The 212,500-nt window shown below is 46.8% G+C and overlaps 2 protein-coding genes across 2 annotated transcripts; one reads left to right on the plus strand and one right to left on the minus strand.

Moving 5' to 3' along the window:
- The first annotated feature begins 15,951 nt into the window (after positions 1-15,951).
- On the plus strand, positions 15,952-43,372 carry LOC144481994 (transmembrane protein 106C-like). The gene is made up of 7 exons (XM_078201234.1): positions 15,952-16,279; positions 30,821-30,884; positions 31,639-31,798; positions 34,742-34,882; positions 35,731-35,780; positions 38,487-38,540; positions 41,250-43,372. The coding sequence occupies exons 1-7, from the start codon at positions 16,075-16,077 to the stop codon at positions 41,365-41,367; spliced, it is 792 nt and encodes a 263-aa protein (XP_078057360.1). The 5' UTR covers positions 15,952-16,074; the 3' UTR covers positions 41,368-43,372.
- An 8,373-nt stretch (positions 43,373-51,745) lies between these two features.
- On the minus strand, positions 51,746-154,155 carry LOC144481984 (uncharacterized). Its single transcript, XM_078201212.1, has 54 exons — positions 154,017-154,155; positions 148,769-148,981; positions 146,354-146,370; positions 144,710-144,742; positions 143,881-143,913; positions 143,718-143,771; positions 143,355-143,456; positions 140,232-140,309; positions 132,065-132,109; positions 131,831-131,884; positions 130,847-130,900; positions 130,686-130,739; positions 129,444-129,497; positions 129,262-129,315; positions 127,323-127,367; positions 127,052-127,105; positions 126,481-126,525; positions 124,739-124,792; positions 118,524-118,622; positions 117,874-117,918; positions 114,674-114,772; positions 113,188-113,241; positions 111,872-111,979; positions 110,557-110,610; positions 108,015-108,113; positions 105,918-105,971; positions 104,627-104,725; positions 102,086-102,139; positions 99,975-100,028; positions 98,484-98,537; positions 97,190-97,243; positions 96,145-96,189; positions 93,458-93,556; positions 93,250-93,357; positions 92,429-92,482; positions 88,829-88,882; positions 88,388-88,441; positions 87,065-87,118; positions 85,992-86,099; positions 85,826-85,879; positions 80,089-80,142; positions 78,984-79,145; positions 78,127-78,234; positions 70,515-70,622; positions 69,496-69,549; positions 65,214-65,321; positions 64,913-64,966; positions 62,968-63,075; positions 60,500-60,553; positions 56,967-57,074; positions 56,361-56,649; positions 55,705-55,892; positions 54,202-54,444; positions 51,746-53,296 (listed from the first exon to the last, which is right to left on the minus strand). Exons 1-54 carry the CDS (start codon positions 154,108-154,110, stop codon positions 53,150-53,152), a joined length of 4,479 nt encoding a protein of 1,492 aa, XP_078057338.1. The 5' UTR covers positions 154,111-154,155; the 3' UTR covers positions 51,746-53,149.
- Between the last annotated feature and the right edge of the window lie 58,345 nt (positions 154,156-212,500).

Below are 212,500 nucleotides of genomic sequence, written 5' to 3' on the forward strand. Positions count from 1 at the left end.
ATTGGGATTGGTTTGGCAGGAGCGGCAAGGGAGTGGAGTAGAGACTGATACCCCTGGATATCAAAGAGTGGGGAAGAATTTCACTGTCTCAGTTTGAGAGAAACCTACCTTTAATCTGCTGGATATTGAACTTGCGGGACACTGCTGTCAGGCGAACCTTCGAATAAACCTACAAAGAAATCAAGCTCAGCAAATCACCTTCCAACACACACCCCTCAATCCCAAAATCATCCCCCTCCCCACGGGCACACACCCTCTCTCTCTAACCCAGGGATCACAGGACAGGGATCAGGAGCAGGAACCCTGGCTGATTTCCCCGCTCTCTCTCTAACCCAGGGATCACTGGACAGGGATCAGGAGCAGGAACCCTGGCTGATTTCCCCTCTCTCTCTCTAACCCAGGGATCACTGGACAGGGATCAGGAGCAGGAACCCTGGCTGATTTCCCCTCTCTCTCTCTAACCCAGGGATCACTGGACAGGGATCAGGAGCAGGAACCCTGGCTGATTTCCCCTCTCTCTCTCTAACCCAGGGATCACTGGACAGGGATCAGGAGCAGGAACCCTGGCTGATTTCCCCTCTCTCTCTCTAACCCAGGGATCACTGGACAGGGATCAGGAGCAGGAACCCTGGCTGATTTCCCCTCTCTCTCTCTAACCCAGGGATCACTGGACAGTGATCAGAAGCTGGAAGCTGACTTGTGACACACATACATACACACACGCATGTCTCTCTCTCATGCACTCTCCCTCTCACACTCTCTCTCAAAGTGAGGTGTGTGTGAGAGAGAGAGAGAGAGAGAGAGAGAGACCGAGAGAGAGACAGAGAAAGAGAGAGACAGAGAGAGAGAGAGAGAGAGAGATGGAGACAGAGAGCGAGGGAAAGGGCTAATGTTCTGGGGACCCGGGTTCGAATCCCGCCACGGCAGATGGTGGAATTTGAATTCAGTAAGAAATATCTGGAATTAAGAATCTACTGATGACCATGAAACCATTGTCGGAAAAACCCATCTGGTTCACGAATGCCCTTTAGGGAAGGAAATCTGCCATCCTTACCCGGTCTGGTCTACATGTGACTCCAGAGCGACAGCAATGTGCTTGACTCTTAGATACCCTCATGGTAAATACCCCTCTCACCAAATCAGCACCTGATACTGCACCCCCCAAGTGAGTAAATACCTCTCATCAAATTAACATCAGACCCTCCCTCCCCCCACCGCTTCATGGTAAATATCCCCCCCTCCCCCGCCGAGAGGCTGATCTTACCAGAAACAAGATGTTGGCCATGATGATGAGTGCAATGACAGTTCCAAAGGAATACAGCAGTATCTCGCCCATGTATTCGCAGTATTCGCAGCAATCACCCCCTGAGGCTTTGGAACAAAGAGGTTCCGGGTCCCCGACATTGAGATCCCTCCAGGGCAGGAAATAAGCCATTTGGCCGTGAGGTTGAATGGGGTTTTTGGGGGGCAGAGGGGGGGTGTGTTGAGCGGGGAGGAGTGGAGGGGGAGAGAGTGAAGGAAGGAATGGGACACTCTGCTCTCTTTCTTTCTCCCTCTTTCTCTCTCAATCTGACTCCTTGGCTCAGCTGTGGGCTCTTTCTGTACACTTCCTCTACTCCCCCGCGTTGCTGCTAAGTTGCTTGTCTGAAGCCCGAGTTTATAACAGGCCATCACTCAACCACCAATTATGACCCAATGCCATGACTGAGGCCTGCCCTTTGTGAGGCAACTAGCCATGACTGTAGGGGCAAGGACTGGGCCAAAATGTCCGCTGCCCACCCCTGCTCAACCCTCACCAGCCATCATCAAACCTCAAACAGCCCCAGGAAACTGGATGGAGCACACACTCAGCAGTTAGAATGCGGTTCATTGTTCTGGTGGGGAAAAGGGCCATTTCACTAAACAGAGAAATGTCCAACTCTTGCCTTCTTCATGAGATCAACTGAGGCCATCACTGGGTGAGGCAGCATGGGTCAGAGTGATCTGAAGGCCCCCCCCCACAACCACCCCAACCCACCACATCACACAACCCCACCTTTGCACAATCAAGGGATGTGGGAGAGGCATCAGTACGTTCGACATGGCTGGGTTAGGGCCAAATGGCAACGGGAGAAGGAGAGAATTTGTTTTCCAGATGGAACTTGCTGGCTGTTCTCCCATTTTCTCAAATAAACACCAATGCATTGCAAGGCAAATTACCCCTCGTCACTGTCCCCCATCAAACACTCCCAGGACACATACAGCACGGGGTTAGATACAGAGTAAAGCTCCCTCTACACTGTCCCCATCAAACACTCCCAGGACAGGTACAGCACGGGGTTAGATACAGAGTAAAGCTCCCTCTACACTGTCCCCATCAAACACTCCCAGGACAGGTACAGCACGGGGTTAGATACAGAGTAAAGCTCCCTCCATACTGTCCCCATCAAACACTCCCAGGACAGCTACAGCACGGGGTTAGATACAGAGTGAAGCTCCCTCTACACTATCCCCATCAAACACTCCCAGGACAGGTACAGCATGGGGTTAGATACAGAGTGAAGCTCCCTCTACACTGTCCCCATCAAACACTCCCAGGACAGGTACAACATGGGGTTAGATACAGAGTAAAGCTCTCTCCACACTGTCCCCATCAAACACTCCCATAGAAACATAGAAACATAGAAACTAGAAGCAGGAGTAGGCCATTCGACCCTTCGAGCCTGCTCCGCCATTCATTTTGATCATGGCTGATCCGCCCTTCCTCCCATATCACTTGATCCCTTTAGTCCCAAGACCTATATCTAATTTTTTCTTGAAATCACACAATGTTTTGGCCTCAACTACTTTCTGTGGTAGTGAGTTCCACACATTCACCACCCTTTGAGTGAAGACATTTCTCCTCACCTCAGTTCTAAAAGATTTACCCCTTATCTTCAACTATGGAGTTCTGGGACTCCCCCAACACTGGGGACATTCTTTCTGAATATACCCTGTCTAACCCTGTTAGAATTTTGTACGTTTCTATGAGATCCCCTCTCACTCTTCTAAACGCCAGTGAATATAATTCTAACCGACTTAATCTCTCCTCATGTGACAGACCTGCCTTCCTAGGAATTAACCTGGTAAACCTTCGCTGTACTCCCTCCATAGTAAGGACATCCTTCCTCAGATAAGGAAACCAATACTCCACAATACTCCAGCTGTGGCTCCCAGGACAGTGGCAGCAGTGGCCGTGTCTCCGCAGTGGAGTCCAGCCCTATAACTCAGAGGGCTAAGGAAAAGAGGAGGAAGGCGCTATTAATCGGGGACTCGATGGTGAAGGGGACAGACAGGCGTTTCTGCGGAGGTAGGCGGGATTCTCGCATGGTGGTCTGCCTCCCTGGGGCCGGGATCCAGGATGTCGCTAGTCGCGTCCCGGAAATCCTGAGGTGGGAGGGAGAGGAGCCTGAGGTAGCGGTACATATTGGTACCGCTGATGTGGGTAGGAAGGGAGAAGGGGTCATGAAAAGGGAGTACAGGGAATTAGGGAGACAGCTGAGAAAGAGGAAAGCAAAGGTAGTAATCTCAGGATTACTGCCTGTGCCACGGGAAGGTGAGGGCAGGAATGGAGTGAGGTGGAAGATGAATGTGTGGCTGAGGGACTGGTGCAGGGGGCAGGGATTCAGGTTCCTGGACCATTGGGACCTCTTTAGGGGCAGGGGTGATCTGTATACAAAAAACGGGTGGAACTTGAATCACACGGGGACCAATATCCTGGCCGGTAGGTTGGCTAAGGTTACTGGGGAGAATTTAAACTAGATAGGTTAGGGGGGGGGGAGCTAGAAGAGTTGACTAGGATCAAGGAACTAATTGATGGGGTGGAGGATGCAGGGGTGAGGGGAATTACAAAATTAATGGTAGAGGAGAGGGTGCAAGTGAATGAAGGCGGTAATTTAGATAAGGGAGTAGAGGGAGAGGGTGTTCGCGACTCATCAAAGCGGGTCCAGATAAAAGCTGGAATAAGGACACTTTGCCTGAATGCACGAAGCATTCGGAACAAGGTAAATGAGTTGATGGTGCAAATCAGCACAAGTGGGTACGATCTAGTGGCCATTACAGAAACGTGGCTGAAAGGTGACCAGGACTGGGAGATGAATATCCAGGGGTATCAGGCGTTTAGGAAGAATAGACAGGAAGGAAAAGGTGGTGGGGTCGCGCTATTAATAAGAGATAATATCAGGGTAGTACTGAGGGATGACATAGGCTCTGAGGAACAAAACGTGGAATCATTATGGGTAGAGATGAGGAATAGTAGAGGGAGAAAGACACTAGTAGGTGTGGTATATAGGCCCCCAAATAATAATGTTGAGGTAGGGAGGGCTATAAACAAGCAGATAAGGGATGCGTGTAAAAACGGAACGGCAATAATCATGGGGGACTTCAACATGCACATTGACTGGCAGACTCAAGTCGGTAAGGGTGGAATGGAGGAAGAGTTCTTAGAATGCTGTCGGGATAGTTTCCTTGAACAGCATGTTACGGAACCGACGAGGGAACGAGCTATTTTGGATCTGGTATTGTGTAACGAGGTAGGTAGAATTAAGGATCTTATTGTGAAGGACCCTCTTGGGTCTAGTGACCACAATATGGTCGAATTTCTGATTCAGATGGAAGAGGAGAAAGTTTGGTCCCAAACCAGTGTCCTCTGTTTGAACAGAGGGAAATATGATAGGATGAGGGATGAATTGGCTAAGGTAGACTGGGAGAGCAGGCTGGCAGGTAGGATAGCTGAGGAACAGTGGAGGATTTTTAAGGAGATCCTTTTCAGTTCTCAGCAAAAATATATTCCAGCAAAAAACAAGGATTGTAAGAAAAGGGAGAACCAGCCGTGGATAACGAAGGAAATAAAGGAGAGTATTAAAATAAAAACAGCTGCGTACAGAGTGGCCAAAAATAGTGGAGAAACAAGTGATTGGGAAAAATTTAAGAAACAACAAAGAGAGACTAAGAAAGCGATAAAGAAAGGAAGGATAGACTATGAAGCTAGGCTAGCAATTAATATAAAAAATGATAGTAAAAGTTTTTATAAATATATAAAAAGGAATAGAGTGGCTAGAGTGAATGTTGGACCCTTGGAGGACGAGAGGGGGGAGTTAATAGTGGGAAATGAGGATATGGCTGAGTCTTTAAATAAGTTTTTTGTGTCGGTCTTCACGGTGGAGGACACAAATAGTTTGCCAAATATTAACGATAGAGGGTTGGCAGCAGGAGAAATACTTAATACAATTAATGTTACCAGAGAGGCAGTGCTGGGTAGACTAATGGGACTGAAGGTGGATAAGTCCCCGGGTCCGGATGGAATGCATCCCAGGGTATTGAAAGAAATGTCAGAGGTAATAGTGGATGCGTTAGTGATTATTTATCAAAACTCGTTGCATTCTGGGGTAGTGCCGGTTGATTGGAAAACGGCTAATGTTACGCCGCTGTTTAAAAAAGGAAGGAGACAAAAGGCGGGTAACTATAGGCCGGTCAGCTTAACGTCTGTAGTAGGGAAAATGCTGGAATCCATTATTAAAGAGGAGATAGCAGGGCATCTGGATAGAAATGGTTCGATCAATCAGACGCAGCATGGATTCATGAGGGGAAAGTCGTGCTTGACGAACATGTTGGATTTTTATGAAGATGTGACTAGGGCGGTTGATGGAGGAGAACCGGTGGATGCGGTGTTTTTGGATTTCCAAAAGGCGTTTGATAAGGTGCCCCATAAAAGGCTACTGAAGAAGATTAGGGCACACGGAGTTGGGGGTAGTGTGTTAAAGTGGATTGGGGACTGGCTATCCGACAGGAAGCAAAGAGTCGGAATAAATGGGTGTTTTTCCGGTTGGAGGAAGGTAACTAGTGGCGTGCCGCAGGGATCGGTACTCGGGCCGCAACTATTTACCATTTATATAGATGATCTGGAGGAGGGGACGGAGTGTAGGGTAACGAAGTTTGCAGACGACACAAAGATAAGTGGAAAAGTGAATCGTGTGGAGGACGGAGAAGATCTGCAGAGAGATTTGGACAGGCTGAGTGAGTGGGCGAGGATATGGCAAATGGAGTATAACGTTGAGAAATGCGAGGTTATACACTTTGGAGGAAATAATAACAAATGGGATTACTATCTCAATGGAAACAAATTAAAACATGCTACCGTGCAAAGGGACCTGGGGGTCCTTGTGCATGAGACGCAAAAGCCCAGTCTGCAGGTACAACAGGTGATCAAGAAGGCAAATGGGATGTTGGCCTATATTGCGAAGGGGATAGAATATAAAAGCAGGGATGTCTTGATGCACCTGTACAGGGCATTGGTGAGGCCGCAGCTGGAATACTGTGTGCAGTATTGGTCCCCTTATATGAGGAAGGATATATTGGCATTGGAGGGAGTGCAGAGAAGGTTCACCAGGTTGATACCGGAGATGAGGGGTTTGGATTATGAGGAGAGGCTGAGGAGATTGGGTTTGTACTCGTTGGAGTTTAGAAGGATGAGGGGGGATCTTATGGAGACTTATAAGATAATGCGGGGGCTGGATAGGGTGGAGGCGGAGAGATTCTTTCCACTTAGTAAGGAAGTTAAAACTAGAGGACACAGCCTCAAAATAAAGGGGGGTCGGTTTAAGACAGAGTTGAGGAGGAACTTCTTCTCCCAGAGGGTGGTGAATCTCTGGAATTCTCTGCCCACTGAGGTGGTGGAGGCTACCTCGCTGAATATGTTTAAAGCGCGGATGGATGGATTCCTGATCGGTAAGGGAATTAAGGGTTATGGGGATCAGGCGGGTAAGTGGTACTGATCCACGTCAGATCAGCCATGATCTTATTGAATGGCGGGGCAGGCTCGAGGGGCTAGATGGCCTACTCCTGCTCCTATTTCTTATGTTCTTATGACAGGTACAGCACGGGGTTAGATACAGAGTAAAGCTCCCTCTACACTGTCCCCATCAAACACTCCCAGGACAGGGACAGCACGGGGTTAGATACAGAGTGAAGCTCCCTCGACACTGCCCCCATCAAACACTCCCAGGACAGGTACAGCACGGGGTTAGATACAGAGTAAAGCTCCCTCTACACTGTCCCCCATCAAACACTCCCAGGACAGGTACAGCACGGGGTTAGATACAGAGTGAAGCTCCCTCTACACTGTCCCCATCAAACACTCCCAGGACAGGTACAACATGGGGTTAGATACAGAGTAAAGCTCTCTCCACACTGTCCCCATCAAACACTCCCAGGACAGGTACAGCACGGGGTTAGATACAGAGTAAAGCTCCCTCTACACTGTCCCCATCAAACACTCCCAGGACAGGTACAGCACGGGGTTAGATACAGAGTAAAGCTCCCTCTACACTGTCCCCATCAAACACTCCCAGGACAGGGACAGCACGGGGTTAGATACAGAGTGAAGCTCCCTCTACACTGTCCCCATCAAACACTCCCAGGACAGGTACAGCACGGGGTTAGATACAGAGTAAAGCTCCCTCTACACTGTCCCCCATCAAACACTCCCAGGACAGGTACAGCACGGGGTTAGATACAGAGTAAAGCTCCCTCTACACTGTCCCGATCAAACACTCCCAGGACAGGTACAGCTCAGGGTTAGATACAGAGTAAAGCTCCCTTCACACTGTCCCCATCAAACACTCCCAGGACAGGTACAGCACAGGGTTAGATACAGAGTAAAGCTCCCTCTACACTGTCCCCATCAAACACTCCCAGGACAGGTACAGCACGGGGTTAGATACAGAGTAAAGCTCCCTCTACACTGTCCCCATCAAACACTCCCAGGACAGGTACAGCACGGGGTTAGATACAGAGTAAAGCTCCCTCTACACTGTCCCCATCAAACACTCCCAGGACAGGTACAGCACGGGGTTAGATACAGAGTAAAGCTCCCTCTACGCTGTCCCCATCAAACACTCCCAGGACAGGTACAGCACGGGGTGGGGGGGGGGGGGGGGGGGAATGCAGTGTGTATTTACTCGGGGGGGGGGGGAATGCAGTGTGTATTTACTCGGGGGGGGGGAAATGCAGTGTGTATTTACTCGGGGGGGGAGGGAATGCATTGTGTATTTACTCGGCGGGGGGGGGAATGCAGTGTGTATTTACTCGGGGGGGGAATGCAGTGTGTATTTACTCGGGGGGGGGAATGCAGTGTGTATTTACTCGGCGGGGGGGGGGGGGGAATGCAGTGTGTATTTACTCGGGGGGGGGGAATGCAGTGTGTATTTACTCGGGGGGGGGGGAATGCAGTGTGTATTTACTCGGCGGGGGGGGGGGGGAATGCAGTGTGTATTTACTCGGCGGGGGGGGGGGAATGCATTGTGTATTTACTCGGTGGGGGAGGGAATGCAGTGTGTATTTACTCGGCGGGGGGGGGGGGGGGGGAATGCACCCACCCTCGACCTTCCTGGCAGGCCATGGGTACGTGTCCATGTGGACTTTTGCACTTTCCTTTCATGGGTTCCATGTTCTTAGTCACGGTGGACACACACCCCAAGTGGTTGAAGGTGCAGTGTACGGGCTCCATGACTTCTCAAGCTACGATCAAGAAATTACGACAAAATTTTGGTACACATGGAATACCGGAAGTCTTGCTTTCCGATAACGGCACGGTCTTTGCTCACGGTGATTTCCAGAACTTTGTGCTCTCCAATGCTATCCTACATGAAAAACCCATCTGGTTCACAAAAGTCCTTTTGGGAAGGAAATCGTACCCAGTCTGGCCTACATGTGACTCCAGAGCCACAGCAATGTGGTTGACTCTCAACTGCTCTCGGGCAACTCGGGATGGGAACAAAATGCTGGCCCAGCCAGCGACACCCATGTCTCACGCATGAACAAAGAAAAATGTCTCGACTGCACCTCATCAACCCTCATCAAATGGACTGGCAGAACGGGTGGTTCAATCCTTCAGAAATGGCATGAGGAAACAACCCCTGGCATCCATGGTAACTAAACTGGCATGGTCTTTGTTCAAGTACAGGACCACACCGCACACCTCAACAGGTGTTGCTCCAGCAGATGGGACGATGGCTTCGTACCAGATTATAGAACATAGAACATAGAACAGTACAGCACAGAACAGGCCCTTCAGCCCACGATGTTGTGCCGAGCTTTATCTGAAACCAAGATCAAGCTATCCCACTCCCTATCATCCTGGTGTGCTCCATGTGACTATCCAATAACCGCTTAAATGTTCCTAATGTGTCTGACTCCACTATCACTGCTGGCAGTCCATTCCACACCCCAACCACTCTCTGCGTAAAGAACCTACCTCTGATATCCTTCCTATATCTCCCACCACGAACCCTATAGTTATGCTCCCTTGTAATAGCTCCATCCACCCGAGGAAATAGTCTTTGAACGTTCACTCTATCTATCCCCTTCATCATTTTATAAACCTCTATTAAGTCTCCCCTCAGCCTCCTCCGCTCCAGAGAGAACAGCCCTAGCTCCTTCAACCTTTCCTCATAAGACCTACCCTCCAAACCAGGCAGCATCCTGGTAAATCTCCTCTGCACTCTTTCCAGCGCTTCCACATCCTTCTTATAGTGAGGTGACCAGAACTGCACACAATATTCCAAATGTGGTCTCACCAAGGTCCTGTACAGTTGCAGCATAACCCCACGGCTCTTAAACTCCAACCCCCTGTTAATAAAAGCTAACACGCTATAGGCCTTCTTCACAGCTCTATCCACTTGAGTGGCAACCTTTAGAGATCTGTGGATATGGACCCCAAGATCTCTCTGTTCCTCATGATTGAGCCGATTATTCCCAAACTTGGCGAGGAGGGTAAAGTCCCAACAGGGAAAACCAAAAAAGAAACTTTGATTCTGCAGAAAGAACTTTTGCAACAGGTGATCTGGGGCGGCACGGTAGCACAGTGGTTAGCACTGCTGCTTCACAGCTCCAGGGTCCCGGGTTCGATTCCCGGTTCGGGTCACTGTCTGTGTGGAGTTTGCACATTCTCCTCGTGTCTGCGTGGGTTTCCTCCGGGTGCTCCGGTTTCCTCCCACAGTCCAAAGATGTGCGGGTTAAGTTGATTGGCCAGGTTAAAAATTGTCCCTGAGATGTGTAGTTAGAGGGATTAGCGGGTAAATATGTGGAGGTAGGGCCTGGGTGGGATTGTGGTCGGTGCAGACTCGATGGGCCTAATGGCCTCCTTCTGCACTGTAGGGTTTCTATGATTTCTATGATTCATGTAAGGAATTCGGGGATGGTCCCAGATGGGTCCCTGGGATCATTATGGAGAAAACAGGACCAGTATCTTACAAGGTCAAAGTTCAGGGTAAAGCCCTAAAGAAGCACTTGGACCACCTCAGGACCAGGGAGTCATTACCCGAGTCAACCCCCCGCCACCAGCCATGGAGATTGCCAGTGCTAGCCCTCAGCTTGAAGCTGACTCTGTGTTGGTCCCCCTGGATAGCGAAGGTACGGACTCGGAGATGGAGGTTGAAGGGGTGGGCCTCTGCGCTGAAGTGGAACCTGAGGAGGAACCCACATCGGTAACCCTGTGACTCTTCCTCTGGAAGAGAATGCCCCCTGTTCGGTTTACATCATGTGATCCAGCCCTGTTTTCAACGGACCTCTGACCAAGCGCCAAGTGATGGAAAGGATCTCCTTGCAGTGGGAGTGCAGGGTGAGACACGGGCCTAAGGGGGAGAGGGATGTTATGATGGTCACAAACTCCATGGGGGAATCATTAATACATCTCCCTGCGGGGTCCGTGGAGTATGAGCTCCCTGATTGAGTGAGTGGAGGCCTGCCCAATGGGAAGCAGCCAGCGGGGGTGTTTAAACCTGTTACTCTACCTGAACCATTGTTGTAAGTCCCGAGGTGAAGGCTACCTGACTGCAAGCTGCAGACACGGTCTTTTCCTGTGCTCACAATAAAGGGTGTTGGTGATGGGAAACTGGCGTTTGGCTGAATTACAACAGGTCGTATTAGGATCAAAGAAGAACAGACTTGAGGGGTCAAATGGCCTACTCCTGCTCCTATTTTCTGTGGGTGGAACCTGAAGAGAATTTGGCAGAGTATCAGTTCTGGTGAGAAAACTGGCTTGAAGCTCTCCAGCTCCACTGCCTGGTTTTCTCTCCAGATCTTTAAGTTTAAAGCTTATTTATTAGTGCCACAAGTAGGCTTACATTAACACTGCAATGAAATTACTGTGCAAATCCCCTAGTCGCCACACTCCTGTTTGGGTACACTGAGGGAGAATTTAGCATGGCCAATGCACATAACCAGCACGTCTTTCGGACTGTGGGAGGAAACCGGAGCACCCGGAGGAAACCCACGCAGACACGGGGAGAATGTGCAAACTCCGCACAGACAGTGACCCAAGCTGGGAATCAAACCTGGGTCCCTGGTGCTGTGAGGTAGTAGTGCTAACCACCATGCCACCGTGCTGCCCAAGATCTTGTCCCTTTAACTGCTAAAAAAGAGTGGGCCTTGTTTGAAGACATTCCAATGTTGCTTTTAAATTATTCAAATACATTTGTTCACTGGACCCTGTAATTAGAACATCATCCAGACAACATTATACACCAGAGAGCCCACTTAAAATCTGATCCATTGATCTGTGGAATAGGGCTGGTCTGGATGTTATTCTAAAAAGCAACATTTAATCATGAAAAAGACCTTTATGAGTAACGATGGTAAGCAATGGTTGTGATTCAGAGGGTACATTCATTTGTAAATATGCTTGCGAATGATCAATCTTGCTGAATTTCTGCCCAGCTGATAACCCAGCAATGAAATCTTCAATTAAAGGAAGTGGATGTTGATCAGCACACAACACTGGATTTATGGTGCTTTTAAAATCACCACAAATACAAACTGAACCATCTGATTTCATGACACGTACGATGGGGGTGGCCCAGTCAGCCGTTGTTGCCGGCTCTAACGTACCAGTGTTAACATGTTGTACTAATTCTTCTTCGACCTTGGGACGAATTGCATATGGCACTGCTCTTGCTTTGAAACCTTTTGGTTGACTATTAGACTCTATCTTGAGTTTCACTTGAACTCCCTTCATTGAGCCAAGTGCCTCTTCAATACACTCTTGCATTTATCCAGAAGGTGCTGGAGGTCTGTTTTGACATCAACCAGTCTGTTGACAGCACTTCAGTTCAGCTTTATCTTCTCCAACCATAATCTCCCAAATCGAGCTGGAAAATTACCATGGACCACATGGATAGACAATTCCATTGTCTGCTCACTCACCTGTACATTGACCATGATGAGGACCGGAATTTTCCCGTCCCGCCCGCCACGGGAATCATAGCGGGCGAGGGGCGGACCATGCAACCTCGGGCGGTGTTTTCCGGTTTTGGGGCGAGCGTATCCGGAAAATCCCTCCCCTGATCTTTTAACGGCATGACCTCTTCTGCAGACGGCTGTAAAATCACATCAGCTGGCTGTAAAGGAAGAGGCGTCAGCTTTTGTTGGTGTGTAGTCTCAGAAATTAAAGAATTACAGGAATTACAGCAGCACCAGTAACAACCTCCATCCTAACAGGTTGTCCACTTAACTTTGGAATCACCCAAAACCTCTGTGATTCACCCTGTACAGGTAACATAGTCATGATGTGGACACGGGCATTCAGCCTTGGATCTTCAGGTAAGCGTTCTCCAAGGCGGCCTTCACGACACACGACAGCGCAGAGTCACTGAGCAGAAACTGATAGCCAAGTTCCGCACACATGAGGACGGTCTAAACCGGGATGTTGGATTTATGTCACATTATCAGTAACCCCCACAGCTTGCCTCCTGGACTTGCACAATTTCACAAGCTGTACTGTCTGGAGACAATACACATCTCTTTAACCTGTGTTGAATGCTCCCTCCACCCACATTGTCTGTACATTTAAGACCTGGCTGGCTGTAGAGATTTGCATTCTAATCAGTATTCTGTAATTTGATTTCTGTGTCTGTGCCCTGTTTGAGAACAGAGACCACTCCATCTGACGAAGGAGCATTGCTCCGAAAGCTTATGGTATTTGCTACCAAATAAACCTGTTGGACTTTAACCTGGTGTTGTGAGACTTCTTACAGGTAAGATAGAACATGGAACAGTCCAGCACAGGAACAGGCCCTCCAGCCTACCATGTTGTGTCGAACATGACTCCAAGTTAAACTAATCTCTTCTGCCTGCCCTTGCTCCACATCCCTCTATTCCTCACATATTCATGTGCTTATCTAAAAGCCCCTTAAACACCCCAATCGTATCTGCCTCCACCACCACCCCTGGCAGCGCGTTCCAGACACCCACCACTCTCTGTGTAAAAAACTTGCCCCTCACATCTCCTTTGATCTTTCCCCCGTCACCTTCAGTGCGTGCCCCCGAGTATTAGACATTTCAACTCCGGGGAAAAAGATTCTGACTGTCAAACCCTATCTCTGCCTCTCAGAATTTTATAGACTTCTATCGGGTCTCCCCTAGCCTCTGCTGCTCCAGAGGAAACAACCCTAGTTTATCCAGCCTCTCCTCAGAGCTTATACCCTCTAATCCAGGCAGCACCCTGGTAAACCTCTTCCGCACCCTCTCCAAAGCCTCTACATCCTTCCCGTAATGTGGCGACCAGAATTGAACGCAATACTTTGAAATGCGGCCTAACCAAAGCTTTATAAAGCTGCAACATGACATCCTGACTCTTGTACTCAATGCATGCCGTTTGCCTTCTTTACCACCATAGCTTCTTCTGTGGCCACTTTCAGGGAGCTATGGACTTGAACCCCAAGATCCCTCTGTACATCAATGCTGTTCAGAGTCCTGCTGTTAACTCTATACTCACCCTTAACATTTGATCTCCCAAAATGCAGCAACTCACACTTACCCGGATTAAACTCCATCTGCCATTTCTCCGCCCATATCTTCAGCTGACCTATATCCCGCTGTGTCCTTTGACCTTCTACATTGTCCACAACTCCATCTATCTTTATGTCGTCTGCAAACTTACTAACCCACCCATCCATGTTTTCATCCAAGTAATTGATATATATCACAAACAGCAGTGGTCCCAGCGTGGATCCCTGCGGAACACCACTAGTCACGCACCTCCAGCCAAAAAAACACCCTTCCACCATCTTGCCCACATCCTCTGCCTCCAAGCACAAGTTCCCTCCTTTATCTTTGAGTGGTCCTACCCTCCCCTAAAGCAGGACCCCTGCAAAAATAACCATCTTTTGCAGGGATTTCTAAAACTCTTTCTCTGACTGTGGAGGTCGATCAGCCAGCAGCCGCAAAAAGAATAGAAATCTTGCTACTAAACCATAGGACACCTGAATCGAAGAATTAACTACTCGCCATACTGGAATCAAACTGCAATCAATCCACCAGGGCCGCAACACATCATCTACTCCTCACAACTCAAGGACTGTTCTGTATAACCTTTTATTTATATTTACTTACTATTGGACTCAAATCTCAATTCTAACCTGTATGAATGTAGATGCATGTGTTTTACCATTTTTCCTTACCTCTTTAGCAGTTAATAAACGTTATCATAATTCAAGAACATCCAGCAGAAGTAGCAGAGAGACTTCACCGAGGAGAATTCTGGGAGAAATTGTCGCAGTCACCCTGACTGTATAGTGAGTAGAAGAAGAACCCCTCCGGAGACAAACAGGAGAAGAGGGGCAGCATGGTGGCACAGTGGGTAGTGCTGCTGCCTCACAGCGCCAGGGACCCAGGTTCCATTCTGGCATGGGTCACTATCTGTGTGGAGTTTGCACATGGATTAGCCATGCTAAATTGTTCCTTAGTGTCCAAAGATGTGCAGGTTAGGTGGATTGGCCATGCTAAATTGTCCCTTAGTGTCCAAAGATGTGTAGTTTAGGTGGATTGGCCATGCTAAATTGCCCCTTAGTGTCCAAAGATGTGCAGGTTAGGTGGATTGGCCATGCTAAATTGTCCCTTAGTGTCCAAAGATGTGTAGGTTAGGGTGGATTGGCCATGCTAAATTGTTCCTTAGTGTCCAAAGATGTGCAGGTTAGGTGGATTGGCCATGCTAAATTGTTCCTTAGTGTCCAAAGATGTGCAGGTTAGGTGGATTGGCCATGCTAAATTGTCCCCAGTGGAGGTCCCTCTACGGAGGGATCTCCCCCAATTATCTCAGGGACCTGGGGTGGAGGGTGTTGCACGCAGCAGTGCCGTACAACCGTAGGTTTTTCCGGTACACGGGCTCCCGAGACTGCCCTTTCTGTGGCCTCGTGGAGTCCGTGGACCATGTCTACGTTCTGTGTTTTAGACTGCACACCCTTTTTGGTTTCCTCAAACACCTCTTACTGATGTTTTGTCTGCACTTCAGTCCCACGCTCCTGATCTACGGGCACCTGGTGTGAAGAGGGGTGGGTCGGGATGCCGACCTCCTCGTGAACCTGCTCCTGGGCCTGGCGAGACGCGCCATCAATAGGTCCAGGCAGCGGGCGATCGACGGGGCCGTCCATCCCGACTGTCTTCCCCTCTACCGCGGCTACATTCGCGGCCAGGTGTCTCTGGAGAGGGAGCATGCGGTGTCCACGGGCGCGGTTGACGCCTTCCGCGACCGCTGGGCGCCGCTGGGGTGTATTATCGACCCCGATAATCACCTTTTGGTTAGACGTTTTAAGTTTCCTTTCGACTTTGATTTTGGTTCGGGCTGTTCCCCCTTTCTTTTGGGGAGCTGCCCCTTTTACTTTGTCCCTAAGTTAATTTGAGTTTGTTTACTTGATTGGTGTCGAAAGAAATGCTAAATTGTCCCTTAGTGTTCATTATCCATTCACCTTTGCTGCACACTCTGCTGGCTGTGTATGGTGAGCTGAGGTGAAGCAGATGATGGAGCTGTGAGGAAAAGGGAGAAGCTGAAGATAATGAACTGGAGGACCGGGAACGCGCTCGCCGGGAAAAGTGCGTCATAACGTCACGTGGCGTGGGGGGCGCGCACGCTCGGGGAACCCAATTGGGGACGCGAACGCTGTATAAAGTGCGCGCATGCGCGGCTTAGAGGGCGAACGCGCACGGGGCGCGCCTGTGGGAGGCGCCAGCACATGCGCGGTATAAAGAGCGCGCCCCGGGGCGGTGGGAGGCGCGCGCACAGTGATGGGGTCGCAGTTGTCAGCGCGAGGTGCCCGAGGCCGTCGCAGCCGCGGGAAGGGGCGTACCCCGGACACCGGGAGCAGCGAGGACCTGCTGGTCGACGCCCAGGACCGCCAGGAGGACATCGCCCGCTTCCCGTATGTGGAGTTTACCGGCAAGGACAGTGTCACCTGCCCCACCTGCCAAGGCACCGGCCGCATCCCTAAAGGTAACGCTGGGGAGGGGGATTGCCTTCCGCCGCCGGGCCGAACAGCCTCGCCGGCATTCCTACTGTGTGTTGGCTGAGCGCCGCTGCTGCTGCTGCGGGACAGGTGGAAAGCGTATGGGCTAACGCTGCTTTATATAGCACATCAGACAGTGTTTGCGAATCAAGTGTGAGGGGCTAGCCCAGGGATGGAGGGGCCGAAAGTCCATCTGGATGCCCCCTCTGACAGGGGACTGTCTGAACCCGGGACCTCCCCAGTCAGAAGCGAGCTGGTAACTCGCTCGGACACTGAGCTGCTTTTTAAAGTCAGCGAGAGTAGTTAGCAACACCACTGCCTGTGTGTGTTTTGGGGGTGAGGCCACAGCCAGTCCACTACTCAAAGTTTATTTATCAGTCACGAGTAAGGCTTACATTAACACTGCAGTGAAGTTACTGAGGAAAACCCCTGAGTCACCACACTCTGGTGCCTGTTTGGGTCAATCCACCTAACCTGCACATCTTTGGAGTGTGGGAGGAAACCCATGCAGGCATGGGGAGAAGGTGCAAACTCCACACACTGACCCCAAGCCAGGAATTGAACCTGGTGCTGTGAGGCAGCAGCGCTAGCTACTGTGCTGCCCCTACTCTTGTGTGCACAACACAGCTTCAGCCACCAGCTGTGTTGTGCTTTTTAATCTTCCCCTTATTCAAATCCCACTGACCTCCCAAATGCAATAAAGCTCTCATATCTCAACTGCTCTCCCCACCCTGCTAGCCTGTGAATGCCCTTGACACACCTGGTGATTTCAATCTCTCTCTCCAAACTCTCCAGCTCTAATTCATGGCTACCCCCTAACCTTGTGTGATCTTGCTAGCCTCTCTGGCACAGTTTTTAAGACTCTTTCTGTCTTGTATTGCACTTGGGTTTCTGCAGCAAGTAATTTACTCTACTGCATGTCACCCCTAGCTTTTCCCTAGTCCCAAATAATGCAGTAAGTGTCTCGACACCAGGTTAAAGTCCAACAGGTTTATTTGGCATCATGAGCTTTTGGAGTGCTGCAGTCTTAGTGATGGCATGAACATGTGATTGGAAGCTCGTGATTGAAGGAGCAGTGCTCTGAAAGCTTGTGGTTGGACTTTAACCTGGTGTTGAGACTTACTGTGCCCACCCCAGTCCAATGTTGGTATCTCCACATCAAAATAATACTATTACTTCTCTTACCTTGGCTGTTCATCCTAGTATGTTCCTCACCCCTGAAACTTTGAGGGATGTTGACTCCTCAGATATGACTGATTTTTGATTTGTCTCATATATTGGATACAGTGAAAAGTATTTTCTCCTGTGCTAGACAGGCAAAGCATACCGTTCGTAGAGGGAAAGGGTGCAGAATGTAGTGTTACAGTCACTGCTAGTGTGCAGAGAAAGATCAACTTAATGCAAGGTCTGTTCAAAAGTCTGATACAGTGGGAAGTTTAGCAACACCAGGTTAAAGTCCAACAGGTTTATTTGGTAGCAAAAGCCACACCTGCCAAATAAACCTGTTGGACTTTAACCTGGTGTTGTTAAACTTCTTACTGTGTTTACCCCAGTCCAACGCCGGCATCTCCACATCAAAAGTCTGATGGCAGGGAAGGAGTTGTTCTTGAGTCGGTTGGTATGTGTCCTCAGACTTTTGTAAACACCACCCCCCCCCCCCCCCCCCAAGGTATTGACAGATATGGATAATGGTTGTCGCTGTCGCCAAAGAAAACTCCGTGGCCCTGTTATCCTTGCAAATGTACTGCCCCATTTTAAAAGTCCTTGAATGTGCTATCGCCTGCACATTCCAGCACGTGGAAGCTGGTGGACACCAGCAGCCAGTTTCTAAATTTGCTTTTTTTCACTACTACCGTCATGTTCATTTTCCATTCTGTTCAATGAAGGAAATTATTTAAAAACCCTGTAGCAATGCTGTCCCCTTGTCTGTTCAAAAGAACAAATGGACCCAATAGAAGCATTTTGTTGTGATCTAGTAGATGACTGGTTGAATTGCACTGTTCAATACCATGCATGTGGGATTCTGTTGCTGTTAGAATCGTGTTAAGACAGAAGGCCATTCTGGATGTGTTGCTTGTTTTTGGTGTCTGAAAAGACTATGTAAAAGCAGTTTGACTGTTGCAATTTGTACTATTTCAATGAGTTTTAAGGAAATAATTTCTTGTGCATGGTGGTGGGAGGGGAATCACCTGGCTAAAGTCTGTCAAATTAGGCAGTGAGTGAGTTGAAAAGAGAATGCTGGAAAATCTCAGGAAGTCTGGCAGCATCTGTAAAGAGAGAAAAGAGCTGACGTTTCGAGTCCAGATGACCCTTTGTCAAAGCTGGCAAGCTGAATCCTTACAGATGCTGCCAGACCTGCTGAGATTTTCCCTCTAGGTTTCAGATTCTAGCATCTGCGGGCATTTACTTTTATATAAGTATAAGTTTTCAGACAAACCGTTTCAAGCAGCATGAACAAACATTGCTCTTGTTATGGAGTCAGGTGTTTAGCAATTTGAATTGCTGTCTGATTAAAACATTTTGGGTGCACCCTATTGTTTCCGTGACAGAAGGAAGTGTGACCTTGCCAATAACAACCACAAATGCAAAAAGTGTTTTGCAACAAAACGATTACATTTAAATGAAATTGTCCTTTCAGTGCTGCAAAAACGTTGCTGGTTTGTCACTTTTGAGAACTTTCCATTTTACCAGAAGAAATTGGTGATCTTTCAGGAATCACTGGAGACAGGGAGGGTCCCAGAGGACTGGAAAGTAGCTTATGTAACACTGCTGTTTAAGAAGGGAGGGAGGCAGCAGACAGGAAATTGTAGGCCGGTTAGCCTGACTTTGGTCATTGGCAAGATTTTAGAGTCTGTTATTAAAGATGAGTTCGCAGAGTACTTGGAAGTGCATGATAAAGTGGGACGAGTCAGCACGGCTTCGTCAAGGGGAGGTCACGTCTGACAAATCTGTTGCCTCTTTTGATGAGGTAACAAGGAAGTTGGATAAAAGAGAACCCGTGGATGTGATTTATTTAGATTTCCAGAAGGCCTTTGACAAGGTGCTGCATAGGAGAGTGTTAAATAAGTGTCCATGGTGTTGAGGGTAAAATCCTGGCATGGACAGAGAATTGGCTGACTGGCAGAAGGCAGAGTGGGGATAAAGGGGTCTTTTTCAGGATAGCAGCCGGTGACTAGTGGTGTGACTCCGGTCAGTGCTGGGACCACAACTTTTCACAATATACATTAACGATTTGGAGGAAGGATCTGAAGGCACTGTTGCTAAGTTTGCAGATGATACAAAGATATGTAGAGGGACAGGTAGTATTGAGGAAGCAGGGGGGTTGCAGAAGGACTTGGACAGGTTAGGAGAGTGGGTAAAGAAGTGGCAGATGGAATACAGTGTGGAAAAGTGAGTTATGCACTTTGGAAGGAGGAATGGAGGCATAGACTATTTTCTAAATGGGGCAAAATGCTTAGGAAATCAGAAGCACAAAGGGACTTGGGAGTCCTTGTTCAAGATTCTCTTAAGGTTAACGTGCAGGTTCAGTCGGCAGTTAGGAAGGCAAATGCAATGTTAGCATTCATGTCGCGAGGGCTAGAATACAAGAGCAGGGATGTACTTCTGAGGCTGTATAAGGCTCTGGTCAGACCCCATTTGGAGTATTGTGAACAGTTTTGGGCCCCGTATCTAAGGCCTAGATAGTGTGGGTGTGGAGAGGGTGTTTCCATGAGTAGGGGAAAAACTAGAACTGGAGGGCACAACCTTGGGCTAAAGGGATGATCCTTTAAAACAAATGAGGAGGAATTTATTCCGCCAGAGAGTGGTGAATCTGCAACTCTTTGCTGCAGAAGACTGTGGAGACCAGGTCATTGAGTGTCTTTAAGACAGATAGGTTCTTGATTGATAAGGGGATCAGCGGTTATAGGGCAAAGGCAGGAGAATGGGGATGAGGGAAAAAATCAGCTGTGACTGAATGGTAGAGCAGACTCGATGGGCTGAGTGGCCTAATTCTGCTCCTATGTCTTGTGGTCTATGCAACAAATCCCTAAAATTTAGTACAGTACAGAATGCTCATTGTTCTACATGTTCATACAAATGGTTCAGGATCAAATAATTTTGGGTTGTGCATCAGGTTTTATTTTTTTAATTAAATTGAGTAGCACCAGAGCTCATGAAGGCACCACTGCTCCCACTCTTGTCACGTGAGTCTTGGCATAAATAAAATGTGAAATGAACCTGTTCCTTCAGCCAATACAGTTATGTATGCTGTTGTGGAATCTTGTCCCTTTCCTTTCAACTCGTAGCTTGTTGGATTATTTGAAGGGCTGGGCACTTTACTGAAACATCTACACAATATTTTGAGCCTGATGGGCATATTGTTTCTAGTGTGGTTCAATTTTCACCTCATTAGAAAACTGACAAATTCTTTGCCTCTGCTCTACCTCTTGTCTTCCCTGGGTGGCATGATGGCAGTGGTTAGCACTGCCTCAGTGCCAGGGACCTGGGTTTGATTCCTGGCTTGGGTCACTGTCTGTGTGGAGAACTGCACGTTCTCCCTGTGTCTGCGTGGGTTTCCTCCCACAGTCTGAAAAATGTGCAGGTTAGGTGCATTGGGCCAAACAGGTGCTGGAGTGTGGTGACTAGAGAAATTTCTTAACTACTTTTGCAGTGTAAGTCTTGCTTTTGACTAAAATAAACTTTAACCTAGAAATCTATATAACTTGACTAGCTGCTCAACTGTTGAGCAATGAATTTGTTTCCTTCTGTGCTGTGGTCTGTTTTCCTTGTGCTGTTCGCAGTCTCAAGTCTCAAATCGTGATGTCATTCCTCCTGTTTGTTTTTTGTCCTTTTCATATTTCACACTTTCATATTCCCTCCAGTCTGAAGGCTGTAGAAACTTGTATAGGTGTTGAATGCTCTGCCTGATCATCACAAGCTTGTTTTTAATGCCCCTCTGGCCAGTCAAGTGCTTGCTGTTATTCATAGGTCAGCACTTCAGGGCAAGACCTTTTTGTACAACTAGCCATTGCCCTGACACTTTTTTCCCTTCTGCTGACCCTGCCTTCTCCACGTAAAATGTAGATGAGATTTTATGCTGTGTTTTGTTATGTCTCCTTGCAAGTTTTCCACCCATTTCTAGTCCTTGGTGCTCTGTGTAGGTGGTGGGGGGGGAGGAGGAGAGAAACAGCCTAGATATTTGTAGTAAGCCATCCCAATGCATAGCAGCAGCCAGATAACTGTCTGCACCAAGTATTTTGCATTCTGAAGGGCAACTATATAATGCACCCCCCAATGACTGCAGTTACCTCAGCCTCAAAGCCCCTCCACCTTTCAAATGTGAGGTGTTCATTCTTGGTTACCTTTAACCTCCCAAGATAAAAGACCATTCATGCACTTCTGCTGTAAATCCAGATTGCCGTCTGCAATTCCTTGCTCTACTTTCTCCCCCTTTGTCATCTCAAGCCCATCTTGTGCATGAGAAGTGCCTCCTGCTCTCCTTTCTTTGTACTTCACTCACTTTTGACTGCTGCATCTCCTTTCTACCCTATGCAAGCTGTCATTAATTTTGCCTTTTCTCTACTGGTTACATCTCCTTGACCCAAGCATCCCTCAGATGGTCCCCAAATATTGCAGCTTGCAAACCTGGTTTCCATACCACTGTTTTGGCTTCTGCCTTTATCACTGAACCAAAAAGGTGGCCTAGTCCGTCTCAATGACTAGTTGTTGTTTATTACCTTTGCTCTGGATATTTTGAAGTGACTGCGAAAGGAGGAAGATGATCCAGTTGCTGTGGTCCATACTGGCCAAGCTGTTGAAGTGAACCAGGAAGAGATCCTGCTGGGGTGGTATTGGTAGCTTATTGGAAAAGCAGGAACTCCAGAGTAGACTCTTCACGAGGGGGTCAATTGGGTTAAGGAAATAAACATGGCTGAATATTTGTGGCAGGGAGGGGGTTCCATTTTGTAGGACACTGTCTTGGGAAAGAACTATGCTAGGCTGGGAAAAAGGTCCACCTCATTATGTCAATTGGTCAGAGTTCTATAGATTTATATGTATTTGAAGTACAAATTTAGTTTAAAAGATGTGATTTAGTGACCATTACTGAGACATTAATACGGATGGGCATTTGCAGCATTAGAGAGTGATATTGTAAGAGGCAGTAGACTGCATCCTTTCTGGTTGTATCGCAGCTTGGTGTGGGCTCCTGCTCTGCCCAAGACTGCAAGAAACTACAAAAGGTTGTGAATGTAGCCCAATCCATCACGCAAACCAGCCTCCCATCCATTGACTCTCTACACTTCCTGCTGCCTCAGCAAAGCAGCCAGCATAATTAAGGACCCCACGCACCCTGGACATTCTCTCTTGAAAAAGACACAAAAATCTGAGGTCACGTACCAACCAACTCTAACAGCTTCTTCGCTGCTGCCATCAGACTTTTGAATGGACGTACCTTGCATTAAGTTGATCTTTCTCTACACCCCAGCTATGACTGTAACACTACATTCTGCACTCTCTCCTTTCCTTCTCTATGAACAGTATGCTTTGTACACAAGAAACAATACTTTTCACTGTATACTAAATTGACAATAAATCAAATCAACAGAAAAAGATACAAGACTGAGCATTGTCTACAAATGTCCTGATAGCAGTGGGATGCATAAACATGGAGGTTGCAGAAAAGACTTCCTGATATTGGGTGTATTGGCCAAATCAAAACCCTTGGGATTTTTTTAAAGGTAGCAGCATGAATAAAATTGGCTAAAGAATAGAAAGCTGCTTTGGGAATTGACACTTTTCCCGACTGGAGGGATACAGTGGTGTTCCTCAGGGTTAAGTACAACAAACACTGCTTTTTTTTCTGTTTAATGACATATGGGTGCGAGGCTCAACTGACTAGCTTGAAATTGTAGTGAAAGATGATGGGTTGATATTCAATACGCAAGCATAATGAGGTGATGTGTTTTTGTTAGGAAGAAAGATGGTGCAAACTAAATTTAGAAAGGGGGGTGTAAGAACAGAGTGACTTGGTGTTTGTGTGTGAATCTTTGACCATGGTATGACTGGTTTAGAAAGCATATGGGGAAAGATCATTGACCTGAAGTGTTGGCTGCTTTTCTCTCCACGGGAGGTGCCCAGCATTTTCTGTATACTTATATGGGACCCTCGCTTTGTAAGTAGATGCATAAATGCAAAAGAACCAGGAAGCTCTGCACCACCAATTTATAAAACACTTTGTTTGACATCAGCTGGAGTACTGCATCCAATTGTATAACTCTCACTTGGATCTGGCAAGGGTATAGGTGAGAATTTCTAGCCTGCTTTCAGGGATGTGGGATTACAATTGCATGGTTCGACTAGTAAAGCTGGAATAGGTTTTGCTTTTGTAAGCGAAAGCTAGGAGGTTTAACTTTAAAATCACAAGGTCTAGTTCCAGTAGCTGGGATCAAGAACTCGAGGACATAGGCATTGGCCAAAAGTCCAGCATAATTGTGGGGGATTTAATTCCAGTGAATGGTTAGAATTTGGATTGCATTGCCTTAAGGTGATGAAGGCACATTTAACAGTGCACAAAAAGGCTTGAATGATTGGAGAACATTTTTTTTTGGGGATATAGGAAGAAATGGTGGTGGACTGTGACTAACTAGTGCTTCTTAAAGAGCCAACCAAGCAGTGTGCTGAATGGTCTCCTGTGCTATTTTGTGACTGAATTGAACCAAAAACCAAACAGCAAGTCAGAACTAGCAGTTCTCTTGCTGTTTGGATATGAGTAAGCCAGGTTTAAGTGACGTAATTTGATGTTAGAATGGTTACCGCACAGGAGGAGGCCATCTCTCTGCAGGCAATTCATCCAGTCCCACACTGTTTTCCTCTTAGCTCTGCAATTTCTTTCTCTTTTTTTACATTATTCAATTTTGAAAGCCCCACTGAATCTGTCTCCACACCCAGGCAATGCATTCCAGATTCTAACCACTCACTGGAGTTTTCAAGTTTTTTGCCAACCTCAAAATCTGTATCCTCTGTCTTGATTCCTCCGTAAGAAGTCTCACAACACCAGGTTAAAGTCCAACAGGTTTATTTGGTAGCAAATACCATAAGCTTTCGGAGCAATGCTCCTTCGTCAGATGGAGTGGTCTCTGAGACCACTCCATCTGACAAAGGAGCATTGCTCCGAAAGCTTATGGTATTTGCTACCAAATAAACCTGTTGGACTTTAACCTGGTGTTGTGAGACTTCTTACTGTGCTTACCCCAGTCCAACGCCAGTATCTCCACATCTTGATTCCTCCAGCAGCTGTGATTCTCCAGTCCTGCTGAAATAATTGGGGGGGCATGGGGGGTTGCGAGGAGAGAATCTCTAATTTTGGTGGTGGGATGAGACTGAATTCAAGCCAGTGTCTCCACTATTCAAACTCCCAAATCCTTGTAATATTTTCTCCCAAGGTGGCTTCTCTGATCAATACACATTTCATGAATCATTTTCTGCACACAATTTTCCTAATGTGATGCCCAGAACTAGACACAATACTCAGTTTAGGCCAAACCAGTGTTTTTATACAAGTTTATCACTACTACTTGCTTTTGAACTCTCAGCCTTTAATGGTAACGCTGAGGATGCTGTTCCAGTCTTCCAAACTATCCCACCACCTTCAATGGTTTGTGTATACCCAGGTCCCTCTGCCCCTCCACCCCCTTTAGAATTGTATTCCTTTCTTTCCTGCAAAATGTCACTACATTTTGTCAAATTAGCTTGCTGCCTTTCTGCCCATTCCACCAGTCTGTCTTTTTTTGAAGTCCATCACTATCATCTGTTCACAACACTTCACGTCTTGTCATCTTCAAATTATGAATTTGTGCTGTGTACAGCCCAGTCTGGACCATTTAGTATGTATCAAGAAAAGCAATGGTCCAAATATTGACCCCTGTGGACCTACCTCAAACCCTCCGGTTTGGAAAAACAACTGTTCTGTCATTCCATCAATTTTGTATCCATGTTCCTTTCATTCAGTGAGTCCTAACCTTACTGACGAGCCTGTCATGTGGCACTTTATCCAATGCCTTTTGGAAGTCCATGCTTACCCCACAAACACGAGCCAGTTAGTCAACTATTCACTTAGTCCCACAGTTATTTCTTAAACCCTTTCCATAACCAAGGTTAAACTGGTTATAGTTGCTGGGCTTATTCTTGCACCACAAGGGTAATATTTGCAGTTCTCTCAGTCCTCTGGCACCTGCTGTATATCTAAGGCAGATTGAAACGTCATAGCCAGTGCTTCTGCAATTACCACCCTGTCTCTCCCCCTCTATCCTTGGCTGCATTGTATCTGGTCCTAGTGGATCTAATACCACCACTTTCCCAAATTTTTAGTGCATCCAGTATCTCAACTGCCTCTTTCACTAGCTTGGCCAGCATCATATTCCTTGGTTAAAAATAGCTGCAGAGCATTCATTTAGTAAATTTGCATAAATCCCTTTTACATCCATAACCAGCCCCTTTGCCTTTGCCACCCTGTGCGCTGTCTTTTTCACTTCCCCTCAATCTTGTATATTCAACCTGATTTTCATTTGTATTATCCACATATGCTTCATCTTGTCTTGTCTCATCATCCAGGGAGCCCTGGATTTGTTTACTCCAGCTGAATTGGCTTTTTAAAAGCAGCCTATTGTTTAGTTTTTTTTTGTCTGTCAGTCTTGGATCTGGCCCAGATAGACTGGAATCTGTTCTCACTCCATTGACATTGCCCCCCTCCTAATTCTTTTTACTTGTCCTCTTCCCTGGCCAAACTAAACCTTGTGATACAATGATGACTATCTTCCGAATGCTCCTGCTGACACTTTATCCACAAATTTATTCCCAACCAGATCCAGCAATGCTTCCCTCATTGGACTGGAAGTGGGTTGATTGAGAAAAGACACCTGAGCCTTCAGAAACTTTCTTTCTCTTTCCTTTACATTATTCTTGTGCCAGTTTATATTTGAAGTCTCCCAATATAACTACTTTATACTACTTGTGCCTCTCTGTAAACTCCTTGATATTTGTTCCTCTATCTTTTCCACCAGCTGGGAAAGGTGGACTTGGAGGGATGGGGCTGTAAATTGATGGAAATGAACTGGGCAGAACTATTAACTGATAAAATGATGAGTGTGGGAAGTGCTCCAAGGAGTATTTGGCACCATTCCAAGTCCTGTGCCTACAAGAGCTGTACTATTATCAGAAAGTGAGAGCTAGTGTTAAGGATTTGTCTAAAAGCAGCAAAGTTGTGATTTGAGTACATTAAGTTGGAGTGGCTGAGATTTGATTTGAGTATGAGCTCCACTTTCATCAGCCTAGTTAACCTCTGAACTACCTCCCCAGGTGATCAAAACTCTACATGGTACTAAGTTTGTGTCACTAGTAGGCTTGCATTAACACTGCAATGAAGTTATTGTGAAAATCCCCTCGTCGCCACACTCTGGCGTTTGTTTGGGTACAGTGAGAGAATCCAGCCTGGCCAATGCACCTAACCAGCACACCTTTCAGACTGGGAGGAAACCAGAGCACCTGGAGGAAACCCACACAAACATGGGGAACATACAGACTTGCAGAGACAGGGAATCAAACCTGGGTCCCTGGTGCTGAGGCAGTAGTGCTAACCACTGCCACCATGCTGCCTGCTACAGTCTACACTCTAGGTGTGGTGTTGCTTCCCTTTATATTCCATCCTCCTTGGGGTAAAGGCCGATGTTCTATTTTCCTAATTATTTGCTGACCCTTGTACTTTGAATCATGTACACGTGTACAAGAACATAAGAAATAGGAGCAGGAATAAGCCATCTAGCCCCTCGAGTCTGCCCTGCCATTCAATAAGATCATGGCTGATCTGAAGTGGATCAGTTCCACTTACCCACCTGACAAGGCACTCTGATCCCTTAACTGCAGCACTCTGCAGTCTCTCCATTTTAAATAATATGCTACTTTTCCCCCATCAGTGGACAACCTCCCATTTTCCTGCACTAATACTCTTATTGTCTGTTCACCTAACCTAGGCAACTTGCCAGTCTGAAAATGATTACTTTGTTCGAGTTCATTGTTGGCCAGTCCTATTTTGGGGGAAAAATGTCCCCAATACCACCAGCTCTGTTGGAACTCAATGCGCTGCATCTATTGATTTTCACTTCATGCACTGTCATACCCCTATGGACCAAAATAACAATTAAATCACAAGCACATTTCACCAGAATAGCTTTCTGGGTATCAGTTACTATCTGTTTTCAACTGTCAAAAACAGAATTCCCCGACTAAGTAATCCCCTAACCACAGAGATCTGTGTGCAACTTTTGGGCAGGCACTATAATGAAGTTGTACAGAGGTCATCAGCAGCGTGCCAGGCTGTTGATGGGGCTTTCTGTCACCACCCTGCTCGTTGCATCTCAGAGCTCTACTAAATTTGCCAAACACCATTTACTTTTCATAAAACCATGTTGACCATCTGATTTGTGTTCTGATTTTCTAAATGTCCTGCCCTCACCTGAATGCCATGTATTGGCTTATAGTTTTCTGCTTTCTGTCTCGGCTAGTGGTGTTGTATTGGGATCAAGAGAAAATGCTGGAAAATCTCAGGTCTGGCAGCATCTGTAAGGAGAGAAGAGCTGACATCGTGAGTCCAGATGACCCTTTGCCAAAGCTGTGAAAAAGGGTCATCTGGACTCTCAATGTCAGCTCTTTTCTCCTTACAGATGCTGCCAGACCTGCTAAGATTTTCCAGCATTTTCTCTTGATTTCCGATTCCAGCATCCACAGTAATTTGCTTTTATCCAGTGTTGCATTGGGGTTTTTCAATCCACTGGGCCCTTTCCAGAATCTAGGGAATTTTTTGGATTGCAACCAATTTGTCCACTATCTCTGTAGCAACTTAAGACCCATTGGGTGCATGCCATCAAGTGCAGGGGAGTTGTCCACCACCATGTTGCCAGTTTAAAAAAAAATCCAAAGGCCTGTCAGTAAGTTAATGAAATTTGTTACCTTTTGAATGAGGTGACTGAACACTTTGGATACACAAGCTAATCAATGAGCCAGCATGGATCTGTGAAGGGCATGTCTAACCTAGCTGCATTATTTTAATAGTATGTGGGAGTGGTATGGAAGCTTGCACTTTGCACCTAAAGCACATGGACAAGGCTGTGGAATATTTTTGGATTGGTCTTTCAAAGGACCAGTGCCAATGTGATGGCTCAACTGGTCTCTTTTTCTGTGCTTTAAACTTCTACAGTTCTGATATAAACCCAATTGTTTGCTGTGGCTCAGTTGGTTGCTTGAGGATGCAGGTGCTAAATTCTAAGTTCCACTTCAGGGCTTGAATACAAAAATAACACTGCCATTCCAGTGGTGTACTGTTGGATGGGACATTAAACTGGCTGATCTGCTTGCTTGGTTGGATAGAAAAGATCCCATGGCACAAACAGCAGAAGGGTTCTCCCTGTTGTGCTTCTGGCCAATGTCTATCCCTCAAAGCACTGCAAACCAGATTATCTAGCCATTATCTATGTGCAGATTGGCTGCTGCATCACAGCATTGACTATACTTCAGAAGTACTTCAGTGGCTTTAAACTGCTATGGTTGTGCAAAACACTGTTTAAATGCAAGATTTTTATTTATTGAATTGCATTCATAGTTGTTCCTATTGAAATTCTTGTTTTTTTATTTCAAGTTTTCCAACCTTTCAGACTAATAGAAGGTTGGATACCCCAAGAGTAAGCAATTGTAAATTTTCTTTTCCATATTAATGACTTGGATAAGACTGAATTTTAGAGTTTTTGGCCACATCTAGTTGACTTTCAGATGGAAGTAGAGGCCAGAAAACCTTGGCATCATTTAAGACTGATTCTGGAGGGAAGAGGAGTGGGCAAGGTCTGAGACCAATGCCCACCCTTCTCCATAATGTTCATTTGTTTTTTTTTTGTCTCAGCCAATTTGCTGTTAAAGTGGTCTTGTTACTGCTTTTACTGTTAGTGGTCTTGTTGTTGCTTTAATTTGCTTTGGCATCTCAAAGTATGCATTAAATCACATTTGTTGGCAATTCTAACAGTTGGTGTTAAGGGAATCCTATCCAGAGTTTCTTTGCCAACTTTCCATAACAGCTGGTTTTGAGATGCTCACTGCATGTGCTATCCAAACTCTGGCATAAATTTGGACTGTATCCCTGTCCGCTTTATACCTGAAGTGAAGTTGCAGCCTTGATGTGTTGAGTATAAAGTTGAATAAAGGAAAACAGCAACTCAGTTTGAATCCTGTGTACTGTATTGTTTCCTGCTTTCATCAGGGATATTTCCTAAATGGTGAGGTTATATAAGCTGCAATTTGGTAAACTATTCAATATATTCTAGGTCCATCCCAAGACAAAACCTACTACTGTAAAATCTCTTGTGGTGGAGAGTAAATAGCATTGCAAGAATTCTGGGTTCAAATAGCTGGCCAGCACAGGGTGGGGGGTGGCACAGTGGTTAGCACTGCTGCCTCAGTGCCAGGACCCAAGTTCAGTTCTGACCTTGGGTGACTGGAGTGTGCATGCTCAGTGTCTGCATGGGTTTCCTCCCACAAGCCAATGATGTGTAGGTTAGGTAGATTGACCATGCTAAATTGCCCCCTAGTGCCAGGTGAACTAACAGGGTAAATACATGGAGTTCTGGGGAGGAGCTCTGGGTGGGATTGTCAGTGCTGGCATGATGGGGCTGAAATGCCTCCTTTTTGTACTGTAGGGATTCTATGTAGAAATTGCAAGACAAAAAGTCAAAGGTCCATCAAATTCACCTAGATGGTATAGTTATACCAACATTGAATAATCATAACTGATTTTTATCAATCAAAACATGAGACAAAGGTCCAAAGTCACTAGTTTCTTCCAAGTCTGTAAGGAAGGAGATGTGTAAGGTATGAAGACCAAAATATTTGCCATGGATAATTGAGCTACTTCAAATCAAGAAGCTTTGCTGGGTACAACTGTCTCTTTAACCATTTTCATGGAGTTGTTTTAACATTAATGCAATTGGAAAGGGAAGTCTGTCCTTTCCTACACTCCCCTGACCAGTGAGATGCTCACCAGCAATTTGTCACTACTTCCTAACACCATCTATTTTCAATCATTTGTTACCAAAGTTGCGAGGAACAATGCTGTTTGGTTCCATTTATTCATAAAAGGGGCAAATGGTGCTGCAAGAGGAAAGATTACCAGAAAACGTTTTTAAAATTGCCTTATTCTAATCATGCAACCCAATATTTTTTCTGAATAGTAATCTGTTGTACTGAATTTTGTTCTTTGAAGTGGTGTAGGGAACTAGATGTGTTTTATAAGCAATGGGGAGGTTGGAATATCTGTCTTTCTCCAATCCCAGACATTATTCCAGTATTAATTTTATACCAATGTTTCAACAGTTCTCCAATGAGAGGTTCCTCTGCACACTTAACTATGCATTGCATGTCCATAAGGCACATGGGTAATCTTGGTTTGTGTCCTCCCAATAATGGTCTAAGTTGGACTTATTAAACTCCGCTTTTTTTCCCTTGTTTTGCAGGGCAGATTAATGAATTGGTGGCCTTGATCCCATACAGTGACCAGAGGCTGCAGCCTCAAAGAACGTAAGTCTTTGGAGCTTGAATAATTAGCAACTTGTACCTGTGACTGGACCTGGAAGCTTGAATCTCGTTTCCAACACTAAACAGTCTGGAACAAATTTGGTGCTTTTAATTTATTGGCTCATTCCAGTGGGTGGTGGGGGCACAGGGCTAGAGTTGAGATTCACCTGACCCAATAGGTTTCCTGCCCAAGAGTGGGCAGCAACCCAATTTTAATATGCAAACCCACTAAAGTGGGTTTGATGCTCCATCCAGCAGGAACAGCACTGGGCAGCTTTGGTCATCGCCAATATGTCTTTCCCCCTTCCAAACAAGTGACCTGACCCACCCACTTCAGGTCATGTCTTGGTAATGCCAATGGTGTTCTGCCACCCTAACCGCAATGTTTACATAGACTCTCAGCCTGATGGTAGCTTTGGTTTCTCCAAAGGAAATGGCCTGCAAAAGAGGAAGTTAAACATGAAGTGGGTCTGCAAGATTTAACTTCAGCCAGTATGGGAATTGAACCCATGCTGTTGATGTTGCTCCACATCACAAACCAGCTGTCCAGCCAACTGACTTTCCAGCTTGTTTAAATTGCACTTTCTAGGTTCCACAAATGAAATTTGCCTCTTTAAGCATCTCCTGCCTGTTTTCCCACTGTACCTAAATTGATTATCGCTGACCATGTTGTGAAATGAGTGGGATAATTAGTTTGACTATATGTAAAGGAAATCTTTACTGCTTAAACCAAATGTCCTTTTTTTTTGTATTTCAGGAAGTTGTATGTCTTCTTATCCATATTCCTGTGCCTGTTCATATCTGGATTGGTTGTCTTCTTCTTGTTCCCTCGGTCGGTGGTTGTGAACGATGATGGAATCAGAGTGGTTATAGTCAAGTTTGACCACAATAACTCCAAAGTTGTCATTGACATGACTGTAATTAACTTTTCTTTACAATATATTGAAACACTTTTGTATTTTAAGTGCTTTCAGTTAGTCCATATTCCTCCCCTTTCCATTTTTATCTCTGATCTAAGTCCCTTCTTAAATAAGGTGTATCCATTTTTATTTTGCATGCTGTTCTCATGCAAGTTTGGGCCTCCAAGTCAGGTTGGTTTATGATGTGATTAAGATGGGCCTCAGTCCTAATTTAAATGGTGTACTGTTAGTTTTAGTCTTGCATGTTTTGCTTATGTGAGGAGATGGAGTTTTAAAAATTATATCTGGGACTCTTGTCTTTTGTCCTAGAAAATTCAGGGTAATTTAGTTTCCAGAGAATCTGGAAGGTATGATATTTGGGGGCAGTGGTGCAAAAAATGTTGAATATAAAAGTATCGTTGTAATGTAGAAAGGTTGGTGGAATGGGCAGACTAATTGCAGATCTGTGGGAAGTGATACTTTTAGTGGCAAGGAAGAGGAGATAGCATAAAGGATATGGTTCTAAAGGGGTGCTGGAGAAGGGACCTGGAGTAAATGTGCACAAATCGTCATTCAGTGTGTTTAAAAACCTAGGATTTGGGAGCAGAAGTAGGTCACTTTGGCTCTTCAAGTCTGCTCCACCATTCAATAAGATCATGGCGGATCTGATTGTGGTCTCCACTCCACTTTTCTGTTTGCCCCATAACTGCTAACTCGTTGATTTAAAATCTCTCTAACTCTGCCTTGAATAAATTCAATGACTTGACCCAACTTCACTGCTTACTGCAGTGGAGAATCCTTAGCCTGTACAGTTCTCAATCTCCTCCTCCCATCATAAATGAAGACTGTTTAAATTAATACTGCTTTTCTGTTCTTCCTGCCAAAGTGGGGCAGTTCATGTTTTCCCACCTTGTATTGCATCTGCCAATTTTTTTGACTACACTCAGCTTGTCTGTACCTTTGTGACCTCTTTACCTCCTTGACTGCTTGCTTTCCTGCCTATCTTGGTGTCATCAGCAAATTTAGCTACAATACACATGGTCCCTTCATCCAAGTCAGATATAAATTGTAAGTTGAGACCCCAGTGCTGATAGTTGTGTACCCTGCTTGTTCAGCTTGCCAACTTAAAATGATCCATTTATCCATACAATTGGCTAACCAATCCTTCATCCATACTAATATGTTGCTACCTATACCATGTGCTTCTATTGTGATACCTTGGCAAAAGCCTCTTGGATATCTGAGTACACCAAATGTTTCCCCCTTTATCCATCTTGTTTGTTACTTCCTCAAAAGCCTCATCTTTTCTGTTTGATAAAACCATGTGTACTCCACCTGATGTGCAGGTCAGGTTGATTAGCCATGCTGAATTGACTCGTGTCAGGGGCATTAGCAAGGTAAATATGTAGGGTTATGGGGATAGGGCCTGGGTGGGATTGCAGTCAGTATCGACTCAATGGGCTGAATGGCCTCTTTCTGTACTGTAGGGATTCTATGATTTTGAAATATCCTGATAATGGATTCTAGCATTTTCCCAATGACAGATGTCAGACAAACTGGACTATAGTTTCCTCCCTTGAGGTGTTGCATTTGTTCTAAATCTGGGACTTTTAAGGAACTTTGGAAGGTTATGGTTAGGACCAGTGAGTCTCCTGTCTTTGCAGCTACTTCTTTCCAGATCTAGGATGCAGGCCTAGGGGTTTGTCAGTCTTTGGGTCTAATAGTTAATCCAGTACCTTTTTTTTTGCCTAGGCATATGACTTTATAATTTAAAGTTTTGGTGCAGTGCTTGGTTTTTAATGCAGGAATGCACTACCTGAGGGCTTGGTGAAGATGGAGGCAGATTCCATTATGTACCTGAAGAGAAATTTGCAGGGGAATGGGATGGCTGAATTGCTCTTGTGGAATAGATGCTTCCAGCAGAATGGTGGTTATAAATGCAGCATATTTTTCTTATCTGTTTTTGTCTTGTCCTTTAAAATTTTGCTGTAAGATTGTTCATGTAATACTTGTTAGTAGTCTGAGTAACCAGACCACATAGTTTTTCAATATTCAAATGGTATTGTCCTTTGCCAATACTGTCTGGCTTATTTCTAATCCAGTTGGCCAAACTCGTGTGTTGGATCTGCTTGTAGATGACATAATGTCATTGTTTCAGAGCAAGCTTTTTCCTGATGTGACTTTAACCTAATTTGAGGAAATGCGTTACTGCTTTGCACCCCACCAAATAAAATCTGCAGTTATTTTTCTATAGATCAGCCGACACAGAAATTATAGTTGCATTGCTTTAACTATCCAAGATTTCAGGCTAAGGTTGCCAACTTTTAATTGCACAACTTCATGCCTCCCAAAATGCTGCATAAGTATAATTCTGGTCCAACACTAGCCAGTTGACACATCAGATCCTTATGGCGACAATGAGAGGAATAAAAACATGCTAACTTTATTTTTGTTCAGTAGAGTGCCCACCTGAACAAACAGGCTGGGGGGTTTTTTAATTGGAGGGAGGGCAATATCCCCACTCAAATTGGCATGATGCAGGACTGTTTGAAGCTGACCAGGCTACTGACGTCATGGGCACTAATACTGGAGGCAAGTGTGAGGGGCAAGAGCTTTAACAAAGTGGTGGTGAGGGAGAATCTCTTGCAAATCCTGAGGGAAGAGTTTCTAAAGATTTCAAAAGTAGTTCATGATTTAGTGTGATCCCAGTTTCTATAATCTCCCTGTTGTGGGAAATCCTTTGAGGGTGAAGTTGCACTCCCCATCTCCCCCTTTTTTCCTCTACTTCCTCCCATGGTGTGAGATTCTCATCACTTTGCTTATTGCAACACCAAGTTCTATGCTAGCCCCCGGAGCAGGTTAAGTGGCTCTCCAGCAGCACACTGCAATGTTAGTTTTTAGAATATTTAACCATTAGCAGCATGCTCTTTGATATTTAACCCAGTGCGCTTTGTTTTTCAGAGCACCCTCAACATCAGCAATTCCAATTTTTATACTGTTTCTGTGGACTCGCTGACCTGCCAGGTCCAGTACATGAAAACTGTAATTGGAACAAAGCAGCTGCACAACATTTCTGTTATACCACCACTAAGTGAGAAACAGGTACTTGTACTACATTTTTGCCTTTTTCTTTTGTTTGTGCTCTTCCTTATGTAAATGCTCTGTGCCATGTTGTGACTCCTTAGAATTTAAACAGTCTTTTTTTTTCTTTGCATGAGGACCTAGGGCAAACTAGGGACCATCAACTTTGATTTGATTTATTATTGTCACATGCATTGGGATACAGTATTGTTTCTTGTGTGCTATACAGACAAAGCATACTATTCATCAAGGGCAGAATGTAATGTTACAGTCATAGCTAGGGTGTAGAGAAAAATCCGATTGGTAGGTTCAATCAAAAGCCTAATGGCAGCAGGGAAGAAGCTGAGTCAGATGGTACATGAACTCAGACTTTTACCTTCTATCAGGAAAAAAGATATGTCTGGGATGCATGGGGTCCTTGATTATGCTGGCTGCTTTGAGGCAGTGGGAAATGTAGTCAGTGGATGGGAGGCTGGATTGGGCTACATTCTCAATCTTTTGTTGTTTCCTGCAGTCTCGGGCAGAGCAGGAGCTGTACCAAACTGTGATACAACCAGAAAGAATGCTTTCTATGGTGCATCTGTAAAAGTTGGAGAGTCGTAACTGAGGTGCCAAACTGTGGACAACTAGAGGCGGGTTAAGGAGCCTACCAGGACATCTTTTTGGATTTTAGTTAATGCTGTAGCTTTGTGCCTCTGAATTGGATTCAGTTGGAGCAGCTGAGTTTACACTGCATCCTTGTAGCTAGTAAAGATGATTCTAGCTGGTTGCTCTGGTTTAGATTTCGAGCCTAGCATCCAAAGTGGAAATAATATTTGACTTGCTGCATCAGGGCTGTAGTGTTAATGACTGGTCTCGTTGTTTTTCAGGTGAACTACACTGTTCGAATGGAATTTAGTGGACCTCTAGCATATGTATAGTAAGTAAGCATTTTGTCCTACATGCCAGCATCATTGTGTGCTAATCATTTATTCAGTAAGTCTGTTCTGCAATCAAATTTTGGAAACCCACCATTATCATAGAGATGGACATCTTTCAATAGCTCTGGTTTGAAAATGTTTGCATATTGAAATAAAATGCAACAAGACGCTACACCATGGATGTAGTGTCACACTTGTCTTGATGAGCCTTGGTTTTACCATTATTATGCCATCTTGGCCTATTGTACATTGAGGCTTTGCTTCCTTGGGGCAAACACTGATATTCAAGACACCCACCTCTCTCATCAGACTAGTGTCACAATTGAATCATTTAATGTCATGGTCTCAATTAATGTATCCATTAACCTGTTACTCTGCACCACTGACCATAATTGGACTAGCCTTTTAAATACCATTGCTACAAAAGCTGGGAATACTGGTGAGCAACCCCCTCCTGACTAGAAACCTATCCGAGTCAGTAATTTTTAAAATCACTTTAGTGCCACATTTAGACTTTAACGCTGCAATGAAGTTACTGTGGAAAATCCCCCAGTCGCCACACTCCAGTGCTTGTTTGGGTACACTGGGGGAGAATTTAGCATGGCCAATGCACTTAACCAGCATGTCTTTCAGACTGGGAGGAAACCAGAGTACCTGTAGGGAACACTGGGAGAGCATGCTAAACTGCACAGTAACTCAAGCTGGGAATCAAACCCAGATCCCTGGCACTGAAATAGCAGTGCTAACCACTACCATTTGTGGAACATTGGTGTTGCTGGCTGGCCAGCATTTATTGCCCATCTCAAGTTGCCCCTTGAAGGTGGTGGTGAGCTGCTGCCTTGAATCACTGCAGGCCACATGCTGTTGGTTGACCCACAATGCCATTTAGAGGGGGAATAGTAGGATTTTCCACCAGTAATGTGGTGGAATGCTTTACTCTTGACTGAAATGGGCACCCCCTCCAACTATGAAACGTGACATCATCTAAGACATAATAGCTTGATCAGTACCCCATTTGCTTCCCCAGCTGACAATGGCAGCAGTGAGTGCCATCTACAAAATGCACTACAACTCAAGTCGTCTCTATTTGAAGGAGCCAACACCTTCCAAACCCAGAGCATCTACAGTGACAGTGGTTAGCACTGCTGCCTCAGTGTCAGCGACTTGCATTTGATTCCCAGCTTGGATGACTGTCTGGAGTTTGCATGTTCTCCCCATGTCTGTGGGCTTCCTCCCAGTCTGAAAGACATGTTGGTTAGGTGGATTGGCTGTGCTAAATTCTCCCTCAGTGTACCTGAACAGGTACCAGTGTATGGCGACTAGGAGACTTTCAGTGTGAATGTGGGCCTACTTGTGACAAAAACTTGCACTTCACCACAGATGGACAAGGACAGCAGACACCATGAGAACACCACCGCCTGCAAATTTCCTTCCAAGCCACACTCCATCCTGACTTGAACCATATTGCCATTCTTTCACTGCTAGAGGCAATCCTGGAACTCTCTCCCTAATAGCACTGTGGGTGTACCTACACCACATGGACCTTCAGGGTAATGGGGGATGGGCAACAATTAAGTCTTGTGATGCTCATCCCATGAAGGGGTTGTTGGTTTTTACACTGTTCAGTAGCTCTAACAGATATTACAGCTGTCGCAGCAACTCCACTTGCTGTTGCTGCACATCTCTGGTGTAAAAGTGGAAGGTTGGAGATGGGAATTTGTCTGCCATGGTTGTACAGTCAGCCTTTCTACAAAGAAAATGCAATTTAATCATTTTGCCCTCTTGGCTTGTGTACATGTTAATGTGAAATTCCAGTTTTAATATTTGAAACTTAAGTGCCTACATTTTGAGAATCTTTTAATGCAAGGTTACTGATAATTGGCCAGTGTCTAATGCTGTCAATGTATTGCCAGAATGAATAGAACTGTTTTATTTGGCTCTTTTCATAAATTAACTTTTTGGAGATGGTTGGGATGTACACCTTGCAGAGGGGAAGAAACCTCATTTAAACGTTTTTCTCCCTCGCCTCCCAAGATTCTGATTCATTTGTGGAGAGATAAAATAGTTAACATTGAGTCCATGTGACCCCACCCTTTTTTAAAAAGGGGTGGCAGTGTTTAGCACTGCTGTCTCAAAGGTCCAGGGACCTGGGTTCAATTCCTGGCTTGGGTCACTCTGGAGTTTGCACGTTCTCTCCATGTCTGTGGGTTTTCTCCAGGTGTTCCTGTTTCCTCCCACAGTCAAAAGATGTGCAAGTTAGGTTGATTTTGGCCATGGTAAATTGCCCTTGGTGTCCTGGGATTTGTAGGTTAGAGGGATTAGCAGGGTAAATGTGGGGTTGTGGGGATAGAACCTGGGTGGGATTGTCCGTGCAGACTTGATGGGCCAAATGGCTGCCTCCTGCACTGTAGGTTTTCTATGATCACACATGTAACACAATTTGATGGTTTGCAATGGTACATAGTATGTGAAGTCACTACCAGAGTGGTGCAGGTCCTAATGTAATTCATGGCATCATGCATGTTGTGACTCTTGGCACATGCCCACTAGAATAAAAGTAGGCTTGAGCTGCCCTGATGGTAAGTAGAAACTACTTGGTTTACATGAGGTGTGCTGCTGCTATTCTCTCCATTACTTCCAGTTACTATGCTGTAATGACTTTATTATTCTGACTTTTTGACTAAGGCAGTTTTTTTCCCCCACAGCACCTTTTGCACAATGCCATCAATCAAGGTCCACAATATTGTTGTCTTCTTGCAGTAAGTTATTTTAAAATGTATTTTGCTGGTTGGAACAAAGACTTTTTTCAAAACTGCAGCATGTTTCTGAAGGCAGCTGTGTTGCAAGTATGTTTTAATCTGATATTTCCCAATAAAAGGGGCTCTGTCTACTTTGATCTTGTTGTTTTGTTGCTTTTTGGAGTGGGCTCTAGAATGGTTGATTAAAGATCGCCAAGGTGCATATATTACAGCACACCTGCTCAGGTCAAGTACCTCATACTGGCAATATACAAGTACAAATGCTTTGTTTATGCTTATGGTTGGTTGGATAGTGTGGTGTGTATAGTTTCTGATTTCACTTGAAGTCTAATGCTGCCTGAGCACAGCTTGGAGTTGCTTAACCAGTCCATGCAAATAGCTACCAGTCTGATTAGCACTTGCTTCACAGATCCAGTCCACACTGTTTCAATGCAATAATGAATAAAATTCATGTGGCGACTTGAGATTTTGTGCTGGCTAGCTGAAAAGGTTTCTTCCTCCTTTTTTTTTTTGTTGCTTGCTGATATCTATTGCCCTTGACAAATGAGATTAAAAATTGTGCACCTTTTTATGATGGAAGGTCATTGATGAAATAATTGAAGATAGTTGAACTACTTGTGAAATCCTGAAACTAAAGTAAAACTGTCACTTTCCTTCAACCAGTGGAGAAATATCCCCCTGCTTCCAATTGGCTTTTGCCAGAACTCATTAGTACACAAATCAAATGATGCCTTGCTGTCGAGTACAGTCACACTTCCCTGCCCCCTGCTTGTGTTCAGCTCTTTGTCCATGTTTGGATCAAGGCTGTACCAAGATTGGAGCAGAATGGCCCGAGTAGAACACAAACTGAGCATCGGTGGGTCAGTTGTTAAGTGAGCGTTACTTGATAGCACTATTGATAACCTCTTCTGTCACTGGCTGCTCATCCAGAGTTAACTGGGGTGGTAAGTGGCTAGAATGAATTTGTCCTGCTCTGGACCAGGCAAAACTTGGGTAATTTGCCATGTTGCTGGGTAGATGGCAGTGTTGTAGCTGTGCTGGAAAAGTACAAGTCTTTGTTACAAGGCTGTTGAAGGTGCTTTATTTGTTTTTGAATTCTTTGAAGGTAGTGGTAAGCTGCCTCCCTGAACTGCTGCAAGTGTAGAGGAAGTTCCAGAATTTTGACCTGGTGACAGTGAAGGAACAGTGATATATTTCCGAGTCAGGATGGTGAGTGACTTGGAGGGGAACCTCCAGGTGGTGGTATTCCCAGGTATCTACTGATCTTGTCCTTCTAGATGGTAGCGTTCACAGGTTTGGATGGTGTCAAAGGAACCTTGAGTTGCTGAAGTACGTTTTGTGGATGGTGTGCATAGTTGGTTGTGGAGGAAATCCTTAAGGTGCTGATCAAGTGGGCTGCTTTGGCCTAGATGGTGTTGAGTTTGTGTTGTGGACTCATCCAGGCAAGTGGGGAGTATTCCATCTCACTCCTGACTTGTGTCTTGTAGATGGACAGGCTTTGGGAGTTGGGTGAGTTACTCACTGCAGGATTTTGCCTCTGACCTGCTCTTGTAGCGACAATATTTATAATGGCTGGTCCAGTTCAGTTTCTAGTCAATGATAAACCCCAGGATATTAGTGGGGGGGGGGGGGGGGGGGGGAGAATTGGGTGATTTAGATTCTCTCGTGGGAGATGGTTATTGTCTGCACCTGTTGCAAATGTTACTTGCTACTTGTCAGCCCAAACCTAGATATTGTTCAGGTCTTGCTGCATTTGGACATGGACTGCTTCAGTATCTGAGCAGTCTTTGCTTTATCCAATGTGCTCAATGGTTTGGTAATGATACTTAAGGGCTGAAGACTGGCATCTGTGAGGAATCTCTGGTGGCAAGTGGAGGAGGCAGAGATGGATGGTTGAGAATGCTTCAGCCTAGTCTTTTGGGAAGCCTTACTGGGGTTACATTGTCCTGAAACAGCCACTCTGCCATCTTGTGAATATGGGGGTTTTGTGGAGCATCTCCCTGGTGGTTTAATTATATCTGCTTCCACAGCAAGACTGCAGAGCTGTGGTCTAATTGGTTTGAGATTTGGAACAAAGAACAGTGCAGCACAGGAACAGGCCCTTCAGCCCACCAAGTCCGTGCCGACACAGATGCCCCTCTCATCTAGTATTTTCTTGCCACGACATGGTCCATATTCCTCTATTCCCTGCCTATTTGTGCATCTATCCAGATGCCTCTTGAACATATCTGCTTCCACCTCCAGCAGCACGTTCCAGGCATTCGCCACCCCCAGTGGAGAAACTTGCCCCTTACATCTGTTTTAAACTGTCTGTCAAAAGACCCTGACTATCCACTCTATCCAAGTCTGCCATGATCTTGTGAACCTCTAGCGGGTTTCTCTTTCCCTCCATGCAGTGCTGCTTCTAGCTGAAATGCTTCTCTTCCACAGCTGGTAATGGTAGAGTGAGGGGATATGGCCAGCTATGAGCTTTCCGATTGTGGTTAAATACATTTTGCTGATGGCCCACAGCACTGCATGAATCCCAATTTTGAGCTGCTAGATCTGGTCAAAATCTAACCCATTTCCCTTTTAAAGAGCAATAGTAGTGCCACAACACGATGGAAAATTGTCCTGTGTAGCTGGGACTTCCGTCTTCAAAAAGTGAGACCAAGTTAATTTGTGACTCATCTGCAGTTTTTTTTAAAAAAATTCCCTCATCTTTTTCAGGACCACAGTGAAAAGCTCCTATTTGGGTCATCCATCGCAGAACTCTCTGGAAGCGTACCGCTACCTGGATTGTGGCTCCAATTCCACAGCATACAGGAGACCACCTTTCAACCACTGAGACCATACAGGGATGATGGTTCGGAGCAGCTTGTCATTTTGTCTTCATTAACACTGGACTTGTCTATTTTTTTTTGTAGACATAAACTTTCTGCACCCTTTTAGGCACACGGCCATCTGCAACATCTTGAATGTGTTTATTTAAAATCAAGAACATGGCTTTTCAACCTCTTCCCTTCTCATTCCTCCCTAAAGTAAATGTTCCTTTTAGAAACCTATCTCTCCATGCAGCCCACCCTTCAAGTGTCATTAAAAACAGCCTCAAACATGACAACCAAGCATGCAAATTAAAACACTCCAGAAGCAGCACCTGACCTGGAATATTTTTCCCCCCTCCCTCACTGTCACCCACAGTAACTCTTTGCACCAGTCCCAGTTTGGTTGTTTTTTCTTTCTGGATTTATTGACTCTTTGGATCTCCTATTTGGTGCTTTCCTATATACAGGGTTTTAAATGCGCTTGGTCTTGCATATAGTGAAAACCTCATTTTTAAAACATTGCACAGCAAGTGTGGATTAAGGATGTGTAATAACTTGTGCATAAGCGATTGTAGATGGGTGTGATTTTTCTCTTGCACCACAAACTAGTTTAAAAGTTTTCACATTTGAATTGCAAATAATTAACAAAGGGACTGAGGATTGCAGACCAAGCATTGAAAGAACAGAACCAGGTAGCAGGAGCTGAGCATTTCCACCATAACCAAGTTGTTTCAAATACAAACTATTGTTGCGTAACTATAAAACACTAAATTTGATTGTATGGCCAGTTTTTCCCCTTTAGTTTTGATCATTTCAACTCCTTTCTGGGTTGGATGTTTTCTCCCCAGCTGGTTTGATCAACCCTGTTGCACTCCTTATGGCTATTGACTGTTCAAAAGTTATACTGTATGTTTAAATGGCCCAACACATTTTTTGTATGGATGCAGAAAGTGAACCCCAAGACAGCTGAAGCTATGTTGAAATCTTGGTCTTCAAGCTAGCTTCAGTTGAGACTGGTGACGGGCTGATCTGTTTTATATTTTATAAAGCTTTATTGGTCAGCTTGCTGACCCTAAAGATGACTTGCATGAACGTTGGGCAGACTTAGACTGATACAAAGGGAAGACTGGAGGGATATATGTTTTTATTCTTGACTGAACAAATGTCTGTATAACTGAGAATGGATTTTATTTTAGTGTAATTTATCCCAAGATGTTTTTGTACTTGAGGGGTCTTGTATAGGAAAAGACAGCCAGATTCCAAAAAGCAGCCACTGGCAGCTTACTTTGACTTGCTGCCAAGTTTCAATACTGCAGGGTATGAATGTTGTTGGGTGGTACCTTTTTTAAATTTTTGTGGTATAAATGACTCTTCATCTGAAGAGAATGCAACATAAAACCTAATTTGGCAACTTTCTGAAAAGGTCCCTCTCTGCTTTTTCTCGTAGGTGAGCTGTGCAATGCAGTTTGCAATAGCTGTATGGCAATACCCCCACTGCTGTCTGAAGCCAGTATTGCAACACTAACAGCATAAGATTGAATTGTTTTACTCCCAAGTGCACTTTGAACTGAGCCACCTGTTCTAGTACACTCCCATGATAAAGCTTAGTTTTGCTAGCCATTGGAGGCTGGTAAATAGGTCCCTGTCCTTGGCTATCCTTGGTGTTCTGTACCCATGCATTCTCCTGAAATGTTATGGTTTAGAAACAATTGCCAGTATTCACAAGGACTTTTTGTTTGAGACTCGCTCAGTGAGTGACCCTTAGTTTGTGTCTCTTAATGCCTCCCCATTGGAAAAACGCAAACTTCTGAGGAGCATCACAGTTTCCTGTTTGTGGCTGCTTTTTGATTTTTGGCCCACAGGCCTTGTGCATTGTATTGAACTGCATTGTATTTTTCTTCCAAGGAAAAGAAATGGGGGGGCCTGGCCAGGCTGGAATGTCTTCGCACTGAACTGATGTGCATTGTTTAAATGTAATGCTGTCAGTTAACTAGCACTTTTTCAAATAAATGTTGATAGAGGACTAGTGTACTGGCTTCTAATTTTCAATGATGTGAACAGCTGCTCTGGGCTTTTGTTTCTTGCTACTGTACCGTAGTGCAATTGCTAATCTAGTGCTGCCATGTCCTGGCCATGTAATCGTTTTAATGAGCTATTAAAGTTAACCATCTGGAAATTCTGCGCAAAAGTTTCATTCATAGCTGGCTGCTTAATGGTTGCTGCATGGTTTTCATTTTGTACGCAAACACTCATTTTGCAAATCTCAACAATATGCATCCACCACTTTTATCATGGGGCATTCTACTCTTAAGAAAAACTGGATTCTTCCAGAGAATCAATCGCCAGCAATGGAAATCATTTTTTCATCCTCTAATGATGAACCCATATGCAGGGGAAAAGCCTGTATTTTTGGTCTTGAAAGGGACATCATACAACCAGTTTGGAGTATTCTCATTATGTTCCAAGAAATGCCCATGTGACTGGAGGTTGCTGTAGGCGCAAAGGGTAAGTTGGAAGCAGATCTCTGAGAATGGAGCAGTGATTGTTACACTGCATTATCCAGTTGAGCAGAACAAGAGCTGAAGGGCAACAGATTGCAAATTGGACAAGACCCATTGCTGTTGGCAGAGCCCCAAGTCCATTGAAAGGAATGGGATAAGAGTCTCTGTGGATCTTGTGATGTCAGAACTGTGATGTGGGTGAGAAGGTTCATAAACATGCACCTTGTCAGTGGTAACAATGTCCTGGGACTTTGTAAAGGAATACAACTACTTTCAAATGGAACTCTAAGACTAAATGAGTGGGAAGTGAGACCCTGCATGATGAGCAGAACAAAGAACAGTACAGCACAGGAACAGGCCCTCCAAGCCTGCGCCGATCACATTATCCAATCTAGACCAACCACTTATCTCTCTTTCCCATCTGTTCATGTGTCTATCCCAATGAGTCTTAAATGGCACTAATGTATCTGCCTCAACCATGTTACTTGGCAGTGCATTCCAGGCCCCCTCAACCTGGGGGGGGGAGAATTAAACATCCTGCACATTGCCACTGAATCTTCCTTTTTACCCCTCCCTCAACTTGTGTCCCCTTGTAATTGCCATTTCTGCCCTGGGGGGAAAAAGCTTCCAGCTGTTCATCTTGTCTATACCCCCTCAATTTTATAAACTTCTATCAGGTCATCCCCTCAATTTTATAAACTCAGGTCATCCCTCAGCCTCCATCCTTCCAGGGAGAACAATCCCAGTTTATTCAACCTCCCCTTGGGGCTAATGCCCTCCATACCAGGCAACATCCTGGTGAACCTTTTCTGCACTGTCCAAATCCTCCTGGTCGTGTGGTGACCAGAATGGGATATGCTTCCAAATGTGGCCTAACCAACACTTTGCAAACTTTTAGACTTGTACCTGATGGAGGCTGAGTTGGAAAAACCTGAGAGATTATACATGCAGCTGTATTGTGCAAGATGTAATGCAAATACTTGTAACTGAGGTGCATCTTTGTATTAACTATTTTAAAGTAAAATTTATGTTTGAAATATCCTTTACCTCTTTATCAATGTTGATTTTTCAATTGTTTTAATGGAAATATTAAAGAATTTCTTTTGAAGAGGGGGGTGCGAAGGTACCTTTATTTTTGAGCTGATTAGTCATCACTGAGGGTGCAGGATCCCTACACGGGGCAGCTTAATGTCCCAAGTAGGGGGGGTGGGGCTGGTGGTGCCTCATTCGGTGTCTGGGTGTTGGCCTGTGCTCTTGACTGCCTTCAGGCAGCTGTCTTGCTCCTGGTTACTGAGGAACCCTTGGGGCCCACTGCTAATATTTTGCCTGTGATTTCCACCTCCCCATTGAGGTACAAATCCTGCCCATCTCACTTCCATGTCAGAAGCCTTACGCCCATTTATTCACCTCTCTTGTGCTTTCACATGATTGCAATTCCTTTTTTCTTCCATTCTTCAACCCTCCTGGGGCTTTCTCTTCGCAGAAGTGTTTTTTTTGCTTCCATTCTTCATTGCATGATGGGTTCATTTATCTCAGTTGTACGTCTTAGAGTGGAATTTTCCTGACCCGCCCACCAGGGGAATTGTAGCGGGTGCGACAGGACCATGCAAAGGTCTGTTGACCTTGGGTGGAATTTTCTGGTGTAAGTGTGGCCAGAAAATCCCACCCATGTCTGAAATCTTCCTCTGCGCAAAATACAATTTTCTCTATTGGGCAAGATAGGTACTATTATCTAAATAAAACCTTGCCCTTGCCTCTCTACACAAACCCCTCAGTGCAATTGCATTCATTTAACCAACAAGGCAGCTACAGCCAGTGTCGGGAACCTGCCTTGTAGCTGGCTCTTTCTGTCCCTGGATGCTACTGAGTATCACTTTAAAGGGAGGTTAGTCTGGGACACAGGCAGGCAAGTGTGACACCTCTGCCTCCTATGCCCCAAATCCTAAATGGCTGTGCATAACTGACAATGTGTCAGCCTCCTGCCTTTCATCTAATCATAAAGGCTGGATTCCTTTTCACTCTCTATCACAGCTAGCAAATCTGTCAGGAGCTTGCTGTGATATTTATCATCCAACCATGAGTTGCATGTGAATAGTAGTTGAGGCATATGGGGCACTTTTTAATCAGTTGTGGCATTGAGTATAAGAGCAGGGAGGTAATGTTGGAGTTGTACAGAGCGTTGGCTAGGCCACAGCTGGAATACTGTGTAGTTCTGGTCACCTCACTATAGGAAGGATGTGATTACACCACACGAGAGGGTAAAGAGGAGAGTCACCAGGATGTTGCCTGGGATGGAGCATTTGAGCTATAAGGAGAGACTGGCTAGGCTTGGATTGTTTTCTTTAGAGCAGTGAAGGCTGATTGAGGGGCAGGGACAGTGAATAGGGAGCAGCTGTTCTGATAATGCTGCAGCTTTATAGGACCCTGGTTAGACCCCACTTGGAGTACTGCGCGCAGTTCTGGTCACCTCATTACAGGAAAGATGTTGAAGCCATTGAAAGGGTGCAGAGGAGATTTACAAGGATGTTGCCTGGATTGGGGGGCATGCCTTATGAGGATAGGTTGAGGGAGCTTGGTCTCTTCTCCCTGGAGAGACGAAGGATGAGAGGTGACCTGATAGAGGTTTACAAGATGTTGAGAGGTCTGGATAGGGTAGACTCTCAGAGGCTATTTCCAAGGGCTGAAATGGTTGCTACGAGAGGACACAGGTTTAAGGTGCTGGGGGGTAGGTACAGAGGAGATGTCGGGTAAGTTTTTCACTCAGGGTGGTGGGTGAGTGGAATTGGCTGACATCGGTGGTGGTGGAGGCAAACTCGTTGGGGTCTTTTAAGAGACTTCTGGATGAGTACATGGGATTTAATGGGATTGAGGGCTATAGATAGGCCTAGAGGTGGGGATGTGATCGGCGCAACTTGTGGGCCGAAGGGCCTGTTTGTGCTGTGGCTTTCTATGTTCTATGTTCTATGATTTGGTTGGGGGGCACAGTTTTGAGGGGATTTGGGAAAACATTTTTCACTTGGTGGTGGGAATCTGGAATGCACTGCCTGGGAAAGTAGTGGAGGCCAGAAATCTGACAAACTTTTAAAAAAAAAAAAAACATTTGCACATGAGATATAATATTCAAGGATGTGGTATTAATATGCCTTAAGTGGTAGTTGTCAGTGCAAGCTCCATGGGCCAAAGGGCCTTTTCTGCACTGCATGACTCTAGTTCAAATCCATGGTAAATGTGGGGTTATGGGGATAGGGTGGGAGTGAACCTGGGTAAGATGCTCTTTTAGAGAGTTGATGCAGACTTGCTGGGCCGAATGGCCTCTTCTGCACTGTAGGGATTCTGATGATTAAGTGGGCAAGTCATATAAGCATCTGAAAATTCAAAACACATTCCTGCCAAGCAAGTGGTGACTACAAGGACCATAGAAGCCATGCTGCTGAAAGAGCACCCTTTTCTTCAGACTGGCTTGCTCTTAATGTTCAGAGCTCAATTGTGATTCCATCCAAAGGCTTGGTGCAATTTTAGTCTGCGTTGCTGAGGTGAAGGTTGTCTGACTGTTGCCTTGGATTTCTAGGCTTCTCTTGTTTTTGTCATGTGAACTGCAATTTCAAAGTCATCCACCTTAATTGAAGCCATGTGACAGTGTGATTACTGTTTTCAACCTTGCTTCAGTTGGCACTGAATTTCGAGCTTCTATGCTATGCAATTGTTTCTGCTGATCTCTCAGTATGTCTCTGGCTGTGTTTCTGTATGGTTGAACAGCCTGCCTCGAAGACCAACAATGAACATTTGTTTCCCATTTTCTCTTCAGGTCCTGTATCTGTGAATAAATTATGGCATGCCTTTTGATTTGCGCTACTGTTTCTACTGCTGCATTAATTCAAGATTGAAACAATAGCTGCTTTTTCCAATCAGCTTCAGTCTGGCAGGTTTGGATTTGAGGTGATTTCAGTACAAGCTGCTTATGAAATGTGAAGAATTTGACACCGTGCCAAGCTTGCATGGAGGCTTTTAAAACTTTTAAATATGGAATCAATACATCCTACCAGAGATTGCTGTGCAATAAACTGGAAGGTCTGAAGTAGGCGTTGTGCAATTCTGTGATTGCATGCTTTTGGAATGCATCAGAAATGTAGAACTAAAAGATTTTGGCTGCAAGTCTTTTTTTTTGACCAAATCTGTTTCTTATACACTAACTTTCGCTCTCCGTTTCTGGGGCCTCTGCATTTGCATTTCTCTTTTGTTCACTGTCTTCCATCCCACATTACAACAGTTCACACTACTTTTGGTTCTAAATCTGCAGTCGAGATTGTAAAGGGCAGGTTTTTCAACAAGGAGGCCTAGTATCGGAATCAATCGTACCTTGTGCGAGGGAAGGTGGCTGTGGAAGGGCCCCAGGCTCTTGCGACAGGAGTTTTGTTCAGCTGCTTTGCTGCTGACTATCCCCATCATTTGTGTTCTGTCTGCAACTCTGCACATACTGAAGCAGTCAGTGTTCAGTAACTTCATTGCAGTGTTTAATGTAAGCCTACTTGTGACACCAAATGAGCTTAAACTTAAGTAGCAAGGCTTGGAATTCCTCCTTGGGCTGATTAACATCGCCTGGCACTACTTGGAATGTCATGCAAGAGAATCCAACCATCGCCCCCATGTTGCTCACTGACATTACCGTTAGTGTTCCCCCACTATCAACATCTTGGGGGTTACCATTGGCTGGAAACCCATATAAATACTATGGCTACCGGAGCAAGGATGGAATACCCCAGTTACTTGGATGAGTGCAGCTCCAATAACACCTAAGCTCCACACTATCCAGGCTAAAGCAGAGAAACGCAATTGACACCCTATTCACCACCTTGAAACTTCATCTCCCAATGGCAGCAGTGTGTACCACCTACAAGCTGCACTGGAGACACTCAGCAAGGTTCCTTCAAAAGCACCTTAAACCCATGATCTCTAGCACGGAGAAGAAGGTGGGCAACAGCTGCATGCATCACCCTGACTTCACCCTTGTTGCATCAAAATCCTAGAACTTCCCCTCCAAGTGCTCGGGTACGTGCACCATATGGTGCATGTAAGGGGTCAAGAAAGCAGCTCCTCACCATTTTCAAAGGCTATAAATGCTAGCTATGACAGTGAGGCCATCCCCAATCTGTACTTTCTCAGTGCTTTGGAATTGCTGTTGTGATATCTAGTTCCAACCTGTTTGCCATGCTCATTCATTGACAGTCAAATGGCAGTTAAGATATTTAAAAAGAAGCCTTGGCAGTGTAAAAAGTAGATTTAGAGACCTACCTTGGGTGCTTTTGCAATTTGAAACCAATGCAGTGGTTTCCTTATCCAAGTATCATATCTTTGCCACCTTCCATTATTAATTTTCTGGGCGTTGCAGACAGTATTGACCAATTCAGTTGTCAGGGATTGCGAATGACTCTTCCCTCACTAGGGTGCCCTGAAGTGACAACACTTTGCTTCACTGCATGCATCATAAGCTCAAGAAGGTTAAGCTGGCTGGAGCTCACAATTTTTGGAAATTGAGGTCCTACACTCCTGCTTGTACCAAAAAAAAGGGCCCTCTTAACCGTTCAACTCGCCATGAATCTCCAGCACACTACCTCTGGATTGTTCCCACCTGCAACAGCACAATCTAAAATTTTCACCTGGAAGGTGAATTGTTAATAATTCAGATAGGGTTTTTCCATTTACTTGTTGCCCCTGGCCTGATCCACTTACAACTCTCAAAGCACGGAAACTCTTAACCTCTCAGATCATGAATATTAAAGCAATTGGTAAATCCCATGATGACTCGAAAGTAATTGCAACATTGTCTGCATTCACAGCAGCAAGGAATCATGCTTGTGAACGCCATGGGTGGGGTTTTACAGCCTTGCTTGTCCCAAAACTCTAAAATCCCACCCGAGGTCAACAGACCTTTCCTTTTCCATGGTCCGCCCTGCGCCCATTCCTGTGGCAGGTGGGATGGTAAAATTCCAGACAATGTCTGCCAGGATGTTTGTGGACTGAATAGATAATGGAGGATTGAGTGTACATTAATGACATTGGGAATCAAATGCCAGGGCAGCAGTACCAATTGACAATGCTGTATTATTTTGTAATTTACCTAACCCCTGCTTCAAAACGATTTGCAAACATAACAAAGGATGACCATTATTCATCTGCTATCACTTTTTAGAAGATAATCCAAGAACAAACTCCTTTTTGTTTAAAATCATACCATTGCACTTCTTAGGACCAGGTCAGTAGGGGTGAACTAACTCTCTATTCGAACTTCTGAGGTTTAAACTCTTTGGCTGAAAAAAAAAATCCTCATTAAAGAATGAAAGCCAAACCACTGAACCAGAGTGCAACTCGGGTATTCAGCCCTTGGGCAATCATTCGGATGTGTGCTTAAGGAGGGAAGTGGTGTGAACAAACACCGCTGCTGCTTTTAGTTAACTGGTTTCATGGATTGGTCAAATGTAGAAGATGTTGCAATTGTTACAAGATCTGTTTGCTAGGTGGTTCTGGGTCAAGTTCACTTCTTCCAAAAGAGGGGGAGAAATCGCAACCTTCAGTCTATTTCCTCTGCCCAAGCCTTTCTTGATACCACCTGTGTCACTTGCAATCTCTCCAGTAGTGGGGCAGCATTGCCTTGAAATACTTCACCCATTGCGCATTTCAATGAGGTTTATTTCGCTATCCAGTATCTGTCTTCCTTACACACATGTGAGTTTTGATGGGTGTCTGAGCTATGGGAATGTCTCTCTTCACACGCTGAGGCTGATTGGTTTATTTCCCAACTTTACTGTGGAAGATGACCTTGCATTTTTTTTAAGCAGTTTCCCTCTGTCTGAGTTTTCCAGTCAGTTGAAAGTTACAATAAAGGTGCGTAGCTTCATTCCTATTCTGAGTTTGTGGCAATAAAATAACCTGCCCAATAATTGATAGCATAGGGTTCGGGGACTCCACTTTTCTATACCCTTCCCTGCCTCTGGGGCCTTGCCTGTACTCAAATAGACCATTCAAGATTCGAAGCAAAAATGTGGGCCAAGACACTACACCATGTTACAAGACAGGACCTGAAACATTTTGATAATTACATTTTTATTAAGGGATTCATTACCTAACAAAATTGGATACAGTGTACTAGTAGTTAAAACCGGAGATTTACACCAACATCATTTCAGTTTTCCCTGATAGACTTCCGCTCCTCTGCTGAATTCATGCGCAAGGAGCTGTCAAATCTGCCAATGTTATTATAAACTCATTCATAAACACACTTTACAGTTTGTCGTGGATTCACTTCAGTCACTCTGCAGATGTTGGGACTGAAATTTTGGGTGTAATTTTAACCTAACGTGGCAGGAAATCCACTGGACAGGTTGGAATGCTAGTTTTGCAGCCTCTCCCAATACTGATGTACACCCCAACGATGTTCCACCTGATTTCATCAACATCCCAATTGGTGGGCTAGCTTGCAATTGCTCCCTTTATTTCTATATCAAACTATATGTATTTTGGGGGCAAAAACACAGTTGAATTGTTTTGGTCGCGGATTTTTCCGAGTGGCCAAATGGGCCTAGAATTTGCTCCTAGCCTTTGCTGAGCTAGCTGGTAACAGCCACCATGGCAGCCAGGATGCAACGATTCACGTCAGCGGACTGGGAAGTGGATAAAATCAGTCAAGATTCCAGCTCTGGCCACTGCAGACAAGATCTACCTGATGATATTTGCAGCCTGGCTTGACAAATGGAGAATAATCCCCTTGGGCTTAGCCCAAGGGAAGGAAACAGCGGGAGGGGGCAGGGGAGAAAAAAAAATGGTCGGGCCAATGTTACCCTTGAATGCAAGGCACTGAATAACTTGGATCAAAAAACAGCTGAAACCGTGATGGGTATTTCTTTTTAATTAAGTTTTATTTGTGTCATTTCATTTCTTGGTCATGAAATATCCCAGAATAGATAACATTCAACAAAGATACATCATAGGATGGATTTAATACAAATAAAAAAAAAAATTCAAAACAAATGTGTTTTTTTAATAGAAAAGCTTTCTATCTTTATTGCTGCAGAGGAGGGGTAGTGGGTTGAGAAAAAAATACAAGTGACAGAATCTTTTCACAAGGAAACAAGTTCATTAGGTGTTGTGATGGGAATGTTCTAGTCTACCATGCTTCAAACCAGTATTGCAAAATATTTAAAACATTTGAACTATTTTACATATACAAAATAGTACAGATCCTTGGTTTGTTTTGCCTCCCCCCCTCTCTCAAAAGCCTACCTCTTTTTTTTATTTTTTCCCCCTCTAGTTACAAGAAAAAGGTTGCATGAAAGCAAGGAATTAGGGAGAAAAATAGGAGAAAAAAAAAATAGGATTAATTTTTATCCACATGCCTAACTTTGGAAAACATAGGGGAAAAAATTCTGCGAATGGTTTTCACCAGATTTGATTGGAGATCAGACCACACATCATCCACTTAGAATTTTTTTTTTGCTGCAATACTGATTTTGTTCTTGAAAAAAAAGGGACTGGATGTTAAATTAGCGTTAACAGTTCTGTGACACCATGAATGGCAGCTTCAGAATTGTCTCATTCAGCACCGTCAGATCTTGACTGGATCCCTCTAGTTCACTAAACTGCCACAGAAGAAGAAACCAGAAGCCAAAAAAAAGCACCTTTATTTTTGCTTCGAATTAAATTGGAACGAGGAGTGATCATCAGGACTTTGATTTTTCTCGCTTCTGTCCCTGCTACTGTGTGTTTAGTCCCTTTAAGATCATTAGTGTGAGGTAGCTTAAACTGGGGAAGTTCTAGATTGTTGTTCCAAACTTCCTTCATCTTGATAGAAAAAGAGGGCAGGCAAAAGTTAGATACTGGAGCAGTTGGAATCTCAAAGTCTGCAAAAAAAAAAAATCCACAAAAAAAAGCCCAGATCAACTTGTACTTTCCACATTTTTATATCAATTGTTCTCCATGTTACAGACTGGTTTTACAACATAGCACCATTTTTTTAAATATTTTACACAGTCTCCTGCTAGTAACCTTTTTACAGACTGGTACAGCATGAAGATTAGTAATACCTGTGCTGGTACAATCCAGGGGAGGGACTTCAACAGATATCAGTAACACTTCCACCTGACCTGACGATCTTACAGGAAAACAATAAATAAATTAACCGTTTTCACAGTCTGTCCAGCTAGGCCATGAAGTCCAAAATGTAAGCGTGTGGATGAATGGAGTGATGGATTGAATCAGCCATTCAGTGCAGAAGTCCTAGAAGTGATTGGAAAGTACTGAGGTCCTTATAATTTTACAAGAAGCAGACTGAGCCAATGTCAACACCAAATTCCTGATCTGAGCCACCAATATCCAAAGGTGCAACATCCACAATGGGCAAACGGGTTGTTTTCTGTGATCTGTATTCAATGACTGTCTTGCCCCACTTGCCAGTATGTTTCTGAAAAAAAACGTATAACAAAGAGATTTTCAGTGATCAACTCAATGTAAATTAAGTTAAGTTTAAGTATTAGTGTCACAAGTAGGCTAATATTAACACTGCAATGAAGTTACTGTGAAAATCCCAGAGTCGCCACACTCCTGTTCGGGTACACTGAGGGAGAATTTAGCATAGACAATGCACCCTAACCCATACGCCTTTCAGACTGGGAGGAAACCGGAGCACCCAGAGGAAACCCACGCAGACACGGGGAGAATGTACAAACTCCGCACAGACAGGGACCCAAGCCAGGAATTGAACCTGGGTCCCTGGCGCTGTGAGGCAGCAGTGCTAACCACTGTGCCAACATAGTCTAAACATTCCAGTCAGACTGTTCAGGAGAGATGCTAAGTATTTCTACACATAAAGGGTGGTAGAGGTTTGGAACTCTCCACAGATGGCAGTTGATGCTCAATCTGTTGCTAATTTTAAATCTGAGATAGATAAATTTTGGTTAAGCAAAGGTATTAAGGGATATGGGCCAAACTATGTGGACTTAGGCCACAGATCAGCCATGATTGCATGGAATGGCAGAACAGGCTCGATGAGCTGAATGGCTAACTCCTGCTCCTACGTTCCTGTGTAGGATTCTCTGAATCTTGCTGATCTGTTGGATCAGTAGCTTTGTATTAGCTCACAGCCCTGTCCCCCGCAATGGGTAGCGCACGCAATTACATTTCTCCCACCCTTTAACCCTGGTGGCGATCTCTGTTCTCATGAGGCAGTCCAACCTGCCCAAGGTGTCCCCAGCTTTTCCCAAGATGCTAACAGAAGTTGCATGCCCCACCTTGCAAAGGAAATATACCTGTCTTGAATGCACTGTAATTCTATTTGATATTCAATTTGAAATACATTTGGAAACGTACCGTGCAGCCATCCTCCAAGACAGTGTATGTGAACCGGCTGTTTCCTTCAGCTCTGATTTCAATGTCATTTGAGCCTTGCAATAGAAGGGCCTTCTTCAGATTACCAGAAGCTCTATCCATGTAGGCAATGCTATTTTTGCAGTGATAGGTGATGTTTTGGGAGGCCTCAGTGGACAGCAGACGCAGGAATGTCATCTGGATGGCAGCGGTGTTGGCTGTCAAACTACCATCGCCATAGCTGAACTGTAAGAGAAGGGAAAGAAATAAGTAAATTTATTTATTAGTCATGAGTAGGCTTACATTAACACCGCAATGAAGTTACTGTGAAAATCCCCGAGTCGCCACACTGCGGCACCTGTTCAGGTACTTTGAGGGAGAATTTAGCACGGCCAATGCACCCAACCAGCATGTCTTTCGGACTGTTGGAGGAAACCAGAGACCCTGGAGGAAACCCACGCAGACAATGTGCAAACTCCACACAGACAGTCACCCAAGTCAGGAATCGAACCTGGGTCCATGGCACTGTGAGGCAGCAGTGCTAACCACTATGCCACCATGGATTGGCCATGCTAAATTGCCCCTTATTGTCCAAAGATGTGTAGTTAGGTGGATGGGTCATGCAAAATCACCCCTGAGTGTCCAAAGATGTGCGGGTTAGGTGGATTGGCCATGCTAAATTGCCCCTTAGTGTCCAAAGATGTGTAGGTTAGGTGGATTGACCATGGTAAATTACCCCTTGGTGTCCAAAGATGTGTGGATTAGCCATGCTAAATGTGTGGAGTTATGGGGATAAGCTGGAGTTGGGCCTGGGCAAGATGTTCTTTCAGAGAGCCAAGAGCCAGTAACATTCGACAGACTGAATGGCCTCCTTCTGCACTGTCATTCTATGATTCTAATACTGACTGGGGTTCAAGGTGCGAATATATCATTTCAAATAATTATGAATAAGATGGACACTGAATAAACTTGCCAAAGTCACTTAAAGGGCTTAACTCCCAGGGAAAACAAGTCAAAATTTGGAAATTTAGAGCACAGAGGGAACTACTTTACTCAAAGCACAATTGAATGTAGAATACGTTTCCAGAAGACCAGTATCAACAGATTCAAGAGACAACAAAGTGGCTTGTGTTTTCCCTCCTATTTTTCTCCCTCCTCTCCTGAAGGTTTTGTAGATTCTTCATTGGAATAGGATTCCATGGTCCACATCCAAGGTTCACTGGAAAGCAATGAAGGGTGAGGACCCTGACCACTTTTCCCCTCCCTAACTCGAGTGCCCCAGCTGAGACCAGCTAACTCAACACAGACCTCCTCCGCCGTAACATACGCAATGGGAGAGGGGGTGCAGAAAATCTGGGTCTAATCGGACAAACAAAGGAGGTCAATTGGTAAATAACTTCTTTTAACGTGAGGGAGAGTTATTCGCTAACTCTATGAATGATTGATATTCAGCATCCATCATATTTCTATTGTTAACACCCGTACAAGAATTATTCAGGCACTTACATGGAAACCGCCATTCATAGTCTCGCCAAACCATACGTGTTTCTTGTCTTTACCCTTGCTTGTCCACCAGTTCTTACGTGGAATGCTTGTTGGGTTGGGATAGACGCAAGTCTCACCAGTTTCCATGTTACAGAAGACCTTGATGGCATCGAGTGTGCAGCCCTGGTTAGGATCGATCCAGTAATCACCTGTGAGAGAACATATTTGCATAAATCACAGAGCAGAATTCAAGATGGCGCCAGAACGTGGCGGCTTCTTGCAAGCTGTGCCCAGCATACCCTCTAACTCCATCTTTTACTCTCGTTCTATGCTTCTAAAACTGTACTCTAACTCTTTTATCTTTCTCTACACCCTAGCTATGACTGTAACACTAAATTCTGCACCCTCTCCTTTCCTTCTCCCCATGCATTCTATGAATGGTATGTTTTGCCGGGAATCGAACCCGGGTCCCTGGTGCTGTGAGGCAGCAGTGCTAACCACCGTGCCACCCTGAATGTTGTGGTGCCATTGATTTGTGAAGGTGTGGTGGCTTTCTAGCTGAGTGCAAAAATTAAAGATGAAATTCTAAATGTGGCAGCTACTAAATTTACCCTCCCTTTCCCATGAGTGCTATATTTCAGGCCAATGTGTCACTGGGGGTCCTGACGACCACCTACCGCTCTTCCAGTCTGAGTGACAAAGTTTCAGGTCCCGGCAGGTACGGGCTGGGTTTTTCTTGCTTCCTTCTGGGCTGCGGATATTTTCAATCTGGTTGTTGAGAGACTTAAGAGTGGCATCAACCTCGGCGTCATGCTGACGAAGGAATGGAGCAGCCTGGTCAGCCCGGAAGTATCGGAGTGGATCGGGAGCTTTCTCGGGTTGTGAGAGGCCAGCAAAGGCAGACATATCGATGCCAGGGCCTGGAGGACCAGGAGGACCAGGTGGGCCAGAATTTCCAGGAGGACCCTGTTGGGAAATATCCGGAGGAACATTAAACCTTGGGACACAACGGAAGTGATGAGATCCACAGATATGGGAAAGAGTAAGCTAGAGAAAGAGGCAGCGGAGCAAGAAAGTAAGGAGAAGAAAAGAGTTTTCCATGTGCTGTTGTGCCACTTTATTAATTGAAATATTTTCATATTAAAAGCTGGCTGATTATCCATTATCTAAAGCAGTTTTTGTGTAGGTATGACACTTGTTGGGCATTATGATGTTACAGTGACTCCAATCAAGGGCAGCAAATGCACTGAATACAAAGAGTGGGTAGATGACATGATACTCACAGCTGGGCCAGTTTCACCAGAACGACCACGTGGACCAGGTGGACCAATGGGACCAGTCAGACCATTCGCACCATCCTTACCAGATGGCCCAACAGGACCAGGAGGTCCCTGAAATAAAAAGTAGCAAACACCATTAGAAACTAGCTGTTGTTAACAGTCATGCTTTGACCCTTTGCTAACCAACAGCAATATAATTGCTCATTGCTAATCAATACAAGTACTTACTAAAGGGGGTGAAGACCCGAATAAAAATAAGCCTCACTTTCTAGATTGTGTTGATATTTATTCTCAGCATCTTGCTGCAACTGTACAAGGTACTGGTGACACCACATCTGGAGTACTGTGAATAGTTTTGATTCACTTATCTAAGGAAAGTTATTGTTTCATTGGAAGTTCAGGGAAGGTTCACTGGGATGATCCCCGGTATGGAGGGATTGCCTGATGAAGCAAAGGGCAAACAGGTTGGGACTCATTGGAATTTTGAAGAATGAGAGGTGGCCTCATTGAAACATATCGGATTCTTAAGGGGCTTGGCAGGGTAAATGCTGAGAGGATGTGTCCCCCTCATGGGAGAGTCGAGGGCCACAGGGCATCATCTCAGAATCAAGGGGCACCAATCTAAGACTGAGATGAGGAGGAATTTCTTCTCAGAGGGTTGAGTGTCTTTGGAACTCCTCGCCACAGAGAGCTAAGGAGGCAGAGTCCTAGGGTGGGATTTTCCAGCCGTGCTCACCCCAAAGCTGGAAAATCCTGCCCGAGGTCAATGGACCTTTGTACGGCCCCCCGCCCCCCCCCCCCCCCCCCCAACCCGCCTGCTATGATTCCTGGCGGGCAGGATGGGAAAATTCCCCCCCCTTTGTATCTATTTAAGGCTGCGATGGATAGATTCTTGATCAGTAAGGGGACCAAGGGTTCCGGGGAAAGGGTAGGAATGTAGATGTGAGGAATATCGTCGGATCAGCCATGATCCTATTGAATGGTGGGGCAGGCTCGAGGGGCTGAATGGCCTACTCCTGTTCCTATTTCTGATGGCTAACACTGGCAAGGCTGAATTTATTACCCATCCTTAATTGCCACAGTGGGAGGTTTTTAGAATTGAATAGCTTGCTAGGCTGCTTGAGAGAAAATGGATTGGAGATGCATGTAGATCAGGTCAGATAGGGCTGATATGATCCCTTCCTGAATCGCCCAGAGAGATTTTTAAAAACAATTAGGCAACTTCCACAGTAACTTTTCTCGATATCAAGTCACAGATAACCAGACTTTTTGAACTGAACTTGCTTTTGTAGGATCTGAACTCCTGACCTCCATGCTGCTATTCCAGGGCTATAATACTGGGCTGCAGTGCAAACTCAATCATATAAATCAAATCCAACCTTGCATTTTAATTTGAAACAAGCTGCGTGTTTCAGAGAAGATTTGTTATCATAGAAGGTTTACCACACAGAAGAAGGCCACTTGGCCCATCATATCGATGCTGGCTGAAGAAGGAGCCCCCCCTGTCCCACTTTCCAGCATTTGCTCTGTAACCCTGCAGGTTACAGCACTCGAGGTCCAGATCCAGACACCCTTTGAGGGTTTCTGCCTCTCCTACCCTTTCAGACAGAGTTCCAGACCCCCCACTACCCTCTGGGTGAAAACATTATTCCTAATCTCCCCTCTAATCTTTTTGCCAATCACTTTGTCTCCCCTAGTCACTGACCTCTGTGCTAAAGTAAATAGGCCCCTCCCATCCACTCTATCCTGGCCCCTCACAATTTTATACACCGCAATCAAATCTCCCCTCAGCCTCCTCTGATCCAATGAGAACAACCCCATTCTATCCAATCTTTCCTCATCGCTGCAATTATCCAGTCCTGGGTGACAACATCCTTGTAAATCTCTTCTGTACCCTCTCTAATACAATTACACCTTTCTGTAATGAGGTGACCAGAACCACACACACAGTGCTCAAATTGTGGCTGAACTAATGTTTTGTGTAGTTCCAGCATAACCTCCTTGCTCTTATATTCTAGACCTTGGCTAATAAAGGAAAGGAATCCATGTGCCTTCTTAACCACCTTGTCAATCTGTCCAGCAACCTTCAGAGATTGATGGACATTCACTCCAAGGTCCCTCACTTCCTCTACACCTCTCAGCATCCTCCCATTTATCGTGTATTCCTTTGCCTTGTTCGACCTCCCCAAATGCATCACCTCATTTCTCTGGGTTCAATTCCATTTGCCAATTTTCTGCCCATTGATCAGTCCATTGATATCTTCCTGCAGTCCACAGCTATCCTCCTCACTATCAACCACACAGCCAATTCCTGTGTTGCCTGCAAACTCCTTGGTCAATTCCCCTACCTTGACATCCAGATCATTAATATGTCCCACAAGAAGCAGGGGGGCCTCGTACTGAGCCCTGTGGAACCCCACTGGAACCAGCCTTCCAGTCACAAAAACACCCGTCCACAATTACCCTTTCCTGCCATTGAGACAATTTTGTACCCAGCTTGTTACATTCCCCTGGATCCCAGAGACTTTGTTATAACCAGTCTGCCATGTTGTACCTGTGAAAACCTGTGTTAAAATCCATGTAGACCACATCAACTACACTACCCTCATCAATCCAAAGAACAAAGAAAAGTACGGCACAGGAACAGGCCCTTCGGCCCCTCCAAGCCAGGCTGATCATGATGCCCTAACTAAACTAAAAAAAAATCTTCTGCCCTTACTCAGACTGTATCCCTCTACTCTCTCCCTATTCATGAACCCATCCAGATGCCTCTTAAATGTTGCTAATGTGCCTCTTCCACCACCTCCTCTGGCAGCGCGTTCCAGGCACCCACCACTCTGTGTGAAAAACTTCCCCCGCACATCTCCCTTAAACTTTCCCCCTCTCGCCTTGAACCTGTGCCCCTTGTAATTGACACTTCCACCCTGGGGGGAAAAGCCTCTGACTATCCACCCTGTCTGTGCCTCTCATCATTTTGTAGACCAGGTCTCCCCTCAGCCTCCGTTTTTCCAGTGAAAACAATCCTAGTTTATCCAACCTCTCCTCATAGTCAACACCCTCGAGACCAGGCAACATCCTGGTGAAGCTTCTCTGCGCTCTCTCCAAAGCTTCCACGTCCTTCTGGTAGTGTGGTGACCAGAACTGCACGCAATACTCTAAATGCGGCCTAACCAAGGTTTTATATAACTTCTATATGCTCTTTCATATATAATCCTCCATGTTACTTCCTCAAAAAATTCAATGAAGTTTGTCAGATGTGACTTTCCCTTAAAAAATCCATGCTGACTGTCCTTGATTTGTCTATATCATTCGAAGTAACAGTTTATCCTGTTTCTCAGACTTAGTTCAAATAGTTTGGCCATTGCTGAGGTCAGAAGGTTATTTTGAGGACATCATGAAACTGATGTCAGAATATTCACGGTGTGATACTCCACACGCTTATCAGCCTTTATAGAGAATTCCTGTATTCGAGATGTGTTTTCTCACTTGCGTTTTACCTAAAGAAAACCGAGTGTAAGCTTCTTGGTAATACTTACCCTAGGGCCAGCAGGGCCAGCAGCTCCTACAGCACCTTGATCACCAGCGGGACCCTAAGAAAGAAAGAAAACGGAAATGTTATACCTTCACACGGAATTTGCAACAATGGAATGAGTCGCATAAAAAGTTCCATCCACAGCAAGCCCAGAACCCCGACGTTCCTACATTTTAGGGACGCAAACGCACACAATCTAAACGGGGGAGAGGGGAACAGGAATTTGAGCCTTTGACCCGATTACGCAAGGTCTCCACTCCTTTTCTCGGCGTTGAATTTTAAACTGGGAGTAAGGACAGGCCAAGAACCCCAATAGGGTCAAGGAGCAATTCAACAGGCTGAATTTCGCATTGCCTCATCTTCTGGAACACGCAAGAAGTACGGCACGGTGGCACAGTGGTTAGCACTGCTGCCTCACAGCACCAGGGACCTGGGTTCGATTCCCAGCTTGGTCACTGTTTGTGCAGAGCTTAGCACTTCCTCCCCATGTCTGTGTGGGTTTGCGCCGGTCTCCTCCCGAAAGACATGCTGGTTAGGGTGCATTGGCCGTGCTAAATTCTCCCTCAGTGTACCCGAACAGGAGTGTGGCAACTAGGGGAATTTCACAGTAACTTCATTGAGCCTACTTGTGACACTAATAACTTAAACTTAACACGCATCAGGAATTAAGCCTGGATCCTTCTGGGTTCTGTGGCCTTATTATACACTCGCTTCACCAGCTGCGTGTGTGTCAATTGCTTGCAGCAGTTTGGAAGTAAGAAATTAAGAACTAGCTAATTTGGTGCCATACTTGCTGTTGAGTTTGCAGTTTCAAATCCCATTTCAGGACTTAGGCATGTAATCTCGGGTGATGTTTTACTGCAGCTCTGAGGGTGCTGTTTTACCAGAGATAGATGAAACATTAAATAAAGATTTAAAAATGCTTGCTCAGGTGGAAGATCCGGTGGTGTGACTGGAAGATGTGCGACGGAATTCTGCTGGTGTTCGAACTTAATGAAAATCACCAAAGAAATTTATAATTATTACTCTAGTTACGGGATTGGGCCGAGTGCAATTTTATTGATAGCAACTGAAACTGGGGAAACTGGGGCTGTTCTCCTTGGAAAGACGGAGGATGAGGGGAGACTTAATAGAGGTGTATAAAATTATGAAAGGCATAGATAGGGTGAACGGTGGGAAGCTTTTCCCCGGGTCGGTGGTGACGTTCACGAGGGGTCATAGGTTCAAGGTGAAGGGGGGGAGGTTTAACACAGATATCAGAAGGACATATTTTACACAGAGGGTCGTGGGGGCCTGGAATGTGTTGCCGGGCAAGGTGGTGGAGGCGGACACACTGGGAACGTTTAAGACTTATCTAGACAGCTATATGAACGGAGTGGGAATGGAGGGATACAAAAGAGTGGTCTAGTTTGGACCAGGGAGCGGCGCGGGCTAATTGTTCTTTGTTTCTCGTTTCAAGGCTTCATTCTATGATCATCTTGCTGGTGCCAGTACAGAGCGAGACTGCGGATAGTTGGGAACCTGTCTCGGGGGCAGGGAATTCATATGGTGTTTGTGGAAGTGGAAATGAATAGGGTTGGGAAGCATTTTCCGATCAGGGCCAGTGTGATCTCCTGGACTCGTTTCGATCGCCTCAGGGGGTCGTAGAGGAATTTCCCAGATTTTTTTTTCCCCATATTGGCCCTGGGGTTTTCACTCTGGGTTTTCGCCTCTCCCTGGAGATCACATGGTCTGAAATGGGGGGGTGGGGGTGAGTTAATAGGTTGTGATGAACAAAGCATCGTAGCTGTGAGGGACAGCTCGGTGGATAGGATATTGGTATGTAGATAGGCTGGAAAATTGGGCGGGGATCCTGGATTCAGGATTCAATCCTGGACCGGGGAGCGGCGCGGGCTTGGAGGGCCGAAGGGCCTGTTCCTGTGCTGTATTGTTCTTTGTTCTTTGTTCTTGAATAATTCACTGACTGGGAAGTACTTTTGCATGTCCTCAGCACACAATGGGATGCAAGTTCTTGTATCTTTACAAAGAAGAAGATTGTTTAAAAGGGGAGGCGATGGCCTAGTGTTATTATCGTTGGGCTATTAATCCAGACACCCAGCGAATGTTCTGGGGGACCCGGGTTCGAATCCCGCATCGGCAGATGGTGGAATTTGAATTCAATTTTAAAAATCTGGAATTAAGAATCTACTGATGAAACCATTGTCGGAAAAACCCACCTGGTTCACTAATGTCCTTTGGGGAAGGAAATCTGCCGTCCTTACCCGGTCTGGCCTACATGTGACTCCAGAGCCACAGCAATGTGGTTGACTCTCAACTGCCCTCTAAAGTGGCAAGCCACTCAGTTTCAAGGGCAACTAGGGATGGGCAATAAATACTGGCCAACCAGCGACACCCGTATCCCACGAAGGAATAAAAAAAAAATCAAGAATGCAATGTTCTGAATTGTATTGGTTGCATGAACAAAATACTCACAGGAGGACCGGGTAAACCTTGCAGACCAGTGAAGCCTCTGTGTCCTTTCTGTCCTCTTTCACCTGTCTCACCAGCTTCACCCTTATCGCCGCGAGGACCTTGAGGACCCTGAAGAAAATATGAACGTAAGAGGTTAAAGCAAGCTTGTAAAGTCTCGCTGATTTGGAAGGAGACTCATTGTATCATTTCTTACAAAAAGACATGCTGGCATGACAATATCAGTGCATGAATTTCACATGGGAAGTTGAAATTCCCATTGGGCATTAATTTAAATTGCTTTCCAGTCTCATGCAAAGATCCATGTGTTTCGATTGAGCTTATGATCAGACATTAGGTGGGATTTTACGGCCTTGCTCGTCCCGAAATCCCGCCTGATGTCAACAGGCCTTTCCATGTTCCGCCCCCTCGCCCGCTCTAATCCCCGTGGTGGGCGGGATGGTAAAATTCCAGCCGTCGTGATCATGCTGACAGTCCATGCTGACAGTCCATGCTGACAGTCCATGCTGACAGTCCATGCTGACAGTCCTGGTTAAAGAAGTGCTTGCAATATTCATAGAATCTACAGTGCAGAAGGAGGCCATTTGGCCCATCGAGCCTGCACCGACAACAATCCCACCCAGGCCCTATCCCCGTAATCCAACGTATTTACCCTGCTCGTCCCCCTGACACCAAGGGACAATTTAGCACGGCCACTCCACCTAACCCGCACATCTTTGAAGTGTGGGAGGAAACCCACGCAGACACGGGGAGAACGTGCAAACTCCACACAGACAGTCACCCAAGGCCGGAATTAAACCCGGATCCTTGGCGCTGTGTGGCAGCAGTGCTAACCACTGTGCCACCATTGTAGGACTGTCTTTAAGGAGTTGTCAGCACCTGGAGTGATTCAGCAATTTTATTAATAAGCCACCTCCAGGATGGACCCCCAATATGACCAGCCTAACAGGAGGTTAAGATCCTCAGCACCCCCACCCGAGAGAGGTGGGCATTGCTCATGCAGCTCTGGGATCGAGAAGATGCAGAGGTAAGTAAGGAAATAGAAATCCGAGGGGCCAAGCAAGCTGGGCCCTCTGTCTGGATGGCCGGGTGGGACAGTGGAGCTGTGCACAAGGCCTTCTCTTTGGAGCACGGAGCCTTCAGCTAAAGAGAGGCCACTTTCATGGGCAATTTGGCAATGAGGCTCAGGGGCCACTCGCCACTGACACAATACTGGCACGCCTGAAGAGTCACCTCTTATCACATCCTTAAATGTTTCAATCATAGTTTGAGGATAAGGGGTAAACCTTTTAGAACTGAGGTGAGGAGAAATTTCTTCACCCAGAGGGTGGTGAATGTGTGGAATTCACTCCCACAGGATGAGGCCAAAACGTTGTGATTTTAAAAAGAAATTAGATACAGCTCTTGGGGCTAAAGGGATCAAGGGATATGGGGGGGATCAGGATATTGAATTTGATGATCAGCCATGATCATAATGAATGGCTGGAGGGCCAAAGGCTTCCTCCTGCTTCTAGTTTCTATGTTTCTAAATTGGCTGCCCTCCTCCATTCAGCGGGCACCCATTCCACATCCATTTTCGCCACTGGCAAATGACCCTGGTGGCGGGACTGCCTTGGGGAGCTGCCCCGATATGGTGCCCCGTTATTTTCCCAAACCAATCTCACCACCTCCCAGCCCACACCACCTCAGGGCCAGGAAAACCGTGGCCATTAATTCTCCAGCGCGTGGCATTCTCTTAGCTGATGATCACAGAATGGTCCCTGCACAGAAGGAGGCCTTTCGTGTCTGCACTGTCTCTCAGTAGGTTGTCATTCTGAACGCAATAAATTTCTGTTTTCTATAATAGTGAACCTACGGATTTAACCGAACTTGTCTTGTCCAGCCTAATTATTCAAAGAAAATCCCCCATGATCATGGCTCACAATGTTAAATTATAAAAATTACTTACAGGCATACCACGGGCCCCAGCAGGACCAGAAGGACCCATCGGACCTTGAGCACCCTACACCAAAGGAAAATAACATTGTTAACTCAATAATAAAACGCTAACAGGATGAATGGTCTATTCAAAGATCGCCACTGACCAGAATTATTTTACGTTAGACCCTTTGGTAAAAATGTAGGAAACTAAATGTAAAGAATTTAACAATTGAATATAAAAGAAATCTGGCTCGCGTGGCTGGTGTTACATGGTTATCATTTTCCAGCTCTTGCAAGTTAAACAACACCGATGTTCCAAAGATACTTACAGGTTCGCCTCTATTTCCTTGTTTGCCAGTCGGGCCAACAGGGCCTGGAGCGCCAGGAGCACCAGGAGCGCCAGGGGCGCCAGCAGGTCCAGTTTGACCTCGGTCACCCTGTTAGGAAGAGAAAGCCAAGGTCAGCCAATCACTGATCTCCGGAGGACTGCAATTTTTTTCCGTAGATTAATTCGCTTTCACGACTTCAGGTTTATCGGAACATGAAATGCTTTGCTAAAAGGAATGGTTGAAGGAGAGACCTCTTTACAGGAAGAAGTGTACACATATTGGACACAGGGAAAGGCAACTGGGAGAAGGTGGGGCAGTGAAATTAGTTTTGGGATTGCTTTGGCAAATCCAAAGCCAGCACTGAAACCGTAAGCCAGTATGGGAGAAGTTGAAGGTTTAGTGGTAAGGGGGCTGGACTAGTTAGAAGAACATAAGAAATAGGAGCAGGAGTAGGCCATCTAGCCCCTCGAGCCTGCCCCGCCATTCAATAAGATCATGGCTGATCTGAAGTGGATCAGTTCCACTTACCCGCCTGATCCCCATAACCCCTAATTCCCTTACCGATCAGGAATCCATCTATCCGTGATTTAAACATATTCAACGAGGTAGCCTCCACCACTTCAGTGGGCAGAGGATTCCAGAGATTCACCACCCTCTGAGAGAAGAAGTTCCTCCTCAACTCTGTCCTAAACTGACCCCCCTTTATTTTGAGGCTGTGCCCTCTAGTTCTAGCTTCCTTTCTAAGTGGAAAGAATCTCTCCACCTCTACCCTATCCAGCCCCTTCATTATCTTATAGGTCTCTACAAGATCCCCCCTCAGCCTTCCAAATTCCAACGAGTACAAACCCAATCTGCTCAGTCTCTCCTCATAATCAACACCCCTCATCTCTGGTATCAACCTGGTGAACCTTCTCTGCACTCCCTCCAAGACCAATATATCCTTCCGCAAATGAGGGGACCAATACTGCACACAGTATTCCAGCTGTACAGTATTCCAGTATTCCTCTATCCAGAGGCCCAGGCTAATGCTCTGGAGTCATGGGTTCAAATCCCTCCCAAGGTAGCCGGTGGAATTTAAATTCAATCAATAAATCCAAAATATAAAGCTAGTCTTGAATGGTTATCAGGGGTAGGTGGGAATGTGGGTTGAAGTTACCAGATCGGCCATGGTCTTTGTAAGTGGCAGAGTAGGCGTAACTTGCCCTACTGTTAATTTGTATGTTCATAGGTTAAATGGCTTTCTTCAATGCTACAAACTTTTAACAGGAATTAAGGGCTATGGGGAGAGAGCGGGTAAATGGAGTTGAAATCAACCATGATTGAATGGTGGAGTGGACTCGATGGGCCGAATGGCCTTACTTCCGCTCCTATGTCTTATGGTCTTATGGTCTAAGGATAAGACACAAAAAGATTCAATACTAAATATGCTAAAATCTGAAAAGGTTCCTTAAAGTCATGCAACATTGACCATAGCAGAACGCAATTATACATATTGAATAGTTCTTTGGAATTCTCTACCCGAGAGGGTTGTGGAGGGTCAGTCGTTGAGTATGTTGAAGACCAGGACTGACAGATTTCTACATATTACAAGGGATACGGGGTTAGGGCGGGAGTGGGTTCAATGGGATGTGTGGTCTATTCCTATGTTCTGAATGTTTTTGATCTTGATTCCAAAAGGGCAGAATTTTCCGACCGCGCTCGCCCCGAAACTGGAAAATCCCGCCCGAGGCCAACGGACCTTTCCATGGTCTGTGTCCTGCCCACTACGATTCCCGTGGCAGGGGGGACGGGAAGATTCCCCAGCATTTCTTTCAGCCGAAGGTACAATCAGTGACATTCGTGATGTCTCAAGACACAGTTTAACCCCAATACCTCCCCCTGTCCATTTACAGACAACTGTGGTTTGGAGAGACAGGGTATGAAAAATTTGACCTGATGTTTGGAATAAATGGAGTCCCTTTCTCTGTCTGGTGCTGGTAAAAACTGAGAACATTCCCAACAATCTGGCTGGCATTGGTAACATAAGGCCATAAGATCTATATCAGAGCAGAATTAGGCCATTCAGCCCATCGAGTCTGCTCCGCCAAGGCTGATAAGTTTCTCAACCCCATTCTCCTGCTTTTTCCCCCGTAACCTTTGATCCCCTTACCAATCAAGAACCGATCTATCTCTTAAATACACTCAGTGACCCGGCCTCCTCTGTGGCAATGAATTCCACAGATTCACCACCCTCTGGTTGAAGAAATTCCTCATCTCGGTTCTAAAGGCCTTTATTCTGAGGCTGTGCCCTCGGATCCGAGTCTCTCTGACTAATGGAAACATCTTCTCCACGTCCACTCTATCCAGGCCTTTCATTATTCTGTAAGTTTCAATGAGATCCAGCCCCCCCTCCTCATCCTTCTAAAAGCCATCACGTATGACCATCCTTCTCAGGTCTAGGTAATATCTGGGAAAAATCTCTCACTGGAACAGGTTAAAACTGGGCATATACTCACCCCCCTCTGTCTGGCAAGGTACATAGCCCTCTCTGCCTGACATTTTTTGAGGTACAAGAAGACTCTCTTTTGGCCAATATTGCCACATGGATTTCCACCGATATCAATGCAGTATCGGCTCTGTGTTGGATTAATGGAGACCCTCCCAACCTGGCCATTGCCTGGGCACAAGCAGTTTCTCTGTGTGTGCCACCGCAAACCTCTTGGTATGTCATTGGCATTACACAGATACACTTACAAAAGTGAACTCAACACATATTATCACAATTCAACTCAAATCAACTGAAAACACAAAATAAATAATATAAAAGAAAGAAAGCAACATTCTGAATCGTGGTTAGCACTGCTGCCTCACAGCGCCAGGGACCCGGGTTCGATTCCCGGCTTGGGTCACTGCCCGTGCGGAGTCTGCACGTTCTCCCCATGTCTGCGTGGGTTTCCTCCGGGTGCTCCGGTTTCTTCCCACAGTCCGAAAGACGTGCTGGTTAGGTACACTGGGCTGTGCTAAATTTTCCCTCAGTGTACCCGAACAGGAATGTGGCGGCTAGGGGGATTTTCCACAGTAACGTCACTGCAGTGTTAATGTAAGCCTACTTGTGACACTAATAAATAAACTTTAAACATTTAATTTTGACAATGCTTACTGAAATTTGGATTAGTTAAGGAATAAACCGTTTCCTTAGCTGTTACAGTCAATTCATTATAAGCTTTAATTGTCCACCTAACTTGTTTTGGGCCGAGCTAATTATCTGTTTGGGTGTCTAAACATGAGGGACTAGGCTGTGCAATGGGTTAGTTTTGCCCTTTGCCCCAAGGCCCTTGGTTCAAATCTAGCTCAGGCTAAAGTGTTCAAAGTCTTCATTTTCTGAAGACTGATTAGCGTGCTTATGTCACATGGGTCCAGGTCGTTTGATAGAATGATTTCAGAAATTATAACATGGGAAAAGGCTATTTGGCCCAACCCAGTCTGTGATGATGCTTAACCTCCTCGATCGGTAATCCAAATTCCACGGGGAAGGATTTGTTTTACCCTCTCCGCGGCGTGCTTCACGACAGCGGGAGGCAACGCGCCGTTCACTGGCGGCGCGGGATTTTACGGTCCAACTATTGTCAATGGGGTTTCCCCATGGAACGCACCCCTCGCTGCCAGGAAACCCATGGCAGGGGGTGCGCCATTGGTGGGACCGTAAGATCCCGCCGGTGTGAACAGCAGCAAGACTTTGGCACATATGACTGCCCCATTCCCACATCCCTGTCCTCCCTTTCATTTCAGCCACCTATTCTGAAACATTGACATGGTCTCACCTTTAGTCACTAATAGTGGTGACTGAAACAGAGACGAGCGCAAGTTCAGTCCCTACCAAACATGGGTTCGCAGTTCAATTTTTATATTCAAGAGGCGGCTGGATAGAGCACTTGGGGCGAACGGGATCAAAGGTTATGGGGAAAAAGCAGGATTAGGCTATTGAGTTGGATGATCAGCCATGATCATAATGAATGGCGCAGCAGGCTCGACGGGCCGAATGGCCTCCTCCTGCTTCTATCTTCTATGTTTCTGAAGTGCTCCCAGTTAGTCTAATCTCACTCACTGTGTGGGTTGGTGGTATTCTGATATTGGGACGCAGGCAGCTTACTGGGAGCTTTATTTTGGAACTAACTCTGTGATACTCAGTGCAATGGATTGTGATTTGAGCCTTTGAATTTATCTATGACTGATTTCAAACCCGTTGAGACAAGAAAAACTCACCAATTGTCTTTCATGTTAATGCACAATTAACTTATCTCACCTTCATGCCAGCTGCACCATCGCGCCCTGGAGGACCGTCAGCGCCAGGGTTGCCCTGTCAGGAAATATAAGGCAGGTCAGATTGACAAGAGAAACACAAGACAAAATAACATTTACCAAATCACAATAGGGGCGGCACAGTGGCGCAGTGGTTAGCACAGCTGCCTCACGGCGCCATGGACCCAGGTTCGATTCCAGCCTCGGGTCACTGTCTGTGCGCAGTCAGCATGTTCTCCCCGTGTCTGCGTGGGTTTCCTCCGGGTGCTCCGGTTTCCTCCCACTGTCCGAAAGGTGTGTAGGTTAGGGTGGATTGGCCATGCTAAATTGCCCCTTAGTGTCCAAAGATGTGCAGGTTAGGTGGATTGGCCATGCTAAATTGCCCCTTAGTGTCCAAAGATGTGTAGGTTAGGTGGATTGGCCGTGCTAAATTGCCCCTTAGTGTCCAAAGATGTGTAGGTTAGGTGGATTGGCCATGCTAAATTGCCCCTTAGTGTCCAAAGATGTGCGGGTTAGGTGGATTGGCCATGCTAAATTGTCCCTTAGTGTCCAAAGATTTGTAGGTTAGGTGGATTGGCCATGCTAAATTGCCCCTTAGTGTCCAAAGATGTGTAGGTTAGGTGGATTGGCCATGCTAAATTGCCCCTTAGTGTCCAAAGATGTGCGGGTTAGGTGGATTGGCCATGCTAAATTGCCCCTTAGTGTCCAAAGATGTGTAGGTTAGGTGGATTGGCCATGCTAAATTGCCCCTTAGTGTCCAAAGATGTGTAGGTTAGGTGGATTGGCCATGCTAAATTGCCCCTTAGTGTCCAAAGATGTGCAGGTTAGGTTGATTAGCCACAGTAAATTGTCCCTTAGTGTCCTGGGATGCGTAGGTTAGAGGGATTAGCGGGGTAAATGTGTGGGGTTGCGGGAATAGGGCCGGGTGGGATTGCTGTCAGTGCAGACTCAATGGGCCGAATGGCCTCCTCCTGCACTGTAGGGATTCTATGAATTTGATTATAAAACAAAACATTGACGTACCTCACGTCCAGGTTCACCAGAAGGACCAGTAAGACCAGGTGGACCAACTGGGCCAGGGGGACCTCGGTCTCCAGCAGAACCAGGAGCTCCTTGTTTGCCAGGTTCACCCTAGAAGGAAAAGCAAATTGGGCGGTTACATATCAGAATGTCTTTCCATCAAATTTTCAAATATCTTAAGATTGGAAATGACTGTTGGCATCACTGTTACATCCCTGTTCCGAGTGTTGGTCACTTAAGGAGTGTGACAGCCCTGAGTCCATCTCTCTTGCTGGGGTGAATTGGCTGTTCAGTGTTACAGCTCTGAGTCGTGTCTTAAACCTGGTTAAACCCTGCACAGTTGCTCCTTAAATTCTACTTGCGCCATTATTTTTTTCCACACGCACACTACTGTGTTCCTACCCTCGTTTCACTTTGTAGAGTTACACAACTGCAGCTTTTTCCAGAGAGCACAGATGTTGGAATCAATGCGCTCGACTGGCTGAGGAGCGACAGTCCGAGATGGAAGACTGCCCAGAAGAATGACAGTGGCACTGCACTGGTAGACAACACCGGGCATCATGACCTGTGAATGATTGAGCAATGTGGGTGTGGGAGCCTGAGAGTAAATTCAAAGCCTTTGAGAGAGCAATGCCGTCTCCTCAATGACAACATAATGACCAAAGTGTACAAAGCCTTTGGGCGGGATTTTCCGGACACGCTCGCCCCAAAACCGGAAACTCCCTACCAAGATCAATAGACCTTTCCATGGTTCCCCATCCACCGCCCCCCCCAACCTGCTACAACTCCCGTGGGAGGCGGGATGGAAAATGCCCCCCTTTGACCTTTGTGTGTTCCAGTGCCTCTGATTGAGGACTAGGCCAGTTTGCTGACCATTGACATATCCTGGAGATGTATTATTCAGCGTTATATCATTACACGCATTATCCATTCCATCACCTAGTGGTGAATCAGTGGAATTCTACCGGGTTTCTCAGAGCCCAGGGATCACGGATGGTACCATTTGCGCCCCAGTAGACAATGCTGTGGTCTAGGTGAACAGAAAGGGATTTTATTCTATCATCGTAAAGCTGGTGTACATCTCCTGCAGCGCAGAGTCATGCAATGGAATCCCCGCTTCTCCAAGAATTCTCATGACGCCTTGACTTTAAGTCTGTGCCGTCTTTACTTGAAGGGGAAGGGCTCGAAGGATGGCCCCTGGGAGACCGAGAACATTCTCAGCAAGCGGGATTCATGAGATCCAGCAGAGCTACGAGTAGAGTGAGGGGCCCTATTACAGCCAGGTAATTCTGGAACATCCAGTATTTCAGCTTTCATAGACTAATCAGGTGACATCTTCCAATACAGCCCTTCCAGTAACAATCAACTGCTAACTAACTTTGCCCTGCCAGCTTTCTTCAATTAGTTATGGGTTTAAGCACCACTCCAAGACTTGAGCACATGGCCTAGATTAAGACTTCAGTGTGCTCCTGAAGGAGTGTGGTACTCGAGTGAATGCAAAAGACTCGAGGCTCTATTCAAAGAAGGGGATTATCTTATTGTCCTTTCATTATCTCTTGCATCAACCAACACCACCAAAAGCACATGAACTGGCCACTCATTTTGTTTGCCACTTGTGCGATCTTGTTGTGCGCAAAATTGCCAGCCACACTGACCGAGATAACAACATCAACTGCACTTTGGAAGCGAGTTATCGGAAATGAAAGTGTGTCGTCTCTCTTTTTTCTTTCAGTTTGCGAGGAAGAATGGACATTACAGAAGCTCGAGTTTGAACAAAGAAGCAGAAGGAAATGCTGGTACACATGCAATGGCTGAGTGGTATTATCGCTATTAATCAGCTAATGTTCTGGGGGACCCGGGTTCGAATCCCGCCACGGATATATCAATGGCAGTTGCACTTTCCTCTGCGTCCTCAACTATGAAATATTCCCATCTGAATCCACGATCCTGTGATATTCGGACCAAAAGACAAATAAGCAACAATCACAACTTATACTTGCGCCTTTAATATGACAAATTGTCTCAAGGTGCTTCACGTGAGTTTTGGCAAAACAAAACCGTGACACTGAGGCGGCAAAAGAAAGACACAGGACGGCGGACAAATCCAACGCTTTTATTATGTGTTGGAGTGAGTTGTGTCAGTGCTTGCACTTTGTACCTGTGGGTTGCTGTGGAGTGCACATCTCCTCTTCAGTGCTTCCCTTGGAAGGAAGAAGCAAGTTATTGGGCTGCTGGATTGCGTTGTCAGGTCGTCCGAATTGTAGTGGCAGGAGACTTCCATGTTGTAAGGACTCCGGTACCTTTGCACATGTGTCCGTCATGCCTATGGATGCCACCTGTTCCTGTCTATTTTCTGGCCTGTCTACTGCCACTCATGTTAGGATGCTGGATGGCCTGGGTCATCGTCAGAGCCAATAATCTGTTTTTTTTTTAAACTACTGCCTACCACTGGACAGTCCCTCAACATGTCCACTGATTGTGGGAACAGAACTCTGGGCATCTACAGGGTTTGTGAATCCTTGCCTGTATCTGATCTCCAAGTCTGCTGAAGCTGACAAACAAAAGAGCTTCTTTAAGACTTGAATCCAAGGTTTCGATAGCAGAAGTGTGAACATTCGTGAAAGATGCTCCCACTGTGCCTAGCACTTGCAAATTCCACTGTAGGTGCGACAAGATCTGCCATACTCACAATGGATAACTACAGTGCGTGCAACCATACATCCATGACTGCACAGATCTAGGCAGTGTCTTCCCCCACAGTCCTTTCACGATCTTGGCAGTGAGTGTTCCATGGACACAAGCTGCAAAGCCTGCTCAAACAACCATGTCTGACTGGAAGCAGGTCTTACGAGGTCAAAATCCCTAGCTGTTGCAGCGGGGCCAGTGACCATGTTGGTCGGCAAATGCTTAAGCCTGCCAAAAGCTTTTTCTCCTCCTCTCACCAGAGAGTTGCAACTTACCCCCGGGACCCCTGCTGAACCTCACCATCTATATCCAGTGAGTTGTGTAACTGGCCTTGACAGAGAGTGCTGGTGATACAGAGTGCTGTGAGCTGTGGCCTTTCGTGCAATCGGGAGCTGCACTCTTTTGCGCCATTTCTGTGGAAAGAGAAGATATTGTGTCATTCCATGGGCTTGCCACGCACTGTCACTTACACTGAACATGACCTGAGTGATAAGTCATTCAACGGGATAACATTATATAACATTAATGGTACTAGCCATGAACTCATTGGAGGCTTCCAGCTTTGTCCTTTCCCCCATTCCCTCTATACTGTCCCCACGTAATATATCCAAAGTGGTGTTCTTGAATAGGGTAGGGGGCTTCTATGGGCTGGTCCTGTGCAGCATGGTCCTCGCTGATTGAAGGCCATCTTGTCCTGCAAGTAGAAGAACAGTATTGATACATTGAATGTACACAGAGCACTGACAATGTCATGTAATTGTACAGTTTCTGTGACATATTAAATGTTTTGATTAACTGGGTATCACCCTGCTAGGTTCACGTCTAAACAGTCATTGTTTAAGTCCCCTTTTGGAATTGTTGCAATACACACAAATTTGCATAAGCACTTATATCTCATCCGTAAATATCCCAATTGATTCCAACCATCCATTGCTCTCGGATCTCATGGCAGTGCTGCACTGGCTAACCTCTGCATACCAGTTTGCATCGAGAAGCAGGAGAGGATATGAGAAGTTTGCCAGGGTTGACTCTCTTGCATGTCCACTTATGGCAGGTGCATATTAATATTGTTGACTTACCTTAGCTGATTTCTTGCGATCTGCCTTCTTCTTCCTGACATCTTGCTCTGGAAGCAGCATTTACATGCTCCACGAGTTCTTTCCATACCTGCTGAGTCAGGCGTTGGAGGAGGAGACCCCTCCGTGCAGGCATTTGTTCACTCATTCCATTTATTAAAAGCCTTTAGCGCCTGGTTGGCCAAAATGGGACTTCCAGGTCAACTCCATTGTCCGAGGGGAAACTGCTGTGGAGACAGCTGCACTGGGCTGACACGCGCAATTTCAATGCTTTAAGCGGCTGCTTAGCGCTCAACCTACACCACCGGAAAACAGATTAATTGATCATTCATCTCGTTTGCTGTTTGCAAAATGGCTGCCGCGTGACAGCAACAGTCAGACCGTTTTGTTGCTTAAGCGCTTTGAGCTGCTGAGAGACATGATACAAACCTCTTTACAACGTGCCGGCAATCGCTGACGCTCTACTTCCGACCGATGCTGCATTTTTGCGATCATTATAGCGCACGTCCATCTTGCATTGGAACAAATTCAGCAAACTTGTATTTTGCAACCCTTACAAACCTTATGCAATGCTCAGTTAAACCTTAATTCGTGCAAAAACAGTACTTGCTAGCCTTTCATGTGCAACTCTTAAAGACAAAGAATGATAGTCCCTGACCAATGTCTGCTGGATGATGGTGTGGCAAACCTCGTTCTATGAAACATTCACCACGCATTCTATTCAAATATACTTTACATTCAAATACAAATCATAAACATCAGGCAGTTTGCGGAGTTTGGGCCTTGGTTGTTATCTAGAAAATGTTAAGCCACCAAAACCGTGACCCAATAACCACCAGGGCCCAGTACTCAACATGATCCAGTACACAACAGCATCAGTATTCAGTGTGACACAGTGGCCATTGGAGCCCAAGACTCAACATGCTCAGTACTCAAGTGTGATCCAGTCTGCACTGATAAGACAGAGACAGTGTGACCCATCGCAGGCTGGGATCCACTACACAATGTGAACCAGTAAGCAGGGCATAACAGAATGTACTAGAGACGTGACCTTATATGGTATATTATACAGGGCTGGTTTCTATATTGTATATTCTATAGGGTTAATATCTATACTGTACATTCTATAGGGTTAATATCTATACTGTACATTCTATAGGGTTAATATCTACACTGTAAATTCTATGTGGTTAATTTCTATACTGTATATTCTATGGGGTTAATATCTATACTGTACATTCTATGGGGTTAATATCTACACTGTACATTCTATATGGTTAATTTCTATACTGTATATTCTATAGGGTTAATGACTATACTGTATATTCTATGTGGTTAATATCTATACTGTACATTCTATAGAGTTAATGTCTATACTGTATGTTCTATAGGGTTAATTTCTATACTGTATATTCTATGGGGTTGGTCTTGATACTGTACATTCTATAGGGTTGGTCTCGATACTGTACATTCTATAGGGTTAATCTCAATACTACATATCCTATAGGGCTGGTCTCAAAACAGTATGTTCTATAGGGTTAATCTCCATACTGTATATTCTATAGGGCTGGTCTCTGTACTGTACATATAGGATTGGTCTCAATACAGTACATTCTGTAGGGTTGATCTTTATACAGTACATTCTATAGGGTTGATCGATACTGTATATTACACATGACTGGTCTCCATACTATACATTCTACCTGGCTGGTCTCTATACAGTATATTATATAGGGTTAATCTCTATACTGTACATTCTATAGGTTGGTCTTGATACTGTATATTATGCAGCACTGGTCTGTATACGGTACATTCTATAGGGTTAGTCCCAATACTGTACATTCTACACCACTGGTCACTATACTGTATATTCTATAGTGTTGGGTCTCTGTGCTGTACATTATATAGGGGTGTTTTCTGTATTGTATATTGTATAGGGCTAGTCTCTATACTATATATTCCACAGAGCAAGTCTTTATAATGTATATTCTATACTGTCAGTCTATATAGTGTGCATCCTATAGGGTTGGTCTCTATACTGGATATTTTGTAGGCCTGGTTTACACTGTATATTATACACCCCTGGTCACTATACTGTACATTCTATAGGGCTGGGTCCATATACTGTCCATTCCATAGGGTTGGCCTCTGTACTGAAAATTCTACAGGGCTGGGTTGATCCCTATACTCTATATTCCACACCACTGGTCTCTACTGTACATTCTATAGGGTTGGACCCTATACTGTACATTCAATACCATTGACCTATATACAGTACATTCCATGGGCTTGGTCTCTATACTGCACATCCTACACAACTGGCCTCTATACTGTACAGTCTATAGAGTTGGTCACTATACTTGACATTATACAGGGCTGGTCCCTATACTGTATAATCTACAGGTCCAGGTCCCTATACTGTACAATCTATTGGGCTGGTCCCTATACTGTATATTCTACAAGTCCAGGTCCCTATACTGTATATTCTATAGGGTTGGCCTCTATACTGTACATTCTACAGGGCTGGCCTCTATACTGTACATTCTATAGGTTTGGTCTCTATAGTGTATATTCTATAGGGCTGGTCACAGCGCCAGGGACCCGGGTTTGATTCCCAGCTTGGGTCACTGTCAGTGCGGAGTCTGCACATTCTCCCCGTGTCTGCGTGGGTTTCCTCCAGGTGCTCCGGTTTCCTCCCACAGTCCGAAAGACATGCTGGTTAGGGTGGATTGGCCGTGCTAAATTCTCCCTCAGTGTACCCGAACAGGAGTGTGGCGACTGGGGGATTTTCACAGTAACTTCATTGCAGTGTTAATGTAAGCCTATTGGGACACTAATAAATGAACTTTAAAATATTTTAAATGACTGGTCTCGATACTGTTTACAACTCGTCTCTGTACTGTATATCCTAAAGAGCAAGTCTCTCTCCTGAAGATATTACTGAGCTCGTCTTTGTAATATATTCATCATCAGATTTGTCAGGATACTCTCGGAATGAGGTTAGGATCTCTGCAGGGCTGGTTTCGATATTGTAATTACGATGTAGTGCGTCTTTACTGTAGATATACTATAATATTCTCCAGACTGTACATATATAGGACAGCTCATTCTACTGTATATATTGCAGACCTTTCTACTGCACTGTATATGTTACAAGCTACTTTCCTCTACCCTAAATATTACAGAATAGATACATGCATATTATATATGACAGAACTAAGAGGAGGTGATGGCCTGGTGGTATGATCCCTAGCCTATTAATCCAGAAACTCAGCTAATGTTCTGGGGACCCGGGTTCAAATCCCACACAGCAGATGGTGGAATTTGAATTGAATACAAAATATCTGGAATTAAGAATCCACTGATAACCATTGTCGGAAAAACCCATCTGGTTCACTACTGCCCTTCAGGGAAGGAAACCTGCCGTCCTTACCCGCTCTGGCTCACAATGTGGTTAACTCTCATCTACCGTTTGGACAAGGGTGTGGGCAATAAATGCTGGCCAGCCAGCAACACCCGTGTCCAATGAATGAATAAAGGATATCAATACTGTATTTAGTACAGGACTGCTCTATGCATTTGATTAGATTATAAGTTTCAATATTATTCTGTGAATGTCCATTGTTACTTTGACAATTAATTAGGCTTTGCTGACACCTATTAATACTACCTCGGCTCAGTTATGCTCTGGATCAAATGAGTATGGGCATTGTTGAGTCCAATCAGTGTTATCCTTACTGAGAGTAAAACGTGACCCACTGCTGAGTGAAGAATTCCTCTCAGTAAGGTGGTGTTAGAATTAATTATACTCAAAGTGAAGGAGTCAGTTTCATGTAATATCATGCTATACTTACAGAAGGACCAGGGAGACCAGGGAAACCTCTTTCTCCGCGCTGACCAGGCAGACCTACAATACCACGCTGACCAGCCAAACCTTGTGGACCTGAAGGACCATCTGGACCCTACCAGAGAATGAAAAACAACAGCACTTATTTGCATGAACTTGACACAGTAAAGCAGCAGAAAGCATCAAAACAAAATGAACCAACAAAATATATCTTAACCCAAACTGTAACTGCAACAAGCACTAGCTAATTCTCAATTTAGGTGGCACAGTGGTTAACACTGCTGCCTCACAGCGCCAGGGACCCGGGTTCGATTCCCGGCTCGGGTCACTGTCTGTGTGGAGTCTGCACGTTCTCCCCGTGTCTGCGTGGGTTTCCTCCGGGTGCTCCGGTTTCCTCCCACAGTCTGAAAGACGTGCTGGTCAGGGTGCATTGACTAAATTCTCCCTCAGTGTACCCGAACAGGCGCCCGATCTTGTCTGATTTTCTTTGCTCTCAGCTCTGACGAAGGGCCATCCAGACTCGAAACGTCAGCTCGATTCTCTCTCCGCAGAAGCTGTCAGACCTGCTGAGATTTTCCAGCATTTTCTGTTTTTGCTTCAGATTCCAGCACCCACGGCATTCTGTCTTTATATTAGAATATGGGCAGATCCACAGTTATCTCCCTCTTTCCATTACCAGCCAGGGGTATCAGTTTGTTCCCTCAACTGGAACAAGAGTTCCACTGCGTATTACAATTATTACTTCCACTTTCTGAAGAGGATCGCCGGAGTGTGGCGACTTGGGGATTTTCGCAGTAACTTCATTGCGGTGCCAATGTAAGCCAATTTGTGAACATGAATAAATGAACTTCATTCTATACTTACAGGGGGGCCATCTTCACCCGGTTCACCTTTCTCCCCAGGAGCACCAGCTGGTCCTTGAAGTCCAGGGTCACCAGCACGTCCAGCTTGACCAGGATCACCACGTAGACCTTTAGGACCATCTTTACCCGGAGAGCCAGGAGGGCCCACTGGACCTGGGTTACCCTGTAGGAAGCAAGGTAGCCATTAACACCTCAAAATGAGGAAAGCTGTCGAGCGTAATTGTAGGGATGGATAAAAGGAATCGCAAGTGGGTCTTTAATTAAATCTAAAATGATACAAAGTGCCTTTTAATACTGGGCTGACAGTTAAGATTGAATTGCAACATGTGCACTAGTAAAATGAGGTCCTTTGGGCCATTTAATTTAGTATTCATTTGCTTTCCGGATTTATATTGCACTGACAATGAGACCTCCATATCCATGTTCCAATTAATATCCCTCACCCTTCCAACCCTCCTCCTCTGTCATCGACTTTAGGAAGCGTAGAGGAGAACATTCCCCTGTCTACATCAACGGGGACAAAGTGGAAAGGGTTGACAGCTTCAGGTTTCTAGGTGTCCAGATCACCAACAACCTGTCCTGGTCCCCCCATGCCGACACTATAGTTAAGAAAGCCCCACCAATGCCTCTACTTTCTCAGAAGACTAAGGAAATTCAGCATGTCAGCTACGACTCTCACCAACTTTGACAGATGCACCATAGAAAGCATTCTTTCTGGTTGTATCACAGCTTGGTATGGCTCCTGCTCTGTCCAAGACCGCAAGAAAGCCCAATCTATCATATTCTGCCAACTGCAGCTCAATTTCACAGGACAATGCAAATTTCAAGCACAGCCAACCAGATTATGATGCGCTGCTCATTCCCATTGCACACACAGGCATTTCCATTTCTCATGCTGAGTGTAGGCAGTGAGTCAATGGTATCAAAGTCAAGCCTGGTGCTGTCATCACCTGATGCGCTCACACTCATTTTCCAGCAGAGGGCACTGGACTGTGATCAGGCAGAGGAACCCAGGTTGACATTTCCACCACGCGCTCCCGCCCTCCCCCCCCCTCCCCTCCCACCCCCTCCGTCCCCTTAACAATATAACTCTGAACATTACTTACATTAGGACCAGGTGGACCAACCCTACCAGCAGCACCAGGGAATCCAGTTGCACCCTAAAACAGAGAAAACAAAATTGAAGATCAGACCATAAGATGTAAGTAGGCTATTCGGCCCATCAAGTCTGTTCCGCCACTCATGACTGACCCGATCTGATAATCCCTCAATTCCTTTACTAATTAAAAATGAGTCTCTCTGAGCCTTGAACATACTTAATGACCCAATCTCTACAGCCCTCTGCAGTAGAGAATTCCACACATTCACTACCTGTGGAGAGAAGCAGCCTCTGTTTAAGTGGATGACGCCTTACTCTGAGATTATGCCCTCCGGTCCGAGACTTTCCTACAAGTGGGATTGTTCCTTCATATGGGAGAGTCTAAGACCACAGGGCTTCTGCTCAAGGTGGCTGCCGAAGCCCCCTGGGAACCCTATTTGTCTCAATAAGGTCATCTCTCACATGGGGCTGTGGGAGGGGGAATGGGGGGAGAGTCAGTGATAGGGGAGAGTGTACATGGGGCTGTGGGAGGGGGAATGGGGGAGAGTCAGTGATAGGGGAGAGTGTACATGGGGCTGTGGGAGGGGGAATGGGGGGTAGAGTCAGTGATAGGGGAGAGTGTACATGGGGATGTGGGAGGGGGAATGGGGGGGGGAGAGTCAGTGATAGGGGAGAGTGTACATGGGGCTGTGGGAGGGGGAATGGGGGGAGAGTCAGTGATAGGGGAGAGTGTACATGGGGATGTGGGAGGGGGAATGGGGGGAGAGTCAGTGATAGGGGAGAGTGTACATGGGGATGTGGGAGGGGGAATGGGGGGAGAGTCAGTGATAGGGGAGAGTGTACATGGGGCTGTGGGAGGGGGAATGGGGGAGAGTCAGTGATAGGGGAGAGTGTACATGGGGCTGTGGGAGGGGGAATGGGGGAGAGTCAGTGATGGGGGAGAGTGTACATGGGGCTGTGGGAGGGGGAATGGGGGGGGGAGAGTCAGTGATAGGGGAGAGTATACATGGGGCTGTGGGAGGGGGAATGGGGGGGGGGGGAGAGTCAGTGATAGGGGAGAGTGTACATGGGGCTGTGGGAGGGGGAATGGGGGGAGAGTCAGTGATAGGGGAGAGTGTACATGGGGCTGTGGGAGGGGGAATGGGGGGGGGGAGAGTCAGTGATTGGGGAGAGTGTACATGGGGATGTGGGAGGGGGAATGGGGGGAGAGTCAGTGATGGGGGAGAGTGTACATGGGGCTGTGGGAGGGGGAATGGGGGAGAGTCAGTGATAGGGGAGAGTGTACATGGGGCTGTGGGAGGGGGAATGGGGGGAGAGTCAGTGATAGGGGAGAGTGTACATGGGGCTGTGGGAGGGGGAATGGGGGGGGGGAGAGTCAGTGATAGGGGAGAGTGTACATGGGGATGTGGGAGGGGGAATGGGGGGAGAGTCAGTGATAGGGGAGAGTGTACATGGGGATGTGGGAGGGGGAATGGGGGGGGGGGAGAGTCAGTGATAGGGGAGAGTGTACATGGGGCTGTGGGAGGGGGAATGGGGGGAGAGTCAGTGATAGGGGAGAGTGTACATGGGGCTGTGGGAGGGGGAATGGGGGAGAGTCAGTGATAGGGGAGAGTGTACATGGGGCTGTGGGAGGGGGAATGGGGGAGAGTCAGTGATGGGGGAGAGTGTACATGGGGCTGTGGGAGGGGGAATGGGGGAGAGTCAGTGATGGGGGAGAGTGTACATGGGGATGTGGGAGGGGGAATGGGGGAGAGTCAGTGATAGGGGAGAGTGTACATGGGGCTGTGGGAGGGGGAATGGGGGAGAGTCAGTGATGGGGGAGAGTGTACATGGGGATGTGGGAGGGGGAATGGGGGGGGGGGGAGAGTCAGTGAAAGGGGAGAGTGTACATGGGGCTGTGGGAGGGGGAATGGGGGGGGTAGAGTCAGTGATGGGGGAGAGTGTACATGGGGCTGTGGGAGGGGGAATGGGGGAGAATCAGTGATAGGGGAGAGTGTACATGGGGCTGTGGGAGGGGGAATGGGGGAGAGTCAGTGATGGGGGAGAGTGTACATGGGGCTGTGGGAGGGGGAATGGGGGGGGGTAGAGTCAGTGATGGGGGAGAGTGTTGGAGGCAAATGAAGGCTAGATTAAGTCAGGAAGTCAATGACACGATACCTTCTCCATGTTATCTACGATGGTCAGTTCTGCTCAATGTGCAGGATATGGTGGGTTTTTACATTGGGTTTTTACATCAGCTGAATGTTACTGAATAGGATCACAAACAAACATATCAAGAGTGTTTTGTCATTTCATACAACCTGGTGAAATAAATGGCTATCAAAGGAGAGAGGCAACATTTTGGCCGAATGTGGTGTCGTTTGAGTAGAATAGAATTGCTGCATTGAACTGGAGTGAGACAAGCCCCACAGATCTGCTGCAGTATTTTCCACTTATAAAAGTCATGTAGCTACTCAGGAAATTGCTCTATTCAATCGGTGGAAACCACCAGATGACCACATTTAAGAGAGCGGACAAATAATAAATAGCTGAAGGTTTTTATAAGTTTAAGAGCCAGTTGCTTGCTTCTGATTATCAGCAGTTTGCAACTGTTTCCAACTTGGAACTGGTCACCTGAGCTCATGTTCCCAATAGCTTCTTGCTTCCAACTTCCAACCTTCAGCTCCTGGCGTTCAGCCCTTTCCAGCTGCTTATCCCCAACTTCCAGTCCTTAGTTCCTGCCTTCTCCCAATAATTGCTGGATACGAATGTTTGGCTCTCAGCCCTTGGCTTCAGGCTGTGAAATCCACACTGCGGACTCTGGGCTGCCGTCTCTCCTGGCTTTAAGTTGTGGATCTCCAGATTTCGCTCCCAGCAGTTTCTAGCAACCTCCCATTGGAAGTCTCCAGATTCCAACTGGTCTCTCCCTCCCAAGGCAAATGTCAACTTCCAGCTGAAACCACTAGCATTGACTGGCCAGTCTCTGACTCCCACTTGCTGACTCCTGGATCCCATCTCCAGGATCTAGCTAACCCAACTCCTAATAAACAGAGATCTTCACATCAACAAGTTCGGTCTGGGTGAAAAAACATTTGAATATCAAATAACCTATTCACATATTCAGGATCGGACAAGTTACATTTAAACTGTTGTCTGAATGTCTACACTAAATGGAGGGCTTGAATTCTAGGGAATTCTAGAGCAACACTCTTAGAGCATGTTAGTTTTCAAGCCCCGACAGTACAAAAAGAGGCCATTCAGTCCATCTCTGCCTCCCCATTTATGGCGATGGCCTAATGGTATTATCGCCAGACTATTCATCCAGAAACTCAGCTAATGTTCTGGGGACCTGGGTTCGAATCCCGCCACAGCAGATGGTAGAATTTCAATCCACAACAGATGGTGGAATTTGAATTCAATAAAAAAAGAGATATCCGGAATTAAGAATCTACTGATGACCATGAAACCATTCTGGGAAAAACCCACCTGGGTCACTAATGTCCTTTAGGGAAGGAAATCTGCCGTCCTTACCCGGTCTGGCCTACATGTGACTCCAGAGTCACAGCAATGTGGTTGACTCTCAACTGCCCTCTGAAATGGTCTCGCAAACCACTCAGTTCAAGGGCAACTAGGGATGGGCAATAAATGCTGGCCCAGTCAGCAAGGCCCATGTCCCACGAACGAATAAAAAAACAAAATTGAGTCTACACCGATTCTCCAAAAGAGCCCTCCAGGCACTCCCCTCCGCCCTATCCCTGTAACCCTGTACATTTAACATGGCCAATCCACCTGACCCGCACATCTTTGGACACTAAGGGGCAATTTAGCATGGCCAATCCACCTAACCTGCACATCTTTGGACACTAAGGGGCAATTTAGCATGGCCAATCCACCTAACCTGCACATCTTTGGACACTAAGGGGCAATTTAGCATGGCCAATCCACCTAACCTGCACATCTTTGGACACTAAGGGGCAATTTAGCATGGCCAATCCACCTGACCCGCACATCTTTGGACACTAAGGGTCAATTTAGCATGGCCAATCCACCTAACCTCCACATCTTTGGACACTAAGGGGCAATTTAGCATGGCAAATCCACCTGACCCGCACATCTTTGGACACTAAGGGGCAATTTAGCATGGCCAATCCACCTAACCCGCACATCTTTGGACACTAAGGGACAATTTAGCATGGCCAATCCACCTAACCTGCACATCTTTGGACACTAAGGGGCAATTTAGCATGGCAAATCCACCTGACCCGCACATCTTTGGACACTAAGTGTCAATTTAGCATGGCCAATCCACCTAACCCGCACATCTTTGGACACTAAGGGACAATTTAGCATGGCCAATCCACCTAACCTGCACATCTTTGGACACTAAGGGACAATTTAGCATGGCCAATCCACCTGACCCGCACATCTTTGGACACTAAGGGGCAATTTAGCATGGCCAATCCACCTAACCCGCACATCTTTGGACACTAAGGGACAATTTAGCATGGCCAATCCACCTAACCTGCACATCTTTGGACACTAAGGGGCAATTTAGCATGGCAAATCCACCTGACCCGCACATCTTTGGACACTAAGTGTCAATTTAGCATGGCCAATCCACCTAACCCGCACATCTTTGGACACTAAGGGACAATTTAGCATGGCCAATCCACCTAACCTGCACATCTTTGGACACTAAGGGACAATTTAGCATGGCCAATCCACCTAACCTGCACATCTTTGGACACTAAGGGGCAATTTAGCATGGCCAATCCACCTAACCTGCACATCTTTGGACACTAAGGGGCAATTTAGCATGGCCAATCCACCTGACCCGCACATCTTTGGACACTAAGGGACAATTTAGCATGGCCAATCCACCTAACCTGCACATCTTTGGACACTAAGGGACAATTTAGCATGGCCAATCCACCTAACCTGCACATCTTTGGACACTAAGGGGCAATTTAGCATGGCCAATCCACCTAACCTGCACATCTTTGGACACTAAGGGGCAATTTAGCATGGCCAATCCACCTGACCCGCACATCTTTGGACACTAAGGGTCAATTTAGCATGGCCAATCCACCTAACCTCCACATCTTTGGACACTAAGGGGCAATTTAGCATGGCAAATCCACCTGACCCGCACATCTTTGGACACTAAGGGGCAATTTAGCATGGCAAATCCACCTGACCCTGCACATCTTTGGACACTAAGGGGCAATTTAGCATGGCCAATCCACCTAACCCGCACATCTTTGGACACTAAGGGACAATTTAGCATGGCCAATCCACCTAACCTGCACATCTTTGGACACTAAGGGGCAATTTAGCATGGCAAATCCACCTGACCCGCACATCTTTGGACACTAAGTGTCAATTTAGCATGGCCAATCCACCTAACCCGCACATCTTTGGACACTAAGGGACAATTTAGCATGGCCAATCCACCTAACCTGCACATCTTTGGACACTAAGGGACAATTTAGCACGGCCAATCCTCCTAACCCGCACATCTTTGGACACTAAGGGGCAATTTAGCACGGCCAATCAACCTAACCCGCACATCTTTGGAGTGTGGGAGGAAACCGGAGCACCCGGAGGAAACCCACGCAGACACGGGGAGAATGTGCAGAGCCTGCACAGACAGGCCGGACTCGAATCCGGGTCCCTGGTGCTGAGAGGCAGCATCGGGTGGGGGGGCAACATTTATCCATTTGGAATTTTGTTTTAAAGTTTGAACGGAATGAAATCATACTTACAGGGGGACCCTGGGCACCACGAGCACCTTTCGGTCCAGTAACACCTGTTGGACCCTGAAAGAAGGAAAGAGAAAGAGATTTTACTGCGAATTCATGTCAAAGTAACATTTCCCGGAGCGAAATCCACTGGTTGAACAGAACTATTTTGAATATATTTTGTTCTCACCTGTGGACCGGGAGCACCTGATGGACCCTGTGGACCAGGAGCGCCCGCATCACCTTTCTGCCCAGCCTCACCGGGCTCTCCCTTGGGACCTGCCTGACCATCTGAACCCTATAAGAAAGAAAGGGAAGGACGGTGAGCAACAGCATAGAGGTCAATGTGGGGATCCTGTAAATGGAGAAAAGGTGACTTCAGCTAACTTCCCTTAACCAGAGACAATAAACAAGAGGTTAGGATAAGATTTTGCCTTCATCGGTCAAGGCAGCCGACTAAGATGGAGAACTGGCCTTCCATTAGCCAAGTATTCCAGAGGGAGATTTGGCCTTCATAAGCCAGGGTGGTTAGATGTTATCCATCAACTGCCAAGACAGAGATTCTAGAGAGAGACAGAAACCAGAAAGTGCTGGAAATTCTCAGCCGCTCCGACAGTATCCGTGGAGGGAGAATGGAACTAATGTTTCTGGATGAAGAACTCTTGATGAAGGGTCATCCAGATGCAAAACGTTCGCTCTACCCTCCCTCCACAGATGCTATCAGACCGGCTGAGATTTTCCAGCATTTTGTTTCAGATTCCAGCACCCTCAGTATTTTACTGTTATCCTTGAGAGAGATCTGGCCTCCATCAGCTGGCAATGGTATTTGAGACAGAATCCCATCCCTCATCAGCCAGGGTAGAGATTCCAGAAGGAGATCTGGCCATCAGTTGGGGTAGATCCCTTTCCTTATCAGCCACATTAGGGATCTGGCCTTTAGCCCAGGGAGGGCACCTTTTCCTTATTGGGCAGATCAGCTGCTGGGATGAATGGGATCAATTCTGCCCAATAAGTGGATATTAATGTGACTCTCCCAGTGGGGATATAATGCACTGATTTTTGCACTGGGGAATTGGTGGGTTTTGAGGAAGATTAGCCGACCAGTTGCTGGCCACCCACCTGAGAGGGACAACACCCGTACAACGTGTGCAAAGAAATTACTTTCACGTAGAGCAAATCATTGATGGGTCGAATTTGACCAGCTTATGCGCCATCTCAAATTTGCTGTGACCATTGTCTTATCGTTTCTGAGTCCATACTTACAGGAGGACCAGCAAAGCCAGCGGGACCAGGGGGACCTGTCTCACCACGCTCACCCTGAAACACAAAAAACAGGCAGATTACACACACACCCGTCACAGCACTGAATAAACTGATCATCATACAATCCCTACAGTGCAGGAGGAGGCCATTCGCCCCACTGAGTCTGCACCGACCACAATCCCACCAGGCCCTATCCTCGTAACCATACACATTTACCCTGCTAATCCCCCTGACACTAAGGGGCAATTTAGCATGGTCAATGAACCCAGCCCGCACATCTTTTGAAACTAAGGGACAATTTAGCATGGCCAATCCCCCAACCTGTGTATCTTTGGACACTAAGGGACAACTTAGCATGGCCAATCCACTTAACCTGCACATCTTTGGACACTAAGGGGCAATTTAGCATGGCCAATCCACTTAACCTGCACATCTTTGGACACTAAGGGGCAACTTAGCATGGCCAATCCACCTAACCTACACATCTTTGGACACTAAGGGGCAATTTAGCATGGCCAATCCACCTAACCTGCACATCTTTGGACACTAAGGGCAACTTAGCATGGCCAATCCACCTAACCTGCACATCTTTAGACACTAAGGGGCAACTTAGCATGGCCAATCCACTTAACCTGCACATCTTTGGACACTAAGGGGCAACTTAGCATGGCCAATCCACCTAACCTGCACATCTTTGGACACTAAGTGGCAATTTAGCATGGCCAATCCACCTAACATGCACATCTTTGGACACTAAGGGGCAACTTAGCATGGCCAATCCACTTAACCTGCACATCTTTGGACACTAAGGGGCAACTTAGCATGGCCAATCCACCTAACCTGCACATCTTTGGACACTAAGTGGCAATTTAGCATGGCCAATCCACCTAAACTGTGTATCTTTGGATACTAAGAGGCAATTTAGCATGGCCAATCCACCTAACCTACACGTCTTTGGATTGTAGGAGGAAACCAGAGTACCCGGAGGAAACCCATGCAGACACGGGAGAATGTGCAGATTCCGCACAGACAGTGACCCGAGGCTGGAATTGAACCCGGGTCCCTGGCGCTGTGAGGCAGCAGTGTTAACCACTGTCACCGTGCCGCCCTCAATGCAAGTTGACCCAATTCAGGTTGATGTAGACCAAGGAGCATCTGGCTCCCTTGCCGCCAACACACTTAGCCATGAAAATGAGTGGTTTGATCTGTTGTGTGGAATTTTAACCATCGGTACTCAACCGAGAGAGCTTTCATCAATGTAAAAGTAGCTGGGATGTTACTTGGGTTGAGCAGGAAGTGATGAAAGAAACTGTTTGCACTTACAGGGGCACCACGAGACCCAGCAGCACCTGTAGGACCACGAGGGCCGGCTTCACCCTAAAGGAGAGACAAAAGAAAAGAGAATCATAGACTGCAGAAGATGCCCTTCAGCCCATCGAGCCTGACACTAACACCTACACTGGTGAGCAGCAGAACTTTGCTTCCTCGTAAACATTGGAGTAAATGACCGGAACTCTACCACCTCCCCCGCCACAGAATCGGAGCGGGCGAGGGTCCCACAACGGAAATCTCCATTGACCTCGGGTGGGAATTTCCAGGCTCGCCGGAGCAAAGCTGTAAAATCCCGCCCAGTCTATTTACTTCCTTGAAGTGAGAGGCGACAGCCTCTGCGCCAATTCGGCAGCCCTTTGTTAATATATTTACATTTTGACATATTATTAAACAGTTCTCCGCGCCAAACGCAAACCTCATCACTGATTTTACCTTCTCTCCGTTGGGACCAGCAGGGCCTGGGGGGCCAATTGGACCAGTTAAGCCCTAGAATAGAAAAAGAGAGAACACACACAGTCAGATTGCTCGAGGTGGGCACGGTGACGCACGTGCGCTGTCAATGACGATCACGTTTATTCCAGAAGCTTCTTCCAACCAGCCTACTGGCTGAGATCAAACATCAGATCCAAGGTGGGCAGCAATGCCCCATCTCGCCAGCTTGCATCTCGTTTGTATCTCTCGTGAGGGGACCACGAATTGGATTCAATTCGAACTTGGTTTTCAGGAATGGATTCGGGTTTGCCCGGTCCAATGGCTTGTAAATTTAGGGATGGAATTAAAAAAAAGGTACTGCCTGCCAGAGCGGTGAATTGTCTCTGAGTGAGTGTTGCAGACTGGTGTAGTGACTTCAAAAAGGCCATTGAGGCCTCTTCATAAAATCCCTCCAGTGCAGAAGGAGGCCATTCGGCCCATCGCGTCTGCACTGACCACAATCCCACCTATCCCCATCACCCCATGCATTTACCCTAGCTAGTCCCCCTGACACTAAGGGGCAATTTAGCATGGCCAATCCACCTAACCCACACATCTTTGGAGTGTGGGAGGAAACCCAAGCGCCAGGGACCCGGGTTCGATTCCCGGCTTGGGTCACTGTCTGTGCAGAGTCAAAACGTTCTCCCCGGTATCTGCGTGGGCTTCCTCCCAGTACCCCGGCTTCCTCCCACACAGTGAGAAGGACGTGCAGGTTAGGTGGATTGGCCGTGCTAAATTACCCCTTGGTGTCAGTGGGGTTAGCAAGGGGATTAGCGGGGTAAATACGTGGGGTTACGGGGATAGGGCTTGGGTGAGATTAATGTCGGTGGAGACTCGATGGGCCGAGTGGCCTCCTTCAGCACTATAGGGATCCGATGGGTTCCATATAGATGCATACTGTGTCCACAGAACATGGTCACCTATTGGTCCAGGTTTTGTCCAGTTACAAGTGGTGTCAGTAACTTTGAATTGTTGCTGTAGGAAGTAAACTTTGTTTTTTGAAAAATGTATTTGTGAATTAAATTTGATTCAAATGTAAATGGCAAGAGCTTCCCATAGGAAGAGGAAGAGAAACCTTTGGGAAGCAGGGTGTTTGGGAACACTGAAAGAAATTGGATAACTGAATTTCATTGTCCTCATCCTTTCTGAGAACAATAGGTACATTTTCATCACTGTATCAGTAGAATTACGATTCGATTAGCTTGAAGCTCGGTCAATTCCTGCGCACAAAATCGTTACGCCTCTGGTAATCAAAACATTGTTTCATTACAAGCATTGGAATTTAAATGTGTGTCTGTGAACAAGATTTAATTGTGGCATAATTATATATGTGAGGTTATCCACTTTGGTAGCAATAATAGGAAGACAGATTATTACTTGAATGGGTGTAAATTGAGAGAGGTGTATACTCAGTGAGACCTTGGAGCCCTCGTGCATCAGTCGCTGAAAGTAAGCGCGCAGGTACAGCAGGCAGTAAAGGCGGCCTTTTATTCTCTCTGTGGACAGCCATTAGCAGCCTTTCCCCTGGTTTTTGTGGCTGTGTCTCATCTTTCATTCCCTCACGCTGCAGTATAAATATCTCCCACTTTCTCTGCCTTTTAGCTGTGACAAAGGGTCACCTGGACTCGAAACGTCAGCTCTTTTCTCTCCCTACAGATGCTGCCAGACCTGCTGAGATTTTCCAGCATTTTCTCTTTGGGTAAAGAAGGCAAATGGTATGTTGGCCTTCATAGCGAGAGGATTTGAGTAACGGGATAGGGATGTTTTGCTGCAATTGTACAGGACGTTGGTGAGGCCACATTTGGAGTATTGTGTGCAGTTTTGGTTTCCTTATCAGGATGGGTGTCCTTGCTATAGAGGGAGCGCAGCGAAGGTTTACCAGGCTGATTCCTGGGATGGCAGGACTGTCATATGAGGAGAGACTAAGTCGGTTAGGATTATATTCACTGGAGTTTAGAAGAGAGAGAGGGGAACTTATAGTAACTTATAAAATTCTAACAGGGTTAGACAGGGTAGATTCAGAAAGAATGTTCCCAATGGTGAGGGAGTCCAGAACTAGGGGTCATAGTTTGGGGATAAGGGGTAAACCTTTTAGGACTGAGGTGAGGAGAAATTTCTTCACCCAGAGGGTGGTGAATGTGTGGAATTCACTCCCACAGAAAGTAGTTGAGGCCAAAACATTGTGTGATTTCAAGAAGAAATTAGATATCGCTCTTGGGAGTAAAGGGATCGCGGGATATTGGGGGAGGGGGGGAATCAGGATATTGAATTTGATGATCAGCCTTGATCAGAATGAATGGCGGAGCAGGATCGAAGGGCCGAATGGCCTCCTCCTGCTTCTAGTTTCTATGCGAATCCTGGGATTGGTTACAGAGTAATTATTTTCTCTCTAGGGTGGCAGTTGCTTAGAACAGTGGTTGCTTATCTTTTATATGTCATGGCACACCTCTGTACGATAAAAAGATTTTGAGGTACATCTCCTATTTTCTTCCCTGACTTCGTTTTTAAACTTAGCCCCCTCTGACGTCTCGCCTGTTATTTTTTTCAACCACTTGCCGTCTCACTTGCTTCTCCCAAGGTTTTGGCGCCCTTGAGTTTTTGCCTTTGTCTTCAGCTCCAAGACTCCGTTGGTCATGCAGATGGGTCTGACCAATGTAACAAATCTAAACCGCGCACGTGTGGCTCTTTCCCAGCTGGCATTTGTGCGGGAGGCCGAGATTTGTCGGGTCTTGGAGCTGCCGACCACAGAACTTTAGTTTAATCACGTGAATTTTGAATCTTTTTTCCGTGGCAGGGGGGGCTTTTACGACACACTGGTCTACAAGTTCCTGGCTTTAGGTCAGTAGAACCAAGCAGAAAATTTACCACAGCTTTTGTTTTTTTGTAAAAACCCCTCAGATAAGCGGAAATATTCCAGCAGCTCCTCTTTGCAAGTGACATCTTCTGATCCCGCAGAGGTCAGTGGATGTCTGAATGGAGAGGCCCATCCGCTGTGGGAGAACAGGCCAAAGGGAGGCTGGAAAATCCCACCCATAGGCCGGGATTTTCTGCCCCCCCTCCCGCCGTGGCGGTGTTTTACAGCAGTTGAGGCAGGATCGTCCAATCCCCGATGAAGTCTACCGGTGTGTCGTATGGGCTTTGGTTCCCCTGTGATTTATCATTGCTTTAAGAATGATTGATGTGAGCTCAGTCGGTGCAAGTGTAGCAAAGACTCTGCACATGTGGCAGCGATGAAATGCTCGGTATGTGTAGGTAAGTAGGTCGATACATACATGGATTATAGAATCATTATGTGGACCTGCACATCAGCACAATCAGACATTGGGTGGGAAACACAGGTCAAATTCTCGTGTATTCATTGGCCAGAATTCTCCAACCTCACCCGCGGCTGCGATTCTCCGGTCCCTCTGCGGCAAGCGGAGACTTCGCCAGGCGCCAAATTCTCCATTGTCGCTGGCCGCGCCGAGACTGGAGAATCCTGGCCAATACGTGTCTGAGGCTTGTACCAGGCACACCGATCAAACAACCGATCGCAGAAAAAAAAAGGAACTTTTCACTTACTCGACCGCCATCTTTTCCGGGTGCGCCCTCTGGGCCTTTTTCGCCATTGTCACCCTGAGGGTCAAATGAGGAGACGGGGAGGGAATTAGTATTGTACTTGGAAGAGAATATAATGTTTCTTCAGAGGAACTCTTCAAATGCAGAGACAATAAAAATAGAACAAAACTCACTCCAACTTATAAATCAAAGAACGGGTTTAATGAAGAAACTTCATTACTCCAAACTTGGGGCTTCACCCTGGGCCACTCCAAGCTTCCCACAATTCCCAACAGGTTCTAATTTATAGTGAGTCAGCTGATTATTACATCACTCTGTAATTGGTTCCATGGTTTACTGGGTCAGCTGACCCTTACATCTTGTTGCCATTGGTCATATTACATCCAATACAAAGTTGTCACCGGTTATATCCTAACATATAAGACAATGGAATGTCAGTTGCTTTACTTGCTAAACTCTCCTTAAAAACTGCCGTGAATTCTACTCCATGTATAAAGGTGATGGGAGAATTTAAGAAACTTTACATTACAGGAAAATGCCATTAGATCCAAAAAAGGCTGGGCCTTATACCTTCTTAACACTTTATCTATCCAGCTAAATATTCATTTGAGCTTCTTGACACAGTTTACTTCAATGGCCTTGTATTGCGACTACGTGATCCTCTGAGTGAAAAAGTTCTGCTTAACTTTCCAACTTGCTCTTAACTTCTCCATTTTGAAACTTCTGTCCCTTCCCCCCCCCTCCGAGTAATTTGCCCGATCACTTTTCCTTCTCAATCTCAAAGCGAGCTTTCGTCTTTCCGAAAGGAAAAAGAGGAGGCTTACCCTATCGCCCTTTGGCCCTGGAATTCCAGCTGTACCCCGCTCGCCTGGCATACCCTGGAGGCCTGGGGGACCTTGAGCGCCGTTGGGACCAGGAGCACCACCTGCACCCTGCAAAAAAAAACGAAGCAAGGGCCCCGTGTTAGAGAAAAGACCATCAGCACCGCCTGCGCAAGATTTGATTTGTCGAAGAGTGAAGGTAGAAGCCTACCTTAGGACCATCAGCACCTGGAGTACCTGGAAGACCACGAGGACCTTGCAATCCCTGAGAGCCTGGGGCTCCGCGCTCACCTGGGAAACCACGTTCACCCTGATGACAAGGAGACAAGAATAAATGCACAGGATCAGGAAAACTGTCACGGAACATCACTGGGAACATATGTAATGTGAACTCCAGCAGCGACAGATATAAAGCGTACAGAGATAGGCTACGTAACACTAGAAAGCATTGCAAAATCAATGGAATGTGTGCAATAGGTTGGGGACAACGTCCCTATTGGCATGTCAAACTCGTTGAACTGACCTGCTTGGAGCCAGCGCTTCTGATGGAAGGAGGGGATGCAGAGGAGATTCACTAGGTTGATTCCGGAGTTGAGAGGGTTGGCTTATGAGGAGAGACTGAGTAGACTGGGGCTATACTCATTGGAATTCAGAAGAATGAGGGGAGATCGTATAGAAACATTATGAAGGGAATAGATAAGATAGAAGCAGGGAGGTTGTTTCCACTGGAAGGTGAAACTAGAACTAGGGGGCATGGCCTCAAAATAAGGGGAAGCAGATTTAGGACTGAGTTGAGGAGGAACTTCTTCACACAAAGGTTTGTGAATCTGTGGAATTCCCTGCCCAGTGAAGCAGTTGAGGCTACCTCATTGAATGTTTTTAAGGCAAGGATAGATAAATATTTGAACAGTAAAGGAATTAAGGGTGAGCGGGCAGGTAAGTGGAGCTGAGTCCACCAAAAGATCAGCCATGATCTTATTGAATGGCGGAGCAGGCTCGAGGGACCAGATGGCCTACTCCTGCTCCTAGTTCTTATGTTCTTATGTCATCGACCTCAAATGTTAACTCTCTTTCTCTCTCCACAGATGCTGCCTGACCTCCTGAGCATTTCCTGTATTTATTTCAGACTGAACTTTTGTAGGATGAAGTGTTTTGTTACAGTGTAGTTATCGGTAACTGGATTGGGATGTGATGGACTAGAATGCATGGCAGTATACTCATACGTAATGGGGGGGGGGGGGAGGGGGGGGTCGATAATGCTGCAATAGTGTTTAACCGTATTGGATGTACACCCATATCAGTAAAGCAGTCTGTAATGGCATTGGGGCCTGTAACAGGGATATAGAATAGTATAATATTATATTAACAGTACTGGTGTATCAAACAGAATGGGGGAATATCGAACAGCATTCAAGAGGGGAGGCAATAGCCTACTGGTATCCAGAAACTCAACTAATGTTCTGGGGACCTGGGTTCGAATCCCGCCACGGCAGGTGGTGGAATTTGAATTCAATAAAAAAAATCTGGAATTAAGAATCTAGCGATGACCATGGAACCATTGTCGATTGTTGGAAAAACACATCTGATTCACTAATGTCCTTTAGGGAAGGAAATCTGCTGTCCTTACCCGGTCTGGCCTACATGTGACTCCAGGCCCATGGCAATGTGGTTGACTCTCAACTGCCCTCTGAAATGGCTGAGTGAGACACTCAGTTCAAGGGCAATGAGGGATGGGCATTAAATGCTGGCCCAGCCAGTGATGCCCAAATCCCACGAATGAGTAAAATAAAATGGGGGATATGGAACAGGTATGGCAGATATGGAACAAGTATGGCGGATATGGAACAAGTATGGCGGATATGGAACAAGTATGGCGGATATGGAACAGGTATGGCAGATATGGAACAAGTATGGCGGATATGGAACAGGTATGGCAGATATGGAACAAGTATGGCGGATATGGAACAGGTATGGCAGATATGGAACAAGTATGGCGGATATGGAACAAACATGGCGGATATGGAACAGGTATGGCAGATATGGAACAAGTATGGCGGATATGGAACAGGTATGGCAGATATGGAACAAGTATGGCGGATATGGAACAGGTATGGCAGATATGGAACAAGTATGGCGGATATGGAACAGGATCTGGAAATATAACAGTATTCCCCCTCCTTCTGCTAAGATATCCTTCCAGGACATTGGCCTCATGGATTTCCATTGGATTGGCCCATGATTATGCTTGGCAGAATACTGTGTTTGCCATTGCCCTTTGCAGTCCAGCTGACGAGGAAACACTCCCACTCTTACCGCCTGCTGTCAGGCATATCGGCAGGGTTTACGGACTGACCAGCAACGTATTTGAACACTTTATGAACGCACTGTGACCACCCAAGGGCTGGAGTGGGACTTGAATTCAGAGGTGAGGCCGCAAAGACCTCAAATATATAACGCCATGGTGTACATCCCAGTAACGCGATGTGTAACAGTGGGGCTAGCTGCCAGGAGGGTGTAAATTTACAAAGGAGCGTAATAGTGTGGAACAGAACAGGCCTAAGAGTTTTGGATGTGTACTGTGTATCATAGTGGAGTGATAGACTTGAATAGTTGAGTACCACAATAGTAGTACTGTGATTGTAAAGGTCTGTGAAATGATAGGGTTCTGTAAGGGATATATGAGTGTGTAGCAGTATAGGGCTCATTTTTGTCCATTATATTTCAGGATATTTTTTGTGACATGATATGGTTTTGCAATGGTAAAAGTGTCAGTAACAGTTACAGGGATGTAACCACATAGATTTCATCGTAAACAATGCTGGAAACTTTTCCTTATTTTAAAAAAACATTATTTTTCCATATATATTTTTGTTGTTGAGAGTGAACGTGGATACTTACTCGTGGGCCTGTCAGACCTGCAGCCCCTGCCTCGCCTGGAACGCCCTGTCCAAGAAAAGAGGAAAAATGCCGGTGAATGAAGGCCGACCATAAAGACCGCACAGACATGACCGGGATTGTCCGGTCTCGCGCGCCCTGCTATCGCTGCTGGAGGGAATTGGGTGCTCGGCCACATCTCCGTTCCCAGCGATAGTACGGGAGAATCCCAGCCGCGGGCAAGAATTCCGGCCAAACTTGCATTGTAAGGTGTAGAAGTCCAGCCATCTCATCACTGGAGCAGCCTCTGTAAGTCTATCCAGCACTATTTCTTTCTTTGGAACTTTATTAGTCACCATTACATTGTCCTCTACAGTGAGGACTAATGCAGTTTCCTCTCAATGAATTCATTTCTCTCTCGCCTCATACAATGGGCGCGATCTTACGGCCTCCGGGTGCTTCGCTTTCCTCCAACAGTCCAAAAGACGTGCTGGTTAGGTGCATCGGCCAAGTTAAATTCTCCCTCAGTGTACCAGAACAGGAGTCATAGAGGTTTACAGCATGGAAACAGGCCCTTCGGCCCAATTTGTCCATGCTGCCCTTTTTTTGAAACCGCTAAACTTGTCCCAATTGCCCGCATTTGGCCTATATCCCCTTATAACAGATAAAATATAATATATAGGAGTGTGGTGACTAGGGGATTTTCACAGTAAGCCTACTTGTGACACTAATAAACAAACTTTACATCCGTTGTGACTCCAAATTGTGGAACTCCTCACCTCCCTCCAGTTTTTCCTCCCTCCAAAAATCTATAGTTTTTTAAAGGCCAAATCTGACGTCCCCTAATCAATCGCCAGTTCATTTTAAAAACAACTTACTGTGTGAAAGACATTGACATGTTCTGACATGTCATAGTGCTCAGTATTACATGTTGTTTTCCTCCCACTGATCTTTTATAGCTTGGTGGTGCCCCCCACAATGTGGGCGTTGGCCCCTGAGGGTTGGAAACTGAATTGCTGAATCTTTGAACTTGAAAGGATTCATTGCCTGCAGTTAATGGATGACTTACCTGATCTCCTGGCTTGCCACCTTCACCAGGAGGACCTGGGGGACCTGGTAGACCCTGCAACAACAGAGAAACCATTTGATTAACGCATAAAGAGAAATCTGAAACTTGAGAGCAAGAAGAAATGAAGAGGATTTGTGTGGGCTAGATTTATGTCAACCAGAGATTTTGGTGAATAAATTCAACAGGTTATATATAATAGGGCTCTTCCAAGATGGCTCCAGAGCGTGGCGACTTCTTGTGAGCTGGGCCCAGCACTAGCCTCCAATTCTATCTTTTACACTCGGTCTGTGCTTTGAAAACTATCCTCTAGCTCTTATAAACTCTGTAACAATGCTTTAATTCAATCTCTTGCAGATTTGGCGATTCTTAGAAAATTGATCTTTGTGACAATAATAAATCAAATATTAAGCTGATCTTTCTCTACACCCTATCTGTAACTGTAACATTGCATTCTGCACCCTCTCCTTTCCTTCTCCCCTATGTACTCTATGAACGGTATGCTTTGTATAGCGTGCAAGAAACAATACTTTTCACTGTATCCCAATACATGTGACAATAATAAATCAAATCAAATATTAAGTTGATCTCTCTCTACACCCTAGTTATGACTGCGACACTATATTCTGCACCCTCTCCTTTCCTTCTCTATGAACAATGTGCCAGGGGATTTTCACAGTAACTTCATTGCAGTTTTAACGTGAGCCTACTTGTGACACCAATAAATAAACTTAAAAACTTTGTCTCTATACTGCACAAGAAACTCTATTTTTCACTGTATCCCAATATCTGTAACTGCAACACTATATTCTGCACTCTCCCCTTTCCTTCTTCCCTATGTACTCTATGAAGAGTATGCTTTGTCTATATAGCGTGCAAGAAACAATACTTTTCACTGTATCCCAATACATGTGACAATAATAAATCAAATCAAATATTAAGTTGATCTTTCTCTACACCCTAGCTATGACTGTAACACTACATTCTGCACCCTCTCCTTTCCTTCTCCCCTATGTACTCTATGAAGGGTATGCTTTGTCTGTATAGTGCGCAAGAAACAATACTTTTCACTGTATCCCAATACATGTGACAATAATAAATCAAATTCAGTCATAAATTAGCATGACGCTTTTAAATGAGTAACAGCAGCGTTAATGCTAAAAGATTTATAATTTAAAGTAACATGAATGACCGCTTGAGAAAATGAGTCAGCTTGCACATTATAAATTTGAAACAAAGTCAGGCTGCATGAAATGAAGCTTTCTGAGTAAAATTGAGAAGATTTGATCTTACAGACCTGGAAGCCTGGGGGACCAGGAGGACCTTGTTCACCCCTCTCACCAGCAAGTCCCTGCAAAGTGAAACAGGAGCAATGTCAAAAGTCGATAAACACCTCAGCTATTGATGCAGCGCGTTATTCAGGCAAGCGGCCGTGTTGAAGAGTGCAGCACAACGCGAGAGATCACGCTGGATTCTCGTTTTAAAAGCTGCCCAGCACTTCCAGTGGGATTTTTCCATCCTGGCTGCCGGCAGGATTTACTGGTGCTGCCAAAGTTGACGGACCTTCAGCCGGCTTGCCGCAACTCTGCCTTTATTCAAAATTAAAGTTCACTGAAGTCTAATGCTTTTTCTAATGGAAATGTTACCATTAGTGTGGTCGCCACACTACCAGAAGGACGTGGAGGCTTTGGAGAGAGTACAGAGGAGGTTTACCAGGATGTTGCCTGGTATGGAGGGGCTTGGTTATGAGGAGAGATTGGGGAAACTGGGGTTGTTCTCCTTGGAAAGACGGAGGATGAGGGGAGACTTAATAGAGGTGTATAAAATTATGAAAGGCATAGATAGGGTGAACGGTGGGAAGCTTTTCCCCGGGTCGGTGGTGACGTTCACGAGGGGTCATAGGTTCAAGGTGAAGGGGGGGAGGTTTAACACAGATATCAGAAGGACATATTTCACACAGAGGGTCGTGGGGGCCTGGAATGTGTTGCCGGGCAAGGTGGTGGAGGCGGACACACTGGGAACATTTAAGACTTATCTAGACAGCTATATGAACGGAGTGGGAATGGAGGGATACAAAAGAGTGGTCTAGTTTGGACCAGGGAGCGGCGCGGGCTAATTGATCCTTGTTTCTCGTTTCAAGGCTTCATTCTATGATCATCTTGCTGGTGCCAGTACAGAGCGAGACTGCGGATAGTTGGGAACCTGTCTCGGGGGCAGGGAATTCATATGGTGTTCGTGGAAGTGGAAATGACTAGGGTTGGGAAGCATTTTCCGATCAGGGCCATTGTGATCTCCTGGACTCATTTCGATCGCCTCAGGGGGTCGGAGAGGAATTTCCCAGATTTTTTTTCCCCATATTGGCCCTGGGGTTTTCACTCTGGGTTTTCGCCTCTCCCTGGAGATCACATGGTCTGGAATGGGGGGGTGGGGGTGAGTTAATAGGTTGTGATGAACAAAGCATCGTAGCTGTGAGGGACAGCTCGGTGGATAGGATATTAGGATGTAGATAGGCTGGAAAATTGGGCGGGGATCCTGGATTCAGGATTCAATCCTGGACTGGGGAGCGGCGCGGGCTTGGAGGGCCGAAGGGCCTGTTCCTGTGCTGTATTGTTCTTTGTTCTTTGTTACAAGTTAGATTGAAGTCGGATAAGATGTGGTGCTCTGTATGCAAGGGCATGGGGGTGATACTGAAGACAGTTTACATTTTTAAAATGGATCAAAGAGTTCTAATTTAACGGTCTGGTCTGATAAATTAAAATGTTAAATAATCCGAGGTATTTGAACTCACTGAAGGACCAGGCGGACCCTGAGCGCCTGTCTCGCCATCTTTGCCAGGCAAACCCTATGGAGGGGAAAGAGAGTTGGCATTAAATGTAGAATAGTGAAACCAAAGTCATACGTCGAAACTCTACCGCCTCGCCCGCCCTGACTCCGAGATTCCCAGAACGGAAATCTCCGTCGGCCTCGGGCAGGATTTTCCCATCTCGCCCGAGCAAGGCCGTAAAATCCCGCCCATAATATCTGAATTTACAAAGATACATTTCAATGTTCTCTGTTAATCCTGGTGAAGTTTAAAACACTCAGCATGAGCGATTGCCAGCGCCGGAATTCTCCAATCTCGCCCAGCGCCTGGGATTCTCCAGTCCCGCTGCGGTCAATGGAGGTTTGGTTGGGTGTCAAATTCTCCGTTCTCGCTGGCAGCGGGAGCAGGGCGTACGAGACTGAAGAATTCCAGCCTCAGTATGCTGGCAATTGAATGTACCATGCTCTATTACCAATATATTATGCTACCATATTACCTTACAGTGCGATATGGCATGCTTTATTATAAGCATGGTGCTATGTATGGTGTACCATAACATGATACACCATACCATCCATCTATTACACATTATGCTATGACATACCGTGGATATCCCCCTCATTTGCTCCCTACCTCCATACCCCCTCCTTCCCTTCCCTCACATGTGTCCCGCAGCCAATGCCAACCAAAGACCTCCAGGGCTGAACCTGAGGGGTGGAAGTCGCACTCTTAACTAATTAAGTCCGCCCCCCAGTGTCATATTATAATGCAGCCGAATCTCACACCGGCAAAGTGCTGATTGACTTGAAGTTTGAGGAGCAGGGCGGGGGAGGCAGAAGGCACAGATACCCCATCCACGTGTCAAATCTACCTCGACATCTCCCTTGTGATATTTAGCATTTAGTGTATTTTCACATAGTTAAATAAAATTAGGCCAAATTCTTTCAGTCATTAACCAGTGTGAAAACATACTGCACAGTCCAGGGTATTGGTAAACCCAGTGTATCCATTCAACAACATCTAAGACTCAGGAAATTCAGCATGTCAGCTACAACTCTCACCAACTTTTACAGATGCAACATAGAAAGCATTCTTTCTGGTTGTATCACAGCTTGGTATGGCTCCTGCTCTGACCAAGATTGCAAGAAACTACAAAGGGTTGTGAATGTAGCCCAGTCCCATCACACAAACCAGCCTCCCATCCATTGACTCCACCTACACTTCTCGCTGCTTGGGGCGGCACGGTGGCACAGCGGTTAGCACTGCTGTCTCACAGCGCCAGGGACCCGATTCCTGGCTTGGGTCACTGTCTGTGTGGAGTCTGCACATTCTCCCCATGTCTGCATGGGTTTCCTCTGGTTTCCTCCCACATTCCAAAGATGTGCAGGTTATGCTAAATTGCCCCTTAGTGCCAGGCGGATTAGCAGGGTAAATGAGGGTTGTGGGAATAGGGCCTGGGTGGGATTGTGGTCAGTACAAACTTAATGGGCCGAATAGCCTCCTTCTGTACTGTAAGGATTCTATGAAAAGCAGCCGGCATAATCAAGGACCCCACGCACCCCAGACATTCTCTCTTCCACCTTCTTCCGTCGGAAAAAGATACAAAATTCTGAGGTTATGTACCAACCGACTCAAGAACAGCTCCTTCCCTGCTGCCATCAGACTTTTGAATGAACCTACCATATATTAAGTTGATCAGTCTCTACACCCTAGCTATGACTGTAACACTATAGTCTGCATCCTCTCCTTTCCTTCTCCCCTATGTACTCTATGAACGGTATGCTTTATCTGTATAGCGCACAACAAACAATACTTTTCACTGTATCCCAGTACATGTGACAATAATAAATCAAATCAAATCCTGAGACCACATCCTGGATCAGCTGGTCTTTTCCAATGCCTTACTATTTCCAGTTGTGTGTGCAAAATCTTTAATCATATGCAACAGAATGTTATCTGGCCATCAGTCATATCATAGCTGGTCACAGTGTACATGAGTGCTGACCGTGGAATAGCACCTATTGAAGAGATCATTTCAGTGCAATAGCTTTCAATGGTTGAATAACAGTCATTCTGCAAAAGATCAGGTTACTTACCCTCAACCCAGGAGCGCCAAGAAGACCCTTCTCACCAGCCTTGCCAGCTTCACCCTAGTGAAAAAGGAAGAAAATGCCTTGAGGTTCAATATTGGCAGAACCTTCGGGAAAAGAGTTTTGCTTTATCAGCACAGGAAATCAACTGAAACTATCAGTGGGCGCAGTACAATGGTGAAAGCAGAGTACAGTATGACACAGACATAGTCTAGCAGCCTATAGTATAACATGCAGAAAGCAGAGTACAGTATAACACATACATAGTCTAGCAGCCTATAGTATAACATGCAGAAAGCAGAGTACAGTATAACACATACATAGTCTAGCAGCCTATAGTATAACATGCAGAAAGCAGAGTACAGTATAACACAGACATAGTCTAGCAGCCTATAGTATAACATGCAGAAAGCAGAGTACAGTATGACACAGACATAGTCTAGCAGCCTATAGTATAACATGCAGAAAGCAGAGTACAGTATGAAACATACATAGTCTAGCAGCCTATAGTATAACATGCAGAAAGCAGAGTACAGTATAACACAGACATAGTCTAGCAGCCTATAGTATAACATGCAGAAAGCAGAGTACAGTATAACACAGATATAGTCTGGCGGCCTACAGTATAACATGCAGAAAGCAGAGTACAGTATGACACAGACATAGTCTAGCAGCCTATAGTATAACATGCAGAAAGCAGAGTACAGTATAACACAGACATAGTCTAGCAGCCTATAGTATAACATGCAGAAAGCAGAGTACAGTATAACACAGACATAGTCTAGCAGCCTATAGTATAACATGCAGAAAGCAGAGTACAGTATAACACAGACATAGTCTAGCAGCCTATAGTATAACATGCAGAAAGCAGAGTACAGTATGAAACATACATAGTCTAGCAACCTATAGTATAACATGCAGAAAGCAGAGTACAGTATGAAACATACATAGTCTAGCAGCCTATAGTATAACATGCAGAAAGCAGAGTACAGTATAACACAGACATAGTCTAGCAGCCTATAGTATAACATGCAGAAAGCAGAGTACAGTATAACACAGATATAGTCTGGCGGCCTACAGTATAACATGCAGAAAGCAGAGTACAGTATGACACAGACATAGTCTAGCAGCCTATAGTATAACATGCAGAAAGCAGAGTACAGTATAACACAGACATAGTCTAGCAGCCTATAGTATAACATGCAGAAAGCAGAGTACAGTATAACACAGACATAGTCTAGCAGCCTATAGTATAACATGCAGAAAGCAGAGTACAGTATAACACAGACATAGTCTAGCAGCCTATAGTATAACATGCAGAAAGCAGAGTACAGTATAACACAGACATAGTCTAGCAGCCTATAGTATAACATGCAGAAAGCAGAGTACAGTATAACACAGACATAGTCTAGCAGCCTATAGTATAACATGCAGAAAGCAGAGTACAGTATGAAACATACATAGTCTAGCAGCCTATAGTATAACATGCAGAAAGCAGAGTACAGTATAACACAGACATAGTCTAGCAGCCTATAGTATAACATGCAGAAAGCAGAGTACAGTATAACACAGACATAGTCTAGCGGCCTATAGTATAACATGCAGAAAGCAGAGTACAGTATAACACAGACATAGTCTAGCAGCCTATAGTATAACATGCAGAAAGCAGAGTACAGTATGAAACATACATAGTCTAGCAGCCTATAGTATAACATGCAGAAAGCAGAGTACAGTATGAAACATACATAGTCTAGCAGCCTATAGTATAACATGCAGAAAGCAGAGTACAGTATGAAACATACATAGTCTAGCAGCCTATAGTATAACATGCAGAAAGCAGAGTACAGTATAACACAGACATAGTCTAGCAGCCTATAGTATAACATGCAGAAAGCAGAGTACAGTATAACACAGACATAGTCTAGCAGCCTATAGTATAACATGCAGAAAGCAGAGTACAGTATAACACAGACATAGTCTAGCAGCCTATAGTATAACATGCAGAAAGCAGAGTACAGTATGAAACATACATAGTCTAGCAGCCTATAGTATAACATGCAGAAAGCAGAGTACAGTATAACACAGACATAGTCTAGCAACCTATAGTATAACATGCAGAAAGCAGAGTACAGTATAACACAGACATAGTCTAGCGGCCTATAGTATAACATGCAGAAAGCAGAGTACAGTATGAAACATACATAGTCTAGCAGCCTATAGTATAACATGCAGAAAGCAGAGTACAGTATGAAACAGACATAGTCTAGCAGCCTATAGTATAACATGCAGAAAGCAGAGTACAGTATAACACAGACATAGTCTAGCAGCCTATAGTATAACATGCAGAAAGCAGAGTACAGTATGAAACATACATAGTCTAGCAGCCTATAGTATAACATGCAGAAAGCAGAGTACAGTATAACACAGACATAGTCTAGCAGCCTATAGTATAACATGCAGAAAGCAGAGTACAGTATGACACAGACATAGTCTAGCGGCCGACAGTAAAACATGCAGAAAGCAGAGTACAGTATATGATTTTCTTACCGTTGCGCCTTTAGGACCAGGGAAACCCATGACACCAGGTTGTCCCCTCGCACCCTGTGGACCAGGTGGACCAGGACGGCCATCTTCACCAGGGGCACCCTGCAGACAAAGCAGACAAAAGTGAACTTTCCACATCACCTTCATAGAGCTCGTTCATATTTATTTCATTTCGTTTACAGTAACATATATCCCTGTTAATTCATAGAAGGGAACCAACAAAAGGGTCCTGAAGGAGGGAGATAAGTCTTTCTTAGAATTTGCGGCACAGTGGTTCGTACTGCTGCCTCACAGCACCAGGGATCCGGATTCGATTCCGGCCTCGGGTCGCTGTCTGTGCGGACTCTGCATGTTCTCCCCGTATCTGCGTGGGTTTCCTCCGGGTGCTCCGGCTCCCTCCAAAGATGTGCAGGTTAGGTGGATTGGTCATGCGAAATTGTCCCTTAGTGTCCAAAGATGTGCAGGTTAGGTGGATTGGTCATGCTAAATTGTCCCTTAGTGTCCAAAGATGTGAAGGTTAGGTGGATTGGTCATGCTAAATTGTCCCTTAGTGTCCAAAGGTGTGTAGGTTAGGGTGGATTGGCCGTGCTAAATTGTCCCTTAGTGTCCAAAGGTGTGTAGGTTAGGTGGATTGGCCATGCTAAATTGTCCCTTAATGTCCAAAGATGTGCAGGTTAGGTGGATTGGCCATGCTAAGTTGTCCCTTAATATCCAAAGGAATGTAGGTTAGGTGGATTGGCCATGCTAAATTGTCCCTTAGTGTTCAAAGATGTGTAGGTTAGGTGGATTGGCCATGGTAAATTGTCCCTTAGTGTTCAAAGATGTGTAGGTTAGGGGGATTGGCCATGCTAAATTGTCCCTTAATGTCCAAAGATGCGCAGGTTAGGTGGATTGACCATGCTAAATATGCAAGGTTGCAGGGTTAGAGCGGAGGGGAGAATCTGGATAGCTCTCCTTCTGCACTGTAGGGATTCTATGGTTCTTTAAGATAATTTTCTGAATGGCTGGACACTCCTTTTGCCTGCTCACAAGAGCGAAATAGTCTAATTCCTTTACCTAAAAGAATGGGATGGCCTAATCGTTTGGTAATCATACTCTCCTGCATCAGAAGAATGGAGAGTGGAATGGCCTGAATCTTAATCTTCCTTCAGTTGGGAGCCATGACTGCCTCCATGGCACATCAATTGCATTCATGTTGGCAGCAGTAACGATTAATTAAGCAGGCAATCTCAGTGCCCAGATAGACCCCAGCAAAAAGACAGTTCAAAGTAGGAAACCTTTGATTTCAACTTACAGTGGCTCCAACTTTCCCTTGGGGACCAGCATCTCCAGGGCGACCAGTAAGACCCTAAACAGGAAACGCACAAATGAAAACAGTCAAAATCACAGATAAGAATACTCAGATCTTTCATTCACCACTCAGAGATTTCTGCTATTAACGGAATCACTAACATTGGGGGGGTGGGGGGATTTTCCAGCTGCACTTGCCCTGAAACCGGAAAATCCCTCTCAAGGTTAACGGACTTTTCCATGGTCCGCCCCTCGCCCACTCCAATTCCCGTGGCGGGTGGGGCACCAAAATTCTGGCCATTGCTTCTATCTGATGCTGCCACATGCGGCGAGGAGATGGCCTCGTGGTATTATCACTATTAATCCAGGAAACTCAACTAATGTTCTGGGGGACCCAGGTTCTAATCCCGCCACGGCAGATGGTGGAATTTGAATTCAATAAAAAATATCTGGAATTAAGAATCTACTGATGACCATGAAACCATTGTCGGAAAAACCCATCTGGTTCATTAATGTCTTTTAGGGAAAGAAATCTGCCGCCCTTACCCGGTCTGGCCTACATGCGACTCCAATGTGGTTGACTCTCAACTGCCCTCCAAGGGCAACTAGGGATGGGCAATAAATGCTGGCCAGCCAGCGGCGCCCGTGTCCCACAAATGAATAAAACAAAATGTATTCCCAGCGGACAGTGGAACGTGAGGCTTCCCCAGTTGCCTAAGTTAATATAGCAAACATAAGCACGGTGAATGTGCTCATATTGTCTCTGAGCTGGGGTCAGCCATTAATGTTTCTCTTTATTGCAGCGCAGGGCAGAATCTTTTGGATGCATTGGGGAGATTGGGGGGGGTGGGGATAGCCTCACCTGCTGAGGGCTGTAGGCCACTCAGAGGCCTGTATCTGTTCTGTACTCAGCAGACCTCAGTGGAGGTGGCTGTTGCTGGGGTCCAGGATGGAGGGGACACCTGAGGCCCAGGATGGAGGGGACACCTGAGGCCCAGGTGAGTATGGCAGTTTGAGAGGGAGCGGTCGGCAGCGGAAGGCAGAGGTCGGCTCTCCCTACCTCTGCCCCCGCAGTTACCAGCCTGAGATCAGGAATTCACATCCGACCTTGGCAAGATGAAGTTGCCGCACCTTTCTGAACGACAAGTCAATTTTTAACAATTTACTCTGGTCTGATGTTGGCCAGTGCGAATTTATGGGTCCTGCTCCGGCTCCTTCAATCACAGAGCGTCTTTCAATGCAGGGCGGCACGGTAGCGCAGTGGTTAGCACTGCTGCTTCACAGCTCCAGGGTCCCGGGTTCGATTCCCGGCTCGGGTCACTGTCTGTGTGGAGTTTGCACATTCTCCCCGTGTCTGCGTGGGTTTCCTCCGGGTGCTCCGGTTTCCTCCCACCGTCCAAAGATGTGCGGGTTAGGTTGATTGGCCAGGTTAAAAAAAAAAAAAATTGCCCCTTAGAGTCCTGAGATGCGTAGATTAGCGGGTAAATATGTGGGGGTAGGACCTGGGTGGGATTGTGGTCGGTGCAGACTCGATGGGCCGAATGGCCTCCTTCTGCACTGTAGGGTTTCTATGATTCTATGACCCAACCTGAATCCCGCAAGCCAGGACACCGACTGTGGCTCCGGTTTTGTCCCCCGAGAGTGGCGCTCAACAACATCGGTGAGTCCATTTGGGCACACACTGGCCCAACTCGGGAGTTGTTTCCAGAGCTGGGATTCAGCAAACGCCTCTGTCCACACTTTTCTTGCTATCCAATGACAAAATGCCAGAATGTCTTTTGGAGGTGGGTGTATGCAGCATCCACACAGCAAGTGAAAGGATTCCTCCAGATGCTGAGTTTGGACGTCTCGCATTATTTCTGTGGTTTGGAACAATCAAAGGGCATTAGAGATGCCAACCAAACAGCAGACCTGTCTTGACAATGAAGTGCCCATTGTGATGTTTTCTTCAAGTAAGCCTTTTAAGGCTTGGCACATGGGCATAATATTCTCTGCCATCATACGTCTACTTGAGCTTGTGCTATTACAGCGAGACAGTGAGGCAATGGGAAAGACATCAGAAACAGTTCATGTACATTTGTTATGTAAAATCATTGCTTACTCTTGCACCTGGTAGGCCAGGCTCGCCAGGGCGGCCAGGATCACCGTTAGCTCCTTTAGGACCATGAACCCCAGGAGCGCCACGCTCGCCAGGGGCACCCTGCGATAGGAACCAAAAATAAAGGATTAGTGTGTTGAAATAAATCTGCAATAGAATACATCATTCAAGTTATTTTCTTGTGTTCCTGGGCAGGGTACAAAAGGTTTGCTGTCAGATGAATGATCACTCTTTTTGTCTTTCCTGGCACAGTGGTTAGCACTAAGGAAAGGCAGTGCGGATTGCTTGAGGGAAAATTGTACTTGGCGAACTTTGCTAGAATTTTTTAAGAGGTGACAGAAAGTCGAAGAGGAAAATGCGGTGGATGTGGTGTACGTGGACTTGGAAAAGGTGTATGATATAATGCCACACGACAGACCTGTGAGCAAAGTTATAGCTCGTGGAATAAAAGGGACAATAGCAACATGGGGACGGAATCGGCTGGATAATAGGAAAGATAGTAGTGGTTAATGGAAGGCTTAGAACATAGAGCAGTACAGCACAGGAACAGGCCCTTCGGCCCACAATGTTGTGCCGAACATGACGCCAAATTAAACTAATTCCTTCTGCCTGCCCTTGCTCCATATCCCTCCATTCCTCGCATATTCCAGTGCTTATCTAAAAGCCCCCATCCTATCTGCCTCCACCACCACCCCTGACAGCGCATTCCAGACACCTACCACTCTCTGTGTAAAAAACTTACCCCTCACATCTCCTTTGAACTTTCCCCGTCTCACCTTCAATGCATGTCCCCTAATATTAGACATTTCAACTCTGGGGAAAAAGACTGTCAACCCCATCAATGCCTCTCATAATTTTATAGACTTCTAATAGGACTCCCCTCCGCCGCTCCAGAGAAAACAACCCTAGTTTGTCCAGCGTCTCCTTATAGCGCATACCCTCGAATCCAGGCAGCATCCTGGGTATACATGTGTAGAAGTCATTGAAGGTGGCAGGACAGGTTTGACAGCGGGTTTAACAAAGCACACAGTACCCTAGGCTTTATTGACAGGGGTAGACAGAGTACAAGAGCAAGGATGTTATGTTGAACTTGTATAAGACACTAGTTAGACTTCAGCACCAGTTCTGGGCACTGCACTTCAGGAAGGATGTGAAGACATTGAAGAGAGTGCAGAAAAGGTTCACGAGAATGGTTCCTGGGATAAGGAGCTTCAGTTAAGAAGAGAGATTGAAGAAGTGAGGATTCTGTTCCTGAGAGAAAAGACTGAGAGGAGGCTTGGATGCTCAAAATGAGGGGGCTGGACAGAGTAGAGAGGGAGAAACTGTTCCCACTCGTAAAAGGATCGAGAATGAGAGGGCACGGATTTAAAGCAATTACTAGAGGAAGCAATCGTGACGTGAGGAAAATATTTGATGCAGCAAGTGGCTAAGGTCTGGAATGCATTGTTGGAGAGTGTGGTGTTGGCAGGTTCAGCTGAAGCATTCATAGGGGAACCGGACAGTTCTTTGAAAAGGAAGAATGTGCCGGACTTACGGGGAGAAGGCAGGAGAATGGCATTAGGTGAATTGCCGCTTGGTGCAGGCACGGTGCGTGTCGTAACAAAAATAGAACGGCAAATTATCACCTAAATGGGAACCAGATTCAAAACACGTCCGGGTAGAGGGATCTGGGTGTCTGAGTTCATGAATCGCAGGTGCAGCACATAATAAAAATGGCAAATGGGATGTTGGCATTTTTGCAAAGGGACTGGAGTATAAGTAGAGAGGTGTTGCTGCAATTGTATAGGGTGTTGGTGAGGCCACATCTGGAGGATTGTGTCCAGTTTTGGTCCCCTTATTTGAGGAAGGACATGGTGGGATTGGAGGCCGTTCCGAGGAGGTTCACCAGATTGATTCCGGGGATGAAAGGGTTGACGTATGAGGAGAGATTAAACAGTTTGGGTTTGTACTCGCTGGAGTTTAGAAGGATGAGAGAGGATCTGATCGAGGGATATAAAATTTTAAAAGGGATTGATAAAGTAATCCCACATTAATTGTGGACCAAATGTTTCCCCTTGTGGGGCAGTCTCGAACAAGAGGCCACAGGTACAGGTTGAGAGGCGGCAGATTTAAAACTGAGAGGAGGAGGAACTACTTCTCGCAGAGGGTGGTGAATTTGTGGAACTCGCTGCCCCCATAGCGCGGTGGAGTCTTAATCATTAAATGGTTTCAAGAAGGAGATAGATATATTTCTAACAAAAAAGGGATAAGGGGATATGGGGAACAGGTGGGGAGGTGGATTTGAGACCAGGGAGAGATCAGCTATGATCTGATTGAGTGGTGAAGCAGGCTCAAAGGACTGAATTTGCCTCCTTCTGCTCCCAATTCCTATGTTCCAAACAATTCTCTGAAGATACTTTGACTTCAGAGAAGTAGCTAATCTTGGGGCCATGACCCATTGAATGTGAATTCTGAGCACTCATGAATTAACAAATCACCTCATTTTCCTCATTGGAAAGGAGATGTAACTCTGGTCTTGACAATGTCAATGAACTATGTTACCTACCTTAGGACCAGCAAGACCATCCTGACCTGGGAAACCACGGTTACCAGGAGCACCCTAGCAATGAAAACAAAATAATTAATGAGATTACAGAAGTCGCAATGAAATATGAATAAAAGCAAGTCCTCACAACTGAAATATAATACAAACATAGAAGGTGGGATGTGCATATCGAGGTTTCATTTCAGATTTTGCAACAATGCCTTATATTTCCTTGCAATGCGATTGCCTACGCATCCTGAAATATACCTGCCACTTTGTACTTCTTATAGGGTCAAAGCAAAGATACAGATCACTTAATAATGCTATGTTTACTAAGGGCGAGAGCTTCAAATTTTTAGGTGTCCAGATCACCAACAACCTGTCCTGGTCCCCCCATGCCGACACTATAGTTAAGAAAGCCCCACCAACGCCTCTACTTTCTCAGGAGGCTAAGGAAATTTGGCATGTCAACTACAACTCTCACCAACTTTTACAGATGCACCATAGAAAGCATTCTTTCTGGTTGTATCACAGTTTGGTATGGCTCCTGCTCTGCCCAAGACTGCAAGGAACTACAAAAGGGTCGTGAATGTAGCCCAATCCATCACTCAAACCAGCCTCCCATCCATTGACTCTATCTACACTTCCTGCTGCCTCGGCAAAGCAGTCAGCATAATTAAAGGACCCCACGCACCCCGGACATTCTCTCTTCTACGTTCATCCATCGGGAAAAAGATACAAAAGTCTGAGGTCACGTACCAACTGACTTAAGAACAGCTTCTTCCCTGCTGCCATCTTTTGAATGGGCCTACCTTATATTAAGTTGATCTTTCTCTACACCCTAGCTATGACTGTAACACTACATTCTGCACTCTCTCCTTTCCTTCTCTATGAACGGTATGCTTTGTCTGCATAGCGTGCAAGAAACCATACTTTTCACTGTATCCCAATACATGTGACAATAATAAATCAAATCAAATATTAAGTTGATCTTTCTCTACACCCTAGCTGTAACTGCAACATTATATTCTGCACTCTCTCCTTTCCTTCTCCCCTATGTACTCTATGAACTGTATGTTTTGTCTGTATAGCGCGCAAGAAACAATACTTTTCACTGTATCCCAATACATGTGACAATAGTTAATCAAATCAAAAGTCATCACTGAATGGTCAACACGGTATAAATATTGATTCTTTTATCTTTGATTTATAGTGGGTTGCTGAGTGTAAAACTGTCGGTTCAAATATCTTGATCCTGAGGACATTGTGCTGGAGCTTTGTCAGTCTGGGCAATGTGATTTGCTGACCAGCGGTGTGAGGAATGGACGGAACTCACTCTTTCACCAGGGGGACCGTTTGGACCAGCAGCACCGGGTTCACCACGAGGCCCTCTCTTGCCTTCTTCACCAGCCGGGCCGGGAGCACCTTGAGGACCAGCTGGACCCTATAGGAGACATCAAGAAGAGGATGAGTCTTTCCCAGTTATTCAGCGAGACTAATTCCAATCACACTTGTAAAATAATTAACACCAGTGCCAACTTCAAATATAATTTAAAAGGTTTAATGAATCATATTTCAAATACAAAAACAGAACACTTGAAGAATCAGAACAGGCCCAACAAGCCAGTCCATTCCCATCTCCTACTAACCTTCCCATCATCAGACCGGAAGATATAGGAGCACAATTAGGCCATTCAGCCCAATGAGTCTGCTCCGCCATGGCAGATAGGTTTCTCCACCCCATTCTCCAACCTTTTCCCCCTAATCTTTGATCCCTTTACCAATCAAGAACTTGTCTTAAATACACTCAATGGCCCGGCCTCCTCTGTGGCAATGAACTCCACAGCTTCCCCACCCTCTGGCTGAAGAAATTCATCCTCATCTCATAAATTCATTCGATGTAGGAGCAGCATTAGGCCATTCGGCCCATCGAGTGTGCTCTGCCATTCGATCATGGCTGATATGCTCCTCATCCCCATTTTCCTGCCTTCTCCCCATAACCCTTCAACCCATTCCCAATTAAAAATCTGTCCAATTCCTCCTTAAATTTACTCACTGTCCCAGCATCCACCGCACTTTGGGTAATGAATTCCACAGATTCACAACCCTTTGGGAGAAGTAGTTTCTCCTCAACACTGTTTTAAATTTGCTGCCCCTTATCCTAAGACTATGACCTCTTGTTCTCGGTTTTAAAGAGTCCCTTTACTCTGAGGCTGTGCCCTTGGATCCTAGCCTCTCCTACTACATCTTCTCCACATCCACTCTATCCAGGCCTTTCAGTATTCTGTCAGTTTTAATGAAATCCCACCCCCCTTCATCCTTCTAAACTCCATCGAGTAAAGATCAAGAGTCCTCCAAAGCTCCTCATACGTCAAGCCTTTCATTCCCGGGATAGTTCTCGTGCACCTCCTTTGGATCCTCTCCAAAGCCAGCACATCCTTCCTTAGATATCAATCCTTTCACTTTTTCTCCACATACACTTACCTCGTTAGTCATGCATCAATGTCCTCCCCGAATACTCCGACAATTTGATTATCCTTTGAATACCAAATTTCTCCATAATACTTCCTCACATTTCTTACAGTTTGAATCAAAAGGGTTACCCATACTTGGAACGCTTAGTTAGAAATGCACATCTTCCTTAATACTTACAAATTCTCCTTTCGGGCCTGCTTCTCCCTTGAATCCTGGGACTCCGGGGTCACCCTGTCGGACAAAACAAGGATCAGGATTAGATGTCAGGGATCGGGAAGCATGAAGGGATGTTCATAATCTGTGGGGCAGACTTGCTGCTCCATGTCATTCTGGGCCTGCTGTCGAGGCCTGTCCAACGAAAGATAGGATCCAGGGCTTTTGCCACTGACCCCAAGTTTAAAACTATAGCGCAACATTGGATGTGAGAAACTGTCCACTTAAATTGGAAATGTCCAAGTGCTATTTTACATTCAATCCTTCCAAATTTGGATTGCGTCCGATGACAATGTTTTGGGGTCTGATGGCACTGTGGGGAAAGACCAATACCATTGGTTGGCTGTAATTTAAGGGCATGAAGCAAAGGTAACGGACAGATTTATCACACATGTTAAATTGGTCCATGTTTCAGTCTTATTATCATGTCCAATAGGCCTACTGATAGCATCATAGAATCCCTACAGTGCAGGAGGAGGCCATTCTGCCCATCGAGCCTGCACCGACAACAGTCCCACCCAAGCTCTATCCCCATAGCCCCATATATTTACCCTGCCAATCCCCATGACCCTGAGGGGCAATTTAGCATGGCCAGTCCACCTAACCTACACATCTTTGGACACTAAGGGGCAATTTAACATAGCCAATCCACCTAACCTGCACATCTTTGGACACTAAGGGACAATTTAGCATGGCCAATCCACCTAACCTGCACATCTTTGGACAGTAAGGGACAATTTAGCATGGCCAATCCACCTAACCTGCACATCTTTGGACACTAAGGGACAATTTAGCATGGCCAATCATACCACCCTGCACATCTTTGGACACTAAAGGACAATTTAGCATGGCCAATCATACCAACCTGCACATCTTTGGACACTAAGGGACAATTTAGCATGGCCAGTCCACCTAACCTGCACATCTTTGGACACTAAGGGGCAATTTAACATGGCCAATCCACCTAACCTGCACATCTTTGGACACTAAGGGACAATTTAGCATGGCCAATCCACCTAACCTGCACATCTTTGGACACTAAGGGACAATTTAGCATGGCCAATCCACCTAACCTGCACATCTTTGGACACTAAGGGACAATTTAGCATAGCCAGTCCACCTAACCTACACATCTTCGGACTGTGGGAGGAAACCGGAGCACCCGGAGGAAACCCACACAGACAGAGGGAGAATGTGCAAATTCCACACTGACAGTGACCCAAGCCAGGAATTGAACCCAGGTCCCTGGCGCTGTGAGGCAGCAGTGCGAACCACTGTGCACCATAGCATTCCCATTGACATCACCCCACGATGGCGGGAAACCCATGGGTGCGCTGACGGCGGGACCGGAGAATGCCGCCAGCGTGAACGGCCGGGGAATTCCGGCCTTCATGTTTCATGTCCATTCAGAAAGGAATTGCGCTCTTAAAGGCTGAATATTGACACTTACCTGTTGACCTTTAGGACCGAGGGGGCCAGTCGCACCTTGTGGGCCTGGGGGACCGCGTGGCCCAGGGAAACCAGGAGCACCAGCAATGCCAGGAGCACCCTAGAAAAAGAAGATGACAAATTAGCATTGACCAATAGACTGGGAGCCAGTGAGAAGATACCAGGCTCTGACAACACTAACCTTTAGGTAAAATAGGTAATAAACGGCTTCATAGAATCTCTACAGTGCAGCAGGAGGCCATCCGGCTCATCGAGACTGCACCAGCTCTCCGAAAGAGGCCCAACACACCCCAATGCTGTTCCTTTGCTCTGAGATAGTGGGGCGAATTTTCCCGTTCCTCCCGCCCCACGGGAATCGGAGCGGGCGAGGGGCGGACAACGGAAAGGTCCGTTGAGGTCTTGGGCGGGATTGTCTGGGCTCGGGGCGAACGTGGCCGGAAAAATCCCACCCAAAGCAGATCACGTGGGATGGTATTGTCTAAAAATCTCACTGAAGAGCCAAGGCCCAGCATGTAGACCATTGGCAGAGAGTAAATGGAAAGGAAACTCAAGTCAAAGTTTGGGTTTGATAGTCCGTAGACTATAGAAGTATGGGAAGATTGGGCTTCACGGTGTCTTAAATTCTCTACCCCAGAGAACTGTAGCTTCTCAATTGTTGAGAATATCCAGCAGAGAGGTTGATAGGTTATCCAGTTCTAAGGAAATTAAGGGATGTGGGGATTGTATGGAATGGCGGAGTTGAGATAGAAAATCAGCCCTGATCATGTGCAGTAGCAGAGCAGACTCAAGTCGCTGACTCCTGCTCCAATTTCTTATGCTCTCCTGGTTATTCCTTGAAGGAAAATCGTCTGCATTCAGCAAAGTGGCCCCAAGTCCTTCTTTAAGGGGCAGGATTTTTCAGAGTTTCCATCCCAGCCGCTGTAAGTGTCGGTGGGGAAGGCATCCCTGCTAGTGCCGGCTGCTCCGCAGCTGCCCAATGGTTGGAGGGACGTTGGTTGGCTATGGGTGAGACTTTTGCCCCCATTCGGGGAGGAAGTCCCACCTCAGAAAGCTGCGGCAGCCATTGGAAGCCCCAGCAGCGCCAGGTTCAACAGTGGCCACTCCTGGAACTGCAGCCAGTCCCCAGAGAAGAGGAGCTGACACGGGGCAGATTGAAGGTGGGCTGGGATTCGCCCACCTCGCCCGCTGCCGGGATTCGCCGCTGCGGTGAATGGAGATTTGCCCAAGTGCCACATTCTCGCTGGCAGTGGCGACGGGCCCGTATGTTTAGTGTATCAGCCAGACCTGACTGACAGGCCCAGAGGGGGAAGCGAGGGATTAGGAATGAAGGAACATAGGGATTAGGAGCAGAAGTCAGCAAATTCAACCCTTCGAGCATGCCCCGCCATTCAATCCGATCATGGCCCATCTCTCCCTGGTCTCAAATCCACCTCCCCACCTGTTCCCCATATCCCCTTATCCCGTTTTTTAATTAGAAATATATCTATCTGCCTCTTGAAACCATTCAACAGTTCAGACTCCACCGCAATACAAAGAAACATAGAAACCCTACAGTACAGAAAGAGGCCATTCGGCCCATCGAGTCTGCACCGACCACAATCCCACCCAGGCCCTACCCCCATATCCCTACATATTTTACCCATTAATCCCTCTAATCTACGCATCCCAGGACACTAAGGGGCAAATTTAGCATGGCCAATCAACCTAACCCGCACATCTTTGGACTGTGGGAGGAAACCGGAGCACCCGGAGGAAACCCACGCAGACACGAGGAGAATGTGCAAACTCCACACAGACAGTGACCCAAGCCAGGAATCGAACCCAGGTCCCTGGAGCTGTGAAGCAGCAGTGCTAACCACTGTGCTACCGTGCCGCCCAATATGGGGCAGAGTTCCAGCGGGTTTGGGAGGGACCAGGGAGGAGTTAAAGGAGGGTATGACTTGGGTGGAGGGAGTGGGTGGGGGGAATGGGGAGTGCCTCTGATAGGCACAAAAAGCCTCCCCAAAAGGAGATACCCTGTACCACCTCCATGGCCCAATGCCAGCCTTCCCAGCGGAAGATGCCATGCTACCCGCTCCACTGAAGTCTCAGCGGAGATGGGATGAGGCACTCAATTGGCCACTAAGTGGCAACTGAAGGGCCTCAACAGGCTTAAGAGAAGGCTAGCCACCCAAACCCTCCCGTCCCGCTGTCAACAGGAGACAGGTCATGGGCATGCAGTAAGTGACAGGGAAGCCAGGCACTGCAGCTTACGAACCCTGCGTTCAGACTCACCAGTAGGGAACTGTAACAGTGTACCCTGACATTCCCTTTACACGGACAAGCATTTATCCTTGGCCATTTTTACTCTTGATAGCATACTGTCCAACTGCATTGGCCTCATGTTGTATCTAAGACCACACCAGGGGAGGGGGGCGTGGAATGTTCCCGTCCCGCCCACCATGGCAATCGGAGAGGACAAGGGGCGAATCCCACCCGTTGACCTCGGGTGGGATTTTCCGATTTTGGGGCGAGCGCGGCCGGGACATCCCGCCCTGGGCGTTACTGACCCCATTGTTTGAAGATAAAATATTTAGTTTGCCGGACAAACTATTGTCAATCGTAAGAGCATGCCCTTATTATCAGTTTATTTATTAGTGTCACAAGTGGGCTTACATTAACACTGCAATGATGTTACAGTGAAAATCCCCTAGTCGCCACACTCCTGTTCGGGTACACTGAGGGAGAATTTAACACAGTCAATGCACCAAACCAGCACATCTTTCAGACTGTGGGAGGAAACCGGAGCACCCGGAGGAAACCCACGCAGACACGGGGAGAACATGCAGACTCCGCGCAGGCAGTGACCCGAGGCCGGAATTGAACCCAGGTCCCTGGGGCAGTGAGTTCCAGCGGGTTTGGGAGGGACCACGGAGGGGTTAAAGGAGGGTATGACTCGGGTGGAGGGAGTGGGCGGGGGGGAGAGGGGGGAACTGCCCAATGCCAGCCAATCCCTGCTAAAGACACTGGGCTACCCGCTCCACTTTAGTCTCCCTCCACACCATTGAGTCACAGCTCCAGAACTCCCCAGGCTTTTTGAAAAATGCAGTCAGGATTAAACAGTTGCCAGATGATAAAATTCAAACTGATTTTGATGTTTAGGAATTTTGATCGATCATATACTCTTAATCGTCAGTTAGATCAGAAATGAGCGCCACTCACAGCGGAACCTTTAGCTCCTGGAATTCCATCAGTACCAGGGTTACCCTGTCAGGAGAGAGAGAGAGGACACAAATTATTGTAACGCAGCAACATCAAGATCGCAAAACCCAAAATGGGCTTACATTCGAAAATAAAAGCTTAAAATGATACAGGAGCCGGAATTTTACCGGCTCGGAGAACGGCACTCTCCGCCAGCCTCGAGCGGGATTGTACGAACCTCGGGCGGACATGCCGGTAAAATTCCACCTTATAAATGACATTGAAGATTCACGGTCTTGATTCCACCATTTATTATGCCTAGTTTCCAATATTTTGAGTCAGAACTCTACAAATTGAATTGGAAGTAAATTCTGAACGAATTCGCTGAGCAAGTTAAACTAATCATAGAGGTTCACAGCATGGAAACAGGCCCTTCGGCCCAACTTGTCCATGCCGCCCATTACAATTGGACCTTTGGGTTCGAGTCGGGAAATGTCTAACAACTTAGCGTGAGCTGCGATTATCTACCACAAATAGCCCGAGGACATTCAACAAAGAAAGAATGACCACTTGTTATTCGATCTGTGCTTGCGCAATGGCCGACAGCGCTCTTCCTGCAGACGGTGAGAAGTTCCAAAGCGCAAGACTGGACGATGGATTCAGGAACTTACCGGAGCTCCAGCAGGGCCTGGGGATCCAGGGCTTCCGGACTCTCCTCTTGATCCCTGAGCACCCTCGGGGCCACGAGCACCAGTTGGACCAGCTTCTCCCTGTGTGGAATGAAGAGGGAACAGATATCAGGACAACGTGCAGACCGGCATGCCACTCTCCACCACCATCCAAAGATACGTCAATGGATTCAAGCAAGAGATAGATAAATATTCGATCAAAAGAGGTTTATTTAGTATCATGAGCTTTCGGAGCACTGCTGCTTCATCAGGTGAGTGATGTTGTATCTTGAGTAGCAGCGCTCCGAAAGCTCGTGATACCAAATAAACCTGTTGGACTTTAACCTGGTGTTGTGAGACTTCTTACTGTGCACACCCCAGTCCAACACCGGCATTTCCACATAAAGGGACATTAGTGAAGCAGATGGGTTTTTCCGACAATGGTTTCATGGTCATCAGTAGATTCTGAATTCAAATTTCACCATCTGCCGTGGTGGGATTCGAACCCGGGTCCCCAGAACATTAGCTGAGTTTCTGGATTAATAGTCTAGCGATAATACTTCCAGATCATCGCCTCTCCACTGTTGGAAATAAAGCTTCCCTAATGCTTCTGAAAAAGGGAAAGTCTCGGGCTATGGGTAAGGTGCAAATGTCTGTACCCGACGAGTGACAATGCCACCTGTTAAGGTTCAATGATTCATAAGCAGAGTCATTGAAGTCGTATAAATTAAATCACATTCATTTACAGCACCCCTAAGAACTCCTCACCAGCTAAATCTTTCATTCCCCTAACCAATGTGCCAAACATACTGAGTGGCACAAGGTGCAGAATGCTACTGGAGATGGGTCGGATTAATCTCTCAATAAATAATCTCAGAGCACATTATGCCACTGAGAATCTTTACTGACATGATTAAGGGGCATGGCCAGTAGAATGGACAAATGTCATGTCCATCATCGTTATCTGTACCAATTCCACTGAGTATGGGTCATAAACGTATCGGTAAAGCTCTTTAGCTATATCATTTGGAATGACTTGTATCCGTGCACTAGTTGTGCCTCATAGTCTATGAAGGCCAACATATCATTTACTTTCTTCACTGCCTGCTGTACCTGCACGCATACTTTCCACAACTGATGCACGAGGACACCAAGGTCTCGCTGAGTATCTCCCTCTCTCAATTTACACCCATTCAAATAATAATCTGTCTTCCTATTATTACTACCAAAGTGGATAACCTCACATTTCTCCACATGATACTGCATCTGCCATGCAGATGCCCACACACTCAGCCTGTCCAAATCACGCTGAAGCATCTCCACATCCTCCTCACAGCTCACCCTCCCACCCAACTTTGTATCATCTGTAAATTTGGAGATAACACTATGGGTGAATTCTCTCACTGAGGGTGCAGAAGCATATATATATAAGTAAGGGTGCAAGTCCCAGAATTTAGTCACCTTTTAACCTAAGTGCACAATTCACAGAGTTTGTATAGTATTCCAATGAAATCAATACATAAGGAAATAATAGAATACGGGGAAATAGGGGATGTATTTAAGAATGACCTTAAGGAACAGGGAAGGACGATGAAGTCTAACAAATGTCCACTTTTTTCAGAAATCATTTTCACCGACCCTGTTTCGCTATTTAGAAACAGATTGGCTGGAATTTTACCGCCTATCATGCGGCATCTTGTCAAAAATCTTTTGGAAGACCACACAGACCACATTCCTTCATCAGCCCTCTCTGTTACCCCATCAGAAAACTCAGCCAAGTTGCTTAAACATGAACTTGTTTTGAACTAATCTGCAGTGGCATTCCTCAATTAATCCACACTCTTGCAAGTGACTGCTTGAAAAGGTTCCCCATCACTGAGATTAAACTGACCGGCCTGTGATTGCTGGGCATGTCCCTGCACCCAATGGGTGTAACAATTGCAATCCTCCAGTCCTCTGGCACCAACACTACATCCAAGGCTGATGGGGAGACTAAGGCCTGCATCTCTGCAATACAACTTCCCCAAATATCCTCGGATCATGGAAGCACAGAATCTTTGCAGTGCACAATGAGGCCATTTGGCCCATCAAGTCTGCAATGACCACAATCCCACCCAAGCCCTATCCCTTAACCCCAAGTATTTACCCTGCTAGTCCCCCTGACACTAAGGGGCAATTTAGCACGGTCAATCAACCTAACCTACACATCTTTGGACACTAAGGGGCAATTTAGCATGGCCAATCCACCTAACCTACACATCTTTGGACACTAAGGGACAATTTAGCATGGCCAATCCACCTAACCTGCACATCTTTGGACACTAAGGGACAATTTAGCATGGCCAATCCACCTAACCTGCACATCTTTGGACACTAAGGGACAATTTAGCATGGTCAATCAACCTAACCTACACATCTTTGGACACTAAGGGGCAATTTAGCATGGCCAATCCACCTAACCTGCACATCTTTGGACACTAAGGGACAATTTAGCATGGCCAATCCACCTAACCTGCACATCTTTGGACACTAAGGGGCAATTTAGCAAGGCTAATCCACCTAACCTGCACATCTTTGGACAGTAAGGGGCAATTTAAAATGGTTAAGAAGGCGGATCACCCACCACCTTCTCAAGGGACAATTAGGGATGGGCAATAAATGCTGGCCTAGCTAGCGACGCCCACATCCATTGAATGAATAACAAAATGAAATGAAGGTCAAATAAGTGTGTGATCAAGTGGTGAGAATCGCACCAAATGTACTCCAGATGGCACCTTCGAATCATAGAATCCCTACAGTGCAGAAGGAGGCCATTCAGTCCATCTAAGCTGCACTGACCACAATCCCACCCAGGCCCCTATCCCTGTAACTCCACGTATTTAATCATAGAATCCTACAATGCAGAAGGGGACCATTCGGCCCATCGAGTCTACACCGACCACAATCCCACGCAGGCCCTATCCTCGTAACCCCATGTATTTACCCTAGCTAGTCCCCTAGACACTAGGCTCAATTTAGCATGGCCAATCCACCTAACCTGCCCACCTTTGGAGTGTGGAAGGAAACTGGAGGAAACCCCACGCAGACACGGGGAGACAGTGAACCGAGCCGGGAATCGAACCCGGGTCCCTGGCACTGTGAGGCAGCAGTGCTAACCACTGTGCCACCCTGTCGCCCTTACACAGCAGCGAGATGCATCTGTCAAACTTGAGTTTGGAAGAACACAAACACTTGCATCAAGTCTGAAGCGAGCAGCAGTTCAAGACAGTTCCAGAAGCCTTAGTTATAGTTAAACAGGAACATTGGGCCAAATCTGCTGGAGTAACATGAGGGCACTGAATTGAAGTGAAGAATAATGTTCAGATTGAACCTGGTTTATTGGGAAAACGCTCTTCCCTATTGCATTTCTGGATCATTTACTGTGGTTTCATCTGAGAGCCTACTTTGCATCTTAATTTGGAATTTTAGTGAAGGGTCACAGTGGAATGTGTCGGCAGTATGGAATACTCGGTTAACTGTGGGCCATCAGTGAAAGGTGAATTAGACTTTTCCCAAATTTTATACCAACCAGTATCAGAGAAAGCTATTTGGGTTACGGCAATGAATCATAGAATCATACAGCGCAGAAGAGGCCCTTCGGTCCATCGAGTCTGTACTGACACGTTAGAAACACCTGAATTCCCACCTAATCCCACCTGCCAGCACTTGGCCCATAGCCCTGAATGTTATGATGCGCCAAGTGCTCATCCAGGTACTTTTTAAAGGATGTGAGGCCTCCACCACCCTCCCAGGCAGCGCATTCCACACCCTCACCACCCTCTGGGTAAAAAGGTTTTTCCTCACATCCCCCCTAAACCTTGAATCTATGTCCCCTCGTGACTGTCCCTTCAACTAAGGGGAACAGCTGCTCCTTATCCACTCTGTCCATGTCCCTCATAATCTTGTACACCTCGATCAGGTCGCCCCTCAGTCTTCTCTGCTCCAATGAAAACAACCCAAGCCTATCCAACCTCTCTTTATAACTTAAATGCTCCGTCCCAGGCACCATCCTGGTGAATCTCCTCTGCACCCCCTCCAGTGCAATCACATCCTTCCTATAATGTGGCGACCAGAACTGCACACAGTGCTCCAGCTGTGGCCTAATAATGGGCAAGTAACTCCGAGGTCATAGGTCACTTCAGCAAATGGTGAAATTAAAAGCATCCTGGGTCATCTGTGGCAGCAGAAGAATTAAGCACAAAAACTTGCGCTAAATTCGAGAGGGATTTTTGTCATAAAAATCCAACTGGCTCACTAATCTCCTTCAGGGGAAGGGAGGCTGCCACTCCTACCAAGTCTGTTCTACTCGTGACTCCAGTTCCCCGCTGCGACTGACTCTTATATTGTCTTCAGGACAAATAGGGGTATGCAATAAATGCACTGTAAGTTTCCCAAGACAAATGTGCTGCGTTCACATATCACGCCATCAGAAGTGCTTTGAATAGTGAATCGCTTCTGAAGCGTACAGCCATGGTGCGTGAATCATTTTCCGACAAAAACAGCAATGAGATGACGAACAGTGGCCGGAACTTTCCGGCCATTCCCACCGGCGGATGTTCCGGTTCCGCCGATGGCGGGAACCTCCGCCGCGGGTTTCCTGGCTGCAGGAGGGTGCGTGAAACAGGAAACCCCACTGACAGCGGGCGGGACCGGAAGATCCCACCATTGGGCGAACGGCGGAGACGCAGTGAGACGCACAGCTGGAGGTGCGGAAAATCCCACCCAGTGAATTAATTGTTAAAAGGTCAAGTCGATATTAGTCCCAGGTGACTGCTTTCCGCTTTGAGGGGGGAGAGTTGACTGGTGGCGATTTAACCTGAGGGTCGCCACACCTCAGGCGAGGGGCAAGGCTGAGAAGGCAGGCAGGGCTTTCATGAATAACCTCAGCCAGAACTAGGGGGTCATAGTTTGAGGATAAGGGGTAAACCTTTTAGAACTGAGGTGAGGAGAAATTTCTTCACCCAGGGGGTGGTGAATGTGTGGAATTCACTCCCACAGAAAGTAGTTGAGGCCAAAACGTTGTGTGATTTCAAGAAGAAATTAGATATCGCTCTTGGGGCTAAAGGGATTGAAGGATTATGGGGGGAAGGGGGGGATCAGGATATTGAATTTGATGATCAGCCATGATGAAAATGAATGGTGGAGCAGGCTCGAAGGGCCGAATGGCCTCCTCCTGCTTCTAGTTTCTATGTTTCTGATATCACCTTGTGGTATCATGATTTTTTGATATATCACTCCCGTGAAAAACATTCGGTCGCACGGCGCTATAAAAATATATAAGTTGTTGTGAGGAGATAGTTTCGTGCAGAACACACATTTCTATCGAGTTCAAATGATATTTTAAAACGTGTCTCTTTTAATTTAAAAAAAGGCAAGGGAAGGGTAAGGAAAATCCAAATCATGTGGCGGGGGGAGGGGAGGGGTGCCTTCCACGCACTGTCTGGGCCAGGTTAAAGGATAACAGGTGAGCTGTCTGACGGGAGACTTAACCATCTTTGTTTTTCCGAATTGACTGGCCATTCTTTCAGAATGATAACATCCTGAAAGTCTTTTAGAGTATGTACTTCAAGAGACATCGGGGTGACCAGGTCCTGTCACGCATCCCACGTGCAGGTGGATGTCAATAAATCACGTTGGTTGGTCTGCATCTCCAGCTGTGAGTGGAATTTTACCATCCCATCCGCCATGGGCATCGTAGCGGGCAGGATTTGGACCATGCAAAGGACTTTGGGTGGGATTTTCCGACCTTGGGGCGAATGCGGCTGGTAAATCCCGCTTGTGTCCCATTTACGCGACTGGTGAAAGAATCTTGCCTGTGGCCTCAGATTCCACCCCCCGCTCCGTGTTTAGCTCTTTGGTGACCTCCGAACTCAAAGGCTTATCTTATTTAATCAGCCTGTGGTTCCCGAAAGCTGGAATTCCTGCTCGTTATCCTGACAAGTTTCTTTCTCGCTCTCGATATATTTCTTTCTGTCTTTCACTCCTCTGGACTGCAAGGGGAAGGGCGGCCAAGGAGGAAGAAAGGGGCCTCTACATCTCTTCATATTCAGAGCAGTTCCCCCCCCCCCCACCACCGCCTCCCCGCCCCGAGAATGGAATGTCATGAGCACCGCTGCTCATTCAGGCTGTCAACAGCACACGACAAGTTCAGTCATCAACTCCCACTGGCCTCCACTCACCTTAGAACCTGGAGCACCTGGGAAACCGGGAGCACCAGCTGGACCGACCGGACCCTGAGGGGGAAAGGAAATATGGCAAACATTTAATCAACGCACAGGGAGACAAAACCGACATCTGAAAAGAATTAGCCAGCGTTAAGATACAATACAAAAAATTTCTTTTTTATCTTTCACAACCCAAAAGGGTGCCAGTGGATTGTTGTGTTCCAACCTTCAAGAAAAAAACTAACTTGGAATCATAGAATTCCTTCAATGCAGAAGGAGGCCATTTGGCCCATCGAGTCTGTACTGAATACAATCCCACTCAGGCCCTATGCCCGTAACCCCCCAAGCATTTCCCTGCTAATCCCCCGGCACTAGGGTCAATTTGGCATGGCCAATCCACCTAACCCGCACATCCTTGGACACTAAGGGGCAATTTATCATGGCCAATCCACCTAACCTGCACATCTTTGGACACTAAGGGACAATTTAGCATGGCCAATCCACCTAACCTGCACAACTTTGGACACTAAGGGCCAATTTACCACGGCCAATCCACCTAACCTACACAACTTTGGACACTAAGGGGCAATTTAGCATGGCCAATCCACCTAACCTACACATCTTTGGACACTAAGGGACAATTTATCATGGCCAATCCACCTAACCTGCACAACTTTGGACACTAAGGGACAATTTATCATGGCCAATCCACCTAACCTGCACAACTTTGGACACTAAGGGACAATTTATCATGGCCAATCCACCTAACCTGCACATCTTTGGACACTAAGGGGCAATTTAGCATGGCCAATCCACCTAACCTGCACATCTTTGGACACTAAGGGGCAATTTAGCATGGCCAATCCACCTAACCTACACATCTTTGGACACTAAGGGGCAATTTAGCATGGCCAATCCACCTAACCTACACACCTTTCGGACAGTGGGAGGAAACCGGAGCACCCGGAGGAAACCCACGCAGACACGGGGAGAAAGAGCAAAACTCCACACAGACAGTGACCTGAGGCCGGAATTGAACCTGGGTCCCTGGCACTGTGAGGCAGCAGTGCTAACCGCCGTGCCACCTAAAACTTAAAAATCTTTCTTTGAATCCATGAGGTTTGAAGGACAATACCTTATTATCTGGGCTGGGTTTAATTGCAACTATATTGCAATGGATAATGAGCCAAATGTTTGGAATTGTTTTACATTTTACCTTTGAAAAACCAACAAAGGTGACAAAAATGAAAGTGGGCAGTGAGTACAAATCCTGTTTTTTTTATATGTGATTACACATTTTTGACAGAGCTTCTACACCTGGATATCATAGAATCATAGAATCCTACAGTGCAGAAAGAGGCCATTTGGCCCATCAAGTCTGCACCGACCACAATCCCACCCAGGCCCTACCCCCATATCCCTACATATTTACCCACTAATCCCTCTAACCTACGCATCTCAGGACACTAAGGGCAATTTTAACATAGCCAATCAACCTAACCCGCACATCTTTGGAGTGTGGGAGGAAACCGGAGCACCCGGAGGAAACCCACGCAGACACGAGGAGAATGTGCAATCTCCACACAGACAGTGACCCAAGCCGGGAATTGAACCCAGGTCCCTGGAGCTGTGAAGCAGCAGTGCTAACCACTGTGCTACCGTGCCGCCCATAAACACTGTGCCACCGTGCCGCCCATAACCACCGTGCCACCGTGCCGATATACGGTTTAAATGTTGACGTAACCCGGGGTACTTACAGGAGGACCAGCTGGACCAGGTAGACCATCATTTCCACGGGCTCCCTGTAAAACAAAGACACAGGATCAGCACTCAAGCAAAATTGCGTCGTCTTAAATACATTATTACCCGTAAAGTGCGCAGGATTTGACTGTGTGAGTGTTACTATAGATGCAGCAGTAATCGGCGCTTCGAGAGGGAGATATTCCGATTCTTTCCAATGGCCAGAATTCTCCGGACGCTCACGCCTCCTCCAGTGAGGATGAAGAATTTGGCTTTCGTTGCAGCGGGAAGGGAAAATCCCAGCTGCGGGCGAGGTCGGAGAATCCTGGCCATTCCAGAATTTTACATTCTGGCTCTCCCAATGAGCATTCGCATTTGACTTCCCTTTTCCCATTCCTTCCTTCTCTCCGCCCCTGCCTTTACCCGACCAATTTACAAAGCAAACTTTTTTCGCTGATTGAAAGCTGCGATCCCGCGCAAAATGGACGTGCACGCGTCAGGCGATACGCGCTGTGAGTGCGCTCGTGAGTTCGATATCGGTGATTGCCGTTCGGATTAATACAGTCTGAAGATTGGCGTCCTACTTACAGCTGAACCAGGAGGTCCGGGGCGTCCCCTCTCACCAGGCAGACCACGTGGACCCTGCAAAGCAAAGAGAGAAAGCCCTCTGAGTCTTGCAACTTAAAATTTTGTGCCGGCCATCACATTGCCACTGGCAAACTGTTACTTTCGTCGATTGTGAAATATTACAGCAGAGCGAAGAATCGACACAATTAAATTGCAAAAAAAAGTTTCATCCCTTGCGGTTTTCTGAAAAATAGGACAATTCTTGGCAGTTGAGTGGGTAATTCAGACTCACCAGTGGACCAGGAGCACCATTCTCTCCAGCTGCACCTGCTTCACCCTGTTTGGAAATAAAAGCAAAGAGGCTACCATTTAGAAAATGGTCACTGGACAAAGTGCGGCTAAAGAACAGAAAATCCCCAAACATTCGTGAATGGCTATCCCTCCCTCACAGAGCGGCTGTTCAATCTTAAATTGTCAGCTACTTTGCTTTTAGGTTTTTTTAAATGTCACAAGTAGGCTTACATTAACACTGCGATGAAGTCACTGTGAAAATCCCCTAGTCGCCACACTCCTGTTCGGGTACACTGAGGGAGAATTTAACACAGCCCAATGCACCCTAACCAGCACGTCTTTCGGACTGTTTGAGGAAACCGGAGCACCGGGAGAATGTGCAGACTCCACACAGACAGTGACCCAAGCCGGGAATCGAACCCGCGTCCCTGGTGCTGAGAGGCAGCAGTGCTAACCACTGTGCCACCGGTGATCTCTGACTCCATCCCAACTATCATTTCAATGACAAACCACTCCCTTCCCACTCCTGAAACAATGACTGAAGGTAGGGCTGCTCATCCCGCCTTTCCCACTCTCCCATTTTGTTATGCAACCCCTCCCCTATGGCTGCCAGGGATATGCCACCATCACCACCGCCACCCCTGATATCTGTCTCAAAAACCCTTCAAAACCTCAACAAGTTTTTTTATAGTTTATTTCAAATATTACTGGCATGGCGATTTCAGGCATCTCTCTGGTCAAAGTCTTCATTCTGATCTGTGAAAACTTTGAGGTGGCCTGGTCACTTTTAATTTTCCATTTCCCCCTGGACACCTGGCAAACCCCAGCAGCACTCCATTCTGCAGAAGAGATTCCCCTTTCTCTCTGTCAGAAGCTGCAGGTGTGGGAAGACCCCTTTCAAGTCCTCTGACTGATAGGAGAAGTCACTTTCACTGGTGGTGGGGATGGTGGGAGGGGGCTTCCCTTTTCCACAGCTGCTCACTCAGCCCATTTATTCCTAGTCTCTGAGCCTTCCTAGAAAGCACAAGTGCTTGGAAATCCTTTGAATAATTAGTTTCAGGGACAGGAAATTCCTTAGCCCAGTGCACTTAATTAATATATGAAAGAGGGAATTCATTTACCTTTTTGCAAATTCCAAAATATGCTGATTTTAAACAATGATCTTTTAACTTTGTTTGTTTTATTAGTGTCACAAGTAGGCTTACATTAACACTGCAATGAAGTTACTGTGAAAGTCCCCTCGACGCCACATTCCTGTTCGGGTACACTGAGGGAGAATTTAGCATGGCCAATGCACCGAACTAGCACATCTTTCAGACTGTGGGAGGAAACCAGAGCACCCGGAGGAAACCCACGCAGACACGGGGAGAATGTGCAGACTTCACGCAGATGCAAGCCAGGAATCGAACCTGGCTCCCTAGCGCTGTGAGGCAGCAGTGCTAACCACTATGCCACCGTGTCGCAGATTCTCAAAGGAAAGTTCAGGTCACAGTATAGGCTGGTATTAACTTCAGCCAGGACCTTGAATATGGGTTAGATCAAATCAGACTAACATGTTTCAACGGAAGCGCATTTTAACACAGGCCTATCCAAGACCAAGACACTGCATCACAGGCTTGATCCTGATTGGGATATTTAGCATATTTTTAAACACATAAGTGTACAAAATGTCTATATACAGGCCTGGCCCAGACTCAAAGTATTTCTATCCAGTCTGTGTTCCAACACAATACACTTCTGCACAGGCCTACCCTAGAATGAACTCAATCCTATCCTGACTTGGTATCCCTCTGTATAGCTTCATCCCAAACTGGTACATTTCTCTGCACAGGCCTATCTGAGATTGGAACATTTCTGTTCAGAGAGGAGTTCCAGAAGATAGGAACTTCAAACATTCTGAGTTTGATCGCAAGTTAAACTTGAATGAGTATTTTCTGTACCTTTACGCCTACAGCACCAGCTTCACCTTTGGCACCATCAAGACCTGGGTAACCCTGTGGAGTAAAAACAGAACACAAGGTTAGAATCACCTATTGAATCCAATGGCTTTGAAGTCTAATTTTTGCCGTGTATGCATTTATGAACGAAAGGTTCACATGTCACATTTGACTGAGGTACTGACCCTGTGACCTTTGACACCTGGAAGTCCTGGAGTTCCTGGGAAACCACGAGCACCCTGGGAAAATAAAGGAGATAAGGAGACTGAGATACAGGTTCAGTGACGTTATCGTAAATTGTCTGGAAGGAATTCAATTTTCTAAAGAACACCTCAAGTTGACTTTGTTTCGGCCTGTAGGACCTGGACGCAGACACTTAATTTCCCAATACTTACTTTCAGGCACTTGTTATAAATAGATAATGGCTGGAATTTTACTGGCATGCCCGACCCAATTCCGGGCGATGCTCGGAGAACAGCATTCTCTGTTGGCCTTGGGTGGGATCGTACGAACCTCGGACGGACGTGCTGGTAAAATTCCGCCCAATGTTTCTAAAGAGTTTGACCATTTGATAAGCCTTTAATGTCATATCATGTATACTGGATTGCAGTTATATGTCATGTAAATGTAATATTATCCTGTAGTCACTGAGCTACCTTCACATATACTGGCTCGCAGTTGGAAAATTGCTCAGGTTTGCATTTCATTGGGTGCTAAATGTAACACAGCATATACTGGCTTTCACGTCACTACTGTAACACTGATCAGTCCTCACTCATTGGGCGGGACTTTGCGGTCACGCTCGTCCGTAAAATCCCGCCCGGGATCAACGGACTTTCCACTGTCTGCCCCCTAGCCCGCTCCGATTCCCGTGGCGGGCGGGACGGGGAAATTCCAGCCATACTGTAAGCGCTGTTTGTAACTACTGACGGAGGTTTGGAAATGCGGAACCAAATTGTCACTCAAATGGATGAACAATTGATGGTCATGATTGGACATGTTTCCCTGGATGATAGAGGAGGGACATTGCAGAACTGAAAAGGCTCAATCTTTGCGTCCATAGGGACCAGTGGAATTGGTGCAATTTGAAGAGTTACTTTAAAACAAACTCAAGTTACTTGGACATTTCAGGATTGTATGAACCCTAGCTCAACTTCTTCCCATTTCTTGTGCGTCATTATGATTTGTCGCGTTCCCGTATGGGCCGGGATTCTCCGACATCGCCCGCGGCTTAGCGCCAACGTTCCCGCTGGCAGCAGCGGCGGAGCGCGTGAGACCGGAGGCCCTGGAGCCTTATTCCTTTGTGCTCTGGTTTGTGAGCAGAGTGTAGATTTTATAAGCCTGTGAGCCAGCATCATGCCTGTCTTATCAGCTTGAAATGTTGAATCAAAGGTATTTATGTTTGGTCAGTCAGGATGTTGCCGTACCTGTGGCCCTGGGGGTCCGCGTTCTCCTGCTTTTCCGGGTTTTCCAGCCTCGCCCTGTGGGAGAAATGGAATCGCCGTGTTAGCCCGACCTGTGTTACCATGAAGTACTGCCACTTTAAAAGGTGACAATTGAAGGTATTCATTGGTTGAAGAGAACTTACATCATCGCCAGGTTTACCAGCAGGACCAGGAGGGCCGCGGGGACCCATGGGACCCTGCAATGGAAAACAAAAATCATTTCAAACAAAGAACCAGTAAGTGACATTCCCCTTCTCCGACCCTTCCATATTAGACCATAAGATATAGGAGCAGAATTAGGCCATTCAGCCCATCGAGTCTGCTCCGCCACAGCTGATAAATTTCTTAATCCCATTCTCCCGCCTTTTCCCCATAATCTTTGATCCCCTTACCAATCCAGAACTTATCTATCTCTGTCTTAAATACACTCAGTGACCCGGCCTCCTCTGTGGCAATGAATTCCATAGATTCACCACCCTCTGGCTGAAGAAATTCCTCCTCATCTCAGTTCTGAAGGGTCGTCCCTTTATTCTGAGGCTGTGCTCTCGGATCCGAGTCTCTCCTACTAATGGAAGCGTCCACTCTATCCAGGCCTTTCAGTATTCTGAGAGTTTCAATGAGATTCCACCCCCGTCCCCCCTACCCCCACTTCATCCTTCTAACCTCCATCGAGCACAGACCCAGAGTCCTCAAACGTTGTCATGTGACCGATGACATCACTGAAGATGACATCCAAACTCAACGAATAGCCACAGGAAGATATTCCGTACACCCTCATACACATCCAGGCTGCTGCCATTCCTCAAACTCCAACTCTTCCCCTTGCATTGGCTAAACACACTGAAGTTGGCTTCCTTTTGGTCCCCACGGTTCGTCTACTCATTGGATATCGTTTCTGAGCTCGGGGGAAACAGATTTCCTTCCTTTCAAAACAGGGCCTCAAATTTCCAAATGTATGCCACAGTAAAGGATGCGCTGGGTCATTATCCCTTCCACAGCTGAGATTCTCAGCTTCATTCTTAAGAGCTGATTCTTAACTGTGTTGGTAAATGGTTGACTTTTGTGTGAATTACGGTTATCTGAGTCTGCAAAGAAATGGATTCAGTTGCGTCCCTTTGGCTACTTACAGCAGCACCAGATTCACCGGGTTCTCCGGGTGATCCTTGGAAACCTTGAGGTCCCTGTCGACAAAACAAAGCCGTTATTGACAACTCTCAGGAGAGCCCTCGTGCCTCAGTTCACAGGACATCCTTCCATCTGATGTCTTCTGTGTAACTCTCTTCAACTCGTCCTGCGTTACGCTCATGAGGTTAATCGTCAGACATTAACCGCCGGAAGAGGTTTACATAGTCAATACTTACGGGAGCGCCTGTAGGTCCTGGAGGTCCTCTGGGTCCCATGGGGCCCTGTATAGGAAAGACAGCACCAGTTAGAGGTGGCAGGGACACATGGTTTATTATGCATAGGTAGCTAGTTGTTTTGTAGGGGCATGTGAGTCATTGTGCACAGATATGGAGGTAAAATACTTCTGGGCTCATTGTGCATGACATATAATGCTAGTTTTAAATGGACCTGGGGTTTGATACATATGATGTATGATGCTACTTACACACAGAGTTAGTTCTGTGTCTAAGGTTAAATGTCTGCAGGATTCCCTGGGAAACAGGTGATTCAAGTGTGACTCAAAATACACTACTCAAAGCACAGCCACAAGGTTCTTGAAGCAATGCATGACATAGAGCAATCAGAGACTGAAGATGATAATAATGATCAGTGTCACAAGAAGCTTTCGCCTGGTGATGAATGTAGATTCATTTAACTGTGCGGTGTTAGATAGTAGTTGCACCTCAACGGTGTGTGGGACAGATTGGCTAACGTCATCCAGACTTACTTAGCAGTGAGGATCGACACAAGGGCAGGGAGATGAATGTTCTATTTGTATGTTTGCATGGATAGATTCTTGACATGGGATTCAAAGGGTATGGGGGGTAGATAGGAAAGTAGAGGTGACAATCAGATCAACTATGATCTTATCAAATGGCAGAGCAGGCTCAAGGGGTCGAGCGGCCTATTTCTGTTCCAAATTTGCAGAGGTCTTCATGACTGTGAAGTTTTGGGGGTTGCCAATAAACCAGAGAATAAACTAATCAGAGGGTGGAATTTTCCCAACCCCCCCGCCACGGGAATCGTAGCGTGCGGGACAGGAATGAGATGGTTGGAAGGAATCTGGAGTTTATTCTGTTAATTGTATAAGGGGGGGGGGGCACTCATTGAATAATTACCTATACACATATATTGACTTATTAACACTGGTGGTGGGTTGTAGAGCTCGGAGCTGTACGTTTGTACGCTGGAATTTTACCGCCTTGCCCGCCACAGAATCGGAGCGGGCGAGGGGCAGACTACAGAAATGTCTGTTGATCTCGGGTGTGAATTTCCGCTCTCGCTCGAGCAAGGCCGTAAAATCCCACCCTAAGTAATGTCTCACTCTGTGAATAAATCTAACCCTGTGTAAAGATGTGACTTCTGGGCGTCACCTTCAACTGGCCATCAGAGGCTTATGGGTAGAGGTGGATGTATTTTAAGATATATAAGGAAGTATAGCATCAACAGGTATTTAAGAGTGTGAGGCAGTTCAATGAACAGGGAAGTAATGTGGGAAGTAAGGAAGTTAAAACTAGAGGACACAGCCTCAAAATAAAGGGGGGTCGGTTTAAGACAGAGTTGAGGAGGAACTTCTTCTCCCAGAGGGTGGTGAATCTCTGGAATTCTCTGCCCACTGAGGTGGTGGAGGCTACCTCGCTGAATATGTTTAAAGCGCGGATGGATGGATTCCTGAGCGGTAAGGGAATTAAGGGTTATGGGGATCAGGCGGGTAAGTGGTACTGATCCACGTCAGATCAGCCATGATCTTATTGAATGGCGGGGCAGGCTCGAGGGGCTAGATGGCCTACTCCTGCTCCTATTTCTTATGTTCTTATGTTCTTATATTCATTTCAGTAAGTGTGGGTACATACGGACTTTTGGGTATATGTGGGAAATGATGATAATACTGTATGTGGATATAGGTAATGATGTGGAGAAAGATTATAAATATCTGATTATATATATCTAGGCATAGATATTTAGCCCCATACAGGGTCCAGAGGAGGTTCACGAGAATGATCCCGGGATTGAAAAGCTTGACGTATCAGGAGCATCTGAGGGCAACATTTTCCCGTACCGCCCATCATGGGAAGCGTAGCGGGCGGGACAAGAACCATGCAAAGGTCCGTTGGAATTTTCCGGCTTGGGCCGATCGCGGCTGGACTATCCCGCTCTGGGTCTGTACACGGACTTTAGAAGGATGAAGGGGGATCTCATTGAAACTCACAGAATACGGAAAGGCCTGGATAGAGTGGACGTGGGGAAGATGTTTCCATTAGTGGGAGAGACTCGGATCCGAGGGCACAGCCTCAGAGTAAAGGGACGACCCTTTAGAACCGAGATGAGGAGGACCTTCTTCAGCCAGAGGGTGGTGAATCTGTGGAATTCATTGCCACAGAAGAGGCCGGGTCACTGAGTGTATTGAAGACAGTGATAGATAGGCTCTTGATTGGTGAGAGGATCAAAGGTTACGGGGAAAAAGCGGGAGAATGGGATTGAGGAGTTTATGAGCCATGGCGGAGCAGCCTCAATGGGCCGAATGGCTTAATTCTGCTTCTATATCTTATTGTCTTATGGTTGCAGTGAGCTGCTTATCGGTAGGTGTGGGAAAAGATGACCTATATATGACCTATAGGGTGCAGAGGAGATTTACAAGGATGTTGCCTGGATTGGGGGGCATGCCTTATGAGGATAGGTTGAGGGAGCTTGGTCTCTTCTCCCTGGAGAGACGAAGGATGAGAGGTGACCTGATAGAGGTTTACAAGATGTTGAGAGGTCTGGATAGGGTAGACTCTCAGAGGCTATTTCCAAGGGCTGAAATGGTTGCTACGAGAGGACACAGGTTTAAGGTGCTGGGGGGTAGGTACAGAGGAGATGTCAGGGGTAAGTTTTTCACTCAGAGGGTGGTGGGTGAGTGGAATCGGCTGACGTCGGTGGTGGTGGAGGCAAACTCGTTGGGGTCTTTTAAGAGACTTCTGGATGAGTACATGGGATTTAATGGGATTGAGGGCTATAGATAGGCCTAGAGGTAGGGATATGATCAGCGCAACTTGTGGGCCGAAGGGCCTGTTTGTGCTGTGGCTTTCTATATATGTATAGTCATGAACTGATATGTTGAATTGGTATGGGGCCACAGATGTTTAATGTGGTCCTTTAGGAGCAGAATGTAATAGAGATATAGATATAAAATATATAGGTGGAATGTCACTGATGGATAGATGAGTGGCTATGAATTTCCCGTGTGAAGGAATTTGATTACAGATAGATATAGATGTACATGTGCATGGAGAGTTCTGTAGGTACACGTAGTTGTGAATGAATTTCATACAATACCGATGCAGAAAGATGCCGTTCGGCCCATCGAGCCTGCACCGACAACAATTCCACCCAGGCCCTATACCCGTCACCCCATTTTACCCTGCTAATCCCCCGGACGCCAAGGGGCAATTGAGCACAACCAAGCAACCGAACCAGCATGTCTTCCGGACTGTGGGAGGAAACCCACGCAGACACGGGGAGAATGTGCAGACTCCGCACAGACAGTGACCCAAGCCGGGAATCGAACCCAGGTCCCTGTGGGGCAACAGTGCTAAGCACTGTGCCACCCCCGATTTGTATGCTGTAAGTATGTACAGGTCGCTGTGGATGGTAATGTATGGAGAGGTATCTGGGTATAAGACATTTTGGATGGATACGTGCGGGAGGGAATGTGGGTATGGTCATACATAAATGTGTACTGGTATAGATTAGTATAGAGAGGATGCCAATACAAGTAGTTAGAAATGGCCAGGGGTGTGTATAAAGGTAGGAAACTGTTTCTGGGGGCGGATGGCGATACGTAGTGATAGATTTAACTTGGTTCAGCCCACTTGTCACTGACGGAGAGAGGCATCTATTTTTCACTCTGCCCAGGCCAAAGCAGCAGAACGGACAAAATGTGTTGCAAAAACAGAGTAAAACCTTGCTACAAGTTAGCTAGTTCGATGAATCGGTAACTTGGGACACAAGAGGGCGGGGTTTTCCGGCCGCGCTCGTCCACAAGGCCCGAAATTCCTGCCCGAGCTCAACGGGCATGGTTTCCCCCCCCCCCCCCCCCCCCCCCACCTTCCCCCTGGTGCCCGCTACAATTCCTGTGGCGGGCAGGACAGGAAATATTCTGCCCAGTGGGTTTGTTTGAATTTTCTGCTGAGAGATCGGATATCCCACATTGTGTTAAAGAGATTAATGTCTCTGAACTCCTGTGAGACTGCTTATAAATTTGAATGGAGGAAACAAGACATTCGACGGGAAGGGTAATGTGGGATATTGGATAGAGAAAGAGACAATAAAGGTTTTTGTTTTAATAAAAAACTTCCCTGCAGAGGGGCAAATACAGGGATGATGTATGTGTCGGAGTGAGATCCCGAAAGTTCAAAAATTATCCAGTTCATCTGACAGGAATTTTTGGGGAACTTGAAGTTAGATGAAATGGGTGGAACGGTGGCACAGTGGTTGGCACTGCTGCCTCACAGCGCCAGGGACCCGGGTTCGATTCCCGGTTTGGGTCACTGTCTGTGCGAAGTCTGCACATTCTCCCCGTGTCTGCGTGGGTTTCCTCCGGGTGCTCCGGTTTCCTCCAAAGATGTGCGGGTTAGGTGGATTGGCCATGGAAATTGCCCCTCAGTGTCCAAAGATGTGTAGGTTAAGTTGATTGGCCATGCTAAATTGTCCCTTAGTGTCCAAAGATGTGTAGGTTAAGTTGATTGGCCATGCTAAATTGCCGCTTAGTGTCCAAAGATGTGCAGGTTAGGTGGATTGACCATGCTAAATTGCCCCTTAGTGTCCAAAGATGTGCAGGTTAGGTGGATTGGCTATGCTAAATTGCCCCTTAGTGTCCAAAGATGTGCAGGTTAGGTGGATTGGCCATGCTAAATTGCCCCTTAGTGTCCAAAGATGTGCAGGTTAGGTGGATTGGCCATGCTAAATTGCCCCTTAGTGCCCAAAGATGTGTGGGCTAGGTGGATTGGCCATGCTAAATTGCCCCTTATTGTTCAAAGATGGGTAGGTTAGGTGGATTGGCCATGCTAAATTGCCCCTTATTGTCCAAAGATGTGTAGGTTAAGTTGATTGGCCGTGCTAAATTGCCCCTTAGTGTCAGGTGGGCTAGCTAGAGTAAATGCATGGGGTTATGGGGATAGGGCCTAGGTGGGATTATGGTCGGTGCAGACTCGATGGGCTGAATGGCCTCCTTCTGCACTGTAGGGATTCTCTGATTCTATGGATTCTATTCAACAGGAATATAATTCAGTTGATGACAGATTAAGATGTAGAGCAAGACTATCTGGCCATTCCCGCTGGGCGGGCCGCCCGGTGTTGCTGACAGTGAGCCCTCGTGCCAGGTTCCCTGTCACCCCTTTGGCAGTGGCGGGGGATACGTGAATGTGACAGGACCACACATTTAGAGGAATGTTGCAAAATATGAAAGAAAACAATCTGAAATCGGAAAGATTGTTCTGTGATAGGAAAGCTTTCGAAATGGAATAATGATGGTCTGAGTTATAAGGAGAGGCTGGATAGACTGGGACTTTTTCTCTGGAGCGTAGGAGGCTGAGGGGTGATCTTATAGAGGTCTGTAAAATAATGAGGGGCATAGATCAGCTCGATAGTCAATATCTTTTCCTAAAGGTAGGGGAATCTAAAACTAGAGGGCATAGGTTTAAGGTGAGAGGGGAGAGATACAAAAGGGTCCAGAGGGGCAATTATTTCACATAGAGGGTGGTGAGTGTCTGGAACAAGCTGCCAGAGGGAGTAGTAGAGGCGGGTACAATTTTGTCTTTTAAAAAGCATTTACATGGGTAAGATGGGTCTAGAGGGATATGGGCCAAATGCAGGCAATTGCGACGAGCTTAGTGGTTAAAAAAAGGGGCAGCATGGACAAGTTGGGCTGAAGGGCCTGTTTCCATGCTGTAAACCCCGCTGACTCTATGAAAGTATTCCCAAGGCAGACTGCAGCTTAGAGCACAAGCAAGAATAAAGCTCAAGATTGATGGCAACAGCCTTGCTCAGGATTAACACACAGTTTAAAATGATCAGCCTACGAAGGAGAATGTTGTGGAACTGATTAAAGGGGGCTTGAAAGGGACACAGAAAGGGAGGCATGTTTGAGCGAGTTTGAAGGAAACTTTGGTTGCCACTTCAAAAAAAACTCTCCGAGGCAGAGAAAGGCTGGGGATGCACTCAAAACACAAAGCTTCAGCTGAACGTCCCATCAAAAGGAAAGGCAGGTAAAGAAGGTTACAACCTGAGTGAGGGGCTGGAAAATACATACACCAGGAATTCTATCCGAAGACTTTGTCAAGTCCCCCCCACCCCAGCCAAATCGCGAGGCCAGAGAATCAGGGACACAGACAGGAATCTCATGAGCATGTTCTGAATGTGACAACAGGCTGGGATCGAAAGAAGCATGTTTAGAATCAGGATTGGCATCTGAAGCAGGAAAGGAATAGGCAGAAAATGATTTAAGAAGAAGGGTTTTCAAAGACTATAGGGTAAATTCACTAATCTTGTGATCTCAGTGAAACTTCACTCTAATCCTATCCCATGATCCCAGTGGGATGTTGCTGTAATCCTATCCCATGATCCCATGGGGCATTGGTGTAATCCTATCCTATCATCTCAGTGGGACATTGGTATAATCCTATCCCATGATCCCATGAAACATTGCTGTCATCCTATCCCATGATCCCAGTGAGACGTTGCTGTAATCCTATCCCACAATCCCATGGGACATTGCTGTCATCCTATCCCACAATCCCATGGGACATTGCTGTCATCCTATCCCATGATCCCAGTGAGACGTTGCTATAATCCTACGCCATGATTCCATTGGCCGTTGCTGTAATCCTATCCCATGATCCCATGGGACTTTGCTGTAACTCTATCTCATTAACCCTTTGGGCATTGCTGTAACCCTTTCTCATGATTCCTTGGGGCATTGCTGTAACCCCATCCCATGATCCCATGGGATGTTGCTGTGACCCTATCCCGTGGGACATTGCTGTAACGCTATCCCATGATCTCATGGGGCATTGCTGTAATCCTATCCCATGGGACATTACTGTAATCCTATCCCATGATCCCATGGGACATTACTGTAATCCTATCCCATGATCCCATGCGGCATTACTGTAACCCTATCCCATGATCCCATGGGGCATTACTGTAACCCTATCCCATGATCCCATGGGGCATTGCTGTAACTGTATCTCATGATCCCATAGGACCTTGCTGTAATCCTATCCTGTGATCCCAGTGGGATGTTGCTGTAACCCCATCCCATGATTCCATGGGATGCTGCCGTGGCCCTATCCCATGATCCCATTGGGCAATGCTGAAATCCTAACCCATGTTCCCATTGGACGTTGCTATAATCCTATGCCATGATCCCATTGGACGTTGCTGTAATGCTATCCCATGATCCCAATGGATGTTTATTGTAATCCTATCCCATGATCCCAGTGGGACAATGCTGGAATCCTATCCCACGATCCCAGTGGGCTATTGGTGTGACCCTTGGCTAGTGGCAAGTCCAGCCTTTGGCAGGATATTTTTAAAACTAGCATAAAAGATTGAAACATATTTATTCACATTCCATATAATTTGCGCTCCAAATTCCCTGACTTTGTGATGTTTTGGCCAAGGAAAAGAGAAGAATCAGGAGGAAACACCTATGTTAGATGTCAGAAAAGGGCATTCCACAGAACTGAAAATTGCAGCTTGTAATTGGACTGAAGTTTGAGCTCTGGGCTACATTTCGAGATTGTATTCGATTGACCAGAAGAGTGAATGAAGAGGAATTCTTCAATTGGCATTGAAAGACAGAAGTGGTAGGCCACCTATGGTGAGTGCCAGAAGGAAAGGCACTGGGTTGCACTGGCTGGGTATGCCGAAGGCTGTAAAGTGTGACTGGGGCATGTAATGGAATGGGCAGCTGTAACGGGAGGGCCTAATTCCAACAGGATCTGGAAAGAATGGATACGAACCTCCAAAGTGGGGAGGGCGCGGAGAAAATAATTGTTGGGTGTGTATGTGTGACTATGGAGGCTGAGGGAGTTATAGGTAGGTATACATGGACTAGGATGTGTATATGGGTGTTGGAAGTTGTGTATGGAGGGGTAGCTGTGGGTATAATGGGGGCCATGTTTGGTGGGGTAGATATGAGGGTTAGCATCGGCGATATGCCAAGTTCTCCATTCTCACTGGCAGAGGTGGTGGGGCGTACGAGATCGGAGAATCCGGCCTGAATGTTTGATTAAAGCCTGCTCATTTTGTTGCAATCAGTAGTGACCAAAGACGTGTAAAAGTTTACCATGCTGGGAATATTGCAGGCAAATAAACTCTTACCATTGGTCCTTGCATGACACCCATCTGAGCACCTCCTGCCTTCTCATCGAATCCTCGCGCCATCTGAGAAGCAAAGTTCTGTTGAAGCGAAAAGAAAAAGGTTAAATTAACCGGGTAACTGTCCCCCCCGTCAAAATATGTGACATCTATTCCAGAAATAGCAGTGAAAAACTCGCAGGGGTAGCGTGGCCCCTTTAAGGGGGCGGTCCCTGAGGGCCACATGATCGGGTCGGACCCTATGAAGGGGCAGCGTGGGAGGCCCAGCCAATTGGGTGCGAGAGCGCACGTCCTGGGTGGGAGAGGGACCTCAGTTGGAGCCAGGGAAGAGGAGAGAGTTGATATGTGTTGCAGTTCTCTAAGTCGCTTGTACATAGATCGATGGTAATAAACCAGTTATAACTTAAGGCCACAACAAGTCGCCTTTAAAGATATTGCAGTTTCCTTCCTCTGTTGGGCCTGACATAAAATGTGTTTGTGCAATCCCAATGCTGGGATTGATGTGTGTGGACCTACATTACAAATCAGCCCATTCATTGGTAACAGCGGACAATCTAAGCATTGGAAGTGGGAAGTACAAAACTGAAGCTGAGGCAGACTACTGGGCAGAAGTCGGAGGCTTCACTTTATTTAGTTGAGCATTATTTAATCATAGAATGGTTTAAGTTTTTAAGTTTATTTATTAATGTCACAAGCAGGCTTACATTAACACTGCAATGAAGTTACTGTGAAAATCCCCTAGTCGCCACACTCCTGTTCGGGTTACACTGAGGGAGAATTTAGCACGGCCAATCCACCCTAACCAGCATGTCTTTCGAACTGTGGGAGGAAACCGGAGCACCCGGAGGAAACCCACGCAGACACGGGGAGAACGTGCAGACTCCACACAGACTCAAGCCGGGAATCGAACCCAGGTCCCTGGCGCTGTGAGGCAGCAGTGCTAACCCACTGTGCCACCCATAAAAGTTGGGTGGTCGGTTGCCAGTATGGGGATCGAACACACAACCTTGGCATTATTAGCATCATGCTCTGACCATCTGAGCTAGCCGGCCTGTAACTTCCCTGCAAATGTGTTCCTCTATATCGTTAGCACAAGACAGTGGCCTGTAGAATACAGTCAGGTGTGCAATGGTGCTTTGTTGGGGTGGCATGGTGGTGCAGTGGTTAGCACTGCTCCCTCACGGTGCCAGGGATCCAGGTTTGATTCTTGGCCTTGGGTAACTGTCTGTGTGCAGTTTGCACATTGGATGGCTGGGATATTCTTTTGGAGAGTCGGTGCAGACTTGATGGGCCAAATGGCCTCCTTCTGCACTGTAGGGATTCTATGATTCTTTTATTTTTTAGCTCTAGCTAAATAGATTCTGCCCTTGAACCAGCCAGGACATCCTCCCTCTCTCCAGCACAGAAAGTTTCAGCCTCCTCCATTCTTTCCTTCCCTGTCTTTCCTGAACAACTTGTTTTCAGGAATATTTAGTACCCAGTCTTTCTTTTCTTTGATCCAGGTCTCTGGAATTGCCACAACATCTTATTCCTATGTGGCTATCTACACTGGCAGCTCACTAACCGATTTACCATGCTTTGTGCACCCCTGCACTAGTTTAGACTTTTTTGCATTCCAGCTTCGTCTGACTCTAATACCTGGCATATTTTTTACTCAAGTGTTCTATGTTTCTGCCAATTGTTTCTGCATCTTGTTTTCCTTTTCAAATGCTGCACCCTGGTCCCCAATTGACTGTTAAAATGAGTTTGAACTTCCACAAACCACTCAAGTGGGCATGGTGGCACAGTGGGTTAGCACTGCTGCCACACAGCGTCAGGAACCCGGGTTCGATTCCGGCCTCGGGTCACTGTCTGTGCGGAGTCTGCACATTCTCCCTGTGTCTGCGTGGGTTTCCTCCGGGTGCTCTGGTTTCCTCCCACAGTCCAAAGATGTGTAGGTTAGGGTGGATTGGACATGCTAAATTGCCCCTTAGTGGCCAAAGGTGTGTAGGTTAGGTGGATTGGACATGCTAAATTGCCCCTTAGTGGCCAAAGGTGTGTAGGTTAGGTGGATTGGACATGCTAAATTGCCCCTTAGTGGTCAAAGGTGTGTAGGTTAGGTGGATTGGACATGCTAAATTGCCCCTTAGTGGCCAAAGGTGTGTAGGTTAGGTGGATTGGACATGCTAAATTGCCCCTTAGTGGTCAAAGGTGTGTAGGTTAGGTGGATGGGACATGCTAAATTGCCCCTTAGTGGCCAAAGGTGTGTAGGTTAGGTGGATTGGACATGCTAAATTGCCCCTTAGTGGCCAAAGGTGTGTAGGTTAGGTGGATTGGACATGCTAAATTGCCCCTTAGTGGTCAAAGGTGTGTAGGTTAGGTGGATGGGACATGCTAAATTGCCCCTGAGTGTCCAAAGATATGTAGGTTAGGCGGATTGGCCATGCCAAATTGCCCCTTAGTGTCCAAAGGTGTGTAGGTTAGGTGGATGGGACATGCTAAATTGTCCCTTCGTGTCCAAAGATATGTAGGTTCGGTGGATTGGCTATGCTAAGTTGTCCCTTAGTGTCCAAAGATGTGCGGGTTAGGTGGATTGGCCATGCTAAATTGTCCCTTCGTGTCCAAAGATATGTAGGTTCGGTGGATTGGCTATGCTAAGTTGTCCCTTAGTGTCCAAAGATGTGCAGGTTAGGTGGATTGGCCATGCTAAATTGTCCCTTCGTGTCCAAAGATATGTAGGTTCGGTGGATTGGCTATGCTAAGTTGTCCCTTAGTGTCCAAAGATGTGCGGGTTAGGTGGATTGGCCATGCTAAATTGTCCCTTAGTGTCCAAGGATGTGTAGATTGGGTGGATTGGCCATGGTAAATGCATAGGATTACATGGATGGTGCAGGGGAATAGATCCTGGGTGGGATGCTCTTGCAGAGAGTTGGTGCAGGTTCGATGGGCTGAATGGCCTCCTTCTACACTGTAGGGATTCTACATGATTGGATGATGGGCAGAGATAGACAAGCCACAGACCCAGCAAAGTGTCCATTCTGTTAAGGCCATCGTTTTCCAATCGAGGTTTGTTTTGGCGCGGTGGAAACTTAAAACCTGAGGTGTTACAATTCAGACTAGAACAGCAGCCGGATTGGGTGTACTTACTCCGCCAAAGTCAGACATGCCGGATGATCCAGGTGGTCCGGGTGGGCCAGGATTTCCAGGAGTTCCAGGTTCTCCATCTCTACCGCGGGGACCAGGCACACCCTGAACAGAAACACTTCCAATTCAGAAATGAAAATTATAATCACCACGTAAATGAGCAGCGAACTCAGGGTTTACAGTGAGCTGGGTGAAACGCTTCTCTTAAAACACACGACACATTCACGTTCAGCTCCCAGCGGCTGCAGCTCCCGAGACATTTTTTTTCCCCTGATTCGTGCTGCAGTCCAATCTGGGACCCTGTAACTTGGCATTTTACCAAATGTACATGGGACCGGGTAAAAACAACATGCTAAGGTCACTCACGGCTTCACCCTTCTCTCCACGTGATCCCCTTGTGCCTTGCTCTCCAGATGGTCCCTGACCGGAAAAAAGCACAGGAGGAATATTGAGATTCCAAACGCTTTCCGAAAATGTCAACAGCCAACAAGCGTTGGGAAGAAGGAATCGTTCCACATTAAGCGCTCACCTGTGGGCCCGGAGGTCCTCTTGGTCCTACAACCTGGGGCAAAGAAAAAGAAATAGTGTGTGAACATCGGGATTCCAGACTTCTCTGCCCTGATGGAGTAGTATTTTAGCAGTAATAAAGCCTTTAAAACAAAAATAAGGTTTACCAGGCTGATTCCTGGGATGGCAGGTCTGTCATATGAGAGACTAAGTCAGTTAGGATTATATTCACTGGAGTTTAGAAGAGTGAGAGGGGATCTCATAGAAACTTATACAATTCTAACAGGGTTAGACAGGGTAGATTCAGAAAGAATGTTCCCGATGGTGGGGGGAGTCCAGAACTAGGGGTCACAGTTTGAGGATAAGGGGTAAACCTTTTAGAACTGAGGTGAGGAGAAATTTCTTCACCCAGAGGGTGGTGAATGTGTGGAATTCACTCCCACAGAAAGTAGTTGAGGCCAAAACATTGTGTGATTTCAAGAAGAAAATAGATATAACTCTTGGGAGTAAAGGGATCGAGGGATATGCGGGGAAGGGGGGGGATCAGGATATTGAATTTGATGATCAGCCATGATCAAAATGAATGGTGGAGCAGGCTGGAAGGGCTGAATGGCCTTCTCCTGCTTCTAGTTTCTATGTAATATCAAAATGATGTCTTTAGCACCTATATGTGTACCACTTTAGTAAGTTTACTGATCTGATAAATGCTGAGGCAAATGCTTAACCAAGGACCGAATTTTCCTGTTACTGAACCTGGAGGCAATACAGCGGACAATGAGGTGACAGGGTGGACCCCAGGGTTAAGCAGAAAGTGAGCACAATTTTTGATATTTAAAGGCAACATAACTTACATCTTTAATGTCCCCTGGTTCACCTTTTTGTCCCTAATTTGAAAAAAGAAAAAGATATTAGTACTCAAAACTGGTGATTGGGAACAATGAGGCAAATTTTCCCGTCCCGCCTGTCACGGGAGTCGCCGCGGGCGAGGGGCGGACCACGGAAAGGTCCGTTGTCATCGGGCGGGATTTTCCGATTTCGGAGCGAGCGCGGCTGGAAAATCCCGCCCAATGTCAAATCCCACCATGGCAGATGGTGGAATTTGAATTCAATTTTAAAAATCTGGAATTAAGAATCTACTGATGACCCGTTGTCGGAAAAACCCATCTGATTCACTAATGTCCTTTCGGGAAGGAAGTCTGCCGTCCTTACCCGGTCTGGCCTACATGAATTTTATTTTCTTTCTGTGCAATAAATTTTTTTTTTAATTCATCCCTGGGACATGGGTCTCTCTGGCTGGCCAGCATTTATTGCCCATCCCGAGTTGCCCGAGGGCAGTTGAGAGTCAACCACATTGCTGTGGCTCTGGAGTCACATGTAGGCCAGACTGGGTAAGGACAGCAGATTTCCTTCCCTAAAGGGACATCAGTGAACCAGATGGGTTTTTCCCGGCAATCAGTGAAGCATCTAACTGTATTTGGGATGATATTGGTCGCTGGACTCAAGGCAGTAGCTGTGATTGCATTCAAGGTGTTGTCTTGTGACTGTAGTCAGGGTGGGGTCGGTGATAATAGGTGGAATGGGGTCATTAGCTGTGGCGGGGGGGGGGGGGGAGGGGGGGGCGGCGGTCAGTGACTGTTGGCTGGATGACTGTGGACAGAAACAGGTCAGCGCCTGTTGTCAGGGCAGGGTAAATGACTGTAATCAGAAAAAGGTGAGTGACTGTTGTCAGGACAGAGTGAATGATTGTAGTCAGGAAAAGGTCAGCGATTGTTGTCAGGGGCAAGGTGAATGACTGTGGCCAGAGAAAGGTCAGCCTCGGGCAGGGTCAGTGACTGTCCGCAGGGCAGGGTTAATAATTGTGCCTGGGATTGGACTCAATGTCATATCTCTGATAAGTTCAGGATATTTTTGTGCATGAGCTGAAATGAATATTGTTTCAAAGGATGTTTGAAAATGACAGCAGTTAATCGAATTTGAATGTGGCCAATGCTGGGGTTGCTCGATACTCCTCTCCAGGTGCGTCGACTGCGGATAATGTTACAATCTGTCTTTCGCATTGCTAAAAAATGCCTTCGGCAAAACGTTTGGTCTGCAGCTTTAACATTTCACTTATTCTCATAAAATGCTTTGCCTTCCAGCTGCGCATAATAAACCTGCAAGTTCAGAGATCTCCGAGGAATGTACACCGGCTCTGATCGCCAGTAATAAGAATGAATCTGGGTGGGAATGGACTTCATAAGGGACAAGGTAAGGAAATCGATTCACCTCAAAAGGGTCATGGTGTGGAGTGGGTCTCTCTTCATGGAACCCTTTGCACTCAATCACTCCCTTCATACATTTCAAAGCACCGAGCCCAGATAAAGGGGCTGTTGTTCTGTCTGGTGAGGCTTTGCTCTTTGTATTAATGAGTATCTACTATGGTTAACTCAACACAGCGCTAAACATTCGACATTAGATCAGTTGAGGCATGTAAGTCACCGAGAGTGAAATCTTACCTTGGGACCTCTCTGCCCTGTGTGCGATAGGAAAGAAGTGGGGTGGGGGGGAGGGAGAGAAAAAAAGTGGATTCTTATAAAGTGTACTTCATGAAGGTTAGATACACATTTACATTGGATAAACGCAAATTACTGCGGATGCTGGAATCTGAAACCAAAAGAGAAAATGCTGGAAAATCTCAGCAGGTCTGGCAGCATCTGTAAGGAGTGAAAACAGCTGATGTTTCGAGTCTGGATGATCCTTTCTCAATGCTAAAAGGCGTTGATATACCAGTAATATACCTTTTAGCTTTGACAAAGGGTCATTCTGGACTGGAAACGTCAGCTCTTTTCTCTCCTTACAGATGCTGCCAGACCTGCTGAGATTTTCCAGCATTTTCTGCTTTGGATCCACATTTACGCAATAAATTCACAGATAGACCTTTAACAGAGGCTGCCCTAGTTGGAATAGAGGTACGTGGTGAGAAACCCAGCCTTGGCTTCTGACACTGGTGGGAGAGAATGCCAAGTACAGTAAGCCTGGTATGTACCCGCAATTAACGATGCAGATACAAGTAACTAACTTTTGTAATCGACTGTCTGTCAAGCACTCTTGATTGAGTGCAATAAAATCAGCAAGCACATATCAGAATTCCAAAAAAAACTGCTAGCAAAATTGTGTGTTAAAAAGCATATTATCAAGTAATGATAAATCCTTCAGCAGTTTTTTAGAAAAAAGGAAACAGCTTCTTAAATCAGCATACACTTGGCAAAACAAAACTGCACAGTTGGCATTAAGGCTTGACTAGGTACTAAGCATAATTGAATATGTAAACTTAAAACATTTGCAGCAAATACTTCTTTTAAAAAGGCATAATCTGATTTTTAAAGGTCTCATACTCCTCTTTTGCGTCTTTTATTTACTGTCACCAGCAGTAAGGAATATTCAGAGATTTTCCTTTGTCTTATTGGATCCAGGGAATCCAAAGTATGCAGCTCACTTGTGGAAAACTCGGAAATACTGGGAGCAGAATTCCCAACCACAAATTCAGTGACTTAAAATGTTGCACACACTGGTACAAAACTGGTACGGGAAGAATATCCTTCATTTCTATCCAGACACCCAATTCGGAGAAATTTATGGACATGTCTGACTGTGTGGAATTTGGCAAATAATTTACCGGTGACATGGAATCCCTACAGTGCAGAAGGAGGCCATTTGGCCCATCAAGTCTGCACCAACTCTCTGAAAGAGCATTTTATCCAGGCCCTCTCCCTCCACCCTATTCCCATAACCCTGGGCTTTTACCAAGGCCAATCCACCTAACCTGCACATCTTTGAACACTAAGGGGCAATTTAGCATGGCCAATCTACCTAACCCACACACCTTTGAACACTAAGGGGCAATTTAGCATGGCCAATCCACCTAACCTGCACATCTTTGGACACTAAGGGGCAATTTAGCATGGCCAATCTACCTAACCTGCACATATTTGGACACTAAGGGGCAATTTAGCATGGCCAATCCACCTAACCTGCACATCTTTGGACACTAAGGGGCAATTTAGCATGGCCAATCTACCTAACCCACACACCTTTGGACACTAAGGGGCAATTTAACATGGCCAATCCACCTAACCCTTCTTTTGGACTGTGGAAGGAAACCGGAGCACCCAATGTGTCATTGGGTGTCTGGCCTCCGGGATGTTTCAATTTGACCCAATGTAGTCACTACTTGGAACTTGATTCAATCAGCATTGGAATGGGGAGGTGAGATGTGTAACACTCAGCTGGGACCAGCCCCCCACCCCTCTGTGATTTGCCTTCTATTTCACTGTCGGGTACTCCCACAGTCGGCAAAATCCCGGTGAGTTGCAAATTCTGGAATAAAAGCAAATTCCTGCGGTTGCTGGAATCTGAAACCAAAAGAGAAAATGCTGGAAAATCTCAGCAGGTCTGACAAAGGGCCACCTGGACTGGAAACGCCAGCTCTGTTCTCTCCTTCCAGATGCTGCCAGACCTGCTGAGATTATCCAGCATTTTCTCTTTTGGTTGCAAGATTTCGAATTCTGTTAAAATAACCAGTTAAATAATAATCAGTTAAAATAAACCTGTTGGACTTTAACCTGGTGTTGTTAGACTTCTTACTGTGCTTAACCCAGTCCAACACCAGCATCTCCACATCAAAATAACCAGAGCCAGCTTGCAAACAACAAAAATAAACTGATGGGGATATCTTTGAATTTACTGGGGCAGTGAATAAAATGGAAGCAAAAGAGGAAAGTACAAGAAAAATGCCGATTTCACCTTTTTTTGTTTGAAAACACAGCAACCATTGATGGACAAACCTTCCCAGGGGAGACCTGGGCGGTTGCATCCATGAATGGGGACTTTATAGTAATTTATTTATGGAGAGTATAGAATAAATAAATTACGATCGCTGGGGGCAGCTCGGTCGTTCAGACAGACAGGGCAGCATTCTCCGAAAGGAATCTCAGGATTAGGGCAATCTTTAAGGTCTTCGCAGATTATCTCGTCGCAAAGAATAATCCCAGCGTCACAGACACAGATTCTACAAGGCTCCGGTTTCCAAACATCTTTGTCACTGTATTTCTGCCCGTCTTGCTTACAGATCACTTTCAGGTCCTCTGTGAGTGCAGAGCGGGCGGAGAGGAGAGAGAGAGAGAGAAAGAGGGCAAGACATCTTTTAGTCATGAATAACAACACACTACAGAACATTCACGGCTTTCTGTATATCGAGTGGTTTTAAGGTGTATATACACACAGACACATTCTCATGGAACACTTCCCAGGTTAATTAGACTAGAATATGGTGTGACGATAGGAATTAATGAATTAGGAAAATATCAGTTTGCAAACACTGTATAAAAACTTCACGCACCCATATGTAGTTAGTCATCAATTATAGTAATTGCATGAAAGACTCCTTTTAAATATCTAAATTTGCAGAGGATAACATTCTTTTAAAGTTTATCTATTAGTGCCACAAGTCGGCTTACATTAACACTGCAATGAAGTTACTGTGAAAATCCCCGAGTCGCCACACTCCTGTTCGGGGACACGGAGGGAGAATTTAGCATGGCCAATCCACTGAACCTACATATCTTTGGACACTAAGGGGCAATTTAGCATGGCCAATCCACCTAACCAGCGCATCTTTGGACACTAAGGGGCAATTTAGCATGGCCAATCCACCTAACCTACACATCTTTGGACACTAAGGGACAATTTAGCATGGCCAATCCACCTAACCTACACATCTTTGGACACTAAGGGGCAATTTAGCATGGCCAATCCACCTAACCTGCACATCTTTGGACACTAAGGGGCAATTTAGCATGGCCAATCCACCTAACCTACACATCTTTGGACACTAAGGGGCAATTTAGCATGACCAATCCACCTAACCTACACATCTTTGGACACGAAGGGACAATTTAGCATGGCCAATCCACCTAACCTGCACATCTTTGGACACTAAGGGGCAATTTAGCATGGCCAATCCACCTAACCTACACATCTTTGGACACTAAGGGACAATTTAGCATGGCCAATCCACCTAACCTGCACATCTTTGGACACTAAGGGGCAATTTAGCATGGTCAATCCACCTAACCTACACATCTTTGGACACTAAGGGGCAATTTAGCATGGCCAATCCACCTAACCTACACACCTTTAGACACCAAGGGGCAATTTACATGGCCAATCCACCTAACCTGCACATTTTTGGACTGTGGGAGGAAACCGGAGCACCCGGAGGAAACCCACGCAGACACGGGGGAGAAGGTGCAAACTCCACACAGTCACCCAAGGCTGGGATTGAACCTGGGTCCCTGTCGCTGTGAGGCAGCGGTGCTAACCACTGTGCCACCCTCAATGAAGGCATCGACTGGAGGATACCAAAGGCGAGAATATCCGGTTTTAAATCTATAGATGACTTCATTGTCATTGGGAATAACTTTTTTTTAACATTTATGTGTATAATAAAGATGATAGGAGCATGCACACACAAGTTCCAGCAGATGGCCCCATTGTATTACTCACTGTCAGTCAATGCTTGCAAATAAACCCAAATAAAATGCAAACTAAAAAAGGGATTTTAGAATTATTTTGCTCAAAGTTTGCATTTGAGGTTTTATTTATGAAGCCTGACTAATAACTCTTTGGTGTAAAAAGTCTAGTAGGCAGCGCTATACCGCTTATGGTCCATTGGAGATAATATAAAGTATAAATTAATGAATATTCAAGAGGAGGTAAATTAGCACTTTTTACTAAAATGCATTCAAGACATGCCAATATCAGATATTAATTGCAATTGCAGGCTGTCTCGCCTCCGGGATGTGTCCAGTTGCTGGTTCGGGATCAGGTTCCCTCCCATGTGTGAGCCCAGTAGACCCTGAGATCGGATGAATAGACCTCATTCTCAATTGACTCACAGAGCCGGTGATTCACAGCCCACTGTCGGAACCAGGTTAAATAAACAGTAAGGGAATTGCAATCAATCCACACATACACACAGTCTCTCTAAGCAAACAACATGACACAAAAGCATCATTCAGAACCTGCTCACATTCCACAGAATCCATAGAATCCCTACAGTGCAGAAGGAGGCCATTCGGCCCATCGAGTCTGCACCGACTTTCCAAAAGAGCATCTTACCCAGCATAACCCTGCACATTGAGCATGGTCAATCTACCTAACCTACACATCTTTGGACACAAAGGGACAACTCAGCATAGCCAATGCACCCAACCTGCACATCTTTGGACACAAAGGGGCAAGTTAGCATGGCCAATCCACCTAACCTACACATCTTTGGACACTAAGGGACAATTTAGCATGGCCAATCCACCTAACCTGCACATCTTTGGACACTAAGGGACAATTTAGCATGGCCAATCCACCTAACCTACACATCTTTGGACACTAAGGGGCAATTTACCATGGCCAATTCACCTAACCTGCACATCTTTGGACACTAAGGGACAAATTAGCATGGTCAATCTTCTTAACCTACACATCTTTGGACACTAAGGGACAATTTAGCATGGCCAATCCACCTGACCTGCACATCTTTGGACACTAAGGGACAATTTAGCATGGCCAATCCACCTAACCTGCACATCTTTGGGCACTAAGGGGCAATTTAGCATGGCCAATCCACCTAACCTGCACATCTTTGGACACTAAGGGACAATTTAGCATGGCCAATCCACCTAACCTGCACATCTTTGGGCACTAAGGGACAATTTAGCATGGCCAATCCACCTAACCTACACATCTTTGGACACTAAGGGACAATTTAGCATGGCCAATCCACCTAACCTGCACATCCTTTGGACTGTGGAAGGAAACCGGAGCACCCGGAGGAACCCCACGCAGAGAATGTGCTGAACTCCCACACAGTCGAGTCGCCCAAGGCCGGAATTGAACCCGGAGGGTCCCTGAGGACAGCAGTGTTAACCACTTTGAACTCCCAGAATGAAACGACCCAAACTAACCCAGTGCTCTGAGGACATGAGGACCGACTGTTGAACTATATTTCAAATATCTCTCCAGCAGCGTCGAAGCACCTTTGACCATTCTGGGGGAAGAGCCCAGTCTGAGATCTTCATTGAGTTTTGTCGGGCAATGGGACCAGATGGCTCTCAGAATCTCTGGGTTCAGAAGCTTGGAGAGCCCGGCTATTTTCCGGGGGGGGGGGCGGGGATGCTTCACACAGCATGATTACTCAAACGTTTCCCTGCTAGTTTTACTGGCTGCGTCGTTCTGAAAGTGTTCCTTTGTCTTTTTAGACTCAGAGGAAAAGGGGTCTGACATCTAACTGGCGCGTTCTAACCACACTACAATGCAAACAAATAGCTTTTAAAAGAGGAACGCAGCCTTTCAAGTCTTTCCAAAACCATCTGAACTCCAAAACTAATAATGTATCTGGAGGCTGGAATTTACAAACAAGTTTATCTTCCCCCCCCCCCCCCTATTAATTTTGTTTCACTTCTGTTTACAAACTTGCAGTCTCTAATCAGACACAGTGCACCGGCTCACCACTGGCCAGGTGTTAAAAGCCTGTCTTTTTTTGGTGTTGGGGAAGGGGGGTTAACTTGTGTCTGGAGCCTTAGGGGGTGTTGTTAACTGGTTGTAAAAGAGTAAAACGTGTGACAGGCTTCGCTTGCAGGGGCGAAGACTAGACGGGGTGGGGGGAGAGCCTAGATGGTGTTGAGTGACACAGAAACCTCCTTGTTCCATTGCCCCCTGCACATTTATTACTGCCCTCGGCTGTCGCTGAGTCTAGTCGAAGACATTTCAAATTTCAGGATCGGATTCGTCGAAATACAGATGCCCGAATTCAAGTTACCAGATGTATCCAGTTCAACGTATTTTAACATGCAATTATTCACTGCAATTGGTAAGCATAACTTATTGGAAGATTGGGATGAAATAAAGTTGGGTTAAACAACACAAGGCAAAATCTGTACACTATATTCCTATAGTCCCTAGTGCTCTCTGCCCCCAGTCTGTCTATCTTACTCCTTGTGCACCCTGAATAGCAGGGTTTTGGGCAGCACTGATGGTTCCCTAGGCTGGGCCCCTCTGGGGGAGGTGCTTTAGAGACCCCCCCCCCCCCGCATAGCCATCTATCAATCACCCTTTGCAATTTCTACCTCTCCTCACGCCATCCCGAGTTTGTGATTCCGCCCCCACTCCACCTCTCCTCCTCCAGTGCCTGTCTTCTCCGTCTGGCTGCCAAGATTTGACACAGGAGCCGTTTCTAACCTCCCAATTTTTTTTTTTTGGTTGGAGGGGATGGGGGGGGGGGGGGGGGGGGAGCAACTTCTCATAAACTGTCACTGTTCCCAGCTTTTAAACTCCCACTTGCCATTCTCCAACGCTTAAACTGGCTTTGGTGGCTATTCCCAAAGAGTCCCAAGTAAATCTTACCTTTCTAAAATAGAAAAGTAATCCCGGTTCCTCACCCAGAAGTGTCAGGAGTTGGGCGTTTGGAAGATTTAACAAAAAAAAACACAAGGAATTTCGATAGGGTTGGAGAAATTCTGACATTTTCCAACTTCTGGCGGACTGAAGCTTTCTGACCGTGAATTACTGATCGAAATACACTATTCTCCCCCTCCTCCCGAGAATTTGCTCATACTTCCATACTCCTGCTTAATCCCTGTACTCCACCCCCCCCCCCGCCCCCCCCACTTCTCTGTCTCAACCATCACAACCTGAGCAATTCAGAAACAAAACTTTTTAACCAGTTTGCTCCTGATTTCAAGGACCACAACGCAAAAATATACTTAATTCACCTTCCATCTCCTTCCTCCCTCCTCCCCGCAGTTATCTTCAGTAACAGTCCCACAAACGCTTAAATAAAAGATTCCAAGACTATGAAACTCTCTGCCAAATTTCCTTCCATAAAACTGGACATTAACTTGCATTTTACACTTATTCGTCTTTTTTTTAAGTTGATTTATTAGTGTCACAAGTAGACTTACATTAACACTGCAATGAAGTTACTGTGAAAATCTATTAACCCTTTTTGTCAGTTGATTTATTAGTGTCACAAGTAGACTTGTATTAACACTGTAATTAAGCTACTATGAAAATCACTTTTCTGGGGAGAAAGAGAGAGAATGAAAAATTATAAGATACACTTACGAATATCTGTGCCTTGACATTTGACAACAGCTAGTAGGATGGCTTGCGTTGCTGCGAGCAACACCAATGTCCGGATATCCACAAACCTGAACATATCTAAATGTTAGACATGCAGCGTCGTTCTGTGGATGAAGAGAGAAGTGGGATCCCAGCGATCACCGAACCGTCATTAAAGTCAACCTTGGAACGAGTGGGGAAACAAAAAGGTATCCAGTACCAGGGCCCGAAAGCAGCAACTTAGCGCTCTCTGCTCTGGGCTGGGTACCGCAGTTTTAAATCCCTTCTCCGTGCAATGACTGCGTATATCCCCACTGGTTTGTCAATTCGACCCACCCCCTTTGCCCCCCGCCTCCAGCCGAGCTGTAACCCGACCCACTCCAATCCTTCGCTAGTTCTTGTCTAAAGCCCCTCCTTCCCCAACCAGAAGATACTGTACTTATCCCCCCCCCCCCTCCCCATGCGAAAAGACTTTCTGTAAAGAAAATTCTGTGACAAGAAGTTTGAGAAACTTTTATTAAGCGCTTAGCAAGGAGTTTTTCTTTGACCGAAACCTTTTTGCCTGAATCTCTCACTGGCTATACAAAAAGAATACCTTCTTAGTCGACTGATTTTCTGTATCCTTGTCGGATGAAGCCAGTGCATTAGAGAAACTGAAGGCTTTTTAAAAAAAAATCCTCTTAATCAATTATAATAGAATCGCAACTCAAATCAAGCAGTTCTTTGAGCATTTTCTTTCTCGAATTTAAAGTGTACATTCATTTTTTTTGGGGGGGGGAGCTTTCTTTTTTTTAATCAAAAACTCAAGTTGAAACAAGAATCTATACCAGTGAGAGGTAAAGCTTACTTTTTTTTGTCCTCGTTAGGTTCCGTTGAAGTTGCAGGACTTAAGAAGAACTCCAGCCAGCTTTTGTTTCCAACTCCCAAGAATTATTATTGGGTTTTTTTTTTGCGTTTGGTCTCCCTGGGATGGAAGATATTTGGAGAAATACCTTCCAACGGTGAAACGTCTGGTAATTCAGATTTTTGCTTTTAAAGGGACAGTCTAAGGGACAACTCTGGGTCCAGTACTTGCAATATTTCAGATTAAGTTGTGCAAAGCGTGATTGAAAAAAGGGAGAGAACAGTTTGTGTTTAGTTTTATCATCTATGAGAATTAAGTGCAGTCGATAATTTTGTTTACCTGTCGCGATTTTGTGAATTTCAACAAAAGTACCAGGGAGTTGGGAGACGTGTTAAAAGGGAAGTTTCCCCCACTTAGGGGGAAAAAAGTCACAAGTTGGTTCTCTGATAGCTTTTAGGTTGGGTCCTATGCTCTCAGATGGGTGCAGAAACCCCCCCCCCCCCCCCCATCCCAATCCATCCCAATCCCAATCCCAATCTGTAGCGTGGACGAATTCATCCACCAACGTTAAGAAAAACTGTTACCAAAATGTATTTCTCCAGTGAACTGAAAGGCTTGGGGAGGAAGGGTGGGAGCAAGAACTCGGGGCTCTAATGCACTTGCGGTGAATTCTTAAAGTAATATTTTAATCTGCAACACATGCATTGTGGCTGGTTTATTTCAATTCTGTGTCCAATATTCACATTCTTTGCACGTTTGTGCCCAGTCCCCACTCAGTGTAACAGACCCATCACCCAACACCTAATTTCAGCTTTTGTGGAAACTTGGACACTATAATTGTTGGGATTTGATAAAAGTGCAGGGTTAGAATCATTTTGCAAATGATATATTTTTTTTGGGGGGGGGGGTGGTGGCCGGACCTGTTCCCCAATAAGTTTCATCCTGGGGATCTTTTTTCTGAAGGGGGTGGAGGAGAATCTGACAGCTATCATTCAAAAAGGAAAAGCAACCACTTGCAGGCAGAGTGGCAACTGGAGGTCCGACCAATTGGGAGTCTGAGTGTGGCGGTCTCCTCCCCTCATTGGTCCAGGCAGGAAGATGGATGGGCTGGGTTCTTGTCCAGTAGGGTTGCCCTACACTGGGGAAAGCCACCGGGCGAGGGGACAGAGACGATTTCCCAATAAGGTGACACTTCCGTTCCATGTAACAGGCAAAGTAAAATTGGCCGAGTCCAAATGATAAGAATAGTAGGATGAAAGACCGATTGGGATTCGATGTAAAATAAAGATTGAAACTCCACTCACACTGACAAACGAGGTCGGAATCAAACCCAGGTCCCTGGCGCTGTGAGGCAGCAGCGCTAACCACTTCGAGGAGAAAAGACCTTCCGGGCATCAGCCTGTTTTCTTTCAAAATTACAATCCATTGAACCCCTCCAGTGCAGAGAGAGGCCATACGGCCTCTGTATCGACCCTCCGAAAGAGCATCTCACCCAGCACCTCAACTCTGCCCTATGCCCGCAACCCCGTGCATTTAGCATGGCCAATCCACCTAAACGGCACATCTTTGGACACTAAGGGGCAATTTAGCATGGCCAATCCACCTAAACGGCACATCTTTGGACACTAAGGGGCAATTTAGCATGGCCAATCCACCTAAACAGCACATCTTTGGACACTAAGGGGCAATTTAGCATGGCCAATCCACCTAACCTGCACATCTTTAGATACTAAGGGGCAATTTAACATGGCCAATCCACCTAACCTACACATCCTTAGACACTAAGGGGCAATTTAGCATGGCCAATCCACCTAACCTGCACATCTTTGGACACTAAGGGACAGTTTAGCATGGCCAATCCACCTAAACTGCATATCTTTAGACACTAATGGGTAATTTAGCATAGCCAATCCACCTAACGTACACATCTTTGGACACTAAGGGACAACTTAGCATGGCCAATCCACCTAACCTGCACATCTTTGGACTGTGGGAGGAAACTGGAGCAGACACGAGGAGAATGTGCAAACTCCACTCACACTGACAAACGAGGTCGGAATCGAACCCAGGTCCCTGGTGCTGTGAGGCAGCAGCGCCAACCACTGTGCCACCGTGCCACCCATCAGAATTCAAAGATAAGCTGGTCCCTCAGATGGACTTCAAAACAAGGGGGAGGAGCTACAACAGATATTTCAATCGCAAAAAGATGAAATTGCAACAACTCCAACCCCTGTCCTCATTTTAGAAAATGCTGGATAAACTCAGCAGGACGGGCAGCATCTGCAGGGAGAGAAACATACATTCAGTCCACATGACCCTTCTACAGGATTGAAGAAGGATAGAAATGGGATGAATTATGCATTTGCAGAGCGGGGCAATGGAAGGTCAGTGACAGTCAGAGCTAAGGAGCAATTGGCAAAGATGCCATGGATACAAGACAGAGGGGCTGTTGATGGTGCCATTAGGAACTGAAGAACATTAATAGTGGCAAAGGTAAGATAGCAGCAGTATGTTTCAATAGAAAAACAGGTCAGTGCTCAGTGAGAGCAAAATTGAACAAGGGACAAGCCAGGGAAACTGAATACAGGAAACAAAATAGGGGTAGTCTAAGATGGAGGGGAAAGTTCACAGTCTAAAGTTGTTGAACTCATGTTGAGTCCAGAGGGCTGTAACATGTCTAATCAGAAGATGAGGTGTTCATATAATCACAGCATAGAAGGAGGCCATTCAGCCCATTGAGTTTGCACCGGCTCGCTGACACAGCATCCACCCAGCCCCCCAAAACTAATCCCCCAAAACTTACACATCTTTGGATGCTAAGAGACAATTTAGCATGGCCAATCCACCTAACCTGCACATCTTTGGACACTAAGGGGCAATTTAGCATGGCCAATCCACCTAACCTACACATCTTTGGACACTAAGGGACAATTTAGCATGGCCAATCCACCTAACCTGCACATCTTTGGACACTAAGGGACAATTTAGCATGGCCAATCCACCTAACCTACACATCTTTGGACACTAAGGGGCAATTTAGCATGGCCAATCCACCTAACCTACACATCTTTGGACACTAAGGGGCAATTTAGCATGGCCAATCCACCTAACCTGCACATCTTTGGACACTAAGGGGCAATTTAGCATGCCAATCCACCTAACCTGCACATCTTTGGACACTAAAGGGCAATTTAGCATGGCCAATCCACCTAACCTGCACATCTTTGGACACTAAGGGACAACTTAGCATGGCCAATCCACCTAACCTGCACATCTTTGGACACTAAGGGGCAATTTAGCATGGCCAATCCACCTAACCTGCACATCTTTGGACACTAAAGGGCAATTTAGCATGGCCAATCCACCTAACCTACACATCTTTGGACACTAAGGGGCAGTTTACCATGGCCAACACACCTAACATACACATCTTTGGACACTCAGGGGCAGTTTACCATGGCCAACACACCTAACATACACATCTTTGGACACTCAGGGGCAATTTAGCATGGCCAATGCATCTAACCTACACATGTTTGGACACCAAGGGACAAGTTAACATGGCCAATCCACCTAACCTACAAATCTTTGGAGTGTGGGAGGAAACCCACGCAGACACAGGAAGAATGTGCGGACTCCACACAGACAGTGAGCCGAGGCCGGAATTGAAACCAGGTTGCTGGCGCTGTGAGGGCAGCAGTGCTAACCACTGTGCCATTGTGCCGCCCAGGTGTTGTTGTTCCAGTTTGTGCTGGAGCATTGCAACAGGCTAAGGACCGATATGTGGGCATGGGAGCAAGATGTTCAGTTGAAATGGCAAGCGGCAGGAAGGTTGGGGTGAATGCTTGTGGACGGAGCGAAGGTGTTCGACAAAGCGGTCATCTGGTCTGTGTTTAGTTTCCTGACCCTACTCCCACATGGCTACCTGTTGCTTGTTCATCTCTGCTCCCACTGAGAACTGACTTCTGTTTTTCTATTACCATGTTCTTTTATCTTACCCTTGCCACTATTAACACTCTTCCGTCCCTAGTGGCACCATTAACAGCCCCTTTGTCTCATGTCCATGACAATCCCTCTGACTATCACTGAGCTTCCATTCTGATCTGCCCTGCTCTCCAAGTGTAGAATTCACCACATTTCTATCCCTCTTCAGTTCTGTAGAAGGGTCATATGGACTCAAAACGTGTAACTGCGTTTCTCCCCCCACAGATGCTGCCCGGTCTGCTGAGTTTATGCAGCATTTTGTGTTTTCGTTACAAAATGGAAGATCTGTGTTCGGACCAAAGGGAAAACAACAAATAAATAAACCAAAGATGTGTCTGGAGGAGAATCAGAGAATCACAGTGCAGAAGGAGGCCATTCGGCCCATCGAGACTGTACCAACCACAATCCCACCCAGGCCTTATTTCCGTAACCCTCATTTACTCCGCCTAATCCCCCTGACATTAGCATCAATTTAGCACGGCCAATCCACCTAACCCGTCCATCTTTGGACTGTGGGAGGAAACCGGAACACCCGGAGGAAACCCACGCAAACACGGGGAGAAAGTGCAAACTCCACCCAGACAGTGACCCGAGCCGGGAATCGAACCCGGGTCCCTGGTGCTGTGAGGCAGCAGTGCTAACCACTGCGCCACCTGAGGTGGCCGGAATTCTTTGATCTCGCACGTCCCGCCACCAGCCAGCGGGAATGGAGAATTTGGCGCTCGGCCAAGCCCCCGTTCACTGCAGCGGGACTGGGGAATCGCGGCCGCGGGCGAGGTCGGAGAATCCCGGCCCAGAGGGAATAGGGAACGGCTGCAGTGAGAAAGCAAAGAATGAGAACGCTCAAAACCTGTGAAGAGAAAGGGAACAGAATGGGGACGTGGGCAGGGGAGTGTGTGGGGGGGTGGGGGACAGAGATTTACCCTTCAAAATCATTGAACTCAATGATGAGTCTGGAAGAACTGATCAGAAGATGAGGTGTTGTTCCTTGAGTTAATGTTGAGCCCCATTGGAGCCCTCCAGGAGGCCAAGGACACAAAGGTCAGAGTGGGAGCAAGGTCGAGAATTAAACATATCAGATTTAACAAACAACTTCGATGTGGATGGGAGGGAGCAGTTTGCAGAGGATATAAAACCTGGCAAAAGCTTCGAGTTATAGGCCTTAGGATGACATTGCCAGGATGGTGAAATGGGCAGCAACATTTGCAGATGGAATTCAATGTGGAAAGCCTGATGCAGTAAGGTTTATTTATTAGTGTCACAAGTAGGCTTACATTAACACTGCAGTGAAGTTACTGTGAAAATCCCCGAGTCACCACACTCCTGTTCGGGTACACCGAGGGAGAATTTAGCATGGCCAATCAACCTAACCAGCACGTCTTTCGGACTGTGGGAGGAAACTGGAGCACCCGGAGGAAACCCACGCAGACACGGGGAGAACATGCAGACTCCGCACAGACAGTGACCCAAGCCGGGACTCGAACTCGGGTCCCTGGCACTGTGAGGCAGCAGTGCTAACCATTGTGCCAACCCTTTGCAGGTGGCTAAAAAAAAAGGCATAGGCGCTATTAGTAATAGAGGAATAGAATGTAAAAGCAAAGGGATCATGCGAGAGTCACTGGTTGGGCCTCAGATTGGGTACTATGGACAGTTCATAGAATCCCTACAGTGCAGAAGGAGGCCATTCAGCCCATCGAGTCAGCACCGACCACAATCCCACCCAGGCCTTATTCCCGTAACACCACATATTTACCTTGCTAATCCCCCTGACACTAAGGGGCAATTTAGCATGGCCAATCCACCTAACCTGGACATCTTTGGACACTAAGGGGCAATTTAGCATGGCCAATCCACCTAACCTGGACATCTTTGGACACTAAGGGGCAATTTAGCATGGCCAATCCACCTAACCTGGACATCTTTGGACACTAAGGGGCAATTTAGCATGGCCAATCCACCTAACCTACACATCTTTGCGCACTAAGGGGCAATTTAGCATAGCCAATCCACCTAACCTGCACATCTTTGGACACTAAGGGGCAATTTAGCATGGCCAATCCACCTAACCTGCACATCTTTGGACACTAAGGGGCAATTTAGCATGGTCAATCCACCTAACCTGGACATCTTTGGACACTAAGGGGCAATTTAGCATGGCCAATCCATCTAACCTACACATCTTTGGACACTAAGGGGCAATTTTGCACGGCCAATCCACCTATCCGACACATCTTTGCAGTGTGGGAGGAAACTGGAGCATCTGAAGGAAACCCACGCAGACACGGGGAGAACATGCAGATTCCGCAAAGATGGTGACCCAAGCCAGGAATCGAACCCAGTTCCTGGCGCTGTAAGGCAGCAGTGCTAACCACTGTGCCGCCGTGCCGCCCAGTTCTGGGCACCGCATGATAGGGAAGGTGTCAAGGCATTTGAATGTTTACAGAGGCGGTTTACCAGGATCTCGCCAGGGGCGAGGGACTTCAGATATGAAGAGAGGTCCAAAAAGTTCGGACTGTTCTTCTTGGAACAGAGAAGAGGCAGCCTAATTGAGGCTTTCAAGATGGCAAGAGGTTTTGACACAGTAGAGAGTGAAGATCTGAGAGGAGAAGTTTCCATGGGAACCGTAGCGGGCAGGAGGTGGATGGGGGAGGGGGGGGGGGGTGCGGACTATGCAAAGGTTAACCTCGGGCGGGATTTTTCGGTTCAGGGGCAAGAGCGGCTGGAAAATGCCGCCACGATTCTCTGCAGGGATACAGAATAAAATACTGCAGATACTGGAAATCTGAGGGGTGATTATTTTGAAGGGCCGGGTGCATCTTCCCATGGGACCTGCGGGTCCCTCCGTTGGGCACAGATTGTCTGAGAAGGAGGGGCTCCACCTCCACCCCCCCCACACCCCCACCAAAAGGCTGCAGCCACCCACGCCAGCTTTCAAGGGGTGGTTCACCCGCATTGCACGGACCCTTCCCTCCACTGCGGAAAGCCAGAATTGGCAGGATGAAGCCTTTAAGTGGCCACCAAAGGGCCTCTGGTGTCTCCATTCAGCACCTTCCTGCCCCATTACATGGGCCCTCCACTGGCTCGCACCCACTTCGGGCTGAGGGATCAGATTCATCTCTGACCCAAGAGGGAAGATAAAATAAAATGCTTTCAGCTGGACAATTGTCTGGTTAGGAATGTTCGACCTGAAAAAGTGGCGGAAGCAGATACCAGAAAGAATTTTTCCAAAGATTCCCTGCAATGCAGAAGCAGGCTATTCGGCCCATCGAGTCTCTGACAGAGCATTTTACCCAGGCCCACTCCCCATCTCCGTAACCCCACACATTTAGCATGGCCAATCCACCTAACCTGCACATCTTTGGACACTAAGGGGCAATTTAGCATGGCCAATCCACCCTAACCCACACATCTTTGGACACTAAGGGACAATTTACCATGGCCAATCCACCCTAACCTGCACATCTTTGGACACTAAGGGACAATTTAGCATGGCCAATCCACTCTAACCTACACATCTTTGGACACTAAGGGGCAATTTAGCATGGCCAATCCACCTAATCTATGCATCTTTGGACACTAAGGGACAATTTGGCATGGCCAATCCACCTAATCTACACATCTTCGGGCTGTGGGAGGAAACCGGAGCACCCGGAGGAAACCCACGCAGACATGGAGAGGACGTGTATACTCTACACGAGCAGTCACCCGAGGCCCGCATTTTAGGAAGGATGTGAGGGTCCTCAAGAGGGTGCAGAGGGTGATTTACCAGAATGGTTCCAAGGGTGAGGGCCTTTTAGCTCCAAGGTTCGGGTTGGAGAAGCTGGGGTTGTTCCCCTTGGAGTGAAGGAGATTGATGGGAGATTTGATCGAGGTGGACAAGATTATGACAGGTTTAGATAAGATAGACAAAGGAAAACTGCTCCCATTGGCTAAAGGTACAAGGAGTAGGAGGACACAGATTTAGGATTTTGGGTAAGCGATGCGGGGGTGGGGATGTGAGGAAGAAGATTTTCACACAGCAAGTCATAGAGTCATAGAGGTTTACAGTATGGAAACAAGCCCTTTGGCCCAACTTATCCATGGCGCCTTTTTTTTAAACCCCTAAGCTAATCCCAATTGCCCACATTTGGCCCATATCCCTCTATACCACCTTACTCATGTAGCTATCTAAATGCTTTTCAAAAGACAAAATTGTACCCGCCTCTACTACTACCTCTGGCAGCTTGTTGCAGACACTCAACACACTGTGTGTGAAAAAACTGCCCCTCTGGACACTTTCGTATCTCTCCCCTCTCACCTTAAACCTATGCCCTCTCGTTTTTGACTCCCCTAACTTTGGGAAAAGATATTGACCATCTAGCTGATCTGTGCCCCTCATTATTTTATAGACCGCTATAAGATCACCCCTCAGCCTCCTACGCTCCAGAGAAAAAAGTCCCAGTCTATCCAGCCTCTCCTTATAACTCAATCCATCAAGTCCCGGTAACATCCTAGTAAATCTTTTCTGCACCTTTTCTAGTTTAGTAATATCCTTTCTATAATAGGGTGACCAGAATTGCACACAGTATTCCAAGTGTGGCCTTACCAATGTCAAGTGGGAATGTCTTGGAACTCATTGCCGATGAGGGAGGTGGAAGTGGGAATGAGCAATGGTTTTGAAAGGTAATTGGATGGGCACTCAAGGAAAAGAAACTTACAAGGGAATGGTGAAATGGGATTGTCTGGACTGCTCCACTGAAAGTTAGCATGGACCCAATGGGTCAAATGGTCTCCTTCAATGACACCATAACTCAATAAATAAACTAGCATCATTGAAGTCAACAGGAATCAGTGAAAAGCTGTACCCTGGCTGGGGGTCTTACCTGGCACAAAGGAAGATGGTTGTGGTTGTGGAGGGTCAGTCATCTCAGCTCCAGGACATCACTGCAGGAGTCCCTCAGGGTTCGTGTCCTCGGCCCAACCATCTTCAGCTGCTTCATCAATGACCTTCCCTCCATCATAAGGTCAGAAGTGGGGATGTTCGCCGATGGTTGCACAATGTTCAGCACCATTCGCGACTCCTCAGATACTGAAGCAGTCCATGTCCAAATGCAGCAAGAACTGGACAATATCCAGGCTTTTGGGCTGACAAGAAACACTTGCACCCAACAAGTGCTGGGCAATGAGTGTGGTAAACCACTGTTACTACATGTATGTGCCTGGACACACCCATGCTTCACCTGGCCCGAGACTCCTCCCTTTCCACCTGAGACCCCTCCCTTTCCACCCAGAGTGGGGTATAAAGGTGATGGTCCCTCCTCCTTGCCTTAGTCTAGACCAGGTCAGCTACAAGGGTGTGCTCCTGTTCTCTGTGAATAAAAGCCTATTAGTTTTCCCTCACTCTCAGAGGTCTTCGCGTCGTAATTGATAGTGCATCAATGAGCATCTGCATTAAGGCAGAGTCTAACCACATGTGACCAGCACAGTGGCACAGTGGTTAGCACTGCTGCCTCACAGCACCAGGGACCCAGGTTTGATTCCCGGCTTGGGTCACTGTCTGTGTGGAGTCTGCATGTTCTCCCTGTGTCTGCGTAGGTTTCCTCCGGGTGCTCCGGTTTCCTCCCACAGTCCAAAGATGTGTAGGTTAGGTGGATTGGCCATGCTAAATTGCCCCTTAGTGTCCAAAGATGTGTAGGTTAGGGGGATTGGCCATGCTAAATTGCCCCTTAGTGTCCAAAGATGTGTAGGTTAGGTGGATTGGCCATGCTAAATTGCCCCTTAGTGTCCAAAGCTGTGCAGGTTAGGGTGGATTGGCCATGGTAAATTCTTCCTCAGTGTACCCGAACAGGCGCCTGAGTGTGGCGACGAGGGGATTTTCACAGTAACTTCATTACAGTGTTAATGTAAGCCTACTTGTGACACTAATGAACTGAAACACATTCCCTTGACGTTCAAAGGCCTTTCTATCGCTGAATCTCCCACGATCCACATCCGGATTCTCACCATTGGCCATAAATTTAACTGGATCAGCAGCGTAAATGGTGTGACTGAAGAGCAGGTCAGAGGCTGGGAATCCTGCGGTGAGTAACTCACCTCCTGAATCCCCAAAGCCTGTCCACCATCTACAAGGCACCAGTCAGGAGTGTGATGGAATACTCCCCACTTGCCTGGATGGGTGCAGCTCCAACAACACTCAAGAAGCTCAACACCATCCAGGATTTAGAAACATAGAAACTAGAAGCAGGAGGAGGCCATTCAGCCCTTCGAGCCTGCTCCACCATTTATTATGATCATGGTTGATGTTCAAATTCAATATCTTGTTTCCCCCCTTCCGCGCCCCCCCCCCCCACCCAGCCACCCCGCCCCCGCCCCCGCGCCCGCCCCCCCACCCCCCCCCCCACCCCTGCCACCACCATATCCCTCGATCCCTTTGGCCCCAAGAGCGATATCTAATTTCTTCTTGAAATCACGCAACGTTTTGGCCTCAACTACTTTCTGTGGGAGTGAATTCCACACATTCACCACCCTCTGGGTGAAGAAATTTCTCCTCACCTCAGTTCTAAAAGGTTTCCCCCCTTATCCTCAAACTATGACCCCCAGTTCTGGACTCCCCCCACCATCGGGAACATTCTTTCTGAATCTACCCTGTCTAACCCTGTTAGAATTTTATAAGTTTCTATGAGATCCCCTCTCACTCTTCTAAACTCTCCTCATATGACAGACCTGCCATCCCAGGAATCAGCCTGGTAAACCTTCGCTGTGCTCCCTGGAGAGCAAGGACATCCATCCTCAGATAAGGACACCTTATCTATATATATATATATTCCTCCCACAGTCCGAAAGATGTGCTGGTTGGGTGCATTGGCCGTGCTAAATTCTCCCTCAGTGTACCCGAACACCTGCCGGAGTGTGGCGACGAGGGGATTTTCACAGTAACTTCATTGCAGTGTTAATGTAAGCCTACTTGTGACACTGATAAAGAAACTTAAACAAATCTGCACACAATACTCCAGATGAGGCCTCACCAACGCCCTGTACAATTGCAGCAAAACATCCCTATCCCTGTACTCCAATCCTCTCGCTATGAAGACCAACATACCGTTTGCCTTCTTTACTGCCTGCTGTACCTGCGCGCTTACTTTCAGCGACTGATGCACGAGGACTCCAAGGTCTCACTGAGTATCCACCTCTCAATTTACACCCATTCAAGGAATAATCTGTCTTCCTATTATTGCTACCAAAGTGGATAACCTCACATTTACCCACATTATACTGCATCTGCCATGCAACCATCAGGCAAGTGCTGGACAATCAGAGAGCAGAAACCCTGGGGAGTGAATGGAGGATGTGGAAAGTATGATGGATGAGGCAGTGCTGATTGTGATATGGCTTGGAAAGCGCAAAGAAAGGGGTGATGGGTGAGCAGTGGCGATACATCAGAATCCGTTGTGTTCTGTAAAGCACCTTGGCACAGTTTCGACCTTCAACACATGATGGTGTCCAGTTTTGGTCACCCTGTGATAGGAAGGACATTGATAAACTGGAGAGAGTGCAAAGAAGATTTACGAGGATGTTGCCAGGATGAGTGGGCCTGAGTTATAGGGAGAGGTTGGCCAGGATAGAACTTTATTCCATGGAACGTAGGAGAATGAGGGGTGATCTTATTGAGGTGATAAAATCATGAGGGGTATAGACAGGATGAACGCACAGTTTTTTTCCCAGGGTAGGGGAATTGAGGGCATAGGTTTAAGGTGAGAGGGGAAAGGTTTAAAAGGGACCTGAGGGGCAACTACTTCACACAGAGGGTGGTGCGTACATGGAATGAGCTGCCAGAGAAAGTGGTTGAGGCAGGTACAATAGCAACATTTAAAAAGCATTGGGATAAGTACATGGATGGGGAAGGATTATGAATGGGCAGATGAGTGGCAGATAGAGTTTAATACAGAAGCGTGAGGTGATACATTTTGGCCCAAGGTTTAGGGAGAGGCAATACAGACTTAATGTTCTAAAGAGTGTACAGGGACAGAGGGTCCTGTGGGTACCTGTAGATAGATCTTTGAAGGTGACAGGACTCATTGAGAGAATAGTTAGCAAAACATCTGGGATCTTGGACTTCAGAAATAGAGATATTGACTACAAAAACAGGTAGGTAATGCTGAATATTTATAAAACTCTGGTTAGGCCACAACTAGAGTATTGTGTCCAGTTCTGGTCCTACACATCTTTGGACACTAAGGGACAATTTAGCATGGCCAATCCACCCTAACCTGCACATCTTTGGACACTAAGGGGCAATTTAGCATGGCCAATCCACCTAACCTACACATCTTTGGACACTAAGGGGCAATTTAGCATGGCCAATCCACCCTAACCTGCACATCTTTGGACACTAAGGGACAATTTAGCATGGCCAATCCACCTAACCTACACATCTTTGGACACTAAGGGGCAATTTAGCATGGCCAATCCACCCTAACCTGCACATCTTTGGACACTAAGGGACAATTTAGCATGGCCAATCCACCTAACCTACACATCTTTGGACACTAAGGGGCAATTTAGCATGGCCAATCTGGCACAGTGGTTAGCTCTGCTGCCTCACAGCGCCAGGGACCTGGGTTCGATTCCCGGCTTGGGTCACTGTCTGTGTGGAGTTTGCACGTTCTCCCCTGGGTCCTCCGGTTTTCTCCCACAGTCCGAAAGACATGCTGGTTAGGTGCATTGACCTGAACAGGTGCCGGAGTGCGGCGACTAGGAGAATTTCACAGGAACTTCATTGCAATGTTAATGTAAGACTTACTTGTGACTAATAAATAAACTTTACTTTACTAACCACATCTTTGGACACTAAGGGACAATTTAGCATGGCCAATCCACCCTAACCTACACATCTTTGGATGCTAAGGGGCAATTAAGCATTTAGCAATTAACACTGCAATGAAGTTACTGTGAAAATCCCCTAGTCATCACACTGCGGTACCTGTTTGGGTACACCGAGGGAGAATTTAGCACGGCCAATGCACCTAACCAGCACGTCTTTCGGACTATGGGAGGAAATCGGAGCACCCTGAGGAAACCCACGCAGACACGGGGAGAATGTGCAAACTCCACACAGACAGTGACCCAAGCTGTGAATTGAAACTGGGCCCCTGGCGCTGTGAGGCAGCAGTGCGAACCACTGCGCCACCGTGCCAGCCACTGTGATGTGGCATCTTAATACCCCACTATCGCCTTGAATGAAAGCTAGAAATCAGCTTGACTGATGGTGCAGTAACGTGAGTTTAATTTAAAACATGCGGAATTCAATGCTGAAATTCCATTGTAATCTCGGATTTCATTCCGGACTCCTGTTTGCAGCCCCAGAGGTAACACAGACACAATTCCACCAAGAACAATTTTCAGCAGAAATAAATAAACAAGAACATTTGCTGCTGTGTGATTTTAATCTCACTGACCAGACATTTCAAAATAAATACAGGATAGATGATGCCAATAATCATTGTACTTTCAGTTCTGCTTTCAATCCAGCCAGACTGCTGAGCTGACAACTTCACTGGTTAGAATCATAGAATCATACAGTGCAGAAGAGGCCCTTCAGCCCATCGAGTCTGCACTGACACATTAGAAACACCTGAATTTCCACCTAATCCCATTCACCAGCGCTTGGCCCATAGCCCTGAATGTTATGATGCGCCAAGTGCTCATCCAGGTACTTTTTAATGGATGTGAGGCCTCCACCACCCTCCCAGGTAACGCATTCCACACCCTCACCACCCTCTGGGTAAAAACCATTTCCTCACATCCCTCCTAAACCTCTTGCCCCCTCACCTTGAACCTGTGTCCCCTCGTGACTGACCCTTCAACTCAGGGGAACAGCTGCTCCCTATCCACTCTGTCCATGTCCCTCATAATCTTGAGCACCTCGATCAGGTCGCCCCTCAGTCTTCTCTGCTCCAATGAAAATAACCCAAGCCTACCTAACCTCCCTCCATAACTTAAATGCTCCATCCCAGGCAGCATCCTGGTAAGTCTCCTCTGCACTCCCTCCAGTGCAATCACATCCTTGATTGCAAGATTCCCATTCGAAATAAGATGAAAGAGCCTGAAGCCAGGTCATCAAGGACATAAATCCATAGCATGTAATTCATCAGAGCAAATGAAGATCACCAGCAGTACCTTTGGATGACAGTAAAAGTTTCTGTCCAGTTAAGCTATCCAATCGTTGGTCTCCACACATTTAGCATGGCCAATCCACCTAACCTGCACATCTTTGGGCACTAAGGGGCAATTTAGCATGGGCAATCCATCTAACCTGCACATCTTTGGACACTAAGGGACAATTTAGCATGGCCAATCCACCTAACCTGCACATCTTTGGACACTAAGGGACAATTTACCATGGCCAATCCACCTAACCTGCACATCTTTGGGCACTAAGGGGCAATTTAGCATGGCCAATCCATCTAACCTGCACATCTTTGGACACTAAGGGACAATTTAGCATGGCCAATCCACCTAACCTGCACATCTTTGGACACTAAGGGACAATTTAGCATGACCAATCCACCTAACCTGCACAGCTTTGGACACTAAGGAGCAATTTAGCATGGCCAATCCACCTAACCTGCACAGCTTTGGACACTAAGGGGCAATTTAGCATGGCCAATCCATCTAACCTGCACAGCTTTGGACACTAAGGGGCAATTTAGCATGGCCAATCCATCTAACCTGCACAGCTTTGGACACTGAGGGGCAATTTAGCATGGCCAATCCATCTAACCTGCACATCTTTGGACACTGAGGGGCAATTTAGCATGGCCAATCCATCTAACCTACACATCTTTGGACACAAAGGGGCAATTTAGCATGGCCAATCCACCCTAACCTACACATCTTTGGCCACAAAGAGGCAGTTTAGCATGGCCAATCCACCTAACCTACACATCTTTGGCCACAAAGAGGCAATTTAGCATGGCCAATCCACATAACCAACACATCTTTGGACACTAAATGGCAATTTAGCATGGCCAATCCACCTAACCTACATATCTTTGGACACTAAGGGGCAGTTTACCATGGCCAATACACCTAACCTGCACATCTTCAGACACTAAGGGACAATTTAGCATGGCCACTCCACCTAACCTACACATCTTTGGACTGTGGGAGGAAACAGGAGCACCCAGAGGAAACCCATGCAGACATGGGGAGAATGTGCAAACTGCACACAGACAGTGACCCGAGGAGTCAGTGCAGAGTAGATGGGGCGAATGGCCTCTCTCTGCACTCTAGGGATCCTATGCTTGCATCGTTTGAGTGCTGACACCTATATCATTATGAGCAAATACAGTTGGTGGGATTTGGGGTCGGACACGACTCCAGTGTAGAGATTGGAAAAGTAAGTGGAGAACCAAGTTCACAGCAGGTACTTGTTGAGCGTGTGCGTTTGCTGGTCATTCCATCAAGATAGACATGAAACCTAAATCATTCTTTCGCGTGTTGACAAGGCAGACAGCTTCGTGACAATGAATGATTGCTGAAATCTTCAGTCGCAGGCATTTGCATTAGACTTTGACAGATACCAATGACAAGCCCATGAAGGCAACTCTGGTCTTCAGTTGCTCCTAAAACCCTGGCTCAATGTTGGTGTTGAGTGTGAAGAGCTGATCTGATTTCATTTATTATTGTCACATGTATTGGGATACAGTGAAAAGTATTGTTTCTTGCGCACTATAGAGACAAAGCATACTGTTCATAGAATCATAGAATCCCTGCAATGCAGAAGGAGACCATTCAGCCATTGAGTCTGCAACAACAACAATCCCACCCAGGCCCTATCTCCGGAACCCCATACATTTAACCCGCTAATCCCTCTAACCTACACATCCCGGGACACTCAGGGGCAATTTAGCATGGCCAATGCACCTAACCCGCACACCTTTGGACTGTGGGAGGAAACCCACACCGACATAGGGAAACTGTGCAAACCTCACACAGACTGTGGCCCAAGCCGGGAATCGAACCCAGGTCCCTGGAGCTGTGAGGCAGCAGTGCTAACCACTGTGCTACCGTGCCACCCATAGGGGAGCAGGAAAGGAGAGGGTGCAGAATGTAGTGTTACAGTTACAGATAGGGTGTAGAGAAAGATCAGCTTAATATTTGATTTTATTTATTATTGTCACATGTATTGGGATACAGTGAAAAGTATTGTTTCTTGCGCGCTATACAGACAAAGCATACCATTCATAGAGTACATAGGGGAAGGAAAGGAGAGGGTGCTGAATGTAGTGTTACTGTCATAGCTAGGGTGTAGAGAAAGATCAGCTTAATATATGGTAGGTCCATTCAAAAGTCCGATGGCAGCAGGGAAGAAGCTGTTCTTTAATCAGCTGGTACGTGTTTTCAGACTTTTGTATCTTTTTCCCGACGGAAGAAGGTGGAAGAGAGAATGTCCGGGGTGCGTGGGGTCCTTAATTATGCCGGCTGCTTTTCCCGAGGCAGCGGGAAGTGTAGACAGAGTCAGTGGATGGGAGGCTGGTTTGCGTGATGGATTGGGCTACATTCACAACCCTTTGTAGTTTCTTGTGGCCTTGGGCAGAGCAGGAGCCATACCAAGCTGTGATACAACCAGAAAGAATGCTTTCTATGGTGCATCTGTAAAAGTTGGTGAGAGTCGTAGCTGATCTGGACACCTAAAAACTCGACCGTTTCTACTTCGTCCCCGTTGATGTAGACAGGGGCATGTTCTCCTTTACACTTCATGAAGTCGATGACAATCTCCTTCGTTTTGTTGACATTGAGGGAGAGATTATTGTTGCTGCACCAGTTCACCAGATTCTCTATCTCATTCCTGTACTCCGTCTCGTCATTGTTCGAGATCCGACCCACTACGGTGGTGTCGTCAGCAAACTTGAAAATCGAGTTGGGGGGGAATTTGGCCGCACAGACAGAGGTGTATAAGGAGTATAGTAGGGGGCTGAGAACACAGCCTTGTGGGACACCGGTGTTGAGGATGATCGTGGAGGAGGTGTTGTTGCCTATCCTTACTGATTGTGGTCTGTGGGTTAGGAAGTTCAGGATCCAGTCACAGAGGGAGGTGCTGAGCCCCAGGCCACGGAGTTTGGAGATGAGTTTCGTGGGAATAATAGTGTTGAAGGTTGAGCTGTAGTCAATAAATAGGAGTCTAACATAGGTGTCTTTGTTATCTAGATACATCCGGAAAGGACGCTTGGTGAGAGTCGTAGCGGACATGCTGGATTTCCTTATTCTTCTGAGAAAGTAGAGGCATTGGTGGGTTTTTATAACTATAGCATCGGCGTGGAGCAGCTTCTTCCTTGTCCAAATCCTGCCTGCTCATTTGGAAGGGCAGCTCCAAAAATCGGTTTTACCCTGTTAAGCATGTGCCATTCAACCATCTTGAAGGCTAGAGACAGGAGGGCAATGAAATGGCATCTTTTGAGATCATGGTCTGATTTTTGAAGGTATTGGATGGCATTGATTTTGGAGCATCTCCAGAATTCTGGGGCTATCCCAATGTGGAGGATGTTGGAGGCAAGTTTGGCAAACTACACATGTCCATTTAGGTCCTGGTTCTTGAGGAATTTTGGGTAGATCTGCCCCTGTCTGCATCAATGGGGACAAAGTGGAAATGGCCGAGAGCTTCAGGTTTTAAGGTATCCAGATCACCAACAACCTGTCCTGGTCCCCCCATGCCGACACTATAGTTAGAAAGCCCACCAATGCCTCTACTTTCTCAGAAGATTAAGGAAATTTGACATGTCAGCTACGACTCTCACCAACTTTTACAGATGCACCATAGAAAGCATTCTTTCTGGTTGTATCACAGCTTGGTATGGCCCCTGCTCTGCCCAAGACCGCAAGGAACTACAAAGGGTCGTGAATGTAGCCCAATCCATCACGCAAACCAGCCTCCCATCCATTGACTCTGTCTACACTTCCCGCTGCCTCGGGAAAGCAGGCAGCATAATTAAGGATCTCATGCACCCCGAACATACTGGGTGGAATTTTACTGGCTGGCCCCACCTATCGATGGGCGGAGTGAGCTGGTAAAATTGCACGGGATTCTCGCCACTTTATGGGTGCCAGATTTCTGGCGACGCCAGCCTCTCGCCGGGAATGGGAGAGACGCTGGTTCATTTATTTAAATTATAATTTATATTAATGATTTGGATGAGAATTTAGGAGGCATGGTTAGTAAGTTGCAGATGACACCAAGATTGGTGGCATAGTGGACAGTGAAGAAAGTTATCTCGGATTGCAACGGGATCTTGATCAATTGGGCCAGTGGGCTGACGAATGGCAGATGGAGTTTAATTTAGACAAATGCGAGGTGATGCATTTTGGTAGATTGAACCAGGGCAGGACTTACTCAGTTAATGGTAGGGCATTGGGGAGAGTTATAGAACAAAGAGATCTAGGGGTACAGGTTCATAGCTCATGTGGAGGCACAGGTGGACAGAGTGGTGAAGAAGGCATTCGGAATGCTTGGTTTCATTGGTCAGAACATTGAATACAGGAGTTGGGACGTCTTGTTGAAGTTGTACAAGACATTGGTAAGGCCACACTTGGAATACTGTGTACAGTTCTGGTCACCCTATTATAGAAAGGATATTATGAAACTAGAAAGAGTGCAGGGGGTTGGAAACATTTAAGCGGTTATTGGATAGGCACATGGAGCACACCAGGATGATAGGGAGTGGGATAGCTTGATCTTGGTTTCAGATAAAGCTCGGCACAACATCGTGGGCTGAAGGGCCTGTTCTGTGCTGTACTGTTCTATGTCTATGTAAAAGATTTACTAGGATGCTACCGGGACTTGATGGTTTGAGTTATAAAAAGAGGCTGGATAACTGGAACTATTTTCCCTAGGAGCATAGGAGGCTAAGGGGTGATCTTATAGGTAAGGTAGATAGTCAACATCTTTTCCCAAAGGTAGGGAAGTCTAAATCTAGAGTGCATAGGTTTAAGGTGAGAGGAGAAAGATACAAAAGGGTCCAGAGGGGCAATTTTTTCACACACAGTGTGGTGAGTGTCTGGAACAAGCTGCCAGAGGTAGTAGTAGAAGCGGGTACAATTTTGTCTTTTAAAAAAGCATTTAGACAGTTACATGGGTAAGATGGGTATCGAGGGATATGGGCCAAATGCGGGCAATTGGGACAAGCTTAGTGGTAAAAACTAGGCGGCATGGACAAGTTGGGCTGAAGGGCCTGGTTCCATGCTGTAAACATCTATGTGACAATAATAAATCAAATCAAATCAAATCAATTTTACTGCCCTGCCCGCCACGGGAATCGGAACGGGCGAGGGGCAGACCATGGAAAGGTCTGTTGAGCTTGGGCAGGATTTTCCGGTTTCGGGGAGAGCGCGGCTGGAAAGCCCCGCCCAATGTTTCAGGCTGGTGGCCTTTCATGAGGAGCGCGGAATGTCCTGACCATGTTAGGGGCTGTGGGTTTTTATCAAGAGGCAAAAAGGATGTGCTTTGCAGACGTAAATTCAAACAAACAACAAGAGGTTTATTGAGGAGCTGTTGCCTGTACAGAATGGAAAGTGAAACTCAACAGGAGCCTGTGAAACACCCCAATGACATCATCATCAAATCATGTGACCGGCTCTTAAAGCAATCATGCAACCACTTAAATATATAACAGTCCACAAAGGGATTGAAAATGAGAATGAGTATATTTAAAACAGGACATTGCTAACTGGGAACCGCAATCACAGGGAGTGATAGGGAATTGGTATGCGTTAAGACATGGGCAGTTATAGATTGCGGAGCGTCAGAAGTGGAGGACCAGCCAGAAATGAGTTGCAATAGTGAACTCTCAAGGTAACTCTTTTCCATTCTTATAAAGGAAAAGGGTAACTATGAGTGATAGGCCAGTTTGTTGCTTTCGGTGTGAGATGTGGGAGTTTCCGGAAACACCTAGCTGCCCAGAGGTTCACATTTGCGCCAGGTGCGTGGAACTGCAGCTCCTGAGGGACCGCGTCAGGGAACTGGAGCAGCGGCTTGATGACCTTAGTCTAGTCAGGGAAAATGAGAGACAAATAGACATGAGTTATAGGCAAGTAGTTACACCGGGGCCTCAGGGGGAAGACACGTGGGTCACAGTTAGGAGGAGTAAAGGTCAGAAGGGTAACGTACCAGAGAGTACTCCAGTGGCTGTCTCTCATAATAGGAAGGGCTCGGCGACAGGTGTGAGAGGGGAGGGGAGTGAGCAATTAGTGGAGGGGTCACCTGTGGTTGTCCCACTCCAAAACAAGTATATTGTTTTGGATAGTGTGGGGGAGGATGACTCTCCAGGGGTAAGCCACAGTGACCAGGTCACTGGCACAGAGTCAGGCTCTGTGGCCCGGAAAGGAAAGAGAGGGGTTAGGAGAGCAATAGTGGTGTGGGATGCGTCAGTTAGAGGCACGGACAGGCGATTCTGTGGGTACGAACGGGACTCCAGGATGGTAGTCTGCCTACCTGTTGCTGGGGTACTGGATGTCTCCGAGCGGATAGGAGGCATATTAAAAGGGGAAGATAAAGAAACGGATGTCATTGTACACATTGGTGCAAATGACGTAGATAGGAAGAGCAGGGGGATCCTACGAGAGCAATTCAGGGAGTTGGGAAATAGGCTAAAATGTAGGGCCTCCAGGGTGGCAATCTCTGGGCTGCTCCCAATGCCTCGTGCCAGTGAGGCTAAGAATAGGGAGTTAGTACAATTGAACGCTTGGCTAAAGGACTGGTCCAGGAGGGAGGGCTTCATATTCCTGGATCACTGGGAAGTTTTCAAGAGAGGATGGTACCTGTACAAGAAGGACGGGTCACAACTAAATTGGAAGGGCACGAATATCCTGGCTGGGAGTTTTGCGAGTGCAGTTCAGGTGGGTTTAAACTAATATGGCAGGGGGGGTGGGGATCAAAATATTATGTCTACAAGTGTCGAGGCTGGGGACGAGCTTGGGGCTGGGACAAGGCTGGCAAAGAAGAAGAGCACTCTGGGGGAGGATGACCTCACTGGGCCTGGAGGTCTGGAGTGCTTATACTTCAATGCAAGGAGCGTAGCAGGTAAGACAGATGAACTTAGGGCCTTAATGCTCACGAGGAATTTGGATGTGGTTGCGGTGACAGAGACTTGGTTGAAAGAGGGACAGGACTGGCAACTGAATATTCCGGGGTACAAGTGTTTTAGGCGAGACAGAGGGAGGGCCAAAAGAGGTGGAGGAGTAGCAGTATTAGTTGGAGAGCATATTACAGCGGTGCAGAGGGAGGACAATTCGGAGGGGTCGTGTAACGAGTCACTGTGGGTGGAGCTCAGAAACAGGAAGGGCGCAGTCACTATGTTGGGGGTATACTACAGGCCCCCCAACAGCCCAAGGGAAGTGGAAGAATGGATATGTCAGGAGATACTGGGTAGGTGCAGGAAAAATAGGGTTGTTGTAGTGGGAGACTTCAATTTCCCTGATATAGACTGGAAATCGCGTAGGGCTGGGAGTCTGAATGGGGAGGAATGTGTAAAATGCGTACAGGAAGGTTCTTTGGAACAATATGTAGATCGCCTGACTAGAGAGGGGGCTATACCGGACCTAGTACTGGGGAATGAGCCTGGTCAGGTCTTCAAAGTTTCGGTAGGGGAACATGTGGCAAATAGTGACCGCAATTCTGTTAGCTTTAGGATAGTGATGGAAAAGGATGAGTGGTGTCCCAAGGGTAAAGTGTTGGATTGGGGGAAGGCTAACTTTAGTGGGATTAGGCAGAAATTGGCAGCTCTTGATTGGGAGAGGCTGTTTGAGGGTAAATCCACATTTGGCATGTGGGAGTCTTTTAAGGAACAGTTGTTAGGGTTGCAGGATAGGCATGTGCCTATAAAAAAGAAGGATAGGAAGGGTAGGATTCGAGAACCGTGGATAACCAGGGAAATTGAGGAATTGGTCAAAAAGAAAAGAGAGGTGTATGTTAGGTCCAGGCAGCTAAAGACGGAGGGAGCTCTGGAGGAGTACAAAGAAAGTAGGAAAGAACTCAAACGAAGAATTAGAAGGGCAAAAAGGGGTCACGAAATGTCCTTGGCAGACAGGATTAAGGAGAATCCCAAGGCATTTTATTCATACGTTAGGAACAAAAGGGTTGTCAGGGAAAAAATCGGACCTCTCAGGGACAAAAGTGGGGAATTGTGCTTAGAGCCCAAAGAAGTAGGGGAGATCCTAAATGAATACTTTGCGTCAGTATTCACAAAGGAGAGGGATGTGTTGACTGGGAGTGTCTCGGAGGGGAGTGTTGACCCGTTAGAGAAAATCTCCATTACAAGGCAGGAAGTGTTTGGTTTTTTAGGGAATATAAAGACTGACAAATCTCCAGGACCTGATGGAATCTATCCAAGGCTGCTCAGGGAGACGAGAGATGAAATCGCTGGGCATCTGACGCAAATCTTTGTCTCGTCACTGGACACAGGTGAGGTTCCAGAGGATTGGAGGATAGCTAATGTGGTCCCGTTATTTAAGAAGGGTAGGAAGGATAACCCGGAAAATTATAGGCCGGTGAGCTTGACGTCCGTGGTGGGGAAGTTGTTGGAGAAGATTCTTAGAGATAGGATGTATGCGCATTTAGAAAGGAATAAACTCATTAACGATAGTCAGCATGGTTTTGTGAGAGGGAGGTCATGCCTCACTAACCTGGTGGAGTTTTTTGAAGAAGTGACTAGAATGGTTGACGAGGGAAGGGATGTCGTCTATATGGACTTTAGTAAAGCGTTTGACAAAGTCCCTCATGGTAGGTTGGTGAAAAAGGTTGGATCTCATGGGATAAAGGGGGAGGTGGCTAGATGGGTAGAGAACTGGCTTGGTCACAAAAGACAGAGGGTGGTAGTGGAAGGGTCTTTTTCCGGCTGGATGCCTGCAACTAGTGGTGTTCCGCAGGGCTCTGTATTGGGACCTCTGCTGTTTGTGATTTATATAAACGATCTGGAAGAAGGTGTAACGGGGGTGATCAGTAAGTTTGCGGACGACACAAAAATGGCTGGATTGCAGATAGTGAGGAACATTGTCAGAGGCTACAGAAGGATATAGATAGGCTGGAAATTTGGGCAAAGAAATGGCAGATGGAGTTCAATCCAGATAAATGCGAAGTGATGCATTTTGGTAGAACGAACGTAGCGGGGAGCTATCTGATAAATGGCAGAACCATAAAGGGTGTAGATACGCAGAGGGACCTGGGTGTGCAAGTCCACAGATCCTTGAAGGTGACGTCACAGGTGGAGAAGGTAGTGAAAAAGGCATATGGCATGCTTGCCTTTATAGGACGGGACATAGAGTATAAAAGTTGGGGTCTGATTTTGCAGTTGTATAGAACGTTGGTTCGGCCGCATTTGGAATACTGCGCCCAGTTCTGGGCATGGAGGCTTTAGAGAGAGTGCAGAGGAGGTTTACCAGGATGTTGCCTGGTATGGAAGGGCTTAGTTATGAGGAGAGATTGGGTAAACTGGGGTTGTTCTCACTGGAAAGACGGAGGATGAGGGGTGACCTAATAGAGGTGTATAAAATTATGAAAGGCATAGATAGGGTGAACGGTGGGAAGCTTTTTCCCAGGTCGGTGGTGACGTTCACGAGGGGTCATAGGTTCAAGGTGAGACGGGGGGAGGTTTAGCACGGATATCAGAAGGACGTATTTTACACAGAGGGTGGTGGGGGCCTGGAATGCGCTGCTGGGCAAGGTGGTGGAGGCGGACACCCTGGGAACGTTTAAGACTTATCTAGATAGCCACATGAACGGAGTGGGAATGGAGGGATACAAAAGAATGGTCTCGTTTGGACCAGGGAGCAGCGTGGGCTTGGAGGGCCAAAGGGCCTGTTCCTGTGCTGTATTGTTCTTTGTCCTTTGTATGAATGAAGCTTTCTACAGCAGATGAACTGAGGCAGTCGATGTTGTCACAGAGTTGGTTGTATTAGTAATGGCACAATTATCCAGTCTGAAGCTCACCTCAAGGTCAGAAATGACACAAAAGCCTGCCAACGGTCTGTTACCATAGAATCATAGAATCCCTACAGTGCAGAAGGAGGCCATTCAGCCCATCAAGCCTGCACTGACAACAATCCCACCCTATTCCCGTAACCCCACATATTCACCCTGTTAATCCCCCTGACACGAAGGGGTAATTAGGCCAATCCACCTAACTCGCACATCTTTCGGATTGTGGGAGGAAACCGGAGCTCCCGGAGGAAACCCACGCAGACACGGGGAGAACGTGCAAACTCCACACAGACAGTGACCTAAGCTGGGAATCAAACCCGGGTCCCCGATGTTGTGAGGCAGCAGTGCTAACCACTGTGCCACCGTGCCACCCCAGGGAGAAGAATTGAATCGGTAGTTAGGGAATGGAGTTTGGAGCTGGGACTGAAAAAAATGGCTTCAGTCTTCTGTAATAAGTTCACGGAGACAGAAGCCCCTTCACCAAAATCCCTTTATTTACAATTCCAACAGCAGTACACAGAGTGCTATCAGTCAGCAGTCTACCTTTGGGAGCGCCAGAGGAACTGACACGCCGGATTAAATACAAGGAAAAGACTCCCTGATTGGCCCATCAATTGACTCCTTAATCAGGGAGTTCGTATTCCAATCAGCCAACCTCAATGGCCTGATTGAAGTCACTACATCTTCCCAATATTGAATTGGAGGGAATTTCCACCCATCCGGCACTGGGTGTGGGATAAGCAGTCGGATCATTCGGCAACAGTTAAAGGAGGAGTGGAGTGAGGTGGTGGGGAGGTGGAGCTGGGTGTGGTCAGTGTACACGGGACAACTAACGCTGCGTTTTCAGATGATGTCACTGAGTGGGCAGCGTGGAGATGAGGAATAGGAGGGTTGGGGGAGTCCAGGAGAGATCCCGGGGGACACCAGAGGGAACGGTGCAGGAACAGGAAGAGAAGCCATTGCCGGTGATTTTCTGACTGCGATGAGATCGGTAAGAATGGAACCAGGGGAGAGCAGCCCCACCCAGCTGGACAACAGTGGAGAGGGTGCGGGAAGAGGATGGAGCGGTCAAACCGGGTCAAAGGCTGCAGACAGCTGGAGAAGGCCGAGTGGGGGACAAAGTTTATCCAATCACACAGGACGCCGTTTGGAACTTTGATACGTGCTGTTTCGGTATCGGGGCTGAGATCTGATTGGAGGGATTCAAACACAGAGTTCCGGGAAAGATGGGAATGGACTTGTGAGGTGACAACATGTTCAAGGACTTTGGAGAGGAAAGAGGATTGGAGATGGGGCAGTAGTTGAAGAAGAGTGGGACTAAATTTTCTTTTGTGGGGAGAGGGGTGATGAACGGTGGATATAAGGGAGAGAGGGGCAACACCTGAAGAGAGGGAACCGTTTACAATATCGGCTAACATGGGAGCCAGGAGGGAACGTTATGTGGTCAGCCGTTTAGTGGGAATAGGGTGGCACGGTGGCACAGTTGTTAGCACTGCTGCCTCACAGCGCCAGGGACCCGGGTTCAATTCCCAACTTGGGTCACTGTCCGTGCGGAGTTTGCACGTTTTCCCCGTGTCTGCGTGGGTTTCCTCCGGGTGCTCCGGTTTCCTCCTAGTCCAAAGATGTGGAGGTTTGGTGGATTGGCCATGCTAAATTGCCCCTTAGTGTCCAAAGATGTACAGGTTAGGTGGATTGGTCATGTTAAATTGTCCCTTAGTATCCAAAGATGTGTAGGTTAGGTGAATTGGCCATGCTAAATTGCCCCTTAGTGTCCAAAGATGTGTAGGTTAGGTGGATTGGCCATGCTAAATTGTCCCTTAGTGTCCAAAGATGTGCAGGTGAGGTGAATTGGCCATGCTAAGTTGCCCCTTAGTGTCCAAAGATGTGTAGGTTAGGTGAATTGGCCATGCTAAATTGCCCCTCAGTGTCCAAAGATGTGCAGGTTAGGTGGATTGGCCATGCTAAATTGCCTCTTAATGTCCAAAGATGTGTAGGTTAGGTGGATTGGCCATGCTAAATTGCCCCTTAGTGTCCAAAGATGTACAGGTTAGGTGGATTGGTCGTGTTAAATTGTCCCTTAGTATCCAAAGATGTGTAGGTTAGGTGAATTGGCCATGCTAAATTGCCCCTTAGTGTCCAAAGGTGTGCAGGTTAGGTGGATTGGCCATGCTAAATTGTCCCTTAGTGTCCAAAGATGTGCAGGTGAGGTGAATTGGCCATGCTAAGTTGCCCCTTAGTGTCCAAAGATGTGTAGGTTAGGTGAATTGGCCATGCTAAATTGCCCCTTAGTGTCCAAAGATGTGCAGGTTAGGTGGATTGGCCATGCTAAATTGCCTCTTAATGTCCAAAGATGTGTAGGTTAGGTGGATTGGCCGTGTTAAATTGTCCCTTAGTGTCCAAAGACGTGCAGGTTAGTTGGATTAACCTAGATGGGATGCTTCTTCAGAGAGTCGGTGCACACTCGATGGGCCAAATGGCCTCCTTCTGCACTGTCAGGATTTTGTGGATTGAGGGGACAGGAGATGAGTCTCATGGACAAGGAGAGCTCATGGATGACATGAGGGTAGATAGGGAATGAGGGAAAGTCAGGGCTAGAGGAGCTTCAGAGGATTTTGAGCCTGTGGGTGAGAGACAGCAGAACCAGCTAAATGGATGGCCTCGATCGCAGTGAGAAAGAAGTCCAAGAGCCTCTTCTACCTGCTGGAGGTGAGGGTGAGGGAGATAGGAGATTAAGATGACCGCTTGAAGTACAGAAAGGAAATCGGGGGTTATTTTTATATTCCAGGATGACCTTGAAAGCGTGAACAGGTTTAGCAGAAGAGAATAGGACTGACAGGGTTTTAGTGATTTTAATGACCAAATATTACAGACTATCAGAATCATAGAATCCCTACAGTGCAGAAGGAGGCCATTTGGCCCATCGAGTCTGTGCCGACAACAATCCCTCTCAGGCCCTATTCCCACGAACCCACACATTTACCCTGTTAATCCCTCCAACACTAGGGGCAATTTAGCACGGCCAATCCACCTAACCCGCACATCTTTGGACTGTGGGAGGAAACCGGAGCACCCGGAGGAAACCCACGCAGACACGGGGAGAATGTGCAAACTCCACACAGACAGTGACCCAAGCCGGGAATCGAACCCAGGTCCCTGGCGCTGTGAGACAGCAGTGCTAACCACTGTGTCACCGTGCCGCCCCGTACATTTGTCGGCCGACTGGGCCTTGGTTTAATGTCTCATCTCAAAAATGGCACCTCTGGGAGCACCCGGAGGAAGCCCACACAGACACGGGGGAACGTACAGACTCCACACAAACAGTGGCCCCAGGCCAGAACTGAAGCCGGGTCCCTGGCGCTGTGAGGCAGCAGTGCTAACCACTGTGCCACCGTGCCACAGGGTACATACTCATGGGTACAAACTAATTATGTGCACCAAATTACAAACAGAGTATTTCAAAATACTAACACAGTTTATCAAAGTGTATATGATGCGTAAAGTATCAACAATGTCACCCAACGTATGAACAGTATCTATCCGAGCATTATTGGAATACGTCAAATTCTGAGTTGCTAATAACTTCTAAACAAATTATCCTGTTTTCCTGTTATCTACATAAATTCTTTCCAGTTTCAATATTTTTCTTGGCAGAATTCATTGGGATTCTGAAAATGGATTCTCGGCCTGTTAACTCATCTGATCAGAGCAGCAGTGGGCCTGCTGGTAATCAACTTAGTCCTTCGCAGTTCAGAGGGTGGAAATCAGTGAGCTCACTGCTCCCCATCCTGTCCCATTGTAATCTGTAGTTCAATGGCTGAACACACTTTCTACTGAACTAAAATGTCCTGGGTTAAAGATCCTCTCCAGAGACTTCAGCACAACCCAGTCTGACACTCCAGTGCGGTGCCGAGGAAAAGCTGCACTGTCAGAGGTGCCATTTTTCGAATGAGACATTAAACCAAGGCCCAGTCTGCCGACAAATGTACGGGGCAACACAGTGGCACAGTGGTTAGCACTGCTGCCTCACAGCGCCAGGGACCCGGGTTCGATTCCAGCCTTGGGTCACTGTCTGCACGTTCTCCCTGTGTTTGCGTGGGTCAACTCTGGATGCTCCGGTTTCCTCAAACACTCCAAAGATGTGCAGGTTAGGGGGTTTGGCCATGTTAAATTTTCCCTTAGTGCCCCAAGATGTGGACGTTAGGTGGATTGGCCATGCTAAATTGCCCCTTACTGTCCAAAGATGTGTGGTTCACGATGCATAGTCCTGTGTCCAGAGTATTATTGATTCCATGTATAGCAAAGAACAAAGAACAGTATAGCACAGGAACAGGCCTTTTGACCCTCCAAGCCTGCGCCGATCGTGATGTCTCCCTAAACTAAAACCGTATGCACTTACGGAGTCCGTATCCTTCCATTCCCATCCTACTCATGTATTTGTCTAGTTGCCCCTTAAATGTCACTATCATACCCGCTCCCACCACCTCCCCGGGCAGCGCATTCCAGGCATTCACCACCCTCTGTGTAAAAAGCGTGCCTTGCACATCTCCTCTAAACTTTTCCCCACGCACCTTAAACCCACATTTGACTTTTCCACCCCAGGAAAGAACATCTGACTATCCATCATAGTAATTTATTATGACCACAAAAGTAAAGGGGGAGGGATGTTATATATTCAAGTGGTTGCATGATCGCTTTAAGAGCGTGCCGCACGATTTGATAGTAATGTCGCTGGGGTGCTTTACAGGCTCCTGCCTTAGTTTAATTTTCTACTCTGTACAGGCAACAGCTCCTCAATAAACCTGTTGTTGTTAGCTTGTATCTACGTGTTGTTACAAGTCGGGTCGGATACTTCAAGGTGTTCCGTGAATCTTGCCTGACCTGGAACGTGTTATGTTGAATTTGGCTAGGATGAGCATGCGAGGTTTCACTTCAGGTATGATTCAACTGACCCACGAGGAGCTTTCATCAAAAACAAAGTTTAATTCAGAATATTGTTGACATGTATAGTAAGACAATGAGTAAGAACTTTTAACAATTACAAACAAGAAACACAACAACCACGATAATGTATAACTCTTAAGGAAATATCTCGAATGTGTTCCAACCAAAGCCAACATCCAATACACAAAACCCTCCAAATAAACACAATACAGCATAGGTTAATGTCCACTTGTTACAGCAATCCAGCTTTCTGGGTTGAATGCTGAAAATCCCTTGTGAAGAAACTCAGAAGAGGTTGTAGTTGAATCTGTTTCCCAAAACACAGTTTCTTTAAGGCAGAATCAAAGAGAGAAAAAAAAACGGCGGGGGGAGAAAGGAACTGCTTCTTAGCATGCTGCTAAACTGCTTCCGAAAAAAACACTGCAAGAACAAAACTGAAAGTCCAAAGGAAAAATCCCTGGGGTGGCACGGTGGCACACTCGGGTGGCACAGTGATTATCACTGCTGCCTCACAGTGCCAGGGACCCGGGTTCGATTCCCAGCTTGGGTCACTGTCTGTGCGGAGTCTGCACGTTCTCCCCGTGTCTGCGTGGGCTTCCTCCGGGTGCTCCGGTTTCCTCACACAGTCCGAAAGACGTGCTGGTTAGGGTGCATTGGCCGTGCTAAATTCTCCCTCAGTGTACCCGAACAGGAGTGTGGCGACTAGGGGATTTTCCACAGGAACTTCATTGCAGTGTTAATGTAAGCCGACTTGTGAGACTAATAAATAAACTTTAACTATCACCTGACTGCCACAGCTTAGCTCCACCCCCAATGACATCACTGAAGCTGTAAGCTGCATGATTTTTAAAAAAACAACCTTTCTTAAAGGTACACTCACATGACAGTGTTCAAAGCACATCCTTTTTTGTTTAAAACCCACAACCCCTAACACAGTTGGGATATTACACTATCGATAATCTCCTCCAGCAGCAGAAACCTCAAAAATATCTGTGCTTATCTTAATCTGGCCTCTTGAGCATCCATGAATCGCTCCAACATTGGTGGAACCTTCAGTTGTCTGGGTGTTAAGCTCTGGAGTTCCTCTCTGTCTCTCTCGATCTCACTTTCCTCCTATCTCTTTGATGAATCTGCTGATCATCTGTCTTAATGTCCCTAGGGACATTTCATTTAATTCAGGGTGCAGTATTTATAGAAATTGTTGTTGGATATATAGCACTTTAGAATGGTAAAGTGTCCTAATGTTCTCCATGTTCTCAGAGAAAGTTTCCTCGCCCATGTTTGACCGGGTGCCTTGAGACTTCACGGGGTCCACAGTCGACATTGAGGACTCCCAGGACAACGCCCTCCCGACCGCATACCACCTCTGCTGTGTATGTCCTGCTGGTCGGACAGCACATACCCAGGCATGGTGATATCTGGGATATGATTCTGTGAGTAGAGCTATGTCAGGCTTCTGTTTCACTAGTCTGAGGGACAGCTCTCCCAATTTTGACACAAGGCCCCAGATATCAGGAAGGAGGACTTTTGCAGGGTTGACAAGGTTGGGTTTGCCATTGTTGTTTCCGATGTCTTGGCTGATGCCGGGTGGTCTGTCCAGTTCCATCCCTTTGAGACTTTTTGGAACTCAATTACTAGGCCATTTAAGAGTCAACCACATTGCTGTGCGTCTGGAGTCACATGTAGGCCAGACCAGGTAAGGATGGCAGATTTCCTTACCTCATGAACCAGATTGGCTTTTACACCAATGAATTCATGGTCAGATTTTCCAGATTAAAAAAAAAATTCAATTCAAATTCTACCATCTCCAGTGGCGGGATTTGAACCTGGATCCACTGGGCCGCTAGATTACTAGTGGGAGGTGATGGCCGAGTGGTATTATCATTCGTGCATTAATCCAGCTAATGTTCTGGGGACCCGGGTTCGAATCACACCACAGCAGATGGTGAAAGTTAAATTCATTAAAAATCTGGATGACCTGTGAAATAATGATCATAAAAAAGTGTATGGTCGGTGGATTGGCCATAGTAAGTGCATGGGGTTAGGAGGGAAGGACCTGGGTGCAGGCAGAATGGCCTCTTTCTGCTCTGTCGGGATTCTATCATTCTACCCTTACCTGGTCTCATAGAATCCCTACAGAGCAGAAGGAGGCCATTCGGCCCATCGAGTCTGCACCAACAACAATCCTAACCCCACACATTTACCCTGCTAATCCCTTCTAACCTCCACATCCTGGGACAGAAAGGGGCAATTTACCATGACCAATCCACCTAACCCACACATCTTTGGACTGTGGGAGGAAACCGGAGCACCCGGAGGAAACCCACGCAGACATGGGAAGAATGTGCAGACTCCGCACAGACAGTGGCCCAAGCAAGGAATTGAACCCGGATCCCTGGCGCTGTGAGGCAGCAATGCTAACCACTGTGTCACCTGCTCAAACTGTTCATTTTCACCATTATCTGGAAGAGAAGTCACTGCTCACTGTTTCTCTTGCCATAGATTCGGTCTGATCCATGCAGCCTTCCCAACATTTTCTGTTCTGAATATCACATTTCCGACACCTGCTGCATTTTGGTTTAGCTCAGCTGGCTGGATGGCTGGTGAGTGATGCAGAGCGATGCCAACAGCATGGGTTCAATTCCCGTACCGGCTGAGGTTATTTATGACGACCCCACCTTCTCAACCTTGCCCCTCGCCTGTGGGGGCCCTCAGGTTAAAATCACCACCAGCCACAGCTTATGGTCAGCTGGGACGATGGGGACTTGACGGGGCGGCACGGTGGCACAGTTAGCACTGCTGCCTCACAGCGCCAGGAACCTGGGTTCAATTCCCGGCTTGGGTTTGTGCAGAGTTTGCACGTTCTCCCCGTGTCTGCGTGGGTTTCTTCCGGGTGCTCCGGTTTCCACCCATACTCCGAAAAACATGCTGGTTAGGTGGATTGGCCGTGCTAAATTCTCCCTCAGTGTAGCCAAACAGGAGTGTGGCAACTCGGGGATTTCCACAGTAACTTCATTGCAGTGTTAATGTAAGCCTACTTGTGACACTAATAAATAAACTTTATCTTTTGCAGGGGAAGTGTGACTCGGAGTAAGTGTGCTTAAAGGCAGTACACGCTATTTGCTAGACTTTGGATGTCTTTGAAAGAATATATTGATGAAGGAAAGAAACCAAGGATGGAGGAAGAGTGCAGAGAAACGTTCTTCACCTCTGGGTCCCAACCAACGGATGGAATCAAAATCTCTGGCCAGAATTTTATGCACGCCCGCCCCGCCCGAGGCTCGCATAAGGTCTATAAAAAACTCCCAACAGGGTGACCTCTCCTTTCCTGTTTCTAACCTCAGCCCAAACTACCTCAGTAGACAAGTCCTCATCAAACGTCCTTTCTGCCACCGTAATACTGTCCTTGACTAACAATGCCACACCTCCCCCTCTTTTACCACCTTCCCTGCACTTACTGAAACATCTAAACCCCGGAACCTGCAACAACCATTCCTGTCCCTGCTCTATCCATGTCTCCGAGATGGCCACAACATCGAAATCCCAGGTACCAACCCATGCTGCAAGCTCACCCACCTTATTCCGGATGCTCCTGGCGTTGAAGTATACACACTTCAAACCGCCTTCCTGCCTGCCAGTACACTCCTGCGACTCTGAAACCTCATCCATGACCTCACTACTCCTAATCTCCTGTACACTGGAGCTACAATTCAGGTACCCACCCCCCTGCTGAATTAGTTTAAACCCTCCCGAAGAGCATGAGCAAATTTCCCCCCCAAGATATTGGTACCCCTCTGGTTCAAGTGCAGACCATCCTGTTTGTAGAGGTCCCACCTACCCCAGAAAGAGCCCCAATTGTCCAGGCATCTGAAACCCTCCCTCCTGCACCATCTCTGTAACCACGTGTTCAACTGCTCTCTCTCCCTATTCCTCTCCTCACTATCACGTGGCACGGGTAACAAACCAGAGATCTTCATCTGTTAGCCTCGGGCAGGATGATACGAACCTCGGGCATTGCCAGTAAAATTCCACCCTCTGTTTTCTGGTTGTAAGACTCCTCCTGAAAGGCTGTTTAAATCACCTCAGTTCAGCTCTGAACAGGTTGGGCTGAAGTAACACAAGTGCCAGCCAATTACCATCTCCAACAAGAGAGAGAAAAAGCATCTCCCTTTGACATTCAATGGTATTACCACCCTGGGCACTGTCGCTGCGTCAAAATCCAGGAAAATCCAGGAAAATTCTGGAGAGGAGCGAAAGTAACAGGGTAGTTGTACTTTAACTTTACAAATATTGACTGGAAAAGCTATAGTTCGAGTACTTTAGAGGGGTCGGTTTTTGTCCAATGTGTGTAGGAGGGTTTCCTGACACAGTCTGTAGATAGGCCAACAAGAGGCGAGGCCACATTGGATTTGGTACTGGGTAATGAACCAGGCCAGGTGTTAGATTTGGAGGTAAGTGAGCACTTTGGTGACAGTGACCACAATTCGATTACGTTTACTTTAGCAATGGAAAAGGATAGGTATATACCAGAGGGCAAGAGTTATAGCTGGGGGAAAGGAAACTATGATGCGATTAGGCGAGATTTAGGTGGCATAGGTTGGGGAAGGAAACTGCAAGGGATGGGCACAATTGTAATGTGGAACTTGTTCAAGGAACAGCTACTACGCGTCCTTGATAAATATGTACCTGTCAGGCAGGGAGGAAGCAGACGTGTGAGGGAACCGCGGTTTACTAAGGAGGTTGAATCTCTTGTGAAGAGGAAGAAGGAGACTTATGTTAAGATGAGGCGTGAAGGCTCAGTTAGGGCGCTTCAGAGTTACAAGTTAGCCAGGAAGGACCTGAAGAAAGAGTTAAGAAGAGCCAGGAGGGGACATGAGAAGTCTTTGGCAGGTAGGATCAAGGAAAACCCTAAAGCTTTCTGTAGGTATGTCAGGAGTAAAAGAATGACTGGGGTAAGATTAGGGCCAGTCAAGGACAGGAGTGGGAAGTTGTGCGTGGAGTCTGAAGAGATAGGAGAGGCACTAAATGAATATTTTTCGTCGGTATCCACACTGGAGAGGGACAGTGTTGTCGAGGGGAGTACTGAGATGCAGGCTGTTGGACTGGATGGGATTGATGTTCATAAGGAGGAGGTGTTAGCAATTCTGGAAAGGGTAAAAATAGATAAGTCCCCTGGGCCAGATGGGATTTATCCTAGGATTCTCTGGGACGCTAGAGAGGAGGTTGCAGAGCCTTTGGCTTTGATCTTTGTGTCGTCATTGTCTACAGGAACAGTGCCAGAAGACTGGAGGATAGCAAATGTTGTCCCCTTGTTCAAGAAGGGGAGTAGGAACAACCCTGGTAATTATAGACCGGTGAGCCTTACTTCTGTTGTGGGCAAAGTATTGGAAAGGATTATAAGAGATAGGATTTATAATCACCTAGAAAGGAATAATTTGATTAGGGATAGTCAGCACGGTTTTGTGAAGGATAGGTCGTGCCTCACAAACCTTATTGAGTTCTTTGAGCAGGTGACCAAAGAGGTGGATGAGGGTAAAGCGGTTGATGTGGTGTATATGGATTTCAGCAAAGCGTTTGATAAAGTTCCCCATGGTAAGCTTTTGCAGAAAATACAGACACATGGGATTGAGGGTGATTTAGCGGTTTGGATCAGGAATTGGCTAGCTGTAAGAAAACAAAGGGTGGTGGTTGATGGGAAATATTCATCCTGGAGTTCAGTTACTAGTGGTGTACCGCAAGGATCTGTTTTGGGGCCACTGCTGTTTGTCATTTTTATTAATGACCTGGATGAGGGCGTGGAAGGATGGATTAGTAAATTTGCGGATGACACTAAAGTCGGTGGAGTTGTAGACAGTGCGGAGGGAAGTGGCAGGTTACAGAGGGACATAGATAAGCTGCAGAGCTGGGCTGAGAGGTGGCAAATGGAGTTCAATGCGGAAAAGTGTGAGGTGATTCACTTTGGAAGGAGTAACAGGAATGCAGAGTACTGGGCTAATGGTAAGATACTTGGTAGTGTGGATGAACAGAGGGATCTGGGTGTCTATGTGCATAGATCCCTGAAAGTTGGCACCCAGGTTGATAGGGTTGTTAAGAAGGCGTACAGTGTGTTAGCTTTTATTGGAAGAGGGATTGAGTTTCGGAGCCAGGAGGTCATGCTGCAACTGTACAAAACTCTGGTGCGGCCGCATTTGGAGTATTGCGTACAGTTCTGGTCGCCGTATTATAGGAAAGATGTGGAAGTGTTGGAAAGGGTGCAGAGGAGATTTACCAGGATGTTGCCTGGTATGGTGGGAAAACCGTATGAGGAAAGGCTGAGGGGCTTGAGGTTGTTTTCGTTAGAGAGAAGAAGGTTAAGAGGTGACTTAATAGAGGCATACAAGATGATCAGAGGATTAGATAGGGTGGATAGTGAGAGCCTTTTTCCTCGGATGGTGATGGCCAACACGAGGGGACATAGCTTTAAATTGAGGGGTGAGAGATATAGGACAGATGTTAGAGGTAGGTTCTTTACTCAGAGAGTAGTAAGGGCGTGGAATGCCCTGCCTGCAGCAGTGGTGGACTTGTCAACATTAAGAGCATTCAAATGGTTATTGGATAAACATATGGATGATATTGGAATAGTGTAGATTAGAGGGGCTTTAGATTGGTACCACTGGTCGGCGCAACATCGAGGGCCGAAGGGCCTGTACTGCGCTGTAATGTTCTATGTTCTATGTTCTATAACCCTCTTTCACAGTGGGTGTACCTACACCACATGGACTGACTGATGTCCAATAACAATCCTGGAACTCTCTCCCTAACAGCACTGTGGGTGTACCTACACCACATGGACTGACTGATGTCCAATAACAATCCTGGAACTCTCTCCCTAACAGCACTGTGGGTGTACCTACACCACATGGACTGACTGATGTCCAATAACAATACTGGAACTGCCTCTCTAACAGCACTGTGGGTGTACCTACACCACATGGACTGACTGATGTCCAATAACAATCCTGGAACTCCCTCCCTAACAGCACTGTGGGTGTACCTACACCACATGGACTGACTGATGTCCAATAACAATCCTGGAACTCTCTCCCTAACAGCACTGTGGGTGTACCTACACCACATGGACTGACTGATGTCCAATAACAATCCTGGAACTGCCTCTCTAACAGCACTGTGGGTGCACCTACACCACATGGACTGACTGATGTCCAATAACAATCCTGGAACTCCCTCCCTAACAGCACTGTGGGTGTACCTGCACCACATGGAATGACTGATGTCCAATAACAATCCTGGAACTCCCTCCCTAACAGCACTGTGGGTGTACCTACACCACATGGACTGACTGATGTCCAATAACAATCCTGGAACTCCCTCCCTAACAGCACTGTGGGTGTACCTGCACCACATGGAATGACTGATGTCCAATAACAATCCTGGAACTCCCTCCCTAACAGCACTGTGGGTGTACCTACACCACATGTACTGACTGATGTCCAATAACAATCCTGGAACTCCCTCCCTAACAGCACTGTGGGTGTACCTACACCACATGGAGTGACTGATGTCCAATAACAATCCTGGAACTCCCTCCCTAACAGCACTGTGGGTGTACCTGCACCACATGGAATGACTGATGTCCAATAACAATCCTGGAACTCCCTCCCTAACAGCACTGTGGGTGTACCTACACCACATGGACAGACTGATGTCCAATAACAATCCTGGAACTCCCTCCCTAACAGCACTGTGGGTGTACCGACACCACATGGACTGACTGATGTCCAATAACAATCCTGGAACTCCCTCCCTATCAGCACTGTGGGTGTACCTACACCACATGGACTGACTGATGTCCAATAACAATCCTGGAACTCCCTCCCTAACAGCACTGTGGGTGTACCTACACCACATGGACTGACTGATGTCCAATAACAATCCTGGAACTCCCTCCCTAACAGCACTGAGGGCGGCACGGTAGCACAGTGGTTAGCACTGCTGCTTCACAACTCCAGGGTCCCGGGTTCGATTCCCGGCTCGGGTCACTGTCTGTGTGGAGTTTGTACATTCTCCTCGTGTCTGCGTGGGTTTCCTCCGGGTGCTCCGGTTTCCTCCCACAGTCCAAAGATGTGCGGGTTAGGTTGATTGGCCAGGTTAAAAATTGCCCCTTAGAGTCCTGGGATGCGTAGATTAGAGGGATTAGCGGGTAAATATGTGGGGGTAGGGCCTGGGTGGGATTGTGGTCGGTGCAGACTCGATGGGCCGAATGGCCTCCTTCTGCACTGTCGGGTTTCTATGATTCTATGATTCTGTGGGTGTACCTACACCACATGGACTGACTGATGTCCAATAACAGTCCTGGAACTCCCTCCCTAACAGCACTGTGGGTGTACCTACACCACATGGACTGACTGATGTCCAATAACAGTCCTGGAACTCCCTCCCTAACAGCACTGTGGGTGTACCTACACTACATGGACTGACTGATGTCCAATAACAATCCTGGAACTCCCTCCCTAACAGCACTGTGGGTGTACCTACACCACATGGACTGACTGATGTCCAATAACAATCCTGGAACTCCCTCCCTAACAGCACTGTGGGTGTACCTACACCACATGGACTGACTGATGTCCAATAACAGTCCTGGAACTCCCTCCCTAACAGCACTGTGGGTGTACCTACACCACACGGACTGACTGATGTCCAATAACAATCCTGGAACTCCCTCCCTAACAGCACTGTGGGTGTACCTACACCACATGGACTGACTGATGTCCAATAACAGTCCTGGAACTCCCTCCCTAACAGCACTGTGGGTGTACCTACACCACATGGACTGACTGACTGTCCAGTAACAATCCTGGAACTCCCTCCCTAACAGCACTGTGGGTGTACCTACACCACATGGACTGCAGCGGTTCAAGAATGCAGCTCCATCTCCTCTCGAACTTTGAGGTCTATTTCGGATGGGGATCTGAGCCCCGATCCCAATCCTGGCCTGAACAAATGGAAAATTGCAGCATACGCTTTGGGCAGCGCAGCAGGGCGGGAGACAACAGCGAGGACCTTTCGCGAGATTCATGACTGGCGTCTGGCCAGAAGCGAGTCTCTGAGACCAGTTGACATTTCCGTGCGATTAGCGGGCCCAGAATGGAATTCTCCGGGCCCACAAGCATCTCCCCCACCCCCGCACTGGGAGTGGTTCCCACCAGCAGGGTTTACAACTGCTCCCCACGAATGGGGAACAGGCATCTTCACCGCGCTGGTGGGGACAGAGGCTACCCAGGGCACCTTGGGAGGTCGGGGGTGTCCCTTAGGTGGTGCCAGCCTGGCACCCGGGCAGTGCCAAGGGGGCAGGCCAGAGGTGGGTGGGTGTACTGGGGAGGGGGGGGGGGGGGGGGGACAGTGCCTACTTGGGGGGTGGGGCGGGGGGGGGGCGGGGAGAGCTTACGGACCGGTGTCTGCACAGCGACCCGCTGTGCACTCTGCTGCTGACCTCTCTCTGAGGCCCTGCCCTTCCCTTACCAGCGTGACCCAGAGCACCAGAGATTTGTTCCAGTAAGTACGCCCAAAAAAACGGGCGGGAAATTCTCCTGTTTGCCATCCATTGGGCACTTCGCTTTGTTTCGGGAGAACCCCGGCCAATATTTTGAGATAAAGTCTCAAGATAAAGTGGCTGGATACAGCAGTTGGGGCGAACGGGATCAAAGGTTACGGGGAGATTGGACAATCAGCCATGATGGTGATGAATTGGGAACCTGTCTCGGGGGCAGGGAATTCAGATGGTGTTCGTGGAAGTGGAAATGAATAGGGTTGGGAAGCATTTTCCGATCAGGGCCAGTGTGATCTCCTGGACTCGTTTCGATCGCCTCAGGGGGTCGGAGAGGAATTTCCCAGATTTTTTTTCCCCATATTGGCCCTGGGGTTTTCACTCTGGGTTTTCGCCTCTCCCTGGAGATCACATGGTCTGGAATGGGGGGGTGGGGGTGAGTTAATAGGTTGTGATGAACAAAGCATCGTAGCTGTGAGGGACAGCTCGGTGGATAGGATATTGGTATGTAGATAGGCTGGAAAATTGGGCGGGGATCCTGGATTCAGGATTCAATCCTGGACTGGGGAGCGGCGTGGGCTTGGAGGGCCGAAGGGCCTGTTCCTGTGCTGTATTGTTCTTTGTTCTTTGTTGAATGGCGGAGCAGGCTCGGAGGGCCGAATGGCCTCCTCCTGTTCCTTTCTTCTATGTCGTTTTGAGCTCAACACTTCAGTTTCAAGGCTGTCCTGGAACATTAGCCCAGATATAGTTTTATGAATTTTGATGGTCTTAACTCCCAAGTCCCTTTTCCACTCTGACGTGAGTGGCTTTCGATCCATGGGATAGATCGTCACAATTACCCGGACGCAGCGGACACCGGAATGTCTTTTAAAGTTTATTTATTAGTGTCACAAGTAGGCTTACATTAACACTGCAACACAAGTCAATCCCCTCGTCGCCACACTCCCGATTGGGTACACTGAGGGAGAATTTAGCACCTAACCAGCACGTCTTTCGGACTGTGGGAGGAAACCGGAGCACCCGGAGGAAACCTAAGCAGACACAGGGGAGAACGTGCAGACTCCACACAGACAGTGACCCGAGCCGGGAACCGAACCCGGGTCCCTGACGCTGTGAGGCAGCAGTGCTAACCACTGTGCTACCGTGCCGCCCTTTGGGGAGGAGGAACACACACCATTGCGGGATCCTGTTAAAAGTGAGGGATTGGACAGACTCTGTGCGCTCATTTCCCCCGAATTTCCTGCATTCTCTCAGCTCAGGCAAGGCGATAATCCTTAACGGGGAAGAACACAAACAACTTGGCTTCTGTACCGACAGTTAATTCTTGGCTTTTATGTGAGTGTGGTGTACTGCGTTACTTGGTCACTAGGGGTAGCTGCCTTGCACAGCTAACCAGAAAATAGCACCAGGAGGATTTTCTCGGGAAATGTTATTTATTTTGTGAATGGACAAGACAGGAATGAGAACCCGCTTCTTTCCAATAGATACTGACTGTGCTTTTTCATATCCAGGTGTAGTTGCTATCGACTGCAACTGAGACATTTCACTGGAGATCACATGACCACTGCACGGTGTCAGAGCGCCTGCCCGTTTTAATGAGGCATGATGTGAGGTGCCAGGAGGTGGGCATGTCCTGGCATTCCCCACATGCCAGTTTTATAGAGGGCCAGTTAAAGATTTTTATATGGGTGACATTAGGATGGCCAACAGTACAGGCCTTCGCCCATCTCAGGGGGCGATGGCCTGAGTCCGGGGAGTATCTGTCACTTGGAGAGCCTAGTGGTATTGTCACTATTAATCCAGAAACTCAGCTAATGTTCTGGGGACCCCGGTTCGAATCCCACCACGGCAGCTAGTCTTTGATTTGATTTATTATTGTCACCTGTATTGGGATACAGCGAAAGATATTGTTTCTTGTGCGCTATACAGACAAAGCATACCGTTCATCGAGTACATAGGGGAGAAGGAAAGGAGAGGGTGCAGAACGTAGTGTTACAGTCATAGCTCAGGTGTAGAGAAACATCAGCTTAATGTGAGGTAGGTCCACTCAAAAGTCTGACAACAGCAGGGAAGAAGCTGTTCTTGAGTCGGTTGGTATGTGATCTCAGACTTTTGTATCTTTTTCCCGACGGAAGAAGGTGGAAGAGAGTGTGGTGATATAAACAGGGCCTAGTTTTAAGGCTGATAAAATTGGATATCCTAAATTAAAGAATTAGGCACATGGAAATCAAACACAGTCAAACCGCAGGCAGGCCAATTGTACAATACACAAATGTGTCTGTGCCTGACCCATCAACCACCCATCAAAGGTCGTTACACTCTACTTGAGACTTAGCAGGAGATCATGGCACCTCATTGAAATGCATCGGTCTATTGTTAGAAGCCCAGATCGGGCCAGACTTTCTGTCACCAAGAGATCCTGTAGAAACCTTACCTGATAACAAGTTCAACAACATGGAGATGGACACCTGGGGGGCGGACCCTGGTGTCCTGTCAGGCAGACATCAAGAAACCCACTGGGTATTGGAACCCCCTCCTGGGACCTCATTGGCCAGAAGCCAGAGAAGTTTCTGGAAAGGCAAGCAGGCTGGGGATAAAGGGACACACTCAGAGGCACAAGGAGCGAAGACTCGACAGGGGAGACAGCCGTGACCATTCAGAAGACTGACCAGACAAGGAAGGAAGGAAGAAGCGGCCATCGAGACTCACCTTCGTGACAACAGACCAGAGGGACTCAGAGAATCGGGCCTGCAGTTTAACCAAGCCATCTTTACGGGTAGTATACTTGAATCTGCTGGGGTATCCTCTTGTTTTATGTGGGTAATTTAAGGGTTAATAGTGTTATTTAATAAACTTGTTGAATCTTTACTTGTGTTTGTCCTTTGTCCACCTTGCAAATAAGGGCACCGGGGTAAAACCTTGGAGTAAGTAAACTGGTTGAAAGTATCTGAGATTAACAGGTACAACAAGAGTATATCTGGGGTGTGTGGGGTCCTTAATTATGCTGGCTGCTTTGCCGAGGCAGCGGGAAGTGTAGACAGAGTCAATGGATGGGAGGCTGGTTTGCGTGATGGATTGGGCTACATTCACGACCCTTTGTAGTTCCTTGCGGTCTTGGGGAGCAGGAGCCATACCAAGCTGTGATACAACCAGAAAGAATGCTTTCTATGGTGCATCTGTAAAAGTTGGTGAGAGTTGTAGCTGACATGCCAAATTTCCTCAGTCTTCTGAGAAAGTAGAGGCGTTGGTGGCTTTCTTAACTATAGTGTCGGCATGAGGGGACCAGGACAGGTTGTTGGTGATCTGGACACCTAAAAACTTGAAGCTCTCGACCCTTTCTACTTTGTCCCCGTTGATGTCGACAGGGACATGTGGAATTTGAATTTAATAAACAATATCTGGAATTAAGAATCCACTGATGACCGTGGAACCATTGTCAATTGTTGGAAAAACCCGTCTGGTTCACTGATGTCCCTTTAGGGAAGGAAACCTGCTGTCCTTACCTGGTCTGGTCTGTATGTGACTCCAGAGCCACATCAATGTGGTTGACTTTCAACTGCCCTCAGGGCAACCAGGAATGGACAATAAATGCTGGCCCAGCCAGCGACGCCCATGTCTCACGAAAGAATAAAAAGCTTGTGTGTTGGACATGGTCTGTTGTGGCTGTAGAGGCTGATTCGCGAGTGACTGTCCCTTCCGCAGCTAGCACAGACGAAGATGTGCAGGTTCGGTGGATTGGCCATGCTAAATTGTCCTTTAGTGTCCAAAGATGTGAAGGTTAGGTGGATCGGCCATGCTAAATTGTCCCTTAGTGTCCAAAGATGTGCAGGTTAGGTGGATTGGCCATGCTAAATTGTCCCTTAGTGTCCAAAGATGTGCAGGTTAGGTGGATTGGCCATGCTAAATTGTCCTTTAGTGTCCAAAGATGTGAAGGTTAGGTGGATCGGCCATGCTAAATTGTCCTTTAGTGTCCAAAGATGTGCAGGTTAGGTGGATTGGCCATGCTAAATTGTCCCTTAGTGTCCAAAGATGTGCAGGTTAGGTGGATTGGCCATGCTAAATTGTCCTTTAGTGTCCAAAGATGTGAAGGTTAGGTGGATCGGCCATGCTAAATTGTCCTTTAGTGTCCAAAGATGTGCAGGTTAGGTGGATTGGCCATGCTAAATTGTCCCTTAGTGTCCAAAGATGTGCAGGTTAGGTGGATTGGCCATGCTAAATTGTCCCTTAGTGTCCAAAGATGTGCAGGTTAGGTGGATTGGCCATGCTAAATTGTCCCTTAGTGTCCAAAGATGTGCAGGTTAGGTGGATTGGCCAGGGTAAATGTGTGGTGTGATTGGGATTGGACAAAGGAGAGGGCCTGTGTGGGATGGGCTGTCAGGCAGTCAGTACAGACTCGATGGGCTGGATGGCCTCTTTCTATGCTGCAGGGATTCTATGTTTCTAAACACCAGGGCCCACTGTCAGACAAGAATGTTGAGCGAGAATTGATTTGGAGTGATCAGCAACATTTGCAAATCACATACTGTTTTGGTGTTAACCCTGTGCAGAGGAAGAAGCAAAATTCCGACAGTGTGGTACGTAGAGTAGGACATCATCATTGGTGGAGCTATCAGCATGACATGTGACTGATGACATAATAACTAGGAGCAGGAGCTGGCCATTCAGCCCCTCGAGCCTGCTCCACCATTCAATATGATCACCGTTGATCTCCTCTCGGCCTCATCCCCACTTCCCCCCCTTCACCCCTCTCCTAATTAAAAACCTATCTAGCTCCTCCTTAAAGGTGTTATGTGTTCTCTCATCCACTACACTCTGGGGCAGAGAACTCCATGGAAACACCACCCTTTGAGTGAAGTAATTCCTTCTCATTTCTGTTTTAAATCTGCCCCCCAGTTAGCCAAAGCCTATGGCCTCTTGTTCTAGAATGTCCTTCAGGGTCCTGAGATGACCAGTGTGACGATACTGTGCCTTTAAGAAGTGTATTTCAATCAGGTTATCTGCACAAGTCTTTTCAAGCAGGTCTGGCCTTTTGGGTTTGGCACCGTGATGTCTGTACCGGTTTCTTTTATTGTTGCTGAAGCAATATAATGGGCATCTTGTTTATTTTTAGTCTGGGCCTAATGTAGTGTCCTGAAGTTTGTGACCCTATTTTGAATTGTTGGGGGAAAAATGATTGACAGGTCAGGTGGCACCTTGGGACAGTCTTGTTGTCACAGGGAAAATCCAAGGGTTAGTTTCAGTTTGGTAGAAGCTGTTTGGGCTCCAGACTGAAAACAGTGTTTGCGTCTCTCTCCCTGCTGTTGGAAATTCTGCTGGCTAGTTAGAGGCTGTTTGGGCTCCAGACTGAAAACAGTGTTTGTGTCTCTCTCCCTGCTGTTGGAAATTCTGCTGGCTAGTTAGAGGCTGTTTGGGCTGCAGACTGAAAGCAGTCTTTCCAGCCTCTCTCTCTGGAGTGAAAATTCCGCTGTCAGTGGTTTGCCAGCTGGAAGCCAGTGGCCAGCAGTGGCTCTATCTCTCCCTAGAGGTGTGCTGGAACCTCCAGGACGGGGGAGTCAGAGTTTCAATTCTCCATCAAAAGGACTGATTCAGAGCAGGTGTTGCAAAGCTGCAAAATTCAGCATCACGTGAGCAGACTTGCTTTCTGTGCTAAGCCTAGAACAGGGTGTATGTTTGTAGAGATGTTTGTTTGATTGGAACAATATTCTTCGCTGTTAAGGTTTATACAATATCATGTTATTTTCATTGTAATTGGTGAAACTTGTTGCTAATTGTTTTTATTATAGTTCAACTGTGTTCTTAAATAAACGTTGTTTGATAAAAGCTCCCCAGTGAGTCACTTGAATCAGACCTGGAGTGAAACATCTTATGCGTACCCAAATTCAAAGTGCAAAACCTATGGACTAGGCTGACTTTGTAAAACACCTTGGAGTTTCTGACCTGGATTATAACAATTGGGGGCTCATCTGGGATTAAAATCGATATTCCTTGCTTGCTTTGGGATTATTGGACTCAAAAAGAGTGGGCAGCCTCACTCGAGCGAGACCAGGAAATCCCACCCGAGGTCGACGGACATTTCTGTTGTCTGCCCCTCTCCCGCTCGTGGCGGGCAGTGTGGTCGAGTTCTGGCAAGTAAGTGGTAAGCATATTCATGTTTTCTGTTCAGGTTGTATTCAGGTTAAAATAAGGAGTGCCTTGTGGAATAATGGCTCTTTCAGAGGTTTAAAAAGTTCCTGGGGGTGGAGGAAGTCACTCACGGTGACTAAAACAAAGCTTTCGGAATTGGCAAACACAGCTGACATGACCTGACGGCGCAAGGAAGGGGGAGATAATTGCGGCGATAGCTCAGCACTTAACTTTACCAGTCGGGATCTTTGGAAATGGCTAGAATTCAATTACAAATGAATCTGCTTGAATGGCAGGTGGGAGGGAAAGGAAAAGACAGGGAGGAAAGGGAAAAAGAGAGAATTTGAGCTTCCTGTCAACAGTCAGTAGCACGGTAGCACAGTGGTTAGCACTGCTGCTTCACAGCTCCAGGGACCTGGGTTCGATTCCCGGCTTGTGTCTTTGTGGAGTTTGCACATTCTCCTCGTGTCTCCGTGGGTTTCCTCCGGGTGCTCCGGTTTCCTCCCAAAGATGTGCGGGTTAGGTTGATTGGCCATGCTAAAATTGCCCCTTAGTGTCCTGAGATACATAGGTTAGAGGGATTAGTGGGTAAAATATGTAGGGATATGGGGGTAGGGCCTGGGTGGGATTGTGGTCGGTGCAGACTCGATGGGCCGAATGGCCTCTTTCTGTACTGTAGGGTTTCTATGATTTCTATGAGGATGCCAAAGCAGGGTTAACTCCCGCTTCCAGCTGCGAACAATGAGAGTTTCCTTCCCCACATCGTGCTAATGGTTACACGGTTCTCCTGGAACTTCTGACGATATGGAACAATAGTTATTGAGGATCAAATACCCATTGTCCGTTTACAGTGGCTAAAACAAACTTGGGAATCGGGAATTCGCATTCATTCTTCCAATCCCACTGCTCGAAAACTGGTTATTCCTTACGTGCCAGCTCCATGCAAGTCACAGAATTCCGACAGTGCAGAAGGTGGCTATTCAACCCATCGAGCCTGAACCATCAACGATCCCAACCTGGGCCTATCCCCGGAACCCCACATATTCGCCCTACTTGCCCTCCTGGCACTAAGGGACAAATTAGCATGGCCAATCCACCTGACCTACACACCTTTGGACACTAAGGGGCAATTTACCATGGCCAATCCACCTAACCTGCACATCTTTGGACACTAAGGGGCAATTTATCATGGCCAATCCACCTAACCTGCACACCTTTGGACACTAAGGGGCAATTTACCATGGCCAATCCACCTAACCTACACACCTTTGGACACTAAGGGGCAATTTACCATGGCCAATCCACCTAACCTACACATCTTTGGACACTAAGGGGCAATTTAGCATGGCCAATCCACCCAACCTGCACATCTTTGGACACTTAGGGGCAATTTAGCATGGCCAATCCACCTAACCTGCACATCTTTGGACACTAAGGGGCAATTTAGCATGGCCAATCCACCTGACCTATGCACCTTTGGACACTAAGGGAGATTTTACCATGGCCAATGCATCCAACCAGCACCTCTTTCGGACTGTGGAAGGAAACCAGAGCACTCAGAGGAAACCCACGCAGACACGGGGAGAACATGCAAATTCCACACAGACAGTGACCCGAGCCCTGGGTCCCTGGCACTGCGAGGCAGCAGTGCGAACCACTAGGCCACCATACCTGTATTTTACTATATTTGTGTAGTGGGTTGCTTTTGTAGCTGTCTTTAGGTGAGTGTCATTCATCAGTTCATGTGACAGAAATACATTTGGACAAAAATAGTCACTGTATTCAGGGAAATAATGGAGCTCTGTGCAGTGAGTAGTGGAATAAAAGCCATAGGGACAGGCTCAGTCTGTACTTTGAATGGGTGGGCTGTTTCCATTTCCATTCAAAACACTGTAAAATCACATAAAGCTTATAACTGTACATGAACATAGGTAGTGGTGGCATTGTTTATGCATTCCTTTATTCATTTGACTAGTCATTATAGAGTCATAGAGGTTTACAGCATGGAAACAGGCCCTTCGGCCCAACTTGTCCATGCCGCCCTTTTTTTAAACCCCTAAACTAATCCTTTTCGGGAGGTTTTTTGTAATTAACGGAAACCGGAAGGCCGCATCGCGAAGCCTGCCGGTAGCTGTAGTTTTTTTTTTCTCTCACTTACCTTATAAGTACTCGCCTCGGGGTATCGGCCTCAGTGTTCCTCTGGGAGCGGACCTGCGGGGTGGAGACTGTGAGCGGTGAGAGAGAGAGCGCGGACTGTGAGTAAATTCTGGGTTTTTTTTTGTCTAATTTTCGGGAGGTTTTTTGTAATTAACGGAAACCGGAAGGCCGCATCGCGAAGCCTGCCGGTAGCTGTAGTTTTTTTTTTTCTCTCGGGCCCCTAGCCCTATAAATTGGTGCAGAGGAGATACCCGATCCTCTACACTGGTAGAGGATCCCACCCTTCCATCCTCCTCTAACCTAATTATAAGTGTGGGGAAGTTTTTTGTTTTCTTTTTTTCTTGCTGGTAATGGCTTCAGGGATGGCAGTTCAGGCAGTATGCTGCATCTCCTGTGGGATGTATGTGGTGAGGAAATCCAGTAGTGTTTCAGGAGATTTTAGTTGTAAGAAGTGCATTAGATTGCAGCTTCTGGAGGAGCGTGTAAAGGAGATGGAGGGGGAGTTAGAGGAACTCCGCATAATTCGGGAGGCGGAGGTGGAAGTTGATAGGAGTTATAGAGAAATAGTAACTCCTAGAAATGAGGCTTGGGTCAATGCCAGGAGGAGGGGTAAGAAGCAATCGGGAAGACAATCCCCTGGGGCGGTTCCCCTCCATAATAGGTTTTCGGTGCTGGAGGCTACAGTTGAGGAGGAATCAACTGAGCATAGAGAGCAGATCTCTGGGGGTGAGCCGAGTGAGAAAGCTCAGGTGGTTAGGGGCTGTAAAAGACTGGGCCTTGTGATTGGGGACTCCACAATTAAGGGGACAGATAGGAGGGTCGGAACTAAAGGTAGGGACTCAGGGTTGGTGTGTTGCCTACCAGGGGCTGGGGTCCGGGATGTGTCTGACAGGGTATTCAGGACTCTTAGGGGGGAGGGAGATAAACCACAAGTTATTGTACATGTGGGGACACACGACATAGGGAGGATAGGGGAAGGGGATATTAGGCAGGGATTTATGGAGTTGGGGTGGAAACTAAAGGCCAAGACTGACAGAGTGGTTATCTCTGGACTCTTGCCTGTACCACGGGATAGTTTAGAGAGGAATAGGGAGAGGGAAGGTTTGAATTCATGGCTGAGGGGATGGTGCAGGAGGGAGGGGTTCAGGTACTTAAGCAATTGGGGCTCGTACTGGGGAAGGTGTGACCTCTATGAGAAGGATGGTCTACACCTTAATCAGAAGGGGACCAATATCCTGGGGGGTAAATTTGCTAAGGCCATGCAGGGAGGTTTAAACTGATTCGGGGGGGGGGAGGGATCCTGAGTAGTGGGGCTGAAAGTGAGGGATGCATGGATGGGGACTGCAATGCACGGCATTGCAGAGGTGGGGTGGAGCAGGGTTTGAAATGTGTATACTTCAATGCCAGGAGTATTCGCAATAAAGTGGGTGAACTTGCAGCGTGGATCAGTACCTGGGACTTCGATGTTGTGGCTATTTCAGAGACATGGATAGAGCAGGGGCAGGAATGGATGCTGCAGGTCCCGGGGTTCAAATGTTTTAGTCGAAGTAGGGAAGGAGGTAGAAGAGGGGGAGGGGTAGCATTATTGGTCAGAGATTGTATCACAGTGTCAGAGAGGAGGTTTGATGAGGACTTATCTGTTGAGGTAGTATGGGCGGAGATTAGAAATAGGAGAGGAGAGGTCACCCTGTTGGGAGTCTTTTATAGACCTCCTAAAAGTTCTAGAGAGGTTGAGGAAAGGATTGCGGAGTCAATCCTGCTTAGGAGTGAAAGTAATAGGGCAATTGTTATGGGGGATTTTAACTTGACTAATATTGACTGGAATTGTTATAGCTCTAGCTCGTTAGAGGGGTCAGTTTTTGTTCAAAGCGTGCAGGAAGGTTTTTTGACTCAGTATGTAGACAGGCCAACTAGAGGTGAGGCTATATTGGATCTGGTGCTGGGAAATGAGCCAGACCAGGTGCTAGACTTGGAAGTTGGTGTGCATTTTGGTGATAGTGACCACAATTCGGTTACGTTCACCTTAGTGATGGAAAGGGATAGGCATGAACCTCGGGCCAGTGGTTTTAGCTGGGGGAAGGGTAATTATGAGGCTATTAGGAGAGAATTAGGAAACATAGGTTGGACTAGGAGATTACAGGGACTGGGAACGTCCGACATGTGGAGTTTTTTCAAGGAGCAGCTACTGCGAGTCTGTGATAGGTATGTCCCTGTCAGGCAAGGAGGAATTGGTAGGGCTAGGGAACCGTGGTGCACCAAAAAAGTTTCTTTGTTGGTTAAAAAGAAAAAGGAGGCTTATGTTCGGATGAGACGTGAGCACTCGGGTAGTGCACTAGAAAGCTTTAGATTGGCTAAGAGGGAGTTGAAGAGCGAGCTTAGAAGGGCTAAAAGGGGACATGAGAAGACTTTGGCGGATAGGGTTAAAGAGAATCCTAAGGCGTTCTATAGGTATGTCAAGAACAGAAGGTTGGTTAGGGCAAGTTTAGGGCCAGTTATAGATGGCAGAGGGAAGTTATGTGTGGAACCGGAGGAGATTGGTGAAGCATTGAACCAATATTTCTCTTCGGTGTTCACGCAAGGGGACATGAATATAGCTGAGGAGGACACTGGGTTGCAGGGGAGTAGAATAGACAGTATTACAGTTGATAAGGAGGATGTGCAGGATATTCTGGAGGGTCTGAAAATAGATAAATCCCCTGGTCCGGATGGGATTTATCCAAGGATTCTCTGGGAGGCAAGAGAAGTGATTGCAGAGCCTCTGGCTCTGATCTTCAGGTCGTCGTTGGCCTCTGGTATAGTACCAGAAGATTGGAGGTTAGCGAATGTTGTCCCATTGTTTAAGAAGGGGAACAGAGACTTCCCCGGGAATTATAGACCGGTGAGTCTCACTTCTGTTGTCGGCAAGATGTTGGAAAAAATTATAAGGGATAGGATTTATAGTTATTTGGAGAGTAATGAATTGATAGGTGATAGTCAGCATGGTTTTGTGGCAGGTAGGTCGTGCCTTACTAACCTTATTGAGTTTTTTGAGAAAGTGACCAAGGAGGTGGATGGGGGCAAGGCAGTGGACGTGGTATATATGGATTTTAGTAAGGCGTTTGATAAGGTTCACCATGGTAGGCTTCTGCAGAAAATGCAGATGTATGGGATTGGGGGTGATCTAGGAAATTGGATCAGGAATTGGCTAGCGGATAGGAAACAGAGGGTGGTGGTTGATAGTAAATATTCATCATGGAGTGCGGTTACAAGTGGTGTACCTCAGGGATCTGTTTTGGGGCCACTGCTGTTTGTAATATTTATTAATGATCTGGATGAGGGTATAGTTGGGTGGATTAGCAAATTTGCTGATGACACCAAAGTCGGTGGTGTGGTAGACAGTGAGGAAGGGTGTCGTAGTTTGCAGGAAGACTTAGACAGGTTGCAAAGTTGGGCCGAGAGGTGGCGGATGGAGTTTAATGCGGAGAAGTGTGAGGTAATTCACTTTGGTAGGAATAACAGATGTGTTGAGTATAGGGCTAACGGGAGGACTTTGAATAGTGTGGAGGAGCAGAGGGATCTAGGTGTATGTGTGCATAGATCCCTGAAAGTTGGGAATCAAGTAGATAAGGTTGTTAAGAAGGCATATGGTGTCTTGGCGTTTATTGGTAGGGGGATTGAATTTAGGAGTCGTAGCGTTATGTTGCAACTGTACACAACTCTGGTGCGGCCGCACTTGGAGTACTGTGTGCAGTTCTGGTCCCCACATTACAGGAAGGATGTGGAGGCTTTGGAGAGGGTGCAGAGGAGGTTTACCAGGATGTTGCCTGGTATGGAGGGGAAATCCTATGAGGAGAGGCTGAGGGATTTGGGATTGTTTTCGCTGGAAAGGCGGCGGCTAAGAGGGGATCTTATTGAAACATATAAGATGATTAGAGGTTTAGATAGGGTGGATAGTGATAGCCTTTTTCCTCTGATGGAGAAATCCAGCACGAGGGGGCATGGCTTTAAATTGAGGGGGGGTAGTTATAGAACCGATGTCAGGGGTAGGTTCTTTACCCAGAGGGTGGTGAGGGATTGGAATGCCCTGCCAGCATCAGTTGTAAATGCGCCTAGTTTGGGGGCGTTTAAGAGATCCGTAGATAGGTTCATGGACGAAAAGAAATTGGTTTAGGTTGGAGGGTCACAGTTTTTTTTTTTAACTGGTCGGTGCAACATCGTGGGCCGAAGGGCCTGTTCTGCGCTGTAATGTTCTATGTTCTATGTTCTAATCCCAATTGCCCGCATTTGGCCCATATCCCTCTATACCCATCGCACCCATGTAACTGTCTAAATGCTTTTCAAAAGACAAAATTGTACCCGCCTCTACTACTGCCTCTGGCAGCTCGTTCCAGACACTCACCACCCTCTGTGTGAAATAATTGCCCCTCTGAACCCTTTTGTATCTCTCCCCTCTCACCTTAGACCTATGTCCTCTAGTTTGAGACTCCCCTACCTTTGGGAAAAGATATTGACTATCTCGCTGATCTGTGCCCCTCATTATTTTATAGACCTCTATAAGGTCACCCCTCAGCCTCCTAGGTTCCAGAGAAAAAAGTCCCAGTCTATCCAGCCTCTCCTTATAACTCAATCCATCAAGTCCTGGTAGCATCCTAGTAAATCTTTTCTGCACTCTTTCTAGTTTAATAATAGCCTTTCTATAATAGGGTGACCAGAACTGTACACAGTATTCCAAGTGTGGCCTTACCAATGTCTTGTACAACTTCAACAAGACGTCCCAACTCCTGTATTCAATGTTCTGAACGATGAAACCAAGCATTCCGAATGCCTTCTTCACCACTCTGTCCACCTGTGACTCCACTTTCAAGGAGCTATGAACATGTACCCCTAGATCTCTTTGTTCTGTAACTCTCCTCAACGCCCTACCATTAACTGAGTAAGTCCTGCCCTGGTTCAATCTACCAAAATACGTCACTTCGCATTTGTCTAAATTAAACTCCATCTGCCATTCGTCAGCCCACTGGCCCAATTGACCAAGATCCCGCTGCAATTGGAGATAACCTTCCTCACTGTCCAGTATGCCACCAATCTTGGTGTCATCTGCAAACTTACTAACCATGTCCCCTATATTCTCATCCAAATCATTAATATAAATGACAAATAACAGTGGACCCAGCACTGATCCCTGAGGCACACCGCTGGTCACAGGTCTCCAGTTTGAAAAACCCTCTACAACCACCCTCTGGCTTCTGTCAAGAAGCCAATTTTGTATCCATTTAGATACCTCACCCTGGATCCCATGAGATTTAACCTTATGCAACAACCTACCATGCGATACCTTGTCAAAGGCCTTGCTAAAGTCCAATAGATTGAGATATCACTGCAGAAGCAGCTGGAAATATTTATCAATTACACAACTCTTCTCACCAACACTACAAGCGTACTGTCAAACCCCTCCAAACTCCAGGTCAAATGGTGGGGGGGGGTTACATGAAATGTGACATGATCCCGTTTGAGGCCGTTCTTGGGTTTATGTCACACTACATGTAACCCCCACCATTTAATCTGGGCTTACACTCACCTGATGAAGGGGCAGCGCTGTGAAAGCTCGTGATACCTGTTGGGGGACTTGAACCTGGTGTTGTGAGACTTCTTACTGTTCCCACCCCAGTCCAACACCGGCATCTCCACATCATAGCAATTAGAGAAGCTGCTTCTCATTCAGACCTGGCTTGTCAACCTGAGGTCGGAACATCTTCCCCCACCATCTGAGAACAGTTAGGGACCTGGAGAGCGCTGAGGTAATGAGATGTTGGATTTTGAGAGTAAACTGAGAACAGAGGCGCATTTACACTGCCCTCTCACTGCCTGCTCTTATGATGTGTGCTGTCTATTTTTGCTAAATTATCAAAGCCTGTTTGAGTGGGCCTCATATCGAGGCCTGGCAGCTCCTGAATCATTAACTGACCCAATGATACTTTGCTATAGCTTTGTCTTTTAACTTGTGTCTTGCAGATAATGCGAAAAACACTTGTACTTGCGGGACCAAACGCAGACTGGGCCACTGCTTCACCAACCATCTCTGTTCAGTCTGGAACCGTGAACTTCCTGTTGCCTCTCATTCTAATTCTCTACGTTGCTTCGACTCTGACCTTTCCCTCCTTGACCTGCTGACAGCCTTCCAGTGAAGCTCAACGCCAGCACCTCAATTTTCCATAGGCAACGTTGCAGCCTTGTGGAGACATCGGGGAGGCGATGGCCTCGTGGTATTCTCGCTAGGCTATTAATCCAGAAACTCAGCTAATCCTCTAGGAACCTGGGTTCGAATCCCGCCACAGCAGATGGTGGAGTTTGAATTCAATAAAAAAAATCTGGAATTAAGAATCTACTGATGACCATGGAACCATTGTCGGAAAAACCCATCTGGGTCACTAATGTCCTTTAGGGAAGGAAATCTGCCGTCCTTACCCGGTCTGGCCTACATGTGACTCCAGAGCCACAGCAATGTGGTTGACTCTCACCTGCCCTCAGGGCAACTAGGGATGGGCAATAAATGCTGGCCCAGCCAGCGACGCCCATGTCCCACGAATGAATAAAACAAAACAATGATTCAAAACAATTTTATAAAGTTTATTTATTAGTGTCACAAGTTGGCTTACATTAACACTGCAATGAAGTTACTGTGAAAATCCCCAAGTCGCCACACTCCGGCGCCTGTTCGGGTTACACTAAGGGACAATTTAGCATGGCCAATCACCCTAACCCGCACATCTTTCAGACTGTGGGAGGAAACCAGAGCACCCGGAGGAAACCCACGCAGACACGGGGAGAACGTGCAGACTCCACACAGACAGTGACCCAAGCCGGGAATCGAACCCGGGTCCCTGGCGCTGTGAGGCAGCAGTGCTAACCATTGTGCCACCGTGCTGCATGATCACTGCCTCAGCTTTATTTCTTTGTTGGTTTGCACTTTGCGTTCGTTTCTCTCTTATCTCCTTGACTTCATAGTTGGATGGTAGCTGTGGTAGTTTGGCCCTTTAAGGAGGTGTTACCGCTGGGGTCACGTGATTGAGCTGGAGCCTATGGACTGTCAAGGTGGGGAGATGAGCCAATCAGGAAGAGAGTGTACCCCGGGTCGAGTCGGTCCCGCAGTTGGAGCTTGGAGGAGAGTTGTTCAGTTGGGCAGTTAATTCACTCTGGTCTTTTGTCTCTATCAATATTTGTTGTTGGCAACGATGCCTTCGTTCATTCAAGCCACATCGAGTCGCCTGCGAGTTATTATACTGGCGACGAGGAAAAAACGTTTGAAGTCGTTGCGGATCACGGTGTGCAGGTAGAAGGGGAGGAAGCTTGAGCATCGAGAATATCAACAAGTAAGGTACACTCACTCACTACAAAGCCTTTGATTGGAAAGATCACGCCCTTTGACCCTGAAGTAGGCAACTGGAGACAATACATAAAAAGGCTACTTTACTTCTTCGTAGCGAATGAAATAAGAGTTAAAGAAAAGCGAAAGGTTAATTTGCGACCCACAGATTTATAGTTTAACATCGCCACACACTCCAGACACAAGGGGCGGAATTTACCCATCCTGCCTGCCACGGGAATCGTAGTGGGCAGGACACGGACCATGCAAAGATCCATTGCCCTTGGGCGCGATTTTCCAGCCTTGCGGCGAGCGCAGCCGGAAAATCCTGTCCAATGTCTTTTGGCCAGATTGCGGAGTTGGTTAAAAATAATTTTAATCCCCGTGGCTCAATCATTATACTGAGATACAAACTTCCTACAACAGTCCGAGAGCTGGGGGCACAGTCTCAGGATTCGTTGCAAGACTTGCAGGGTTGGCAGAGCACTGCGAGTTCGGCCTAGCGTTAGGAGAAATGTTAAGGGACAGGTTGGTCCTTGGGATAAACAGCCAAATCAGACAAAAAAGGTTACTGGCGGAGACCAAAATCTCTTTCGAGAAAGCTGTGGGCCTCCCACAGGCGACTGAAGGCATGAAACAGGATGTAAATGAGTTGCAAGGCATGTCAAATTAGTTTAGTCTTTTGTAGCAGGAAACAGCTGTGGTCAAGAGCGGGCACAGCAGAGCACGATAGAAGAGGTGCAACATGTGGGCTGAAGAGTGGTTCTGACGTGGGCAAGATCTCTGTTGGGAAACTGCGCAAAGCTGATTGCAATATGCTAACAATGCCTGGCACCGACCACCGGGCATCGGGCGGTGCCAAGGGGGCGGGGCTTTCTGGGGCCGGCTCGATCGGTGGTGGTGGGGGAGGGAGGGGGCGATTGACACTGGCCATGGGGAGTGGTGGGGTGCTTGGGGAAGCCATTGGGAGGCTGGCGATCGATAGGTCAGCGATGGGGGCGGGGGGGAGGGCAGTGATGCACGCGCCAATCTCCACATGCGCAGTGGCACGCTCAGCGCGCCGATGCCAGCTTCTCGGGCGGGATTAGGCCCCCACCCCATTACCAGCGTGAATCCCCCGGCGAACTCTGTGCTTCGCGGAAATTCAACGGACTAATTTTGCCCAAAGAACGGGTGAGAAAATCTCCTGTTGGACACTCAGGCCAGAACTCTACCATCTCGCCCACCCTAAAATCGGAGCGGGCGAGGGTCCAACAGCAGAAATCTCCGTTGACCTCGGGCGGGAATTTCCGGTCTCGCCCGCCGTAAAATCCTGCCCTTAGTGGGGTTTTGTTTTGGGAAAATCGCCCAGAAAATCTCTCTGAATCCGGATGCAAAGCTGAAACTCTTTCAGGCCCGCTGGATGCCTTATACCCTTCATCAGAAGGTTGAAGTTGAGCTGAAGACGCTGGAAGATTTAGATATGATGAAGTCCGTACAATTCTCCAAATGAGCTGCACTCGTAGTCCCCACTTTAAAACTGGATCAGACAGTAAGAATTTGCAGCGATTACAAATTAACTGTCGATAAAGGAGCGCAGATAGACGGGTACCCCATTCCGAGAAGATCTCTGCGCTAAACTAGCCGGAGGTTTAAAATATACTCAATTGGACCTCAGCCGTGCCTTTTGTATGATTAGGCTGATTATCCCAAAGACCAACCTGTCCCTTAACATTTCTCCAAAATTGGCTGGTTTGAATTGGATGAGGACTCGCAAAAGCTGGTGACAATCAACACACACGAGGGTTTGTACCAGTTTACAGGGGCGGCGCGGTGGTTCGCGCTGCTGCCTCACGGCGCCAGGGACCCAGGTTCAGTTCCCGGCTTGGGTCACTGTCTGTGCGGAGTCTGCACATTCTCCCCGTGTCTGTGTGGGTTTCCTCCGGGTGCTCCGGTTTCCTCCCACACTCCAAAGATGTGCAGGTTGGGTGGACTGGCCATGCTAAATTCCCCTTTAGTGTCAGGGGGACTAGCTAGGGTAAATGCATGGGGTTATGGGGATAGGGCCTGGGTGGGATTGTGGTCGGTGCAGGCTCGATGGGCTGAATGGCCTCCTTCTGCACTGTAGGATTCTATGATTCTATGATTGCTTTCTGGAACCTCATCAGCCTGTGCCATTTTCCAATGTAGGATGGAGAGTACATCTCCAATGTCGTGATTTATCTGGACAACGTACTAATCACTGGTACCACACCTGAAGAACATAGTGGTTGGCACTGCTGCCTCACAGCGCCAGGAATCCGGGTTCAATTCCCGGTCACTGTCTGTATCGAGTCTGCATGTTCTCCCCGTGTCTGCGTGGGTTCTGGGTGCTCCAGTTTCCTCCCACAGTTCAAAGATGTGCGGGTCAGGTTGATTGGCCGTGCTAAATTACCCCTAGTGTCAGGGGGACTCGCAGGGTAAATTTGAGGGGTGACGGGAATAGGGCCTGGGTGGGATTGTGGTCGGTACAGACTCAATGGGCCGAATGGCCTCCTTCTGGACTGTAGAGATTCTATGATTCTATGAATTTAGAAGTATTGAGACAGTTTAAGGAATCGGGGGTTTAGCTGAGACGGGAAAATGTACAGTTTCATCAGGGGAAGTTACCTACTTAGGATTCAGGGTCGATTCAAAAAGGACTACATCCCTCGGAAGAAAAGGTCAAATCCACGAAGGAGGTCCCGCAGCCAAAAGATGTATCGGAGCTGAAATCATTTCTGGGGATGGTAAGTTACCATGGCCGATTTTTAAATAATGTTTTAGCCCCAGTGCAACTGTTAACAAAACCCCAAAGATGGAAATGGAGAAAAGAACAGGAGAAAGCTTTAGTCAAAGTGAAACAGGCCCTGCTGCCTTGTTGGTGCCCTTTGATCCAGCCTAACCCTTGATCGTAACCTGCGATGCTTCACCCTATGGACTGGGAGCTGTTTTGTTCCACCGGATGTCTGATGGAGCAGAAATGTCCATCACCTTCGCTTCAAGAACATTGTCCAATGTGGAGAGGGAAAACTCCCAAATAGACAAGGAAAGCTTGTGGTCATCGACACGGTCAAAAAGTTCCATCGGTGTAATTATGGCCGATATATTACAACAGTCTCAGACCACAAGCCATTGTGAGGTCTATTCAGAGAAGATAAGCTGGTGCCACCAATTGCCTCAGCAAGGGTACGGAGACGGGTTCTTTTGTTGTCAGTGTACAGGTATACATTTCAGCATCACCCTGGGCCACAGATATCACACGCACACGCACTGAACTGGTTACCTTTGTCACAAACAGTAGCAGCACCATCGGTTCCTCAAGAGATCACACTGGTTCTGTACCCGGTGTCCTTACCAGTCTCTGCTAAACACACAAAGATGTGAACAGAAAGAGACCCTGTATTGTCCAAAGTAAACAAGATGGTCGTGCGAGGGAGTCGATCTGAGAAACCAGAGTTGGTAAAACTCTGCAAAGCAGAAGGTTGGAAATAACCTGTGAAATCCGGGTGTTACTGTGTGTGTGTGTGTGTGTGTGTGTGGTGTGTGTGTGTGTGGTGTGGTGTGTGTGTGTGTGTGTGGTGTGGTGTGTGTGTGTGTGTGT

The sequence above is a fragment of the Mustelus asterias genome, chromosome X (genome assembly GCF_964213995.1).
Source record: "Mustelus asterias chromosome X, sMusAst1.hap1.1, whole genome shotgun sequence".
NCBI classification, from domain to species: Eukaryota; Metazoa; Chordata; class Chondrichthyes; order Carcharhiniformes; family Triakidae; genus Mustelus; species Mustelus asterias.

Excerpts from the sequence above, each read along its gene's own strand:
- LOC144481984 (XM_078201212.1), bottom strand. The coding sequence starts at position 154,110 with ATGTTCAGGTTTGTGGATATCCGGACATTGGTGTTGCTCGCAGCAACG. Across the intron at positions 104,726-105,917 it reads AAGGGAAAGTTGGAGCCACT|GGTGCCCCTGGTGAAGATGG; the intron begins GTAAGTTGAAAT and ends CTTTGTCTGCAG. Across the intron at positions 69,550-70,514 it reads CTGGTGAACCTGGACGTGAG|GGCAACCCTGGCGCTGACGG; the intron begins GTACGTCAATGT and ends ATTTCCTGACAG.
- LOC144481994 (XM_078201234.1), top strand. The coding sequence starts at position 16,075 with ATGGGGTCGCAGTTGTCAGCGCGAGGTGCCCGAGGCCGTCGCAGCCGC. Across the intron at positions 30,885-31,638 it reads AGGCTGCAGCCTCAAAGAAC|GAAGTTGTATGTCTTCTTAT; the intron begins GTAAGTCTTTGG and ends TTTGTATTTCAG. Across the intron at positions 38,541-41,249 it reads AATATTGTTGTCTTCTTGCA|GACCACAGTGAAAAGCTCCT; the intron begins GTAAGTTATTTT and ends CATCTTTTTCAG.